The sequence below is a fragment of the Notolepis coatsorum genome (assembly GCF_963971535.1).
Source record: "Notolepis coatsorum genome assembly, chromosome: 15".
Classification (NCBI taxonomy): domain Eukaryota; kingdom Metazoa; phylum Chordata; class Actinopteri; order Aulopiformes; family Paralepididae; genus Notolepis; species Notolepis coatsorum.
The window spans coordinates 59,795,115-60,083,472 of NC_140179.1; the positions used below are offsets into that span (position 1 = coordinate 59,795,115).

The window sequence follows — 288,358 nt, forward strand, 5'->3', positions numbered from 1 at the left end:
CAGTTGCATTTCTCTCCTCTCCCCAGGCTCCTCAAGGCCGTTCCTACCGCCGCCTCTACTGCTCCATGGAGCCCGACGCTGCTATGCTCTGCTTCGTGCCGGTTGCCATACTCAAATCAACTCTAAATGGATCTAATCAGTGGATTGCATATTTTCTTCAAGAAGCAGAATAAGGCTAACCCTCTCTGCCTATTGGGACATCATAATCAGGCTACCAACTTGAAGACGTGGTCATTTTTGGATTATCGAAGCTTTTGGACTGCAATAAGAAGATTTTGGATCTGTTTATCGCGCACAGGACCTACCAAAATGAACTGATTAAGACACTTGGACACTTGGACTAATAATGCATTCAGTCATTTGGACGGAGTTGTTAAAACTCACTCCACTCAAATCAATAGAGTTATATTTCACTCTATTCAAATCAAATTTAAAGTGACGTGGCTGGGATAAATGTGCCAGTCACTCAGCCAAAACAAATTGCTGGACCAAGGTCGAACCAGAGAGCTGCTGGAGTCGAAGGCCCTGTGGGAGATAAGAGTGGCAAGCGGCTTCCCCCTACTCCCAATCCCTACCCAATCCCCCCTCCCGCATGTACGCCTGGCGCCTATGACGGCAGCCAACTAGTACGTGTGCTGGAGGGGGGGGGGCTAAGACTGTTTCATCACCAAAGTCCTATCCCCCAGTCCATGCCCCCTCCCTCTGGACAATCTTTTCCGCCCTCCCTCCCGCCACCTGGCGCGACGACACTTTGTTTCAGACACTTTGTTGTTGTTGCAGCCGACTATCGCATATGGCGTCTCAGGCATTCTGTAGATTTTTTAAACACGGAAATACGCAATTTTAGAGTAATTAGAGATGAATACTGAATAACTAGAATCATTCGAGGTTCTCAAAGTGAGGTCCAGGTCCATGAGAGGGATCTGGGCAGTCCCCATAGAAAATTCAAAGTTAACAGGACCAAATCATCAGTTTCTTATTTATTTATTTAACCTTTATTTAGCCAGATAAAACATTGATCTGGTCCAAGAAGCCCCAACAGGAGTACAAATATACATATATACACATATATATATATATATATATATATATATATATATATATATATATATATATATATATATATATATATATATATAATATATATATATATATATACTGTACATACATACACACATATACACCAATAACAAAATAAAAACACAGTTAAGAATCATACACATAAGCAAATAAACAAACAAACATATGCACAGCCTATGTACAAAAGAAATAAACAGTTCATCTCTAGTCTTTACAGTTTTCTTCAATTGCATAAACACTCAAATCAAAAGTATTACACAATTATCAAAACCTTACACTCAAGGAGCAAAATATAGGCCCAGATTTGCACCCCTACAATGTCAGCCTCACACTTTTTGCAAAACAATACACACAGTGATTTGCAAAACACTAAACACACTTGCATTACATTAGACACAGAATGTCAAATTACCACACATATGAGCCAATTGGTTAAACACAGCCATCAGACGAAAGGGCCTACCTGGAAGAGGTAGAGAACCTGTCACAGTGGTGTCAGGAGAACTGCCTCTCCCTGAACGTCAGCAAAACAAAAGAGATGATTGTGGACTTCAGGAGGTCGGGGGTCAAGGACTACAGCCCCCTCAGCATCGACGGGGCACCAGTTGAGAGAGTGAACAGTTTCAAGTACCTCGGAGCCCACATATCCGAGGACTTGACATGGACCACACACATTGACAGTGTTGTGAAGAAGGCACGACAACGCCTCTACTTCCTCAGGCGCCTAAGGAAGTTCCAAGTCAGTCAGAAGATCCTTAGGAACTTCTACTCATGTACAATAGAGAGCATCCTGACCGGCAACATCACCTCCTGGTTTGGGAATAGCACTGCACAAGACCGTAGCAGACTACAAAGAGTGACACGTTCAGCCGAACGCACAATTAGAGGGGGGCTTCCCACCCTCCAGAACATTTACAACAAGCGGTGCAAGGGGAAGGCTAAGAGAATTATTAAGGACTCGAGCCACCCGAACAACTGCCTCTTTGAACTGCTGCCGTCAGGCAAGCGATACCGGAGTCTTATGGCGAGCACAGAAAGACTCAGAAGGAGCTTCTATCCCCAGGCCATCAGGCTGCTAAACGAACAATAATCGCTAAACGAACAATAATCACTATGCAACAACCATCAAATGCACACAGCACACACACCCACACGCACACACACACTGCACCCACTCTCCACACTTTAGATCACACAAACACACTTACACTTTATATTTATTGATAAAGGATTTGCACTACAACTCGTACACCTACTGTGAATTGTACCTAAACTGCACCTTGTCCATTTATGCCTTGCACTATATAGTATTGTATATTAGTACACTGCACAGTATTGTATATTGTATGGTAACTACGTCTACGAACATTGTACATATGTCTAAACTGAACACTGTGACCTCTTTTTTTTTTCTTCTAAATTTTACTATGTTTTTATTTCATACTATCTTGTCATGCACAGTCTCTGGAGCGCAACAGTAAGAAGCATTTTGTACAAAAGTATTCTGTACTTCTGTATGACAACTATTAAAGAAACTTGAAACAGATGCACAAACACACCATTGCTTAATTGTAGATACACCAATCAGGTTTAAGCACTAAAAAAATGCAGCAGGTGAGTTCACCTGTCTTCAACCAAAATGGAAGGAGAGTGAAGTACTGTACACAGAGAACATGAAAATATATACATTCACCAAACACTACACAAGACAACCAATGATGCAGACTGATGAAAATATACATTTTCTCCCATTTTCCCAAATCAGTCAAAATGGAGAATCACAACAAAAAATTATCTTGCCAGATCCAGCTAGGCAAAGAGATAATGTCTAGTATTTTCTGTTTAATTTTTTTCAAAAAATAATTTGTTTTACTGTAATTTTAACCTGTACTGGATACAGTATTTTATGTTTGTCTGATATTTGCTGAGCTTACAGTGTTATGCACATAGTAGCATGATAACTGGGACATGTATTGTTGTGATTCTCCATGTTGAAATGTTGACTGATTTGGTTATATCGAGAGAACATTTATATTTTCATCAGTCTGCATCATTGATTTGGGTATATGGAGAGAAAATGTAATTTTTTTCATCAGTCTGCATCATTGATTTGGGTATATGTAGATAAATAAATTATATTTTCATCAGTCTACAGCATTGGTCTTGTGTAGTGTTTGGTGAATTTATTGTATATTTGCACATTCTCTGCGTACTTCACTTACAGTACTCTAATCACTGAGAAGTAGAATAGCTAAATGTGTTTTAGGTTAAGCACAGCAGTGTGTGTAACTGGTTCAAACAGAATTAAGTCATATGAAACGTGTGTTTCATATGGTAACAAAATGTAGTTTTTATAAATTAGTGTATGGTTTTGACAAGTGTTTAATTTAGCAAAGGATCTGAGGTGATAATTGTGTGTGTGGTTGTGCTAATTGTGTGTTTTGAAACACCGGGCCCCGTTTTCAAAATCATGCTTAGGCAATCGAAAAAAAACTGTATTGTGTGTTTCATTATATACATATGTTTCAGTCTTCTCATAAAAAAAGATTAGATTTTTGGGTCTTTTCCTGCCTTTGGTCCGCTTTGCATTCACATCTCAAATGAACCGCAGCAGGGTTCACTTGCAAGAGTGAATGAGCTTTCACACCACCCCAAACCAACCGGACTATCCGAGGAAATGAACCAGGGTTCGATTAAAGCTTATTATAGGACACTGGACATGGGTATGGATGGCTCCAGGTGCTGCTGCGTTAAAGTGCACATCATCAATATCTGTACTATTTAAAAGCACAGTGCAGGACACACTCAAAGGTTATCGCACCTCAGAGATGGCAGTGGACATGTATGACAGGACAAAGGCCATATGTAATGGCCTTTGGATTGAGGAACATACTACCAGCCAAAGGAGGAAGCAGAAAAGGATGGACGAGTATGTAGTTGAGTCATCTTGTGGCACAAGCTCAGACCTCAGCTCAGAGACTGTTCTATCCAGTCGTCGACAGAATGCTGCAAGAGCTTGAGAGCAGGTTCTCATGAGTTGGATAACAACTTATGAGAGGCATACAGGCATGTTATCCAGCCTCAGACCAGTTTCTCTCAGTGGAATTGCTGCAACCCCTCGCCACACATTACAATATCCAACTATTGCCAGAGGAGATCACAGTTGCAAAGTGTTTCCTGGTCAGGACAGGCAGAGATGCAGTCCCTACTATCCAAAGTGTCTTTTCCCTCCTGGATGATAATAATAATAATAATAATAATAATAATAATAATAATAATAATAATAATAATAATAATAATAATAATAATAATAATAATAATAATAATAATAATAATAATAATAATAATGCATTTGATTTATAAGGCGCCTTTCAGGACACTAAAAAAAAAGTCCACAAATCGGTGAATGAAAAAATTATAGGATCAAATGAAAACTACTTACTAAAAATGGATGTTTAAAAGTACTAAAAACCAACAAAAAATACCAAACACTAACAAACATTCAGCACAGACAATGGGAATGCTGACAAAAAAACAAAAAAAAAAAGTAAAAAAAAAGAAAATTTAAACAATTTTTTTTAAATATTTTTTTTTTAGATCCGGGGCTAGGAGAAAAACATCCGGGGCTAAAGCCCCGGAAGCCCAGGGCTAACGACGCCACTGCACCGGAGGTGTGCCAGGTGCTCCTCGGGCGCCTGGCACGAGGATGTCGTCCAGGCAAACAAAAATAAACGGCATATCCCTGAGCGGCGAGTCCATTAGCCTCTGAAAAGACTGTGCCGCGTTCTTAAGCCCGAACGGCATCCGCAGGAATTCGAATAGCCCAAAGGGTGTTACCACCGCCGTCTTCGGGACGTCCGAGGGGTGTACCGGCACCTGGTGGTAACCACGTACCAGGTCCACCTTTGAAAAGACCAGCTTACCCGCCAGGTGCACTGAGAAGTCCTGGATGTGGGGGACTGGGTTAGGGCTGCACGATTAATCGATTTTTTATCGGAATTGCGATTTGGAATGATGCAATTATCAAATCGAAAAAAGAAAAAAATATCGCTTTTTTTTTAATTTATTTTTTCTGTAACTTTTTTGAATTTTTTTTACCAGGAAGTCCCATTGAGATACAAGATCGGTTTGGGAGAGGGAGGTAAGGGGTTTTAGATTGTGTGTTGTGAAGTTTAGACTTCAGAGAGGGAGAGTAAAGCACAGAAAAAAAGGTACCGTTGGGTACCGGTATCGATTCCCAGGTAGAAATAAAAAAATTCAGGCTCTGTGTCCCGAAAAGACCCACCGCGTAGGCCAGAAGTTTGGGACCTAAACTGTTTATTTTATATATCAATGACATATGTGAAGTGTCAAAACTATTGAAATGTGTATTATTTGCGGACGACACAAATGTTTACAGCTCAGGATATGATTTAAAAGCTTTAGCAAGCATTATCATGCAGGAAATGGATAAATTCAAGAAATGCTTTAACACTTTCTCTGCCACGCTTATATCCATCAATGTTTGATCACTGCCAGCACTGTAAGTCTATGGAGATGTTTACCTTCTTTGCAGGGCTATAACTTTTTAAATTGTATTGCTAAATTGACATTACTATGGCCCATTCAACATCGATTATCTATCGTTCAGGATGTAGGAACGTTTTACTTTTTCATTCACACATTCATACGAAAATACCGTCTAGACTCTAGTCTAGAGTATAAATATGTTTTTATCGTTTTCTGCAGTGTTTCCTAGAACGTGAGATATAGGCATAAATGCATATATTAGATTATCAAATGCCGTTTGATACCGATCGACGCTATATTAAAAATGTCAACTGTACATGGTCCTAAACGTTATGACTGATCATGCGCGGGTGAACGGGGGGGGGGGGGGGTTGTTTATAATTCCGTGATCGTCGTTAAATGCTTCATGTAGTATGGGTGATATATAGATCAGAGCAGTTTGTATGGATAATAATGAACAAAAACGCTGAAACTCACCGCAGCTTCCTCTTAGCGTTGGGCGATGATACTGGAGCAAACAGATCCCAGTTATGTGATGGGGATCAAGGCGATCCATTTCCTGTTTGTATAATACTAATACATGCCCAAATCATGTAGATTATTGAGTTATGGCAACGATCCATATCCACGGTGTGTGTCTTGAGTCCCGCGACGATAAACGAGTGGCCGGACGGATTTAGGGGACGGACCAAGCTCCAACGGGCATATCCGGTTTGGCAACTCGCCGATCAGCCACCAGGTGGCAGTATTGAAGCGTTGCAGAGTTGTGCCGGCTCACACAGCATCAGACAATCCTCTGTGAGTGAAATATGAATACCATGGTGAAAATATGAAATATTATCAGAATAACGGCGTACGCCGTGATCTGTCAGAATTCGCATGAACTTGAAACCCGTCGTAAGCCGTTTCCGACGGAGAAAGTGTTAAGGGAAATATCATCATTAAAATCATTAAATGTGAAAAAAACAAAGTTTATGATCATTAGCAAGAGAAAAAAAGAGGAAAATGTTGTATTGTCAATAGATGGAGTTAATATTGAAAGGGTTACAGAACTGCGTTTTTTGGGAGTATTGCTGGACTAAGGTTTGACCTGGAAGCCTCATATTGCACAGGTAAGGAAAAAAAATTCTAAGAGTATTTTTATTGTGAATAAAGTTAAATATGTATTAGATAACAAAGCAATGCGAACATTGTACTGTGCACTCATATTGCCTTATCTTAATTACTGTGTGGAAGTATGGGGTAACACATAGTTACAGAGTAATATAAAACCATCTCCTACAGAAGAGAGCTATTAGGATTGTAAAGCAGACTATCGAGAACACACTAACATATTATTTATTAATTCTGGATTATTGAAATTGCAAGAGCTAGTTGTTACAGACATTAGTAGTTATGTACAAGGCCAAAAGTAAAGCATTACCAGCCAATCTACAAAACAGGTTTGTCCTCATATCACAAAATGGAGAGCATAGAAGGGAAGGTCATTTTAAACAGTGTGCACGGACAACCCTGAAACAGATATGTATATCAGTGGTGGGAGTCAAACTCTGGAATTCTCTTTATAATGAGTTGAAGTACTGTACAAATATTTTCCAACAAAAAAATACTTTTAAAGACAGAACAATGAGAACATATGAACAGCAGGTATAAATGTCTCTGTATCTGATTTTATTTAGTTTTAGTTTTTTTCTCTTTTCTATGCATGAGGTTCGTGACGCAGGTTTTTTGTTTGTTTGTTTATTAGCTATAGCAATATTGTTATTATTATTACCGTTATTATTGTTATTATTATTCATGGTCATATTATCATTATTATTGTTATCATAGGTAAAAAAAATCTCAGAGAGGCACCAGGGAACTGACCTTGCTAGCTGAAGGGGCAGTCCTAGCAGAGGGGAACAGGGTAGCTACACACAAAGTGGAGGCCATGCTAGCTGGGGAAGCTACACATAAAGTGGGCTAGCAGAGGGAACAGGGTTAGCTGCCAGGGCATAGCTAGCTACAGGGCCTATGCTAGCTGTAAGGCTACATCAACATAGAGACTGTGCAAGCTGCTGGAGCTAAGCTAGCAGACTGCTGGACTAGCTGAGGAAGCCGGTTAGCTGCAGGGGCTTAGCTAGCTACAGGGCCTATGCTAGCTGTAAGACTACATCAACATAGAGGCTGTGCTAGCTGGTTAGCTGCAGGGGCTAAGCTAGCAGACGGCTAGACTAGCAGAGGAGAACAAGCTAGTTGAGAAGACAGACCTCTGGGGGAAGCTACACATGGGGTTAGCTGCAGGGGCTGTCTCACATACACTGTCTGTGCCGGCTGGGGTCGTCGACTGGTCGGGTCGTACTGTTATGGATTGTATAGCGACCCCAATTGCACGACACAGACAGGTAATCAGAGTTAGCCAAAACAAGGGCATGATTTATTATGCACAAAAAAGCGGCACTGAGCCTTTAAGGGGGGAAAAACACTGAAGTCCATGAACACAAAAAAAGGCAGCACTGTGCCTTTAAAGGGCGAACAGGCAGGAATCCTCTAGCACCAGTGATGCCACAGATTACTTGTAAAAGTAATCCGATTACTGATTACTGATTACTCCTTTAAAAAGTAATCCAAGTTACTTTACTGATTACTTGATTATCAGAGTAACTTAGTTACTTTGAAAGTAACTAGGTTACGAAGTCGTCGTCGTTCCCCCAACCGTTTTTTTTAAACGCTTTATTGAAAGTGCATAAATTGTTTTTAACTTGTTTCTCTGCACATAACGTAAATTGTTAAACTAGTGCTTCAGCTTCTGTACCATCAAGTATGGTAAAGCAACAGTCTATGATGCTCACAGCATTAGAGCAGCCAGCCAGTGGTTTTACAAAACCAGTGTATCCATTCACATCTAACAAATGCAGGCTGAACTATTCAATTATATCAACTGTAACTATTAAATTGTTTTTATAAATGTCTCTCTATAAACATACAAGCAGTCTCTCTTTAACATGTAAATTAACTGTAAATCTGGCAAATAAGAGCTTTTCTCTCTCTCTCTCTCTCTCTCTCTCTCTCTCTCTCTCTCACCCCTCTCTCTCTCTCTCTCTCTCTCTCTCTCTCTCTCTCTCTCTCTCTCTCTCACCCCATGCCTCTTTCTCTCCAACCCCACCCAGACAGCCTACATCTCTAATATAATAATAATAATAATAATAATAATAATAATAATAATAATTATTATTATTATTATTATAATATAATCCCTTCTCTCCCTCTCTGTGTGTATGTGTGTGCGCGTGTGTGCGTGTGCTTGTGCTTGTGTGTGTGTGTGTGTGTGTGTGTGTGTGTGTGTGTGTGTGTGTGTGTCTCTCTCCCCTCTCTCTGTCACTCGTGTTCTCCCACCTGAAGAACTGTGGGAGAGCATTAGAGCAGCCAGCCAGTGGTTTTACAAAACCAGTGTATCCATTCACATCTAACAAATGCAGGCTGAACTATTCAATTATATCAACTGTAACTATTAAATTGTTTTTATAAATGTCTCTCTAGTCTTCTTGCGGTTTCACTTCGTTTAGACAAGCGTTTTGGAGTGGAATTCTCAGACGAATGCAACGGAGCCCTGCTGTCAGACGATTGGCGCATATGTCACATGACGTGCTGTGAAGACCCGCCCTACTCTGCCTCTGATTCGCAGACTGTGGATGGGGAATGTGATTGGGCCAAAGCAGAGTCACTCACAGACAGAGAGTCCAGTCACGCCGCGAGGACACATTCTTGTGTAACCCTTTCACTGCCACACCACGTCACTCCCAAATAAGAAAAACAGCTCAAAAATGTATTTTTGACTGTCGAAAACGAAATAAAATACTGCATTCCGCATGCATTATGAATTTATGATGAGATAGTAACGAAATAGTAATGCACAGCCACTTGGACAAGTAACTGCAATCAGATTACTGGCTTTTAAAGATTAACGCGTTAGATTACTATTTTCGGGGGAAAGTAATCAGATTACAATAACGCGTTACTTAGTAACGCGTTACCGGCATCACTGTCTAGCACACAGGCAAAAGGTACACGGGAAATCTTCCAGAAACACGGGCAAAAGTAACACAGGACTCTTCTTGAACACGGGCATCCTCCCGACCAGAATGCTGCCGACGGGCAACACAGCAACCAGGGGGTCCAAGGGGAATGGGGTGAGAACACGGGCATCCTCCCGTGGAGTAATAGAGAGCGATGGCGAGCCTCACCCCAGGAATGGGTCCATGTAGAGGGAGTTGGGAAGTAGCCGGCAGGACATCTGGAGTGGGAACACTGGGATCCTCCCGTGGAGTAATAGAGAGCGAAGACGGTGTCCCACTCCAGGAAACGGCGACAGGTGGCGATGTACAGGGGTGGCACGACGTCTCACGCCGGAGACGCGGCAGTAGATGGTAGAAACAAGAACGACCCGACAAGGAGTGGAGGGGAGTCTGCAATACTAGTACTCTGATTGCAAACTCCTCTCAGGTGCGTGAAGCAGAAAAACGGCACGCCCCCTCGTTGGGCTGCATGCAGAATTCCTCCAGCCCTCACAATTATTATATTATTATTATATGGTATGAAGCTGTAAGGTGCACTTGAGCTGACCATTATGTTAAAATAAATATGAAGTTTGGAAGGGGGCAGGAAACATTTTCTTCATCCTGCTCCTTTTCGGCCATGGGTGTATCATGTTAAAAACAAAAGATGTTGGTGATATTGTGCAGAGATTAACTGTACCCCCATGTACGAAACAAAATCGAATGAACAGCTCAACAAACTGCATGACCATTTCAACGGCAATCTTAATAGGTCCTAAGTTATGGCCACCGAATCAGTGCAGGTTATTCTACTTATAGCGAAAGCCAAAGCGAAGCAGACTATTCTCTGTCCTCTCTCCACAATGTGGAACTTCCCACCATGGTCAGGACAGGCGATTAACCTGCCAAATGTTGCCTTGTCAACTACAGTAAGAACGTAAGGTTATCCTATAACCCTAGTTATATGAATACTGGCTGAGTGTGTCCTAATGTCCTAACCCAACCCCCTCCAATGTACAGTAAATGACCAAGTATGGTTCTGTCAATATTCCAATGTACAGTTTTGCTTGTACAGTTGTACAGTACCGGCCTCCGTAACAAACAAACAGTTGATCGGAAGCCCTGAGATCCTGCGTGCGACTAAGGTAAACCCTCAGTGCACAGACAGGACATGACAGGTGAAGGCTCGACTCCAACCCACTAGTGTGAGGAGGAGGATGAAACACCTGAATCACAATATCCCTGGAGCGAAAAGAGCTCCGGATATTCTTTGGCACAAAGACCGGATTAGGCCTCAGAGTCGCACCGCTATCGGCCCGAATAGACAGGCACTCAGGCCGCACCGAGAGAGCACACAGCTCACCCACGCGCTTAGCGGAGGTGATGGCCAAAAGGAACGCGGTCTTAAAAGACAGCAGATCCAATGGCGCCTGCTCAAGAGGCTCAAACGGGGCCTCCGACAACCGGCCCAGGACCAGTTGGAGGTCCCAACTCAGAGACAGAGAACGTTCCACAGGCTTGAGACGCCGAGCGCCAAGCAGGAAAGGTTCCATGAGAGGGTGGCTGAACAGCGTACCGCCCTCAAAGCCCACGTGACAAGAGGATATAGCCGCGGCGTACACCCTCACTGTCGAGGCCGACAGCCTATACAGGATAGACTGGAGGAACGAAATAACCGAGTCCAGGGGGCAAGACACCTGATCAAAACATGCTTTCCCACCACAAGGCGGCCGAGCCGTTTGAGGACCAGAAGGACTGCCTTCAATTCCAACACATTGAAACGTAGTGCAGACCGGGCAGCATGGTCAGCTGCCCCCTACTGCGTTGGCCCGACATGTCCCCCCCCATCCCGTGAGGGAGGCGTCGGTGAAGACCGTGACGTGTGACAGCCTGCTGCCCATGGGGACCCCGCTGGTGAGGGCCAGCGGGTTTTTTTTTTGTTTTTTTTTTATACAGTCAACATATTCGTAAATAATAGCGCTGCCCGAGGCTGGGCATGATACAGTCAACATATAGCAAGAGAGAGAGCGAGAGAGAGCTCCCGTTCTACAGTCAATATACAGTGTACAGAGAGAGACACATTGGAAAGAAATTGAAATGCTATTTGGCCCTAAACAGAGAGTACACAGTGGCAGAATACCTGAGCACTGTGACTGAAGATCCTTGACCAGGTACTGACTCAGCGAGCACAGCCTAGCCATCGAGAAAGGCCGCCATAGGCAGACTGTGTGTGTTAGAAAGAGAGAGAGAGAGAGAGAGCATGTGTGTTAGAGAGAGAGCATGTATGAGAGAGATAAGCAAAGATGACCCCTTAAAGGATATTCAACTTTTAATGAAAGAACAAAACAGAAGGAAAAGATAACTTCACAAAGGCAACATGAATATACATAGATCCAAAAGGACAAAGATCAACACTTAAATCCAAAGAGAAGAGGGTCTATACCAAGAGAAAACAAAGCAGCAAGGAGCCAATGGCCGACAGCTAAAGGCTAGCCAGGTAGGCTACTGACACCAGGCCACACACAGCTTTGGCCAACGGCCCAACGCTACCCAAGCTACACAAACGAACAAATGAATTCACACACAGCACATGTCGTATCTCCAAATGTTGTGAAGTAACATATGTTTTGCCTGGAAAAAAACATCGTTATTAACAAAACATTCGGGAGGGGAAGGAAGGAAGAGTGGGGTAATGTCATGACATTTTCATTAATCTTACCTGCACCAAGGAACGCAGGGCGAAAGGCCGCAACACAGGTCTCCACGTTGACGAAAGGCCTCTCGCTGTCGGGACAAATAAGCTATGGCCAGAGCCTTGTCATGGTGCAGGCCCGACTACATCTTCTGTCAAAGATGATGTCGTAGTCAGAGTGCCAGAACCCCCTGCTATTCTCACGGCTAATGTCAATGGTCGTAGCACAAGCTAACAGCTAACTCAAGGCTAACTGATAGCATCAAACGAACGTTCCCAGCCGAGCGCAGCCGGCAGGTAACGTCGAAGCTAAACAGCTAACTGGCTAACAGTTAGCTCAACCAGGCTATCGCTAACCATTAGCTAACGCAGAAGCAAGCTATGCGGCTACACACAGGTGCTGACACCAGGCACACACCGTTAGCTACTAGTAGTACTACAACAGCTAGTCGGCCAGTTTAGCTCCAGAGAGAGAGAGAGAGAGAGAGAAAGAGCGATGTCCACGGCGGGAAAAGTATAGAGTTAATAGAATAGGTTAAAAACTCACCAAACGTCCAAGAGGATGGAGACAACCGCGTGGAGTTGACGAAGTTCATCTGCCAAACGACCATCCTCTTCATCTTGGCTGCATGTCTCTAGGTTAGCTAACGCTAGATAGCCTTTAGCTAAGCTAGCTACTAGCCGACATCATCATGGCTATATCCCGACTGCATCATGACAAGGCTCCGGCCATTTGTCCCGCCTTTCGTCAACGTTCCTTGGTGACCGACTGTTACATTCAAGCCTAAAATATGGCTCGTGAAGGCCTTGAATGAAACGTGGTGGACACAGGACACTGGACAAGAGTTATCAAAAATAACTATTTATTTACACAGCACTAAATAAGTGGACAAAAAGATGGGGGAGCTGGGTGCTCCAGACTCCCTAGTTCAGGATATAATTATAAAGAAAAGCCCAAAGGCAAAAAGGACAACAAGCCAAAAATAGACAAGTCAAAACAGTGAGCAGGTGAGACTCTGGAGAGCTGAGATCTCTTGTGAAGTGGGGGAGACTTGACTGCTGCCTGCACTCTGCATTTGTAGGGCGTGGTGCCTCATCACCACACCTGTGATCAATTAAAAAGCGGCCATTTTAAACACAAGCAAAATGACAACAGAAGTGTGTATCAATTAAACCACCAATTAGTGACAGCACACTTAACCACAATGTGAATATGCACCACAGACAGTAAGTATCCCTCCACCATGTGAAAGTAATACGTAACACCCCCACACCGAAGATTTATGTTCTTCTCCCAACTATAGCCCAAAGAAACCACCACCAAGAGAACGAACATAAATAAATAAGGGGATACTTACCAACCTTACCCAAAAAAAAATGCAACCACACACTCTAACATGTGCAGCGCCTGTACTGTGTTGAGTGTGAGCCCCGGTCAAGAGTCACACTCAACTGTACACCAAAAATGAATAGCGACCCATAGCCCATGAGTCACTACCACCAAGCGATAACGGGTCGGCCCCTGTCGAACACGACCCTCAACTCCGTCGAATGCTCCCTATTGAGGAACACTCGACACCGTTGTTTAGCAACCCCGTCCTGATACCTGCCCAAGCGAGACCCCACCAAAATGTACCCAGCCGGGCCTGGATGGAGCGGAGCTAGTGGAAACATCTGGGCAACTAAACCCCACTCAGCCCCTACTGAGGCGCAAGGCCTAGAAGATAATCCACCCACACACACATCACCAAACAAAAAACTCATGTCAACAGGCCCCTCCGCCGATACAGACCTGACAAACAGAGACAACAAACTGGAGTCAGCATGAGACAGCAGCTCACTGCGCTCAGGACAGAAAACAGGAAAACAAAACACAGGCTCCACATCCACAGGCCGCTCCACCGACACCGACCTGACAAAAGGAGACTGCAAACTGGAAACACACACTAGAGAAAAAACAAACTCATCGCGCTCCGGACAACCAACAGCACACTCCCCTGGTACCAACACAGTGCCCAACTCCTCCCCACCTGGCACTGTCAGTACAGGAGACTGCACCGAGGGCTGTACCCCCGTTAGCTGTACAGGAGACTGCGAACCACGAACATCCAGAGCAGGCACGTCCTCACCGTCTCTGGAACATAGCAACATCACATCAGGCACAAATATATCTGGAGCACCACCCAAAAAAATACCATGGTCAGGATCCAAAACGGTGGCACACTCATCAACACTGTGACTCAAAATGGCGCCACAAAAATTAGCACTGTCATCAGCAACAATGACAGAAGAAACAGCACCGTCATGAGTCAAAACAGTGTCACAAAAAATAGGACTGTCATGAGCAACAATGGAGTCACAGACAGCAACCTCGTCATGAAACAAAACGGCGTCTGAAACCTTTCTACTGTCACAAGCAAAAATGGTGGCACACACATCAACCTCGTCACAATCAAAATGGTCGTCACCCATTAGACTAGGTTGTGAAGACTGCCCCTGCTGCACAGGACACAGGTAACTAGGTTGACTAGCATACCCAGTGCCTGGCAGAGAGTCAGTGTGGTCACATGAATCAATGAATGAATCAATATCAGAAACACTGACCATACTGGGATCATCACTGCCGACAAGTGAGACATCATGAACATCAGAGCTACTGTAGGAAGGCTGGCAGCCCAATTCTGGCCTTGTAGCCTCCTCAACCAGAACGGTGCCACATGAAGTAGCAACAACCGTCTCACTCTCATCCCCCTCATTCTCCTGCTCCAATCCGGCTGTGGCCTCTGTAAAGGCTGGGAAGCCCACGAGATACCGCTCCGCCACTCGAGTATCTGGCACGCATGTCACCTCCGGTTTCACCAGTACTTTACCTCCAGCCAAGTCATTGCCCAAGAGCAACGTTACCCCCTTCATAGGGAGTTTGCCAGCCGTCACTCCGATCACCACTGGTCCTGATACAAGGGCACAATCAAGAAAGACATTATGCAGCGGCACATTCATCGTGTGCATTCCAAAAGCCTCAATAACAACCCCTGCACCCAACTCAGAGTGGTGCGTAAAGGGCAGGACACTACTGTGCACAAAAGATTGGGATGCGCCAGTATCACGGAGAATTGACACCGGTACTTTAGGACCTCCCTCTGTCAATGAAACAAACCCTTTACTCCTGAAAGGTGTGTAAAGGTCATCCACTCCTTTGCCATCTAGTGGAGACAGAACAACAGGGTTACGTACAGGTGTATTTATCAACATCACTGGTCTGGGTGGGTTAGACGGGCGCTTCTCTGGGTGCAAACGATAACAATTTCCCATCACATGACCTGCACTCCCACAATGCTGGCACTTCCGGGCATCATCGCTTGCCCATGCCCCATTAAACTTACCACTACCCCCAGCACTGGACCCTGCAGGCCTATCAGGAGTCCATTTTGGCCTCCCCTCATCATGCACAGGATAATGCTGTCTCTCAAAAGACGTCCTGTGGGTCAAAACATACTCATCAGCTAGGACCGCTGCTGCTGAACAGGTCCTGACTTTCCTCTCATTTAAGTACATAGCAATATCCTCAGATACGCCATACACCTTGAATTCCTCTAATAAGATTAGGCCCCTAATCTCCTCCACTGTGGTGACCTTTTCTGCTGCACACCACCGGTCAAAAAGCAACCGCTTATCCCTCATAAACTCCACAAAAGACTGAGAGTTCTGTTTCCTCAAATTGCGGAATTTCTGGCGGTAAGCCTCAGGGACCAATTCATAGGCTTTAAGGATAGCCTGTTTCACCAAAGCATAATCTTTATTATCAGGATACATCGACGCATACACGATCTGTGCCTTACCGCGCAAAGCACTCTGCATGAGGATAGTCCATTTATCCGCTGGCCAACCGCAACTGCCAACTATGTCCTCAAATAATAATAAAAAAACTATCGACGTCCCTTTCCAAAAAAAACGGAACCATGCTTTTCTGCCTAGCCATATCAAAACCCGGCTCCCGATGCACATGTATAGCACCAGCACCACCCGCATTACGCAACGCCATCTCCCGGTCATATGCTGCCTGGGCGCGTACCTCCCGTGCCACCTCAATAGCTTCCTGGGCCTCACGTTCTGCTCTGGCTGCAGCTGCTGCTGTAGCTGCTGCTGTAGCTGCTGTAGCTGCTGCTGTAGCTGCTGTAGCTGCTGCTGTAGCCGCTGCTGTAGCTGCTGCTGTAGCTGCTGCTGTAGCTGCTGCTGTAGCTGCTGCTGTAGCTGCTGCAGCTGCTCTCCTTATCTCACTAGCTTCAAGGTCCTCACGGTCTGCCTTGTTAACAGCTGCAAGCTCACGCGCTGCTCTAAGCTCCATATCTCGCCCACGCGGTAGCTCAAAGCCTTCTCCCTCCTCCTCCAGAGTTCTACCTGCAGCCACACCAAAAACCTTTAGTGTACTCAGTTCCTCAATTAATTGACCTACCAAGTTCTCCTTTTTCTGGCCTGCATCGAGGTCTATTGAAAACCTTGCTGCCACCTGTAGTAACTCATCCTTTGAACATTTTTTCACCTTAGCCAGTGTTGGCTCTGCAATAAAGTCATCAATGTCCAACGTCATTGTCTATTAGTCACAGTAAACGACAACAAACGAATACAACAATATATATTAAACTAATAAAGTAATTAATCAACCAATTAATTAATTACTAATACAAGGCAACACTACAATCAATCCACAACAAGGGATATTGTTCAGTATCCAAAACACAAGCAACTCACCCACCGTTCCAACGACCTGGGGTTCAAACTCCAATTTCCTAACGAACAGGCCTGAGCACTATTGGACTGAATAACAACAGGACGATAGACGAACACACCGAAAGATCATTAGAATAGACTCTCCAAGGACGATACAATTTGATAACATCTGATTATGAGGTTCTGTTTATTATACCAATAAAACAACTCTTACGGAGGTGGAGAATTAGTATGGTTTATGGAGGGGGAGATAAGGATCTTATCTGCCAGTATCGGAGACGTCAGGACCATTAAAATGACACAACGCAGAGGAATTGGATGGAGAGCCAACCAGACGAAGACGTGATACTGGCCAGTTTGATCAGGATCTTACATATCACTATATCAGGATGCATTTAGCTCATTTGTCTCGTCAAAAAACATGAGGGCCGTGTGGTTTAAATCCCCAGTCCTGGCTTTAGGTGGGATTCTACTCCTAATCCTATGCTATACCTTAATAGTTTTAAAGAATGGATATGAACAAACCAAAACTGTTGAAAATGACATGGAAGAATCTCAAAGACATATAAGATGTCCTGTTTTGGAGAAGAACATCAACAGTTTTTGTAAGTTGGACAACCTCTCTTCTTCTTCCTCTGATAGAGAATCAATACAGGTTTAAAATAAGTGGATTGTTTTATTTGTGTTAGTAAATGTGTGTATTAATAGCTATCCTACTTATAAAAACATTCATTTAAAGCGGTCAGGATAAAACTGCTCAATTGTTTTAAATAGTTTTACTGTATATAGAATGTAAAATGATTTGCTGTGTCTGATGTATTTTATGCAAATTAATTGATCAAATAAAAAAAATATAAAATATTTTGAATAAGAATCACGGTAAAAGCTGCTCAGTATAATTTTAAGAAATGTACTTTGGTTATAAAACATTAAGAAACTAATAATCAATTATTGTATGTCAAGAATGGGCTCAGTTGTTTTAAAGGATAACTTCACTATTTTGGGAAATTAGCTTATTTAACATCTTCCCTGGAGTTAGACAAGAAGATGCATACCTTTTTTGTCTCTGTGCGTGCATTTTAGCTTTGGGAATAGATGCTCCGTTAGCATAGCTTAGCTTCATCACTGGAAGTGAGGCAGGACAGTAGCCTTACAGTGCCTTACAGTGTATTGCAAGGTCTGACATTGACCAAACTTGATATGCATGACCTTGGTGGGCTCTAGGTCAACTCCTGAAAAGGGGGTCAATGTCAGACCTTGCAATCAAAAGTTAGGGGCGCACTGAAATTATGGCAAGGGTTATTAGCCCCCTAACTTTTGATTGCAAAGTCTGACATTGACCCCCTTTTCAGGAGTTGACCTAGAGCCCACCAAGGTCATGCATATCAAGTTTGGTCAATGTCAGACCTTGCAATACACTGTAAGGCACTGTAAGGCTACTGTCCTGCCTCACTTCCAGTGATGAAGCTAAGCTATGCTAACGGAGCATCTATTCCCAAAGCTAAAATGCACGCACAGAGACAAAAAAGGTATGCATCTTCTTGTCTAACTCCAGGGAAGATGTTAAATAAGCTAATTTCCCAAAATAGTGGAGTTATCCTTTAAATTGTTGTTAGAAAATGTATTTGCTATATGTCTGATGGAGTTTATGCAAATCAGGTGATCAAAATGAAAAAGAATTTTAAGAACAATAATAATAATGATTTCTTGGATTTATATAGCGCCTTGAGACCCAAGACCCAACAAGAAACATGGCTGGAATTTACCCAATAAATAACGTTTTCTTTCTTTTTCTTTTTAACACAACTTGAAAATCTGTTTTGCCCCGATTTTCAAGAATCACTAATGTAAAAGTGTATTTGTTCTATTTTATTCTCTTTTTACTTGCAAGACGTTTATAATGAAACGTTCATCAATTGATTCAACCTAGAACCTACGCGTGCGCTCTCTCCCCCCTCTCTCTCTCTCTCTCTCTCTCTCTCTCTCTCTCTCTCTCTCTCTCTCTCTCTCTCTCTCTCTCTCTCTCTCTCTGTCTCTGTCTGTTTCTCTCTCTCTCTCCCTCTCTCTCTCTGTCTCTCTCTGTCTCTCTCCCTCTCTCTCTGTCTCTCTCTCCCTCTCTCTCTCTCTCTCTCTCTCTCTCTCTCTCTATATGGGTAACGCATGTATTCCCGGTAACCTGCCCCATTTCTAAGCCATATAACCCAGGACGTTATACGAACAACATTAAAATCTTTTCTCATGTCAAGAATGATTGTTATAGATGCCAAAAAAAAATAAAAATAAAAAAAAACATCATGTAATGAGGGATGGCGGACCTCTAAAGTTGACCTAAGTTACCGGGAATACCAATTCACTATCTCCTCCAATTTAAGAGAGAATTAAAATGTTTTTGTTGTTTTGTAGGGATATCATCATCATGTAACATAATACCATAGTTCTCTCTGAGTTATCTCAAGAGAATTCAAATGTAGCTGAATCTGAAGGAAAAATACGGGTAGAGGGATATGAGTCAACATAGTTCATGGCCTTCAATTGATGACAAACAAAAAAGGCTTAATTTTCATGGCAGATGCATGATATGTTTTGGGCATGATCTTGGCACCCCAATGAACAACCAAAATGAGTTTCGTCTTTTGTGGCCAATTATTTTAGGAGATAATTACGTTTCACATATTGATCCCAGGTTACCGCGAATACCTATCCTCACAATTCCAGATAAACACTTAAATCTCCTATTTTACTAAAGATTGGTGAGATTTTATTTTTGGAAATCATAACAGCAATAATAAGGGTTATGTGTAAACCAGAATTACTAGAATGTGTTGTGTTTTGTCTGTTAAAATAAGCAAAAACAAGGAAAGGGTATTCCCAGTAACTTAACAAACAAGTGCAAAAAATACAGTTCTAGAACAAGTATTTTAATTTTTTCTATATTCAAGAAAGTGGAAAGGAACCCAACATTTTCAATTGTCTGCACACAATCGTTGTTTTGTTATTCCAAGATGGCATTTGAACTGAATTTTGGAGAAAACAGGTATTCCTGGTCACCATGCCCCTAGTCAGTCTACACCAACCTGCCCCTAGTCAGTCTACACCAACCTGCCCCTAGTCAGTCTACACCACCACCATGCCCCTAGTCAGTCTACACCACCACCATGCCCCTAGTCAGTCTACACCACCACCATGCCCCTAGTCAGTCTATACCAACCTGCCCCTAGTCAGTCTACACCACCACCATGCCCCTAGTCAGTCTACACCACCACCATGCCCCTAGTCAGTCTACACCAACCTGCCCCTAGTCAGTCTACACCACCACCATGCCCCTAGTCAGTCTATACCAACCTGCCCCTAGTCAGTCTACACCACCACCATGCCCCTAGTCAGTCTACACCACCACCATGCCCCTAGTCAGTCTACACCACCATGCCCCTAGTCAGTCTACACCACCACCATGCCCCTAGTCAGTCTACACCACCACCATACCCCTAGTCAGTCTACACCACCATGCCCCTAGTCAGTCTACACCAACCTGCCCCTAGTCAGTCTACACCACCACCATGCCCCTAGTTAGTCTACACCACCATGCCCCTAGTCAGTCTACACCAACCTGCCCCTAGTCAGTCTACACCACCATGCCCCTAGTCAGTCTACACCACCATGCCCCTAGTCAGTCTACACCACCACCATGCCCCTAGTCAGTCTACACCACCATGCCCCTAGTCAGTATACACCACCATGCCCCTAGTCAGTCTACACCAACCTGCCCCTAGTCAGTCTACACCACCACCATGCCCCTAGTCAGTCTACACCACCACCATGCCCCTAGTCAGTCTACACCATCACCATGCCCCTAGTCAGTCTACACCACCACCATGCCCCTAGTCAGTCTACACCACCACCATGCTCCTAGTCAGTCTACACCACCACCATGCCCCTAGTCAGTCTACACCACCATGCCACCATTCTATTATATATGCTAGCCTACCCCTGATAATATTAATACATTTAATTAATGTGTTAGCTTGTAGCTAACGGCCTGGGCCTCCATGTTGTGTTGTTAGCTTGTAGCTAACGGCCTGGGCCTCCATGATGTGTTGTTAGCTTGTAGCTTGTAGCTAACGGCCTGGGCCTCCATGATGTGTTAGCTTCAATTAATTAATTACCGGAATACATATAAGTTACCATGAATACCTATATGGTAATAGTATTCCTGGTAACCTCTCCTTTTCACAAGTCACCGGAATACATATCAATATCTAAAGTTACCGTGAATACCTATCAGGTTACGGGAATACCTATTTAGGTAACCAAGAATACCTAGGCATGGTATTCCTGGTACCTAAAGGTATTCTCGGTTACCTATAGGTTACGGGAATACCTTTTTCCAGTTACCGGGAATGCTTTACAGATACCTCTCTCTCTCTCTCTCTCTCTCTCTCTCTCTCTCTCTCTCTCTCTCTCTCTCTCTCTCTCTCTCTCTCTCTCTCTCTCTCTCTCTCTCTCTCTCTCTGATTGATTGATTGAATGAAAACTTTATTAACAGATTGCAGAATGGGTACAGTACAGTACAGCTCAATACATACAATTGTTAAGGGGATGCAGACCAGAGAAATACTTTCGTCTTGTTTACATTAGGGTCCCCCATTTTCAATTCATCATAACATATATGACACACACGACATACAGATAGACAGTACTGCTACATCTATAAATTTATGACATACCAGATTTGCAAATACAGTACTGTTTGTGATACAAAAAGTGTCCAGAAAAGAGTGTATATACATTTGACATAGAAACTGTACATTGGAGGAGGTCTCTCATTCATCACGGTGGTGAAAAAAGTTAGTCTGGAGCCCATTTTCACATGACCATTTTAATAATCACATTATTACCATTGTTGGGTTATGATCGGCGTGTGTGGGGATTTTTGGCCGGTGAAAATGGCTAGTGGCTAGTGACTTTGGAAAACCACTAGCCACAGTGGCTAGTGAGCCAAAAAGTTAATGTCAAGCCCTGCATACGTGGTAAAGATTCCAAAGCGCCCCCGCCGCCAACTGCTGCTGGTCCGCTAGGAATTGTAGATAGGTGGCCCGGTCCCTCCCGCTGTGCGTTGTCAACCCTGGTCTCGCCAACCGCGCGAGCAGGGTGTCCCGCGGAGCCGGGATGTCGCACCCTGACTCTACCAACGAGGCAATCGCACCCAAGGGGGGGACCCCGACAGATGGGGTGGTCTGATACGGGGGGAGCGGCCATCACCCCTGGTGACATAGGCTCCCCCGCTGAGCATCTTCCCGGCTTAGCTTGCTGAGGACAGCCTGCTCTGCAGCTGGACATGCATGGTGTGTGGTCCCACACTGCCCGATAGGGTGGGTCTCTACACACCGTAGCCCTGTAGTGATATAACTACCACCCAAATTACGCGTGCCTGACTGACCACCGCGGGATCGGAAGTCCAGACGGGGGAGGCACTAACGTAATACCCGGCCTGGCGAGGGCGGGGCTGAGGGGAACCCACGCTGCGACCTCCTGGGCCTAGATACAGGGAACCCTGCTCTGTCGACAGATACAACACCAGGCTCACCAAACACAGAGGCAGGACGTGTGGTGTGGGAGCCGCTTGACAGCACAGCATTATTTTTTTTTATTTAAATTTTTTTATTATTATCTTTTCCCCCCTCCTTTTTCCGATTTTTCTCCCATCCCACTGTTAGTCGTTATGCCAATTCCCAACCCCCTTCGTAGGGTGACCAAACGTCCTCTTTTGCCCGGACATGTCCTCTTTTCACGCCCTGTCCGGGGCGTCCGGGGGGGGTTTATAAATTAATCGAACTGTCTGGGGTTTCATTGTATTTCAGTTTCAGTTTCATGGCCCTTTGCGAGCATCTGAAGGCTTGGGGCTGCATTTTACGCCGAACATATAAATTACCGAATTAAAGCGATATTCGTTGCTGTTCGAATGCCATCTGAATCGGAGCCTCGGTTCTCGAGTTACATGCCGATATGTCAGGCGTGCGACTTTTTACATGGCGCGCCAGATTATCCAACCGGACTCCCGGAGAAGCATGCAGCTGCAGAGCCGCAGAGCCAGCGGCGCTCTCTGGGCCGCACGCTGACGGCCGCGCTGTGAGGCAATAGTATCCAGCTGCAGGACGACAGCACCAACACTCTCAGGACCGCAACACTTTAAGGACCCACACTTTAAGGACCCTCGCTTCCATTGGCTGATTTGGGTCACGTGACCGTCCCACCCAATGGCTGAATTGGAGTATTGCACTGCAGGATTGATTGATTGATTGATTGATTGAAAACTTTATTAACAGATTGCAGAATGGGTACAGTACAGCTCAATACACACAATTGTTAAGGGGATGCAGACCAGAGAAAGACCTCAAAGCAGTACTGTTACATTTGTGACATACAGTATATATATACAAGGGGGAGGGAACTGTACATTTATGATGAATTGAAAATGGGGGACCCTGATGTAAACAAGACTTGCACGATTTTGCGCGCTGCGTGGGAGCAAATTCGAGACACATATTTGGTTGCAAAAATGTGTCCCACGGTCCCCTCTATGGCCGTGAATATTTTCACGCGGATCGGAATCACGGCGCGCCCGTGGCACACTTTACCGTTTCGGCGAGTTTATTCCACGCTATGTCCTCTTTTTTGGAAATCAAAATATGGTCACCCTACTTCCTGGTTGTTGCGCACTCCCCCCCCCCCCCATACTGTTGGTCCAGGAGGCCGGAGACTATCACATGCTTTCCTCCGACACATGTGCAGCCAGCCAGCAACCAGCCTGGCAGCGCGGACTTTCACTGGGAGAATGTAATGTGTGTAACTGCTTCCGTCGCACTGGCGTCACCAAACCGACCTGTAGGAGTCGCTGTCCACAACGTCAAATCCCCACGCTCCGGCTTTCCCACCCTCTAACACTTGCCAATTGTGTTAGTATGAACGACCGGCCAGCCGGTAGCAACGCCGAGAGCTGGGCTCGAAGCCAGCATCTCCTGCGTTAGAGGCGAGCGCCTTGCCCACTGCGCCAATCAGCCGCCATACAGCACAGCATTCTCATAGACAGACCCAGGCCTAGCTAGCAATTGGGTGTCAGCCCCTGTCTCCAGAGAAGCGAAATGTGGGGCCGCTTGCGCTTCACTGGAAAGGGACAAATCAGAGCCCTGAGTCCCGTAGCGTAGTGGGGGGGAGTAACCGGAGAGCGTGCTAGACACAGCTAGATGGCAACGTTTTTTTAGGGCGTGCCCATCTAATATAGCCGATCCCTCGGGCCGCCGAGGCTGTCGGCCTTGTGATCACCTGTTTTCTTTGTGTCCAGGGTATCTCAGGCGGGGGAAACATGGTTAAGAGGAGGGAAGAGTAAAGACAGCCCCGGCGGGGTACATGGGAAACGGCGCCCCAGCTGCGCGCGCTAAGATACTTGGAGAAACATCCAACAGTGAGCCATGATGACCACATTTATCCAAATATCCCGCCCCCCCGCGCCAATACAGCGCCCGGTCGTCTCACGAGACAACAAGCAGTATTACACATGCCAGTACCAACGCCTGCCAGCGCAGGTCCTACCTGAGCGCAACTTGGCTCGACTGCCAAGTGCCGCACGAAGTCCATCGGTCCGCTGTCAAGCGTCGAGGAAAAAAGCACAGGATAGGACCGCCGTGCTGTGGACGTGCCGAGAAGGATCCGGGGGCTGGCGTACTTCTGGCGAAGCCCAACATTGCGTAATTTTTCTCTACATAACATATTTCCAGTTCAAAAGTGCATCTGAGCTGCTTCCGCGTTTGGAAACGAATGAGGAAGGGTGAGGCGTGACCACTTCCGGCGTAATAATCGAGGCACGCATGGGAGTGGCGTGGTCACGTGCAAGTGGGTGCATTTGTTTTGTTTCCCAGAGCACACTAGGTGCTGGAGATAATGATATATCTCAGTAGGCAGAGCGAGACGTGAAGCCAGATGATATATAACACACTTCTTCCATCAATATATATAAAAAATTTAACCGTTGTACTGTCTTTTACTATTATGCACTTTGCTAGTTTCAAGTTTTGTTTTATTTGTCACACAAGGTACATGTACATTACAGTGAAATGCTTGGTTCTGTATGAGCCCCCTGAGAGTGTGCGTCATTACTTCAAAAAAAGAATAAAGACCAAACACTATACAAAATATACAATATACAAACTAAAGTACAAAATGCAAGCCATGCAAATATGAGGTAGAGATGTAGTGCAAATCCTTTAGTAATAAATATATAAAATATGGTCTAGTGTTAAAAGGTGTGTAATCGAAAATATGATCATGTCCATAGCTCTGTGTTTAAATCTCTGTACAGCTTTGACTGGTTAATATAGTTAACTAGTACTGTATACAGTATACAGCTCAGACACTAGGGCGACAGTCTTAACAGTGTTCATAAAACAACAGCCAAAAGGGCCAGGAGATATGACATTTGTGTGAGACACAACAAAGCCCCTAAACCCATCTTTTGTTTTAATTTTAACTTTGTTTACCTTTCTTGTCAGATCTGTTATTAATTTGTCATCTTTTTATATATATATATGTGTTTGGTAGGTTTTTATTGGTTTTTACTAGCAGGCAGTCCGGTAGTGAGAAGAAGAATGGGAGATAGACGGGGGAAGACATTCGGCAAAGGTCGCAGGGTCCGGGTGTCGAACTCGGGACGGCCGCGTTGCGACGCAGCACAGTACGTGGTGCGCCACTCGGGCGCCCTAATTTGTCATCTTTTGACTTCATGTCAACTTTGTACTTTTGCCTTAGGTGTGATGCAGGCAGTCATGCTCTTGGAGGCAGTCATCCACTTAGTGTAACAGTCACATCTAAAACAGAGAACACATCATTAGGAATGGTCTACAATGGAGCGGCCGGGTAGCGCAGCGGACTAAGCGTCTGCCCGCCACCACAGAGACAGTGGGATCGAATCCAGCTGCGGTGCCTCCGGCTTGGCCGGCCGTCGTACTAACACAATTGGCAGTGTTAGAGGGTGGGAAACCTGGCGAGGGTGGGTCCTGGTCGTTGTAAACAGCGACTCCTACAGTTCGGTCGGGGCGCCTGCACAGCGAGGGAAGAATCTGGGAGAGGTAGTGTGACCTTCCACACGTTACACTCCCCCAGTGAGAGTCCGTGCTGCCAGGTGAAAAGAAGCGGTTGATTGGCTACACATGTGTCGGAGGAAGCATGTGATAGCCTCCACTCTCCCAGACCGACTGTAGGGGGTAGAGTGCACAACGACCAGGAAGGGGACTGGGAATTGGCATAACGACTAACATTGGGAGTGGAGAAAAACGGAAAAAAGGAGGGGGGAAAAGATAATACAAAAAAAAGGAATAGTCTACAATACAGCAATTGGCAGTACGGCAGTTGGAGGGACTTGACATAAATCTATTGACACAAGAGAACTAACCTGTTTTATGCATATACTGGTACTCTAGGCCTATTCTAACTTGTTTGTTCTCTTGGCCAATGACCTCCTTGTATTATGCGGGTATACTGTATGTGGAGGATGCATTTAGCTCATTTGTCTCGTCAAAAAACATGAGGGCCGTGTGGTTTAAATCCCCAGTCCTGGCTTTAGGTGGGATTCTACTCCTATGCTATACCTTAATAGTTTTAAAGAATGGATATGAACAAACCAAAACTGTTGAAAATGACATGGAAGAATCTCAAAGACATATAAGATATCCTGTTTTGGAGAAGAACATCAACAGTTTTTGTAAGTTGGACAACCTCTCTTCTTCTTCCTCTGATAGAGAATCAATACAGGTTTAAAATAAGTGGATTGTTTTATTTGTGTTTGTAAATGTGTGTATTAATATCTATCCTACTTATAAGAACATTAATTTAAAGCGGTCAGGATAAAACTGCTCAATTGTTTTAAATAGTTTTACTGTATATAGAATGTAAAATGATTTGCTGTGTCTGATGTATTTTATGCAAATTAATTGATCAAATAAAAAAAATATAAAATATTTTGAATAAGAATCACGGTAAAAGCTGCTCAGTATAATTTTAAGAAATGTACTTTGGTTATAAAACATTAAGAAACTAATAATCAATTATTGTATGTCAAGAATGGGCTCAGTTGTTTTAAATTGTTGTTAGAAAATGTATTTGCTATATGTCTGATGGAGTTTATGCAAATCAGGTGATCAAAATGAAAAAGAATTTTAAGAACAATAATAATAATGATTTATTGGATTTATATAGCGCCTTACATGAGACCCAAGACCCAACAAGAAACATGGCTGGAATTTACCCAATAAATAACGTTTTCTTTCTTTTTCTTTTTAACACAACTTGAAAACCTGTTTTGCCCCGATTTTCAAGAATCACTAATGTAAAAGTGTATTTGTTCTATTTTATTCTCTTTTTACTCTCTTTCTCCAACCCCCCTCTCTCTCTCTCTCTCTCTCTCTCTCTCTCTCTCGCTCTCTCTCTCTCTCTCTCTCTATCTCTCTCTCTCTCTCTCTCTCTCTCTCTCTCTCTCTCTCTCGTTCTCTCTCTCTCTCTCTCTCTCTCTCTCGCTCTTTCTCACACACACAGACACACTCTCCCTTGCATGTTGTTGTGGAATATAATTATTTGTTTTAAACTCAATTTTTATTTGCATTTTTGGTTTACAAGCATACAAACAACATCATCCTTGAATATTATTTACATATCAGTCGGTCTTCCAGGTACATAATACAAAGACATAATGTACAACACCGTTAAACAGACATAAACAATAAAGAAAACATTTTAATACCCAAAAACAAAAAACAAAAATACTGATACACTTTGACTGCCGGGAAACGCTTTACAGCGTCATTCCCGGCCATGCTCAAGTTGCCGAAGGATGCTGTACAGCGTCTTTAATATCAATATTTCAAAAATCTGCGATCGGATTCATATTTCCCCTCCGCTGGCCTGAGATCCACCAGGAGGACCCACTGAGCTCTCTGGTGGTTCAGGAGCGCCATCTGGTGGCCGATCGGTGCAATCGCCAAACAGGAAGTGCTATGGAGGTTGTGCTGGTCGGCCATATTACTTCCGGGCACTCGGTTTGGCTGCCGGCACTCGCTCGTCACAATATAATAGCAATCCATTGCCAATAACTCGATAAACAACATGATTTGGACGTATATAGTATTATACAAGCTGGAAATGGTTCATCAGGATAAACATCCCATAATCGAAAACGGTCTACACCACGCTGATCGTCCAACGGCGCGAGGAAGATCCGGTGAGATTCAGCGTTATTCTTGAACGTGTTCCATATAAACTGTTATGATGAACATATGACCCACTCTGGATGAATCATCTAACGCTGCCCACGGAATTATAAACGATCCCCCGCCCATCCGGTCATCATCAGATCATACGTAGATCATTCTAGAAGTACGTCCAATTGACATTTTTTATATCGCCCCGATTGCCATCAAACTGTATTTCATCATCAATATAATGCATTTGGGGCTATAGATCACGTTCTGGAGAAAGCTGCAGAAAGAGATGAAAACATACTTATACATTAGACCATACTTTACTATGAATATGTGAATGAAAAAGTTTAACGTTGCTACACAATGAACAATACATATAGGACTTTGAATGGGCCCTAATAATGGCAATGTAGCAATAGAATTTAAAAAGTTATAGCCATGCAAAGAAGGGGTACTTCTCCATAGACAAATAGAGCCGGCAACCTATGGTATATAATGAATTTAACCCATGGCACCCATAGTGTTAAGCAAACATTCCACAGACATAAATAATAAAGTGAAAAAACATAAAACAATTGTCATACCCAAAAAATAAAAATAGAAAATACTAACTAAAGCAAAAATGAGCGACATGGGTTCAGAGACCCTCCTTGAACCTCTTTCCTCCTTTACCCTTCGCCTTCTTGTGTTGCATTCGTATCTTCCTCTGTGATGTCGTCCTCGTTCCCCTTATAATCCTCCCACTTTCCCCATCTTTCCTCAAATTTCTCCTCCTGCAGCCTCAGCATGTGTGTTATCCTCTCCATATCCTGTATCTCCTCAACTATTCTTACCCATTGTGCTATTGTTGGTGGATCTTCCTTGTACCACAGTCTCGTTATTGCTTTTCTGGCCGATATCAGCATTATCTTTATTAGATATTTGTCCCCCCCTTGTATACCCTCGTGCGTCAGGTCCCCTAAGTATAGGCCCAGGCCTGTTTGGGGTAACCTGTATCCTATTATTCTGGTTATTGCCTCCCCTATCTCCTCCCAATACTCCTTTAGCTTCTGACATCCCCAGAATACATGTGTGTGATTTGCCCCCTCCTTCCCACACATCCTCCAGCATGTCTTTTGTGTTGGTGCATACTTTCCCTTCAATTCCGGGGTTATAAAGAACCTGATTATGTTCTTCCATCCAAATTCCTTCCATACCCTTGATGCTGTTGTTGAGTGTTGCACCTCGCATATGTTACCCCATTCCTTCTCTGTTATTCCTATCTCTAGTTCTCTCTCCCATTTCTCCCTTATATAATCGGTCGTGTGTCCCTTGCTGGCCATTATAGCCCGGTACAGTGCTGATATTACCCTTCCTTTCCCCCCTTCGTACGCCCTTACTATCATCCTGATTATCCCATTCTGTTCTTCATCTTTGTCCCCTCTTATTTCTTTGTTATAGTAATCCCTAATCTGTAGATATCTGAAGTGGTCCCTGTTCTCTAATCCAAATGTCTTCTTAAATTTTTGTAGGGTCTGCATTTCCCCCTTATCTATCATTTTGCATATCGCTGTTGCCCCACCCCTTTCCCACCTTCTGAATCCATGGTCCAACCTCCCTGGCTTGAAACTCTTGTCATGTGCTACCCATCTCAGAACCCCTGACTGCTTCTCCAATTTGTGTGTTTTTACTACTCTGTTCCATATAATCAAGGTGCACTTGGTGATTGGATCTAACAGTTCCTCTTTTTCCTTGAATTGTTCCCTGTCCCCTACCAGAGCCTGTACTTTGTATCCCCCCCCCTTCTTTTTCAATGTCCTTCATCTAGCCTCATAGTTGTCGTTGCACCAACACGTCACTGCTCTCAGCTGTGCTGCATAATAATAGTCTTGTAGGCTGGGTACTGCCATTCCCCCCTTTTCCTTTGGTAGTTGCAGCATTTTATATCTGACCCGTGGTCTTCTCCCTGCCCATATGAACCTTGATATCATTCTGTCCCACTCCCTGAATTGGTTCTGTGGTATCTGTATGGGTAGTGACTGAAACAAGTATAGTAGCCTTGATAGTATGTTCATCTTAATAACCTCTATCCTTGAGTTGAAGTCCAGGGGCATTACTGTCCATCTCTCTATGTCTCTCTTGATGTTCTTATTGATCTGTGTATAATTCGCCTCATACAACTTCCCCACCCCTCTCGTAATGTTCACCCCTAGGTATTTAATCTTGTCCATGTCCCACCTTATCCCGTACTCCTCCCTAATTTCTGTCGTTGGAGTATAGTTCCACGCTAAGGTCTGTGTCTTTGTCACGTTCAGTTTGTATCCCGAGTAGTGGCCATATTCTTTCAGTAGATCCATCAGTGCCGGGAAGCTCTTATCTGGTTGTCTCATGTACACTATCACGTCGTCCGCAAATAGGCCTAATTTGTGTTCCGTCCCCTTTATTTCTACCCCCTTGATGTCCTCGTCTGTCTGATCAGTTGTGCCAGTGGTTCTATGAAAACGTCGAAGAGCGTCGGCGAGTGACAACATCCCTGTCTGGTAGCCCTCTCCAATCTGATTCTATCCGTCAGGCTGCCATTCACCTTAATTCTCGCTGTCGGCTCTTGATATAGTGCCTTGATCGTCTTCATTGCCCTCTCGTTTAGTCCGAATTTCTCTAGCGCCTTATATAAAAATACCCATCTAACACTGTCGAATGCCTTTTCTGCATCTAGGCTAATCAGTACCGCACTCCCACCCTGTTTTTGTATCTCCTCCACTATGTGTAATGTCTTTCTTACGTTATCCTGCGTCTGTCTCCCCTTAATGAATCCAGTCTGATCTTCATCTATAATGTCTGGCATAAATGTCTCGAATCTCTTTGATATTATTGATGTATACATCTTATAATCCACGTTGAGTATGGACACAGGTCTGAAACTACTACATAATTCTCTATCCTTTCCTTCTTTTGGTATCGTGGTGATTATGGCTTCCTTCCATGAGGGAGGCATTTTACCCTCCTCCATCGTGTGCCTGAATGCCGCTCCTAACATGGGCGCTAATTCTACTCTAAATGTCTTGTAGAATTCCGATGGGAATCCGTCGCTCCCCGGAGATTTGTTGTTTTCCGCTCTACTAATTGCCTCTTCCAGTTCCCGTTCTGTAATTATTTTATTTAATTCTTCATTCTGTTCTCTCCTTATCGATGGTAACTCCAGCTTCTCCAGAAAAGCGTCTATTTCCTCTTCTCCCGCTGCCATTGGCTGTGTGTATAATGTCTTATAGTATTCTCTAAATGTCCTCTCTATTTCAGCTGGGTCTCTCAATATTTCGTTAGTCTTTGTATCTGTTATTGTGTGTATCGTGTTTAACTTCTGTTGCGTCCTGATTCTCCTGGCTAACAGTCTAGTCGCCTTTGGTCCCCCCTCATAGTACGTCTGTTTCATAAACCTCGCTTTCTTTTCTATTTCCGTCAATAATTCCCTATTTATCCTGGCCCTTACTTCTTTGATTTCTCTGAGTGTTTCCTGTTCTTTCGAGATCTGGTGCTTCCTCTCTAAATCCTTCAGCTTCCCTATCAGATTGTGATATGTCTCTGTTCTGGCTCTCTTCAGTAGTGCTGTTTTCTCCATCAATTTCCCCCTTATCACCACCTTCAGTGTGTCCCATAGAATGTTCGGGTCGACCTCCCCGTTGTCATTTTCCTCCTTATACCTGGCTATCTCCTCCTTAATCTCACTCACCACCCCCTTGTTATTTAATATTCCCACATTCAGTCTCCAGATCGTGTTCCTCCGTCTCCCCTCCAGATCTACTGTCAGATATGTGGCACTGTGGTCCGATATGTCCGCTACCCCTATTCTGCTCTCCCGAACCCTGTAGCTGTCCCCCGTCGTCATAAGAAAATAGTCTATTATCGCATATGTCGCGTGTGGATGTGAGTAATGCGTGTATTCCCTGTCCAAGGCGTGCATCCCCCTCCAAACGTCTGTAATTCCCATTTCTGTCATCTGTATATTCATATACCTACTGATTTGTGGTCTCCCTTTTCTAGTACTCGTAGTGTCCAAGTCATGATTCAATACCACATTAAAATCCCCGCACATATCAATATCCCTTCCAATTCCATCGCTATCATGTCATAAATGGTCTCATAAAAACACCTCTCACTCTCCGAGGGGGCATATACATTCACTAACGTAACCATCTGACCCTCCATTTCCCCCTTCACCAGAACAAACCTCCCTTCCTTGTCTCTTATTTCTTTGACCAATTCAAATTTTACCGTGTTCTTGATTAATATGGCTACTCTTCTCCTCAGGATCCGTTTAAAGGAACTATAATATGCATTCTCATATCCAAATCTTTTCAGTTTCTCGTGTTCCTGTGCTATCAGATGCGTCTCCTGCAAAAATATCACTTGCATCTCACTCTTTCTACATTTCAGCATCACTTTACCCCTCTTTATCGGATTATTCATTCCATTAACGTTTAACAACATCATTTTTATACCTTTAACCTTTGTCATCTTTCTTCTTTGCTCGCCTGTCAGTCCCCCCCATGTCACATACAGTTTTACCTTCGGTCGTAGCCTCCGCTCTCTTTACCGAATACCCATAATAGTTAACAAAAAGAAAAAACATAAACTCTACATAAAGGGCTCCCAAGGCGTTCGGGGGGTCCCTGTGTCCCCCCCTGTCCCCTGCTGGTGGGTGAAGAGTAACTGCTCTCCTAGTGAGAGGGCTCCTCCTGACGGCATGGGGGCCTGTAACCTTGGCCCCCATCTTCTCGCCATAATTGTCCAGCCTTCTTGCTGTTTTTAGTGCTTTCGAGCTCCTGGTCAAAAGTGCTCTATGTGTCCTTCTTCCTGTCTAAAGATCCCCACTTCCTAGGTCTCTCTTAATGTGATTCACATGTTCCATTGCCCCTCATTCCACCCAGTCAAACGTGTGGTATCCTCTGTGTGCACCCATGTATTTTTTTCCCCCTTCTATTTTCTATGTGCTGCTTATTTATCTTCTTAATTACTTCCATCTGTGATACTCGCAATGTGCGTTTATGTATTTGTTTCAGTATGCTTTATGCATTGCCTATAGTCAGGACATGTCTGTTCGACCCTGTAGTTTCTCATTGTGATTGTGTGTCTCTTCTATGGCATCCCTCCTAGGCCTTCGCTGGAGCGACGGCTCCCTCTACTGGCCACTGTCGGTTTACCTTCATTTCACGTGTCATCGTCTAATTATATTCCTATTTATTTCCTCCTTCAGCGTTTGTAATGTGTGTTCATGCATATGTTATGTCAGTTCCTATACATTGTCTCTATCTGGGCTGCTTATTCTATTCCTTGTGTGTGTACTCATCCCGTTCGTTTCCCCGCGTCTCCTCTTTTCTCCGACTCCATCTCTCGCCTCCTCGTCTGTCTCCGCCCTCGGTCTGCCTCGGTTCACTCCGGCCCTCCTCTCTCTCCTTTCTCCGCTCCAGGACCCCGGTCGCCTACCCTGGTCCACACGCGTGCTTTCTCCAATCTCCGTTGTAGGCTCAGTGTCTGCTCCATCTCGTCCCTCCCGGCTCCTTCCTCCGCTTCCTCCATCCCCCTCCGTCTCATCTCCTTCGCCGCTTCCTGCGTCGTCGCGTATGTCACGGTCCCCTCCTTCCAGTGAATCCGTAGCGAGGTCATGGGCGATTGGAACTTTATTCCGCTTTCCTTCAGAGTTATCTTAAGCCCCGCGTATGACCGGCGTGTTATTGCCACCGCTGTTGAGTAGTCGTGGTCAAACGACAGCCTTTTCCCCTCGATTTCTATTTTCTTGCTCCACGCGGTTCTAAGTACCAGTTCCTTTACCTCGAATCTCAGAAAGTTAATAATCACCGCTCTCGGGGGTCTGCCCGCTTGTGGTCTTGGAGCAAGCGCCCTGTGAGCCCTCTGTATCTCCATTTTATCCAGTCCTGTGTCTCTCAATTCCTTCTTGATAAGCGTTTCCACATATTGGGCCATCGATTCCCCTTCGACTCCTTCCTTCAGTCCCCATAGCCTGAAGGACAGAAGGCCCAACCCCCTGACCAATCAGAAAAGAGGGAAGGAGGGGTTTATCAGTTCACCCCCTCATGACCCCACACCCCGGATACGATGAAAAACAACCATCAGCGATGATACCCATGTAGCCAGCATGCTATATGAAAAAGCGTATATCCTACCAGGATAAGCTAAACCAACGCACCCCAGCCACAGACGACAACTCGTCTGCGAACAGGGTTTATAAACAAGGCCGTAGGCTTATGTGCGAACACGACACCCGTGTTTCAGGTTTTAAGATAAAAACACAGAAGTTTAAGAGAGGGTTAAGACCTCGGTACAAGCTACACACACGAGCACTTCTGTAGGCTAACACTCCAACAAAGTTGTGGACTCGATGCCATCGTTTCCAATGTAACAGAATACACACAACCCCCTCAGACAATGGTAAAAATTACCACTATAAGAAGAAACATATTTCTTCAGGATGAGGAATGAAAAGTCTTTTGACCGAGTGCTAGCCACAGGCCTTGCCAAGCACACATATATATAGCGACCAGAACGATTTAAAAGTTCTGGCTCTCCTAAACAACCCCACAGCTAGGCGAGGGTTCACACATCGTATCCCCAACATATACAGTGAATAAACACACAGTTTGTAACAAAAAATAGTTTCTCACCAGGAGGGACCCTTTATTTAATTGTAACAAAATCATATGGTTGGGGCGGGGAAGGGAACAGGGGTAAACAGGGGAAAGTCACTAGCGGCGCCTGCCGCGTGCAGCACGGTGCTTGCCCCCACGGGGAGCCGGCCCGGAGGATGCCTGGTCACGACGATCCCTACCGTCACCTCCGGGCGTGGGTCGGCTGGCTGCGGCGGACGAGGCACTCCCTCCACTCCTGGCCTTCTTGGACAAAGGCCCAGCAGCGGCGGCACTGGTGGTTGTCTCCGTCGGCCATCACCGGTGGCATCGGGTGGGGGGAAATGGGGTTGGAGCACAGCGTGCTCCTCCTCCATCTCTCTGCAGGCAGCCGTCATCTGCTGCATGGCAGACCCAAAGAGCCCAGCATCGGAGAGGGGGGCCGTGAGCAGGGGAATCCTCTTCTGCTCCGGCACCCTCGCTTGCTCCAGCCAAAGGTGGCGCTGGGACAGAGTGGCCAGGGCGTGCCCCTTCCCGATGACTATCCCCTGCAGCTGAGTTAGGTGCAGGATGGCTCCAGCCGCCTGGGCGTGAACATACTGATGATGGTCGTCCAACACCGACCCGCTCGCCATCATCCCCGACATGTCCAGGAAATGTGGAATACATGGGAAACAAAGTAGACATAATTGAGATAGACAGCAGGAAGTTGAAAGAATCTCTTCTGGATGTACAGTGTAGGTCTATGCAAGACAATCTGGTTTTTACAGGGATAGCAGAGAAGGAGAGCAAGGACTGTGAAACAGTCATAAGGGAGTTTATGTCAGACCAGCTAAGACTGCCTAGGGACACTGTTCAGAACATCACCTTCTCTAGAGTACACAGAATGGGAAAACCCTCAGGGCACAGACCACGGGCAATAGTGGCTCGTTTTGAGCATCACCAGCAGAAGGAGCTTGTCAAGGGTAGGGGCAGGGAGTTAAAGAACACCACCTTTGACATGAATGACCAATTTCCTCCCAAGATCAATGGAAGACGTAAGCTATTATATCCTATCATGAAAGAACATCGAAGCCTAAACAAACGTGTCGCCCTTGTAGTGGATAGACTATATATCAACAACCAACTGTTAGGGACTCCAGTATCACTCCCTGGTTATTCTGAAACCCATTGAGACTATTGCTTTATGGTCGGTAGGCCTACTGACACTTCCTATATTAAGCTAGGCTTGCATAAGGGTTTGGTTATAGCTCATATCAATGTGTGTAGCCTGAGAAATAAGTGCTATGAAATTGAATGTATGGTCAAAGCTAACTGGATTAATATCCTTGCCATCTCTGAAACGCACCTTGATGATTCCTTCTCTGATTCTGCTGTAACTATAGAAGGTTTTAATATTTTTAGAAAAGATAGAAACAGGTTTGGTGGGGGTGTGGCAATCTATGTTCAGAATCAAATACCTCTCAAAACACGATATGATCTGATGAAAGACAACATTGAAGCTATCTGTGTGCAGGTTCACCTGCCCTATCTCAAACCAATTCTAGTTTGCGGTTTCTAGACCTCTGAGTGCAAATGCTACATATGTTAATGATTTGTGTGATATGTTCGATAGGATATCGGACGAAAACAGAGAAATATTCATACTTGGGGATATGAATGTCGACTGGTTGGGAAAGCCATGTACCAATAGGAACAAGGTGCTCTCTATATTACATACTTGTAATCTGTCCCAAATAGTCAATCTTCCCACTAGGGCTGGGCGATATGGCAAAAAATCATATCGCGATAACGATATGATAATGTTATCATATTTCTCGATATCGATAATTATCGAAATTGTTATAAGTAACATTTTTTTTTTTTTTTAAACAACAGATGTTGTTTATTTTGCAGCAATTCTTTGTCGTTGCCGCCATCTTTAGTGTTACATCCCCTCACACTCCAGTTATCAGGCTGCAGCTGGTTTAAAAGCGAAAGTAAACCGGCTTCTCTGCTGGCTGTGGCTCCAGGGGAGTTGAACAGTTCTGGCTCTGCTAGTTTATTTTCTATCTTTTGGCGCTTTTTTGGTGGACAAACCACCGCACATGTGCACCGTGACTCGTGACTGGAGTCTAGCTCTGCTAGCACACATAGCCTACTGTGTACAGACGGTTTCAAACTGTATTTTAAATTAGAAAGCAAACAAAATAAATGGACAAGAGAAAAATATATCTCAATTTGGTCAGTATTGTCATTTGGACAAGCAAAGCCATTACTTTAAGTTGCAGGCAAGAAAGACAAGTCTGTCCACTGTCTCTGGTTTTAAAACTGCCCTGTTGCAGGTCAAAAAAAAAAAAAAAAAAAAAATCGATATCTTTTTTCTTTCGATATTCGATATCGATTATTAAAATATATCGCGATATTTATCGTTATAGTTATATCGCCCAGCCCTACTTCCCACTACAATAAGTATAGATAAGGATGGTAGCATTTCATCTACATGTATTGATCATATTTATACAAACATGCCAGGCCAATGCTCAAAGGCAGTCTCTGTTCCTGTAGGTTTCAGTGACCACAACATCATAGCAGTCTCCAGAATGACGAAGGTCCCAAAAGCCAAAGCAAAAATTATTGTCTCGCAATCTCATATAAGATTAATGTAGAAGGTTTTATTAATGAAATGTCGGGTATAAACTGGGAGGAGGTATGTTGTGAGGATGACCCAGAGGTTGCACTGGACTTATTTATGTTGAGGTACAGTGTAGCAGATAAACATGCTCCTTTAAAAAAGTTCACAGTCAAAAACAAATCAGCCCCATGGATAGATAGTAGCTTAAGCATTTTAATGAATGAGAGAGACATAGCCAAAAAATCATCAGTGTGTTCCAGTTCTGCGGATGACAGACAAAAGTACCATTCCTTACGTAATCAAGTCACAAAGTTAAATAAGGTGAAAAAAAGGGAATATTTTAAACAATGGTTATATGATGTGAGAAATTATGGTAAAAATCTATGGAATGCTTTAAATCAAATTATGGGTAGAAAATCCAATGTCTGTACACCTTTTGTTGAGTCATATGGAATTGTCCTAACCAAACCATGTGATATTGCCAACCATTTTAATGATTTGTATGTAAGTAAGATATCTCAGCTCAGGCAGGGAATGCACATATCAAACAATACAAAATCAAATGACATAATTAAGAATATCATAATGAAAGATAAAGGGTGTACATTTGATTTTAAACAGGTTGAGGTTAGTGATATTGAAAGGTTACTCCAGGCTCTACCTGACAGCAAGTTAGCTGGCACAGACAACTTGGATAGTAAATTATTGAGAATTACTGCTACGATCATAGCAAGTCCAGTGTGTCATATTATTAATAGATGTATACAAGTGGGACTATGTCCAAAGAGATGGAAGGAGGCTAAGGTTACTCCTTTACCCAAAGACTCCAAATCAGTTTTTAACGAGGGCAACTTCAGACCTATAAGCATTTTACCAGTCATGGAAAAGTGTGTTTTTGCACAAATCCAAGAATATTTTCAGTTTAACAGTCTGGCTACAGAGTCTCAACATGCATACAGAACTGGTCACTCCACATCGACTGCTCTAGTTCAGATGACTGACGACTGTTGGTCCAATATGCAGATAATTCCACCTTGTATTATGCTTCTCCATCAAATGGTATGCTTAATGAGGTCCTGAGCAGAGAACTTAATGATGTGAATGATTGGATAGTATAGCTAACAGGCTTGTACTGAACATCTCTAAGACAAAAAGCATGGTGTTTGGATCGAGGCATGGGTTGTCTTGTAACCCAAAGCTTATTTTAAATTCATGTAACTCCATCGTTAAGCAAGTTGAAAGCGTTAAGCTCCTTGGAGTGACACTGGATAGTACTCTATCTTGGTCAAACCACATCACTAACATTGTCTCAAAGATGGGAAGAGCTGTAGACATTGTTAGAAAATGTGCTTCTTTTGTTGATCGTCCTCTTCTACGTCAGATTATTCAGAGTCTAGTCCTGTGTCATGTTGATTATTGTTCTGTGATCTGGTCATCTGCCACCAGGTGAGATCAGGAGACTACAGGTAGTCCAGAACAGGGCAGCATGGTTGGCTTTGGGTTGCTCGCTAAGGTCCAATGTCAACCGTATGCATGCTGGTCTCTCCTGGCTCACAGTTGAAAAAAGGTTATCGTCTAACTCACTTGTATTGTGTAAATCAGTCATTAACAGTAAGACTCCATATTTTGTGTTTGAGCAACTTGTTTACAAGACCATAATACAAGAGGGGCCAGAAATGGTCAGTTTGTACTCCCTCGTCCTAGAACCAATGCTTTAAAGCGGTATTTTATTTATAGGTGCATAACACTCTGGAACAACCTACCTAGTTATCTTAACACTTTTAGTAAATGGATTTTTAAAAAGAAACTCAAATCTCAATTACAGCTGTTGCCTTAATGTGTATTGCATTTGTGTATGGGTTTTTGCCTATTAGCCTACAAGTTCTCATTTTGTATCTTTAAAAATTGATATTTATTGTATGTTTTTAGTTAATTGTTTTGTTTTTTATTTATATCTATAGCATCTGTGAAAGTAGCTTATTTGCTATAATACTAAATCCTTGTTTTTATCTTTTGTATTGATCTATGCATTAACTGTTTTATGTATTGTGTTGTGTGGACCCCAGGAAGACTAGCTGGGAGCCATGGCACCAGCTAATGGGAATCCTTAATAAAAACAAAAACATGTAGCGTGCCAGCTGCGCGATATTGGACTGGTCACTCCAGTTAGCCATTTGCCTAGCCGATTTCCCTTGGGGAACCGGCTTTCGCAACGGCTCCCACACCACTTCGGGACAAAGAATAGATGCCATCGGGCTATCAAGCCGAGGCACCCCATCCTTTAATCCCTGGACCAAATTCGCCACCCGCGTGACTGGCACGTAGGCGGGGGTAAGGCCAGTGATGCGGGAGATTACCTGTCCCTTACGCACGTAGGCCTCCATTGAAGGGAAGAATGGGCAGACAACGCCCGTCTCCCTCACAGGACGACGTTGCCAGAGATGACCTATCAAGTCATCAGGGAGAGGTGCAGGCAGAGGCTGCGGCAACGCCACGCCATTAGCGGCTTCGGCGGCCGCCATGAGCTCGGGGAACAAGGCACGCATCTCCCCTTGCACACCTCCCTCCACGACGCCCGCGTCCCTCACGTACAGGAGGCTGCCACGTGTGGTGCCACCATCCGATGTGGCTGATAGCAGGGCATCTCGTCTCCGAGTCGGAGGTTCTAACCCAACATCGGAGGACAAGGGACCCCAAGGAGATGCACCACCCCCTGCCACACCCTGAGGGGGAGAGTGATACGTCTCCAACGGGGCATCAAACAAGAGCGCTCCCGCTCCCTCCATAAAATCCTCAGTTTCCATCGGATACGGAGACAGAGCAGAAGCACCCTCGTCTGGCTCCAGCAGTTCCCCAAAGCCAGGCCGTTCGCCCCTGCAGCTCACCACCTTACGACGGGAGCGAGCAGAGGCGTCTCAAATCCTCAGCCACCAGAGGAGCCGTCGGCCCATCGGCCGACCGTCCACTGGCGGGGGAACCAAAACTGGAACTAGGCCATCTCACGGGAGACGGACTTGATTCAACAGCCCCTCCCCACCGGACGCCGCTCGGGCGCGTCCGACTGCCACGACCGTGGAGTCAGAGCAGCCCCACGACGCACAGCGGACGCGGCAATGGAAAAAACGCTGGTGAACGGTGACGTTGTGAGCGCTCGAACCCCCCGACATAGATGTAGACATTATAACTTAGCTTTTTCTCACAAATCGTGAGAGAGAGAAAAAACAAGAAACAATGTCCACGCAGCTCATCTCCAATAACATCACATCTTCCCCCAGATTCGGCTCAAACAAGGGACTAAACACGTTTCGCAATTATGCCACATCAATGTGGAACGCCCTACCCAAAGCTGTAAAGGAATGTGAATCACTACCCACTTTCAAAAACACTCTCAAAAAACACCTAAGGGAGACTGCAACTCGAAACTGGCCCCTGTAAATGTCCGAACACAACCCCCTCCAATGTACAGTAAATTACCAAGTATGGTCTTGTCAATAATCCAATGTACAGTGTTGTTTGTACAGTTGTACAGTGTCCCCCACCCACCCCTCCTACCCACCCACCCCTCCTACCCCCCCCCCCCCCCCCCACCCACCCAACCACCTCCAATGTACAGTCCCCACCCACCCCTCCTACCCAACCCCCCCCCCCCCCCCCACTCCTACCCAACCCCCCCCCCCCACTCCTACCCAACCCCCCCCCCCCCCCACTCCTACCCAACCCCCCCCCCCCCCAACCACCTCCAATGTACAGTCCCCCCCCCACCTACCCAATCCAATGTACAGTTTCTACGCCTAATGTATATACTCTTTTCTTTCTGGACTCTTTTTGTATCACAAATACAGTACTGTAATTGCAAATCTGGTATGTCATAAATGTATAGATGTAGCAGTACTGTCTATCTGTATGTCATGTATGTCATATATGTTACGATGAATTGAAAATGGGGGACCCTGATGTAAACAAGTCGAAAGTCTTTCTCTGGTCTGCATCCCCTTAACAATTGTATGTATTGAGCTGTACTGCACTGTACCCATTCTGCAATCTGTTAATAAAGTTTTCATTCATTCATTCACACCCCTCTCTCTCGTTCTCTCTCGCTCTCTCTCTCTCTCTCTCTCTCTCTCTCTCTCTCTCTCTCTCTCTCTCTCTCTCTCTCTCTCTCTCTCTCTCTCTCTCTCTCTCTGTACAGAGATTTAACACAGATGGACAGATAACATTTCCCTCACACTAGTCAAGGCTGTACAGCGAATATGTATTTAAACAGAGCTATGACCGAATAGGCCCAGTAAGCTGTACAAATGATGTAATAGGATGAAACATATAATAATTTAATTTCTATAACAATGTTCTTTTCTCTCTTTCTCTCTCTCTCCTCTCTCTTTTTTTTCTCTCTCTCTCTCTCTCTCTCTCTCTCTCTCTCTCTCTCTCTCTCTCTCTCTCTCTCTCTCTCTCTCTCACTGCACTTCCTCTTTCATTCTCAACCTCATCTGTCAGACAATTTGCTTCAACTGATGGAACAGAAGCAAGACACCATGCAGAAGATGTTTGAGGAAGACAGGGACCAGCGGAAGAAAGCAGAGCAGATAGTGGCATCACCAGTGGTCAAAAGAGAGCCAGAGCATAGAGATGATCAACAGGAACAGAAAAAGACCAAGAAACTGTTCCCCAAGTCTCCTGTGTTCCAGAACTGGGGGGAGAATCTGTCAGAGGACGAGCAAAGAGAGGCGCAGGCTTTGTTTCAGAAATATGGCTACAATGTCTTCATCAGTGATCGTCTCCCTCTTGATCGAGCTCTACCCGATACCCGTGATCCAAGGTAAACCGTCTTGTGAGAGAGTGTGTGTGTGTGTGTGAGACTGAAAAACATTCCACAGCTGTCTCCACCTGTTCAAATTCTAAATTCCTAAATTGAAAAAATTTGACAAGATTGAAAAACACGATTTTCATTGTACTGAATCTTTCAGGAATTTAATCATTTTTTATTGGTAACATTATTTTTGTTTGTTCCACTCGACGGGGTCGGTACCGACCCCTTTTGACATTATAATCATATAGGCATATTTTTATGAATGATGAAAATAATTTGTGATTTTAAAATCAACCGTTTTCAAGTATTAACATCACCACTATGTCACAAATGCATGTAGAATGTAAAACGTTAGGTTGGCAATAGTTTAGCAATAGGTTAAAAGTGTACTTATATCGTTTTAAGTTTTCGATATGCAATCGCCTATCTGAACCGGAACCGGAAATGGAAATGTTGAACCATGGGAATTGTAGTTTTTTCTATCGGCCAGCGTTGAAATTTCTCCGATCTACACTTCCTGTGAATGAATGAATGAATGAATGAATGAATGAATGAATGAATGAAAACTTTATTAACAGATTGCAGAATGGGTACAGTACAGTACAGCTCAATACATACAATTGTTAAGGGGATGCAGACCAGAGAAAGACTTTCGTCTTGTTTACATCAGGGTCCCCCATTTTCAATTCATCGTAACATATATGACATACATGACATACAGATGAATGAATGAATGAATGAAAACTTTATTTAACAGATTGGGTACAATACAGTACGGCTCAATACATACAATTGTTAAGGGGATGCAGACCTGAGAAAGACGTTTGTCTTGTTTCCATCAGGGTCCCCCATTTTCAATTCATATAGACATATATGACATACATGACATACAGATAGTCAGTACTGCTACATCTATACATTTATGACATACCAGATTTGCAAATACAGTACTGTTTGTGATACAGAAGGAGTCAAGAAAAGGGAGTATATACATTTGACGTAGAAACTGTACATTGGAGGAGGTTGGGTGGGGGGGGTTGGGTACATTGGGATATTGACAACCATACTGGGTAATTTACATTGGAGGTGGTTGGGGGGGGGGGGGGCCGGGGGGCACACTGTATAAACAAGTAACACTGTACATTGAGGGGGGGGGGGGAGGAGACACTGTACAAACAAACACAAATGTACATTGAACTATTGACAAAACCATACTAGGTAAATGACTGTACATTGGAGGGGGTTGGGTTAGGATATTTACAGGGGCCAGTGTTGAATTGCAGTCTCCCGTAGGTGTCCCTTGAGAGAGGTTTTGAAAGTGGGTAGTGATCCACATTCCTTTACAGCTTTGGGTAGGGCGTTCCACATTGATGTGGCATAATTGCGAAACGTGTTTAGTCCCTTATTTGAGCCGAATCTGGGTTTAACATGATTTGTGGAGCTCCCTCTGGTGTTGTGATCGTGGTATTCACTGACCTTTGGGAAGTATTTTGACATGTACATGGGTACCTTGGTCGTGTAGTGTATCTTGTAGACCAGGCCCATTGCAAGTTGTTGTACTCTGTCGTCTACTCTAAGCCATCCTAGGTTGTCAAAGTGGGCAGGGGGTTCAAAGTTCAGTGTTCTGAATTAATCATATCAATAATTGTTATGATTCGCGATAATAAGCTACAAAAGGTAACGTTTTTGACAAATATTGAAACGCAGTCAGTTTCTCCTCACTATTGTTACCATGTAGGAACAGTTAGATCTGAAATTAGTTTCAAAATGGTTACACTGTGGGGGAAATAAAAAAAGTACAGTCGATTACAGTAAATATCAGTATCTGTTATTATGCACGCCTGGTGATACTATATCCAAATTGAACTCGGCCATTTGAAAGATACTATATATATATATATATATATATATATATATATATATATATATATATATATATATATATATATATATATATATATATATATATATATATATATATATATATATATATATATAAATGTGCGAATTGGTTATAATAAGGTAATGTATAAGCATATATTCTATATTCTATAATAATATTTCAAATGGCATTGGTCCGGATGGGAGAATTCAGTACTGTATATACAGAACCTTCAGTTTGATCATCTTCCCTTTATTAATTTCCTTAGATCTTTTGTACACATGATCTCAAGAGGGTACTGAATGAGTTCAGTGGTAGTTTTTTAAGTTTGGTCATTATTATCATGGTGTTATTCACTGTCAAAGATGAAAAGAAAAATCATAATTCATATTTTCCTTTGTTTCATCACAATTTAAGCAAGCCTAGTAATAGACACAATATTTCTGACACTGAGAATACATTCACTGAGGTCCATAGATATACCTAGATACCAAGAATATGCAAATAGCACTTGTAGAAGTGGAGCAATATTCCATTTACCTAGGTATACATTTTATGCAGATTTTCACCTGGGGTGGAACTTAGTCCATGCACAATTATACTTAATTTCTTTCTTAATTTACCTTACTTCCTACCTTATTCAATAATAATAATAATAATAATAATAATAATAATAATAATAATAATAATAATAATAATAATAATAATAATAATAATATAATAATATTATATTATAGTCTTTATGGTGGAAACCCTGTAACAAATCTCTGCACAGGTGTAAAAACAAGGCGTACTCTAAGGACCTGCCGAGCATTGGAGTGGTGTTGATCTACCTGGACGAAGCCCTGTCTGTCATCAAGAGAGCCATGCGGAGCATCATCGACCGAACCCCCATATACCTACTGAGGGAGATAATACTGGTTGATGACCACAGCTCCCATGGTAAGATTAGTCTCTAAAATAGATCTGAATGGGCTTGTTTTTGACTTGGCAATCAGGTGATAATTAGTTTGAGTCTCTTTCACACCTGAAAAATAGTCTCTGTGCCCAGATCACAATGTTGCATTAATAATATTCAACAAGTGAGTATTCGGATGTCCTTTCTCCTCATAAACATGGTGGCAATTAAAATCTGTATGTCTTGATATCAATTGGAGATATATTTTATTCATATATATTTCCGAAGGACATGACTTGCTGATAGAAAACGAAAACCTTCTCAACCTTCATATTCCACTGTAACTCAAAATACAGGCACGTTTTGTGACTAGAAAATCCTCTCACAGATGCTTACAAACAATAACATAAATCTACTCAAGACAAATAAAAACTCTTGACTTGAACTCCATCTAGACCAATCAAATGGCATTTGACATCTAGACCAATACAATTACATCTGACATCTAGACCAATAAAATTACATCTGACATCTAAACCAATCAAATTACATCTCACATGAGATATTGAGGACATCACACCTTTGATGTTCTGGATATTTGCTTTGGGAGAGTGTAGATTATTCATAGTATTGACCGGACTGTCCTTGACCGGAATAACATGAATTATTAATTGTATCGCTATTCCCCTTTAAGGTTGTAATCTAGGGTTTGACACTAGAAAGGAGTTTAGCAAATATAGCCTTGGCTGGTTCCTGCCTGTATAACTTACCCCGAAGTTGTTGAAATGACATAACTTCTCAAAATGTCAATGGAGAATCTGTCTGTTTACTGGGCACTGCCATGATGAATCGAATGTGACTTGGAGAAAAAAAAAGAGAATTACGCTCTAATCAAGATGTCAGCCCCCAGTAAACAGACATTTTGAGAATTTCAACAACTTCGGGGTACGTTTTTGACAAATAAGTGGGCCGGATTTTATGTTTAGATAATATAAAATGCTTCTCAGTAAGTAAAATTTAATTACATGACATACCGTCACCCGGGAGATTAATTTCAATCTATTTTGCCCGGTAGTGATATGAAGCAAGCAAGGTACATACAGCCGAGAACCAGCAACTATAGCCCTGCCCTCTGTACTGAGAATGATCTACTAACTATAGAATACTATGTTTGAAGGTGCGGCTGGGTGGCGCAGTGGAGATTGCGCTCGTCACCAACGCAAGAGACTCCAGTCTCAAATCCGGGTGTCAGCATTGCCTCGGGCTTGGGCCAGCCGTCATACTAACTCAATTGGCAGAGTTAGAGGGTGGAAGTCGATGGGTGGGGATTTGGACATTGTGGACAGCGACTCCTACAGGTCGGTTGGGGGACGCCTGCACAGCAGAGACGGGAAGTAGCGGGGGTAGTGTGAGCCTCCCACACGTTACACCTCGCCAATGAGAGTCCGCGCTGGCAGGTAAAAGATGTGACAGGCTGCCTCCTCGTGTACCAGAGGGGACACGTGATGCAAGGCTTCTATCCTCCCTACAGACCCGGAAATTGAATTGGAGAACTATTCTTTAGTCCGCAATGACAGGAACAGGCATGGAGGAGGTGTCTGTATGTACATCCATAAAGACACCAAATTTATTAACCGTACAGACCTAGATCATGAGGCTATTGAAACTGTTTTTGTAGAAATTCTATTTGAAAGGGCTAAATCTGTTCTAGTCGGCACAATTTACAGACCGCCAGACCAAAATGGCTTTTATGATGTGTTGGATGCGTGCTTAGCTGGAGCTGAGGATGCAGAAATGATTCTTATTGGGGATTGGAACACGGATATGCAACAAAAAGATGCACCCGTCTTCAAATCCTACAATAGGTTTTGTGATCTGCACGGCCTCAGCCAGCTGATCACGCAACCCACACGTGTATGTGAGTCAACTCAGACTACCATTGACCTCATCCTGACCTCCGACAAGTCCAAGATCGCCAATAAAGGGGTTATAGCATGCAGGTTAAGTGATCATTATATGATATTCTGTACCCGCAAAAAGCTAAAACAAAAGGCTGGCTGTCACAAAACAGTCACATCTAGAGACCTCAAAACCTACTCTAGCGAGGCCTTTAACCCTGAACTGGAGGATCTGGACTGGTCAGATGAGCTCAATGGTACACTGGTTGAAGAAACATGGCTTGGCTTCAAAACCAAATTTTCAACGATACTAAACAACATGGCCCCCCTAAGAACCACCAGGGTAAAAAATTGCGCGGAGCCATGGATGCACGCTGAAATACTGACCGCTATGAAAACCAGAGACAAAAAATGCTCTGCGTTTCTCAAAAGTCAGTCAAAGCTTACCATAAGCACGAGCAGTGAACTCCAAGCCCACGTGACTGAACTCAAACTGGAAAGAAACAGACTAAGAAATGATGTAAACTCCATGATCAAAACAGCAAAAAGAAATTTCATCAATGACAAAACCGAGGAAAACAAAAACAAAACACGTGAACTTTGGAAATGACTCAATAACCAACTAGGCTGCAGTAAAAAACTTAAAACCAGATTCTCAAACATAAACATAAAGACGGACAACACGCTCATCACAGAAAAGCTGGATGTAGCCAATTACTTAAATAGTTTCTTCACAAACATAGCCACAACACTGGTAAACAAACTACCCTCACCACTCAGGGCATTATGGGGTAGAACACATAGTAGCATACTACAAGAACCTAAGGGTCCACAAAGACGACTTCAAACTGGAAATGGTAACAACAGATGAGGTACTCAAAAAACTGAGCGCCCTCCAACCTAACAAGGCCACTGGCCATGACAACATCCCCTCCAAATTCCTCAGAGTGTTATGGTTTGTAACCGACCCCAATCGCACAACACAAGACAGGTATGATGGTTTGCCAAGAAACAGAAATTTATTGAACAACAGGGAAATACAGGGAAAGGGCACTGTCCCTTTAAGGGAGAATCACAAATACAGGAATATAGTATGAGGGGAAGGAAGGGTGCCTATAAGAGGCGGGCAGGAAAAGGAACACCTTGGGAAAGAAAGGGAACGCCTAAGGGAAGGTTAAGGGAACGCCTTGGGACAGAGGAACTAGAGACTAGGTAAACCAGGGACAAGGAGAACTAGGGAGAGAGGACTAGGAACTAGGAGAGCTAGGGAAACAGGAGAAACGGGGACTAGGGGAACTAGGGACAAGGAACTAGGTGGAACTAGTAGGGGAGAACTTGGGACCAGGAACTAGGTGGAACTAGAAAGGGGAGAACTAGGGAACAGGAACTAGGTGGAACTAGAAGGGGAGAACTTGGGAACAGAGGGGACTGAGGCCCGCGGAGGCGGGCTGGGAAACAGGGAGGAACTGGGAGGACTGGTGGAAATCATCTGGGCCGCTCTGCAGGACAGAGGAGAAAGTTAATGCACAAAGGGGGAAAAAACAGAGCAGGTGCAGAACAGTCCAAATAACAAAGTGAACAAAGTAATAATATCTTCGTGTGAAAAACACACAGGGGGAGATGTAAAGTCCAAAAATACTATTCTAAGTGAGAACCAAAAACAGAGGCATTACGCTGGGAGATGAAATGTCCAAACTAACTAACAGAGGCAATACGCTGGGAGATGAAATGTCCAAACTAACTAACAGAGGCAATACGCTGGGAGAGTGACATCACAATCTAAAACTCAACCAGGCGTATGCGTAATGGTACAGGAACAGCAGCGGGAACGGGGGCAAGGGCACTACGCTGAGTGAGTGACATCACAATCAAAACTCACCCAGCGTATGCGTAAAGGTACAGGGACAGCAACGGGAACGGGGGCAAGGGCACTACGCTGAGTGAGTGACATCACAATCAAAACTCACTCAGCGTATGCGTAAAGGTAAAGGGGCAGCAACGGGAACGGGGGCAAGGGCACTACGCTGAGTGAGTGACATCACAATCAAAACTCACCCAGCGTATGCGTAAAGGTAAAGGGGCAGCAGCGGGAACGAGGGCATCGCCACCGGGTGGCTGGCTGTCCGAGCCGAGGAACAAAGCGCTGGAACAGCGGCGGTGACGAGGGCATCGTCCACCGGGTAGCCGCTGTCGGAGCCGAGGATCAGAGTGCTGGAACAGTGGCGGTGACGAGGGCATCGTCCACCGGGTAGCCGCTGTCGGAGCCGAGGAACAGAGTGCGCGCCACACCCTGGTGTGCGCGTCGGAACAGGGAGCTGGAAACAGTGGCGGTGGCGAGGATGTCGTCCACCGGGTAGCCACTGTCGGAGCGAGGAACAGAGTGCGCGCCACACCTTGGTGTGCGCGTCGGGACAGGGAGCTGGAAACAGTGGCGGTGGCGAGGATGTCGTCCACCGGGTAGCCACTGTCGGAGCGAGGAACAGAGTGCGCGCCACACCTTGGTGTGCGCGTCGGGACAGTGGCGGTGGCGAGAGCGTCGTCCACCGGGTAGCCGCTGTCGGAGCCGAGGAACAGAGTGCGCGCCACACCTTGGTGTGCGCGTCGGGACAGTGGCGGTGGCGAGAGCGTCGTCCACCGGGTAGCCGCTGTCGGAACCGAGAGACGCCTCGGGGTGCGTCTGCGAGGAGGAGTGTGCCAAGCTCGAGGGTCCGGGAGATGCGCGTCAGAGCGCTGGAACGGAGGAGCGTGCCAAGCTCGAGGGTCCGGGAGATGCGCGTCAGTGCGCTGGAACGGAGGAGCGTGCCAAGCTCGAGGGTCCGGGAGATGCGCGTCAGTGCGCTGGAACGGAGGAGCGTGCCAAGCTCGAGGGTCCGGGAGATGCGCGTTGCGCGCTGGTCTGGAGGAGCGTGCCAAGCTTGAGCGTCCTTGGAAGATGCGCGTTGCGCGCTGAGGACTGGAGAGCGTCTGCGCTGGTCTGGATGTGCGTCAGGACGAACAGCTGCGCGGGGGTCTGCAGTGGAACGCTGGGGTGCCTCCCGTGGAAGTACAGGGAGCGCAGACCAGTCCTCCCCACAGGCAACGGCGACAGCTGGCGAAGGCTGGAGCAAACATCTTGACGCCGGAGAATGGAACAGCATGGGCAGACAGAGGATCTCCCGAAAGAGTCTAGATGTTTAGAGAATATGACTCGGCAAGTATACAACACGACCCCACGCCAAAACGAGGGGAAGCGCCCTGGTATTTAAAGCCCACGGGGGGAACTAATTAGCCTGCCACCACAGGTGCGAGAGATAATAGAATATCGAACAGGTGTGGCCACTAAGGGTAAGGAACGAGAGGGTGGGGGCTAGAGAGAGTGAGTGAGAAGGGAAACTAAACAGTATAGAAGGGAAATAAACAGTATAGGCTTAAAGAAACAGAGAAAAGGTAGTGAGCAGCGGGCAAAACCTCACAGTATCCCCCCCTCCAACGGGAGCCACCCGGCGACCCAAAACAAATACAGACAGAGTGGCAGGGGGCAAAACAAGAGGTACTGGCCAAGCCAGCAGGGGAAGCCACCACAAGAGTGGGGCTAGCAAAAGAAACAGGGTCGCCGAGGGGTAACAAGGGTGGCAGAGGGGCAACTGGGGGAACTGGTTTAGAGGAACTGGTCTAGAGGAACTGGGTCTAGAGAACTAGTCTAGAGGAACTGGTCTAGAGAACTGGTCTAGAGAACTGGTCTAGAGAACTGGGCTAGAGAACTGGTCTAGAGAACTGGTTTAGAGAACTGGTTTAGAGAACCGGTCTAGAGAAACTGGTCTAGAGGAACTGGGTCTAGAGAACTGGTCTAGAGCAACTGGTCTAGAGGAACTGAGGGGCAAGCAGGGTAGCAAAGGGGTAACCATGGTAGCACCGGGAAAGGGCTAGCAGAGGGAAGGTTGCTGCCAGGGCACTGATAGCTACAGGGCCTATGCTAGCTGTACTGCTACATCAACATAGAGGCTGCGCAAGCTGCCGGAGCCAGGCTAGCAGAGGGAAAGGGTAGCTGCCAGGGCACTGATAGCTACAGGGCCTATGCTAGCTGTACTGCTACATCAACATAGAGGCTGCGCTAGCTGCCGAGCTAGGCTAGCAGAGGGAAAGGGTACTACGCTGAGTGAGTGACATCACAATCAAAACTCACTCAGCGTATGCGTAATGGTACAGGAACAGCAGCGGGAACGGGGGCAAGGGCACTACGCTGAGTGAGTGACATCACAATCAAAACTCACCCAGCGTATGCGTAAAGGTACAGGGACAGCAACGGGAACGGGGGCAAGGGCACTACGCTGAGTGAGTGACATCACAATCAAAACTCACTCAGCGTATGCGTAAAGGTAAAGGGGCAGCAACGGGAACGGGGGCAAGGGCACTACGCTGAGTGAGTGACATCACAATCAAAACTCACCCAGCGTATGCGTAAAGGTAAAGGGGCAGCAGCGGGAACGAGGGCATCGCCACCGGGTGGGTGGCTGTCCGAGCCGAGGAACAAAGCGCTGGAACAGCGGCGGTGACGAGGGCATCGTCCACCGGGTAGCCGCTGTCGGAGCCGAGGATCAGAGTGCTGGAACAGTGGCGGTGACGAGGGCATCGTCCACCGGGTAGCCGCTGTCGGAGCCGAGGAACAGAGTGCGCGCCACACCCTGGTGTGCGCGTCGGAACAGGGAGCTGGAAACAGTGGCGGTGGCGAGGATGTCGTCCACCGGGTAGCCACTGTCGGAGCGAGGAACAGAGTGCGCGCCACACCTTGGTGTGCGCGTCGGGACAGGGAGCTGGAAACAGTGGCGGTGGCGAGGATGTCGTCCACCGGGTAGCCACTGTCGGAGCGAGGAACAGAGTGCGCGCCACACCTTGGTGTGCGCGTCGGGACAGTGGCGGTGGCGAGAGCGTCGTCCACCGGGTAGCCGCTGTCGGAGCCGAGGAACAGAGTGCGCGCCACACCTTGGTGTGCGCGTCGGGACAGTGGCGGTGGCGAGAGCGTCATCCACCGGGTAGCCGCTGTCGGAACCGAGAGACGCCTCGGGGTGCGTCTGCGAGGAGGAGTGTGCCAAGCTCGAGGGTCCGGGAGATGCGCGTCAGAGCGCTGGAACGGAGGAGCGTGCCAAGCTCGAGGGTCCGGGAGATGCGCGTCAGTGCGCTGGAACGGAGGAGCGTGCCAAGCTCGAGGGTCCGGGAGATGCGCGTCAGTGCGCTGGAACGGAGGAGCGTGCCAAGCTCGAGGGTCCGGGAGATGCGCGTTGCGCGCTGGTCTGGAGGAGCGTGCCAAGCTCGAGCGTCCTTGGAAGATGCGCGTTGCGCGCTGAGGACTGGAGAGCGTCTGGTCTGGTCTGGATGTGCGTCAGGACGAACAGCTGCGCGGGGGTCTGCAGTGGAACGCTGGGGTGCCTCCCGTGGAAGTACAGGGAGCGCAGACCAGTCCTCCCCACAGGCAACGGCGACAGCTGGCGAAGGCTGGAGCAAACATCTTGACGCCGGAGAATGGAACAGCATGGGCAGACAGAGGATCTCCCGAAAGAGTCTAGATGTTTAGAGAATATGACTCGGCAAGTATACAACACGACCCCACGCCAAAACGAGGGGAAGCGCCCTGGTATTTAAAGCCCACGGGGGGAACTAATTAGCCTGCCACCACAGGTGCGAGAGATAATAGAATATCGAACAGGTGTGGCCACTAAGGGTAAGGAACGAGAGGGTGGGGGCTAGAGAGAGTGAGTGAGAAGGGAAACTAAACAGTATAGAAGGGAAATAAACAGTATAGGCTTAAAGAAACAGAGAAAAGGTAGTGAGCAGCGGGCAAAACCTCACACAGAGACTCAGCAGCCGCCATCACCCCAGTCATCACACACATAATAAACCTCTCCATAAAACAGGGACACGTCCCCAAGGACTTCAAAATTGAGAGAGTGACCCCTCTGCACAAAAAAGGCAGTAAATTAGACCCAGGCAACTACCGCCCTGTTTCTATCCTTACCTCCATCTAGAAAGTCATGGAAAAAAGGTCGAAAAATACCTTGCGGAAAAAAATGTAATCTACGAATTCCAATCTGGCTTCAGAACATCCCACTCCACTGACACATGCCTTCTCTATTTAAACGACCACATCAAACAAGAGGTGGACGCGGGCAAATACTGCGGCATGGTCATGCTGGACCTACAAAAGGCCTTCGACACTGTCAATCACACCATTCTGATTGACAAGCTAAAAGCAATTGGTTTTGATAGTCTATCAGTGAGCTGGATGCAATCCTACCTGGAGGGGAGAGAGCAGATGGTGGAGGTAAACGGTACCCTATCCCCCCCCCTCACAGTAAGCTGTGGTGTTCCACAAGGAAGCATACTAGGTCCGCTACTGTTCCTAATTTATGCAAATGACATGTCGTCAGCTTGTGACTGCAACTTGTTCCTGTTTGCGGACGACTCAGCCCTGCTGGTCTCTGACAAGAACAAGTTACAGGTTGAAAAAACCCTCAGCTCAGAACTAGGCAAAATCTGCATATGGCTCGCTGATAACAAACTATCATTACACATGGGCAAAACAGAGTCCATTCTCTTCGGTTCAAATAACAAACTCAGCAAGACCGACGGCTTCTCAGTTACAGTGGGTGACAATATTGTCACAAGGAAAGAAGATATTACCTACCTGGGTTCCATCCTAGAGGCAAATCTTTCCTGTGACAAAATGGCATCCAATGTAATAAAAAAAGTCAACCAACGAACTCGATTCTTGTACCGGATCTCCTCACTGGTAAACAAGAATACCCTGAAGACTCTGGCAGGAGCACTCATTTAAGGGTACTACGACTATGCTTGCACCTCATGGTACCAAAGCACCTCAAAGGCGCTAAAAACAAAATTACAAACATCTCAAAACAAACTGGTCAGACTACTGCTTGACCTTACTCCTAGAACCCACCTCACCCCTGCCCACTTTGACAACCTAGGATGGCTTAGAGTAGACGACAGAGTACAGCAACTTGCAATGGGCCTGGTCTACAAGATACACTACACGACCAAGGTACCCATGTACATGTCAAAATACTTCCCAAAGGTCAGTGAATACCACGATCACAACACCAGAGGGAGCTCCACAAATCATGTTAAACCCAGATTCGGCTCAAACAAGGGACTAAACACGTTTCGCAATTATGCCACATCAATGTGGAACGCCCTACCCAAAGCTGTAAAGGAATGTGAATCACTACCCACTTTCAAAAACACTCTAAAAAAACACCTACGGGAGACTGCAATTCGAAACTGGCCCCTGTAAATGTCCTAACACAACCCCCTCCAATGTACAGTAAATGACCAAGTATGGTCTTGTCAATATTCCAATGTACAGTTTTGTTTGTACAGTTGTACAGTGTCCCCCACCAACCCCTCCTACCCAACCTCCCCCCCACTCCTTGGGATGGGAGAACATTTTTAAATAAGGAGAAAAAGTGGATAAAAAAAATAATACTATGTTTGAATAATTCTGTAAATGTACACCCCCCCCCCCCCCCCCCCCCCTCTGATCTCATCAGAGGACCTTCAGGGGGACCTTGATGTGTATGTGAGGTCCATTAAGGAGCAGAACCCCGGTCTTCATATAACCAGAGTGAGACACCATGAGCAGCTGGGTTTGACCCAAGCCAGGATCTCTGGATGGAAGGCTGCGACTGCTGACGTGGTGGCCATCCTGGACGCTCACATAGAAGTTCATGAGATGTGGTAAGAGTCTGTGTTGGGTGCGTGGTATGTGTACTGTATACACAATAGGTATTTATTCAAATATTTTCCATCTGATATATTTATTATTTGTTGTGTGTGTTATTGTACAGCATTTGCAACCATTAATAATCTTCTGTGCAAAATAACAAAATAAATGTATAATATCAAAAACCTAAAGGTATTGGTAAGCTATGCCCTGTATACAGATTTGGATATTCTTTATTTTAAATACATTTAATTAAAAAAGATTTCATATTAATAAAGGATTTGGTCTTCATTCCTATGAAAACCAAAATTAACCTGCACAATATTATCAATGGTATAGCCGTTTTAATTGCTGATTTATCTATAATTGCAAGATATAATTATGCATCATGTTGTACACATCCTGTCTAATAAACGTGACTTCTGTCATTTATTAGCAGGCAACCTTGGCATGGTCTTTGACCCCACCCCACCCCACCCTCTCCCTCGACCCCAATATCTGGCTTTTGTTGTCAAATCCTCCTTTTACCATCTTTGCAAGGATCTGACCCCCTCTTGTACATGAGCTGCTGCTGAAACACTGATCCACACCTTCATCTCCTCCCATCTTAGCTACGGCAACTCACTCCTCTACGCCATCAGTGTTATAGCTCCGTCGACAGACTCCAACTGGTCCGGAATGCATTCTCACCAACAGTGATGCCAGTAACTAGTTACTAAGTAACTAGTTACTCTAATCTGGTAACTTTTTTCAGTAAATAGTCATCTAACTTGTTACTTTTTACAAGCCAGTAATCTGATTACAGTTACTTTTCCAAGTGGCTGTGTGTTACTATTTAGTTACTATCTCATAATGCTGATGATAAGAGAGCCAGGGGTACAGTCAGCTAGACCGGAGATGGGACGTGCGCTCGCGCACGCACACAGCCACACACACATGAGAATAACAAACTATAATACCATGTTTTATATTACACAACGGTTTTACAATTTAATTTTTAATTAAAATTATATTATATACATTTTCTATTTTATTTCGTTTGGGAACCACTGTCCTAGAGTGCCTGAGCAGTGGACAGCTGTGACCTTATATGGCCTGATGGCTGATGACGTCTCATGATGACCTGTCTGAGCAGCCAATCATGATTTATGACATTATGCACTTTCAATAAAGCATTATTAAAAAAAAACTGTTGTCATTCTTATGTTGTGGCAGCCGCAGGGGGGACGACTATGGAAGCAAATGAGTGCCAGAAGTATTTGAATTTAATCAGACACCGCATTTATAGCATTGAAAATAATAACTTTGAAAACATGTATCTGAATTTGAAAACATGTATCTGAATTTTTTTCAGACACCGCATTTTTGTATCTGAATTATTTCAGACACCGCATTTATAGTTTCAGACACCGAATTTATAGCATTGCAAATAAATACTTTGAAAATCATGTATCTGAATTTCTTTGCTCCGAATTTACCTATGCGAAATAAAAATGCAGTGTTAATAAAACAATTCGAATGCATAATAAAATTCAATTCGACGCCAAAAAAAAAATTCGATGCATAATTGCGGTGTATATAATTCGATGTCAAAAATTCGATGCATAATTGCGGTGTATGGAATTCGATGTAAAAAACCAACATCCGGGTATCCAGCTGCAGAACCACAGAACCACCACAGCAGCAGCAGGCTGAGGCCCCTCTATTTGGGTCACGTGATTTGGGTCACGTGACTGTCCCACCCAATGGCTGAAATGGAGTATTGCACTGCAGGCATTGGCTGATGCACTGCGGGATTGATTGATTGATTGATTGAAAACTTTATTAACAGATTGTAGAATGGGTACAGTGACCGATTGATTGATTGATTGATTGATTGATTGATTGATTGATTGAACACTTTATTAACAGATTGCAGAATGGGTACAGTGACGTCACAGGCCCGGATTGATTGATTGATTGATTGATTGATCTGATTGATTGAAAACTTTATTAACAGATTGTAGAATGGGTACAGTGACCGATTGATTGATTGAAAACTTTATTAACAGATTGCAGAATGGGTACAGTGACGTCACAGGCCCGGATTGATTGATTGATTGATTGAAAACTTTATTAACAGATTGCAGAATGGGTACAGTGACGTCACAGGCCCGGATTGATTGATTGATTGATTGATTGATTGAAAACTTTATTAACAGATTGCAGAATGGGTATAGAGGTGTGAGAGGTGTGAGAGGTGTGATAGGTGTGATAGGTGTGATAGGTGTGAGAGGTGTGATAGGTGGGACCGGTGGGATAGGTGTGATAGGTGCGAGAGGTGTGATAGGTGTGATAGGTGTGAGAGGTGTGATAGGTGTGATAGGTGGGATTGGTGTGATAGGTGTGATAGGTGTGAGAGGTGTGATAGGTGTGATAGGTGTGATAGGTGGGATAGGTGTGAGAGGTGGGATCGGTGTGAGAGGTGTGATAGGTGTGAGAGGTGTGAGAGGTGTGATCGGTGTGATAGGTGTGATAGGTGGGATCGGTGTGATAGGTGTGATAGGTGTGAGAGGTGTGATAGGTGTGATAGGTGTGATAGGTGGGATCGGTGTGATAGGTGTGATATGTGTGATAGGTGTGAGAGGTGTCCGATCACACCTATTACACCTATCACACCGATCCCACCTAGCACACCGATCCCACCTATCACACCTCTCACACCTATCACACCTCTCACACCTGTCACACATATCACACCTCTCACACCTATCACACCTATCACACCTAGCACACCGATCCCACCTATCACACCTCTCACACCTCTCACACCTATCACACCTCTCACACCTCTCACACCTATCACACCTATCACACCTATCACACCTCTCACACCTATCACACCTCTCACACCGATCCCACCTCTCACACCTATCACACCTATCCCACCTATCACACCTCTCATACCTATCACACCTATCACACCTCTATACCCATTCTGCAATCTGTTAATAAAGTTTTCAATCAATCAATCAATCAATCAATCAATCAATCCGGGCCTGTGACGTCACTGTACCCATTCTGCAATCTGTTAATAAAGTTTTCAATCAATCAATCAATCAATCCGGGCCTGTGACGTCACTGTACCCATTCTGTAATCTGTTAATAAAGTTTTCAATCAATCAATCAATCAATCAGTCACTGTACCCATTCTACAATCTGTTAATAAAGTTTTCAATCAATCAATCAGATCAATCAATCAATCAATCAATCCGGGCCTGTGACGTCACTGTACCCATTCTGCAATCTGTTAATAAAGTTTTCAATCAATCAATCAATCAATCAATCGGTCACTGTACCCATTCTACAATCTGTTAATAAAGTTTTCAATCAATCAATCAGGGCCTGTGGCGGTCACGTGTACCCATTCTGCAATCTGTTAATAAAGTTTTCAATCAATCAATCAATCCGGGCCTGTGACGTCACTGTACCCATTCTGCAATCTGTTAATAAAGTTTTCAATCAATCAATCAATCAATCAATCGGTCACTGTACCCATTCTACAATCTGTTAATAAAGTTTTCAATCAATCAATCAGATCAATCAATCAATCAATCCGGGCCTGTGACGTCACTGTACCCATTCTGCAATCCGTTAATAAAGTTTTCAATCAATCAATCAATCGGTCACTGTACCCATTCTACAATCTGTTAATAAAGTTTTCAATCAATCAATCAGGGCCTGTGGCGGTCACGTGTACCCATTCTGCAATCTGTTAATAAAGTTTTCAATCAATCAATCAATCAATCAATCCCGCAGTGCATCAGCCAATTCCCGCAGTGCAATACTCCAATTCAGCCATTGGGTGGGACGGTCACGTGACCCAAATCACGTGACCCAAATCAGCCAATGGAAGCGAGGGGCCTCAGCCTGCTGCTGCTGTGGTGGTTCTGTGGTTCTGCAGCTGGATACCCGGATGTTGGTTTTTTACATCGAATTCCATACACCGCAATTATGCATTGAATTTTTGACATCGAATTATATACACCGCAATTATGCATCGAATTTTTTTTTTGCCGTCAAATTGAATTTTATTATGCATTCGAATTGTTTTATTAACACTGCATTTTTATTTCGCATAGGTAAATTCGGAGCAAAGAAATTCAGATACATGATTTTCAAAGTATTTATTTGCAATGCTATAAATTCGGTGTCTGAAACTATAAATGCGGTGTCTGAAATAATTCAGATACAAAAATGCGGTGTCTGAAAAAATTCAGATACATGTTTTCAAATTCAGATACATGTTTTCAAAGTTATTATTTTCAATGCTATAAATGCGGTGTCTGATTAAATTCAAATACTTCTGGCACTCATTTGCTTCCATAGACGACGATGACCAGGCTACGTTTAGATGAGCATTTTGTGAACAGAAACCGCAAAAGTCATCTTGCGGTTTCACTTTTAATTTTACGTTTAGACGAGCGTTTTGGGGTGGAATTCTCCGTGCAGACGACGCTGTAACGACGGAGCCCCGCTGTCACACGATTGGCGCATATGTCACATGACGTGCTGTGAAGACCCGCCCTACTCTGCCTCTGATTCGCAGACTGTGGATGGGGAATGTGATTGGACCAAAGCAGAGTCACTCGCAGACAGTGGGTCCACTCACGCCGCGGGACAGATTCTTGTGTATTTAACCCTTTCACTGCCACACGACAGCCGGTTGTGTGATAGTAAAGAGTTAACCTTCTGTCGTGTGGCAGTGAAAGGGTTAAAAGTACTGCCAATGTAGCCTTCAGGTGATCTCCGTTGATATAGTCAGACATACTTGCTTTGTTTACGTCTCGGCTACTGGCGCATACCTGCTACCTGTGACGTAAGCAGTACGCGCGACCAGAGCCGTGACAACCCTTTCGTCATCATTTTAACAGATTTATACGGTTTAACAGTTTAGACGAGAGCGCAAAGCTTTTGCGTTTCTAGGAATTCCACCCTGGAAGGTAGTCTCACTTTTTTGCGGTTTCACCCCGTAAAAACGCCGTTTCCGTATAAACGAAAGGCACATCCGAAAAAATATTTTTGCGGATTCACCTGCTAGCGTTTCCGTCTAAACGGGGCCTTAGTAACCTAGTTACTTTCAAAGTAACTAAGTTACTTTGATAATCGAGTAATCAGTAAAGTAACTAGATTACTTTTTAAAGGAGTAATCAGTAATCAGATTATTTTTACAAGTAATCTGTGGCATCACTGCTCACCAACTAGCCCCCCGTATCTCACTGACTTCCTCTCCCCCTACCGACCTTATAGGTCCCTGAGATCTACCTCAGCCTGCTCTACCTTCCCCCATCCATCCATCCTTGTGTTAAGCTCGTCTGTTGTTTGTCTCACTACCCCCACCCCTTCGTGTAAAGCAACTTTGAGTGCTATATAAATCAAATGTATTATTATTATTATTATTATTGTTATTTAAATATTTTAGGAGCTCAAATATTATATCTCAGTCAATAAAACAGTAATTCACTCTGTCCCCCTACTCCTTCTCCCTCCCTCTCCCTCTCGCTTTCTCCCTCCCTCTCTCCTTCTAGGGCTGAGCCCCTGTTGACCCAGATCAAGGCAGATCGGACAGTGGTGACGACCCCTGTGTTTGACAGAGTCAACTTTTATGACCTGAAGGTTGTGCCGTACAGCCCAGCGGCCCATGCCTTCGACTGGGCTCTGTGGTGCATGTACGAGGGCTTTATGCCAGAGTGGTACAAGCTTAATGATACCTCCTTGCCCGGGAAGTAAGTTAAGAGAAAATATTGATCAGTTCTTACGTTCACCTGTTGTTTACATATAATATAACGGAGGTGGCTTGGAACCACCTATGGTTTATGTCCACATTTATGTATATGGTATAAACAGCCTTATCATCATTGCCTTGGATTGTGAAGGGTTGTAGCTACTATGGTTCAGTGGGTAGGCATGTTGGTTGCAATGGCAGATATTGGGGTTGGATATAGCCAGACTTTGTGTAACCACTGGTCACTGGCCAGTGCCAGGTGCTTCACACTTGGAACTTGGCCTTTGACTATAGCATCGAACCCTCCGCTTACCAGCACCGTATGGCCACTATTAATACCACAGCCTCATCTGGTCCACCATGTGGATATAGGATCCAATTCAGTGCAAAGCAGTGGCATGTAAATGTAGGAGTGTGTTGCACCAAGGGGCTGTTACTATGTGGTTTCAACCTTGTTATATTAGTTCCAAGGAAACAATTAAAGCACTGGAGAGTATGTGCATACTTGTTAACATCATTTAGTTAATGCACTGGTAATGTGGGAATGAATGCGTAACACTTTTATTTTTTTTAGGAGTCCCTCTATCATGGGGATCCTAGTTGTGGACAGGCTGTTTCTAGGAGAAATCGGGGCCCTGGACGGAGGAATGAAAGTATACGGTGGTGAGAACGTCGAGCTTGGAGTCCGGGTGAGTGAACAACAAATATTCCCTGATCCCTGCCTGGTGTTATAGCCAATTTAATACAACACACATTATATATATTGTGACGAGTCTGGTGGTGTTCAGACTCGTCACGGTTCAAAAACAAACAAATTCAATTGTCCACACAAGTGCAATATCAATCAATACGAATATTTATTGATTAAGGCAGAATATAGTCCGATGGGCAAATAGAATGGTCGTAATACAGTCCAATGTCCAAAACACAAAAACAGGCTCTCGTACAAAAAAAGGCTTGTTCAATACTAGAGTAGTCTTCCGGTCCATGGTCAGTTCACATGGGGGTTTCTCAGCCAGTCCAGGGTCCAGTACACAACGAACACCTTCTCGCCTTCACCTCTCCTCGCACTACCTCTCACCTCACACAACTCTATTACCAACAATCTCTTTCTCTACGTACTCAGCTCCAACCTCACCTCCTCTCAACAATACTCTATCTGTCCTAGTGTTTTATGGTACAGTATGTGTGTCAGGTGCGTGTGCGTGTGGGATGTGGGTGATCTAATGGTGCACAGGTGTGTTCTATCAGTCCTAATCAGCTACCTAATTGCTTCCACTCCTCCCGTGGCACTAGTATCACTCATCCTTCACATAGCCATGGGATGGGGGGTGATATCTGCCACAATATATATATATTGTGACAGATCTCCTCCCCCCTCCTTTGGATACGTGAAGGATGGGAGATACGTCTGTCACTTAGGTAGCTGATTAGTACTGATAGAACACACCTGCACATAATTAGTTGACACACTTCTCACGTGCACACACATAATCCCACACAGTACATTAACACTGAGATAGAGAGAGTCAAGTTGAGCAGAGTAAGGAGTTGGAGTTGTGGTGTAGAGAGAGAGAGATTGAGATTCAGAGTTGCGACGGTGAGAGGTAGTGGAAGATGAGGAGAAAGCGAGATAGGTGTTCTTTGTGTACTGGACCCTGGACTGGCTGAGATTCCCCCTTGTGTACTGAATAGGACTGAATCACCTTGTTTGTAGAGCTATAACTATATTCTATATTATAGCTATGGATACAATACTATGGCCCATTTGACATTACCTATTTATCGTTCAGGATGTGAGAAAGAATACATTTTTCCATCCATTCGTTCCCGTGTTATACCGTGGTGAATATAAGTATGGTTTTAGAGCGGTCTATGGTAATTCCTGGGAGGCTGGTAATAGACCACAACGTGCATTATACTAAATGCATTGGCATTTCGTCACTACACACGCAACGTTTTTTGATGCTCTGATCTCCACCAACAGCATACGTTGTGGAGTAACGTTATAGTAACACTTTCGGATCGCAATGAAGGCATGCTCGGATCAACGCAAGATTGATATCAGATAGCCCTTACCTTGACTAGGATGTGACCCAAAATAGAATATTCCAATTATCTGATCGCCATCCCAAGTATTGGGACGCCAACATAATCCATCACAAAACACGGATCGGGAGTACTTGATTATTCTCAATCCGATCCGGACAACCGCTCCACTTGCCAGACAAAGAAAAGTCCGCCCGGAGACATATAAGCGACACACAGCCCAAGACACAAGGTTTCAAATGGTGCTCGATACCGCCGCCTGGTAGGATGCGGCCGGTACTGCACCTTTGGAGTCCCAGTATGCATTTTACAGGCAACATAGAGCTCCCTGACATTGAATAGGGTATTAAAATCGAAAAAAAGGAAAAACGACCCAGAAACGTGTTAACACGTGATTGGCACTCAACGGTCGGGGATCAGAAACGTGTTAACACGTGATTGGCACTCAACGGTCGGGGATCAGAAACGTGTTAACACGTGATTGGCACTGAAAGGGTTAAGATGATGCAGACCAGAGAAAGACTTTCGTCTTGATTACATCAGGGTCCCCCATTTTCAATTAATTATGACATACTGTACACGACATATAGATATACAGTACTGTTACATTTATGACATACAAGATATACAAATATACAGTACTGTTGAACAGAGATCCTAAAAGAAAAAATATGCATTAGAGGGGGAAGAAACTGTACATTCGGAGGAGGTTGGGTGGGTGGGTGGGTGTGTGGGGGTGGGGTTTGGACATTTACGGGGGCCAGTTTCTAATTGCAGCCTCCCGTAGGTGCTCTTTGAGGGCGGTTTTGAAGGTGGGTAGGGATTCACATTATTTTACGGCTGTGGGTAGAGTGTTCCACATTGTTATGGCATAATTGCAAACGTGTTTAGTCCCTTGTTTGAGACGAATCTGGGTTGAACATGATTTGTGGAACTCCATCTGGTGTTGTGGTTGTGGAATTCACTGACCTTTGGGAAGTATTTCAACATGTACATGGGTATCTTCCCAGGTGGCCAAAAAGTTCTGGCCCATTAATGGCCCGTATCCGGCAGGCCGGAAGAAATTAATCGGCCCTAGTCCGGTTGCCGGAATCGGGACAGAATGCGGCAATGACTGACTGCCCGGAACCGGCCCGAGTACACTGGGCCAGGTCCGGCAGGCCGATCTCTTGAAAGGCGCTATATAAAATGAAGCTATTGTTATTATTATTATTATCACGTCTGTGCGGGAGCTCACAAATAGACTGTCTTAGTCTCAGTGAAGTTTCAACTGAGGTCATCTATTCCAGGGGTTCCCAAACTTTTTAGGCCGCAACCCCCAAATAACGGTGTCAGAGAGCCGCGACCCCCACTATTATAGGAGGTTAAAAAAAATTATAAATGGAAATGTATGGTTGAAACATGCAAACGTTCAAACGCACACACACTAATAAGCATTGGAGGCTTTTAACCAGGGCCGGACTGGGGAAATCATTCAGGCCAGGAAATATAGTGCAAAATATAGCCCCAGTCAGGCCACTTTTTAAGCAGGGGGTCTGGGGGTCCCCCACCAGGATTTTTTTTGTTACAAAGACTTAATTTCCTGCATTCTGATGCAGGAATTATTTTATTTGTACCCTTTAAAGGCCAGTGTTTGTGATGGCATCACAAATTATTGTTAAAAAACAGGCTAGCATATGTATTATTAGCAACAACACAGATTTTTATGGATTTTCAGTTTTTTTGTAATTGATAAAAAATACAATCTTATTCAACTTCAGCCCTGATCATAACACCACATATTCATTTTATAATTCTAACCCTTTAAATGCCAGTGTGTGTGATGGCATATATTTGCAATATATCAAATGCAAAGTAGATTTTTCTGGGGGGGATTATTACAGGCTAGCATGTGTCAATGATTAGCAGTGTTTTGTAAGGGTCCCGCCTCCACCAATCACATGCGGCTCCCTTGTGTGTGTGTGAGAGCAAGAGAGAGAGAGAGAGATAGTTCTCCAACTTGTGTGAGTTGCAGTGATCTCCTGGTTGTTCCCCACATAGGTTATCTAACTATTGCGCTGGTGCAACTAGAAACACTGGCCTGGCCTGCTTCTAAGTTCAGTGGCCTGACTGCATAAGGATTTTTTATTTTATTTTTTCAAATCATCTGGCGACCCCCCCGCGGCGGCTCGCGACCCCAACTTTGGGAAGCCCTGATCTATTCTAACCAACAAATTGAAGTAGAAAGCATTTTGTTGTGACCAATCTTATTTGGAAACATGACACACAAAATAATAGTAGGGATGCTCGATATTGGCTTTTTTACCGATACCGATATACCGATATTGTCCAACTCTTAATTTCCGATACCGATATCAACCGATACCGATATATGCAGGGTTTCCCCCCCCAAAAAACGGAATAATTTCAGGTAATTAACACTTTGATCGCCGGGGTTAAATTCATAATTTACCATCCCTCGCCAGCCCTATTTAACATGGAGAAGTTCCCCTTCTTTGCAGGGCTATAACTCTTTAAATTGTATTGCTAAATTGACATTACTATGGCCCATTCAACGTCTTATATCTATTGTTCAGGGTGTAGCAACGTTATACTTTTTCATTCACATATTCATACTAAAATACGGTCTAAAGTATAAGTATGTTTTTATCGTTTTCTGCAGCTTTCTCCAGAACTTGATTTATAGCCCTAAATGCATTATATTGATGATCAAATACAGTTTGGTAGGAATCTGTGCGAGATAAACATTTTCAAATGGACGTACTTCTAGAAGTTACTACGTATGATCTGATGATGACTGGATGGGGGGGGGGGGTCGTTTATAATTCCGTGGGCAACGTTATATCATTCATCTAGTGTGGGTGATATGATCATTAGAGCAGTGTGGAATAATATATTGATTCCCCAACTCTCTCATGTAAAGACATCCCCCAATACATTAATCTCACCCACATTATAATAGAGAAAAGTGAGTAACTGTGGAATAATATAAAACTCTCTCATGTAAAGACATCCCCCAATACATTAATCTCACCCACATTATAATAGAGAAAAGTGAGTAACTGTGGAATAATATAATGCCCTCATGTAAAGACATTCCCCTCCCCTGTGTCCCCTTACCTGTGTGCCCCTCCCCCACCCAATTGACCTATCAAATGGGACCACACACCCCCCCCCCCCCCCCTTTTAACTATATAGGGCTCCTCCCGACCACAATCGAGGCTCTTTACCTGGGTCATTTCAGCTGATCACCTGGGGAGAGCCCCTCAGCCATTCTCTCTATGTACTATGTATATTTCTATCTGTTTGGTTAATAAACCTTTGTTATTAACTGAACCTCAGTTGACTGAGAACATTCTTCAACCGTGGGATATTCGTGGATATCCTGAAGAAGAATGTTCTCAGTCAACCGAGGTTCAGTTAATAACAAAGGTTTATTAGGGCCTCGAACACTTGCTTCCCCTTGTATTCCCTCTCTTACTCCCTGTGGTCCTACCTGCTACAAGTTAATGACCCATTTCACTGCTTTAGGTGTGGACATGTGGAGGGAGCATTGAGGTGGTCCCATGTTCCAAGATCGCCCACATTGAGAGACACCATAAGCCCTACCTGCCAGACCTGAGCATTACTATGAAGAGGAATGCTCTGAGAGCAGCAGAGGTCTGGATGGACGAGTACAAGCACAATATCAATATGGCTTGGAACCTGCCCTTTAAGGTAATGAAGTACAATATCAACTTGACCATATTCACATGGGTGGGACCGTGGGAACAGGGTGAAAAGGAACCCAGCCTGAGCATGACATAGGAGCAAATTTTTTTTAGAATGTGACAGTGATGGTACCTGAATGGTTTATTGTCTAGAATTTTAATTGCTTGTTTGTATAGTGATTGAAGTGGTTTCAAAATGGTGGAATGTGAATTGGACCAGGTTATCAAACAGTATAATATGTGGGAAAGAACCATTGAATGAAAATATAGCTTTGCTGCCTCGGTTGAAAGGAAGTTTCTGATGTATCTGAAGTTTGATAAGCTGAACTTAACCTTATTGCAGACTTTTTTTATGAGTTTTGAAACTAAGGTTTGGGTCAATGTGTACTCTTAAGTACTTGTATTCTGATACTACGTGTAATTTCTGACCGGAGATGAAGATATTCTGCTCTGCAACTTCTCTGTGGCCCTTGGAGATAAATATACAGACAGTCTTAGAGACATTCAATTGTAGACAACTGTTCTTAAGCCAGGATGTGACATTCACCATGACATCAGACAATTTGGTTGCAACCTCTTCTGTGGTTTTACCGTGTGTAAAGATCACTGTATCATCAGCATACATCAGTACATCACATTGGCCACACACAGAAGGCAAATCGTTAATGTACTTGCTGAACAGGATTGGACCCAAGACAGAGCCCTGCGGGACACCAGTTGACAGACAGATGGCAGTAGATTTATGATTTTCAATTTTGACAAGTTGGGAACGGAATGATAGGTAACCGTTAGGGATGCTCGATATTGGCTTTTTTACCGATACCGATACCGATATTGTCCAACTCTTAATTTTTGATACCGATATCAACCGATACCGATATATGCAGGGTTTCCCCCCCCAAAAAACTGAATAATTTCAGGTAACTAATCATTTCACTGGATGCAATATTGTTATTGTTTTTTTTGTTTTTTGTACCGATACCGATATTTTTCGATATCACATTTTACTGCTGATATCGGCCGATAATATCGGCCATCCCTAGTAACCGTATGATCACACACTGATCACAGAGGCAAACGTGCAAAGTGCCAACTAGCTCAAGTGTCATGCTCAAGGAGGAATCGAACCAAGAACCTTCAGATTACCAGACAATCGCTCTGCCTCCTGAGCTACTGTCATATTCATGGGCTACTGCACGCTGCTCGCCAGCACATTGTAAGAAATTATATTTTCTGTTTGTGAAAAGAACAAGGTTTTATTCAGTAGAATCATGTCTGTGTCTTGGGTCTTGTACTGATAAGAATCACTTACATGGTTGAAAATTAACCCTCTGCAGGACCATGGGATTGATATCGGGGACGTCTCAGAGAGGAAGAAGCTCAGAGAAAAGCTGAAATGTAAACCTTTCAAGTGGTACCTGGAAAACGTGTATCCAAAGCTGGATACCTGGGAAGATGTAGTGGCCTATGGCGGTGTGAGTTTATCTGTGGTATTAGATGTATGAGTGTGTGTGTGTGTGTTGGAGACGGGACAGGGTGGTGGCTACACAAACACTAACATACTCACATGCACATGCACCTGAACCATGAACGAAAGGTTATCCTATAACCTAGTTATATGAATACTGGCTGAGCGTCTCGCTCTTTGCCATTATGAGATATCTCTTATCTCCTAGCACCTACTGTGCTCACGAACAAACAATTGCACTCACATGCACGTGACCAGGCCACGCCCCCGCGTCCTGCTATAAGACGCCGGACATGGTCACACTCTACCTTCCTCGGAAAAAAAGTTTCCAACACTGAAAACCCAACCAAGGGACCTCAGGGCGCTAAGAGCGAGACACTCAGCCAGTATTCATATAACTAGGTTATATGATAACCTTTTGTTATATATCATACTGGCCATCGCGTCTCGCTCTTTGCCATTATGAGATATGGGACAGAGCAGACGCGTGGCCCGACAAGTGTACCCCCTGAGGGCCCGTAAGCCCCAACCAGGGAGGAGGGGAGTCCCGTCCACCCGCCCGTCCTAACGAAGGGGGGGAGGCAGTCAATTCCACCAAAGTGCGAAAAAAGGGGGAACCAGAGACCCCAGAAAACGCACAGCACAGGCGGGACCACGTGTGACACAGCACCCCGTGGCACACACCCACACACCCCTGCTAGCCCACCAAATGGCGGGACGCAGGAGAGGTCCCAGACCTCAGAACCGCCTGGGAGACAGAACCCCCAGTCATGTCCATGAGGTAAAACTTAACGAAGGGACCCGGGGAGGACCAGGAGGCCGCAGCACAGATGTCCTCCACCGAGGCCCCCCCTAACAAGGCAGCAGAGGCCGCCACTCCACAAGTGGAGTGCGCGCTGACACCCCCAGGGGGGACCTGTCCAGCCAACGTGTAGAAAAGGGCAGTGCCCTCGCACAACCAATGTGACAGGCGCTGCTTGGACAGTGCCTTACCCGTGCAAGGGCCACCGTAACAAACAAACAGTTGATCGGAAGCCCTGAGATCCTGCGTCCCACTGAGGTAAACCCCCAATGCACGGACAGGACACGACAGATGAAGGCTCGCCTCTAACCCACTAGCGTGAGGAGGCGGATGAAACGCCTGAATCACAATATCCCTGGAGCGAAAAGAGCTCCGGATATTCTTTGGCACGAAGACTGGATTAGGCCTCAGAGTCGCACCGCTATTGGCCCGAATAGACAGGCACTCAGGCCGCACCGAGAGAGCACACAGCTCACCCACGCACTTAGCGGAGGTGATGGCCAGAAGGAACGCAGTCTTGAAAGACAGCTGCTCCAATGGCGCCTGCTCAAGAGGCTCAAACGGGGCCTCCGACAACCGGCCCAGGACCAGTTGGAGGTCCCAACTCGGAGACAGAGAACGTCCCACCGGCTTGAGACGCCGAGCGCCAAGCAGGAAATGTTTCACAAGAGGGTGGCTGAACAACGTACCGCCCTCAAAACCCACATGACAAGAGGATATAGCTGCGGCGTATACCCTCACCGTCGAGGCCGACAGTCTACCCAAGATAGACTAACGGAAGGAAAGAACAGCGTCCAGGGGGCAGAACACCGGATCCCAGCCCCCCACCTTACACCACTCTTGAAAAGCACGGTACTTACCTGCGTAAACCACGATAGTGGATGGAGTGTGCACGTTTCGGATGGTGTCGACCACAGAAGGGTCAAGACCCATTCCCTCCAGACTCACCCCCTCAGCACCCAAACCTTCAGTGGCTGTCCCAGAATAGGGAACAGACACAGAGATCCGTGTGCCTGAGAGAGGGCCCGCGGCAACCAAGGAACAGGCCACGGCGGGGCTACCAAGATCAAGGTCCTGCGCTCCCGACGTATCCGCTCCAACAGCTGAGCTATCAGGTGTATGGGGGGGAACGCATACAGAATCCCGGGCGGCCATGGATACATCGAGAAGGCATCTACCCCCAGGGGAAGATTGTCCCCCCGACTGACCGAGAACCATAACATGCACTGGTGAGACTGTCTGCTCACAAACAGATCCACCGTGGCTTCCCCGAACCGGTCCCAGACCTGTCTGACTATGTCTGGACGTAGTCTCCACTCGTCGGGATGAGGACCGCCCCACGACATCACATCCACGCCCACATTGTCCTTGCCAGGGATGTGGAGCACCCTCAGGCTGCGCAAATTGAGAGACGCCCATAGCCAGAGCTCGACCGCCGTCCGGTGCAGACGGATGGAGCGTACTCCACCCTGTCTGTTGATATACGACGCTGTCGTCGTGTTGTCCATCCTGACCAACACGTGCTCGCCCACCACCAGGTGGCCGAACCGCTTGAGGACCAGAAGGACCGCCTTCAATTCCAACACATTGATATGCAGTGCAGACCGGGTAGCATGGCACATCCAGCTGCCCCCTACTGCGTTGGTCTGACACGTCCCCCCCCATCCCGTGAGGGAGGCGTCGGTGAAGACTGTGACGTGTGACAGCCTGCAGCCCATGGAGATCCCACTGGTGAGGGTACCAGTCCTCCCGCAGTGGTCGAGATCCCCCAGTATTGACATGGGAACCTTCAGTCGTTTCCACTTGCCTCTCACCAGGTCTATTTTCATACTGGAAACCCACCTCTGAACCCTCCTCATAAAAAGGAGGCCAAGAGGAACCACATAGTGAGCAGATGCCATCATACCGAGCAGGCGCATCACGGACAGCGCCGTAACCGTCCTGCTAGGACGGAGCCCCCTGAGCGCGCCGAGAATATCCACTCGCCGTCGCTCTGAGAGGGTTGCCCTCATGGGCCTTGAGCTTAGAACCAAACCCAAGTACTCCACCTGTTGACTGGGAAGAGGAGTACTCTTCTTCCAGTTCACAGCAAAACCCAGACTGGTGAGGAATTCCACCACCAGCCTGGTATGAGACCTGGCGACATCCTCCGCCCGGCTGAGGAGCAGAATGTCGTCGAGATAGAAAATAACTCGTATCCCCTGACGACGTAGAGGCTCCAGCGCGGTCTCTACGCACTTGGTGAATGTGCGAGGGGCCAGAGAATAGCCAAAAGGCAGCCTCTGGTATTCGTACGCTACACCCTGAAAAAGGAAGCGAAGACATTCCTGTGAGGAGGTAAGATCGGGATGTGAAAGTACGCATCCTTCAGGTCTATGGAGGTGAACCAGTCCCCCACTCTGACGGAGCTTATCAGGTGTTTGACGGTCAACATCCTGAACCGCCTCGTCACAATCAGCCGATTGAACGCAGACAGATCCAGAATAGGTCTGACACCTCCCGATTTCTTGGGCACCAGAAAATACCAGCAGTAAACGCCACACATCGCGTCCTCCTTTGGGACCACGACGATGGCTTGCTTCGCTAACAGATTGGATCTCGTCGGCCAGAGCTGTCACTGCTGCTGACCCCAACAACAGGGTCTGTACCAAACCTGAAAACGGAGGGTGGGGTTGCGCAAACTGCAACACAAGCCCCCGCCTCAGCATTCTCTCCATCCACCTCGACATACAGCACTGCTGTAGTCATATGTGATGATAATCCCAAAGCAGGGCATCTCGTGGAGCTTGGATATCGCACCCTGACACCACCAACGAGGCAATCGCACCCAAGGGGGGACCCAGACAGAAAGGGCCGGTTTGATACGGGGGAAGCTGACATCACACTCGGTGACAAAAGCTCCCCCACAGAACACTTCCCCGGCATGGATTGCTGAGGAACCGTTCTACAGCTGGACATGCAAGGCGTGAGGTCCCCACACTGCCCGATAGGGTGGGTTCCTACACACCGTAGCCCTGCAGTGATATTACTACCACCAAAATCACGCGCGCCTGCCTGACCACCGCCGGTCTTCCGGCCATGGGAGGCACTAACATGATACCCGGCCTGGCGAGGGCGGGCTGGGGGAACTTGCGCTGCGACCCCCTGGGCCTCGAGTTCCCCCCCTGACAACCTTCGTCGTTGACAGACACAACACCAGGCTCACCAAACACAGATGCAGAATGTGTGGCGTGGGAGCCGCTTGACAGCACAGCATTCTCACAGACAGACCCAGGCCTAGCCAGCAACTGGGTGTCAGCCCCTGTCCCCATGAGAAGCGAAACGTGGGGCCGCTTGTGCTTCACTGAAGGCACGCGGCCCGCAGCCAAAGGGAACAAATCAGAGCCCGTATCCCGCTGGTGTTGGGGGGGGAGTGACCGGAGAGCGAGCTAGACACAGCTAGACGGCGACGGTTTTTTAGGGCATGCTCATCTAATGTAGCCGATCCCTCGGCTGCCGAGGCTGCCGGCCTTGCGATCACCTGTTTTCTTTGTGTCCAGGGTACCTGGGGGCCTCGCCACAGTCATTGGTGAGGCCGCGCCCTCACCTCTGGCTGCATGGTGCGAGGCGGTGTGGGGCCTAGGTCAAATACCGCCCGCGCTCCTGCGGAAAGACCAAATAGTCCCTCTGCGGAGAGGGGAGCCCTGAGGAGAAGAAGTCTTTTCTCCTCCTCAAAGGAAGACTGCTCCAACCAAAGATGCCTGTGAATAAGTGTTGATAGCATCCTGGTCCTCCCTGCGGTTATAGCTTGCGACTGAGTTAAAAGCTGTATAACCACAAAAACACGCACAATGTTTTCGATGTCAGCTGGCCCTAAGGCCCCACTACCTGACACCATTGTGGACAGAAAACCAGTCAACTGAGCAATGACACTGGTCGCTGCTAAATTCCGTCCTGCGGCGGTATAAACTTCATCAGCCCATACAGCCACCTGCCGGGCCAACTCGCCCTCTGGCGTCGGCTTCCGGGTGGGACACCGTTCAACCATGTCAGGGCAAAGGACCGATGCTACCTGGCCCCCAAGCCACGGCACACCTGCCTTGCGCCCTGTTGTCAGCCTATCCACCCGTAAAAGGGGTAAATAAGCCTCAGCAAAACCCCCCACATTAGACACCGATTGACCTTCAGCAATGAACCGGTTAAGAGGAGGGAAGAGTGGTGACAGCCCACGGCGGGGAACAAAAGAACAGTGACCCAGCATCGTAGCATTAGCATTAGCCACTCGCTCCAGGATAGCTGTGAAAACATCCTATTCAGAGTCATGACGACCATGTTTACCCAAATATCCTGCCCCTCGCGCCAATACACAACTCGGCTGTCTCACGGGACAACGAGCAGTATCACAAATGCTAGCATCAATGCCTGGTAGCGCAGACCCTACCTGTGCGCGACGTAGCTCGACTGCTAGCCGTCACGCGACGTCCCTCGATCCGCTGTCACGAGATGAGGAAACCCCAGGACAGGTCCGATGCGCTGTTAGGATGTGCCGAGAAGATTCCAGGGGCTGGTGAACCTCCGGTGAAAACCCAACATTGTGTAATTTCTCCCTGCGTTTCATAACAACTAGTTCACGGAGTGCACTGCAACGTCCGTGTTGGAAACAAAAAAAGAGGAAGGTAGAGTGTGAGTCTTATAGCAGGATGCGGGGGCGTGGCCTGGTCACGTGCATGTGAGTGCAATTGTCTGTTTGTGAGGACAGTAGGTGCTAGGAGATAAGAGATATCTCATAATGGCAAAGAGCGAGACGCAATGGCCAGTATGATATATAACCACTATCTTCTATATAGTGGATGGTGATGAAGTTACACTTGTTTTGTAAAAACCGACTCTCCATTTTATAGATGAAGAACATTGATTCCAACATGTGCATAGATCAAGGACCTGTGCCGGGTCATACACCCATTGCGTACATCTGCTACTACTATGGCCCCCAGGTAAGCCAATAAAGTGACAATTTCTGAAGAGAGATAATCTTCTAGACATGTACAAGTGTGGCTGGGTGATATAGAAGATTATGGTAAATGTGGGGAAACTGTCATTTTGCTGGGATAATATGTACATTCCCCATCTGGTTGAACCTAACACCTCACTAAATATGCTGTAAACTGCACAACAAGGGCAACAGAGCCTCCCGACCCCTCGCAACTCCTCTCGACCATAGATATATATAAAGACTAGATGACTCACCCGCGCTGCTGGCCAACGGAGACCAATATTGCCACATGGCGGCCATCTTGCTTTGGGGTAGCACGCCCACTCATAACATGAATGTCTATAGTGCATGGACTATTGAAATAACCATAGCTTGCTCAATTTTCAACCGTTTGGTTTGTTAAAAACGTCAGAGATGTAGCTATCATACTGCATACATATAGCTTTAAAAAAAATAATAATAATCTTCCAAGTGTAGCACCCTGAAAATAGGGCTATTATTCAGAAGTGCTGACTTGCCTTTTCATCTCCCCTGATGCACCAATACCTACTAATTAGTCTCCGTTAATATTCCCTCGAACAATGATGCAGGCTCCTCCTTGTTCTACCGGCAAAAATATGGATTATGAGCAATAACCTGGATCCTATTCTCCACTCAGTTTTCCCTGTGGAGCTAGTAGGCGGTAACAGCAGGGGGCGCGGTGGCAGGCAGAGAGCGTACGAGAGAGACGGAGAAGGAAGTAGACGGAAGTGCGAGGAACCAGCTCTCTTCGACATTGGACTTGGATCGGTTCGGTCGTGTCTGGACAGAGCCCCGTATTGAACTTGAGTATATTACGGGTTATCCTATAACAGCAAACGTAGAAGCGTGTTGCATGTTTCCCTACTGAATACCCTAGCGATACAACGAGTTATCCTAGAAGAAATGCGGTATCGCCCTGAGGGGTTTAAGTTAAAGTTATTCCCTCTAGCGAGGTGCCCTGCCAGCGTGGCGTGAAGAGGACCGGTGTTTAGAGGCACCCTGCGTTATCATATATCCCGGCTAGCAGGAGGGCTGTTTGGGGACCCAGAGTGTAGCTGCAGTGTTAGTGAGGGCGAGTTTAGATATGCGCGTCGACCCAGCACCAGCTGTCTACAACCAGTCTGCTCCGGCTGTCTACAACCAGTCTGCTCCGGCTGTCTACAACCAGTCTGCTCCGGCTTTCTACAACCAGATCTGCACCAGGTTGTCTTCAGCACACAGGAGTTCGTCCCGACCAACAGAGGTCGCCATCACCCAGCACACGCTCTCAGCCCAGCACTGCCTCTCTGCTCCAGCTCCGCCTGCTAGCACCCTCGCCGAGAGCGTTCGACGCCATCTTGCTATCCGGACGACGGTGGCGCGGCAAGGCCACCATCTTGGTAGAGTACATTAGGGCTTCGATGCCCAGGATTCTATTGCACGTTACACAGTGTGGTGCGGCCCGCGGGCGAAGCTAACGTTGCTAACTACAGTTCTAGGGGTACCCCATTAACAATACATGCCGGCATTAGCATAGGACTTTTGTTAGGTATTTGTGGGCCCACATTTTGATTTCCTAGCCACGTTAATAACGTTTGTAATAAACAAAACCGTTTGTAAATCCGTCAAGAGTTCAGTGAGTTAAGAGTATTTTTTGTTTGTGCAGATCACTCACCTTAAAGCAGTAGTCCACTGAAGCAAGATGGCCGCCGGTGAACCGAGACTCCGTCTTGTGCCATCTAGTCTTTATATATATCTATGCTCCCGACCTCTCCCAACTCCTCTCGACCCCTCCCAACTCCTCTCGACCCCTCACAACTCCTCTCGACCCCTCACAACTCCACTCGACCCCTCCCAACTCCTCTCGGCCCCTCACAACTCCTCTCGACCCCTCACAACTCCTCTCAACCCCTCCCAACTCCTCTCAACCTCTCCCAACTCCTCTCGACCCCTTACAACTCCTCTCGACTCCTCACAACTCCTCTCGACCCCTCCCAACTCCTCTCAACCCCTCCCAACTCCTCTCGACCCCTTACAACTCCTCTCGACCCCTCACAACTCCTCTCGACCCCTCACAACTCCTCACAACTCCTCTCAACCCCTCCCAACTCCTCTCGACCCCTTACAACTCCTCTCGACCCCTCACAACTCCTCTCGACCCCTCACAACTCCTCACAACTCCTCTCGACCCCTCCCAACTCCTCTCAACCCCTCCCAACTCCTCTCGACCCCTTACAACTCCTCTCGACCCCTCACAACTCCTCTCGACCCCTCACAACTCCTCACAACTCCTCTCAACCCCTCCCAACTCCTCTCGACCCCTTACAACTCCTCTCGACCCCTCACAACTCCTCTCGACCCCTCACAACTCCTCACAACTCCTCTCGACCCCTCACAACTCCTCTCGACCCCTCACAACTCCTCACAACTCCTCTCGACCCCTCCCAACTCCTCACAACTCCTCTCGACCCCTCCCAACTCCTCCCAACTTCTTCCGACTCCTCCCAACTTCTAACAACTCCTCCCAACTTCTTCCAACTCCTCCCAACTTCTTCCAACTCCTCCCAACCCCTCACAACTCCTCCTGACCCCTCACAGCTCCTCCTGACCCCTCACAGCTCCTCCTGACCCCTCACAGCTCCTCCTGACTTCTCACAACTCCTCCCAACTCCTCTCAACCCCTCACAACTCCTCCCAACTCCTCTCAACCCCTCACAACTCCTCTCGACTCCTCTCAACCCCTCACAACTCCTCTCGACCCCTCCCAACTCCTCTCAACCCCTCACAACTCCTCTCGATCCCTCACAACCCCTCCCGATCCCTCACAACTCCTCTCAACCCCTCCCAACTCCTCTCAACCCCTCCCAACTCCTCTCAACCCCTCACAACTCCTCTCGATCCCTCACAACCCCTCCCGATCCCTCACAACTCCTCTCAACCCCTCCCAACTCCTCTCAACCCCTCCCAACTCCTCTCAACCCCTCACAACTCCTCTCGACCTCTCACAACTCCTCCCGACCCCTCCCGACCCATCCCGGGTCATGGGGCAGGTAGGGAATAACCCTCCCTTTCTCAGCGGGCCCTTGCCCAGTAGATACATGGGTGAGTATATGGCTGTCACAGGGTTACAGACTAGAGCTTTTTGCATAGTCCAGGACATCTCACATTTACCAACCTGACTGGGAATGTGCATATCCCAGGACATTTGTAAAATCACAGCCCCCCCCCCATAACATATATGTATATATCACAATGTTCAGAAAGACCTTTTGAAGACTTATTTAATGGTCTATTACAGTAGGCCTATATCACAATAACTGCTTAGCCTATGGGAAATCACCATGCTCACCATGTTGTATCGCATGTTAATAGGGAGTGTGATATAGCATCAAACTGAAACTGTAATCTTTAACAAACATTCTCAAATATTTCAGAAATCTGACTTCATATTTGCTTTTTTAGTGTATCATGATTAAAAATAATTAAATAAAAGAATTATGTCAATACCGATATTGCCCAGTCCTATGTACAAGTAGAACTATCAAAATACTGTCTGCGTATAGTGGGCATATTGTCTAACAGTCTTGTGTCCCATAACCCATAGTCCTGTTGTGCCTTTTTGTATTTGTGTATTTTATAGGACATTGATTTTATGCTTTGACTGTACTGTACAGCACTTTGGTTGGCTCTCGAGCTTTTAAATGTGCTCTATAAACAAATTACTTGACTTGACTTGACTTAACCCTGTGTCCTCAGTACACCTATTATCGTAGAAGCGGTGAGCTTTATATTGGCGGAATCAAGTCCCACAAGTACAACAACAATAGATGCTTGTCTGATGACGGCAGCAGCGACAACACGCCTGGCCTGTACGACTGCAAAGTAGCCATGCAGGAAGGAATAGGCATTCAGTGGGATTTCACACAGGTATGCAGATAACCTCTCAACACGAGATTCTGTCCAGTAAATATTTCAGAATTGGTTCCACAGTTGGAAACAGGTATGCTGAGTTGGTAAATTGTGTGAACTAGTGCACTCCACGGCCACGCACATTAACATGCATAATGTCGAGAACCGTGGTATTCCTGCTTGGGGTTTTCGAGAACCGCACATCCACTCCACTTCACATTCAGCACTGCATTTACATGGGCCTGCCGAAATACACCTACCGAGTGTGAAGTCCATCGGATGAACAGTCCTGGAGATAGGTGACCAGGTGTCCCCCTTTTTGTACTGTTATTTATTGTTTTAAATATTCAAACTTTATCACTTGACAGTAATGTCTTGTGTTCGATTATTTTTTTTTGCTTCGAAAAGAGGGACATCCTCTCAATATGTGGGACGCGGTCTCAAATGGTGGGACAGTACAACCAAAAGGGGGACACCTGGTCAATTTGGACACACAGGAGCATTTTGGTTATTTAAAGGTGCAGTGCCTTGTCCGGAACTGGTTGCTTGCTTGGCCCTCGGAGGTCTTCACACGCAACACTGCACTTCCCTGGGTCCTCAGCGACACGTGTGCCAGGTGTGAAGTCGACGGGATGGACGGTTCTCAAGATAGTCAAAGGACAGCCGTCTAACTTTAGATGAGAGAAAGGGAGAGGAAGGGAGATAAAATGGGGGGGAGAGACAGAGAGGGAGGGAGGGAGGGAGAGAGAGAGAGATCCACCACCAGTGTATCGCTGAAAATAAGATTCAGAGTATGACAAAAAGTCTTGTGAAGATAGACAATCATGTTTCTGTTCTTCTTTTCTTCTAGGGCAAGGAGCTGAAGAACAGAAAGACACAAAGGTGTTTGGAAATCATTAAAAGCAAACTTATAGTACAAGACTGCACCGGCCAAAGATGGGAAATCCAAAATATTATCAAACCCTTCTGAGGTAGTATGAAGGGAATTTGTGTGTGTGTGTGTGTGTGTGTGTGTGTGTGTGTGTGTGTGTGTGTTTGTGTGTTTGTGTACGTGTGCGTGTGCGTGTGCGTGTGCGTGTGCGTGTGTGTGTGTGTGTGTGTGTGTGTGTGTGTGTGTGTGTGTGTGTGTGTGTTAGGTGGACATCAGGTGGAAACGTTCTGGACTGGCCCGCCTCCAGAGCGACAAATTTGAAGACGCTAGACTACTTTGCTGTCAGACGGACCCGTGTTAAGGCGTGGGAACCCCTTTTATTAAGCTCGAATCGTATTGGCTAATAATTGGTTGTGGAGTCCATAACCATGAACCACATGTGGAAGCTAGAAAAAGACACCTGCCAGTGAGCACAGAGTGACTGCCAGCCTGCCTCAGTGAGTCTGACAGTGTTAGAGAGAGTGAGAAGGAGAAGAGGGAGAAAATTCAACAAAAAAAATTATAACACAGAGATGAAAAATAATGATTCTTTTATTATTATTGTAAACTATATAAAAAAAATATTATTTGTATTTAAAAATTTTATTTAAATTAAAAAATGTAACTGTTCATATTTTTCTGGGGAAGCCTGGCTTCCAGGAATATTCACCACTGGTCTGAAGATATGACCTTCCTCTGTTCTCACAGTGTGGCCGTGGAGCTACTTCTTGAAGAACAGTGGCTTTTGTCTTCCATCCATCAGGATCGTCAAACCTAACTGTTTTCCCTATTGTTAGGTTTTAGTGAGTTTTTCCTTACCTTCGCGTGGGGTATGTCTGGGAGTGTTTGCATTCATTCATTTATTTGCATTTATTTTAAATTTGTTGGACCTTATGGTGTTCTTGTTTTGTTCTTGACTTATTGTTATGTTTCTTCTTGACTTGTTTAAAGAAGACGTGTCCGGGCCATGGGGACATTAACGTGTGTTGTCGGGCCTTACAAATAAATTTGATTTGATTTGATTTGATTTGATTTGTCTTTGCTTGATAGTGGTGGAAGCTGCTTGGTTGTTCTGTCATAGAATGACTTCTGTTTCATCTTCTCAAGTTCAAGTTCAAGTTCTTTAATAGTTGTCATACAGAAGTACAGAATACTTTCATACAAAATGCTTCTTACTGTTACGCTCCAGAGACTGTGCTAGACAAGATAGTATCAAATAACATAATAACATAATATAGCATGAATTTAGAAGAAGAAAATGAGGTCACAGTGTTCGGTATAGACATATGTACAATGTTCTGAGTTACCATATAATATACAATACACAATACTATGCAGTGTACTAATGTACAGTACTATCTAGTGCAAAGCAGAAATGGGATGAGGTACAATTTTAGGTACAATTTACAGTAAGGTGTACGAGTTGTAGTGCAATCCTTCATCCATAAATATAAAGTGTGGGGAGTGGGTGCTACAGTGTGTTTGTTTAAAGTGGGTGTGTGCTATAAAGTGTGTGGAGTGGGTGCTACAGTGTGTTTGTTTAAAGTGAGTGTGTGCGTGTGGATGTGTGTGCTATGTGCGTTTGGTGGTTGTTGTTGTGTAGTGTTCATTCATTGTTCGTTTAGCAGCCTGTAGCTTTTGTTCCCACTTTGGATGTTTCTTCTGCTTTGAGTAGCTCGGCAGTGTGGAATGCAGCTTTCGATTCATCAGCAGCTCAGCAGGTGACAGTCCGTAAGCGAGAGGTGATGCTCTGTAGCTCAGAAGAGCAAGGTAGGGATCTGAGTCACTGTCAGCAGCTTTCTTCAAGAGCTGCTTGAGGATGTGGACTCCTTTTTCAGCTTTTCCATTTGACTGTGCATACGGAGGACTAGATGTCACATGCTTGAAGCCATACCTTTTTGCAAATTCCTGCCAATCTCTGCTCTTGAAGCATGGCCCGTTGTCACTCACCACTGTGTTTGGTATGCCGTGTCTGGCGAAGAACGATTTTGTACGTGTTATGAGACAGGTTGATGATGTATTTGATAGCAATGCCATTTCAGGGAAGTTCGAGTGATAGTCAATGACCACTACCAGTTGCGGACTGGGACCATAATTCCTACCTGGAATTTGACTCAGGCAGGCCAGGCCCATACCCATGTATCTTGCTGCGTTGTATCACGTGGTGGCACTGTAGAGGCTGTATATACTAGTATAAATCCGACCTTCAGCACCATGGACAGCGACGCTGTAACAAAACATGCACCATACAAGTTTTATACACTACACCAAAGTGTAGAATAACTACTTTCCAAATAATGGATTGTCCAAATGTCGGGTTATAATACGAAAGTGTCCTTTATAGAAGTTTACCGGTGCAGTTACATTACATTTCTCTACTTCACTGGCGCTCTCTGTGATCTAGTCGATTAATTATAGTATCACTCACCTTCGCGCTGCTGCCGTCAGTTCAACATAATGACGCGTTCCTTACATCTCCGCGGCTTCAATATCAGCATCCAAATCATCCATCAGACTTATAGCTGTTCTATTTCACGGTCAGGTTCCAACAAACTGTCTTCTTTAACTCCCAGCAGTACATCCAATAAAGTGATCAAGTGATCAACATCCGGAGTTTCCACGTCAATTTCAATGTCCATCTGCGATTCAAAACTCGTGTAGTAACACCTCTGATTGCGCCCCGCTTTCGTCTCATTCTTTCCATTTTAGTCCAACGTTCGTCTTCACCCATTCTAGAGCTATCCAAAACGTTCATATCTCCCGGGTCTCGGCAGTTGATCTCATCATGATTTAAATGAATAGGCTTGTTTGAGATTGGCGACTGGCGAGGCCTGCGCAGGTGCACTGCATCACGCTGGGTTGTGAATAACAAGTTAACTCATTCCTGCCTGCTTGCCTGAACTTATATATGCGCAAATAGAAACATGTATACCGACCTGGCCTGCTTCGGAGTTCAGTGGCCTGACTGCGGGCACAAACAAACAAATTTAAAAATAAAAAAAAAAGCATTTGCCGGTCTGCCAGGGCAGCCAGGCCAGCCAGGCCATGCCAGTCTGCCAGGCCACCGGGAAAACTCCCGGTGCTCCCGATGGCCAGTCCGCTAGTGACCACTACATGATATTAAACAAATCCATTCCTACTTTATGCCATGGTGCTGTTGGCACATCATAGGCTCTTTGGTTTGCTTGTTCCTATGTCTCTGGCATGTTCCACATCCACTTTGTTGATCCCAGGCCAGAAGACTGCGTCTCTCGCTCTTCTCTTGCATTTCTCGACACCGAGATGACCTTCATGGATCCTCTGTAGTATGTCCCTTCTCAGTTCTTGTGGAATGACAATTCTATTTGTCTTCAGCAACAGTCCATCAACAACTCTCAGTTCACCTCTGATGTCGTAGAACAGTGGACAGGAACCTACAGGCCAGTGGCGGCTGGTGAATTCTTCTCCAGGGGGGGCGCTATACCAAAATGTTTGCAAACATGTACCGAGGTATCACAATGTCACATACACAGACACAAACACGCGCGTGCACGCATTGGCGAAACCACACACTGAGTATAGCCTACTGTGCACGTCAGAGCTTCGGCGAAACCACAAGGTACGAATATTTAAGTAGGTACAGTACATCAATCAATATATGATCATTCAATGCAGCCACGTTTCCAATAGCGCCTACACAAACATGCACGCACGCTCTCTCTCTCTCTCTCTTCCAGTTGGGAGCACTACACTAGCACTGTAATATCTTTGTGCATGCTCCCACGCGCACGCCCATATTCCGATCCATACAATAATAATCACAGATGTATATATTGCCATTTGAGACAAGTTACCAATACATTGTCCCATGGGTTATGCCCCCCCCCCGCTGGGAAATTAATTAGTATCCCCCTCCTCTATCTCTCTCTCTCTCTCTCTCTCTCTCTCTCTCTCTCTCTCTCTCTCTCTCTTCCAGTCGGGAGCACTAGCATATCACTGTAATATCTTTGTGCATGCTCCCACGCGCACGCCCGTAATCCTATCCGTACAATAATAATCACAGATGTATATATTGTCATTTGAGACAAGTTACCAATAAATCGTCCCGTGGGTTATGCCCCCCCCCCCGCGGCGAAATTAATTAGTATCCCCCTCCTCTATCTCTCTCTCTCTCTCTCTCTCACACACAGCATTAAGTACCTTACGTGGAATCCCAAGCAGGCAAGCACTACACAATTTAGAAGATTGCAAAGGATCAGACCTAGTAGTATACAGTATATACCAAGAATAACTTCAGTATGAGTACAGCATATTTTGCATATTGTTAAAAGAGCCAAGGCTGGCTTGCGTAAATTAAACATATGACTCACTTACCATCAGACAGAAGAGTTGAAGGGGGCGAGATATTCAGCTGTCCACAAGCCTTAATCCACTTTAAAAAAATTAAAATAAAGTGTTTCATGTCCTTTACTCCAGTAACAGTCCATGGGCATGTTGTATCTGTCCCCGTCGTTTTAAAAAGCAGGCATGGGAAGACAATACGGCATTTGCATGACTGCATCCAGCTAGCCATATAGCTCCTTGTTAGCCAACACTTCTTACCGAATCAGCTAGAAAACGACAGAAGTTTTTCTTACAGTGTCCGTCTTTCAAATGCTGTTGCTTTGATGGATTTAACAGAATTATCCATGGTAGTTAGCTATAAATCGAAAATGAAAATACTCCTCGAAACGGCAAGTCTTTTCTGTTTGAAGACTGGTGACGAGTGACAACAGAGTGGCGCACAGAGTGCGTGACTGCTTGCTTTGTTTGAGCGCTAGAAAGCCGCGCCCCCAGACATCATATTTATGACCCTTGATAGGCTAAATTTATTTGCTTGAATCATTTACATTGGGCGCTTGCGCGCAGTGACGCAGAGTCAATGTGCGTTAAGGACTAGCGCCCAGGTTTGGAGGTAGGTATTTCTGAGAGTGACGTCAATCACAAACGAGGGGGGAGAAAGAATAGCATGCACAAAACAATGATTTATATACTATATTAACGTTATTGTGCATTTTAATAGTCATTATTATTCATTTTAAACACGTTTTTTTTATTTTTAGAGCTTCAAAATATCTAAAATAAAAAACACAAGTTCTTCTTCTCTCTCTCAATCAGGGGGGACGGCGCCCCCTATTGGCCGGCCGCCACTGCTACAGGCCATCCATTTTGCATGTTTCCAACAATACATTGCAGCTCTGTGTCTTTCGCTGTTTCTTCAGCTGTTTGTCTGGACTTTGTGTCTGATACAGGAAGCGAAGCGCAGTAGCCACCATGTTGACATGGCTTTGAACACCTTCTTCAGTTGTGCTCACACCTTTCCCTGTGGGTGCCTGTGAGAGCGCATCGGCGAGTATCGGGTGTTTTCCTGGTGTGTAGATCAGCTCAAAGTCGTATCTCTGCATTTTCATCATCATGCGCTGAATCCTTGGCGACATTTTATTTACGTTTTTTTTATGATGGCAACCAGATGGCAACCTTCGGCTTAACACTAAAAAGACCAAATGCATCTTATTCGATCGCAAAAATAAAAAACCCAGCCCCCCCCAAGATCCCTTGCGCTGATGACACCGAACTGGAGTTTGTCAAGTCCTACAAATATCTAGGGCTTTGGCTGGACTCTTCCCTTGCTTTCTCCATTCACATTAACAATCCTTTTTTTTGTATCCACTTTTTCCTCCCCATTTTTCTCCCATCCCAATTTTGTATTTCCAATTCTTCCCTCCCCTGTCTTGAACGTTGCTAGACTATGCCTCCCACTGGTCGGCTGTAGTGAGGATAGAAGCCTTGCATCACGTGTCCCCTCCGGTACACGAGGAGGCAGCCTGTCGCATCTTTTCACCGCAGCAGCTCGAACTCTCAGTGGCGAGGAGTAACGTGTGGGAGGCTCACGCTGCCCCCGATACTTCCTGTTTCCGCCGCACCGGCGTCACCCAACCGACCTGTAGGAGTCGCTGTCCACAACGTCCAATCCCCACCCACCGGCTTTCCCACCCTCTAACCAGGGCCGGATTAACGACTGGGTCATTTGGGCCGCGGCCCGTGGGCCTCTAGTGACGAGGGGCCTCCCAATTTTTTTATTATTATTTTGGAGATCGATGTCATACTATGACACTGAAATGAAAAAATATTTCATCAACTAAAATATTTAGTCAACTAAAATATTTCATCAACTAAAATATACAGTACGTCACACCCCGTGCCTTTCCCTGCCGTCTGCAAGTGGCTAATCTTGAGTTTCCGACCCCCCAGTAAGCTAACCATGGATAAATCCAAAAAAAGTCTGAGGAAAATAGAGGGTTTAATTCAGCGTGGACAGATTAATTTGCTTTCACGACTAACAATGCAGGCTTACCTGTAGCCTATGCCTGATATGTGGTGCGAAATTTGCAAACAACGATTACTGTCATTTTGATTACTGTAGTTTGCCTGGTATGTAGCCTTGGTTAGTGGCTGCCCCACCAATGTTTTACATGTAAAAACGCCACTGTGCGTGCGTGCACGTGTATGTGTGTGTGGGGGCCTCCACAAGAGTCTGGCCCAGAGGCCTCTGAATTCTTAATCTGGCCTTGCCTCTAACACTGCCAAATTGTGTTAGTATGACGGCCGGCCAAGCCGGTAGCAACGCAGAGAGCTGGGCTCGATACCAGCATCTCCTGCGTTAGTGGCGAGCGCCTTGCCCACTGTGCCACTCAGCCGCCTCACATTCAGTCTAAAATGAAAGCCAGACTGGCATTTCTCTTCCGTAACAACGCTTCCTTCACACGCTCCGCAAAACTCACCCTTGTAAAGATGACTGTCTTGCCCATCCTGGACTGTCATCTATAAAATGGCTTCAAAGACGGCTCTACACAAACTGGACACTCTTCACCATTCTGCCATCCGTTTGCCACCAATGCACCCTTTTTTTTTTTTTGATCCACTTTTTCTCCCATTTTTCTATATTTTCTCCCATCCCAATTTCGTATCATCCAATTCAACCCTCCCCTGTTTCTTGCCTCCCACAAGCCGGCTGCAATGTGGACTAAGTCATACATAGCACAAGTCCCCTCCGGTACTTGAGGTAACAGCAGTCGCATCTTTTCACCTGCGCAGCTCGATCTCTCAGTGTCGAGGAGTAACGCGTGGGAGGCTCACGCTGCCCCAGACACTTCCTGATTCTACTGCGCAGGCGCACCAACCGACTTGTAGGAGTCGCTTGTTCACAACGTTCGATCCCCACCCTTCAGTTTTCCCTCCCCGTAATACGGCCAATGTGTATTACTGCGGACGACCAGCCAAACTGAAAAACAATGTGGAGAGCTGGATTCGAACACGCGAATCCTAGCGTCTCCACACTGGTGGCGAGTGCCTTGCCCACTACACCACCTAGCCGCCTCCACCAATGCACCCTTTAATACACATCACTGTGACCTTTACAAACTGGTTGACTGGCCCTCCCTCCACACCCGCCGACTCCAACATTGGTTCCACTCCATTTACAAGACAATCCTGGGCAAGACCCCACCTTATCTTTCCGCCCTGCTCCACCTTTCTCAGAGCACTTACGGCACAAGATCAAGCAAGCTCATCAAACTAAACATCCCAAGATCCAAGACCACCTTCGGCCGAACCTCCTTTCACTTTGCAGCAGCTTATGATTGGAACGCTTTTCAAGACACCCTTACACTTACAGCTCTTACTTCACTGACTGCCTTCAAGAATATACTCAACACGCTCTCCTGGGCCCCGTTCCTTGTACCTGGATAACTGAGTTAGCCGGATAACTTTAACTGGATAACTGAGTTAGCCGGACTTTCCGGTTCCCCGTACGTGGATTTTCCAAATCACCATGACAACAGATCCAAAAGTTTGAGCCTGGTCGAAAGCAGAGTTTAAGTTCAAGTTAGCCTGAACCATCGCCACGCCCCCGCAAAGAAGTGACAGCCCGTTTCCTGAAACTATTCCCACAGTCTACGATCTGCATTATACCATTCTGAATTACGTTTTTGTGCTCCATTCTTCCAGAGGGGGCTTTTGAAATGTAAAATAGACCCAAAATGCTGATACTAAATTCACTTTGTCCTAAATAATGCACGTTATATATACCGTGGCGCTCGCTCGTGCGATGTACACATTATGTGGTTATTTTAATTGTAACTGGGATTAAGATGTCTGATGAGATGCGCTGTTTGACGGATTTGAGAAATTGAATGAGCCGTTGACGTCACATTAATGAATGAGGATAAAGAGATAAACTTCATTCAAAACAAAGGATATTCTAAACACGGGTCTCTCGTTCATTAATGTATAAACAATGAATTTATCCCATCTGGCACAGTGGTGCAGCGGTAGTGCTCAAGCCTGCCACGCGGAGGCCAGCCGTGTATAGGTGTAACAGACTGACAGCCAATGAAATGGGTGCATTTGTCACGCTGTCCAAGGAGCTGAACTGCTCTCGTGCAGCAGTGTTCGAATCCCGGTCGGGGCAAAAGCCTGTCATACATTATCAAAGATAAACAGCTATGTTGAATCAATAAACATGAATATCACTAAATAAACATGAATATTGCACAGATTTAGATTATAATAGTAAAGCTATTATAATAGTTCGATGGTTGTGATGGCAAAGTTTGCGTCAGGTTCCTTACTGTATATTTGCATATCGTATGTCACAAATGTAACAGTACTATATACCTGTATGTCATGTATGTCCCTGTCATAAATGTCATGTATGTCATAAATGTCACTATGAATTGAAAATGGCAGACCCTGATGTAAACAAGACAAATGTCTTTCTCTGCTCTGCATCCCCTTAAACATTTTGTGTATTGAGCCGTACTGTATTGTACCCATTCTGCAATCTGTTAAATAAAGTTTTCATTCATTAATTCTGTCCCCGTCTCTCCTTGTTGCACATATTTAGATTATCATTAGATTGTAGCGGCAGAGGTTTTTGTCAACTTAAATCATGTTTCTTAATTTATGCACAGGACTGTGTGTGGATGACCACAGGCCTGTGGTCCCCAACACCGGGGTTCAAAACCCGGTGTTTCCAATATGATTTTTTTGAATATAATATTAATGATTATACGCCAAAGTAGCCTGGTTTTAAGTTAAAATATTATAAATCTACATGCATTGAGGATGTCATTCTTTATATAGCTCTCAACGTGCACCAAATTGAATTATTCCTATATTGCAAAAAGAAGGAAAAGACTAGGGTCTCGAACCCCGGTCGTCTGCGTGATAGTCAAAACAACAACCCGTTAGACCACATTGGAGATAAGTTAAAGATCGACTATACATCAATCAATGGGTAAGAGAGCCGTATCGTAATTCTGTATAAGTTTAACTAATTATTTTCGCTAGCAAGATCTCATTTGATTATTCAATCCAGCAGGCAAGTTTAAAGAAATATAATCTGATTGATTGAGGTAATGAGGGACTTAAAATTAGCCTATAGATAACGCATTTAACTTGTCGGCGAGGCGATTGAGCCGTATTGCAATCTGTCAATAAAGTTTTAAATCAATTAATCAATCAATGCCGTTAGAGAATCAGGATCTCTGCCATCGATACGTGCTGGCTTTTCGCCTGAAGCGGCCGCGCGCATTTAGCCTGAGTCGCAAGTCTGGCTTGAGTTAACGAGACTGAATCCACCTTCGAGGAACAGGAAAATCCCGGCTTCGAACATCGGGCTAACTGAAGCTGGATAATGACATCTTGATCGACTTAGTTGAACCAGGTACAAGAAACAGGGCCCGGCTCTTGCCAATGCTGACACCCCAGTTTCACACTTGCATACACCCTCTCACAGACAACATACAAGCACTCATTCATCTTCATACTCGCACCTAAACACACACATCTGTTTGCATACACATGCACACACACACACTTTCACCCCCCCCCCCTACTCCTCCCCTGTTTATTTCTTTTGTACATAGGCTGTGCATGTGTTTATTTGTTTGTTTGTTTATTTGTTTATGTGTATGATTCTTAACTGTGTTTTTATTTTGTTATATATATATATTTGTACTCCTGTTGGGGCCTCCTGGACCAGATCGACATTGTAAATAAGAAACCTGTTCCTAATGTTTTATCTGGCTAAATAAAGGTAAAAAAATAAAATCTGTCTCTACTGTGAAGGAGGGTAGGCCATATATGTAGCTGTGAAACCTCTCTAGGCCAAACACTTCATAGGCATTCTTTTTCGATTTATCTACACTCAGTCTCTGTCATGAGCCTGGATGCATAGGCCACGGGTTTCCAATTCTCACCTTCAGTCTGTAGGAGTACTCCTCCAATTCCGTCCTTGGAAGCATCCGTCGACACTTTAATCCTCTTCGCAGACTTCCACCAGAGCCTTGAACACTGAACTCTCCACACACAAGCACACACAACACACACACTGTACACGCTCACACACTAGCAGCCACTTTAACATGAGCACACACACACTCATGCTGCACACGCTCACACTTATGGTCACTTTACAAAAGGAAAGGTCACTTTAAGAATAGTATAACTTGAGATTGTAAAATATAGCATTGTATAGCAGTGTACATAAAGACCCAGTGCCTCATCCCTAGCTAACAGTGCATTGCACTACCACAGGACCTAGCATGTCCTACCATGCTCTGTAAATAACTCATGTACATATACCGATATGCCCTACTTTGTTTACTTGTTTTTTGCACAATGTCCTTCTATTGGATTCTTATTATATATTACTATTGTATTATGCACAATCGTTGCGCGCAAGACCCCCCGCATTTCATTGTATACTTGTATGCCGTGACAAATAAAACTCTTGACTTGACTTGAGTCATAGAATGCCAACACAGGTGCAGTTGTCAGTGTCTCTTTGAGCCTTGCCACTCATGCTCATGTTTGGATGCCCATTTTAACTCATCCCATTTATTTAGATATCCCATCTATCTTTGATCATGAACACTAGTAAATTTATTTTACTACAGCAGATCAGGCTACTTGGGGATTAGATGACTTGGGGCTCGTATAGTAGTGTACATAAGACCCAGTGCCTCATCCGTAGCTTAACACTGTATTGCACTATCGCAGGACCTTAGCATGTCTTTATGTACATTATACCTGTTATGTCTTATCCTTATTACTTGTATTATTGCACAATCGCTGCGGGCATGACCACCCGCATTTCACTGTATGCCTTGTATGCCCTGACAAATAAAACTCTTGACTTGACTTGACTGGCAGAGCGTCTCGCTTTTCGACCCTGAAGACCCTTGGCTGTTTTCACGTGAAATTCAGACTCGGAAGGGTGAGCATGGCCACTACACCGTGCTATATACGACCGGAGGTAGGTGTGGCTATAGGTAGATGTAAGGTGCATGATTGTTTTTTTCAGACAAGTGCAATAGGCACACGAGACGCTCTGCCAGTAGTCCTATAACTAGGGTTATAGGATAACCACTGTTACACCATTAACCGTGTGATTATTTCCCTAATTCAAGAAAAGATTCCTTTTGCAGAGCGTATTGTCAAAAATTGCCCCCATTGCCATTGCACACACACTCACTTTAAACAAACACTCACCATTAACATTCACTTTAGACTTCACTTTTTAACACTACACCTATTTGTATCTATTTATTACAAAAATATTTGCATTACACCCATACCTAATTTTTGCATTTTGCACTTGAAAAAGTTTGCGTTTTGTACCTCATTGTTTGCATTTTGTACTTTAGGTTGTACTTTAGTTTGTATAATGTATTATTATTTTGTATAGTGTTTGGACCTTATTCTTTTAACTTTTTTACTGTATGTATTCTCAGGGGGCTCATACAGAACCAAGCATTTCACTGTCTGTAATATACATGTACTTTTTGTGTATGTACTTGACAAATAAAACAAAACTTGAAACTTGAAAGCATTAAACACAATAGTTCTGATAGTGGGATATCTTATGCCAGACTTGGGGGTTGTGTTTTCAATTGGTTTGGGGGGTAGGATTTGAATTTTATTTAATTTCTTTTGTTTGTGTTTAGGTTTCAGTTTTAATTTTATTAGGTTTGGATAGGGTCGTGATGTTAGGGTTGGGTACTATTTTGTTTAGTTTGTTCTGGGTTTATTGGTTTTTCTTTATTGTTTGCTTTCCTTTGCCGGGTTCTTGCTTTATCCGCTTCAGTTGCTGGGTTGTACAGTAGGTGGCGGTATGAGCCTTTCTGTGGTTGCGACCCGCCATTAATTCCAAAGAAGAAGAAGAAGAAGAAGAAGAACACACGCAGACAACAGGAAGTGGTTGCTGGCGGGAATGTTGCGTCACAGTTTGAAAGAGTCTGGCTCAGCGTCCCAAAGCAGATCCACGTTATAAAGGTAACGTTGCTGTAGAGGCGATTTAGACACGATTTATCCACGTTATTTCATCCAGAATATTGCTACACGTGTCATTTTCTTTTACAGTATTGACAGTTTATTTCATAACATAGCTAGCTAGTCACCAAAGTAGCTATACTAACGTTGACAAACAAGATTTTGAACTCTTTAAGCTAATGTTTACCTACAGGATCTAACGTTAGCTAATTAGAAACATTAAAGGTGTACTGTATATTTGCATATCTTGTATGTCACAAATGTAACAGTACTGTATAAATGTCATGATTATATTAGATTATTTATATTATATCTGTATGTCATCTATGTCATAAATGTTATGAATTGAAAATGGGGGACCCTGATGTAAACAAGACGAGTCTTTCTCTGCACTGCATCCCCTTAACAACTGTGTATTGAGCTGTACTAAGTTTTCAATCAATAAATCAATCACTATATCGTTTAGAGAGATAGCTGCTTACATGTATAGAGCCTGCTACTATAACGTACGTCTTTATATTAGAGTCTGTATCTCGTTTTATTATGAATTTGAAGAACACTCATTTTGAAGCACTGTACACACCAAACAGAAGCCTAGCAGATGCATCTTTGAATAGTAAATATATTTGTAAAAAAACATTGCTCGCCATGCCATTGTAAACAATAGTAAAATGGTAAATTTTTCCAGTTTTCAGTCCCAGAGCATAGTTTATTGTAATGTTTATTTTCATATACGATAAAATCTTCCCACACAACCCTGAGTTGAAAACGTATCCCCCAAAACTACACACTGCACCTTTAACACACAGCTGCTTTCTCTTAACGTTGTCACACAGCTGTCCGTGGTTCAGCATGAAGGCTGAGATGGAGAAGATTGTCTCCCTGTCAGTCGGAGACAGCACCACCGAGCTGCAACACTATCTCTCTTCTCTGACGGATGATCAGGTAGCTCATCACCTGCACAGCCTCATCCCAGTCTGGGCATCAATCAATACCGTCCGTCACCGTCAAAATCACAGATGCGCTTCAGTTACAGTGAAACAGAGTTTTGAGTGTAGTGCACACGCGCCAGCAGAGGGCGAGACCAGTCCTCACTAGTGGAGCGAGTGGGTCACAACGGTGTTCACGTTTTACGGTAATGTTGCGACAGTGCTGTGAAAATACCGCAAAGCGTTGTGACGAGAGTTGGTGTGTGTTGTTGTGGTGCACTCGTGGAGCAAGCAAATAATCCGTCTCTTATTATATGTGAACTAAAGAGTACAAGGTTTACACAACAGCCCCCACCCGCCTTTTTATTGTATTTGTACCGTCCTGTACTATCCGCTGTCAGCTGTTTATCTCTCTCTGAGCTTGATTAACTAGCGTTAGCTCACATTAACTAGCGTTAGCTCTGCGGCTACTCTTAGATTACCCTGAACTAAATCAATGACTAGGTTATAAAGCATTCGAGTAGTTTTCACTGCACATAGAAGTAGCCACACAACGGGAGCATTTCGGGAGCATATGACCAAAACCCAGGCAATTTCGAGCAATTTAAGGAATCAAATAGTCTGCCATGGCTAGGCTTCTGACTACCATTCTGAGAGCTGACGATGATTTGTTTACTTGGTAACACGGGTTGCCCCCCCCCCCCCCCGCTGATGAAAATGAAAGTCATACCGTCATATACTGTACACCGGGGTATTATGTCATAAAGGTATGACGGTGTGAAAGAAATGATACCGCCCAAGCCTAGCCTGTATGCTCTGTAGCAGGGGTGGCCAACCAGTCAGAGATTAAGAGCCACAAAAATGACTGTGGTACCACAAAGAGCCACACCATATACCAGCGTTTCTCAACTTTTTTTTCAGTCACGGCACCCTTCATGTGTTTATAGGTCTCACCCTCTGACCTCTGAAGTTGCTAATGTCTTTTTTATTTGGGCCTCACAGGGTTAAAAGTACCCTGTGAGACCCCCGGTTGCAAAATTACAAAATCATGTTTAGCCATTAAAAAAAAATAAAAAATAAAAAATAAAAGTCTGTAAATGTTTATTTAAAAAATGTTAAGAAAACATGTCCTGTTGTTCAGCCTCACAATGCTATTTGATAGTAAATGTGTTTATATGTCCCACCCTCTGAAGTTGCTAATGTCTTTTTAATTTGGGCCTCACAGGGTTAACCTCTTATGCCCAAAATATACAGTAAAAGTGTATATTTTCAGCATTACGTTTGTTTACCAATGATTTTAACTGTTATTAGTGAAATATAAGATTATAGAAATCTCAGGGCATTGAGTCGGAAATCGGCGCATATTGACAGGAGGAAGTGGAGCAGCCAAAAGTGAGTGTAGTCTTTTGAAGGAAGAGACTCTGGGCTTTCGAATTTCGAAAAACTACCCTACCCAGCTCACGCCAGCCCCTGTCAATCATCTGACTTCTGGATTTACTTTTTTATTTCTCTTATTTTTTGGGATTATCTCCCACAAACCTTAACGGTATTGCCATAAAACAGAACGCAGTTCGTTTCTCTACCTTTCTGTGAACGTCTAGCAAAAAACGGTGTTGCAATATGATGAAAAATGGTGGAGAAATTTACATTATAAAAAAGATGACATAATTCAGTACTGTATCTACAAAACCTGTTTAATCATCTTCCCTTTATTCATTTGTTTAGATTTTTCAGGTCTGGTAAATTTTAGCATGGTGTTATTCACAGTCAAAGATAATTTTTTTTTTTTTTTTTTTTTAAATATAATTGATATTCTCCTTTGGTTCATTACAATTTACTCAAGCCTACTAAACAGACACTGGGAATACATTCCCTGAGATCCATAGATGTCCCTAGATTCAGATACCAAGAACATGCAAATGGACCATTAAAAAAAAAATCTGTGAATGTTTATTCTACGTCCTTATGGAATGAGTGACGGTATCGGTACCCTTTTTTGGTACTTAACGTAGAATAGAATAGACATACTTTTATTATCCAGAGGGAAATTTTACACTGCAAATCGCTCACATTAAACTTTTAGTTTCTCAAGTTCAAGTTTCTTTATTAGTTGTCATACAGAAGTACAGAATACTTTAATACAAAATGCTTCTTTCTGTTATGCTCCAGAGACTGTGCTAGACAAAAATAGATAAGTATAAAATAAAATAAGTATAGCAACTAAAAAATAGAAGTCACGTACCTGGACACAAGTGTTCAGTATGTACATATGTACAATGTTCAATGCAGAGTAGAAGTAACTGAGTTACCATACAATATACTATACAATATACAATATACTATATAGTGCAAAGCAGAAATGGGATGAGGTACAATTTAGGTACAATTTACAGTAAGGTGTAATGAGGTATGGGTTGTAGTGCAAATTATTTACCAATAAATATAAAGTGTGTTTAGGTATTCTAAAGTGTGTAAAGTGGGTGCTGCAGTGAGTTGTTTGTTTAAAGTGAGTGTGTGCGTGTGGATGTGTGTGCTGTGAGTGCATTTGATGGTTGTTACATAGTGTTATTGTTCGTTGAGCAACTTGTTAGACAGAACAAGTCACGAATAAGAATAACAAAACAAATTGCCTAAGAATAGAATAAAATATTTACAATAAAATATACAGTAAAAATATACTGAAGTCTACAGTAGGTGTAATATTGCAGTGTTGTTTCAAAAGTAAGAATCCAGGAAGATGGTAACTGTCACTCTGTGCTCAGTGATGCACTTATATTAAACATGTAAAGGTACCGACATTTTGGTGGTACAGATTGATCTAGCATGAATCGGTACTTGTTCGGTTGGTGCCATTAACCCATTCAGTGCCAACCACGAGTATAGTCGGGTTAACTCGCCATCGCTTGAGTGCCAATCACGAGTATGGTCGGGTTTTAATCGTTATTTCTTTTATTAGCGATATCCATTCATTTTTCATCCATCCAGCTAGGGGTGGGCGATATATCGAGTATACTCGATGTATCGCGGATTGTTCTACCCGAGATGTAGTACTGTACTATATCGCGAACATCGAGTATTTAGTTTATATGGCGCCGCCCGCGGCCGAGAGACACTCGCAGTGCTTTCCTCGTCGAAGGGATGGCGGAGCTATAGGCTAACGTTAGTGTAGTCAGGGCTGTACAGTGCGATATAATGTTGCGGTTGTAATTTCATTAGACAGACCAGCGCGGACCTTTAATAACATGCAATTTAATTGACACGAGCAATGAGCTAACGGTAGCTGCTAACCAAGGTATCCATTAGGATTATGCTAAGCTAACTAGCGATAGCTGCTAACCTTGGAAAACGGTCAAAGCGGACTCCACAAGACTAGTTCCATTCGTGAGGAAAGGGGGTGGGTTATATTGACAACGCTTGACAACAGAAGTTTAAACACAACTTCATATTTATTGGTTATTCGTTTCTGTATACCATCTCCGTGTGTCTCCATCTCCATCTCTTCCTGTTTACATTCGAGTGTGACGTCATCACCTACGGCAGCTTAGACGATCAAAACGCGAAGGGGGGGGGGGGGGGGGGGGGCTGGCTCTCTTGTTCATTCTCGCCCCCTCTCTCTCTCTCTCTCTCTCTCGCTCTCTCTCTACATTCAATGATTTTAAGTAGCCAAACGTTACAGACAGTATAAATACTAACTGGATAGTTGATGATATAAACATTTAATTTCATTATCTGAAATATTCTAAAATCATTAAGTCTGCTATAAGCCATTATACCTTTGTGTGTGATTATTATTTTCTCACAGTAGTGTGTATATATATATATATATATATATATATATATATATATATATAGTGTGTTTGGCTAAAGTGGATAGAAAACACAGTACTGTGTAAAAGTCTTAGGCACCCAAGAGTTTTTATATAAATTGTCTTAGATGTAAATATTTTTTTTTATTAGTGTCAGTAGACTACTCTTAGTACATTTTCATTAAATTATTTTTTAAAGCATCTTCATGGTTTAATAATGCAAACATATGTTGCAGGGACTTATTATAATCATCATATTGGCGTGACTGTATGCATCAAAGGGTTAAATCAAGCATTTTTAAGTGATTTAGAGGAAATGTCAAAATATCGTGATATATATCGTGTATCGCGATATGGCCAAAAAATATCGCGATATCATTTAGAGGCCATATCGCCCAGCCCTACATCCAGCCTGACGTTATCATTGGGAATGGGTCTGAGCTCGCAAAGGGCAAATACCGCCGCCTATCGTCTCCCGGATGGTATTGCACATCATTGGATTGGATTGGCTGGGACTGTGCATCAAAAAAAGAAGTCCGGTCCAGGTTTTACTTCTCGGGCATGCAGCTGGATACTATTGCATTGACTGTGGGGACTGGGAGCAGCGTTGATTGTGTTTTGGACTATAACGTTGGATCAATGGCTAGCCATCAACACTGAGGAAGGAACATAAATTGTTCCGAAACATGTTTGTTTCAGGCTGCCATTAAATAACCAAAATCTGTGAGTGCTGGTCCAAGCGTATTGCTTTCTTTTTCTATTATACTCCACGGGATTTCAGCACCCAGTGTTATATTTTGTGAGCGCAGTCTATCTTGACTTATGGTATTGATAATATACTACTAACTACTGGACGCTCGGAGCTAACCGGAGCTAACGCAGAACAGGATGTGTAAAGCAAATATAATGACTTCCTTTCTGGGGTTTTCAAAATAAAAGTGCAACGTTTATAGCAGCGGAAAACGTTTATTTTGTACATTATCTAACGTTAACACGAACCTAAACTAACGTTACAACTAACCTAAAGTTAGTTTAGGTTCGTGTTAACGTTAGATAATGTACAAAATAAACGTTTTCCGCTGCTATAGACGTCGCTCTTTTATTTTGAAACCCCCCAGAAAGGAAGTCATTGCTCTCGTTATCTGCTTGAGTGTCCGGTTAGCTCCGTTAGCGTGCAGTAGTTAGTAGTATATCAATACCAGCCATTGGATTACTGTTTTCTAAATTGGGGAGGCTTTAAATCGTCAAGGTAAGAGGATTTTAAGTCATGGTATCCATAAACTTCAATCGGTTCAGATCCTTTGAAGGAATGAGAATATCAACAAACCTGTAGGGAACGTCGGGGTACTGTCCTGCCTCACTTCCAGTGATTAAGCTAAGCTACGCTAACGGAGCGGCTGTTCCCTAAGCCTAATGCATGCACAGAGACAAAAAAGGTATGTATCTTCTTGTCTAACTCCAGGGAAGATGTTAAATAAGCAAAATGTTGGAGTTATCCTTTAAGATTGAACCTTTTCCCCCGTGGTATCGAATATCGATACTTTTCGATATTATTTTTTTATTCCAGTCTTGTGACAACACTAGAGGACACATATACTATCGATAATCTAGCGTTTATTTGAAAACGATTCATAAATCAGCCAAAAAATTACAACGTGTTTTGTGTATTCCACTAAAGGGCTATTATCGTGTCTTTCTCTGGAATTACTAGAAATCTCAAACTATACTCGTATTCAAAACGGTATAAAACGGAAATGTGCCGATGAAAAAACAATCCGTTTCGTACATGTTGACTGTAAGCAAGTCATTGATAAGCGACAGGTGTATTAGACCCATAGCTATAATCTAAATGATAGTTTAAGCGTTCGCAAATATCCCCGTCCTCCCATTGATTAAAGCGGTGGCAATCTAGACCTAATTTCCCGAAAGGGGCGTGGCACTCAATGTGTTAAGTTTGCTACCCAACCCTAATGCTCTGCTTTTTACCTGTGAACTAGGGCATCAACTACTGTAAACATCATTCCAGAAATGTTTACACATTCAAATGACTGGTTGGTTCTTAGGGTTCATAGGGTTCCTCCAGTTTACTCTGGAGGAACTGACTCTGAAGCTGAAGGTTCTTCCTACTCTCGCTGCATTTAAAACTTCTCCGACCACTGTGTGTCGACTTGTAATAACCATCTTAGCTGATTTTATTTTGTTTATGTATGAAATTGCTGTTACACTGTGTCTTTGTTTTGTGAGCTCGCCCGTCACTGTAAATGAGGGTAACCTCAGTGTCTTAGGAGTTGAAATAAAGGTTTGAAATTAAATTAAACGCAATGCATCACATTTCTCCATCTCCCCCCTAGTTGGTCACCTTGGTCACCAACACAGCTTTGAAGGGTAAGGACATCGGTGCCATGATCAAAGGAATATTTAAAGGTAAGTTGTGGCATGCCAGTAATTCTATACAGTATGACATGTTATAGACCCTGGTCTGTCTGTCTGTCTTCATCATGTCTCAGTACTCATAACCCCCCCCCCAACCCCCCCAATGTACAGTTTCCTCCCCCTCAAATGTATATATTCTCTTTTAGAAACTCTGTCTCTTAAACAGTACTGTATATTTGTATATCTTGTATGTCATAGATGTCTGGATGTAACAGTACTGTTTATCTGTATGTTACGTATGTCATAAATGTTATGATGAATTGAAAATGGGGGACCCTGATGTAAACAAGACGAAAGTCTTTCTCTGGTCTGCATCTCCTTAACACTTTAATCGCCGGAGACGCCGAAACTCGTCTTTCCCCGCCATGCTCATTCTGCCGAAGACGCCGTAACACGTCTTTGATATCAATATTTCAAAAATCTGTGATCGAAATCATATTTCTCCCCCGGGGACCTGAGATATACTGCTGAGCTCCACGCAACTCTCTAACGGTTCAAGAGCGCCATCTGGTGGCCGATCGGGGGATCGCCCAGGGGAGAAACAGGATGTAGAAGCTGGTGCTCATTTCAATTCGGTCCGATCACTCGCTATAGGTCCCGGGACTCGAGCTCGACACAATACATAGCGATCCGTTGCCAATAACTCGATAAACAACATGATTTGGACGTATATACTATTATTAGAGGTGGGCATAGATTAATTTTTTTAATCTAGATTAATCTATCTGCAATCCTGGATTTAATCTAGATTAATCTAGATTAAAATGGCTAAAAAAAAAAAAAAACTGCCGAAGGCATTCAAAATATGTGTGTTCTACCCAAATAATGACCAGAAGTAAGTCCTTACTTTTTCTTTCCTCTTTATGTTTCTCAGGCCAGGTGGCCCATTACACCATGAGCCCATCTCCCGTTTCCAAAATGCATTACAGACTGTTTGAAAAAGCTGTTTTGCTATGATAATTGGTAATGAAATATCAAAATAATGTTCAATAAGATGTACTTGTGTTTAATAAGTTGTTTTATTCAGAAGTTAACACAAATACATAATATTACCAGTACAGTACAGTATCTAGCACACTCTCAGGAGCAAAACAGAATATGTGACATGGCTTGAATCAACTGCTCCAGTGGAGTTGCTCAGTGGCCAATGGTGTCAACTGTGGTTGTACTGGGCAGCTCCCAGGTGTGAATGGAAAAGAACATCTGTGCTCAGCGAACCTACCCTGGGTAAATAAAGGTAGAAAAAAAAATGTAAAAAAAAAAAAAAAAAAAAATTTTTTTTAGATTAATGCGTTAATTATATTATCGCGCGATACTAGTATAGCGTTAACGCAGCATGTTAACGCCGTTAACGGCCCAGCTCTAACTATTATACAACCTGGAAATGGATCGGGTATTTCTCCATCCCATAATAGAACAAATTCTGTTCCACGCTCATCTGCCAACGGCGCGAGGAAGCTACGGTGAGTTTCAGCGTTATTTTCTAATGTCCTCTATACTAACTGCTCTAATGATCATATCACCCACACTAGATGAATGATATAACGTTGCCCACGGAATTATAAACGACCCCCCGCCCATCCGGTCAACATCAGATCATACGTAGTAACTTCTAGAACTACGTGCAGTTGAAATTTTTTATCTGGCACCGATCGCTATCAAACTGTATTTGATCATCAATATAATGCATAATGCATTTATCAATGCATATAATGCATGATAAACATACTTATACTTTAGACCGTATTTTAGTATGAATATGTGAATGAAAAAGTATAACGTTGCTACACCCTGAACAATAGATATAGGACATTGAATGGGCCATAATAATGTCAATTTAGCAATACAATTTAAAAAGTTATAGCCCTGCAAAGAAGGGGAACTTTGCCATAGACAAATAGAGCTGGCTAGGGATGGTAAATTATGAATTTAACCATGGCGATCAAAGTGTTAACAATTGTGTGTATTGAGCTGTACTGTACTGTACCCATTCTGCAATCTGTTAATAAAGTTTTCAATCAATCAATTCCCCCAGGCTCCCCGCCCGCTGCCCCTGAGGGCTCCAAGCGCAGACTGCTGCTGTACCAGCACTGCATCCCCCTGTGTGAGTCCGGGGACCTGCAGACCGAGGTGGCGGCGGACATCATCGGGTTACTGATGCTGGAGGTGAAGATAATAATAATAATAATAATACATGTTATTTGTATTGCACTTTTCGTTCACTAGGATCCCAAAGTGCTACAGGGTTAAAACATAGTTAAACATTTTAAATAATTATTAATAATAATAAAATAAAATACAGAATAAAAAATTAAATAAAAATAGAACATAGTTAAAAACATAGTAGCTATAAACAGAAAATTAAACGGCACCAAAAAAAATAAAGATGCAAAAAAATATAAAAAAAAGCTAGCAATCAAAGGCCTTTTGAAATAGATAGGTTTTCAGGCCTGCTTTAAAAGAGTCCAGGCTCTGTGGTGCCTCAGCTGGATGGGGAGGCTGTTCCACAGGCATGGTGCAGCCGTGCAGAAGGTCCCCCATGGTGCAGAGCCGGATACTGGGGACCCGGAGGAGCAGGCTACCTGCAGATCTCAGGGTCCCCCATGGTGCAGAGCCTGGTACTGGGGACCCGGAGGAGCAGGCTACCTGCAGATCTGAGGGTCCCCCATGGTGCAGAGCCTGGTACTGGGGACCCGGAGGAGCAGGCCAACTGCAGATCTGAGGGTACGGGTGGAGGATTGTGGAGTGATGAGTTCCTGAAGGTAGAGGGGTGCATGTGCATTTATACAGTTATATAATGAGCAGCAGGATTTTGTAGTTGATCCGGGATGAGACGGGGAGCCAGTGTAGTGAGTGGAGGATGGGGGTTATGTGCTCAATGTTTACGGACTCTCATCAGGATCCTGGCAGCTGATGAAGATGAAGCTTTTTTATTGATTTCTTTAATTATTTTTCGATATAATTTTTATTATCGATTATTAAAATATATCGCGATAATTATCGTTATCGTTTTATCGCCCAGCCCTATGTTGTTGTTTCCAGACTCACCACCTGCCTGGACCTTGTTGTGTTGTTGTTTCCAGACTCACCACCTGCCTGGCCCCCCTCTCGCCCAGCTGGCCTCTCTCTTCGTGGACTCCATCAAGGTGGGGAAGATGGGCAGCGGAAAGTCCCTGGAGCTGTTTCCCACCGTGCTCACCGCCCTGGCTGCCTGCGACGCCCTGGCTTATGGAAAAGGTAACTACAACTCTGTACCATAGCTGTATATACCGTATATATATATATATATTTACCATATATATATATATGAATATACCTGCATATAATATTAGGGGTATAACGATGCGACCTCACTTCGATTCGATTACGATTCTTCAGGCAACGATTCAATGCATCATGAAATCTCTTCATTTGACCACTATTCGATTAGATTAATTTTCTATCTGTAAATTCCCAAAAAAAAATTGAATACACAAATGTGGCTGGGGGAACTGATTCACTCAGCATGAATGGACTATAGGTCAATACAAACAATACACAAAAAAATAAAACACTATTTTTTATTTTTTTTATTTAGATTCTAATTGATTCTAACATTTTCAAATCGATGCAGTTGAATCGTCACATTAGGATCGATGCATTTCGATGCATCAATGCATCGTTACACCCCTATTCTATATACTTATACACCTGTATATATATATAATAATAATAATAATAATAATAATAATAAATTGGATTTTAAGAGAGAAGCGCCTTTCTCAGACTCAAGGACACTGTACAAGGAAAGGGTAGAAAAAGACAAATTTGAAAAAAATAAAAGATAAAAAATTATGAATATATGTGTATAGTAACAACAGGAAAAAACAAATAAGATAAAAAAAAGGAAGCAAGGTGCTGTTCAATTGGATGAAGTGGTTGAAATTAACAAACAAAAAACAGAAAACAGAACAAAAACAAACAAACAAACAAACAACAAAACAAAACAACAGGATCTGTGGCTTAAAAGAAAAGAGTCAGGGGTGGGCTACTTGGGGCCATGTTGCGTGAAGGCAAGTGTGAACAGGTGGGTTTTGAAGAGGTTGATGGTGTCAGAGCCTCGGAATGAGGGGGAGAGGGAGTTCCACAGCCTGGCGGCAGCTACAGCGAAAGCTCGGTCTCCCAGTGTGGAACGCCTGGTGCGGGGGATGGTGAGGAGGTCGGAGTTGGAGGAGCGGAGGCCTCGTGCTGGAGTGTAGGGGTGGAGTAGGTTGGTCAGGTAGAAAGGGGCCAACCCGTGCAGGGATTTGTAGGTGAGGAGGAGGAGGATCTTGTAGGGGATTCGGTTGTTGATGGGGAGCCAGTGGAGTTTTTGCAGGGTGGGGTTGATGTGCTGCCAGGGTTTGGTGCGCGTGAGGACCCTCGCAGCAGAGTTTTGGACGTACTGTAAGCGATCCAGAACCTTCTTGGAAGCAACAAGAAGGATTCCGTTACAGTAGTCGAGGCGGGAAGTGATGAAGGCGTGAATGAGTGTTTCCGCTGAGGTGTCGGAGAGTGAGGGGCAGAGGCGGGAAATGGTTCTGAGGTGGAAGAAGGCGGATCTGGTGACAGACTTGACGTGAGGGTGAAATGAGAGGGTTGAGTCCAGTATTACGCCCAGGTTCCTTACCTCCGTGGAGGGGCAGATGGAGTAGCCATCCACAGAGAGAACAAGGTGGTCGATCTTTTGGAGGAGGGCTGGGGAGGCTACAACTATTAATTCTGTCTTCTTACTGTTGAGTTGAAGGAAGTTGGTGGTCATCCATGCTTTTATGTCCTGGAGGCAGGCGGTGAGGGAGGGGGGAGGAAGGGGAGCCGAGGGTTTGGTGTGGAGGTAAAGATGCGTGTTGTCTGCGTAAGAGTGGAAGTGGAGGCCATGTTTCCTTATGATATCACCGAGTGGGAGGAGGTAGATCATAAAAAGGAGCGGACCTAGCACCGAACCCTGGGGAACACCCTGTTTAACAGACCTGTGCTGGAGCTGACCTGGACCCCCCGAGGGAAACATACTGCCACCTGTTGGTAAGGTAGGATGTGAACCAGGACAAGGGGGTACCAGTGATGCCAAGGACACTTTCCAGGTGGTCTAGGAGGATTGAGTGTGAGATGGTGTCGAAAGCAGCTGAGAGGTCCAGGAGGATGAGGATGTTGATGTAGCCAGCATCAGCAGCCATGAGGAGGTCATTTGTTACCTTGATCAGGGCGGTCTCTGTGCTGTGTTTAGCCCTGAACCCAGACTGGAGTGGTTCGAACAGGTCATGGTGGGCCATGTGACTCTGTAGCTGGGCGGCTACTGCGCGCTCGAGGACCTTGCTGAGGAAGGGGAGGTTGGAAATGGGCCGGAAGTTGTTGAAGTTATCGGGGTCCAGACCGTGTTTTTTGAGAATTGAGGTGACTGCTGCCACCTTCAAGTCAGCAGGGACGGAGCCAGTGGACAGGGAGGAGTTAATGATGTCTACCATGAGAGGACAGAGGGCAGGCAGCGTCTATACTTTCTACAACGGAGCTCGGTTTCCGGGTTCCTTCGATTGGCCACGACGCCCACGTGACCTCCGCTAGCACGCCCCCTTCCTGCCGCGCTCGCCAGCTTAAGCGCCAAGCTCCTGCCGCGCCGAGCTCTGTCATTGAAGTGGGTGGTGGCAGCATAACAGCGTTCAGCCTGATGTAATGCGCCGAGCTCTGTCATTGAAGTGGGTGGTGGCAGCATAACAGCGTTCAGCCTGATGTAATGCGCCGAGCTCTGTCATTGAAGTGGGTGGTGGCAGCATAACAGCGTTCAGCCTGATGTAAAGTAGCGATTTTATTGGTTTGTCATGACAAACCAATTACATAACATATGTGTAAAGAAACAACATATTCCAGTTAACGGTATATATTTTTAATAGTTTATGCATTCGCAAATATGAGAGCCTGTCATTGAAGTGGGTGGTGTTACCAACAGCCAGCGTTCACCCTGATGTAAAGTAGCGATTTCCATTTAATTGAGGAAGGCAGGAGCGCGGCGAGCGCAGAGCGGCGCGCGGCAGGAAGGGGGCGTGCTAGCGGAGGTCACGTGGGCATCGTGGCCAATCGGAGGAACCCGGAAACCGAGCTCCGTTGTAGAAAGTATAGACGCGGGCAGGCAGGCCAGCCTTCACCAGGGTGGTGGGCATGGGGTCCAGAGAGCAGGTGGAGGATTTAGAGCCTGACACCAGCTATATATAACCTATATAACTGTATGATACTAATGGCATGTGCAATAATGCTTTATATATATATTTATATTTACAGCATAAATCCATATCTGTCTGAATATACCTGCATATAATCCTTCTATATACTTACATTTACATTTACATTTAGTCATTTAGCTGACGCTTCTATCCAAAGCGACTTACAAGTTCTGTGCGACAAGACAGCAAGAAGGGTATAACTCTATCAGCTGAGTAACAATGTTCATCAAAGTGTTGCGTGTTACAGTGTAGGTTAGTTTATTAGGACAAGTGCATGACAGTAAGGTTAGTCGGGGTTAGATTTTTTTTTTTTTTTTTTTATCATTTCAGATAATGGTTGAAGAAGTGAGTCTTTAGTCGACGGCGAAAGATTGGACGGGATTCGGCTGTCCTAACTGGGATGGGTAGTTCATTCCACCATTGTGGGGCAAGGACTGAGAATATGCGGCTTCTCTTTGATGACCCTCCGGGAGCTTGGATAGGAGTAGATCTGAGGCGGCCAGAAGATGCAGAGCGTAGGGGTCTTGAGGGTGTGTAGTTAGAGACCATTGACCGGAGGTAGGCGGGAGCGGTTCCCTTTGCCGCACGGTATGCTAGGTCGAGGGCCTTGAAGCGGATACGTGCAGCAATGGGGAGCCAGTGCAGGTCCCTAAGAAGTGGGGTGACATGGGCCGACTTCGGTAGGTTTGAGATCAGGCGGGCCGCTGCATTTTGAATGAGTTGAAGAGGCTTGGTGGCAGTGGCCGGGAGGCCAGCTAGCAGTGCGTTGCAGTAGTCGAGGCGGGAGATGACTGTTGATTGGACGAGGAGTTGGGTGGCTTCTTTTGTCAGGAAGGGGCGTATCCTTCTGACGTTGCTCAGGAGGAATCTGCAGGTTCTGGTTGTCGCTGCGATGTGAGCAGAGAAGTTCAACTGGTCGTCGAGGACAACACCAAGGTTCTTGGCGGTCGGCGATGCGGTCACAGCTGCATTCTCGACTGTGATGGAGAGGTCGGTCAGGGGGGAGGATTTGGCCGGCAGGTGGAGCAATTCTGTTTTGCTTAGGTTCAGTTTGAGGTGGTTGGTCGTCATCCAGGCGGAGATGTCGGACAGACAGGCCGAGATCCGCTCAGAGACGTGGATATCTGAGGGAGGGAAGGAGAGGAAGAGTTGAGTATCATCGGCATAACAATGATATGAGAAGCCATGAGACGTGATAATGTTACCCAGTGATTTAGTGTAGAGGGAGAAGAGAAGGGGTCCTAGGACCGAGCCCTGGGGGACACCCGTCCGGAGGGGGCGGGTGGCCGACAGAGTCCCTCTCCATGACACTTGGTAGGAGCGGTCATTGAGGTATGATGTCAGCCATATGTACTTACATATACACCTGCATATAACCCATATACCTCTGTATGATAGCATGTACAATAATGCTGTATATACTGTGTATATATATATATATATATATTTATTCTTACCGTATATATATATCCACTACCTGCATATAATCCTTTGTACATGTCTGTAGATACTATATATAATATATATATATCTATCTGACTGTACATATCCTTTACCTACTCTTACTAGTTACGCTGCTGTTACCTGTATCACTGTACATATTGTGGCAGATATCACCCCCACGTCTCATGGATATGTGAAGGAAGGGAGATACTACTGCCACGGGAGGAGTGGAAGCAATTAGGCAGCTGATTAGTACCGATAGAACACACCTGTGCACCATTAGATCACCCACATCCCACACGCACAAGACACACACACTATAATACACTAGGACAGATAGAGTTGAGTTGAGAGGAGGTGAGGTGAGGTAGGAGTTATTGTATTTGTCCTGTAAGGGTTTGGCTCGTGTTGCTACACGGACATGTTTGTATGTTGCAAGGTACCCCACATCTGACACCATGTTGTGTAAACCTTGTACCTTTAGTTCACATATAATAAGAGACCTGCACGCTGGACATCAAGGAGTTGTCAAGTGCAGAGCAAGAGCACGCCAGTCAGTCTGGTGGCCCGGACTGTCGGTACACATCAATCAGCTGGTGGAAAAGTGTGACACATGTTCACAACACAGGGCAGAACGCAGAGATCCCTTGGTCCCCACACCAGTGCAAGAAAGGCCCTGGCAGCGGGTCGCTACTGACTCGTTTTTCTGGGAGAAGAAGACTTATATGGTGATTGTGGACTTTTTCTCGCGATATATAGAAGTTGCCCATCTTAAGGTAGCTTCGGCGGAGACAGTCGTGGCCGCGCTGAACGTGTTCAGCCGTCATGGGACCCCGCAGACCATGGTTTCTGACAATGGGCCCCAATACAGTGGGTTACCCTTCCAGAGCTTTGCTGGTGAGTATGGTTTCACCCATGTGACTAGCAGTCCACGGTATCCGCAGGCAAACGGAGAGGCTGAGCGGGCCGTGGCTACAGTGAAGGGGCTGTGGAAAGGAGGAGGCGACAAGGCAAAGGCGCTGTTGGCATACCGTGCCACGCCCCTGGAGAGCGGTTATTCCCCTGCACAGCTCCTCATGGGGAGACAGATTCGCTCCAACATACTCCCAACATACTCCCAAAGACTCTACTCCCTCACTGGCCAAACATCAGAGACTTCAGGAAGTCGGAGATGCAGGCAAAAGAGGATCAACAATGTCGCTACAATCTGCGTCACGGAGCCCGTCCCTTACCTACGCTGCAGTGTGGCCAAAATGTGTGGCTCCCCAAAGAGAACAGAGGAGGGACTGTCATACAGCAGGCGACAATGCCCAGGTCATACATCGTACAGACGGACGAAGGACAGTTGAGAAGAAATCGTGCTCACCTGCGCACTCTTCTGCAATCTGCTCCACAGACAACAACACCTGAGGTACCTGAGCCAACTGTGGAACAAGGTAACTCAGAGACACACCCATACCAGCCAGCTCAAAGTGCCAGTGACACTAGAAATGACAGACATTATTTTTCTTTTTTTTTATTGATCTTTTTCCCCCTCCTTTTTCCTCCGATTTTCTCCCATCCCAATGTTAGTCGTTATGCCAATTCCCAATCCCCTTCCTGGTCGCTGCGCACTTACCCCCCCACAGTTGGTCTGGGAGAGTGGAGGCTATCACGTGCTTCCTCCGACACACGTCTAGCCAATCAACCGCTTCTTTTCACCTGGCAGCGCAGACTCTCACTGAGAGGGTGTAACGTGTGGAAGGATCACACTACCCCCCTTAGATCCTATCCGCGCTGAGTAGGCGCCCCGACCGAACTGTAGGAGTCGCTGTTTACAACGACCCGGACCCACCCCGCCAGCTTTCCCACCCTCTAATACAGCCAATTGTATTAGTGTGAACGGCCAGCCAAGCTGGTGACAACGCTGGAGCTGTGAGCTGGATTCGAACAGGCGAATCCAGCGTCTCTGGCGTTGGTGACGAACGCAATCTCCGCTACGCCACCTGACCGCCCCGAAATGATAGACATTCTGATAACACCAAAGCGCCCTATGTGACCTCCTCTGGCAGAGTGTCACGTCCTCCAGTTAGATTGGATATGTGAGAGACTGGGGGGGGGGGGGGGGGGGGGGGGGGTGAATGACTGTTCATGAGAAGAAAAGAAAAAAGAGAGGAAAGATGATGTGATTTGCATGTGTTTATAATCTCAGTAAGAGATGCAAGACAAGTCTTGTTGAGATTTATTGTTTGAAAATGTTATGCAAATATTGGATGCCTATTGTGGTGTAATACTTGAAAAAATTATGTTTTGTTATTAAGGGACTGGGAGATGTTTCTTACTAAAAGGGGTAGATGTCCGGTTTGGCTCGTGTTGCTACACGGACATGTTTGTATGTTGCAAGGTACTTCCTGACTGACCTACCAGTAAAGAGTCAACGTGATAACATGCTCTCTGTCTCTTATTATATGTGAACTAAAGGTACAAGGTTTACACAACAGTATTGAGAGAGAGATTGAGATATTCAGAGTTTTGTGAGGTGAGAGGTAGTGAGAGGAGAGGTGAAGGCGAGAAGGTGTTCATTGTGTACTGGACCCTAGACTGGCTGAGAAACCCCCTTGTGTACTGACCCTGGACCGGAAGACAAACCCTGAGTATTGAATAATCCCTTTTTTGTACGAGAGCCTGTTTTATGTTTTTGACCTTGGACTGTTATACGACTACTCTAATTGCCAGACTATTTGCTCTAATTCAATAAATATATTTTATTGATTGAAATTGTGCTTGTGTGGTCAATTTAATTTGTTTGTTTTTTAACAGTGACGAGTCTGAACACCACCAGGCGCATCAAAATATTAATATTACAACTAGGGATGTCCCGATCACATTTTTTTGCTCCCGATCCGATCCCCATCATGTGATTTTGAGTATCTACCGATACCGATATTTCCCGATCCGATAAAAAAAAAAATCTTTTTTTGTAACTTTTTTGTTTTTATTATTCAACAAACATGATCATGTTCACGTCTTAAACTCATACTGAGGCCTTAGTTTTGGTTTTAAATTGCATATCATCATTCATTTATTTATTGTCACACAGAGCAGAAGAATTTTGCCAAAACAAACCAATAGTAGCCAGCTGCAGAACGGCAGACCAGCCACACTCTCAGACCCAAACGCATTTCCTTTGATTTAATTATACATCAAATGATTTATGAAGTTAACTTTTCACCTGGATAACGTCAACATTCAGGGTGAATGTAATGTGAGAAATTGGGATTAAAAAAAATAAAAAATAAAAATAAAATTTAATTTGGGTCTGAGACTGAGAGTGTGGCTGGTCTGCCGTTCTGCAGCTGAATACTATTGGTTTGTTTTGGCAAAATTCTTCTGCTCTGTGTGACAATAAATAAATTAATGATGATATGCAATTTAAAACCAAAACTAAGGCCTCAGTATGAGTTTAAGACGTGAACATTGTCATGTTTGTTGAATTAAAAAAAGAAAAAAAAAATGGCAGATTATTATAATTTTTTTTGCCGATCCCGATCTTCGGAAAATCACGTGATCGGCCCCGATCACGTGATCGGATCGGGACATCCCTAATTACAACTCTGTACGTTGTGAAAGGTAGGGCGGGATGATGAACCATTCTGTTGTTTCCTGGTGGTTGACTTTGCTCTCGTATCTCCAGGAGAACTGAGTGGGGAGGAATACAAGAAACAGCTGATCAACAGTCTCTGCTCCAGCAGGTGAGAACCTGATGATCACAGATGACCAGGGCTGTACCGAATAGTTCCAAGCTTCATTCATAACTAGGGCTGTACCGAATAGTTCCAAGCTTCATTCATAACCAGGGCTGTACCGAATAGTTCCAAGCTTCATTCATAACTAGGGCTGTACCGAATAGTTCCAAGCTTCATTCATAACTAGGGCTGTACCGAATAGTTCCAAGCTTCATTCATAACTAGGGCTGTACCGAATAGTTCCAAGCTTCATTCATAACTAGGGCTGTACCGAATAGTTCCAAGCTTCATTCATAACCAGGGCTGTACCGAATAGTTCCAAGCTTCATTCATAACTAGGGCTGTACCGAATAGTTCCAAGCTTCATTCATAACTAGGGCTGTACCGAATAGTTCCAAGCTTCATTCATAACTAGGGCTGTACCGAATAGTTCCAAGCTTCATTCATAACTAGGGCTGTACCGAATAGTTCCAAGCTTCATTCATAACTAGGGCTGCACCGAATAGTTCCAAGCTTCCGAGCTTCATTCATAACTAGGGCTGTACCGAATAGTTCCAAGCTTCATTCATAACTAGGGCTGTACTGAATAGTTCCAAGCTTCATTCATAACTAGGGCTGTACCGAATAGTTCCAAGCTTCCGAGCTTCATTCATAACTAGGGCTGTACCGAATAGTTCCAAGCTTCCGAGCTTCATTCATAACTAGGGCTGTACCGAATAGTTCCAAGCTTCATTCATAACTAGGGCTGTACCGAATAGTTCCAAGCTTCATTCATAACTAGGGCTGTACCGAATAGTTCCAAGCTTCCGACCTTCATTCATAACTAGGGCTGTACCGAATAGTTCCAAGCTTCATTCATAACTAGGGCTGTACCGAATAGTTCCAAGCTTCCGAGCTTCATTCATAACTAGGGCTGTACCGAATAGTTCCAAGCTTCCGAGCTTCATTCATAACTAGGGCTGTACCGAATAGTTCCAAGCTTCATTCATAACTAGGGCTGTACCGAATAGTTCCAAGCTTCATTCATAACTAGGGCTGTACCGAATAGTTCCAAGCTTCCGACCTTCATTCATAACTAGGGCTGTACCGAATAGTTCCAAGCTTCATTCATAACTAGGGCTGTACCGAATAGTTCCAAGCTTCATTCATAACTAGGGCTGTACCGAATAGTTCCAAGCTTCCGACCTTCATTCATAACTAGGGCTGTACCGAATAGTTCCAAGCTTCATTCATAACTAGGGCTGTACCGAATAGTTCCAAGCTTCCGAGCTTCATTCATAACGTTGACATTCGAATTCTAAATCAACATTCGGGGGGGGGGAATAAAAAGATTAACATTTTCTTTTTTTATGTGTCTATTCATTCTGTTTAAAACAATGGGTTTTTTCTTCACAGTTGCAGATAAAGATTAGGCAGGCTACACTAATAGTATAGTATTATAGTATATGACTCGTCATAAACATTTATCATAAATGATGTAGCCTATCTGCATCTGCTTGGCGCTCGGCGCTCCATCAAGACGTCACCATCACTTTAGTACCAACCGTGCCCTTATTGGATTATTTATGTTGAAGAAACTGATGAGTTAATGTATATTCATTAAAGAAAGTTGATTTAATAAAAAAAAAATACTAATTTAATCAGATTAATCACTTTATTCAAATTGATGATTTAGTTTGAGGACTTTTATTTATTTATATATATAAAAAAAAGCATGATTAAAATATGATGACAGACATTCAAAGCGTCATTCGAAAACTTCAAGAGAAGCTTCGAATATTAAAAAAAATTACATTCGGTACTGCCCTACAGATTACCATTGACTTAGTGTGTCACCATAACTACACTACATGGAATATTACATGTACTGCATATACTGTACATACTGTACATGCTCTCAACTCAGTGACGTGATGTTTGACTCGTTTAAAAAGTTTAGTTTTATTTGTCATGTATAAAGTACATTACAGTGAAATGCTTGGTTCTGTATGTACAAAATATACAATATACAAAACTAAAGTACAAAATGCAAAAATGAGGTAGAGATGTAGTGCAAATCTTTTGGTAATAAATAGATAAACTATGGGTGTGTAACACTTTCAGTGCCACCAGGTGGCGCCAGACTTAGTGCTGGAATGCCACCATCCACTTTAATGTTAACGTTAATATCGCCTAATCTATGTTTTAAATTATGGCTATGTGTCTAATCTGCCAGTCGCTTATCAAAGAATCATTTTCCAGTCAGTGCTGTCAAGGTAGATTGGTTTTTTATCGCTTCATTTCCGTTTGAGAGCATTTTGAAAAGCACCCGTTTTGAGGTAAAAAAACAGCCCATTCTGGGCCATTCTGTGATAATCGTCTTTTACTGGAATATTCCAGAACGTTGATATTTGTCGGCCTATTTATGAATCGTTTTCAAATAAACGCTAGATGATCAATATTATACGTACACGCACGCCCATTCGAGGCGCGCGCTGATAATGGCTGCTTTCATTTCCTCGTCGATTTTACAGTGAAACTGCTGGAGCACATTTCACAAAACAGCTTACCGTACTTTTCGCACTATAAGCCGCACCTGACTATAAGCCGCAGCAGCTAAATTGAATGATGTGTACATATATAAGCCGCACTGGACTATAAGCCGCAGGTGTTTTAATGTTTAATTACCATATGTAATTAGCATTGGGACACAATACTGTTGGAAAAATAACAAGAATTAACTCATTTACAAGTTGTATTAAGTTTAGCAAATAAAGGAACAGATAAATAACATTTCAATGCAGTCAAAAAAGCAATATTTAGATTTTTACATTTTCGGGTTTGGTCACGTCGAGTCACATATAAGCCGCACCGTTATATAAGCCGCAGGGTCGAAAAATGGGGGGAAAAGCCGCGGCTTATAGTCCGAAAAGTACGGTATATCTTCATCAAAACGAGTCTGATTATCCTAACACTAACATAGATTCCTTACCTGACATCAGATGGTATCCAACTGGTATATTCCAATTCCTGATCACCATTCGAAAAAATCGATAAGTGTATAGATCTAACGTGTATACAGTAGAACTCATGATCCGCGGCGCTCAGAGGATCCATAATGAACTCTGGTAACCCCGGCTGCATCAGTGGACTGGAAAATGTGGAGTACAGGATTTTTTCCCCCATCCATTTTCATTGAGTCCATTCCAAAATCCCTGATGTCATCTGGGAGACGATAGGGGGCGCTTTTTTCCACATCTAATCGCCGGCGGCTCTTGGGTAGGCTAGGGTAGGCTCGCGTGATGCAATATGATTTCGGATCGCTAAAATAAAAAAAAATCCGAGAAATCTCGTGAGTGGCTTTCAATGTGACTATTATAAATCCGAGAAAACTCGTGAGTGGCAATCAAAGTGTTAAAGTGAATGTTAAAGGTGAGTGTTTGTTTAACACTTTGAGCGCCACTCACGGCTAATCTCGTGTTTACGATAGTTATGTTGAAAGCCACTCACGAGATTTCTCGGAATTATTATTATTATTTTTTCTAGCGATCTGAAATCATATTGCATCACGCAAGCCTACCCTAGCCTACCCAAGGGCCGCCGGCGATCAGATGTGAAAAAAGCGCCCCCTATCGTCTCCCAGATGGTAAATCACCCTTTTGGAATGGACTCAATGAAAATGGATGGGGAAAAAAAAATATTCCAGTCCACATTTTCCAGTCCACTGATGCAGCCGGAGTTACCAGAGTTCATTCTGGATCCTCTGAGCCCAGCGGATCATGAGTTCTACTGTATACACGTTAGATCTATACACTTATCGATTTTTTTTAATGGTGATCAGGAATTGGAATATACCATTTGGATACCATCTGATGTCAGGTAAGGAATCTATGTTATCAGTGTTAGGATAATCAGACTCGTTTTCGAATAGATATAAGCTTTTTTGTGATATGTGCTCTATCTGTTTCACTGTAAAATCCATGAGGAAATGAAAGCAGCTATTATCAGCGCGCGGCTCGAACGTGCTTGCGTGCACGTATACTATTGATCATCTAGCGTTTATTTGAAAACTATTCATAAATAGGCCGACAAATATCAACGTTCTGGAATATTCCAGTAAAAGGCGATTATCACAGAAAACGGGTGCTTTTCAAAATGCTCTCAAACGGAAATGAAGCGATAAAAAACCAATCTGCCTTGACGACACTGACTGGAAAATGATTCTTTGATAAGCGACGGGCAGATTAGCCATAATTTAAAACATAGATTAGGCGATATTAAAGTTAACATTGGGAGTGGACCGTGGCATTCAAGGGGGTAAAAAGGAAAACACGGCGTGGCGCTCAAAGTGTTAAAGGGAGTGTGCATGTGGATGTGTGTGCAATGTATGTAGAATGGATGGGTTAGTGTTGCATGGAGTCATTGAGCATCCTGATGGCCTGGGGATAGAAGAAGCTCCTTCTGAGTCTCTCTGTACCGGCCATGAGACTCCGGTAGCGCTTGCCTGACTAGGGTTTTCTTCATCATTGTGCAGATGGGACCCACAATGTGTGATCCACCTCACCACCATGTTCAGGTAGGCTCTTCCACCAGCACGTTATTATCACACTTTAATACTCTCTTTCTCTCACTGCTACAAGTTCTACGACCTCAGCCCTTCCATCATTTCACGTATCTTCCTGACTGGTCGTCTGGCTCTCTCTCTCTCAGAGTCACTTTAAATAATGGAAAAGTTACTTTAAAGGAAGGAGGTATAGTATAGTATAGTTTAGATACATTAAGTATAAAAATTACAGAGTTAAAATTGTATATTGTATAGTATGTACTAGTAGTAATAGTAGGAACCAGCTTCTCAGGAACTTAGCATGTCTATTTTTATCATGCACATCTTGTGTCTTACCAATGTCTATTTTATTATTGTATTTTGCACAATCAATGCGGGCATGACCACCTGAATTTCACTGTATGCCCTGGTATGTATGTGACAAATAAACCGCTTGAATCTTGATTCTTGATTCTCTCTCTCGCTCTCTCCCCCCCCCTCTCTCTCTCTCTCTCGCTCTCTCTCTCTCTCTCCCTCCCTCTCTCCCCCCCTCTCTCGCGCTCTCTATCTCCCCCCTCTCTCCCCCCCTCTCTCTCTGTCTCTCTCTCTCTCCCTCCCCCCCTCTCCCTCCCTCTCCCTCTCTCTCCCTCTCTCTCCCTCTCTCTGTATCTCTCTCTCTCTCTGTCCCTCTCTCTCTGTCTCTCCTCTCTCCCCCCCCCCCCCCCCCTCCAGGGACGTGCCCTTGTCTCCAGAGGAGCTGCAGTTCCTGGTGGAGAAGGTCCTCAGGATGTTCCTGAAACTGGAGCTGCAGGAGATCCCACCACTGGTTTATCAGCTGCTGCTCTTAGCGGCCAAGGTGTGTGTTTGTTAGATTAGATTCAAATGTATTGGTGTCATCATGAAGCACAAGTACAGTGAACAAGTCTGGCATCCAACCAGAGTGCAAATATATAAATGAGTACTACTGAGTAATATTGCTAATCAGATGTATCTACAGAGTTGTAGTATTAATATGCACAGTGATTTATATGTACAGGGATACAGGTATGTGTGTCACTCTGACTCTTGCCTTGCTTGTTGATGTTTTGTTGCCTTGTCTATCCGTTGGTTGTTTATATTTTCTGTTTATTCTATACTTTCTTTGTTTCTAGCTATGTGACTTACTGTGAAGTAGGGCTGGGCGATTTTTGCTAAAAATGTGAATCACGATTTTTCTCTCTAAGAATTGAGATCACGATTCTCTCACGATTCTTATTTTTTTCAATAAAATCATTTAAAAATTAAAGTAAAAAGTAATAAAAAATTAAATATGTAATAATTTTATTTTATTTGTTTGATCTACTTTTTTCTCCCATTTTCAATTTTTCTCCCATCCCAATTTCGTATCGTCCAATTCTACCCTCCCCTGTCTCGAACGCTGTTAGGCCATGCCTCCCACAAGCCGGCTGCAAATGTGGACGAAGCCTTACATCACGTGTCCCCTCCGGTAGAGCTGCCGCGGTATTGATGTTTTCCTTACCGCACACATTTGCTAAATATTTCCTACCGCCGCGGTATTACCGCACACACACACAAAAAAAAGTTTGAATGCATTTTTTTTGTAGTCTACTCTTTATATAGCATATAGCCTGCCTCTAGTCTAAATGTCTATCTTTAGAGGATGACTTTGCAGCATGAATATTGTTTGGGATTCGGCATGCACGCATTCGTTATTAAAAGTGAAACACGGATTCGAAGTCTCCCCTCGGTGTCGCGCCCGCCGGTTACCCCCCCGACCCTTTCTTCTTCTTATTATTATAACGTTACTACTTATGATTACAAAGGCATTCGATTTGTGGCATTAACGTTAGTATAGTTACACGTTCGTATTTACCGGACCACATAGCAAGGCAAGCGTTACTCAATTAATATCTAAGTTCCTTTCTTTGCTCAGAGCGTGCCGAGTTGTACCCATTCTGCGGTCTGTTAATAAAGTTTTCAATCAGACAAGTGTATAGAACGAAGGGCTTTTATTATAACATTTCGTTGCAGTAAAATCATTATGCCTCGTTCCCTGAGGAGCGACGGCGTCGGTAATCCACTCCGGTCTCCGGTGGGAGCTAACGTACTATTAGCCGTGTTGTGATGGCTGAGATTCAGGAAGTAAATGCACTGCAAGATGCTCCAAGCATGTGACGCGTATCTCTTCTGACCAATCAGTGGTCTGCAGTGTTTCATGTGACTTTTCTGGTACCCAATAGGGTCGCTTGGAATCTCGACAGAGAAGTAGGGTATATCTGCAGAGCCGCAAGCCCAACGAGAGCGTAATAATAATAATAATATAATAAAAAACAGCGGTGATGCCGGTATTCAGCCCAACGCTGCGGTGGGCATGATGTAACAGCGATACCGCGGTAATACCGATACCGCGGCAGCTCTACCCTCCGGTACTCGAGGAAGCAGCCGTCGCATCTTTTCACCTGCACAGCGCGATCTCTCAGCGGCGGGGGTCTGCGTGGGAGGGACACGCCGCCCCCGTCGCTTCCTGATTCTGCTGCGCAGGCGCACCAACCGACCTGTAGGAGTCGCTGTCCACAACGTCTGATCCCCACCCATCAGCTTTCCCACCCCTAACACTGCCAATTTGTGTTAGTATGAACGACCAGCCAAGCTGATAGCAATGCGGAGAGCTGGGCTCGAACCCAGCGTATCCTGCATTGGTAGCGAGCGCCTTGCCCACTACACCACCTAGCTGCCCTTAATATTTTTTTTTAAATAAAAAAAATATCGTCATCATAACTTAGAAATGAGATTGCATAGGTCTATGAATCGAGATCACGATTTTTTTCCGATTAATTGCCCAGCCCTACTGTGAAGCACTTTGGTTGACGAGTGTGATGTCTAAATGTGCTATATAAATACATTTGATTGATAGGTAGGTGGGTGTGTGTGTGTGTACACACGTGTGTGTATATGCTTTTTTTTCTAAAACTGTTGAGGTTCATTCAGTTGTGTGTGGGGGTTGCAACAAATGTTTTCAGTGATTGAACAACTTTCTGTGCCTGTGTCTCTACAACAGGGCTGTAAGAAACAGGTCCTGGATGGAATCATCAGTTACTTTAAGGAGCAGAACCTTCGTCAGAAGGAGGAGCAGAACAACGGAGAGTAAGTGACGACATCAGTCGCTGCACCAGTTCCACACGTCAGACCGAGGGAGCGTACACCGGGACAAAATAAATCCTCTTTCTGGATCTGGACAAGATCATGACATTTAAAATAAAACTCTCTTGCTACCTCAGAGAGAGAAAAGATTATTATGAATAATAAGGTTAAAATTTGTTTTTAAGAAATCAAAACATTCCCATTATTGCTCCGTTTCGTTTCTTGTACCTTAACACATTGACCGCCAGGCATTGTGCCCCTCTCATACCACTCTGCCACCACTCTAAGCCCATGGAGATGTTCACCTTCTTTGCAGGGCTATAACTTTTTAAATTGTATTGCTAAATTGACATTACTATGGCCCATTCAACATCGATTATCTATTGTTCAGGATGTAGGAACGTTATACTTTTTCATTCATAGATTCATACTAAAATACCGTCTAGAATATAAATATGTTTTTATCGTTTTCTGCAGTAATTCCTAGAACGCTAGTTATAGGCCTAAACGCATAATATAGATGATCGATTGCAGTTTATTCGTGATACACGCTATATTAAAAAATCCAACTGAATACGATCCTAAACGTTATGACTCATCACGCGCGGATGAACGGGGGGGGGGGGGTCGTTTATAATTCCGTGATCGTCAGTAAATGCTTTATGTAGTATGGGCGATATATTGATCAGAGCAGTTTGCATTAATAATAATAAACAAACACGCTGAAAGTAACGTTACTGTCCTCTTACCATTCGCCGATGAGACTGGAGGAAAAAGATCCCACTTATTTGACGTGGATCGACTAGATCCATTTCCGGTTTGTATAATAATAATAAACGCCCAAATCATATCGATTATTGAGTTATGGCAGCGATCCATATACACGGATGTGTGTCTAGAGTCCCGCAACAATATGTGACTGCCGGACGCATTTCCCAGATGCACGGAGATCGACTCGATCCATTTCCGGTTTGGTAACTCGCCCGATCATCCACCAGGCGGCGGTATTGAAGCGTTGCACTGTTGTGCAGGCTCCCACTGTATCAGACCAGGCTCGGTGAGGGAATTATGAATACCATGGCGAAAAAATTTAATATGATCTCAATAACGCCGTACGCCGTGGATTGGCGGAATTCGCATGACCTTGAAACACGTCGTAAGCCGTTTCCGGCGGTGGATGTGTTAAAGTAATCGCAGAGCTAGGAATTTACTGTGACAGATGAGACACCAACACATAGGTCAACTTGGGTCAACTTTATTTATATAGCACATTTAAAATCAACCGAAGTTGTACCAAAGTGCTGTACAATACAAAAACGGAAATACTAAAAGAAATATAAAATACAGTACACACACAAAGTCATATAACTACAATAAAGTTTAAAAAACAATCACGACACGACCAAGGGATGTGTGGCTTACCAAGCCTCAGAAAGCCACATCACCACCACCATTGACTTTATCGACGCAAGTTCTTTGTTTATTTCTCAATATTCCGCTTCCAGACCCAAAGGTGAGCTCGCTTGTGAATGTTCCACGCGTCTGACGTGTTGGGCTACAGTTGCACCAACACCGTCTCGTTCCAACGAGTTGTTTCCACTACGTCCATCTTCTATCTGTCGCCCTCCATCTTGTTTTCTTCCTCCTCCGTCTCTCTGTTCAGTATGGATCTGGAGGTGCAGTCCATCCCTCTGGACCAGCTGAGGCACGTCGAAGGCACCGTCATTCTGCACATAGTCTTCGCTATTCGACTCGACCACGAACTGGGGAGAGAGTTCCTCAAAAGCTTCAAGGTGAGACACTTCTATTTTGACAATTATTATTTTATTTTTTACAACAATACATTTGTATCAACCATGAGGATCTGACCACACGCATAATTGACCTCTCCACTAGTTCCACCACGATGTCTTGATTTTCTTTCCCGTTCCCTGCAGACGTGTCAGGGGGACCTGTGTCCGTTCAGCATCGCCCTGCTGCTCTCTGTGGCCCGAGTCCAGCGCTACGAGGAACAGGTGGGACCCTAACCCAGGCTAAAGGACCCCTAACCCTAACCCAGGCTAAAGTACTCCTACTACTAACCCAGGCTAAAGGACTCCTGCTACTAACCCTAACCCAGGCTAAAGCACTCCTGCTCCTAACCCTAACCCAGGCTAAAGGACTCCTACTCACATCGGTTGTTAATGTCACAGCCAGGTGCCAAGAACTGAGTACTATATATAGGACTAGTATTTAGTGATAATGAAAAGATCATAAATCAGGTAACATATAACATGGGAGGTTGCCATCTGGTTAGATTAAAACATGTAACTGCCTGATTTGAAGAATTAAGTAGCTGTCAAACATTTTCTAAAGTAAAGTGCTCTTATCTGTGTACAAGTGCAGCCGCCAGTTCAGGGTCTATATAGCTAGCTATGTGTTTTATTTTGCTAGTATGGTTGTGAAATTGGTATAGAAATATGCTCTAAGAAGTGGTATTAAAGTCTTAAATGTAACTTGCAGATATCCTGTTGTACTTGGTCAGCAAAAAGAGACATCTGTGGTCAAGTGAAGTCAGTTTTATTTATACATTTTAAACAACAGCAGTTGACAAAGTGTTTACATAAAATGCAAGGTACTATACTCAAACCATATCAAACAATTAAAACATAATACAGTATACATTAAAACTAAGCGGATGCTCTGCACAAGGGATTTTAGAAGGCCAGGCTGAATAGATTTTAATAGGTTTTAAATAGGGCTGTACCGAATAGGTCGAAGCTTCGAAGCTTTGTTCATAATGTTGACATTCGAATTCTAAATCAACATTCGAATAAAAAAAATTCATAATTTTTTTCTTTAATTTTCTTTATTATATATATTTATGTCTATTCATTCTGTTTAAACCAATGGGGTTTTTCTTCACAGTTGCAGATAAACATTAGGCTACACTAATATTATATTATCAAGACCTCCCCATCACTTTCGTACCAACCGTGCCCTTATTGGATTATTTATGTTGACAAAACTGATGAGTTATATTCATTAAAGAAAGTTGATTAAAAAAGAAAAGAAAAAAAATAAAAATTTTATCAGATGAATCACTTTATTCAAATTGAGGATTTAGTTTGAGGATATATTTTTTTGGATTACGTCATAAAATATGACGACAGACATTCGAAGCTTCATTCGAATACTTTAATAGAAGCTTTGAATGTTAAAAAATGACATTCGGTACAGCCCTAGTTTTAAGCAGTGATTTAAACGTGGCAAGTGACTGGGCAGACCTAATGTTAGCAGGTAGACTGTTCCAGAGGCGCGTGGGGGGGGGGGGGGGGCAGCCACAGTGGTCTATTATGTAAGGGATAATGTATAGTTACGAGGTCATTGTCGCAAAATAATTGACCGACACAGAGTTTAGAATACCGAGGCGCCTCGCCGAGGTGTTTTAAACGTAGTGAAGGTCAATTATTTTGCGACAATGACCGAGTATAGCTATACATTATCCCGCTTATTACATGGCTAACTTACTAACAATATACCGAATTCATTTTACACCATCGACAAGACGAGATCAAATGCAGATGCAGTTGTTCTGTGGCTCCGTCCGCTGTCAGCCCAAATAAAGTTATTATTATCGCGGGCAGGTGTGTGGACTGATTGCACTGATGCAGTGTGTGTCAGTGGGCTTGATTGCGAACAGCTGCGAACAGCGGTCATTATTGCTTGGCAGAGGTCCGTTATCGAGTAATAACGGACCTCTGACGAGCGCTATTGACCAATCACAATCAAGCATTTCGGCGAATGTTAAAACGCCATGTAATAATGAGTTTTAATCACCTTCTCCTCCTCCTGTCAGGTGTTTGAGCTCCTAAAGGGTGGCATCACCAAGAGCTTCAAGGACGAGCAGCTGCAACAGGGATCCAAGTTCCTCCAGAAGCTGCTGCATCCACACTGCAGCGTAGCAGAGATGATCCTGGACACGGTCAAGAACAGGTCTGGTAGCCCCTCTCCTGACTGTGATGCACGCCAACAAGGTTTGGCCGAGTGAATCCACAGTCTCTTGCTCCTCAATGGCAAACCAACCTAGATTTACCATGAAGAACTGGTCCTAACCGAACCGTTCGTTATATACAAGTATCACAGAGAAATTTCAAAGGTACTCACAGTTGCACGAGGGTTTCGAACAGACAAACGTTAGGGTTTGAAAGCTTGGCTTTGCTAATAAACATTTTAAATAATTTTTATAAACTGGTCAACACTGGTCAACACAGCTTTATTTCCGACATTGGGTGCCTGATGCGCATGCGCTGTGATCACAGCGCAGGTGCATCAGGCAGCTAAAGCCGTTTTGAGCTATATGACCAGTTTATACAAATTATTTAAAATGTTTATTAGCAACGCCAAGCTTTCACAACCCTAACGTTTGTCTGTCCGAAACCCTTGTGCAACTGTGAGTACCTTTGAAATTTCTCTGTGAGGAGCAAGGGACTGTGGATTCACTTGGCCAAACCTTGTTTGCGTGCATCACAGTCACGAAAGGGGCTAAGGTCTGGTTAAACGCTTCATCCTCTCATTTCAGAACATCAATCCCTCGAAGCTATTCTCGCTCCACAAGAATATATTATATTATATGTGTCAAACAGCAATTCATTAAAGGGGCACTTCACCAAAAACAATGTTTGTGTTAATTACAGCTCCATGAAATGTTAGTGAAATGATGAATATGAAAAATAGCAACACTTTGTCTTATAAGGACTGGTACCTTATCATGTCGTTGAACTGTAATGAACACAAGGATTCAATGTCCCAGATGACATCACTGCTGGCCACATTCAAACTAATTTACTCTCAATAACTGTATGCCCTGGTATGTATGTGACAAATAAACCTCTTGAATCTAAAAGAATGTGTGCAAAATTGTGCCCCTTTTAAGTAAAATCATATTAAAGGGCGTCTACCCTCAATATTGTACACTATTGTGTCTCTAGTTCGCCGAGATAATCATAATCATGGGGCGACAGTGACTCAGGAGGTAGAGCAGTTTGATTCCCGCTCCTCCCGGGCAGCGTGTCGATGTGTCCTTGAGCAAGACACTTAACCCCTAACTGCTCCCGATGAGCAGGTTGGCACCTTGCATGGTCGCCTCCGCCGTTTGTGTGTGAATGTGTGAGTGAATGGGTAAAATGTGAGTAACAAATTGTAAAGCGCTTTGGATAAAAGCGCTATATAAAAAAAGCAGCCATTTAATCACGTTGGGACGCCATCCTTTCTCCCATGATGCAGTGTGTTCGGCTGGGATCACGTGACCCAGGGGTTGGTCCAGCTGGGCTTCGCCCTCATGGACACCTTTGGACCCCGGCCCGGCCCGTTTGGCAAGACCTCAGAAGGCACCGCTGCGACCACCGTCAAGACCCCTGCTCAGCAGGCCTGCAGGCTGGGGGGGCAGGTCCTCCTGGAAGGCTTCAAGGTACCGCTTCTCCTACTGTACGGTTTCGAGCCCAAACGTTCGGACCTTCGTTCGTTATGTTGGCATTCGAATTCTAAATCAACATTCGAATTTATTTTTTTTAATAATAATTTTTTCTTTTTTATATATATATATTTTTGTATGTGTCTATTCATTCTGTTTAAACCAATGCGTTTTTCTTCACAGTTGCAGATAAAGATTAGACTACACTAATATTATAGTATTAAAACTGATGTGTTATATTCATTAAAGAAAGTTGATTAAATAAAATAAAAAATACTAATTTAATCAGATTAATCACTTCATTCAAATTGAGGATTTAGTTTGAGGATATTTATAAAAATAAAATAATAATAATAATTTTGAATTGTTATTTTTTTTACATTAAAAAAAATATTGTAAACGAAGGTTCGAACATCCGTTCGACAAGCCTGACGAAGTTCGAATCCCAAAAACAGGCTTCGGGGGACAGCCTTATCTCCTATGTTGCAGAAATTAGTTTGTGTGAAATCTGACTTGATATTAGCTTTTTATAAAATGCTACATCATGATATAGAATGACACGGTACATATAGACAATAAAATGTGAATACCATATTAAATCAATATCTGAAATGAAGAAAGAAAATGTATACTATTATATAAGTAATCTACCTTGCCAATATTACTACCTACTATGTTAATGTCAATAGTAATACTACTACTACCTATTATGCTAATTAGTGGTGGGACCCGATTAAAAACTTTAATCGAATTAATTCGAGACTTTATAGTTAATCGAAATTAATCAAATTTGAATCTCATATCAATATTTGATGCGAAAAGCAACATTTTTCAATTCAAATCAGGGATGTGATTTTTCCGTTTTTAACCGGATTTCCGGTTTTTCTGACCTAAAATCATGATAACAGAATATTAAAAAAAAAATTAAAAATACTTTTTTTTATTATTATATTTTTTAATATATTTTGATTATTTTCCAACCTGGTTTAAGTGAAACGCGAAAGCAACATTTATCAGACCTGTTATTCTTGCATAACAGATTTTCATTGGCTATCGATAATGTTAGCAGTTTTGTTGAGTGGCGCGAGATGCTGTAAAGACGTCAACACACTAGGAAACACACTAACACTGGATTGCTTTTGTAAAACTGACCAACCAGGGAAGGTTACTTGCAAGCAGTGCAGCAGTCTGCCACTCAACACTACTCAAGGGAGAGCAAGCATTGTCCAGTTAATGTGAAGCTCTGTAGAAACATCAAACTCCATGAGGTACAGAAGCCAACCTAGACATAACCAAGAAGCTGAGATGGAGAAATGTCACCACCTTCATTCTCAAAATCGACCTGAGAGCAAAAGAAAAGCAAAAGAGTCCATTAGTCCAACTGCAGCCCTTCGCAGTAGGCAAGACTTCGAGAGGAGGCAGTTACAGGTGTTGCACAATCTGGTTGCAAAGAAGAAAAGATAAGGTCCTAACGTTAGTGTTTGAGCCAGGATGACTTGGGAGGGGTCAAGATGACCCCCTTAAATGTTTTTAGGGGGACACTGATATATTTGATTAATTTTCTTTGTCCCTTTCCTCTCCCACCTTCCTCTTCCCTGTGAACAGTTCAATATATACAAATAAAATGTGTTCATTCATTCAAATGGAGTGTTTATTAAAAAAAATATATCGTTTAGAACATTTTCAGGTTTCTTTCGGCGGAATCACATCCCTGTCAAATGAATTTTGGTATACGAGTGAATCAATGAATATTAGGGATGTCCGATATTATCGGCCGACCGATATTATCGGCCGATATCGGCAGTAAAATGTGATATCGGAAAATATCGGTATCGGTTTAAAAAAAACAAAACAATAACAATATTTGTTATATATATATCCAGTGAAATTATTAGTTACCTGAAATTATTCCGTTTTTTGGGGTGGGAAACCCTGCATATATCGGTATCGGTTGATAACGGTTGATATTGGTATCGGAAATTAAGAGTTGGACAATATCGGAATATCGGTATCGGTAAAAAAGCCAATATCGAGCATCCCTAATGAATATACATTATACATACGTTTAAGCAGCAAAATCCTGTATTAGCTACTACACAGACCAACAGATCAATGCAACTTTTAACAAAGTGCAGCAATTTTAGGAATAATATATATAGCGCAAAGGACCTTTTGTAAACTCAAGCACTTTTTTTTTTTAACAAGGTTTTTTTATTTGAAGATTCAGTTTTCACAGGCGGTCCCACATGGGCCAAAATAAAATAAGGCCCTCCCTCCCTTCCCCCCACCCCTATACCAGACAGAATCATTCTAAGATACCTTAAAGCATTTATTAATAATTGTTTTTCCTTTTAGCTTTTAAATCACCAGACAGCAGTGACATATGCATCTCTTGTATTCTGTAGATAGAGAAAAAGAAAAGTAAGAACATAAAATAATAGAATAATAAGCTGAGAGACTAGGAAGGCCAGTCAGATCACCTCTGTCACATTATCCGCTTCCATACCCTCAAAGAAAGTTAGGAAAGGATCCCAAATATTGTGAAATTTTTCGGTACAACCTCTGACATACCTGATCTTCTCCAGTTTAATATGATACATGACCTCTCTCATCCAGTGGCCGTACACAGGTGGACCTGGGTCTTTCCATTTGAACAGTATTAGCCTTCTGGCCAATAGTGAACAGAAGGCCAGCATTCTAGATTCCCACCATCTAAAGTGGATGTCCGTTGGGGCCACTCCAAATATTGCAATATAATATGGAGATGGCTCTACTACCTTTCCAAATATCTTAGAGAAGGTGTCAAAGATGGCCTGCCAATAGGTGTGCAACTTTGGGCACGTCCAGAACATGTGGAGCAGAGTGGCTGGAGCCTGTCTGCAGCGGTCACATAGAGGGTCTATGTCGGGATATATTTTAGAGAACCTGTCTTTAGACCAATGCAGTCGGTGTACAATTTTAAACTGGATAACAGCATGTTTAAGGCATATGGAGGATGAGAAAATCCCCTGAATTATTTTGTCCCATGTGTCCTCTGTGATTGGCTCATCTAAGTCTGTCTCCCATCTGCCCCTAAGGAGATCCAGAGGTGTCAAGTTGCTTCTATTAAGTAATTCATAGATTCTGCTTATAGCTTGTTTCTGGATCAATTTACAGTTCAGGATTGAGTCTAAAAGAGAGGCAGGAGGACACAATGGGTAGCAGTCCGAGTTTGAAGTTACAAAGCTCCGGAGTTGCAAATATCTATAGAAGTGTGACTACCCGGGACCTGACTGAATACACGTAGGACACTGCATGCAGAATGCTGCAGATGCAAGTCTTCCTTTCTTTTCATTTATCTCTTGTGCTTTTCTTTTCTTCTCAATCTCATATCCATTCCATTTGTTTGTTTGTTCCAATTCATTTATTTAATTTTTCCTTCTTATCTCTCTCTCTCTCTCTCTCTCTCTCTCTCTCTCTCTCTCTCTCTCTCTCTCTCTCTCTCTCTCTTATATATTTTCCCTCATCTTTGGCTAGGGAAATGCGGTTAACGTTGGGCTACTCACCCAGACCCTTGGGCTAATGGGTTTGAATGGAGTGGCCTTGGGTTATTGTTTGTATGTTCTGTTAATCATTTTAGCCCATCCATTAGGGATGGGCCATATGTGTTTTATGTGTAACCCGTCTGTGCAAGACGTTAGGGTTATTTTGTTTTATGTACTTCACCCCCTCCCCCCTCCGTTCACCTCCCCCTTATTCCAGCCATTTAGAGACCTGCCCACATTAGCCTCAATAGAAGCGTCAAAAAAATATTGCATTACCAACAACCATACAACAACATGTATAGATTATGGCTAGTTTGAACATAATGATATGGAACACTGGTGGAATAAATAAACAACACAAACGAAAAAGCGTGCTCACACTGATGAAAAAAGAACAGGTGGACATAGCTCTGCTAAGCGAAACGCACATTTTAGAGAAAGACATAGATATGTTAGCGGACAACACATCATAACATCAGTCACTCTTCCTTTGGAACGAGAACTCGGGGAGTAGCCATAGTCGTTAGACGGAAGTTGAATATTGAATTGAAGGGAGTATGGTCTGATGCAGATGGTCGGATAACTATAGCTAAGATTTTACACAAGAACAGAAAAATAGCGTTGGTAGCGGTATACGCCCCAAATTTATACGAAGTTAGTTTCTTCACTACACTTACCAGAGCAATGTTAGACCTTCCCGAATACTCATTTATAATCGGTGCGGGTTTTAATGCCATTTGGAACCCAAGGATGGACAAATCAAACCCCTCCTTGCATCTAATGCATTAAAATGCATCTAATGCATTAAAATGCATCTAATGCATTAAAGGATTGGTCGAAGATTACAGGTGTAAATGACTTATGGCGATCACTCAACCCCATGACCCGGAAGTACTCTTGTCGATCTGCGAGACATAATACATTATCCAGAATATATTACGTTTTCACAACCCCGAGACTATTTGATAACTACGATGTGGAAATGATACCCAATGCATTGTCTGATCACTGTTATTTACTCTTAAAAGGAACATTTGGTATACTATCATCCCGAGCCCCAAGATGGCGATTTAACACGATGCTGCTTAATAACAAGGAATTCATTACACAAATCAAAGAAGCTCTTACGGTATTCCTACGGATAAATGCGAATTCGGTGCAGGACCCCAGAATATTATGGATGTCGACAAAGGGAATGATCAAGGATTTCACTGATAGCTTTTCCTCCCAAATACGCAAGAATCGATGCTCAAAACTGGCTGAACTGGAAACACTTTACTCAACGTTATTTAATTCTTTGCAATACAACAACTCGGTTCAACTGGAAAATCAAGTCAATATACTAAAAAAAGAGATTAACGCCATATACAGACAACAATCTGAATTGCAAATACGTAGCACAAGATAACAGCAGTACTCCCAAGGTTCCAAACCAAGTCACCTATTAGCCATGCGACTAAGAGTCAACGCAAAATTTGCAGATATAACTACCATTAGAGCACAACAAGGACTTGTTACAGAACCCAAAGAAATAAACACGACATTCAAAGAATTTTACTCCAACTTATACAAATCAGAAACGACCTTCGATCAAAACAAAATGGACACATATCTTAATCAAATTAACCTCCCTAAACTTTCAGAGGATTACGCTAAACAGTTAGAAACACCGATCACACTAGATGAACTTAGGGAGGCCATATCTGAAATGCAAAGTGGAAGGGCCCCTGGAAGAGACGGTATCCCACCAGAAATGTACCTCTCTTGTTGGGACATAATTGGACCCTTATTACTAAATATGATTTTATACTCAGTCAAGGAGGGGAACTTCCATAAGAATGACAATATTGCACTCATAACAGTCCTCCTCAAAAAAGACAAAGACCCCACAGAGTGCGGTAGTTACACACCTTTAAGCCTCCTCGGAACCGATATCAAACTGTACTCTAAGGTATTAGCCATCAGACTACAAAAGCATATGACGTCTTTAATTCATCCGGACCAAACAGGCTTCATAAGAGGCCGCCTGATCACTGATAACATAAGACGATTACTACACGTACTAGATGCTAACAAGGAAGACAACACACCTAAGGCGATGCTGTCCCTGGATGCAATGAAAGCTTTTGACAGGTTGGAATGGTCGTATCTATGGGCAGTATTAGAAAGGATGGGGTTAGGAAAAGGATTCATTGATATGATTAAAGTATTATACAAAGACCCATCGGCCATGATTACAACAGGTACAATCACCTCCGAAATCTTTCCAGTATCACGGTCTTCCAGACAGGGTTGCCCCCTTAGTCCCGGACTATTCGATCTATCATTAGAGCCTTTAGCACAATATATAAGACAATCCCAATCCATAGAACCAATCGTAATCAAGGGCACACAACACAAAATTAGTTTATATGCGGACGACGTAATACTGTTCATGCAAAACCCCAACACCGCACTGCCTCATCTTCTCAAGTTGATTGAGGACTTTGGAGATTTATCGGGATTTAGGATAAATTGGCCGAAGTCGGCCTTCCTCCCACTTAACGCCCCTGCAAAAAGAAATATAACCCTCCCAGAAGAGATACCGATGGTAAAACACTTTAGATGTTTGGGAGTTGAAATATTCCCTACCATAAGCCAAACGGTGAAGCACAATTACATAAAAATCCAAAACAAAATCAAATACGACCTTGTCAGGTGGTCAAAACTTAAAAACTCAGTACAAGCACGGATATCAATAATTAAGATGGACGTCCTACCTAGAATCAACTTCTTCAGCTCAATGCTACCGTTACCCCCTCCAAAGGGTTACTGGAAAGAATTACACTCCTCCACATACAAATTTATTTGGAATAACAAACCACCACGTATAAAAAGATCCACCGCACAGAGAAACAAAGCAGATGGTGGTATGGCATTTCCAGATTTCCACCACTATTTTAAGGGATACACTTTAAGACCACTGACAACATGGTTTGATCCCCAAGCATCAGTATCCTGGAGAAATTTAGAAGAAAATATAGTAGCTCCACATAGGCTGAAGGACATAGTGTACACCAAATTATCAATTAAGCAATGCGAACGGAAATTTGGCCCCATAATCACTCATGCAATCCGGATATGGCGTGAAACACAAAAAAAAGACTCTATCCCACATAAATGGCATAATCATACTCCCTTATTCAATAACAATGCACTCTTGATTGGAAAACAACCTATAAGATTCCCTAGATGGGAAAAGCAAGGCATACACACATTAGGAGATGTTTTCAACAAACAGGGTTTTTGTAGTTTTGATGAGATATGCAAAAAATTTAATCTCACCAAGTCCTCATATTATTTTTACGCACAGTTATTGGCATGTTTGAAGGCTCACGGTGTTCCATTAAGGATACCAATTGTACACCACAGATACCACAAATTCTTCTATGAAAGAGAGACATCGAGAGGTTTTGTTTCAGATTTTTATCATCAATTACTAACGGCCTCGTATGAAACCCTACATCTAGACTCAGTCTGGAGGAGGGATATACCAGACCTGGAGATAGACTTTGACTGGCAAGAAGCCTGGGCAAATGTACGCCTTGCATCAAGGAACCCGGACCATCAACAAATCAATCTTAACTATATTCACAGGACATACTTAACTCCTATAAGACTGAACAAAATGGGTCTTAAACAAGACTCCAAATGCTCCTTATGTACAAATGGGGACGAAGGGACATTTATGCACATGTACTGGGACTGCCCACCAGTTAAGATATTTTGGAAAGAAGTGACCCAGCAATTGTCAAATCTCTTAACTCTGGATATACCTGTACACCCCTCTGTATTACTGCTGAATGATGTCTTTGAGCATGCAGTACCTCCACAGCTAAAGAGATTGGTTTTATCCGGTATCACAGTGGCTAAAAAGCTGATAGCATCACGATGGTTTCAACCGGAAAAAATGTGCCGTAAGGTCTGGATTCTTACATATCTCGATGTGATTTATCAAGAAATATCAACAGCTAGAATTTTGGGTCTCAATGAATCCAAAATGGCAATGTGGTTAGAAGTGGTGGAGAGAATAAAAGCCAGCATATAATGGTAGTGTCTGGTTAGGAACAAATTATAATGGTTGGATTATCCAATGGGGGGTCCGGGAGAGGGGGGTACGAGCTGGAGCATATGTGTATTTGTATATCCTATTGTGTGTTGTCATGTTTGTTTATGTGTTTGTTTAAAAAATAATAAAAAAATAAAATACAAAAAAAGAAGTGTGACCTAGGGATTTTGTATTTCTGTACCAGCTGTTCAAAGGAGGCAAAGTTGTCGTCTATATAGAGGTCAGACAGTGCAATCACTCCACTTCCAACCCAACTGTCAAAGGCCTTATCCATCATTGAGGGGATAAACATGTGGTTTCTTGTGATTGGTGCAGCAAATGATAGTTCCTTAAGGGAGAAGGATCTTCTAAATTGGTTCCATACTTTTATCGAGTGAATGACAACTGGGTTAGAGGTAAATCTAGACATGGGCTGTGTGAACGGGAGTTTAGCGCATAGCAAGGCAGACATGGAGGTGGATTTAACCGACGCTCTCTCCAGTACTGTCCACCAGGGAGCTGTGTCCTCGCCCTTTACCCAGTATAATAATGATCTTATATTCGCTGCCCAGTAGTAGTACATAAAGTTGGGAAGCGCCATCCCACCCATTGCGCGGGGTCTCTGCAGCATAGTTCTTCTTATCTGGGGCGGTTTTTTGTTCCAGATAAAGGAATATATCTGGTTATTTATCTTGGCGAAGAATGTATTAGTCAGAAAGACTGGGAGACTCTGGAATACATATAAAAATGTTGGCAATACGTTCATCTTTATTGTATTGATTCTCCCACCCAAGGAGAGTGACAGGGGGTCCCAACGTTCAATATCTTTCGTCAGATTAGATAATAAAGGTTGATAATTAGCCATATATAGGTCTTTATGTTCATGAGTGATCCATATCCCGAGATACTTGAACTTTTTAGGGCTGATTTTAAACGGAAATGAGCTCAGAGGTGTCCGACCTGTTACTGTTCCGACAGGCATCAGTTTGCTTTTTTGGATGTTGATTTTGTAGCCGGATATTTTGCCGAAGTCTGCAAGTAGGGACATTAACTGAGGGAGACTCGTTTGGGGTTGTGATATATACAACAATATGTCGTCCGCGTAGAGCGAGACTTTATGCTCCGAGCCCGCACGCATGATCCCCTTGATATCGGTGTTCTGCCTCAGAGCCAGCGCAAGGGGCTCCATTGCAATCGCAAAAAGGAGTGGAGATAAGGGACAGCCCTGTCTCGTACCCCTATGGAGTTCAAAGTAGGTGGATAGATTGTTGTTGGTACGAACGGCAGCCATCAGAGATGTATATAGAATCTTAATCCATCTTAACGAGCCGCATTCAAGTGGATTCTTGTCTTTCTTAAGGATTAAGGAGATAACTGCTTGGCGCATGGTTGGAGGAAGAGAATTTGTTGAGAATGATTCATCGAATACGGATAGCAGCAGTGGGGATAGCTGGACTGAATTTTTTGTAAAAGTCTGTAGGGTAGCCGTCTGGCCCCGGGGACTTGCCACTTTGCATAGATCTAATTGCTGATGCAATCTCTGCGACCGTAAGGTCCTCCTCCAGATCTGCGGCCATCTCTGGGTCGACTGTCGGGACATGAAGGGTCCTATAAAAATCGTCCAGCGTGGAGGGGCCCACTTGCGAGTCCGAGGTGTATAACGATTGGTAGAAAGTTTGAAAGCATTTATTAATTTCAAGGTTGTCAGTGGCTTTTGAGCCCCGCTCGTCATTGATAGTGGGGATGGTCTGGTTGGCTGTTCTTTGTCGCAACTGATTGTCAAGTATCCGTCCGGCCTTTTCCCTGTGTTCATAGTACCCATGTCGTGATTTAGTGATGAGGTATTCAGCCTGTCGTGTTGACAGGAGATCAAACTCAGTTCGTAGTGCCATACGTTTTTTTTCAACGTGTCAGCTGATGGCGAGTGGCTATGTAATCTATCTAGCTCCAGAATCTCGTTTGTCAGTTGTTTAAGGCGTGCCGTGTTTATCTTCCTTTGGTTGGCGCAATATGAAATCACCTGCCCCCTTAACACTATCAGTGCCGGCCTTGTTTTCCTTTTTACCCCCTTGAATGCCATCATCCACTTCAATGTTAGCGTTAAAAACGCATAATCTATGTTTTAAATTATGGCTATGTGTCTAATCTGCCCGTCGCTTATCAATGACTTGTTTGCAGTCAACATTGTCGAAACGGATTGTTTTTTAATCGGTTCATATCCTTTTTATAGCATTTCGAAAAGCTATTGTTCTCTCGAAATTTTCCGGAAAATTTAAAGATTCCCCCATAAACAGCATTTATTGGAATATTCTCGAATACACTAGACACGTTGTCATTTGTCGGCCTATTTATGAATCGTTTTCAAATAAACGCTAGATTATCGATAGTATATGTGTACTTATGCACGCTATAGAAGCGGGCTGAAAAATCTATTCTCTCATTTCCTCAACATCACATACACACACACACGGCACATGCTGATATCTCAGTGAATACAGCTCTGATTATCCTAAAACTGGTAACATAGACTCCTTACCTTAGATCAGATGTTCTCCAAAAAGATTATTCCAATTCCTGATCGCCATTCCAAATATCGATCGCGTTTATTGATTGATTATTGGCTGCTGTAAATATATATTCCACGCTGCTTTCCAACTCGCGATCACTTCCATGTTCATCAGATCCATCGCCAGCATAATGGAGCCAATAGGCTCCCCCCACAGGGATCTCCCAGTATAATCGAATGGCCTGCAGTTACACAGGGATAGACGATAGGGGGCGGTATTTTCCCATCTGAGCTCCTAGAGGGTCTGCTGTACCAACGGGAGACTCGGTTGATGAAATATGAATTCATATTCATATAATAAAAAAAATCAAACGACAATACACGTTGTCGGCACTCAACGGGGGGCATGATACGACGACAATACACGTCGTCGGCATTCAAAGTGGGTGGGTGAGTTACCTAGCTTGATATACGGTATCCAGTGGTGCCTTCTCAATGCTAGGCAGGTGATGCTACACATAGATTATCACACAGTAGACATTACAGTAGCACGTACACACCGATACATCTCTTCTTTCTATGTGGTCTGTTGATATAGGATCAGAGATTTGCTGGATGTTGAGTGTGTTATCTAGCTTAATAATAACCAGTGGTAAATTATTGAGACCGAGTAGGTGGATCATTACACTAGATTGTTAATTAGCAGACTTTACAGTGACCTTTTAGCAAGTAGTAACCCGTTGAGGACAAGATAGCACATCATTCACAATATCTGTATGGTACAGATATAACATATAAATATCAGAGTATCTCCCCTTTCTGATCGAAAAAGTTTATAGTGGTGTGCAGAGCAAACAGTATCTCGAGAATCCTTAATTTTTTCTTTTTCAAGAATGCTAGCATTGTGTGTACCAAAGGTAGCCTACCCGACCTCTCCGGTTGCTGCATGCACAATGTTCTTTCTGACGTAGCCCATCGCTTCACTTGCATCGACTTTACGTTTTACGACTTTACGTGATGCGGAATCGGGCTGGAAAGAGAATGCCGTACCGGGTGTCCTCTCGGCCTCGTAGTAACTTCCTCACCTCCGTGACCGTGGCTCTGGCTTTGGCGACGCTAGTGGCATAGTCCGGGAAGATTGCAATAGTTACTCCGTTGGCCTGTAATGGAGCCTGGGCGCGCGCCCGGCTCAGCACCTCGACACCGTATTGGTAGTAGTGAAGTTTAGCCACAATGGCGCGTGGCTTCCCATCTGTCCTATTCGGCCCCAGTGTTCTGTGCGAGCGGTCGACCAGCACCTCATTATCCATTTGTAGCACGTCCTTCAGTAGTTTTGAGACCGACGCTGTGGAGCTTGAGCCTTCCATCTCAGCTACTCCTAGTATCCTTACGTTACACCTCCTCATTCTTCCTTCCATGTCCTCACACTTTCCCCTGAGACCGGCCACCTCCGTCTTTAAGTCTTTGACTGTGGTTTGTAACGTTACCACCTCGTCTGACCACGTCGAAAGGCCGTCTTCCATGTCCTTAATTGAGGCCCCCATTTTGTCCACCTCGTCGTGGAGTGTCGCAATACAACTAATATGTCTATACTACTACCTACTATGCTAATACAGTATATCTATATTACTACCTACTATGCTAATAATGTCTATACTACTACCTACTATGCTAATATTTCTATACTACTATGCACTCAAAGACTGTAGCACTCAAGTTCAACACTGTTACTAAAGGACTCCTTTAGTAAACTAAACACATGTACACTAAAATGTAAATGTATCAGTATATTACCCAGGCCTACAACAACAACCCTAGTCTACCTGCTGTACAACGGTCATGACAAACAGTGACTGTTATATTATTGTATTGTGTGGTGTCTTGTGGTGTTTTATATTTCATGTAAAAATCTAAATGTGATCATAAAAAGACAAACAGTGACTGTTCATTGAGGTCACAGCAGCAGGTCTTCAGTGGAGGCTGTGTTCACTAATCAATGTCTTATATACACAGATGCATGAGCCTATCAGAGGAGAGATTCTGGAACAAGTCCTTAACCGATTGGTCACGAAGACTGCCTCACCTGTCACTCACTTCATAGGTAACTCGAGTAGACGGCATGCAGTCCTATAGAAACCCACGTAGCTTTTCCCACGTCATACAATTTCTCATTATTACTTAATATATGACGTATATCATGCCGGTTAGGGTACCTTATGCATACTGCACCTGTGTATACTAGGGATGGGCATTTTTAAGAAAAATCCAGATAGATTGATCGCATGATATACATGAGTGATCGTGGAAACAAAAAATAATAATAGATTTTTCTTTATTATTATTTTTTTTAATTAAAACTTCATTTTGTTTATTCACATATATGTTTAATGAAACCAACAAACAGTTATAATCTTACACATAATGTGAAACAAATATGTAAAAAAATATATATACATTTATAAAAAAAAAGAAAAAAGGTTTAATAAAAATTATTAATAATTTAAGATCGAGTTTTCTCATAGCCGCGAGTAATCGATTACTCACGCCCATCCCTAGTGTATACTGTATACTTTACTTACTTAATATATATATATTTAGATTCTAGTGTTTATTGTAACCATATTTATTATAATGTATAATATAACTGATGGGGCATACAGACCCTCATCTGCACCTTTTATCACACTGCCTACTTGCTCAGATGCATATATTCAGAGTTAATTATATTGTTTACACTGCCTATTTTTACTTTCTACTGTACTGTAATTTTATTGCCTGTATTTATGTCTTTCTACTATTACCCTGCCCATACCTGTACCCCCCCCCCTCCCCCCATGCTGCTATGATGCCTGAATTTCCCCAAGGGGATCAATACATATCTTATCTTATTATTTAAATTGTTTGTTTGTTTGTTTGTTTGTTTGTTTGTTTTATTTAGATCTCGATTATTTTTTTGCACAGCAGCAGCTATTCTTCTTGGAGTCTCATAACTTACATGGTGACAACACAGAAATATACCCCCCACCTCTTTAACCCTCTTTAATGTATTTTTGTTCCCTTGACTCATTAGACCTCTTCTCGGACATCGTGGTCTCTGCTCCCATGATCCTCTTGGAGTCCTCCTCTAAAGTGACGGAGACGTTTGACCACCTGTCCTACCTGCCCCTGGCCACCGTGCAGGGGCTGCTGAGGGCTCTGCAGGTATACCTGACATGTACACACTACACACTTCTACACACACACATCTACACTACACACATCTACACTACACACATCTACACTACACACATCTACACTACACACATCTACACTACACACATCTACACTACACACATCTACACTACACATATTTACACTACACACATGAATGAAGGAATGAATTAATTTTACGGTCTTATTTACAGACAAATCAAAAACACCTGTGTCGACTTGCAAAAATAAATAAAAAAAAAGAATAGAAAATCACACATGTACATATTCAAGGCAAGCTCACACACAAAATCCAAAATCAACGACAGAAAAAAAGGAATAGGCTGAAGCACATGCTTATTTTTGCCTATCCTTTACAAATTCTTAAAAACGAAATATATTTTAATATAAGAATGAAAAACTTAAAATATGCTGCAAGATATAAAAAAAAAAATTAAGAAAAAAACAAATGTTTGATGTTTTACTCGATTATTTTATCCTTTAAGGCTTTTTTAAATCTCCCCTGAGAAGTACACAACTTCAACCCGTCACTAAGGCTATTCCATAATTTAACTCCCAAAATTTAAACACATCTAGCTTTTACATTAGTTCTTACCTTTTTACATGTTTTAAGAATACATAACCCTCTTAAATTATACTTTCTTTCTCTTGGTTGAAAGAGACATTGAATACAAACTGGTAGGCTTTTACTCTTAGCATGAAAAATTATTTCCAAGGTTTTTATGTACACATGTACACTACACACATCTACACTACACACATCTACACTCACACACACTCACAGCTGTTCTCATCACTGTCTCCTCTGCAGCCTCTGCTGAAGGTCAGTCTGTCCTTGAAGGACGCTCTGATCCTGGTTCTCCGCAAGGCCATGTTCTCCAGGTGTGTATGATGTCATGTTCTCCAGGTGATGTCATGTTCTCCAGGTGTGTATGATGTCTTGTTCTCCAGGTGATGTCATGTTCTCCAGGTGTGTATGATGTCATGTTCTCCAGGTGTGTATGATGATGTCATGTTCTCCAGGTGTGTATGATGTCATGTTCTCCAGGTGTGTATGATGATGTCATGTTCTCCAGGTGTGTATGATGTCATGTTCTCCAGGTGTGTATGATGTCATGGTCGCCAGGTGATGTCATGTTCTCCAGTTGTGTATGATGTCATGTTCTCCAGGTGTGTATGATGATGTCATGTTCTCCAGGTGTGTATGATGTCATGTTCTCCAGGTGTGTATGATGATGTCATGTTCTCCAGGTGTGTATGATGTCATGTTCTCCAGGTGTGTATGATGTCATGTTCTCCAGGTTTCAAGTTCAAGTTTCAAGTTTCTTTATTATTTTACATGCCAAAATACAGAATACCTTCACACAGAATGCTTTTTTCTGTTATGTGTCCTATGAGGATTGTAACTGAGGGGTACAATTCCCTGACTGTATTACTAGATATGATACTTACTACCACTACCTTTGTACTTAATATTCGGCCACCCAGTACACGGCATAAATATATTATCATAAACACTCTCACGTAGATGAAACGGATCCAACACAAATATACGAAGTCGAAGTATGCGTTTATTACTACACAGCAATGGTGTGTAGAGCAAGCACTTAATCACTTAATTACATTTATGAATTGAAATAGTATGCACTTTTATGGCAAAGAGTATTCGTCGGTATATCAATAGAGAATGTCCAATCTCTGATGGCGCAGGTGGTAAATATACGACCTGGAATAGTTAAGGAATAACAGCAATGATACTTTAATGATTATATGACTGGATACACTAAGGGGGGGTTAATCCGGTCGCTTGTAAGCCGACAGGAGTAGGAGGGGGGGGGGGGTAGAATCCGGCTGCCTCGTCCGGCCAAGGGTATCCCAGGTGAACCCACTGTAGTGCCGTTCAATGCGCCGGCGATCCTTGGACCACAGATGAAAGCAGGTGGACTCTTTGTGGGCCGGCTCTCTCCGGTCCACTGGGGAGAGACGTGAAGCGACCTCGTCTTGCAGAGCGTCTCCTCACCTTGCGTCCTCTCCAGGGGGGGGGGTTCCAACACACGGCAGTGTCGGGGGTCTTTATCCATGGAATAATCAAAGTATACAAAGCATAATCCGTGCCTGGGAAGGCGGGCTGTCGTCGGTAGAATAATCCGGTATACAGGTCCACTCGCTCGTCGGCTCTGGGGCTCCTCGGCTGCAGCTTCACATGGGGTCAACCACCCTGGGTAAGCAGCCAGTTCTCTGCCCGAAACGATGGGGTACTGACTACGGTAGTATTCTCACCGCACGAAGCACTATATATTAACAGACTATTATTAGCTTAATAGACTACGTCCAACTCGACGATATAGTGCCAAATATGACTATTCAAATATTAATATACACGATGTCTCAATACCGATGGTAGGCGAACTTGGCCTTACTCCCACACGTGGCGTCGCGGGGAGGCTTTACGTCTGTGACTCTATTGGAGGGTAAGAAACTGGACTGAAAAGAAAATCCTACTTTAGTAGCGCAGTATATATACGCACTATGAACAAATAGTCCCATTAGTGGTGCGGTAGCCAGATTCCTACGCGGAACTAGGACTTGTTCGTACATGTGGAGCGGTACGTTTGAACTGGGTCTGAGGGGTATGGCAGCCTGGCACCAAGGTCTCGACCAATAGTAGAATGGAGACTATTATGGGATGTTCAGTAGGCTAGAATGGATATTCAATGCATATTGTACAAGGAATATACAAGGGATATCAGGGAATATTAGAGAATATACAAATACAATTAAATATATATATATAAATAAATATATATATTCGGTTTAATCTGGCCCTTCACAACAAGGATCATAGGACGCTTGGATCATACACACACAGCTCATTAGAGTAATATTCCACAATTATTACAGTTTAGATAGTAATAATGGTACAGAGCATTAAAAACACCTACATGCGCTTTGATGACGCATGTAGGGCTAGCCTTGAGACAGACATATGCGTATTCACCACCGCAAACAGACTGGCAGCCGGCCTAGGCAGCGCCATGTACGGGAGGAGGGGGGAGTGGGTTGGGGTGGTTACAGGGCTGAAGGGGGGGGGGGGGGTGGGAGTGATCCCTCACACGAGGCAGCCGGCAGTGCAGCGCTAGGGGATGGGACCGGGGTGGGGGGGAGTGCACGATGTCATGTTCTCCAGGTGTGTATGATGTCATGTTCTCTCACACTGTGGTCTTAGTTCTCAATTCTGATTTATTGCTCAGATCAGAAATCAGATTTATTTTGTTTGGCTGTTAATGTTAAATGTAGCCAAGATCAGATTCCAGTGTGAACCGGTCTGAACTGACCTGAACAACCTGAACTGACCCTGAACTGACCTGAACTGACCTGAACTAACCCTGAACTGACCTGAACTGACCTGAACTGACCCTGAACTGACCCTGAACTGACCCTGAACTGACCTGAACTGACCTGAACTGACCCTGAACTGACCCTGAACTGACCCTGAACTGACCTGAACTGACCTGAACTGACCCTGAACTGACCCTGAACTGAACTGAACTGACCCTGAACTGACCTGAACTGACCCTGAACTGACCCTGAACTGACCCTGAACTGACCTGAACTGACCCTGAACTGACCTGAACTGACCCACACGCACAAATGAACAATAAAGAAGATGGACGTAAAATAAATTGTGACAAATGTCACGTCTAGAGTGACGTGAAAGTCACATGACTGTTCAGACTGAGGTCACATTGCAAAACAAATCAGACCTGTATCTGAATTAGGACCACATTATGAAAGTGGCCCAACATCAGAATTGAAAAGATCAGACTCCATGTGATTTGTGCTGTTCACACTGTCGTGAAATAATGAGATCTGAGTCACATATTATGAGCAAATAAATCACATTTGGGCCACTTTCATCTGCAGTGTGAACGCAGCCTTATAGTTGAGTTTCTCATTTGCCAACATCACCAGAAGCAGCCAGGTGTTAATGATAGGGTTGGGTACCGTTTCACATTTGAACTGATACCGGTACCAGTCCAAACCTTTCAATTTCAACATTGTTATTTATTTAGAGCATTTTGTAATGCATTGTTGTAACACACCACACAAAATAAATTGTATGTTTTTAAATGTTTAAATGTCAACATTATCTGGTCATCATCTGTAAATATGATAAAACTCCTCTGACCTCGTCTGGTCTTTACGAAGACCCAGGAAACAGGACAGTAATATAATATATATTTGTGGAAAAGGCTCCTTCTTGCCTAGTAATATTACACTCTTAGGGTGTTTTCACACCTGTAGTTCGTTTGCTTTGTTCCGATTCAGGGACTATTATGATACAATTGTTGCACTTGATTCTTAGTTCGTTTGTGTTCACATGGCTGTGTTCACACGGACCAAAACAAACGCATGCGCGAGCAAACTATCACTCATTGGTCAGATTTTGGGGTGTGCCCCCCCCCCCCCCCCCCCCCCCCAACCCTGAATCTCCGCGTTACATTGAAATCGGGGAGGAGAGAGCGGGGGAGCAAATGAATGAATGTGGATGAGAGCCGTGATGTAAGTGGTTGCAGATACGGCTGTGGGGGTGCTAGAGACATGATCGAATAGTCTTTTATGCGCCTCAATCTCCTGAACACGGCGCGAGCCATTCCTAATCGATCAGAACTAAATCGGCAGCGAAAAAGCTCATGCGCAGATTGCCCACACAGTCTGGAGACGCGAGATGACGCACGAATGAATGTGGACTGTTCCATCAGAGGGGGGAGCTTGAAACAATGATCCCACTAAATGGCCAGAAGCGTCTTATGGCGACATCTACAATTACCTCATTGAGTCTCCAGGTAGACTAATGTTTATATTTAAGTGCAGCGGTCTGTAGCCACTCACATTACCACCGAAGCTCCCCGATGGAACAGTCCACATTCATTCTCTCGGTGAGGGTGAGAGAGAGAGAGAGAGAGAGAGAGAGAGAGAGAGAGAGAGAGAGACCCGCGCACGGTGCTGCTGCTGTCACTACAGAGACCCCGGCTCCTCTCTCCTGCGCGCGGCTGACTGATATCAACGACGCAGTGTACCTCATCGCTGCTCCACGTTGACCCACGACGTATTATTATTATTAATTGTGTCTGTTTGTTAAATCGATTGCATTCTCACAGCGTACGAGTCCGCTTCGGGTTCGGTTGGAACTGCGCCGAGACCACCCTCTCCAGGTGGTCTCGGTCCGCTTGTTTTGTTCCGCAACAGAATGTAATTGCTGTGTTCACATATGCCCAACTGAACCGAAAAAAGGGGTAAACGCTCCAGGTTCCGGAATAACAGCTCCAAACGAGCTAGGTGTGAAAACGCCCTTATACTAAACATGTAAAGGTGCCAAAATCTGATACCGATTAATTTAGCGTGAATTGGTACTCTGTAGTACCCATGTAAGTCGGTCGGTACCCTTAAAGGTACAGAGTTCGGTACCCAACACTAATCTCCTCCCCCACGTGTTTCTCTACCAGTCAGCTGGACGGAAGGAAGTCTGCAGTGACCGGCTTCCTGCTGCTGCTGAAGAACTTCAAGGTGCTGGGAAGTCTAGCCTCCAGCCAGACCTCCCAGATCAGCATCTCCTCTAGCCAGGTACAGTCTAGCCTCCAGCCAGACCTCACAGACCATCTCCTCTAGCCAGGTACAGATCAGCATCTCCTCTAGCCAGGTACAGTCCTCTAGCCTCCAGCCAGACCTCTCAGACCATCTCCTCTAGCCAGGTACTACAGTCTAGCCTCCAGCCAGGTACAGTCTAGCCTTCAGCCAGGCCTCCCAGACCATCTCCTCTAGCCAGGTACAGTCTAGCCTCCAGCCAGACCTCACAGACCATCTCCTCTAGCCAGGTACAGATCAGCATCTCCTCTAGCCAGGTACTACAGTCTAGCCTCCAGCCAGGTACAGTCTAGCCTTCAGCCAGGCCTCCCAGACCATCTCCTCTAGCCAGGTACAGTCTAGCCTCCAGCCAGACCTCATAGACCATCTCCTCTAGCCAGGTACAGATCAGCATCTCCTCTAGCCAGGTACAGTCTAGCCTTCAGCCAGGCCTCCCAGACCATCTCCTCTAGCCAGGTACAGTCCTCTAGCGTCTAGCCAGAGGACTCCAGCCAGACCTCACAGACAGGTACAGTCTAGCCTCTAGCCAGGTACAGTCTAGCCTCCAGCCAGGTACAGTCTAGCATCCAGCCAGGTACAGTCTAGCCTCCAGCCAGGTACAGTCTAGCCTCTAGCCAGGTACAGTCTAGCCTCTAGCCAGGTACAGTCTAGCCTCTAGCCAGGTACAGTCTAGCCTCCAGCCAGGTACAGTCTAGCCTCCAGCCAGGTACAGTCTAGCCTCTAGCCAGGTACAGTATAGCCTCTAGCCAGGTACAGTCTAGCCTCTAGCCAGGTACAGTCTAGCCTCCAGCCAGGTACAGTCTAGCCTCCAGCCAGGTACAGTCTAGCCTCCGCTGTGAAGGAAGTGTGCGCTGTGTTTACAACACAAGACAAAATGAGAGCAAACGCGGCATGCGGCACAATAATCTATTTATCTCTCTTATCTTGTTTTCATGATCATGGGAAGACAAAATCATAATTCAAATTGAAACTGGATTAGTCGCCATGTGTGTGATATGACCAGTAAGTACACGCCCACCTTATACCAGCCAATCAGCTGAAGTCTCTGGGTGTCATGTTTCATGATAACTCCTCCCCCCTGAGTAGATCCAGGTGTGTTCATGTTAACTCCTCCCCCCTGAGTAGATCCAGGTGTGTTCATGATAACTCCTCCCCCCTCAGATCCAGGTGTGTTCATGATAACTCCTCCCCCCTCAGATCCAGGTGTGTTCATGATAACTCCTCCCCCCTCAGATCCAGGTGTGTTCATGATAACTCCTCCCCCCTCAGATCCAGGTGTGTTCATGATAACTCCTCCCCCCTCAGATCCAGGTGTGTTCATGATAACTCCTCCCCCCTCAGATCCAGGTGTGTTCTTGATAACTCCTCCCTCCTCAGATCCAGGTGTGTTCATGATAACTCCTCCCCCCTCAGATCCAGGTGTGTTCATGATAACTCCTCCCCCCTCAGATCCAGGTGTGTTCATGATAACTCCCCCCTCAGGTCAGGTGTGTTCATGTTAACTCCGCCCCCCTCAGATCCAGGTGTGTTCATGTTAACTCCTCCCCCCTCAGATCCAGGTGTGTTCATGTTAACTCCTCCCCCCTCAGTAGATCCAGGTGTGTTCATGATGACTCCTCCCCCCTCAGATCCAGGTGTGTTCATGATAACTCCTCCCCCCTTAGATCCAGGTGTGTTCATGATAACTCCTCCCCCCTCAGATCCAGGTGTGTTCATGTTAACTCCTCCCCCCTCAGATCCAGGTGTGTTCATGTTAACTCCTCCCCCCTGAGTAGATCCAGGTGTGTTCATGATGACTCCTCCCCCCTCAGATCCAGGTGTGTTCATGATAACTCCTCCCCCCTCAGATCCAGGTGTGTTCATGATAACTCCTCCCCCCTCAGATCCAGGTGTGTTCATGATAACTCCTCCCCCTCAGATCCAGGTGTGTTCATGATAACTCCTCCCCCCTCAGATCCAGGTGTGTTCATGATAACTCCTCCCCCCTCAGATCCAGGTGTGTTCATGATAACTCCTCCCCCCTCAGATCCAGGTGGACGTCCACTCCCGCTACAACGCCGCGGCCAACGAGGCCTTCTGTCTGGAGATCCTGAGCAGCCTGCGCCGCTGCCTGGGCCAGCAGGCCGACGTGCGACTGATGCTGTACGAGGTCAGAACCCTGTCCTAACTATCTGTACCGTGTAGTATTATTATTAGTAGTAGTAGTAGTAAATGACTCGACTGTACAACACTTCCTAACAAGTTCAAGTTCAAATTGTGTTTTATTTGTCACATATAAGGTACATGTTAAGGTACATGTTCCGCGCCGGTAACATGGCAGCGGTGATACACATACGTTGTCTCGAGACTAGTCTTGCATGTATCAACAAATGCGCATGTCAGTGTGAATTTATGTGTGCCATTATTACTACCAACTGTAATAATTGTGGAATATTACTATAATGAGCTGCATGTGTATGAACCAAGCATCACACTGTAATGTACCTGTACTTTATACGTGACAATAAACTACTACTAACGGAACGTAGGCCAAATGCATCCACATTTTTATAGGATTCTATCACATTTTCATAACAATAGCACCCTGCGCCGTTTTCATTGAGGTTTCTTACAAATTAACGATGCTTTATCTTGTCCTTTATATGCCGATTATCATTAGAATCTTAAATTGTACCATATGTCCCCCTTTAGACAACATATGTAATGCTACCAGCGCACTTTTGTTAAGATAATTAGTTGGCCATTCTCGGTCGCTATACCGAGGTCGCAGTAATAGTTTAACGCTGTTCAGATCACGTCGGAGAATATAGACACATCCCAGTGACCTGCGACCTGTGCTAACGCTCTTGGGAAATGCAGTGTTGTAGTTCTCAACATTTTCAGCCTTTAATTTTAAACCAATGCTGCCATCTACTGACAACAAAAAAGTGTTGTCTAATCGTCACCTTGAGAGCTACTTCCGTATACAGCGCCGCCCCAAACCCATTCTAGAGATTCCCACTTTTTGCTGGGAGTGGGGCGTGGCCGTATTTGGTCCCAGACAATAAGAGTGGCTGCAATTGGTCACCGTGACGTTACATGTACATTACAGTGAAATGCTTGGTTCTGTATGAGCCTCCTGAGATTGTGCTTCATACAGTAAAAAAAAAGGATAAAAGCCAAACGCTATACAAAATATACAATATACAAACTAAAGTACAACCTAAAATACAAAATGCAAACGATGAGGTACAGGTACAAATGTATGAGGGGTGGAAGTAACAAAAATCAATAAATGAATGTGTAATCGATTAAAATGCATTCAATAAATGAATGTGTAACCGATTAAATTAATGTGTAACCAATTAAAATGCAATCAATAAATGAATGTGTAACCGATTAAATGAATGTGTAACTGATTAAAATGCAATCAAATCAAATAGTCACTAATGAATCAATTCAGTGCGCTGCAATTCCATTCGCCACCACTTTCGACACCACTTTCATCAAATCGAGGACACTTTCGTTGTTGAACGGTTCGTTAAAGGTTTGTGCTCCATGTGTCAATCAAATGACCCCGCCCACAGTCGCAAATCCAGGCGTCCACAATCGACTGCACTTGCCTTTTGGATTATCCAGCCAATCAGAATTTGAAATTTTAATGAAAAATGTCTCGTTCACGTTGCTACTTGCTAAATATATTTTAGATTTTATTTCTGTCCCCATGGCCCAGGTAACCACTGAAGTAGATTTAGAGGGTTTTTATTGTAAATAAACGTAGAATCTGCCGAGATATGCTATCAGCCGCACAGGCGATGACGTCCTCCTTTTCAACTTGGAATGGCTTGAATGTTTTCTTGTCAATGCCCAAGCTAGTGGGGTTCAAGTAAATATACAAGGGTGACCGAGCTCGTGGCTGAAGCTACAAGCGAACTTCGACAGCTAAAGTTAACTGAAGAGGAGCCTGTTTTTGACATTGACGTGCATCCTGACAGACGTGGTCTAATAGGGAGACCACGTTTAAACATCTCTCCGGAAACGTTAGAGTGGTTTGTGAATTGCGGTTATTCCGCCGTTGGAATAGCCGGGTACCTTGGGGTACACCCCAATACCATCAGACAGCGCCTAAATGAGCACCAGCTGGGAAGGCAAGACCGTTACTCAAGCATCAGCGATGAAGACCTTGACCAGTTGGTAGCTGGGGTGTTATCAGCATGTCCAAACACTGGCTACAAGATGATTGGCCATCTGCGTGCAATGGGCCACACATTACAGCAAAATAGAGTCAGAGAGGCAATGATTAGGTCTGATCCCGAGGGAGTTATAGAACGCACAGGAGGACGTCATCGCCTGTGCGGCTGATAGCAAGATCTCGGCAGATTCTACGTTTATTTACAATAAAAACCCTCTAAGGCGGCTAGGTGGTGCAGTGGGCAAGGCGCTCACCACCAATGCAGGAGACGCTGGGTTCGAGCCCAGCTCTCCGCATTGCTATCAGCTTGGCTGGTCGTTCATACTAATACAATTGGCAGTATTAGGGGGTGGGAAGCTGATGGGTGGGGATCGGACGTTGTGGACAGCGACTCCTACAGGTCGGTTGGTCCGCCTGCGCAGCAGAATCAGGAAGCGACGGGGGCGGCGTGCCCTCCAAACGCAGACCCCCGCCGCTGAGAGATTGCGCTGTGCAGGTGAAAAGATGCGGCGGCTGCTTCCTCGAGTACCGGAGGGGACACGTGATGTAAGGCTTCGTCCACATTGCAGCCGGCTTGTGGGAGGCATGGCCTAACAGCGTTCGAGACAGGGGAGGGTAGAATTGGATGATACGAAATTGGGATGGGAGAAAAATAGAAAATGGGAGAAAAAGTAGATAAAAAAAAAATAAAAAAAATAAAAAATAAAAAAACTCTAAATCTACCTCAGTGGTTACCTGGGCCATGGGGACTGAAATAAAATCTAAAATATATTTAGCAACGTGAACGAGACATTTTGTATCCGTGCAAAATTCTGATTGGCTGGATAATCCAAAAGGCAAGTGCAGTCGATTGTGGACGCCTGGATTTGCGACTGTGGGCGGGGTCATTTGATTGACACATGGAGCACAAACCTCGATTTGATGAAAGTGGTGGCGAATGGAATTGCAGCGCACTGAATTTAATTTCAAGGTGATTAGATAAAACCAGTCTAGTTTATTATTCAGTTTGGTTCTGAATTAATTAAATCATTTGCTAATTCATCAAGTGACTATTTGATTTGATTGCATTTTAATCGGTTACACATTCATTTAATCGGTTACACATTAGTTTATTGAATGCATTTTAATCGGTTACATATTCATTTAATCTGTTACACATTCATTTATTGATTTTTGTTACTTCCACCCCTCATACAAATGAGGTAGGGATGTAGTGCAAATCTTTTAGTAATAAATAGATACAAATATGGTGTAGTGTTAAAAGTGTTTAAAGTGTCTAAGACTCTAAGTGAATGTTAAGGTGAGTATTTAGAGTGTGTACACAATCTACTGTGTATTATTATTATTAGTAGTAGTAGTAGTAAATTACTCGACTGTACAACACTTGATGACTGCATGGATGGGTAGGAGTTTTATGTCAAGTATAAGACGGGTTCAGTGGAATTACGTTGCTAGGGAACTGCTGTTTTTAATATTGGGTGAAATGAACATCAGAGATGCTTTGCTACAAGCAGGAATTGCAGGAGCTACTTAAGACGTGATAAGTTCCTCAGGATGGAGTTCCCTGACACCCGTGGTGGAGGCAGGGCGGTCAGAGCATTCACACTGTTGGGAAAACCCTTCTCCCCTCACCCTGTACTAGGGTCGGGTACCGATATTAACTGTCTCTGTAATAACCAAACATTTCAATCTTTTATTTATTTAGAACATTTAGTTATTTATTTGTGTAACACACCATGTTTAAATATCAACATTATCTGGCCATCCTCAGTAAATATGATCAAACTCCTCTGACCTCGTCTGGTCTTTCCAAAGACCCAAGAGACGGGACAGTAATATATATATATATATATTTAAAAGGCTCCCTCTTGTCTAGTAATATTACACTCTTATACTAAACTTGTAAAGGTACCGAAATTTGGTACCGATTGATCTAGCGTGAATTGGTACTCCCGATGTAATTCGGTCGGTACCCTAAAAAGTACCGAGTTCGCTACCCAACCCTAGCCTGAGGGCGGCAGTGAAGACGATGTTAGCCTTCACCTGCAGAAGGGTTCCACCTGAGGGCTCTCCTCAACCACAGCCATCTTGAGTTGGTCTGCTGGGGTTATAGCAAACACTGCAACACACACACACACACACACACACACACACGCACACACACACACACATACTACTACTTATTGTTATTGAACAGAACACACACACCCTGCACCTTAACATGCACATATATATGCAAGACACTTTCTGTAAATAATTGACTATTTTATTTAATCTTATCTCATTTTATATTCTATCTTACTAGCTACTACTACTTATTGTTACCATTCTTGTATTCATTGTTGTTTCTGAACTGTGCACTGTTGAGTATTTGTATTTATTTATTAACACAAAGAGTTAAACAAAAGTTAAAAAAAAAAAAAATAATAATACATAACCATATTGTGTATAGGAGAAGTTTAGAATCCTAGAGGCTTATCGAGAACTTCCCCTGTTTTGTAAAATCAAACATACAAAAATATACATATTATTATTGAGTCTGAGCTCAAAACACAAACATGTCATTACCTGCAAGGCCCCTGTATTGTTTTTTTTTGTGTATTTGACAAATAAATAACTTGAACTTGTTTGTCGGAACCGTCTTTAAATGAAGGAAATCTTTTGTTTCAGGGTTTCCACCAAGTCCTCCTGCGTAACTCCCAGCTGGCGAGCTCCATCATGCAGACGCTCCTCTCACAAGTACGTGTTCTGTCATGCTGTCTAGTGTCTAACGCTCCTCACAAGTACGTGTTCTGTCAAGCTGTCTTAACGCTCCTCTCACAAGTACGTGTTCTGTCATGCTGCTGTCTTAACGCTCCTCTCACAAGTACGTGTTCTGTCATGCTGCTGTCTTAACGCTCCTCTCACAAGTACGTGTTCTGTCATGCTGTCTAACGCTCCTCACAAGTACGTGTTCTGTCATGCTGTCTAACGCTCCTCACAAGTACGTGTTCTGTCATGCTGTCTAACGCTCTTCTCACAAGTACGTGTTCTGTCATGCTGTCTAACGCTCCTCTCACAAGTACGTGTTCTGTCATGCTGTCTAACGCTCCTCTCACAAGTACGTGTTCTGTCATGCTGTCTAACGCTCCTCTCACAAGTACGTGTTCTGTCATGCTGTCTAACGCTCCTCTCACAAGTACGTGTTCTGTCATGCTGTCTAACGCTCCTCTCACAAGTACGTGTTCTGTCATGCTGTCTAACGCTCCTCTCACAAGTACGTGTTCTGTCATGCTGTCTAACGCTCCTCTCACAAGTACGTGTTCTGTCATGCTGTCTAACGCTCCTGTCACAAGTACGTGTTCTGTCATGCTGTCTAACGCTCCTGTCACAAGTACGTGTTCTGTCATGCTGTCTAACGCTCCTCTCACAAGTACGTGTTCTGTCATGCTGTCTAACGCTCCTGTCACAAGTACGTGTTCTGTCATGCTGTCTAACGCTCCTGTCACAAGTATGTGTTCTGTCATGCTGTCTAACGCTCCTCTCACAAGTACGTGTTCTGTCATGCTGTCTAACGCTCCTCTCACAAGTACGTGTTCTGTCATGCTGTCTAACGCTCCTCTCACAAGTACGTGTTCTGTCATGCTGTCTAACGCTCCTCTCACAAGTACGTGTTCTGTCATGCTGTCTAACGCTCCTGTCACAAGTACGTGTTCTGTCATGCTGTCTAACGCTCCTCTCACAAGTACGTGTTCTGTCATGCTGTCTAACGCTCCTCTCACAAGTATGTGTTCTGTCATGCTGTCTAACGCTCCTCTCACAAGTACGTGTTCTGTCATGCTGTCTAACGCTCCTCTCACAAGTACGTGTTCTGTCATGCTGTCTAACGCTCCTCTCACAAGTACGTGTTCTGTCATGCTGTCTTAACGCTCCTCTCACAAGTACGTGTTCTGTCATGCTGTCTAACGCTCCTCTCACAAGTACGTGTTCTGTCATGCTGTCTAACGCTCCTCTCACAAGTATGTGTTCTGTCATGCTGTCTAACGCTCCTGTCACAAGTACGTGTTCTGTCATGCTGTCTAACGCTCCTCTCACAAGTATGTGTTCTGTCATGCTGTCTAGTGTACCTTCTGGACATACTTCTCCTGCTGGGGGGGAAAGCTTGTTTATCGCCATGATGGAAAGCTGTTTCAAAATAGAGTGTCTGCTGGATGGAAAGCTGTTCTAGAATAGAGTGTCTGCTGGATGGAAAGCTGTTCTAGAATAGACGGGGTTCGCACAAGTTCCCTGAAGTGCTTAAAGTCAAGGCCTGGAATTTCTTGAAAACAGACAGTTTTTTTTAACAAGGTGCTTAAAAAGTCATTGAAATTCAAATCAGCCATTCGCATTGAATTGATCAAATTGTTCTGAATCAAGAAATAGTTTATTTTGTTCTGTTTTAATAAAATCTGACGAGTCTGTCTCGCACGCTCCAACAGCTTTTCCTCATTTCTTCTTCGCGTGTGATGCTCTAGCTGGCAAGCAGGCCAAGAAGATGCTTAAAAAAAAAAAGTGAATTGTATTCTTCGAGTAACATCATTGAAAATGAAACATAGTGCTTGGAAAAGTACTTAAAAGTCTGCTGGGTGGAAAGCTGTTTGTTTACGGTCTGCTGTTGTCTCCCTGACCCCTGACCTCTGACCCCCCAGCTGAGGAGGTACTACGAGCCTGAACAAGACATCCTGCCCCCAGTGAAGCTGGAGCCGTGCATCACCGCTCACGGAGACCAGGTGTTCCTCCAGGAGCCTCTGGTAGGGGGTGTGTCTGTGTGTGTGTGTGTGTCCGTGTGTGTGTGTCCGTCTGTGTGTGTGTGTACATTACAGTGAAATTCTTGGTTCTGTATGAGCCTCCTGAGATTGTGCTTCGTACAGTAAAAACGTAATAATAATAATAAATAAAATTCTATAGAACACTATACAAACTAAAGTACAAAATGCAAACTTAAAAAAAGAAAAATGCGGTGTGGATATAGTGCAAATCTTTTTGTAATACATACCGGTATATAAAATATGATATACCGGTATATGTGTCTGTGTGTGTGTTGGTGGGTTTGCACCATGTAACCAAGCAGCTGTCTACTGTTTTCATGTTAATTTCAAACCTTTATTTAAACTCGTGAGACACTGAGGTTATTACCCTCATTTACAGCAACGAAGAGCTCACAAAACGAAGACGCATCAGCGATTTCATACATATCGGCTCAATAAATAAGAATAAACAATAAAAGATCAGCTACAAGTCGACACACGGTGGTTGAAGATCATACTTTTAAACGCAGCGAGAGAAGGAAGAACCTTCAGAGTCAGTCGGAGAACGTTCCAGGTGTTGGAAGCATCAGAGGAAAAAGCAGTTTCTTTTAGTTCAGAGCAAACTGGAGGAACCCTAAGAACCAACCAGTCATTTGAACGTGTAGAATAGGTTCCAAGATGCCATTCCAGCAGTGATGTAAGAGGGACGTTTTCCTTTAAGGGCCAACACCAATGATAGTTACGCCTTTCAACCAGGTAAGTAGTAAATCAAATCAAATGTATTTGTAAGGCCCGACAACACACGTTAATGTCCCCATGGGCCGGACACGTCTTCTTTAAACAAGTCAAGAAGAAACATCACAATAAATCAAGAACAAAACAAAAACACCATAAAGTCCAAAGAATTTAAAATAAATAAATGCAACACTCCCAGACATACCCCACACGAAGGTAGGGAAAAACTCACTAAAACCTAGCAATATGAAAAAATGCACCACAGGCAATGTGGAGGAGAGAAACCTTAGAAGGGCCGTTCAAGGGGGGATCTCCCTTCTTAGATGTCGGTGATAATAGTGTTGCAATAAAACAGGCGGAACAGTTGGTAAGTATGGACTCATGTCATGTGTGTAGTGAAACACAGATAAGTGCATGCGATAGCAACTGAACATTTTGAAAGATTGAAAATAGAGCTGATAGCGGATCTATTTGAGGCATGGGGCGGCGCAGAGAGGGTCACATCCTCCTGGTCATCATCACGGGACGTCTGCTAACAATGTCCTCTGCCCCCTCAGGCCCACCTGGTGAGCTGTACTGTCCCCTGTCCTCTGACCCTTGACCTCTGCCCCCTCAGGCCCACCTGGTGAGATGTACTGTCCCCTGACCCTTGACCTCTGCCCCCTCAGGCCCACCTGGTGAGCTGTACCGTCCACTGCCTCCTGGGGCTTCAGCGCCTGCGCCAGTCAGCCCACCCCAATGCAGGCAGTGATGATGATGATGATGATGAGGAGGAGGATGAAGAGGAAGAGGGATTCCAGTCCGAGCTGCGGGCCATTCTGGAGAGCATGACGAGACGCATGATTAAGAGTGAGCTGGAGGACTTTGAACTGGTATGTAAATCTTTGGGGAGCGGGCACATATATATATAGTTTTTGTTTTGCATATATATATATTTGTTTTGATTTTGATTTGATTTTATTGATGGATTAAAAACACACAACAAGGATCCAAAGGATAACATGAGAAAGAGTAAAACCCTTATTTCCGTCATGGTCCCAAGGTTTAAGGTTTTAAATTAATACACTCATTTGAGTAGTGGAAAAGAGGTAGGATTAAATAAGTGTATACTTCTTCCTACTCCTTTTGAACATTATTACGTTATGTTTTGCTTTTGTTTATTATTATTATTATTATTATTATTATTATTATTATTATTATTATTATTATTATTATTATTATTATTATTTTTTCATTTAATTTCTTGATCAATGATTTGTTTTGATTTGATATTGTTTGTATTTATTTACATGTTCGAAATAAAGATTTCAAATCAAATAAAAAATTGGCGGTGGCGCACAGTTCGCCACTCGAAGCGACGGTTGCGATTGGAGGATCAAGAAAAGAGGGCGGGGTTTGAGCAGCTAAATGAACTGTCCTTCTGAAGAGCTGCTGCAGTATCAGCCTGTGACTTTGAGTAATAACCCTAATCAGCAGAGGTAACCGGGCATCAGCAACGTCCAACATCATGAACTGCCACCCAGATTTGTCAAAGGTTTGGTATTCGCATAACGCTACGGATGGGCATTGATATTTGAATATTAAAATAGTAGTTTTTTTATATATTTTTTTTATATAGTTTTTACCGGCACCTACACTGTGTAGTGTATTGAGAGGGGACCCTATTAACTGTTACACCACTGAACCGCATGCTGGATACAGCTCACTAGTAGCTTAACAGTCTGCTAAGAGCTGGGAGGACAGAAAAGAAAGATTAAGAAAGAGAGACTGGAGATTGGTTACATGATAGCAACGTTGTTTGCCATGTTGTTTCACTAAATTCACACATTTCAAGCATCAGTGATGTAACATTCAGAACGAATGCTTTTGTTCCCGGAAAATGCGGAAATACACTAACCTGGTCCGCTAGCGTTAGCCGTTAGCAATGACAGCAGCCGGGTAACTTGCTGGTTTGATTATCTCACCTTCGCTATTAAGTAAAAACAAGACATGCGTTAACGTGGAAGCTCAGACATTTCGAGCATCAACAATGTAACTTTCAGAATGAATGCTTTTGATCCTGGAAATAACGTTAGCCTGCTGCGACTTGTAAATATCTAGCTGTTAGCAATGACGGCAGCCAGCTAGCACGGCTACCGATCCCTGCCCCTGTGTTTCTAGTTGGTAATGTTAGCAGTCTGTTAACGACCTCACAGTCCGAGTCCTCTCCCGTCTGCCCACTAGGACAAGTCAGCGTGTTGTGACCTCACAGTCCTCTCCCGTCTGCCCACTAGGACAAGTCAGCGTGTTGTGACCTCACAGTCCTCTCCCGTCTGCCCACTAGGACAAGTCAGCGTGTTGTGACCTCACAGTCCTCTCCCGTCTGCCCACTAGGACAAGTCAGCGTGTTGTGACCTCACAGTCCTCTCCCGTCTGCCCACTAGGACAAGTCAGCGTGTTGTGACCTCACAGTCCTCTCCCGTCTGCCCACTAGGACAAGTCAGCATGTTGTGACCTCACAGTCCTCTCCCGTCTGCTCACTAGGACAAGTCAGCATGTTGTGACCTCACAGTCCTCTCCCGTCTGCCCACTAGGACAAGTCAGCGTGTTGTGACCTCACAGTCCTCTCCCGTCTGCCCACTAGGACAAGTCAGCATGTTGTGACCTCACAGTCCTCTCCCGTCTGCCCACTAGGACAAGTCAGCGTGTTGTGACCTCACAGTCCTCTCCCGTCTGCCCACTAGGACAAGTCAGCATGTTGTGACCTCACAGTCCTCTCCCGTCTGCCCACTAGGACAAGTCAGCATGTTGTGACCTCACAGTCCTCTCCCGTCTGCCCACTAGGACAAGTCAGCGTGTTGTGACCTCACAGTCCTCTCCCGTCTGCCCACTAGGACAAGTCAGCGTGTTGTGACCTCACAGTCCTCTCCCGTCTGCCCACTAGGACAAGTCAGCATGTTGTGACCTCACAGTCCTCTCCCGTCTGCCCACTAGGACAAGTCAGCATGTTGTGACCTCACAGTCCTCTCCCGTCTGCCCACTAGGACAAGTCAGCGTGTTGTGACCTCACAGTCCTCTCCCGTCTGCCCACTAGGACAAGTCGGCAGAGTTCTCTCTGGGGTCCAGCGTCGGCGTGAAGAACAGCATCTATGCCGTGCTGGTGATGGGAGTGTACGAGGTGCTTCTGGAGTACACCTTCATCAAGTCCAACTACAGGTACCCGCAGTCTTCATCAAGTCCAACTACAGGTACCCGCAGTCTTCATCAAGTCCAACTACAGGTAGCTGCAGTCTTCATCAAGTCCAACTACAGGTAGCTGCAGTCTTCAACTACAGGTAGCTGCAGTCTCACCAGGGAGTGGCTTGAAAGCGAGAGCCGCTGTAGTGGAACTTTCGAGAGGGGAATTTGAACGTCAGAAAAGTAAAAAAATATATTGACATGATAAAAATAAATCTATTGTGTATTTTCAAAAAGTTTATCTGTCACCTGAGGAAAACTGGATTTCTGGAACACTGTTTTAAGCTAGAATTCTACTTAGGAAAGGACTGTTTGTTTGCATGTGCAGGGCCTACTATTTCAAACCTTTATTTCAGCTTGTGAGACACTGAGGTTACCCTCATTTACAGCCACATCAAGCTCACAAAACAAAGACACCGTTTATCAGCAATTTCATACATATAGGCACAATAAATAAGAATAAACAATAAAAAATCTGCTAAGGCAGTTGCAAGTCGACACATGGTGGTCGGAGATCATACTTTTAAATGCAGCAAGAGAAGGAGGAACCTTCAGCTTCTTAGAGACAGAATCTACTATACAATGGAGTATCTTCTAGACTTGCTTTCAGTCAGACTGCCTCAGAAAATACTTAACCCTTTCACTGCCACACGACAAAGGGTTAACCCTTTCACAACCACACTACAGAAGGTTAACCTTTCACTACCACACTACAGAAGGTTAACCCTTTCACTACCACACTACAGATGGTTAACCCTTTCACAACCACACTACATATGGTTAACCCTTTCACAACCACACTACAGAAGGTTAACCATTTCACTACCACACTACAGATAATGTAATTTAAAGTAATGTATATATTCTTTTGTAGTTTTCCCCCCCGAGATTACACGGAGTGGTATCTTGTGGAGTTTGACCGGTGAGCTCTGCGTTGTGGTCTGGTTGCAGTAAAAGCCACTTCGAGGAGCTCCTGCAGCTGTTCACCCGGCACCACAAGCTGTCCGAGATCCTGAAGGAGAAGTCGGGGAAGGGCCGGCTCTCCTCCAAGCCCCCACGCAGCCTGCTCTCCATGGGCTTCGTGTCCACCCTGCTGACCACGCTCTTCAGGTGCCTTCCACCCTGCTCACCACACCTCCACCCTGCTCACCACACCTCCACCCTGCTGACCACACCTCCACCCTGCTGACCACACTTCCACCCTGCTGACCACACTTCCACCCTCCTCACCACACCTCCACCCTGCTGACCACACTTCCACCCTCCTCACCACACCTCCACCCTGCTGACCACACCTCCACCCTCCTCACCACACCTCCACCCTGCTGACCACACCTCCACCCTGCTCACCACACCTCCACCCTGCTGACCACACCTCCACCCTGCTGACCACACCTCCACCCTGCTCACCACACCTCCACCCTGCTGACCACACCTCCACCCTCCTCACCACACCTCCACCCTGCTCACCACACCTCCACCCTGCTCACCACACTTCCACCCTCCTCACCACACCTCCACCCTCCTCACCACACCTCCACCCTCCTCACCACACCTCCACCCTCCTCACCACACCTCCACCCTGCTGACCACACCTCCACCCTGCTCACCACACCTCCACCCTGCTGACCACACCTCCACCCTGCTCACCACACCTCCACCCTGCTCACCACACTTCCACCCTCCTCACCACACCTCCACCCTCCTCACCACACCTCCACCCTCCTCACCACACCTCCACCCTCCTCACCACACCTCCACCCTGCTCACCACACCTCCACCCTCCTCACCACACTTCCACCCTCCTCACCACACCTCCACCCTCCTCACCACACCTCCACCCTCCTCACCACACTTCCACCCTGCTCACCACACCTCCACCCTGCTCACCACACCTCCACCCTCCTCACCACACCTCCACCCTCCTCACCACACCTCCACCCTCCTCACCACACCTCCACCCTGCTCACCACACCTCCACCCTCCTCACCACACCTCCACCCTGCTGACCACACCTCCACCCTCCTCACCACACTTCCACCCTCCTCACCACACCTCCACCCTGCTCACCACACTTCCACCCTCCTCACCACACCTCCACCCTCCTCACCACACTTCCACCCTCCTCACCACACTTCCACCCTGCTGACCACACCTCCACCCTCCTCACCACACCTCCACCCTCCTCACCACACCTCCACCCTCCTCACCACACTTCCACCCTCCTCACCACACCTCCACCCTGCTGACCACACCTCCACCCTCCTCACCACACCTCCACCCTGCTGACCACACCTCCACCCTCCTCACCACACTTCCACCCTGCTGACCACACCTCCACCCTCCTCACCACACTTCCACCCTGCTGACCACACCTCCACCCTGCTCACCACACTTCCACCCTGCTCACCACACTTCCACCCTGCTCACCACACTTCCACCCTGCTGACCACACTTCCACCCTCCTCACCACACTTCCACCCTGCTCACCACACTTCCACCCTCCTCACCACACCTCCACCCTGCTCACCACACTTCCACCCTCCTCACCACACCTCCACCCTGCTCACCACACTTCCACCCTCCTCACCACACCTCCACCCTGCTGACCACACTTCCACCCTGCTCACCACACCTCCACCCTGCTCACCACACCTCCACCCTGCTCACCACACTTCCACCCTGCTCACCACACTTCCACCCTGCTCACCACTGTTAGATTAGGGTGGTCTTCAGCCTCATCAACCTGTCGATCTGGCCTTCCGTGAAGTCTGCATTGTGTTTGTTATCTGTTGATGGTTATCTTACTGGCTGATCCAACCTGGCTGACACAATATAGATGTCGCCTTGGCCAGTGTCTTATCTGCTTACAGGCCCGGTCTGTGGCTCTTACAGCCTGAGGTGAACAAACACACACAGAGGAGATGTCTGTCTATCTCTAGATATTTACATTATATACACATATGAAAAACAAGTGCTATCTTTCACCACGTTCTTCAGGTACCTTCCACCCTCCTCACCAGGCTCTTCAGGTACCTTCACATGGTCCTTTATTCATCCTCTGGGGAAATGCAAGTGTCATAGCAGCATGGGGGGGGTACAGCTACAGGCAGGGTAATGGACAGGGGCGAGGGGCGACCATGGCTTAGGCGGTAGAGCGGTCGTCTGGTGATCGGAAGGTTCCCGATTAGATTCCAATCGGAAGAGAAAACTCCACACTGCAAAATAATAATAAAAAAATAAAATGGGGTGGCTGAGTGGCGCAGTGGGCAAGGCGCTCGCCACTAACGCAGGAGATACTGGTATCGAGCCCAGCTCTCGGCGTCATACTAACACAATTGGCAGTGTTAGAGGGTGGGAAAGCTGGTGGGTGGGGATTGGACGTTGTGGACAGCGACTCCTACAGGTCGGTTGGGTGACGCCTGCACTGCAGAGACAGGAAGTATCGGGGCTAGTGTGAGCCTCCCACGCGTTACTCCTCGCCACTGAGAGTTCGAGCTGTTGCAGGTGAAAAGATGCGACAGGCTGCCTCCTCGTGTACCGGAGGGGACACGTGATGCAAGGCTTCTATCCTCACTACAGCCGACCAGTGGGAGGCATAGTCTAGCAACGTTCAAGACAAGGGAGGGAAGAATTGGAATCACGAAATTGGGATGGGAGAAAAATAAGGAGAAAAAGTGGATAAAAAAAAAAAATAAAAAAAAAGATGTGCTTGAAACAAGTAAAATAATCTGCAAGATTTCTTGAAATAAGTACAAATATCTAGGGTTCTCTCTCCTGGTTGGTAAAGTGAGGACAGGATACCAGAACATGTATTTTGTGCAGACTCAGAGTGGAGGGACTGGGAGACCCATGTTACTGACCAGACACTATATCAGTGATGGCTGTTTACTGCAGAGCAGGAGGGACTGGGAGACCCATGTAACTGACCAGACACTCTGTATCAGTGATGGCTGTTTACTGCAGAGCAAGAGGGACTGGGAGACCCATGTTACTGACCAGAGCAGACACTCTATATCAGTGATGACTGTTTACTGCAGAGTGGAGGGACTGAGAGACCCATGTTACTGACCAGACACTCTATATCAGTGATGACTGTTTACTGCAGAGTGGAGGGACTGAGAGACCCATGTTACTGACCAGACACTATCAGTGATGGCTGTCTGAATGTAGAGCTACTTAACCTCTTCCGCCCATGAGGTCCGGGGCCGGACCGCAAATTACATCACGTCATAAACTCTCCAGACGGTCTGACGTAATTATCGTTTTTTTTTTCAAACTTATTCAAGAATAAACATCATAACCATGTCAGAAGAGCAGTTATAATGTATATTTTCATCAATACGTTTGTTTACCAATAGGTTAAAGTGTTATTAGTGAGGTTTTAGTTTTTTTTAAATGTGTTGTTGTCATCTGGGAAATTGGCCATTTTGAATTACCGGCCATCAGTGAATGTAGTCATTTTGAGTCATTTTGAATCATTTTGAGAAGAGGACATCCAGAGCTTTCAATGAGTGTTGGAATTTTTCAAAACTACACTTCCCAAATGCTTCTATCTTTCTGCAAGCAAATTACTTCCTGATTATAATTTTTTCTTTTTCTTATTACTCAGGATTATATACCAAAAACGTAACGTTATTGTTATTGGCATATATTGGAGCGCAATTAGTTTGTCTCCCCTATTTTGAGCATTTAGCTACCATCCGATTTGAATCGGTTTCAAAATGGCAGAGCTCTTTCAAGAATAAAAAAACCTACTGTACATACAGTAGATTTCATTATCTGTTCTTTATGCACGCCTGGTGATACTAAATCCAAATTGAACTCGGCCATTTGAAAGAGAAGATTTGGCCCAATCCATAAATGTGCAAATTGGCTATAATAAAGTCATTTATAGGCCTGCTATTCTATATTCTATAATAATATTCCAAATTGCATGGGTCCGGATGGGAGAATTCAGTACTGTATCTACAAAACCTTCTGTTTAATCATCTTCCCTTTATTTATTTCCTTAGATCTTTTGTACACGTGATCTCAAGAAGGTACTGAACGAGCTCAGTGGCAGTTCTTCATGTCTGGTCATTTTTAGCATGGTGTTATTCACTGTCAAAGATGCAAAGAAAAATCATAATTCATATTCTCCTTTTTGTTTCATCACAATTTAAGCAAGCGTAGTAATAGACACAATATATATATATATTTTTTAGAAGAATAGAATAGAATAGAAATACTTTTATTATCCCATGGGAAATTTGACACTGCAAATCGCTCAACATTTAATCATTTAGACAGAACAGGTCACGAATTAGAATAATAAAACTAATCAAATCAAGTTGCCTAGGATAAGAGTAGAGTAAAATAGAATAAAAATGGAATAAAATATACAGTAAAAATATACTGAGGTCTACAGTAGGTGTAGTATTGCACAGTGCTGTTTCGAACTAAGTCCAGGAAGATGGTAAGATGGTAACTGCCACTCTGTGCTCAGTGATGCAGTGAGGCACAGTGATGCATTGTATAGTCTGATGGCTGTTGGAATGAAGGACTTCCTGTGCCGTTCAGTGCTGCATTTGGGTAGTGTGAGCCTAGCGCTGAACATGCTCCTCCTGTCAGCCAAGTCTGTGTATAGTGGGTGGGAGGGGTTTTCCCTGATGGCCTGGAGCTTAGCAAGGCTCCTCCTCTCCGCAACCCTCGCTAGGGAGTCCAGCTCCACCCCAACCACGCTACTGGCCTTCCTGACCAGCTTATCCAGCCTGGTTGTGTCCCCTGCTCTCAGTCCGCTGCCCCAGCAGGTCACAGCGTACAAGAAGGCGCCCGCCACCACCGACTCATAGAACATCCTCAACATCCTTGTACAGACATTGAAGGATCTCAGCCTTCTGAGGAAGTAGAGTCGGCTCTGGCCCTTCTTGTACAGTGCCTCTGCGTGTTTTGACCCGTTCAGTTTGTTGTCGATGTGCACACCGAGATATTTGTACACCTCAACCATGTCCACATCAACTCCCCTGATGGAAACGGGGGTCACAGGTGCACTCCTCCTCCCCAGCTCTACAACCAGTTCCTTGGTCTTCGCCACATTTAGCTGCAGGTGGTTTTTATCGCACCATGTGACGAAGTCCACTACCAGTTCCCGGTATTCCCTCTCGTCACCGTCCTTTATACATCCCACTATCGCAGAGTCATCAGAAAACTTCTGAAGGTGGCAGGTTTATCTACTTTTTCTCCCCATTTTTCTATTTTTCTCCCATCCCAATTTCGTATTATCCAATTCTTCCCTCCCCTGTCTCGAACGTTGCTAGACCATGCCTCCCACTGGTCGGCTGCAATGTGGACGAAGCCTTGCATCACGTGTCCCCTCCGGTACACGAGGAGGCAGCCGTCGCATCTTTTCACCTGTACAGCGCGATCTCTCAGTGGCGAGGAGTAACGCGTGGGAGGCTCACGCTGCCCCGATACTTCCTGATTCTGCTGTACAGGCGCACCAACCGACCTGTAGGAGTCGCTGTCCACAACGTCCGATCCCCACCCACCGGCTTTCCCACCCGACCAGCCAAGCCGGAAGCAATGCCGAGAGCTGGGCTCGAACCCAGCATATCCTGCGTTAGTGGCGAGCGCCTTTCCCACTGCGCCACTTAGCCGCCCTAGACACAATATTTCTGACACTGGGAATACATTCACTGAGGTCCATAGAGGTCCCTAGATACAAAGAACATGCAAATGGACCTTGTAGAAGTGGAGCAATATTCCATTTACTTAGGTATGTATTTTAGGCAGATTTTCAGAAAATAGGGCTCCGGGCTTAAGAGGTTAACACTTATTTGAACAAAAGAAACACCACATCACCTTTTAACCTGTGTCTTGTTCCAGAGACTCCAGTCGCAGCAGATAGGAGGCCCTGTATGTGCTGCCCTCCAGTGGAGAGTTCCTTTAACGCACCCTGTGTCTTGTTGCAGAGACTCCAGCCGCAGCAGAGAGGAGGCCCTGTATGTGCTGCCCTCCAGTGGAGAGTTCCTTTAACGCACCCTGTGTCTTGTTCCAGAGACTCTAGTCGCAGCAGAGAGGAGGCCCTGTCGGTGCTGCGCTCTAGTGGAGAGTTCCTGCGCTACGCCGTCAGCGTGTCGCTGCAGAAGATCCAGCAGCTGGAGGAGACAGGGCTCACGGACGGCCCAGACGGACAGAGCGGAGACAAGACCTTCCTCTTCCTCTGCGACATGACCAGGTCAGAGGTCACACCTTCCTCTTCCTAATGAGATATGACCAGGTCAGAGATCACAAGACCTGGGCGCCAGGGTGGCGCACCACGTAATGCACTGCAGTGCAACACGGCCGTCCCGAGTTCGACTCCCGGACCCGGCGACCTTTGCCGAATGTCTCCTCCCCATATCTCTCCTCCCATCCTTCCTCTCTGCTGGGTCTGTCCAATAAAGCAATAAAATGCCAAAAAAAAGAATAAACCTCTTGAATCTATTACTATTCCACTTTACCGCTCAATGACATTTAACACTGTAACAAACCATCAAACACACCCACACGTACACACTCACTTTAAATGGACAACTCACTGTAGCACCCACTTTACCCACTTTAGACACTAACACGCTTTATATTTATTGGCAACTCATACCCAATTGCACATAGCCAAGCCTTGCACCTTACCTTACCACCACATGGTGGCACCACAAGCTACCTCATCCCATTTATATTGTAATGCAACTACTCTGCATTGTATATTGTACATATGTATATTGAAAATTTTTGTCTTGTTTACACTTGTTTAAGTACTTTACTTTCTTTTTTATACTTATCTATTTTTACCTAGCACACTCAGGAGCAAAAGAGAAAGAAGCATTTCATACAAAAGTATCCTGTATTTCTGTATGACAACTAATAAAGAAACTTGAACTTGAACTACCCTTACACTTGCACTCTGGTTGGATGCCAGACTTATTTTATTTAAATTTTTTATCTACTTTTTCTCTCTATTTTTTCTCCCCATCCCAATTTCGTATTATCCAATTCTTCCCTCCCCTGTCTCGAACGTTGCTAGACCATGCCTCCCACTGGTCGGCTGCAATATGGACGAAGCCTTGCATCACGTGTCCCCTCCGGTACACGAGGAGGCAGCCGTCGCATCTTTTTACCTGCACAGCGCGATCTCTCGGTGGCGAGGAGTGACGCGTGGGAGGCTCACACTGCCCCGATACTTTATGATTCTGCTGTACACGCGCACCAACCGACCTGTAGGAGTCGCTGTCCACAACGTCCGATCCCCACCCACCAGCTTCCCACCCCCTAATACTGCCAATTGTATTAGTATGAACGACCAGCCAAGCCGGAAGCAACGCCAAGGGCTGGGCTCGAACCCAGCATCTCCTGCGTTGGTGGCGAGCGCCTTGCCCACTGCGCCACTTAGCCGCCCCCAGACTTATTTTTGTTGTACTGTACTTGTGCTGCATGATGACAATACATTTTAATCTAATCTCATCTCCTCTCCTCTGTTCCCAGTGTGCTGATGTGGCGCTACACCAACATCCCCAGCGTGGTGGAGGACGCCGGCAGGAAGGAGAAGCGCTCCAGCGTCTCCCTGATGTGTCTGGAGGGTCTGCTCAGGGTCTTCACCTGCTGCCTGCAGCGCCACCCCGACCGGGTCCTCCAGCTGCTCTCAGCCATAGGTTAGACACTTGTTACATATCTGTAGATACTATATTTATATCTGTACACAGTGGCGGACTCAGGCTGTTTGAAGGGCAGGGGCGAAAAGAAAAAAAGGGCACCTACTTCACAACATGGGACCCTATCAGTGAGCAAAAAGCTATGATACGTAATCTATGGTGAAATAGTCTTCATCCTTGATTAAGATTAACATTGGAATAACATAGACCATCCAGATTAACACTTTGATTACCAGCCATGCGGTGCGCCTTACCCCCGTTGAATGCCACCACCCACTTCAATGATAGCGTTGTGAACGCATAAACTATGTCTTAAATTATGTGTCTAATCTGGCCGTCGCTTATCAATGACTTGTTTGCAGTCAACATTGTCGAAACGGATTGTTTTTTAATCGGTTCATTTCCGTTTTATACCATTTTGAAAAACCCTTATTTTCTTGAAAGTTTCAGGAAGATATAACGATTCTGTGATAAACGACCTTTACTGGAATATTCTGGAATACACAAAAAACGTTGTAATTTTTCGTCCTATTTATGAATCGTTTTCAAATAAACGCTAGATTATCGATAGTATATGTGTACTTATGCACGCTAGCGAAGCCATCTGAAAAATCGATTCTCTCATTTCCTGATCAGCGCACACACACACACACACACATATATGAATCAGAGACCGAGCTCCGTGACGCGTTCGCGGATACAGACTGGGACATGTTTAAAGGAAGCGCCAGTGACGTCAGCGAGTACGCTGATACTGTTGTTTGTTACATAGCAACAGTGGTAGACGGCATTGTCCTCACAAAGAAGGCGCGGGTTTTCCCAAACCAGAAACCTTGGGTGGACAGCACTATAAGAACAGCCCTAAACTCACGCACCACGGCTTATAACCTGGGCAGAGAGTCAGGAAATATGGAAGAGTACAAGGCTTCAGTCTACACTCTGCGCAAGGCTGTTAAACTTGCTAAGAGGACATATGCTGAGAAACTGGAGACACAAATGGCACAAAACGACACAAGAGGCTTGTGGAGGGGACTGAAGACAATAACTGACTACAAAGTCAGCGCCCCCTCAATGGGGAGCGACGACGCCTCTCTAGCGGACAAACTCAACTCCTTCTACGCTCGGTTCGGTGTAGACAGTGTCGCCGCTAGCCCTCTGGCTAGTGACGTCACTGGCGCACCGGCTGTTGTGGAGGGGGGGGGGGGCAACCGCGGGGGGGCGGGGGCGCTCTCTCGTTGTCGGAACACAGTGTGAGAAGAGCATTTATGCAGGTGAACACCAGGAAGGCTGCAGGCCCAGATGGTATAACAGAACGCATACTTAAGTCCTGTGCAAACCAGCTTGCCCCGGTGTTCACCGCCATATTTAATCAATCCCTGGCGGAGTCAGTAGTCCCTGCCTGCTTCAAGATGTCTACCATCATCCCTGTACCGAAGAAACCCTCCCCAACATGTCCAAATGATTACAGACCGGTGGCACTCACCTCTGTGGTCATGAAATGTTTCGAGAGGCTGGTCAAGGACCACATTTGTGCCTCTCTCCCCAGTGATATGGACCCTATGCAATTTGCATACAGGACAAACAGGTCCACTGATGACGCGGTCTCCCAGGTACTGCACAGCACTCTCTCCCACCTTGACCGTCAGAAGGGGGGCTATGTGAGACTGTTGTTCATTGACTACAGCTCAGCGTTCAACACCATAGTCCCCACCAGACTGGTGGACAAGCTGATCGAGCTAGGCCTGAGCTCCGCCCTGAGCGCCTGGGTACTGGACTTTCTGAGTGAAAGACCCCAGGCGGTCAGGGTGGGGGGTCAGACCTCCAACACCATCACCCTGAGCATCGGGTCCCCCCAGGGCTGTGTTCTAAGCCCCCTGCTGTACTCACTCTACACACACGACTGTGCGGCCAAGTTCAGCTCCAACTCCATTGTGAAGTTCACCGACGACACGGTGGTGGTGGGGCTGATCTCGGACAACGACGAGAAGGCCTACCGAGAGGAGGTTGAGGTACTGGAACGTTGGTGCCAGGACAACAGCCTGCTCCTGAACATTGGTAAAACCAAGGAGCTGATCGTGGATTATAGGAGAGGACAGCAGGAGACACACACACCACTGACGATTAACGGGGCTACCGTGGACAGGGTGAGCAGCTTCAAGTACCTGGGGGTCCACATCTCAGAGGACCTGACATGGTCAACACACATAGACACAGTAGTAAAGAAAGCGAAGCAGCGCCTCTACCACCTGAGACAGTTAAGGAAGTTCAGAGTATCGGGGAAGATACTCCAGTCCTTCTACTCAGGAGCTGTAGAGAGCATCTTGACCGGAAACATCACTGCCTGGTATGGGAACAGCACGGCACAGGACAAGAAGGCCCTACAGAGAGTGGTGCGCTCAGCCGAGCGTACCACGGGTATTGCGCTACCTCCCCTGCAGGCTCTATACAACAAGAGGTGCAAATCCAGAGCCTGCAGGATAATGAAAGACCCCCACCACCCCAATAACAGCCTGTTCCAGCTGCTGAGGTCAGGCAGACGCCTGCGAACTCCAGCTACTAGGACGGAGAGGCTTAGGCTAAGCTTCTTCCCCCAGGCCATCAGAGCCTTGAACAATGAACATTGAGAGACACAGAAACTGAACTATCCACACACAAGCACATACACGACACGCACGCTGAGCACGCTCACACACTAGCAGCCACTTTAACACTCATGCCGCACACACGCACACTTATGGCCAGAGGAAAGGCCACTTAAAGTAGTATAACATCAGGAACAGTGTATTGCACTACTAAAGCTACCTAGCATGTCCTATATGCTCTGTAAATACTAATGTACAGATACCGAGATGGCACACCATGTACCTGTTTATTGCACTGTTTTATTGGATTCTATTAATATGTTGTACCACTGTATTTTATTGGATTCTATTATATGTTGTACCACTGTATTGCACATCGTCGCGGGCAAGACCAGCCGCATTTCATTGTATACCTGTATGCCGTGACAATTAAAACTCTTGACTTGACTTGACTTGACATATGGCACACGCTGATATCTCTGTGAAAACAGCTCTGATTATCCTAAGACTGGTAAAATAGATTCCTTACCTCAGATCAGATGTTCTCCAAAAACATTATTCCAATTCCTGATCGCCATTCCAAATATCGATCGCGTTTATTGATTCAGCACTGGGTACTGGAAATATGTATTCCACGCTGTTTTGTGGCTCGGCAATGACTTGGATCTCTTCGTATGGCTTGCCGGAGAAGTAAAATGAGGAAACTGGATTTCCCCCCCCCATGTGTTTCATTCAGTCTAATCCAATGGGGTGCAGTACAACAGGGAGAGACGATACGGGGCGGTATTTTCCCAATGGAGCTCAGACAGAGTTTGCAGCACTAACGTGAGACTAGATTGATGAAATATGAATTCATATCGCTAATAAATGTAAAAAAAAACGACAAAAAAACGCTATTTGTCGTCGCTGGCACTCAACGGTCGGCATGAACTAACGACATATAGCGCCGTTGGCACTCAAAGTGTTAATAGTATAACCACATAAGTATAATAGTATAACCACATGCTAAATGACAATAACACTATGTAACAAACCATCAAATACACTCACAGCACACACATCCACACGCACACACTCACTTTAAACAAACAACTCACTGCAGCACCCACTTTACCCACTTTAGACACTTAACACACTTTATATTTATTGGTAAAGAATTTGCACTACAACTCATACCTCATTACACCTTACTGTAAATTGTACCTAAATTGTACCTCATCCCATTTCTGCATTGTACTGTATATTGTATTGTAACTCAGTTACTTTTCTACTCTGCATTGTATATATGTATATTGAACACTTTTGTCTACGTACTTGACTTCTATTTTATACTTATTATACTTATTTTATACTTATCTATTTTTATCTAGCACAATCTCTGGAGCAAAACAGAAAGAAGCATTTTATATAAAAGTATTTTGTACTTTTGTATGACAACTAATAAAGAAACTTGAACTTGAAACCTCTATGATAAAAACACACAGGGAACAATACACCTTTCAAATGTTTATTTCACCTCATTGTTATGGTGTTTGAAAAGTAGATTTATCATGGTGTTTGAAAAGTAAATGATCATGGTGTTTGAAAAGTAAATTATCATGGTGTTTGAAAAGTGGATTTATCATAGTGTTTGAAACTTAGATGTATCATGGTGTTTGAAGGCCTGCCCTAAACCATTGCTGCAGTGGTACATTTCTCAATGCTAAAGATATCAGTGAGGAATATAAATATTTGGGAAACAGCATTTTAATATGGTCTGGGTTGAAAAATATTGAACCTCTTTAAAAGCTATTTACAACATATATTTTACAGGATATAAAACAGTTCAACAGTTAAAGTTCATTCGAGTGCCGTTGAGCTTCTTCCTTTTTCTCTCCTAACTCCTTCTCTCCTCCCCTTCTCTCCTCCTGCCCTCTCCTTCTCTCCTCCTATAATCCCCTTCTCTCCTCCTGTACTCTCCTTCTCTCCTCCTGTACTCCCCTTCTCTCATCATGTCCTCTCCTTCTCTCCTCTATCTCTCCCTCTCTCTCTCCCTCCCCCCTCTCTATCTTCCCCATTCTCTCCATTAAACTTAATATATTGTACCTGTCTGGATACTGGCTGGATCAGTGGGATATTTTAATGGCAACAGGAGAGCATTCAAGTTGTTGTGTTGTTGTGTCGTTTGAATAATTTCTCTCCCTATCATCATTTTCATCCTCGCTTTCTTTAGCATCTCCATGATCATCTTCATCATCATTTCTCTCCATAGCATCATCTGCATTCTCTTTCCTCAACTTCATCATCATTTCTCTCCATAGCATCATCTGCATTCTCTCTTGCCTCCACTTCTTCATAATTTCTCTCCATAGAATCATCTGCATTTTCTCTTTCCTCCACTTCTTCATCATCTCTTCCTGATATCATTTCCCTCTTGAATATCTCCATCGTCATTGTCTGTACTGTCTTTATCTAAGGTGGAGCAAATAATATTTGTTTTATAATAGTAATATAATTGTACTGTACATAATATTCGTACTGTAGCCTACAATGTTATAATTGTATTATATTATAAAATAATATGTCATAATATTATAGCACTACCATCACTAGCCCTCTTGCCTTGATTGGAATAAAAAGGAGGTTGGTCAATTTAAATGTTTAAGACACCTTTTTCTGTCAAATAAGCATTATTGACCATGTTAGCACCAGATTCTCAGTTATAATCCAAACTATGGCTCTGTGCGACAAGCTTGTACACGTAGTAGTGAGGACTTACAAATTCATACCTGTATCCTTATCTCCTCCCTTACTATTGTTGCTTTGGACCCAATTTTTCAAAGAGAAGCTGCCTCTCGCAGCATTGTTCAGCTACTTTTTAATATTCTTCCGATTTGGCATTCATTGGCATTCTGTAATCATAGAATATAGGCCAATGCTAAACCCACTTTTAAGTTTGCTACCACTCTTAAGTTAGCTTTAATAAGCAATTCACACTGAACTTTAAATTGCTATGGGTATATTTTGTGCAAATAGTCCTAAAATAATTTGTACACTTTATTTCTAAATTGAGAACACAGGTTAGCATAGAATCAGCTAAGCAAGGTACCTGTTTAGTTAGCTAGCTACAGTAGTAATACAGCTAGCCTGCCCTACAGTAGCCTAGGCTAAAACATACTGACATCAATAAAATCACTTGCAGTGTACATACATTAGTAGTAGTACTTAGTAATGCATAATTGGTAAAACAAACTCAATCTTTGCAACTTCAAAGAAAGCTTGATGTATTACCTACCTCACACACAGCAGTAGGATGCAGGGTTACAGCTCAGACTGCATTAAGCCCTCTGACATCTGAACATTCAAGAGGGGATGTGTCTAAAACTGAAAACTTAAATGGATGGAATATTGTAGTGACAGGGCTGTAGCTAACACTTTTGCGTGACATTATTTAACCGTCGCGGCACATGGTCATGTTTAGACCATTGGAAGGGCACCAATGGGCACGTCCTCTAATTTTCGCCTCTCAAAAGGGCATTTTATCGTGATGTTTTCAACTGTGGGGGCACATAGTCAAGTTTAACAATTGGAGGGGCACCAATGGGCACGTCCTCTAATTTTCGCCACTCAAAAGGGCATTTTAGCACGATGTTTTCAACTGTGGGGGGCGCACATGGTCAAATTTAGACCATTGGAGGGGCACATCCTCTAGTTTCTTCACTCAAAAGGGTACTTTTGCGTGATCTTTTTCAACTGTGGGGGCACATGGTCAAGTGTAGACCATTGGAAGGGCACCAATGGGCACGTCCTGTCATTTTTGCCACTCAAAAGGGCCCTTAAGCGCAATGTTTTATTTTTTTTAAACTTAAATTTTTTATTAACATTTATAGACAAACACTTACTGTTACGAAGGATCAGATTAAACCGAATATATATATTTATTTATGGATATATATTGAATAGTATTTGTATATCGTTTGATATCCCTTGTATATTCCTTGTACATATACACGGAATATCCCTTTAGCCTACTATAGCCCATAATAGTTCATTCTCTTATTGGACAAAGGACCAGGCGCCAGGGGACCAGCCCCTGGCGTCAAGTTCAAAGGTACCGACGAGACATGTCCGTACTAGCCCCGGCTCCGCTCAGGGATACGGCTACCGAAATGAGAGTGGCACTATTTGTTCACCGTGCATATAAATATGGCGCAAGTAAATGTAGAAGTCCCTTACCCTTCTTCCCAACTTAGTAACAGAACGTGAAGCCTCACCCACGATACGACGTGCGGTGAAGTATGGCCTGTTTGGCCTTAGAATAGCATTGAGACCTCGTGCGAATTAATAACTGAATTGTCAGAGTTTGGCACTGTACCGTCGAGTGCGACGTATTTCTATCAAGTAATAATAGTCTATCGTGTATGGTGCATCGTGCGGTTAGAGTTCTAAAGTGACCAGCATCTCCAACGCTTCCTCGTGTTATCTAGAGTCTTATCCAGATTGGGCCGACCACATGGCGCTTTCATCCGAGGAGATCTAGGCGAGGACCGAGGGACATGTACACTGGATTACCTACCCGACGACTGCTGAGCCCTATGCGGCTGGAATATATATTTGCTTTGGTACTGTGATTTGTGGAGCGGATAATCGCCGACGCCTGTGAGTGTTGGATTTACCCCCGAGAGGAGTCAAGTTGAGTCGGCGCTCAGAGAGACTGAGGTCGCCTAGCTTCTTCTTCATTGTGGAGCTACAGCCTACAAGAGAACCAAGGTGTATTCATCTGCGGATCAAGAGTCTATTGCACTGTCTTCTGTACTTGAAGTCTCCATAGATATCGTTGACCAGACGGTCTACTACTGACTGCTCTCCTACCCCCCCTACCGGCTTACAACCGGGAGGACCCCCTCCAGTATATCCCGCTATATCACCAGTGACCATAGATATAATTCCCTAAGAGCCAGGTTGTATACTTGCTTCCTGCGTAACCAGAGATTGGACATTCAGTGTTGATTTGCCTACGAGTACTCATTTGCCTTATAAGTGCATTCAAATGATAAATGTAAGATAAATATTCTATGTACCTTTTGCTCCATTAAATATTTGATTATTACCTTTGACTGGAACCGATTTCATTGTGGAAAGTGTTCATCATATTTAGATATCGTGTACTGTATGGCCAGTAGTTAAAGTACATAAAGCGGTAGTGGTTTAATGATACCATACTTATCAATACAGTCAGGGAATTGTACCCCTCAGTTACACTTACACAATACCTACAATGACATCAACAACACAACAGTACATCTACATGGGCCCCTTGAATTCGGCCGCGCTCAGCCTACTAGACCTCCACCCCCAGAAACAGGGCTCCCCCACATCCCAGGGCCGTCCCACGTGGGGCCGAGCACTCAGCGACACGGGTACCTTGAATTTGATTGGGCCAGGCCCAGCAGAGGTTTGAGGGGTGGCACTCCCCCCCCCACCGAGCCAAGCCCGCTACCTCCCATGTCACCAAGCACCCCACCCCATGGCCGACGACCCCACAACATCCAAGACCCCCCCCCCCCTCCCGGGCCAAACCGCCGAAGCGATGGTCCCCCTCCCCCGACACCCCCCCCCCCTGAGCTAAGCCCATAGGAGCCCCCCATATCCCAGGCCAGCGACACGGGTCCCTTGAATCAATTGGGCCAGTCCCAGTAGGGGAAAGGATAGGGGACCCCCCCCCCCCCCACCGAGCCAAGCCCGCTATTTCCCATGCCACCGAGAGCCCCACCCCACGCCCACTGACCCCCCAACACAGGGCCCCACCGGGCAAAGCCCAGCCTCTCTGATCCCCCTGAGAGAAACCCTTCCTCCCGCCCTCCTCCCCGAGAGACAGAACACCCCCATATCCTGATCCACCATGCGCGGAGCCGAGCCCCCACCCGACCGCCAGACCCACAAGAACCCCAAGCCCAGGCCTGCAGAAGGCCAAAGCACCATGCCTCAATGGTCCCCCGACCCCCCGCCGCAGAAGGCCAAAGCACCATGCCTCAATGGTCCCCCGACCCCCCGCGACCCCAAGCCCGGTGCCTCCCCGGCCCGGTGGCGTGTAGTCTTTTACCAACGGAGTTGCAGTTCCGCGTTCGGGTTCCGCGATCTGATTGGCCACTGACGTTTCTCTCAGCGCCAATCGCGTTCCGCCTATTTCTGCCTCTAACAGCCTGCTAGCACACCTAGTTCTGGCGAAAGACTCCTGCCTGTGGCTGAATAATGAAGCCCAAAGTCGTGTCACATGCAGGAGCATATTACCTACAAATAGAATGCTCATGCGGTTTTTAGGCTACTGGTAGGCTATTCTTATGCCGTGCTCACTCCGGCGTTAGAAGGTAGCCTAATAACTGGCATGTTTCAACACCAGTCGTCTGTCGTCTGATGTGGCTGCCGGTCTTATGGAACTCCACTCCACAAGAGCTCGATATTGAATGTCAAACCTAGATACAGTAGAAACAGCTCGAAAGCACACATGGCTACACTCTGTATGCAGCAATGACCACCTCCTGACCTTAGGCGGATTATAGCTACCCGAATAATCAAGATATTAAAACTCACTGCTCGTCCACCCAACGTAAACAGAGCAGAGATAAGCTTCAAATCACTCAGCAAGATCGCACAATAATGAAGTCGTGTTTTGAACATTTATGTTGTGTTGATGGAATCACGTTAATATAGAGAGATGAAAACAATACGTTATTTCGATTGATATGAATAGCTAGTTAGTATATTGATGTGATGTCGGACTTGGATAATACTAGCAGGCTGCAGGCTGTTAGAGGCAGAACTGGCGTAACGCGATTGGCGCTGGCCAATCAGATCGCGGAACCCGAACGTGGAACTGCAACTCCGTTGGTAAAAGACTACACGCGGCCCGGTGACCAGACCGCCACGGCGGCCGAGGACCCCAGGAAACCCCACCCCCCCCACACCAATCCCACAACACGCAAGGCCCCCCCTCACCCGGGTCGAACCGCCGGGACGATGGCCCCTCCCCCCGACACCCCCCCCCACTGAACCCAGCCTGCCCACCTCTGTACCTCCCATGTCACCGACATTACCGCATAGATTTATGAAAATAAAACTAACCCAATAAGAAAAAATTACATGAATATAAATGGTTATATGGTTCGCACTCTTTCCCCGGTTGGCGGTTTGGAGGGGGATCAGCCCTCCCACTGGAGAAGCCCCCCCCCCAGAGACGGAGATACCCCCCAAAGGAGATTCTCCAAGCCTCTCTTCATGTCCAACATTTTGAATTCTTGTCCTTCATATTTGTCCATTTGCACATTTAAAGCAACTGCTATTCTAACATAACTCTGAAGAAATAATATATAAGAAGACTAAAGACAATTGGCACTTCCCAGGTAATTCTTTTTAACCCCGTTTGACCCACGTTGGCAGGTTGGAGGGGTAAGGCTCTCCTGGAGAGGGCCCCTCCTTATTAATCAGAACGATGCTGAGAAGCTAATTCATGCATTCATATCTAGCCGGCTAGACTACTGTAATGCACTTTTCACAGGTCTCCCTAAGAAAACCACAGAGAGGCTTCAGCTAATCCAAAACTCTGCAGCCCGACTGCTAGCTAGAACCAAAAGGAGAGAGCACATTAGTCCAGTCTTAGCCGCTTTACACTGGCTTCCTGTAACATTTAGAATTGACTTTAAGGTCCTTCTCCTTACATACAAAGCTCTAAATGGACAGGGACCTAGCTACATCGCCAACACTCTAATAAATTACACACCAGCAAGAACACTGCGATCATCAGCTGCTGGACTACTAGAGGCTCCCAGAAGCAGTCAAAAGAGGATCGGTAATGCAGCCTTTATCAACTATGCCCCAAAACTATGGAACAAACTACCCCAAAACATCAGGGAAGCCAACTCGCTAGACATCTTTAAAAGACAGCTTAAAACCTATCTCTTTGCTCAGGCATTTCACTGATAGATATCTGCTACCACCTAGTGGCAAGAGGAAACATCAGGGATATCCTGACACAACTTGTATTTATTCTTACCCTGCCTACTCTTTTACACTGCCTATCAAATTCATGTGTCGGTTATTGCACTTTTTACTTCTTACTGATGACTATTTTTAAACTGAATCATTTTAAACTATTCTTATTATTTGCTATGCTCGCTCATGCCTGTTTTTTTTTTTTTTTTTTTTTTTTTTTTATGTCCGTCGGTTAGTGCACTTTTTAATTACTGAATAGAGAGCCTATTAGGATGCTAGATCCTAATGTGAAACACTATGCTGTTAGTAGAACCAGGTTAACTGTGTCCTGGCTGTAGTAGAACCAGGTTAACTGTGTCCTGGCTGTTAGTAGAACCAGGTTAACTGTGTCCTGGCTGTAGCATTGTAGAACCAGGTTAACTGTGTCCTGGCTGTAGTAGAACCAGGTTAACTGTGTCCTGGCTGTTGTAGAACCAGGTTAACTGTGTCCTGGCTGTAGTAGAACCAGGTTAACTGTGTCCTGGCTGTTAGTAGAACCAGGTTAACTGTGTCCTGGCTGTAGCAGTTTGGTTTGTTAGAACAGACTGTAATCTTATGCTTATGGCAGATCAATCGGCATGGATTGTCTGTAAACTTTAATACATGGCAGTTTGGTTTGTTAGAACAGACTGTAATCTTCACTTGCTTATGGCAGATCAATCAGCATGGATTGTCTGTAAACTTTATGCATTGTTGTCACTTGCCATATCTTGCTATGCTCGCTCATGCCTGTATTTTTTATGTCCGTTCTATTTTATAATTTTTATTTTATTTTATTTTATTTTTATTTTACTATTTTTAAACTGAATCATTTTAAACAATTTTTACTATTTGTGTTACTGAAAACTGTAAGCGGAGAGCCTATTGGGATGCTAGATCCTAATGTGAAACACTGTGATTCTATGCTCGCTTATGCCTGTATTTTTTACTGTTGTGAAGCACTTTGAACTGCAACCTCTGTATGAAAAGTGCTATACAAATAAAGTTATTATTATTATTATTATTATAACAACGGAGATATTCCCAGTGGGGATTCTCCAATGTCCCTATTATTGTCCAACATTTTATTTGAATTTTTATCTTTCATATGATAGTACATTTCCCGAGCTCCCGGTCAGGTCTCCGAATGTGATTCCCCATGTTCCCCGTCATCTTAGTTGTGTGTCATGTGTGCTAGTGTCCTCAGTTTAGTCTAGCAGTAGCACGTATTATTTGTATTAAATGCCCCGAATTAAGTCCCAATTTCCCCAACTAATGTGTTTACCTTGTCTGTACTCCCAGTGGTCTGTGTGTTGTCTGCAGTGTGTCTCGAATCATAACCTCCATTCACTATCTAATTATATGCATATGTGATATTGAATCTTGGTCGGTGTGTATGACCTCAGTGCTCGAGTCCTGCTTGGTGTGAGACTTCGTTATTCGAGTTCTGGCTGGTCCGGTTGATCTCGGTGCTCGGATCCCGGTTGGTGTGTGTGGCCTCCGTGTTCGTATCTTGGCCGGCCCGGGCGGCCTCCGCACCTGCATCTTGTGTGCGGATGGTCCGGCCGACCTTGGTGCCCCGAGTCCTGGTTGGTCCGATTGTATCCAGCATTTCCCTGTCCCTCCCCCGGGGGCCATCCATTTCACCTCTCCCGAACCAGCCTACATGCTCCTCTGAACACCCCGCACTGCATCGAGTCCAGTCCGCATGTTGGTCATGTTAGCTTGCAGCTCCTTCTCCAGCCAGGCCTCGCTGCGGTCCAATGTCTCGTCAGCTTGTATCCCTTGCTGCACCATTTTCATTGTGTTAACTTCCATGTTAGCTTGCAGCTCCTTCTCCAGCCAGGCCTCGCTGCGGTCCAACGTCCCGTTAGCTTGTATCACTTGCTGCGTCATATTCATCGTGCTAACCTCCATGTTAGATTGCAGCTCCTTCTCCAGCCATGCCTCGCTGCGGTCCAACGCCTCACTAGCTTGTATCACTTGCTGTGCTACATTCATTGTGTTAACTTCCATGTTAGCTTGCAGCTCCTTCTCCGGCCAGGCCTTGCTGTGGTCCAACGCCATGTTAGCTTGTATTCCCCGACCCGTCTCCAACTCCTCCCTGAGTCCATCGATGTTGCCCTGGATGTTCCGCATGCTAGCTTGGATAGCCATTGCGTTAGCCTGTATGCTAGCTTGTAGCTCCTGGTGCATGCTCTGCTTGTTAGCTTGTACGCTAGCTTGTATGTCAGCTTGTATAGCTTGGTTAGCCATTACGTTAGCTTGTATGCTAGCTTGTAGCTCTTGGTTAGCTATTGCGTTGCTAGCTTGAAGCTCTGCTATCTCGCCCTGGATGTTCTGCGTGCTAGCTTGGATAGCTTGTGTAGCTAACGCGCTAGCCCGTGTGCTAGCCTGTATGCTAGCTGCCCCCCGCTCCAAGCTAGCTATTAGCTCCTCTGCCCACCGCGGCATGGTCGCTTCTCTCTTGTTTTTTCTCGTGTTCATCCTTCCTCTTCTCTTATATCCTTGAATTGTCACTTTTTATTTCGTTTCGAGTTGTTTTACTTCCTCTTTTGATATTCATTGACCGGGAGCTCTTTCATGTGACTGCTCACCAGAACGTCGCAAACCGGAACCCCGCGCAATGTTTTCAACTGTGGGGGCACATGGTCAAGTTTAGACCATTGGAAGGGCACCAATGGGCATGTCCCCTAGTTTTTGCCACTCAAAAGGGCACTTTAGGTTTAGCGCAATGTTTTCAATTGTGGGGGCACATGGTCAAGTTTAACCATTGGAGGGGCACGTCCTCTCATTTTCGCCACTCAAAAGGGCACTTTAGCGCAATGTTTTCAACTGTGGGGGCACATGATCACGTTTAACCATTAGAGGGGCACCAATAGGGCACATCCTAAAAAGAAATTCACTCAAAAGGGCACTTTTGCATGACATTATTTAACCGTGGGGCACATGGTCAAGTTTAGACCATTGGAAAAGCACCAATAGGGCACACCTTCTCATTTTTCGCCACTCAAAAGGGCACTTTAGCGCGTGTTTTTCAACCGTGGGGGCACCAGGGGGGGGGGGGGATCCGCCAGTGTCTGTTAGGGATGGGTACCTTTCACATTTGAACCGATACCGGTACCGGTACCTGTGAATTGATACCGGTACCCAACGGTACCTTTTTTCGGTACTTTAGTCTCAAGAAATTTTATTTACCTACATCAGTCGAAAAAAAAAAATCCAAACTTCAAATAACTACAATTTCGACAGTTTTCGGCTTGTCATTGCTCCGACTGCTTTGTTGTTGAATCAAGTCAAATCCTAGGTAAGCATATATTGTGCGTGTGAACGTTGACATAAAAAAAAATAAAAAATTAATAAAAAATATTTATTTTTATTTTTTTTTTATTTTTTTTTTCGGTTTCTCACTTGATTCGATACTCGGTAGTACCGACGTGTTTCGGTTCGGTACCTCAAAAGTACCGAATTCGGTACCCATCCCTAGTGTCTGTACATATCCCTTAGATTGGGGCTTTAAATCCTAAATCTGGATCATGGCCTGTAAGAAGAACCCAATGAGTTGATAGTGTGAGCGGTTCATGTCGTACTTCAGACACTGTGTGAAACTCTCCATCACTCCTTGTGTTCCAGAGTCGTCGTCCTCCTCTGAGGAGGAAGATCCACAGAAGGGCAGCGTCACGGAGATTACCTTCTTCTACATCCGACAGTTCCAGGTGGGAATGTTACCTGCTGCTGCTCTGGAAGCAGGTCCAGCGTTAAAGGAAAACTCCAACATTTTGGGATATTAGCTTACCGTCTTCTCCAGAGAGAGACGAGAAGATAGATACCAGTTTCCTCTCTGTGCGTTCAGTAGAAAGCTATCTGGCTGCACGTTAGCCTAGCTTAGCACAATGAATGGAAGCGGACATGACTGGGTAGCCTAGCCATTGTCCAACTAACACCTCTCTCGAAGGCTACCCGGTCATGTCCGCTTCCATTCATTGTGCTAAGCTAGGCTAATGTGCAGCCAGATAGCTTTCTACTGAACGCACAGAGAGGAAACTGATATCTATCTTCTTGTCTCTCTCTGGAGAAGACGGTAAGCTAATTTCCCAAAATGTTGGAGTTTTCCTTTAACGCCAAGCCCTGAATGCCTGTAACGTCAATCTTTGGCAAAATCAACAATCGAATGCCTTAGTTATCATGTTATTGAATGCCTTGGTTATTATCATGTTATTGAATGTCTTGGTTATTATCATGTTATTGAATGCCTTGGTTATTATCATGTTATTGAATGCCTTGGTTATCATGTTATTGAATGTCTTGGTTATTATCATGTTATTGAATGTCTTGGTTATTATGTTATTGAATGCCTTGGTTATTATCATGTTATTGAATGCATTGGTTATTATGTTATTGAATGCCTTGGTTATTATGTTATTGAATGTCTTGGTTATTATCATGTTATTGAATGCCTTGGTTATTATGTAATTGAATGTCTTGGTTATTATCATGTTATTGTATGTCTTGGTTATCATGTTATTGAATGCCTTGGTTATTATGTTATTGAATGTCTTGGTTATTATCATGTTATTGAATGCCTTGGTTATCATTTTATTGAATGTCTTGGTTATTATCATGTTATTGATTGCCTTGGTTATCATGTTATTGGATGCCTTGGTTATTATCATGTTATTGAATGCCTTGGTTATCATGTTATTGGATGCCTTGGTTATTATCATGTTATTGAATGCCTTGGTTATTATCATGTTATTGAATGTCTTGGTTATTATTATGTTATTGAATGCCTTGGTTATTATCATGTTATTGAATGCCTTGGTTATTATGTTATTGAATGCCTTGGTTATTATCATGTTATTGAATGCCTTGGTTATGTTATTGAATGCCTTGGTTATTATGTTATTGAATGCCTTGGTTATTATCATGTTATTGAATGCCTTGGTTATTATGTTATTGAATGCCTTGGTTATTATCATGTTATTGAATGCCTTGGTTATTATGTTATTGAATGCCTTGGTTATTATCATGTTATTGAATGTCTTGGTTATTATCATGTTATTGAATGTCTTGGTTATTATCATGTTATTGAATGCCTTGGTTATTATCATGTTATTGAATGTCTTGGTTATCATGTTATTGAATGCCTTGGTTATTATGTTATTGAATGCCTTGGTTATTATCATGTTATTGAATGTCTTGGTTATCATGTTATTGAATGCCTTGGTTATTATGTTATTGGATACCTTGGTTATTATCATGTTATTGAATGCCTTGGTTATTATCATGTTATTGAATGCCTTGGTTATTATGTTATTGAATACCTTGGTTATTATCATGTTATTGAATGCCTTGGTTATTATGTTATTGGATACCTTGGTTATTATCATGTTATTGAATGCCTTGGTTATTATGTTATTGAATGCCTTGGTTATTATCATGTTATTGAATGTCTTGGTTATTATTATGTTATTGAATGCCTTGGTTATTATCATGTTATTGAATGCCTTGGTTATTATCATGTTATTGAATGCCTTGGTTATTATCATGGTATTGAATGCCTTGGTTATTATGTTATTTAATGCCTTGGTTATTATCATGTTATTGAATGCCTTGGTTATTATGTTATTGAATGCCTTGGTTATTATCATGTTATTGAATGCCTTGGTTATTATCATGTTATTGAATGCCTTGCTTATTATCATGTTATTGAATGTCTTGGTTATTATCATGTTATTGAATGTCTTGGTTATTATCATGTTATTGAATGCCTTGGTTATTATCATGTTATTGAATGTCTTGGTTATCATGTTATTGAATGCCTTGTTTATTATGTTATTGAATGCCTTGGTTATTATGTTATTGAATGCCTTGGTTATTATCATGTTATTGAATGCCTTGGTTATTATCATGTTATTGAATGCCTTGGTTATTATGTTATTGAATGCCTTGGTTATTATCATGTTATTGAATGCCTTGGTTATTATGTTATTGAATGCCTTGGTTATTATGTTATTGAATGCCTTGGTTATTATCATGGTATTGAATGCCTTGGTTATTATCATGGTATTGAATGCCTTGGTTATTATGTTATTGAATGACTTGGTTATTATCATGTTATTGAATGCCTTGGTTATTATCATGTTATTGAATGCCTTGGTTATTATCATGGTATTGAATGCCTTGGTTATTATGTTATTGAATGACTTGGTTATTATCATGTTATTGAATGCCTTGGTTATTATCATGTTATTGAATGTCTTGGTTATTATCATGTTATTGAATGCCTTGGTTATTATCATGTTATTGAATGCCTTGGTTATCATGTTATTAAATGTCTTGGTTATCATGTTATTAAATGCCTTGGTTATTGTCATGTTATTGAATGCCTTGGTTATGCCCGTATAACCAAGCAGAACAGACAAATCACAGTTAAAAGGCTGGGTGACAGTTGCAGGTGTGTGTAAACAACTCTGTCATTGAGTCTTTAAAAGTAGTGAGGGGGATACATTTGTCAATTTTCGTCTTGTTCATACTGCTGGGAGCAGCACATTGGAAGGAGGGTTGACCAAAGGAAGTGTTAACTCGCCTTATTCAAACTTTAACAGATCGTAGCTGATTCTAGATCAGTCCTCCCACACCTCGCGCTCATTTTTAGCCTCGAGCCAAATCCACAGTTCTCTCCCCCTCCCTCCCCTCTCCGCTCCGTGTCTCTCTCTCTCTGACCCGCACATCTGCGCCCCTGTCCACAGAGGGCGCTGTTCACACAGCTGAACGGAGAAGAGGATGAATTCAACAGCAAAGAGGCTCAGCTGCTGGTCAACATCCTGAGTGTTCTCTCACGCCAGCTGGAGCCGTCCTCCGAGCAGGTAGGTGTCCTCTGAAGTGTCAAGGTCAACTTTATTTATATAGCACATTTAAAATCAACCGAAGTTGTACCAAAGTGCTGTACAATACAAAAACAGAAATACTCAAAGAAATACAAAATACAGTATACACACAAAGTCATAAAAACTACAATAAAGTTTAAAAAACAATCACGACACGACCAGGGATGTGGAGTGTACTTTGTAGGGTCATGTAGAGATCAGGACTGGCCCTCTGAAGTGTACTTTATAGTGTCATCCTTTTTACATAATCTGTAGATACTATATCTATATCTGTACATATCCCTTACCTACTCCCTTACTAGTTACACTGCTGGCCAGTACAACTTACTACCATAGTGTCTTTATACCTGTATCACTGGACATATTAATACTACAACTCTGTACATACATCTGATTAGCACTATTACTCAGTAGTACTAATTGATATATTTTATACCCAGTTTAATCAGCTGTACATTGTATATTACTAGATTCAGATTCAGATTTTTTTAATAAGCCATATGTGTAAACGCATTGTAATTGTTTCGGCAATTACAGTGTGCATTTTTTCATAAATCTTTTTTTCACATAACAACAGCAACAACAGACACAGGACAAAGACAGTGCAGTGAAGGATTAATTATTTGAATAAATATATATATATATAAAGTGCAGAGTTCCAGTCAGTCCCAGTGCAGTATTTTTGCCAGTGTCATTGTTATTTTTTTGCACTTTACTGTTACATTTGCACTCTTGTTAGATGCCAAAACGTATTTTAGTTGTACTGTACTTGTGCTGTATGATGACACTACATTTGAATCTAATCTAATGTGGATCAGGGCTGGTCCTCCACAACACCACAGGTTTCCAGAGACTATGATATTCTGTGTGGTCTATTTTGATGCGTATGTGATGTGAGGAGTGGTTTTGAGTCGACTTGCCCCCCCTACCTGACTGACCTCCTTCTCCCTTACCGCCCCACCCGTTCCCTCCGGTCCTCTTCCACTCTTTCCCTCACTGTCCCGTCATCCAAACTTAAAAGTTTTGGTGACCGGGCATTTTCACGAGCTGCACCCAGACTGTGGAACTCCCTCCCTCAGACCATCAGAGACTCTCCCTCACTCTCCACCTTCAAATCCAGACTCAAAACCTACCTGTTCCCCCAAGCATTTAACCTTCCCTACCCATAACCACCCTCCTCCAACCTACCACCTCCCCTCCCCTACTTTCTCTCCCTCTTCTGCCCTCCTCCCCTCCCTTCAGTTTCCTTACTTCCCTGACTGTTCCCCTACTGGACTCTGTATCTGTTACTTGTTACCCGTGGTTTTACATCCTGCATATTCATACTGTTGCTTATTCCCTGTGGTTCTTTGTTTCTCTGTTAATTTGTTTTTGCTCATTGTCAGCGTCTTTGGGTTCTTGAAAAGCGCTTTATAAATAAAATGTATTATTATTAGTATTATTATTATTATTATTATTATTTTATTACATAGAATTTTAACAAACGCCTTAGTGACTTGTTGTTATATTTCTATTTGTTATCATCCGTGTCAATCACATGCGTTGGTCCCACCCCCACAGATTACATGTTGGCCCTCGACTCTGTTGAAAAGGTCTGGGCTGGCGACCCTGATGGAGGTGATGTTTAGGTTTCCAAATAGGTAAACTACGTTTGTCTCTTTCTCATTCATCTGTAAGTTTGTTCAGATGATTACCTGGACCGTTAAGATCTGCAAGGAGACCAGCTTTGGTGAGTCCCACTTCTTCTTCCAAGTCAGGGAATCCAAGTGTCATAGCAGCAGGTAGGATAGGTAGTAATAATAATAGAACATATAACTAGTAGGGGTGTAACGATTCACAAAAACCACGGTACGGTACGTACCTCGCTTTTGAAGTCAAGGTTCGGTACGGGTTTTCGGTAAAGTGGGGGAAAGTTTGGCTTTCCATGTTCCACTCAGGGGTGATGTATTGTGCAGTAACTAATTGTACTTGTAGGGCTGTCAACGAATATTCTATATTGAAATTAATAATCGACTTGTAAAAAAAAAATTAAAATAATTATTATTATATTAGATTGTGAAAAAAACAGCCCCCGGTGGGCGGTCGTTAGTGGTTAACATACCACTGTATTCGTTCGGTACACAGCCGTTCGGTACGGTACACACTGAAACGGTTCGGTACGGATACGTGTACCTTTACACCCCTAATAAATAGGGCTGGGTATCGCCACTGATTTCCCAAAGTGATTCGATTCTGATTCACAAGGTCCCAAATCGATTCGATTTGCAATTCGATCAGATTCAATTAAATGCTATAAATGGTTCAAGGAACCCTCTAACATGTTGCATTATACAAAATATCAATGTTTCCATTAAGAATTGACTCTCAAGCAGTTACATGAATGTACTTTTTATTGGAACATTGGCTTTTGCATATGTCACGTCTGGGAGATGTCTCAGTAAGTGGTTTCATAGATTTGTTGTATTTCCACAATATTTCACCTCGACTTTGCACAGCTTACATAATTATGGCTTTGCTTTTGTCCAGCTCTTCTCTGTCGTCATGTTTTATTTTTTTTACTTTGACCAGTCAGCTGGTTCTTTTCGCGTTTATCGCTTTTTCTGGTCAAGTATGACCGACAGAAACAGGTTGAATGGGGTATAGATCGGGGGAAAGACACTCTGAGAAAATACGGCGAGTCCGGGAGTCGAACTCGTGTACCCCAGATCCGTGACGCGTACGGTTGTCCCCGACGCCGAAATAGCGTTCGAGGTACGCGGTGAGCTACTGGAGCTCCCCTGTCGTCATGTTTTTTAAATCCAAAATGCAACCAGACATCGGTGACTTGAGTGATGCTTTCACTTCATCCATGTTTGTAGATTCAAACATGTTGCGCGAGATCTGGACACGAGATGACCAGGAAGGGAAATGGCAACGACTCATTCAAATGAAGATCGATTCAGGATCGGGAAATTGATTTTTTTTTAACCTAGCCCTACATAGAACAAAGTGCAAGTAGTAATGATTATAGTGATAGCAATAGTAGTAGTGAACACTAACAGTAGTGAGTGGCAGGATTCAATCAGACAGTAGTAATAGTGATGATGGTATACATGGTCCAAACTGTAGTAACACACTGTACCAGAGTCTGTGCAGAGTTTATTATTAAGAGTCAGATAGTTCTAACAGTGTTTATTATTAAGAGTCAGATAGTCCTAACCCTGATGATGGCGCTGCTCCGACCGGCTGCCTCTCTGTTCGCTCCGTCGAGACTGTGTTTACTTTTGTTAATATTTATAGTTTTTAGAGTTTTGTTCGTACCAACTGTTGGTGCATTTAATGTATATGACCGTCAGTCACTCATAGACATTGGATTACGGGAAACTTATCAACTGGATTACTCACTGGATCAGCTTTCCGAACCGCATCAATGGCCTGAAGAAATTCTCCGGAGATCAGGACCAGATCCTTTGTTCCTAGACCCCAGGAACAGAGGAACCAGACGGCGAGGGAAGAGGGCTGGGATCCGTAACAGGCTGAGATCCAGACGCCACCGTACACCACTGCCCAGTATATTGCTAGCCAATGTACAATCAATTGACAATAAACTGGATGACATCCGAGCAAGGATTCAATATCAAAGAGACGTTAGGGACTGCAACGTCCTCTGCTTCACCGAGACGTGGTTGACGCCGGACGTCCCAGACCACGCAATTCAACCGGCTGATCACTTCTTTATCCATCGCAAGGATCGGACATCATCAGAGTCCGGTAAACAACGTGGAGGAGGTATTGCCTTCATGTTTAACAAAAATTGGAGCGACCCAACTAACGTGAAGGAATTATCCAACCACTGCTCCCCAGAACTGGAATATATAACCATCAAGTGTCGTCCTTTCTTCCTCCCGAGGGAGTTAACGGCGATCGTCCTGGTCGGAGTGTATATTCCACCGCAAGCCAGCAACAAGGTTGCGCTCTCCAGACTACACGACGAGGTAAATAGAATCCAAGTGGCGAATGTTAACGCCGCCATTTTAGTTCTGGGAGATTTCAATAGCGCCAATCTGAGAAAGGTATTGCCTGACTTCTATCAGCATGTGACTTGCAACACCAGAGGCGGTAACATCCTAGATCACTGTTACACGCAATTTAAAGGTGGCTACAAGGCTCATTCTGATAGTGGCTTTGGTAAGTCAGATCACGCATCCATTTTTCTTTCACCAAAGTACAGACAGAGAATTAAAAGTACTCCCGTAGTCTCGCGAGAGGTGCAGAAATGGGATGTGACGTCAGAGGAGACGATCCGGTCAGTGTTTCACCACACAGACTGGATTGTGTTCCGCGACACAGATAACATTAATGCCTACACGGAGACAGTGCTGGACTATGTTTGTACTAGGGTGAAAGAAACAATCCCCACTACCAAAATGAAAGTTTACCCAAATCAAAAACCCTGGGTAGACAAATCCGTCCGTGAAGCTCTGAGAGAGCGCACCAAAGCATACAACGAAGGCCTAGAGGCAGGCAACATGAATGACCACAAGGTGGCGCGATACAACGTAAGGAGGACAGTGTCAGAGGCCAAACGACGCTACAGGGATAAAATTGAACTCCAGTTTGAACAAGCTGACTCTAGAGCTATGTGGCAGGGGCTCAAAACGATGACAGACTACAAAGGCGCCTCCCTCAAACTGAACAGTGACATCTCCTTAGCAAATGACCTCAATACCTTCTATGCGAGGTTTGATGCTGGTAATAACAACACCAGCTCACAAGCCTCGGCAATGGGGGGGGGGGGGGGGGGTCGGCTGCTGATGGAGGCGCAGTGTTCAGGGTAACAGAGCATGAGGTGAGGCGGACCTTTAAAAAAGTGAATATCAGGAAGGCAGCAGGTCCAGACGGCATCCCCGGCCGCGTCCTAAAAGTCTGTGCCGACCAACTGGCCCCAGTATTCACTGACATATTTAACCTGTCCTTAGAACAGGCTGTCATCCCCACCTGCCTGAAGAAGTCCACTATTATCCCTGTACCCAAAAAATCCAAGCCTGCTTGCCTCAACGACTACCGCCCTGTAGCTCTCACCTCCATAGCCATGAAGTGCTTCGAGAAGCTAGTAAAGGGCTACATCTGCTCCTCCCTCCCCATCAACATGGACCCCCTGCAATTTGCATACCGCCCCAACAGGTCCACGGAGGACGCCATATCCCATGTGCTGCACACAGCAGCATCACACCTGGACAAGAGGCAGGGGAACTATGTGAGAATGCTATTCATCGACTACAGCTCGGCATTCAATACCATAGTCCCCTCCATACTCATAGCCAAGCTCAGGGACCTGGGCTTGGGCTATGACCTCTGCCAGTGGGTCTTGGACTTCCTGACTGGCAGACCCCAGGTGGTGAGAGCAGGCAACTGCACCTCCTCATCCATCACCCTCAACATAGGGGCCCCCCAGGGCTGTGTTCTGAGTCCCCTCCTCTACTCCCTGTACACACACGACTGTGTGGCTCAGCGGAGTAGCAATACAATCGTCAAATTTGCTGACGACACAGTGGTGGTGGGCCTGATCTCTGCCAACGACGAGAGGGCCTACCTGGAAGAGGTCAAGGTCCTGGCGGGATGGTGCCAGGAAAACAGCCTCTCCCTGAACGTCAGCAAAACAAAGGAGATGATTGTGGACTTCAGGAGGTCGGGGGTCAAGGACTACAGCCCCCTCAGCATCGACGGGGCACCGGTTGAGAGAGTCAACAGCTTTAAGTACCTCGGAGCCTACATATCCGAGGACTTGACATGGACCACACACATTAACAGTGTTGTGAAGAAGGCACAACAACGCCTCTACTTCCTCAGGCGCCTAAGGAAGTTCCAAGTCAGCCAGAAGATCCTTAAGAACTTCTACTCATGTACAATAGAGAGCATCTTGACCGGCAACATCACCTCCTGGTTTGGGAATAGCACTGCACAAGACCAAAGCAGACTACAAAGAGTGACACGTTCAGCCGAATGCACAATTGGAGGGGGGCTCCCCACCCTCCAGAACATTTACTACAAGCGTTGCAAGGGCAAGGCTAAGAGAATCATTAAAGACTCCAGTCACCCGAACAACTGCCTCTTTGAACTGCTGCGGTCAGGCAAGCGATACAGGAGTCTCAAGGCGAGCACAGAAAGACTCAGAAGAAGCTTCTATCCCCAGGCCATCAGGCTGCTAAACGAACAATGAATGAACACTACACAACAACAACCACCAAACGCACATAGCACACACATCCACACGCACACACTCACTTTAAACAAACACACTTTAGCACCCACTCCACACACTTATAGCACACACCCACTTTAAACAAACACACTGTAGCACCCACTCCCCACACTTTATATTTATGGATGAAGGATTGCACTACAACTCGTACACCTTACTGTAAATTGTACCTAAAATTGTACCTCATCCCATTTCTGCTTTGCACTAGATAGTACTGTACATTAGTACACTGCATAGTATTGTGTATTGTATATTATATGGTAACTCAGAACATTGTACATATGTCTATACCGAACACTGTGACCTCATTTTCTTCTTCTAAATTCATGCTATATTATGTTATTATGTTATTTGATACTATCTTGTCTAGCACAGTCTCTGGAGCGTAACAGTAAGAAGCATTTTGTATGAAAGTATTCTGTACTTCTGTATGACAACTATTAAAGAACTTGAACTTGAACAGTGTTTATTATTAAGAGTCAGACAGTCCTATCAGTGTTTATTATTAAGAGTCAGACAGTCCTAACAGTGTTTATTATTAAGAGTCACATAGTCCTAACAGTGTTTATTATTAAGAGTCAGACAGTCCTAACAGTGTTTAGGTTCCATCCTAGAGGCAAATCTTTCCTGTGACAAAATGGCATCCAATGTAATAAAAAAAGTCAACCAACGAACTCGATTCTTGTACCGGATCTCCTCTCTGGTAAACAAGAATACCCTGAAGACTCTGGCAGGAGCACTCATTCAAGGGTACTACGACTATGCTTGCACCTCATGGTACCAAAGCACCTCAAAGGCGCTAAAAACAAAATTACAAACATCTCAAAACAAACTGGTCAGACTACTGCTTGACCTTACTCCTAGAACCCACCTCACCCCTGCCCACTTTGACAACCTAGGATGGCTTAGAGTAGACAACAGAGTACAGCAACTTGCAATGGGCCTGGTCTACAATATACACTACACGACCAAGGTACCCATGTACATGTCAAAATACTTCCCAAAGGTCAGTGAATACCACGATCACAACACCAGAGGGAGCTCCACAAATCATGTTAAACCCAGATTCGGCTCAAACAAGGGACTAAACACGTTTCGCAATTATGCCACATCAATGTGGAACGCCCTACCCAAAGCTGTAAAGGAATGTGAATCACTACCCACTTTCAAAAACACTCTCAAAGAACACCTACGGGAGACTGCAATTTGAAACTGGCCCCTGTAAATGTCCTAACACAACCCCCTCCAATGTACAGTAAATTACCAAGTATGGTTTTGTCAATATTCCAATGTACAGTTTTGCTTGTACAGTGTCCCCCACCTATCTGTATGTCATTGTTATGATGAATTGAAAATGGGGGGCCCTGATGTAAACAAGACGAAAGTCTTTCTCTGGTCTGCATCCCCTTAACAATTGTATGTATTGAGCAGCTGTACTGTACTGTACCCATTCTGCAATCTGTTAATAAAGTTTTCAATCAATCAATGTTTATTATTAACAGTCAGATAGTCCTAACAGTGTTTATTATTAATTAAGAGTCAGACAGTCCTAACGGTGTTTATTATTAAGAGTCAGACAGTCCTAACAGTGTTTATTATTAACAGTCAGACAGTCCTAACAGTGTTTATTATTAAGAGTCAGACAGTCCTAACAGTGTTTATTATTAAGAGTCAGACAGTCCTAACAGTGTTTATTATTAAGAGTCAGACAGTCCTAACAGTGTTTATTATTAAGAGTCAGACAGTCCTAACAGTGTTTATTATTAAGAGTCAGACAGTCCTAACAGTGTTTATTATTAAGAGTCAGACAGTCCTAACAGTGTTTAATATTAAGAGTCAGACAGTCCTAACAGTGTTTATTATTAAGAGTCAGACAGTCCTAACAGTGTTTATTATTAAGAGTCAGACAGTCCTAACAGTGTTTATTATTAAGAGTCAGACAGTCCTAACAGTGTTTATTATTAAGAGTCAGACAGTCCTAACAGTGTTTATTATTAAGAGTCAGACAGTCCTAACAGTGTTTATTATTAAGAGTCAGATAGTCCTAACAGTGTTTATTATTAAGAGGCAGATAGTTCTCGTGTTAGTTCTCCAGCAATTGGCAGCAGTCCGTGCCCACGGTTGTGGAGCCTGATGGCTACTGGCAGTAAGGACTAGGACTGGCTGAGGGGGAGTCGGAGAGCTTTTCCAGTATAGCATGTAATTGATCAAATTAAAGAAATAATTAAACAAGAGATGGGTTTTGATGTTGTTTTCTGGTCTCTGCAGAGGATGCTCCGTTCTGTAAAGGCCTGCTCTCCCTCCTCTTCAGCCTCCACGTGCTCTTCAAGAGTCCTGTCAATCTGCTGCTGGAGCTCGGCCAGGACATCCACAGCCAGCTGGGAGACATCGACCAGGTACACCGTACACGCCACTATTACTGATACTGACTGTAGTGCTGCTGAGCTCTCACGGTCAAGGTCCAGTTTATTAGTATGTCCCAAACTGGGCTCATGTTACAGCAGATAAACAGGAGCTCCAAAAAAACACAGCAAAAATACATAACAAGAAGAACACAGACAGACATGTACAGTACATGGTCGCAGGATCATGACAACAGTCAAACAAGCAACCACAACCATCCCCCCACCCACCCACCTCAACGCCTCCCTCTCCTGCCTCTTCCATTGATGGCACGAATGGAGGTAGGTATAAATGATATTCTTCTTTCATTTCAGATATTGATGTATTGATGTGTTTCTCCCCCTTCCATTGTCTTTTTTCGTGGACAGGACGTGGAGGTGGAGAAGCAGTCTCACTTTGCCATAGTCAACATGAAGACCGCTACCACGACAACCGTAAGTGCAGCTTGTGTAGTTCCTTCCTCCAGCATGGCCGCCGTAAGCATAGTAACCATCGTTTTGTACACAGCAATGGACGAGGCAATGGTTGCCATGTGTTGATATGAGGAATTTACATTAACATTTAGTCATTTAGCTGAACGCGTTTATCCAAAGCGACTCACAGGTTCTCTACGACAGGTCAGCAAGAAGGGTACAACTCTTTTAGCTGAGTAACAATGATCATCAAACAGTGTTGAAACTTTGAGTGCTGCAGTGTTGAGTGCATAGTAGTAGATTCAAGAGATTTATTCGTCACATACAATGGGGGAAATAAGTATTGAACACATCAGCCTTTTGCCCTGTAAATATATTTACAATGTGGCCATTCAAGTGAAATATTCACCAGACTTTGGTATTAACTCAGGGAATCTAGACAAAAAAATCTAAACATTAAAGTCCATACATAAATGTGTAATAAAGTGGAATGACATAGGAAAAAAGTATTGAACACACTAACTGAAATTAATTCAATACTTAGATTACAAAGCCTTTGTTTGTAATGACAGCTTCAAGGACGCTTTCTGTATGATGTAACTAATCACCTGCAGTATTCAGGTGTGATTTTGGCCCATTCCTCTACACAGATTGTCTTTAAATCTTGAAGATTGCGGGGGGGGGGGGGCCTCTTGTGAATCTGGATCTTCAGATGCGTCCACAAATGTTCAATTGGGTTTAAGTCAGGTGATTGACTGGGCCATTCCAACAAGTTGATTTTCTTTCTCTGAAACCAACTGCAAGTTTCCTTTGCTGTTTGCTTTGGATCGTTGTCCTGCTGGAAGGTCCGCCCATGTCTCATCCTCAGCATCCTGGTGGATGGCAGCAGGTTCCTCTCAATAATTTCTCTGTACATGGCTCCATTCATTGTTCCTTCAATGATATGAAGTCTGCCAGTACCAGGAGAGGAGAAGCAGCCCCACACCATGATACTTCCACCTCCAAACTTCACTGTTGGTATAGTGTTATTCGGGTAATGTGCAGTGCCATTTCTCCTCCAAACATGGTGTGTTGTGTGACAGCCAGAAAGTAACATTTTGGTCTCATCTGACCAGAGTACATGCTCCCAGTAGTTCATTGGCTTGTCCAAATGTTGTTTGGCAAACTTTAAACAAGCTTCAACATGTCTTTTCTTCAGTAGTGGAGTCTTGTCGGCTGAGCGCGCACAGAGGCCATGGCGGTGGAGTGCATTGCCTATGGTCTTTTCTGTCACAGTTGTACCTGCTGCCTCCAAGTCTTTCTCGAGCTCTTTCCTAGTGGTCCATGGCTCTTTGGCTACTCTTCTAAGTATCCTTCTGACTCCCTGATCAGACATTTTGCGAGGAGCTCCTGTGCATGGCCGGTTGATGATGGAGTGATCTTGCTTCCACTTGTGGAAAATGCGTCCAATGGTGATTACTGGAAGATTCTGAAGTTGTGAAATACGTTTTTAGCCAATTCTATTTTCATGATTTGCAACTATCTGTTTGTGAAGGTCTTGAGAGCTCTTTGCTTTTACCCATCAGTTGATGTTTCTTGTGTGGCACCTTGGAAACAAATTTTTATTTTTTATAGCCCATCAATATATTCTAACCCAGTTGACATTATTAGCACAGATAGGAGGTAGAGTTGCCTCATTAGTTTTGGTTTTCAGCTAGTTCCTTGCCTTTCCTTGCTGTGGTCTACTGCTTTTTCTTAGTGTGTCCAATACCTTTTTCCTGTTTCATTCCACTTTATTACACATAACTTTATTTACATATGGACTTTAACACTTTCCGTGCCAGCAGGGGGTGCCAGAAATAGGCGCTTGAGTACCAACGCTGTAGTCAATGGAGGGCGATCATATTTGCGAACGCATAAACTATATCTTAAATTATGGCTATGTGTCTAATACGCCTGCCGCTTATCAATGACTTGTTTGCAGTCAACATTGTCGAAACGGATTGTTTTTTAATCGGTTCATTAACGTTTGATACCATTTTGAAAAACGCTCGTTTTTTGAAACTTTCAGAAAAAAAATGATTCTGCAGTAATCGCGCTTTACTGTAATACACAAAACACGTTATCATTTTTCCGCCTATTTATTAATCGTTTTCAAATAAACGCTAGATTATTAAGACATATTCCACTCTGTTCTGATGGTGGGCAATGAATGGGATCGGCTCGGATTACATGCCTGACAAGTAAAATGTGGAATCCGGACTCTTTTTTTCCCATCCATTTCATTCAGTCCAATCCAATGGGGTGCAATACCATCCGGAGAGATGATAGGGGTCGGTATTTTCCCTGTTCGAGCTCAGACAGATCCCCACTGGTAACATGAGGCTAGATTGATGAAAAATTTATGGAAATCGATAATTAAAAAAATAACGATTAAAAACTAGATTTCTCGTCGGTTGGCACTCAACGCATGGCATGAACTAACGAGATTTCTCGTGGCTGTCACTCAAAGTGTTAATGTTTAGATTTTTTGTCTGGATTTCTTGAGTTAATACCAAATTCTGGTGCAAAATTTGCTTGAATACGCTCACTGGAAATACATTTACTGAACAAAATGTTGATGTGTTCAATACTTATTTCCCCCACTGTACATACACGAGACATGTAGTGAAATGATGGTAGCCATGCCCGCCTTGATTTAGCAAAAAATACAAATAAAATAGAATAATAAAATAGAATAGATAATAAAATAGACATGATAAAAAGTACTAAGATAAAGTCCAATACAATGCTAAGCTTTAAGAATGAACCCTTTCACTACCACACTACATAAGGTTAACCCTTTACTATCACACTACAGACGGTTAACCTTCTGTAGTGTGGTAGTGAAAGGGTTAACCATTTGGTAGTGTGGCAGTGAAAGGGTTAAAGGTAGTGAGTCCTATATACAATACTATACAATATACAGTTTTAAAGTGACCTTTTTTCCCCTTATTTTTTTTATGTGACCCGTAGTGTGTTTGTGTGTGAGAGAGTGCAAGTGAGGATGTGTGTGTGTTCATGTGTGCATGTGTGTGTGGTAGAGACATATTAGTATATTAGGAAGATATACATTACCAGTCAAAAGTTTGGACACACCTTCTCATTGACTGCTACTGATCACAAACATAATAATTTGGTGTCTTATTACTGGATATTGAAAACGAGTCACAGTAGAACAGTAACACCATGCTTTTCCAACAAGACATTTTCTTTTGAAAGTGGTTACCAATGGTTACATGCGGCCACACTGGAATAAAGAACTCCACAAACCGTGCGAGGCCTTTATCAGAAACATATTTTACCACGATAACAACGCGCTCCAAGGCCCTTTAAAAAAAATAATGGTTAATGCTTGCGTCTCCACATCACCTTTGGAACAGCCTGCTTGAGACGTTAAAATGACTAAAACATTTTGGAAATTTAAAAGCAGTTATAAACAAACATTCTTAAACATGAAAGGAAATTCTAGAGTAGTACTGTTACTGTTTCTTCTTTTTTAGAGTTGTTTCTTGTTTTATCATTTACTATAGATAGAGAGCAAGACTCTGTGAATTGTGTGATGTAAGGAAGGAGCTTTTGCTTCGAAACATGTTTGTTCAAGGCTGCGATTAAAACTTGTTTGAATCTGAGAGTGCTGGTCCGGCTTCCTCCTGCTTTTTTCTGATGTAAGGAAGGGGCAGGACTAGATAAGCTCAGGTTCTTTCTGCCCCTTCTCGAACCAAAATCGATGTTTTGGTTCTTTTTATTTGTATGTGTGAGTGTGTTTGTATGTATTATGTGTGTATGTAGATGTATGTATGTATATTGTTTTTGCTTTTATCAATTTGTTGTGATAGTTACGTGTGTTGGTTCGAGATAAATACAAATCAATAAATCAAACCTTGTGATCCGCCAGCTGCTGGTGCTGTCTCAGGTCGACCGGGTTCTGGACGAGGTGGACTGGCTGATCGCCAAGAAGAAAGGCCAGCTGGGCTCCGACAGACCGAGCTCCGGTAGGGACCCGACACACACCTCCACCTACCTCTATAGATACAACATGGTCAGGTGGTTGGTGATAGATACATTGTTGCTATAGATACAACGTGGTCAGGTGGTTGGTGATACACTGTTGCTATAGATACAATGGTGGTCAGGTGGTTGGTGATAGATACACTGTTGCTATAGATACAATGGTGGTCAGGTGGTTGGTGATACACTGTTGCTATAGATACAATGGTGGTCAGGTGGTTGGTGATACACTGTTGCTATAGATACAATGGTGGTCAGGTGGTTGGTGATAGATACACTGTTGCTATAGATACAATGGTGGTCAGGTGGTTGGTGATACACTGTTGCTATAGATACAAAACATTTTAAACCTTTTTGTTTTTTCACCGCAAGCGCTTCATCCTAGCGCTTTTCTGCCAGTAAAAACACTATATGGACACAAGCCCTAAGTACTTCTGGGCCCTATTCCCCGTACCTGGTTCAGGTACGCCTCATCTGAAAAGACAGCAGGTGTCGATCACAGAAATCCTGATTTTCTAACGGCATTGATTGATTGATTGAAAACTTTATTAACAGATTGCAGAATGGGTACAATATAGTACGGCTCAATAGCCTCGCAGACAAGTTAAATGCATAATCTATAGGCAAATTTTAAGTCCCTCATTACCCCAATCAATCAGATTATATTTCTTTAAATGTGGAATAATGGAATGAATAATCGAATGAGATCTTGCTAGCGAAAATAATTAGTTCAACTCTTTCAGAATAAGTAGATAAAAACAAGCCCAAAGAGTATCTAATTGATACGAATTAATAGATACTTATGAGGATATCTGTACTGTATGCGCTTAGGTATCATGTACTATATAAATACATGGTTCCCAAAGTTTTCAAGGCGTGACCCCCGAAATAACGTGTCAGAGAGGCTTGGAGGCTTGCAGTTTCACTATTAATCAGGTTTTAATCTGTTTCGGACATCATCCATACATGCATTGAATTGATTAACCGTTGGTTTATACCAGTGACACTTCATGTTCATCACATTCTTGTTCATCATCAGATAACAGTGCTTGAACAGATAAATGCATTTTCTCAAATTCATTCATCAAAACATCAAAGGCTTGCAATTGCTCATTCATTTTCTCAAATCACGTCCACGTCATCAAATCCGTCAAACAGCGCATCTCCTCAAACATTTTAATCCCAGTTACAATATCACAATAACGTGTGAGTGACAGTGATACAATTCAACAATCCACATTCATTCACATCCAGACTGATCCAGATTCTTCGTAATTCACATTCACAATCCACGCATAAAGACGCTTTAATTTATGCTTGAATGAAACACAATCCGGGCACTCCGTTAAGCAAATACATCCACAGCGGAGAATATGAAACTAATCAGAGCCAAACGCCTGATAGGTTTCATTCATTAAAGATATCCCAGCGGGATTCACATTTGCAATGCGCCGTTATTAAAATAACCACATAGTGTGTATCGCGACTCCGAGCGCCGTATATATGACGTGCATTATTTAGGACAAAGTAAATCCATAGGCTGAATATGATTTATTATCAGCATTTTAGGTATATTATTTTACATTTCAAAAGCCCCCTCTAGAAAAACGAAGCACAAAAACATAATTCAGAATGGTATAATGGGATCTAGACTGTGAGGATTATTTCAGGAAGGGAGCTGGCATTTCTTTGCGAGGGCATGGCCAGTTTATCGAGCTAACTGAACTAAACCCTGCGCTGGACCAGGTTCAAACTTTATGATCTGTTGCCATAGTGATTTAGACAATCGCACTTCGAGGAACGGAAATGTCTAGCTTAAGTCAAGTTATCCTGAAAATTATCCGGCTAACTCAGTTAGCCAGGTACAAGGAACAGGGCCCTGGTGTAGTGTTTGTGTGATGTAATGTAACGTTAGTGTATTGTTTGTTTCTGTTTAGGGGAGATGTTTTGAATAAGCTCCATCTCACCTTTTACAATGTTAATTTCCCTCTGTGCCACCTGCTTATCATTTGTTTAAAGGTGCAAATAAATCCGTACATATAATAACATCAGGTCTGATCAATGATAACATAAGGCGAATACTGCACGTACTAGATACAGACAAAGAGGACATCACACCTAAGGCGATACTATCCCTGGATGCTATGAAAGCATTTGACAGGTTGGAATGGTCGTTTCTATGGGCAGTATTGGAAAGGATGGGGTTAGGAAAAGGTTTCATTGATATGATTAAAGTACTATACAAGGACCCATCGGCCAGGATTACAACAGGCACATTCATCTCCGATATCTTTCCGGTATCACGCTCAGCCAGACAAGGTTGCCCTCTTAGTCCCGGACTATTCGATCTATCATTAGAACCTTTAGCACAATTTATAAGACAATCCCAACACATAGAACCAATAGTAATCAAGGGCACACATCATAAAATTAGTTTATATGCGGACGACGTAATATTGTTCATGCAAAACCCCAACAACACATTGCCGCTTATACTCAAGTTGATAGAGAACTTTGGTGATTTATCGGGATTTAAAATAAATTGGCCTAAGTCGGCTTTTCTTCCTCTTAACACCAGTGCAAAAAAAGAGACAACCCTCCCAGGTGCGATACCCATGGTCAAACATTTCAGATGCTTGGGTGTGAAAATATTTCCCACCATAAGACAAACGGTGAAGCACAATTACACAAAAATACAGAACAAAATCAAGGACGACCTGGACAGGTGGGCAAAACTTAAAAACTCAGTACAGGCAAGGGTATCAATAGTTAAGATGGATGTATTACCAAGAATCAATTTCTTCAGCTCAATGCTTCCGTTACCTCCTCCAGAGGGCTACTGGAAAAGATTACAAACCTCCACATACAAATTTATTTGGAATAACAAACCACCTCGCATAAAAAGATCCACCGCACAGAGAAATAAAGCAGACGGTGGCATGGCAGTCCCAGATTTTTTACAATATTTTAATGCCTTCACATTAAGACCATTGAAGAAGATATGGTTTGACCCCGAGGCTTTGGTATCTTGGAGAAAATTAGAAGAAAACATAGTAGCCCCACAGAGATTGAAAGACATAGCATACACTAAACTTTCAATCAAGCATTGTGAGCGAGAATTTGGCCCAATAATAACCCATGCAATCAGGACATGGCGGGAAACACAAAGGAAATTTCCTAACCCTCAAGTATGGCATAATCACACTCCCATATTCAATAACAATGCTCTCTTAATGGGAAAACGACCTATAAGATTCCCTATATGGGAAGAAAGAGGCATACACTCATTAGGGGATATTTTTAATAACAAGGGCCTCTGTAGTTATGTCGAAATATGCATAAAGTTTAACCTCACCGAGTCCACATGGCTTTTTTACATACAGTTACGACTTTGTATGAGATCTCACGGTGTTCCATTACACATACCAATTGAACACCACAGATACCACAAATTTTTCTATGAAAGAGATACATTGGGAGGTTTTGTATCAGGTTTTTATTATCAATTACTAACGTCCTCGTATGAAACCCTTCAACTAGACAATGTCTGGAGGAGGGATATACCCAGTGATGCCACAGATTACTTGTAAAAGTAATCCGATTACTGATTACTGATTACTCCTTTAAAAAGTAATCCAAGTTACTTTACTGATTACTTGATTATCAGAGTAACTTAGTTACTTTGAAAGTAACTAGGTTACGAAGTCGTCGTTCCCCCAACAGTTTTTTTTAAACGCTTTATTGAAAGTGCATAAATTGTTTTTAACTTGTTTCTCTGCACATAACGTAAATTGTTAAACTAGTGCTTCAGCTTCTGTACCATCAAGTATGGTAAAGCAACAGTCTATGATGCTCACAGCATTAGAGCAGCCAGCCAGTGGTTTTACAAAACCAGTGTATCCATTCACATCTAACAAATGCAGGCTGAACTATTCAATTATATCAACTGTAACTATTAAATTGTTTTTATAAATGTCTCTCTATAAACATACAAGCAGTCTCTCTTTAACATGTAAATTAACTGTAAATCTGGCAAATAAGAGCTTTTCTCTCTCTCTCTCTCTCTCTCTCTCTCTCACCCCTCTCTCTCTCTCTCTCTCTCACCCCTCTCTCTCTCTCTCTCTCACCCCATGCCTCTTTCTCTCCAACCCCACCCAGACAGCCTACATCTCTAATATAATAATAATAATAATAATAATAATAATAATAATAATAATAATAATAATAATAATAATAATAATAATAATAATAATAATAATAATAATAATAATAATAATTATTATTATTATAATATAATCCCTTCTCTCCCTCTCTGTGTGTATGTGTGTGCGCGTGTGTGCTTGTGTGTGTGCTTGTGTGTGTGTGTGTGTGTGTGTGTGTGTCTCTCTCCCCTCTCTCTGTCACTCGTGTTCTCCCACCTGAAGAACTGTGGGAGAGCATTAGAGCAGCCAGCCAGTGGTTTTACAAAACCAGTGTATCCATTCACATCTAACAAATGCAGGCTGAACTATTCAATTATATCAACTGTAACTATTAAATTGTTTTTATAAATGTCTCTCTAGTCTTCTTGCGGTTTCACTTCGTTTAGACAAGCGTTTTGGGGTGGAATTCTCAGACGAATGCGACGGAGCCCTGCTGTCAGACGATTGGCGCATATGTCACATGACGTGCTGTGAAGACCCGCCCTACTCTGCCTCTGATTCGCAGACTGTGGATGGGGAATGTGATTGGGCCAAAGCAGAGTCACTCACAGACAGAGAGTCCAGTCACGCCGCGAGGACACATTCTTGTGTAACCCTTTCACTGCCACACCACGTCACTCCCAAATAAGAAAAACAGCTCAAAAATGTATTTTTGACTGTCGAAAACGAAATAAAATACTGCATTCCGCATGCATTATGAATTTATGATGAGATAGTAACGAAATAGTAATGCACAGCCACTTGGACAAGTAACTGCAATCAGATTACTGGCTTTTAAAGATTAACGCGTTAGATTACTATTTTCGGGGGAAAGTAATCAGATTACAATAACGCGTTACTTAGTAACGCGTTACCGGCATCACTGGATATACCAGACCTGGAAAATGACTTTGATTGGCAAGGAGCCTGGGCAAATGTCCGACTTACATCAAGGAACCCGGATCATCAACAAATCAATCTGAACTATATTCACAGGACATACTTGACTCCTATAAGGCTGTGCAAAATGGGGCTTATACAAGACTCCAAATGCTCCCAATGTACAAATGGGGACGAAGGAACATTTATGCACATGTATTGGGACTGCCCACCAGTTAAGGCATTCTGGAAAGATGTGTCCCAACAATTATCAATACTCGTATTTTGGAATATACCTGTACACCCCGCGGTATTGCTATTGAATGATGTTTTTGAGTTTGCAGTGAATCCACAACTAAAAAGATTGGTTTTATCGGGTATCACAGTAGCTAAAAAACTGATCGCATCACGTTGGTTTCAACCGGAAAAAATGTGCCGGAAAGTGTGGTTTCTTACATATCTCGATGTGATATATCAAGAAATATCTACAGCAAGAATTCTGGGGCTCAATGAATCCAAAATGTCAATGTGGTTAGAAGTGGTGGAGAGAATAAAAGCTAGCCTATAATGGTGGTGTCTGGTTAGGAGTGAGGGATAATGGAGGTACTATCCAAGAGGGGGTCCGGGAGGGGGGGGTTTGAGCTGGAGCATATGTGTGTAGGGTTTTAGAAAATAGGTATTAGGGGTATATTATATACTAACATTTATATAATTGTAACTTCGCTGGATATACACTGTATACGGTTAAAATGTTATTATTGACTATTTTTGTTTTATCCTGTTTCTGTACTTGCATATATTTTAACCACCTTTACTGAAAGTTTCATTATACATTGTGTGTTGAGTACTGACTTTTAATAAGTTTTGTTTTGCAATAATAATAAAAATTAAAAAAAAAAAAAAATAATAACATCAGGTTGTTATTGTTGTGCACAGGGGAGGCCACCCAGGCGGAAGGCCTGCAGGACCCGGTGGAGAAGGCTGTGACGCTGCAGCTCGGGACCCTCCTGACGGCTCTGAACGAGCTGGTCCAGACCGCCCTGCTGCCGGGCGCCTCCACCGACACCCTGCTGCGGGAGCTGAGCCGCACCTACACCACCCTCACCACCCTGGTCAAATACGTGGGTGTTTATAGGGTCTTACAACACCCTGGTCAAATATGTGGGTGTCTGTCCGGTCTTACACCACCCTCGTCAAATATTTACATTTGGTCATTTAGTTGACGCTTTTATCCAAAGTGACTTACAAGTTCTGTACGACAAGTCATCAGGAAGGGTACAACTCTATCAGCTGAGTAACAATGTGCATCAAGTGTTGAGTGCTACAGTGTAGGTTAGTATATTAGGACAAGTGCATGACAGTAAGGTTAGTTAGGGTTAGTTATTTTTTTTATGTGGGTGTTTGTAGGGTCTTACACCACACTAGTAGTCAGATATGTGGGTGTGTGTGTAGGCTCTGTAGGTCAGTGGGTGTTTGATTGATTGATTGAAAACTTTATTAACAGATTGCAGAATGGGTACAGTACAGTACGGCTCAATACATACAATTGTTAAGGGGATGCAGACCAGAGAAAGACTTTCGTCTTGTTTACATCAGGGTCCCCCATTTTCAATTCATCGTAACATATGACATATATGACATACAGATAGACAGTACTGCTACATTTATACATTTATGACATACCAGATTTGCAAATACATTAATGTTTGTGATACGAAAAGAGTCCAGAAAAAAAGTATATACATTTGACGTAGAAACTGTACATTGGATGAGGTTGGGTAGGTGGGGGGAGTACTGTACATTGGAGGTGGTGGGGGGGGGGGGGGTTGGGTAGGAGGGGTGGGGGGGGGACACTGTACAACTGTACAAGCAAAACTGTACATTGGAATATTGACAAGACCATACTTGGTAATTTTTACTGTACATTGGAGGGGGTTGTGTTAGGACATTTACAGGGGCCAGTTTCGAATTGCAGTCTCCCGTAGGTGTTTTTTGAGAGTGTTTTTGAAAGTGGGTAGTGATTCACATTCCTTTACAGCTTTGGGTAGGGGGTTCCACATTGATGTGACATAATTGCGAAACGTGTTTAGTCCCTTGTTTGAGCCGAATCTGGGTTTAACATGATTTGTGGAGCTCCCTCTGGTGTTGTGATCGTGGTATTCACTGACCTTTGGGAAGTATTTTGACATGTACATGGGTACCTTGGTCGTGTAGTGTATCTTGTAGACCAGGCCCATTGCAAGTTGCTGTACTCTGTCGTCTACTCTAAGCCATCCTAGGTTGTCAAAGTGGGCAGGGGTGAGGTGGGTTCTAGGAGTAAGGTCAAGCAGTAGTCTGACCAGTTTGTTTTGAGATGTTTGTAATTTTGTTTTTAGCGCCTTTGAGGTGCTTTGGTACCATGAGGTGCAAGCATAGTCGTAGTACCCTTGAATGAGTGCTCCTGCCAGAGTCTTCAGGGTATTCTTGTTTACCAGTGAGGAGATCCGGTACAAGAATCGAGTTCGTTGGTTGACTTTTTTTATTACATTGGATGCCATTTTGTCACAGGAAAGATTTGCCTCTAGGATGGAACCCAGGTAGGTAATATCTTCTTTCCTTGTGACAATATTGTCACCCACTGTAACTGAGAAGCCGTCGGTCTTGCTGAGTTTGTTATTTGAACCGAAGATAATGGACTCTGTTTTGCCCATGTGTAATGATAGTTTGTTATCAGCGAGCCATATGCATATTTTGCCTAGTTCTGAGCTGAGGGTTTTTTCAACCTGTAACTTGTTCTTGTCAGAGACCAGCAGGGCTGAGTCGTCCGCAAACAGGAACAAGTTGCAGTCACAAGCTGATGACATGTCATTTGCATAAATTAGGAACAGTAGCGGACCTAGTATGCTTCCTTGTGGAACACCACAGCTTACTGTGAGGGGGGGGGGATAGGGTACCGTTTACCTCCACCATCTGCTCTCTCCCCTCCAGGTAGGATTGCATCCAGCTCACTGATAGACTATCAAAACCAATTGCTTTTAGCTTGTCAATCAGAATGGTGTGATTGACAGTGTCGAAGGCCTTTTGTAGGTCCAGCATGACCATGCCGCAGTATTTGCCTGCGTCCACCTCTTGTTTGATGTGGTCGTTTAAATAGAGAAGGCATGTGTCAGTGGAGTGGGATGTTCTGAAGCCAGATTGGAATTCGTAGATTCGATTTTTTTCCGCAAGGTATTTTTCGACCTGTTCGTATAAAAAATGTTCCATGACTTTCGATATGGAGGTAAGGATAGAAACAGGGCGGTAGTTGCCTGGGTCTAATTTACTGCCTTTTTTGTGCAGGGGTGTTACTCTCGCAATTTTGAAGTCCTTGGGGACGTGTCCCTGTTTTATGGAGAGGTTTATTATGTGTGTGATGACTGTTGTGTATAATGTTTCTGCTGTGATATTAATTTCCCCCTGCATGTCGTTTCAGTATATCCAGCTGTGTTCGAGCCAGCAGGGTGCGTTACCTGCACGCTTCGAGAAACTGGTAGGTCTATATAAAATAACTACGTCTTAAAGCCCAGCATCTTAGTATACATTGCGTCTTAATATATATATATATATTACATTTAAAGCCCAGCTTATATATATTACGTCTTAAAGCCCAGCTTATATATATTACGTCTTAAAGCCCAGCTTATATATATTACGTCTTAAAGCCCAGCTTATATATTACGTTTTAAAGTCCAGCTTCTTATTATATTCAGTTTTAAAGCCCAGCTTCTTATTATATATTGTTTTAAAGCCAAGCTACTTAGTATATCTTGTTTTAAAGCCCAGCTTCTCAGTATATCTTGTTTTACAGTCCAGTTTCTTATTATATCTTGTTTTAAAGTCCAGCTTCCCAGTATATTGCTTTAAAGCCCAGCTTCTCAGTATATCTTGTTTTAAAGCCCAGCTTCTCAGTATATTTTGTTTTAAAGCCCAGCTTCTCAGTATATCTTGTTTTAAAGTCCAGCTCCCCAGTATATTGCTTTAAAGCCCAGCTTCTCAGTATATCTTGTTTTAAAGTCCAGCTTCTTATTATATCTTGTTTTTAAAGCCCAGCTTCTCAGTATTATCTTGTTTTAAAGCCCAGCTTCTCAGTGTTATCTTGTTTTAGCTTCTCAGTATATCTTGTTTTACAGTCCAGCTTCTTATTATATATTGTTTTAAAGCCAAGCTACTTAGTATATCTTGTTTTAAAGCCCAGCTTCTCAGTATATCTTGTTTTACAGTCCAGTTTCTTATTATATCTTGTTTTAAAGTCCAGCTTCCCAGTATATTGCTTTAAAGCCCAGCTTCTCAGTATATCTTGTTTTAACGCCCAGCTTCTCAGTATATCTTGTTTTAAAGCCCAGCTTCTTATTATATCTTGTTTTAAAGTCCAGCTCCCCAGTATATTGCTTTAAAGCCCAGCTTCTCAGTATATCTTGTTTTAAAGTCCAGCTTCTTATTATATCTTGTTTTAAAGCCCAGCTTCTCAGTATTATCTTGTTTTAAAGCCCAGCTTCTCAGTATATCTTGTTTTAAAGTCCAGCTCCCCAGTATATTGCTTTAAAGCCCAGCTTCTCAGTATATCTTGTTTTAAAGTCCAGCTTCTTATTATATCTTGTTTTAAAGCCCAGCTTCTCAGTATTATCTTGTTTTAAAGCCCAGCTTCTCAGTGTTATCTTGTTTTAGCTTCTCAGTATATCTTGTTTTAAAGCCCAGCTTCTTATTATATCTTGTTTTAAAGCCCAGCTTCTTATTATATCTTGTTTTAAAGCCCAGCTTCTCAGTATATCTTGTTTAAAAGCCCAGCTTCTCAGTATATCTTGTTTTAGCTTCTCAGTATATCTTGTTTTAAAGCCCAGCGTCTCAGTATATATTGTTTTAAAGTCCAGCTTCTCAGTGTTATCTTGTTTTAGCTTCTCAGTATATCTTGTTTTAAAGCCCAGCTTCTCAGTATATCTTGTTTTAAAGCCCAGCTTCTTAGTATATATTGTTTTTAAAGCCCAGCTTCTCAGTATATCTTGTTTTAGCTTCTCAGTATATCTTGTTTAAAAGCCCAGCTTCTCAGTATATCTTGTTTTTAAAGCCCAGCTTTTCAGTATATCTTGTTTTAAAGTCCAGCTTCTCAGTGTTATCTTGTTTTAGCTTCTCAGTATATCTTGTTTTAAAGCCCAGCTTCTCAGTATATATTGTTTTAAAGCCCAGCTTCTCAGTATATCATGTTTTAAAGTCCAGCTTCTCAGTATATCATGTTTTAAAGTCCAGCTTCTCAGTATATCTTGTTTTAAAGCCCAGCTTCTCAGTATATCTTGTTTTAAAGCCCAGCTTCTCAGTATATCTTGTTTTAAAGCCCAGCTTCTCAGTATATCTTGTTTTAAAGTCCAGCTTCTCAGTATATCATGTTTTAAAGCCCAGCTTCTCAGTATATCTTGTTTTAAAGCCCAGCTTCTCAGTATATCTTGTTTTAAAGTCCAGCTTCTCAGTATATCTTGTTTTAAAGTCCAGCTTCTCAGTATATCATGTTTTAAAGCCCAGCTTCTCAGTATATCTTGTTTTAAAGCCCAGCTTCTCAGTATATCTTGTTTTAAAGTCCAGCTTCTCAGTATATCTTGTTTTAAAGTCCAGCTTCTCAGTATATCTTGTGTTCTCATTACTTGTCTTGCATCCCGTCTGTCCAGGTTAAACTGTCTGGCTCTCACCTGACCCCACAGTGCTACTCCTTCATCACCTACGTTCAGGTACGTCTCAGCGTGTTCATTTAGGGCTGGGCGATATAGCGATAATTATGGCGATATATTTTAATAATCGATAATACAAATTATATCGATAATTCAATTTGTATTGTGACCTGCAGCAGGGCAGCTTTAAAACCAGAGACAGTGGACAGACTTGTCTTTCTTGCCTGCAACTTAAAGTACCGTACTTTTCGCACTATAAGCCGCACCTGACTATAAGCCGCAGCAGCTAAATTGAATGATGTGTACATATATAAGCCGCACTGGACTATAAGCCGCAGGTGTTTTAATGTTTAATTACCATATGTAATTAGCATTGGGACACAATACTGTCGGACAAATAACAAGAATTAACTCATTTACAAGTTGTATTAAGTTTAGCAAATAAGGGAACAGATAAATAACATTTCAATGCAGTCAAAAAAGCAATATTTAGATTTTTACATTTTCGGGTTTGGTCACGTCGAGTCACATATAAGCCGCACCGTTATATAAGCCACAGGGTCGAAAAATGGGGGGAAAAGCCGCGGCTTATAGTCCGAAAAGTACGGTAATGGCTTTGCTTGTCCAAATGACAATACTGACCAAATTGAGATACATTTTTCTCTTTTCCATTTATTTTGTTTGCTTTCAGTACACAGTAGTGAAAGTCACGAGTCACGGTGCACATGTGCGGTGGTTTGTCCACCAAAAAAGCACCAAAAGATGGAAAAGAAACTAGCAGAGCCAGAACTGTTCAACTCCCCTGGAGCCACAGCCACTTTATTTTTGTATTTTCGCTTTCAAACCAGCTGCAGCCTGAGAACTGGAGTGTGAGGGGATGTAACACTAAAGATGGCGGCAACGACAAAGAATTGCTGCAAAATAAACATACATTTGTTGTTTAAATAATAATTAAAAAAAATATATTTTTTTTTATATTAACACTTTAAGTGCCGAAAACGTGTTTAGGCGTCCTTCCCCGCCATGCTCAAGTTGCCGAGGACGCCGTAACTCGTCTTTAATATCAATATTTCAAAAATCTGTGATCGGAATCATATTTTCCATCCGCAGCCTTCACACACAGTTCTGAGCTCCTCTCAAACCTCTAGCGGTTCAAGAGCGCCATCTGGTGGCCGATCGGCAGAAGCGCCAAACAGGAAGTTATGTGGTTGAAGTGCTGATCGTCCATATTACTTCCGGGCACTCTCTATAGGTCCCGGGACTCGATCTCGACACAATACATAGCGATCCGTTGCCAATAACTCGATAAACAACATGATTTGGACGTATATACTATTATACAACCTGGAAATAGATCGCGTATTTCTACATCCCATAATAGGAATATTTCAGTTCCACGCTCATCGTCCAACGGCGCGAGGAAGATACGGTAAGATTCAGCGTTATTTTTGAACGTGTTCGATATAAACTGCTCTGATGATCATATCACCCACACTAGATGAATGATATAACGCTGCCCACGGAATTATAAACGATCCCCCGCCCATCCGGTCATCATCAGATGATACGTGAAACTTCTAGAAGTACGTCCAATTGAAATTTTTGATCTCGCACAGATTCCTACCAAACTGGATTTCATCATCAATATAATGCATTTGGGGCTATAAATCACGTTCTGGAGAAAGCTGCAGAAAGAGATGAAAACAATATGTGAATGAAAAAGTTTAACGTTGCTACACAATGAACAATACATATAGGACCTTGAATGGGCCCTAATAATGGCAATTTAGCAATAGAATTTAAAAAGTTATAGCCCTGCAAAGAAGGGGAACTTTTCCATAGACAAATAGAGCTGGCAAGGGATGGTATATCATGAATTTAGCCTTAGGCAATCAAAGTGTTAATAACACATTGCGTGCCATGCAGTATGCCCATCTTTACCACCTTCTGCCAGCGCTGTAACCCTATGGAGTGGCTCACCTTCTTTGCAGGGCTATAACTTTTTAATTATTATAGCTATATCGAAATTACTATGGCCCATTCAACATTGGGTATCTATCGTTCAGGATGTGGGAACTTTATATTTTTCTGCATTGTCGTGTTAGTACCGTCGAGAATATAAGTATGTTTTTAGACTGTATAGCAGTCATTCCTAGAACGTGCGCTATAGGCCCTGACGCGTATTATACATTATCGATTGGCGTTTCGTCCCTATACACGCTATATTAAAAATTTCAAATGCATATGATCGCTATACATTATGCTCCATCATGCGTGAAGGAAAGGGGGGGGGGGGGTCGTTTATGATTCCTTGATTGTCAGTAACGGCTTTCTTTAGTAAGACACCATATGTTGATTGGACAGATTGCAATGAAATACATGGACAATCGAGCTGGAAATAACGTTAGGTTCCTCTTATCTGTGCCCGATGAGACTGGAGGAAAAATATTCCAATTATTTGACGTCGATCTGCTAGATCCATTTTCCGTTTGTATGACGCAATAAACGCCGAAAGCATATTGATTCTTGTGTCTCGAAAGCGATCCCATGCACTCGAGTGTGTATATTGATCCACGTTACAAGATATCTCTGGCGGAGCTTTTTCCCCAATGCACAGAGCCCCACTTCCGGTTTAGAGTGGAGTGTAACTCGCCCGAAATCCACCAGGTGGCGGTATTGAGGCGTTGCAATATCAGACAGGGTCCAGCTGGCTCCCGGAGGCTTCCTGGATGAATTATGAATGCCAATAGCGAATAAAAGAAATTACTATCATAAAAACGAGTTTACTCGTTGTTGGCACTCAACGCATGGCGGCCAATAACAAGTATACTCGTTATTGGCAATTAATGTGTTAATAAAAATATCGAACGATATGAAAAATTGTATCGTGATAAAAAATAATTGCCATATCGCCCAGCCCTATGTTCATTACAGCAGAGGCAGTAGCTACATGGATTCTAACTAGAGGTTGTCACAAAGCTCACAATGTCAGCTGTCTTCCAAATCAGATCCAACCTAATGAGCGTTCTGCTCATTTGGAACAGAGGGAAGGTTTTTCTAGAGGAGAATAATGCTCATCTAGAAAAGCCTCAGCTCTCAAATAGGTGAACTTGTAAACGGTTCAATAATAATATATATATATGATGCCTTGTCTCCACTAGCCAGTGTCGGGTCCCTACCAGAGCTCGGTCTGTCGGAGCCCAGCTGGCCTTTCCTCTTGGCGATCAGTTTAGCCGTGCTGTGGCCTGTCTGGTCACCCATGAGGTTGTACTGACGAGAACATGTTTCCCTGTTAGAGTGGAGAGCTGGCTGGAGGAGGAACAGATGACAAGAAGAAGAAGAAGAGGAGGGAGGAGGCCAACGCTGCAGCCTCGGTAAGAACTTTATTCACACCTATCTCAAACCTGCAGCCTCTGTAAGAACTTTATTCACACCTATCTCAACTCTGCAGCCTCGGTAAGAACTTTATTCACACCTATCTCAAACCTGCAGCCTCGGTAAGAACTGTATTCACACCTATCTCAACTCTGCAGCCTGAGTAAGAACTTTATTCATGCCTATCTCAAACCTGCAGCCTCGGTAAGAACTTTATTCACACCTATCTCAACTCTGCAGCCTCTGTAAGAACTGTATTCACACCTATCTCAACTCTGCAGCCTCGGTAAGAACTTTATTCACACCTATCTCAAACCTGCAGCCTCTGTAAGAACTTTATTCACACCTATCTCAACTCTGCAGCCTCGGTAAGAACTTTATTCACACCTATCTCAACTCTGCAGCCTCGGTAAGAACTTTATTCACACCTATCTCAAACCTGCAGCATCGGTAAGAACTGTATTCACACCTATCTCAACTCTACAGCCTGAGTAAGAACTGTATTCACACCTATCTCAAACCTGCAGCCTGAGTAAGAACTGTATTCACACCTATCTCAAACCTGCAGCCTGAGTAAGAACTTTATTCACACCTATCTCAAACTTGCAGCCTGAGTAAGAACTTTATTCACACCTATCTCAAACCTGCAGCCTCTGTAAGAACTTTATTCACACCTATCTCAAATCTGCAGCCTCAGTAAGAACTTTATTCACACCTATCTCAAACCTGCAGCATCAGTAAGAACTTTATTCATACCTATCTCTAACCTGCAGCCTCAGTAAGAACTTTATTCACACCTATCTCAAACCTGCAGCCTGAGTAAGAACTTTATTCACACCTATCTCAAACCTGCAGCCTCATTAAGAATTGTATTCACACCTATCTCAAACCTGCAGCCTCGGTAAGAACTTTATTCACACCTATCTCAAACCTGCAGCCTCATTAAGAACTGTATTCACACCTATCTCAAACCTGCAGCCTCGGTAAGAACTGTATTCACACCTATCTCAAACCTGCAGCCTCGGTAAGAACTGTATTCACACCTATCTCAAACCTGCAGCCTCAGTAAGGACAATGGGCCTCATTCAACAATACTCTCTTATTATTTTTCTTATATTCTTGCTTACCTGTCTGTTAAGAGAACAATAAGAAAAGCCACCGCCACATTCATCAAGCCGTTCTTAACGTCGAAATCTGTGCTTACCCAGGATATTTGCATGATGAATCCCACTCATTCTTAAACTCAAAAGCGCGTTCGCGCTAAATTAATTTGCATACAGACACTCCACCATCTCCTTATAGGGCGAATGTGGCGTGTGTAAAACAGCCGTGGTTCGGCATCTGATCCCTGTCTGATATATTCAACAGGAAGCAATTTGCGACTGATCTCAAAATGACACACACACACACACGTCTCACGACTTGCGACTCAGTGCATGTGTGTGTGTTCCTGTGGGTTGCTCATCGCATGTGTGTGTGTGTGTGTGTGTTAATCTGATGACAAATAAAGACTTATACTTGTACTTATACGTATACGTACTGTATAGTGCGAAATAAATCGTTCCAGCAAAGTAGGCTTTGTCAATACTGAACGACTGGCTGCACGCTTGTCAAGAACCAATCGCGCAGTATACTGATATATATATGCCGCTGATCCTATGCTCTCTCCTTTCAGAGAGAGATGACAGGTGACAGATCCGGTATTTCCAAACCTATATATGGGCAGCCAGCATCTAACTGTTCTAACAGCAATATATAATCAATTTCAGAAGCAGAACGCACGCAATAAGTTATAATAATTATTATTATTCAAAAGTTCTGGGTTTATAAAGTCGTATTTGGGGGTACTGTATTTGGGGGCAATTGACCAATGGTTTGCTTTCAACCCATGAACTCCTTCCTCTCTCACCATTTTATATATATTTTTTTGTTTTATCTACTAAAACTGTATTGTATTATATTGTTTGTTTTGTAAAGTGTCTTTGAGCAAATGTTTCTCATCTGGGTAAGAGTTTCTTATCTGGGTAAGAGTGCTCTCGACCACTCTTAGAATTTGGTATTGCCTGAGAGAAAAGCAACAATAAGAAAACATTGCTGAATCCCAGGTAAGAACAAAATAAGAGGAAATGCTAGTTAAGAACAAAATCTGTTCTTATATCGCTTCATGAGTGAGGCCCATTATTCACACTCCTTAGTTCATGTAAGAGACTATATTGACCCATCTCAAAATAGTAATGAAACCATTGAGGACCTGCATGACGCTTCTGTCTCTATTCATTATTCAATATCTAGAAGTTTTACCCTGAGGGATGATTTACAATAAAGTAGGCTTCTTACATTCTTGACGCTAGATAGAACTCTCAAAATAGCGTTAGCATAAACAAAGAAGGTAGGCCAGCTGTAGTTTACAACTTTGACTACGGTATATAGAATATTAAGTCCCTACCTGAAACCCTGCCCTCTTTTCTTGATTCCCCCCCCAATCACGACTGTTGCTTCCCTCAAGACAAACAAAGTTTCTAGACAGGGAAGCAACAGTTGTGATTGGAGGATCAAGAAAAGAGGGCGGGGTTTGAGAGGTAAATTGATTACAATTAAATGAGGATCACCTGCAATGAAATGTTCTTTGTTTCTCAAAGTGTGTCAGGAAAGAAAATACAAATACTTCATAATATGTTTGACCTTCCCGGACTTATATTTTCAATCTGAAGTCAACTCTTCTTTTCTCTCTCTCTGTCACTCGAGGCCAAACTCTTGCGCGAGACGAAGGCCATTCCTAACCTGATATTCAGCATCGAACAATATGAGAAGTTCCTCATCACTCTCTCCAAGAAGTCCAAGGTATGAGTTGAACCTCTTGAGGTAACGCGTCAACAACACAGGACTCTCAAAGAGCACCTACGGGAGGCTGCAATTCGAAAACTGGCCCCCGTAAATGTCCAACCCCCCCCCCCTCCCTATGCTTGCACCCCCCTCCCCCCACCCACCCCCTCCCAATGTACAGTCTCCTCCCCCTTGTATGTATATCTTTTCTGTTAGGATCGCTGTTTAACAGTACTGTATATTTGCATATATACAGTGTATGTCACAAATGTAACAGTACTATATACCTGTATGTCATAAATATCATGATATATCTGTTTATCTGTATGTTGTGTATGTCATAAATGTCATGAATTGAAAATGGGGGACCCTGATGTAAACAAGACGAAAGTCTTTCTCTGGTCTGCATCCCCTTAACTATTGTGTGTATTGAGCTGTACTGTACTGTACCCATTCTGCAACCTGTTAATAAAGTTTTCAATCAATCACACACAAAGTACACAGCAAAACCTTTATTATCATGATGGCAAAATGGAGACTAGTGTTCCGTCGGCCTCGGCAAAGAACGTCTCGACTTGTGTTTGTGTTTGTCGTGCAGGTGAACCTGATGCAGTACATGAAGCTCAGCACCTCCAGAGATTTCCGTATCAACGCTGCCACCCTGGAGGCGGCTCTGCAGGAGCAGGACAGCCAGCCGGTAAGTTGGTGCTGCCGCCTCCGTACAGAATAACAAGTCCCGCCCCCCGGTCTGCACGGGGACCGCCTTTGTGGCTTCCACATTCACAGACGTGGTTTGGGTTTCAGTCAGTCGCATCACACAGGGTGGCTCAGGAGGTAGAGCGGTCGTCTGGTAGTCAGAAAGTTGCCCGCTCCGATTGCCGCTCCTCCTGGGCAGTGCGTCGAAGTGTCCCTTGAGCATAGAGACACCTAACTGCTCCACGATGAGCAGGTTGGCACCTCGCACCGTCGGTGTGTGAATGTGAGGAACGACGTCGTTAACCACTTTGGATAAAAAGCGCTACATAAATGCACCATTTACCACACAACGTAGTAGGGCTGACCCCTATTAGTCGACTAATCGGTCTAAAGGGGCCGTAGTCGACTGGCCAACCTCTTAGTCGAATATAAAAAAATAAAAATAAAAACATATATATATTTTTTTTGTTTTTATTTTTTATCATTCTTTCCAAAAGAAAAGAGGCCTAGAAGCGTGGCTAACGCTAATGGCACGCATACCAGAGGCTAACTGCCTAAGAAAACAGGCACAGAGGCACTGAAAGAGGATTTCACCCATCTAATGAACACACAAATATCAAATGTATCCATCAGTGGACCAATTGCATGCTTTTGCAGAGGACAATAAGCCTTCAGTCGACTCCTTCAGACATTAAGCACCCCCACAGCCCAAATAGAATGATAAAAAAAAATATATATATATATTATATATATATATTTTTTTTTAGTCGACCAATAGTCGACTAACGGCAGATTTTCCTTAGTCATTTGGTGAATGCGTTTATTATTTATTTATCCAAAGCGCTTTACAACTTATACCTTACATTCATTCACACACCGATGGCAGGGGTGAAACCCTGCTCAATCGGAAGCAGTTAGAGGGGTTAAGTGTCTCGCTCAAGGACACTTCGACACTCTACCGGGAGCAGCCCGGAATAGAACCGGGAACCTTTTCCGATTACCAGACGACCAGCTCTACCTCCTGAGCCACTTGTCGCCCCACATCTCATCCCTACCTGGAGGCATACGCTCTAGAGAGATGAGTAGAACCTCATTTGTCTAAACGGTAGTCAATACTTTCAAATCTGAACGTCTACCATCTGGACATTGATTGTGCGCAATTGTGGTATTTTCCTTGTTGATGATATACGCAACCGAAATAATCTGAACCACAAAACACTGAAAATAAATAAGCTTTTAGTCGAGCATTTTGAAAACTTCATTCTCCCTGGCAGAACTCCATTGCAAAAGGTGTAACAGAGTACCCCTGCCTGCAGCCTGGAAAGCCTAATAGTCCGTTCTCACCCAAAGCAGCCAAGTCTAGCAGTGCGCATAATGCTCCTCTACATCGGAAACTAATTGAATGCAGCCGTGCTGCTAGACTTGGCTGTTTTGGGTGAGAAAACAAACCATAACATTTCCCTTGGACGGACGGACGGGACAGGACGGGGGGTGCTGCTTCCTTGGCTGAGCGGTATAGGCGCTTGGTTCCCCCACGTGGGTTAGAATCCGTTACATTCAGAGAAGTCGGGTTCAGCCGTATATCTCAGTGCCGTTTTGTTTCTCTCTCCTTCAGACAACCACCGCCACCCCCCCAGAGCCAGAGAAGACCCAGGAACCCAAGAAGAAGAGGAGGAAACAGAGTCTCATGACCACCACCACCCCCCCAGAGCCAGAGACGACCCAGGAACCCAAGAAGAAGAAGAGGAGGAAACTGAACGCTCTTCAAACTGCATCCCCTCATCTTCTCTAGATGGGAGACGGTCCCAATTCCCCGAGCGCCCCCTGGTACTTGATCAGCGGTTGGCGCGTGGGTTGGATGGATGGATGGCCTCCTCTGGTGAAGGTGTGGTCCTGCACTGCTCTGCACCAACTCGGCGTTATTATCTCTCCTCAGCCAGAGAGCCTTCAGTGATGTCGACCATCTGGTAGATGTCCAAGGCTTCACCTGTGGAAACGTTTAAAAAGGTTTTGTACATTTAATTTAGAAATGTTATGAAAAGTAGACAAAAACTAGTAGATGAAAACTTCCAAAGCACAACATTTTAATAAGAAAGACAGTGATTAATTAAGTCAGGGTAAATAACTAAGCAGTGATTACTTAAGTAAGGGTAAATAACTACTTAAATAAGGTTAATCACATCACCATTGTTATTCAACTTTTTTTTAACCAGTGATTAATCCTCTGGAAGTTTTCATTGGTCAGGTTTTGCATGTAACGTTATTATTGTTGAGCAGCTTCCCTGAATAATTAAGACATTATTCTAGATCTACTTAATTGTCATTGTATTCCTGTTCATATATTGTTCTGCAATATTAATGCAATGTCTTTATTCAGGGGTGGAAATCAGCCCAGGACATTTTTAGCCCCATCATTAGTTCTATCATTGACTATTGATATTGTATTACATGTTAATTGTAATTGTTTGTAACAACTTGTACAATCTAAGTGATTTATTACTTCCATGTTCTAAGTTATATTCTACAATACTGTAAAGTCAAGCAGTAAATATTATTATTTTTTTATAAAAGCTAAGTTAGATTTTCTTCTACTCTTAAAACTGAATATTAAAAGTTGAAAACCAAGAGCTTGTACTGTCATCAACGGGGGACTAGATTCACCGTTTCACTACCACACTACAGAAGGTTAACCTTTCACGACCACTACAGACGCCTTTCACTACCACACTACAGAAGGTTAACCTTTCACTACCACACTACAGAAGGTTAACCCTTTCACGACCACACTACAGAAGTTTAACATTTCACGACCACACTACAGAAGGTTAACCTTTCACTACCACACTACAGAAGGTTAACCTTTCACTACCACACTACAGAAGGTTAACCTTTCACTACCACACTACAGAAGGTTAACCCTTTCACTACCACACTACAGAAGGTTAACCTTTCACTACCACACTACAGGTTAACCTTTCACTACCACACTACAGAAGGTTAACCTTTCACTACCACACTACAGAAGTTTAACCTTTCACGACCACACTACAGAAGGTTAACCCTTTCACTACCACACTACAGAAGGTTAACCTTTCACTATCACACTACAGAAGTTTAACCTTTCACTACCACACTACAGGTTAACCTTTCACGACCACACTACAGAAGGTTAACCTTTCACTACCACACTACAGAAGGTTAACCTTTCACTACCACACTACAGAAGTTTAACCTTTCACGACCACACTACAGAAGGTTAACCCTTTCACTACCACACTACAGAAGGTTAACCTTTCACTACCACACTACAGAAGGTTAACCCTTTCACGACCACACTACAGAAGTTTAACCTTTCACGACCACACTACAGAAGGTTAACCTTTCACTACCACACTACAGAAGGTTAACCTTTCACTATCGCACTACAGAAGGTTAACCTTTCACTACCACACTACAGAAGGTTAACCCTTTCACTACCACACTACAGAAGGTTAACCCTTTCACTACCACACTACAGACGGTTAACCTTTCACTACCACACTAGTACTACAGAAGGTTAACCTTTCACTACCACACTACAGAATATTAACCCTTTCACTACCACACTACAGACTGTTAACCTTTCACTACCACACTACAGACTGTTAACCTAGTGTGGTAGTGAAAGGTATGGCTGCAACCTAGCAACTACAAGTCTGTCGGTCGGACCACCAAAAACAAACTGCCATGACGAGATATTTACTAGAAACAAATATCACACCAATCAGCCAGATGGTGGTGCTATAATAAAAATATAAAGTTCTTGAGATTTATGTTCTGTAATATGGCTCGTAGGTCTGGACCAGAAATAAAAACACGTTTGGATATAAGCGCTCATAAGAAGATTTTATGGGTCCATGAAATCAGTGCCCCACATTTTACATCCAGGTGATGACGGGTCACAAATGTGAGTAATGTTCTTCTCTCAGTTCTAGCTTCAGGAGACAGCGGTGCGTATTCAGAAACATCCACTGAACTGTCCCGCGGGGCAACCGGAATAGAGTTTTAATTTTTCATATGGACACAAATTTAAAAAAGGAACACATCCAACATTATGGGAAATGTACCGTCTACTCCAGAGTCGGACAAGAAGGTAGATATTTCCTCATTTTCCTCTCTGTGCATTCAGTAGAAAGCTAGTCTAGCTTAGCACAATTTAGTCATTTAGCAGCTGACTCTTTTATCCAAAGTGACTTTTTGTGAACAAGTCAGCAGGAAGGGTACATCTCTCGTCAAATAATATCAATATCAATAATATGTTACACTCTGAGTGCATAGTAGTATAGACATATTAGCAAGATAGTTAGTAGTATACTCTGTAAGTATAGTAGCATAGGACCACTTTCCTAGCTCCGGGAGAGGTGTTTTTGGCCCAACAGCTAGGCTAGCTGATCTGTATCCATTTCCATTCATTTGCACTGCGCTAGGCTAGCTTACAGCCGGATCGCTTTCTACTGAATGCACAGGAGAGTAAATTAGTATCGCTCTTCTGTACTGATTGTGGAGAAAACGGTAAGTGCATTTCCCCAAATAAATTGTAAATAGACTGCATTTATATAGCAGCTTTTATCCAAAGCGCTTTACCATTTTTGTTCCTCACATTCACACACCGATGGCGGAGGGTGCCAACCTGCACATCGGGAGCAATTAGGGGTTAAGTCTTGCTCAAGGACACATCGACATGCCGCCTTCCGACTACCAGACGACCGCTCTCTATACCTCCTGCCCCATAATGTTGGACTGTTATTTATTTTATTTTATCTTTTTCCCCCTCCATTTTCCTCCGATTTTCTCCCATCCCAATGTTAGTCGTATTCAATTCCCAATCCCCTTCCTGGTCGCTGCGCACTTACCCCCCACAGTCAGATCATCTGGGAGAGTGGAGGCTATCACGTGCTTCCTCCGACACACGTCCAGCCAATCAACCGCTTCTTTTCACCTGGCAGCGCGGATCCTCCCTGAGAGGGCGTAGCGTGTGGAAGGATCACACTATCCCACTCAGGTCCTATCCGCGCTTAGCAGGCCCCCCGACCGAACTGTAGGAGTCGCTGTTTACAACGACCCGGACCCACCCCGCCAGCTTCTCCCACCCTCTAATACAGCCAATTGTATTAGTGTGAACGGCCAGCCAAGCTGGTGACAACCCCGGAGCTGTGAGCTGGATTCGAACAGGCGAATCCAGCTCACAGCTCCGGGGTTGGTGACGAACGCAATCTCCGCTACGCCACCTAACCGCCCTTGGACTGTTATTTTTAAGTGATCGAGATGACGGCCATCCTGATCTCAAGCCCACAGTAGACTGAGTGAGTGAGTGAGCAGAGGGGAGCAGGATTTTTCTACTCTGTATTGTATATGTATATTGAACACTTTTGTTTACACTTGTTTACGTACTTTTGACTTTCTATTTTATACTATTTAATTGTATTCTATTTTATCTAGCACACTCAGGAGCAAAACAGGAAAAAGCATTTCATATAAAAGTATTCTGTATTTTTGTGTGACAACTAATAAAGAAACTGAAACTTGAACTTGGAACTTGACCCACCTTGTGGAAGGCCGTATCGGCGCTCCAGGCCTGTGGGGTTGGACGGGGTCACACAGTCCATGGTGACCTCCTTCCTCAGACACTGGTCGACGTCCACCGTGCTGAAGAACGCCACGGACTGAGGCAGGTCCTGCATGCCCAGCGCGTGGGGGCGAACATGCACCTGGAGGGGGGAGGAGAGGGGGACAGGGTGAGGGCGCGTGGGCGAACATGCACCTGGAGGGGGGAGGAGAGGGGGACAGGGTGAGGGCGTGTGGGCGAACATGCACTTGGCAGGGGGGACAGGGTGAGGGCGAACATGCACCTGGCGGGGGGACAGACAGGGGGACATCGGTTATGCATGTCATCATGGTCTCACATTGATGGATGAGCCGTTACAGGGCATCTGCGGGGGTATTAAATTCATAATTCTCAATTTTAAGGCCTTGAAGGGTATTAAAAAGTCTTAAACTCGGCTGTCGGAAGATGAAATAATATTGATTATGGAATGTTTTGTATTAAAGTAGTTTTTTGCGGGGCTACCGGGAGCTCGGTGCGTCTGGCAAGAGATTGTATGGAAAGTGAGAATTTGAAATAGGCGCACAAGTGCAATTCAGTGTCGCTAAACTCGCTATGTGTTTTTTGCTAGTATGGTCGTGAAATTGGTATTAAATTTGGCTCTAAGTGGTATTAGAGAAAGGTCTTAAAAAGTCTTACATTGAACTTGTTGAAACCCGCAGACACCCTGTATTATTATTTCATCTTGCATATAAAATGAATGAATGAATGAAAACTTTATTTAACAGATTGCAGAATGGGTACAATACAGTACGGCTCAATACATACAATTGTTAAGGGGATGCAGACCTGAAAAAGACGTTTGTCTTGTTTCCATCAGGGTCCCCCATTTTCAATTCATATAGACATTTATGACATACACAACATACATGACATTTATGGCATAGGGACATATAGGTATTTAGTACTGATACATTTGTGACATAAACGGTATTCAAATATACAGTACTGTTACCCCTAGATCCTGACAGAGTATATACATATGTTGGGGAGGGGACTGTACATTAGGAGGGGGTGGGTGGGTGGGAGAGAAATATCCATACGGCGGGGAGGGAATATGTACATGCGGTGGGGAGGAGACTGTCTATTAGGAGGTGGTGGGGGTTTTGGGCATTTACGGTGGCCAGTTTCTAATTGCAGCCTCCCGTAGGTGCTCTTTAAGAGCGGTTTTGAATGTGGGTAGAGATTCACATTCCTTTACAGCTTTGGGTAGGGCGTTCCACATTGATGTGGCATAATTGCGAAACGTGTTTAGTCCCTTGTTTGAGCCGAATCTGGGTTTAACATGATTTGTTGAGCTTCCTCTGGTGTAGTGGTTGTGGTATTCACTGACCTTTGGGAATGTTACATTCAAGCCTAAAGTATGGCTCGTGTAGGCCTTGAATGCAAAGTGGTGGACACAGGACAAGACAGGAGTTTATCAAAAATAACACTATTTATTGGAACAGCTATTTACATGGACAAAAAGGGTGAGAGCTGGGTGCTCCAGACTCAAAAGGTCAATAACAAAACCAAGGCACATAGGCCAAAATAGAACAATAGCAGCAGTGAGAGCAGATGAGACTCTGGTGAGCTGACATCTCTTGTGAAGTGGGAGACACTGCAGCCTGCACTCTGCTCTCCTTTGTAGGGCGTGGTGCCTCATCACCACACCTGTGTCAATTACAAAGGGCGGCCATTTTAATAACATGGAACACCAAAAACAGGAAGAAACAGTGTATCAATCAAACCACCAATTAGTGACAACACACTACAACCACAATGTGAATAATGCACCACAGACAGTAAGTATCCCTCCACCATGTGAAAGTAATACGTAACACCCCCACACCGAAGATTTATGTTCTTCTCCCAACTATAGCCCAAAGAAACCATCACCAAGAGAATGAACATAAATAAATAAGGGGATACTTACCAACCTTACCTATAAAAAAAAATGCAACCACACACTAACATGCGTAGTGCCTGTACGGTGTTGAGTGTGAGCCCCGGTCAAGAGTCACACTCAACTGTACACCAAAAAACTGTGACCCACGAATTTGGAATTACCGTGAGTCACCACCACAAAGTGATAGTGGGTCGGCCCCTGTCGAACACGACCTTCAACTTAACCGAATGCTCCCCACCGGAGAACATTCGACAATGTTGTTCAACATAAACAACACTTCCCCGACTCTCGGGCAAATGAGACCCCACAAAAGGTTCCATCGCAGCAATTGGCTGGAAAATCCCACCCCACTCATCCTCTACTGAGGCGTAAGGCCTAGGATTCCATTCCCACACCAACAAATCACCACAAAACAAATGTTTAATTCGAACAGGCCTCTCCATTGATACAGACCTGTAAAACAGAGACAATGAACTGGAACCAGCATGAGAGCTAAGCTCACCGCTCTCAGGACAGAAAACAGGAAAACAAAAAGAAACACGTCCCCGTGGCACCGCCACCGAGTCCGCCTCCACCACTCCTGGCATCACCAGTTCAGGAGACAGTAAAGCAGGATGAACCGCCACAGGCAGGTCGTCCTCACCGCTGGAACACAGTAAACCATCATTCACAGAAACCGACATGACATCCCCACCACTCAAAATGGTGGCACAAAAATCAACGTCATGACTCAAAATGGTCATAAGCCACAAACTCTACTTCAACAGGCCGCTCCACCGATACCGACCTGATAAATAGAGACAATAAACCAAAGTTATTTTCTTGACAAAAGTCAAACTCACTGCGCTCAGGATAGCAAACAGGGATACAAAAATCAGCCCATTTCCCTGGTACCATCACAGCGCCCATCTCCTTCCCTCCTGCCACTGTCAGTACAGGAGACTGTACTGAGGGCTGTACCCATGTTAGCTGTACAGGAGACTGCGATTCACGAACATCCAGAGCAGGATGTACCGCCTCAGGTACGTCCTCACCGTCCCTGGAACATAGCAACACATCGGTCACAAAAGCACTTGGATCACCATTCAAAATGGTGTCACAAAAAATAACATGGTCAGGATCCAAAATGGTGTCACCCAAATCAGAACTGTCATGAGCAACAATGGTGTCACACACAGCAACAGCGTCAGGATCCAACATGGTGGCACACACATCAACCTCGTCATGAAACAAAACGGTGTCAGAAAAATTTGTACTGTCACAAGCCAAAATGGTGGCACACACAGTAACATTGTCATGACACAAAATGGTGGCACACACATCAACTTCGTCACGATCAAAATGGTTGCCACCCATTAGACTAGGTTGTGAAGACTGCTCCTGCTGCACAGGACACAGGTAACTAGGTTGACTAGCATACCCAGTGCCTGGCAGAGAGTCAGTGTGGTCACATGAATCAATATCAGAACTATCAACTGACATACTGGGATCATCACTGCTGACAAGTGAGACATCATGAACGTCAGAGCTACTGTAGGAAGGCTGGCAGCCCAATTCTGGCCTTGTAGCCTCCTCAACCAGAATGGTGCCACATGAAGTAGCAACATCCTTCTCACTCTCATCCTCCTCATTCTCCTCCTCCAATTCGGCTGTGGCCTCAGCCACTGTAAAGGCCGGGAAGCCCACGAGACACTGCTCCGCCACTTGAGTATCTGGCACGCATGTCACCTCCGGTTTCACCAGTACTTTACCTCCAGCCAAGTCATTGCCCAAGAGCAACGTTACCCCCTGCATAGGGAGTTTGCCAGCCGCCACTCCGATCACCACTGGTCCTGACACTAGGGCACAATCAAGAAAGACATTATGCAGCGGCACATTCATTGTGTGCATTCCAAAAGCCTCAATAACAACCCCTGCACCCAACTCTGAGTGGTGTGTAAAGGGCAGGACACTACTTTGAACAAAAGATTGGGATGCGCCAGTATCACAGAGAATTGTCACCGGTACTTTAGGACCTCCCTCTGTCAATGAAACAAACCCTTTACTCCTGAAAGGTGTGTAAAGGTCATCCACTCCTTTGCCATCTAGTGGAGACAGAACAACAGGGTTACGTACAGGTGTATTTATCAACATCACTGGCCTGGGTGGGTTAGACGGGCGCTTTTCTGGGTGCAAACGATAACAATTTCCCATCACATGTCCTGCACTCCCACAATGCTGGCACTTCCGGGCATCATCGCTTCCCCATGCCCCAATAAACGTACCACTACCCCCAGCACTGGACACCGTAGGCCTATTAGGAGTCCATTTCGGCCTCCCCACATCATGCACAGGATAATGCTGTCTCTCAAAAGACGACCTGTGGGTCAAAACATACTCATCAGCCAGGACTGCCGCTGCCGAACAGGTCCTGACTTTCCTCTCATTCAAGTACATGGCAATATCCTCAGAAACGCCATATACCTTGAATTCCTCTAATAAGATTAGGTCCCTAATCTCCTCCACTGCGGTGACCTTTTCCGCTGCACACCACCGGTCAAAAAGCAACCGCTTTTCCCTCACAAACTCCACAAAAGACTGAGAGTTTTGTTTCCTCAAATTGCGAAATTTCTGGCGGTAAGCCTCAGGGACCAATTCATAGGCCTTAAGGATAGCCTGTTTCACCAAAGCATAATTGTAACTGAGGGGTTACAAAACCCTGACTGTATTAAAGATTGTGATAGATTAAACCACTGCTAGTTATGTACTTAGTATTACTGGCCAGACAGTACATCTAAATATGGCAGACACTCATAATAACACGGCACGGGACAAAGAAATATCATTGAGGGTATTTATTATTATGCAGTAAATGTACAGATATGAGAATTAGGGTCGCGCTTGTATGGCGAATAATATGCATAAGTCAGTCAGTAGCATAAGTCAATGGGAATAGAATAATTCCTACGATGGGGTACTAGGCTAACGCCGCCTGGCGTAGGATGGCAATTATAGGGGGAAACGCTGGTACCGCTGGAGACAATGTGGTTCCTCCCAGAGTTGTAAGCTCTGGAGGAGAGAGGAATGTTCGGATACTCAGTCTGATCAATTGAAGAAGAAGGGGTTTCACGTACAGAAGCCAGTCCTTGTAATCCAAAGCTCAGCATCAAAAGCAATAACTGTAATCCAATTGCCCGATAGCAATGATGATAGCCAGCTAGCCTCGGTCCATGAGGCCAGCCCGAATGTAGATCCTCAGGGTGGTTAAATCCAAACGACAGTGGAGATTAACGATGCTCTTCTCCAAGGGTACGTTCCACAATCAATATAATCCAACCAATACTGGTTCTGCAATCGCCGCCGTCGGTTCTCATGTGCACATGTCCAGTAGGTTCTCCGACTAGGCCTCCTCGTGTGCTGGTACCAATGTATTTAGTCCACGCGCACTGGCTAAGGTCCACTAGCTAAACGAACGAACTGCTGGGTAATGCTGCACACGAACGAACTGCTGTTGGCACGATACACAATAATTAACGACTCTTTACTTCACATTAAGCTAAGTCGAACTTGACGTTACTGCATTAAATCTGACACTTTACTATTCACTTCGCACGTGGTTCTCAACGCTCTGTTAGACGAACTGCTTCTCACTACATAACTGGATGAACTTGCTGAACAGCTACTGTTCGCACCTGCCGCCGTATATATACTTAAGTGGCTTCTAGTGCCAAACCTAACCACTTGCCCGGAATCAATGCGCCGCCAAGGGCATGTCCTGACTAGCCCAGACTCGCCCTTGAACCTGTCTGAGTGCGAGACTGCCTGGCGCTGCCGTCAGGGGGCATTATCCATAAGGAAAGCGAATATTACTAGGATTTACACGCAGGCTTAAAGGGATCTAACGTGTATATATAAATAATATACAAGGTATATAAAACAATAAATGTAGATTCTCAGCTTTAATCTGGCCCTTCACAACAATAATCCTTATTATCAGGATACATCGACGCATATACGATCTGTGCCTTACCGCGCAAAGCACTCTGCATGAGGATAGTCCATTTATCTGCTGGCCAGCTGCAACTGCCAGCTATGTCCTCAAATAATTAAAAAAAAACTATCGACGTCCCTTTCCATGTGAAAGTAATACGTAACAGGGAAGTATTTTGAGATGTACATGGGTACCTTGGTCGTGTAGTGTATCTTGTAGACCAGGCCCATTGCAAGTTGCTGTACTCTGTCGTCTACTCTAAGCCATCCTAGGTTGTCAAAGTGGGCAGGGGTGAGGTGGGTTCTGGGGGTAAGGTCAAGTAGTAGTCTGACCAGTTTGTTTTGTGATGTTTGTAATTTTGTTTTAAGCGTCTTTGAGGTGCTTTGGTACCATGAGGTGCACGCATAGTCGTAGTACCCTTGAATGAGTCTGAGTCTTCAGGGTATTCTTGTTTACCAGAGAGGAGATCCGGTACAAGAATCGAGTTTGTTGGTTGACTTTTTTTTATTACATTGGATGCCATTTTGTCACAGGAAAGATTAGCCTCTAGGATGGAACCCAGGTAGGTAATTTCATCTTTCCTTGTGACAATATTGTCACCCACTGTAACTGAGAAGCCGTCGGTCTTGCTGAGTTTGTTATTTGAACCGAAGAGAATAGACTCTGTTTTGCCCATGTGTAATGATAGTTTGTTATCAGCGAGCCATATGCAGATTCTGCCTAGTTCCGAGCTGAGGGTTTTTTCAACCTGTAACTTGTTCTTGTCAGAGACCAGCAGGGCTGAGTCGTCCGCGAACAAGAACAAGTTGCAGTCACAAGCTGATGACATGTCATTTGCATAAATTAGGAACAGTAGCGGTCCTAGTATGCTTCCTTGTGTGCTCACTGTGAGGGGGAGGGGGGGGTAGAGTACCGTTTACCTCCACCATCTGTTCTCTCCCCTCCAGGTAGGATTGCATCCAGCTCACTGATAAACAATCAACAATCAAAACTAGGGATGCTCGATATTGGCTTTTTTACCGATATACCGATATTGTCCAACTCTTAATGTCCGATACCGATATGAACCGATATCAACCGATACCGATATATGCAGGGTTTCCCCCCCCCCCCCCCCCCCCCCCAACATTTTTATAATTTCAGGTAATTGACATTACATATCTCTTGTTGTGGAATTAACACAACATTATGCATAATTTTGACAATAAATAAAATCAGAATTTGTTCTTACTTGCTTGCCTGGGTAAATAAAGGTTATAGAAATGTGAAAAAAAAATTTAAAGCCGATATCGGCCGATAATATCGGTAGGCCGATAATATCGGACATCCCCAATCAAAACCAATTGCTTTTAGCTTGTCAATCAGAATGGAGTGATTGACAGTGTCGAAGGCCTTTTGTAGGTCCAGCATGACCATGCCGCAGTATTTACCCGCGTCCACCTCTTGTTTGATGTGGTCGTTCAAATAGAGAAGGCATGTGTCAGTGGAGTGGGATGTTCTGAAGTCAGATTGGAATTCGTAGATTAGATTTTTTTCCGCTAGATACTTTTCGACCTGTTTGTAGACTATTTTCTTCATGACTTTCGAGATGGAGGTAAGAATAGAAACAGGGCGGTAGTTGCTTGGGTCTAATTTGCTGCCCTTTTTGTGCAGAGGGGTCACTCTCGCAATTTTTTTTTTTATCTACTTTTTTCTCCCATTTTCTATTTTTCTCCCATCCCAATTTCGTATCGTCCAATTCTACCCTCCCCTGTCTCGAACGCTGTTAGGCCATGCCTCCCACAAGCCGGCTGCAATGTGGACGAAGCCTTACATCACGTGTCCCCTCCGGTACTCGAGGAAGCAGCCGTCGCATCTTTTCACCTGCACAGCGCGATCTCTCAGTGGCGGGGGTCTGCGTGGGAGGGACACGCCGCCCCTGTCGCTTCCTGATTCTGCTGCCTATAGGAGTCGCTGTCCACAACGTCCGATCCCCACCCATCAGCTTTCCCACCCCTAACACTGCCAATTGTGTTAGTATGGACGACCAGCCAAGCTGATAGCAATTCAGAGAGCTGGGCTCGAACCCAGCGTCTCCTGCATTGGTGGCGAGCGCCTTGCCCACTACACCACCTAGCCTCCCTCACTCTCGCAATTTTGAAGTCCTTGGGGACGTGTCCCTGTTTTATGGAGAGGTTTATTATGTGTGTGATGACTGGGGTGATGGCGGCCGCTGAGTCTCTGAGGAATTTGGAGGGGATGTTGTCATGGCCAGTGGCCTTGTTAGGTTGGAGGGCGCTCAGTTTTTTTGAGTACCTCATCGGTTGTTACCATTGCTAGTTTGAAGGCGTCTTTGCGGACCCCTAGGTTTTTGTAGTATGCTACTATGTGTTCTACCCCATAATGCCCTGAATGGGAGGGTAGTTTGTTTACCAGTGTTGTGGCTATGTTTGTGAAGAAGATGTTTAAGTAATTGGCTACATCCAGCTTGTCTGTGATGAGCGTGTTGTCCGTCTTTATGTTTATGTTTGAGAATCATGCTAGCCTGTAATAATCCCCCCCAGAAAAATATACTTTGCATTTGATATATTGCAAATATATGCCATCACACACACTGGCATTTAAAGGGTTAGAATTATTAAATGAATATGTGGTGTTATGATCAGGGCTGAAGTTGAATAAAAGATTGTATTTTTTTTTCAATCTGACATTACAAAAATAACTGAATCCATCCAAATCAGTGTTGTTGCTAATCATACATAATGCTAGCCTGTTTTTTAACAATAATTTGTGATGCCATCACAAACACTGGCATTTAAAGGGTACAAATAAAAAAAATCCTGCACCAGAATGCAGGAAATTAAGTCTTTGTAACAAAAGAATTTCCTGGTGGGGGACCCCCAGACCCCCTGCTTAAAAAGTGGCCTGACTGGGGCTATATTTCGCACTATATTTCCTGGCCTGAATGATTTCCCCAGTCCGGCCCTGGTTAAAGCCTCCAATGCTTATTAGAGTGTGTGCGTTTGAACGTTTGCATGTTTCAACCATACATTTCCATTTATATAAAAAAAAAATAAAAAAAATATATATATATATATATATATATATATATATATATATATATATATATATATATATATATAAAAAAAAAATATATATATATATATATATATATATTAGGGATGCTCGATATTGGCTTTTTTACCTATTCCGATATTGTCCAACTCTTAATTTCCGATACCGATATCAACCGATACCGATATATGCAGGGTTCCCCACCCCAAAAAATGGAATAATTTCACGTAACTAATAATTTCACTGGATATATATATAACAAATATTGTTATTGTTTTTGTTTTTTTTTAAACCGATACCGATATTTTCCGATATCACATTTTACTGCCGATATCGGCCGATAATATCGGTCGGCCGATAATATCGGACATCCCTAATATATATATATATTTTTTTTTACCTCTTATAAAAAAATAAATGATCTTTTTCCCCCTCCATTTTCCTCCGATTTTCTCCCATCCCAATGTTAGTCGTATGCCAATTCCCAGTCCCTTCCTGGTCGCTGCGCACTTACCCCCCACAGTCAGATCATCTGGGAGAGTGGAGGCTACCACGTGCTTCCTCCGACACACGTCCAGCCAATCACCGCTTCTTTTCACCTGGCAGCGCGGATTCTCATTGAGAGGGCGTAGCGTGTGGGAGGATCACACTATCCCCCTCAGGTCCTATCCGCGCTTAGCAGGCGCCCCGACCGAACTGTAGGAGTCGCTGTTTACAACGACCCGGACCCACCCCGCCAGCTTCTCCCACCCTCTAATACAGCCAATTGTATTAGTGTGAACGGCCAGCCAAGCTGGTGACAACCCCGGAGCTGTGAGCTGGATTCGAACAGGCGAATCCAGCTCACAGCTCCGGGGTTGGTGACGAACGCAATCTCCGCTCGGCCACCTAACCGCCCTTTTTTTACCTCTTATAATAGTGGGGGTCGGGGCTCTCTGACACCGTTATTTCGGGGGTCGCGGCCTGAAAACTTTGGGAACCCCTGCAGTAACAGACCGCGTACTGACCGTGCCTAGGCTACAGTAACCTCACTCACCCTGGCAGATTCCGATAAACTCGTCCACGCTTTTGTTTCCTCCAGGCTGGACTATTGCAATGCACTCCTCATCGGGATCCCTAGTAAAAGCATTAAAAAAAACTGCAAACCATCCAGAATGTCGCTGCTAGGATCCTGATGAGGGTGCGCAAATATGATCACATCACCCCCACCCTTAGATCCCTTCACTGGCTCCCCATGGAACACAGGATTGAGTACAAGGTCTCCCTCCTCACTCACCAGTGCGTACACGGTGGTGCCCCTGCCTACCTCAAGGAACTCCTCACCCCCCAGTCCTCCTCACGCTCCCTCCGCTCCAGCACAGCCTACCTCCTCAAAGCCCCCAGGACTAAGCTGCACACCATGGGCGATCGAGCCTTCTGCCCTGCCGCACCCAGACTATGGAATGCTCTCCCCATCCACCTGAGAGCACCACAATCCGTTGTGGCTTTTAAAAGGGGCCTAAAAACATTTATTTTTAAGAAGGCTTTTGCCTGAATTTTCTTTTACTTTTATTTGTTACTTCTATTCATTTTATTATTATTTTATTTTATTTTACTTTTATGTTCTTCCATTTCATTGGTTGTTTTATTCATTTTAATTGTTTTTATTCATTTTAATTGTTTTATTCATTTAACTTTTTGTCTATCTCCTGTAGCACTCTGAGATTCTCGCGAATATAAAGTGCGGTACAAATTGAATCTATTATTATTATTACAGTAACGTAGGGCTGGAGGCGGCTAGGTGGTGCAGTGGGCAAGGCACTCACCTCCAATGCTGGAGACGCTGGGTTCGATCCCAGCGCTCCACATTGCTTTCAGTTTAGCTGGTCGTCCGCACTAATACACATTGGCAGTATTAGGGGGAGGGAAACTGATGGGTGGGGATCGGACGTTGTGGACAGCGACTCCTACAGGTCGGTTGGTGCGCCTGCGCAGTAGAATCAAGAAGCGACGGGGGCGGCGTCCCTCCAAAGCGCAGACCCCTGACGCTGAAAGATCGCGCTGCGCAGGTGGAAAGATGCGACGGCTGCTACCTCGAGTATCGGAGGGGACTCGTGCTATGTATGACTTAGTCCACATTGCAGCCGGCTTGTGGGAGGCATGAAACAGCGTTCGAGACAGGGGAGGGTTGAATTGGACGATACGAAATTGGGATGGGAGAAAAATAGAAAATGGGAGAAAAAAGTGGATAAAAAAAAGTAACGTAGGGCTGGGCGATATGGCCTAAAAATAAAATCTCAGATTTTTTCACACCACATCCGATTTACGATTTTAATCAATCTTTTTCTCTTAAAAACTAGAAACGCAAGGGCGGTCAGGTGGCGTAGCGGAGATTGCGTTCATCACCAACGCTGGAAGACACTGGGTTCGCCTGTTCGAATCCAGCTCTCTGCGTTGTCACCAGCTTGGCTGGCCGTTCACACTAATACAATAGGCTGTATTAGGGGGTGGGAAAGCTGGAGGGTGGGAATCTGGCGTTGTGGACAGCCATCAGTGCATTTTTTTTTTTTTTTTTGCGAGGCCCCCCTTCCCGCGAGGCCCTTTTTCATCACATACCTAAAATCTAGTTTTGCTTATATGCTTATATATTTCACATTAGACACGTTTGTAGAATGTGTCTGACTTGTTCCGGGCTCTGCGGCTCTGCAGATATACTATTGGAGCTCTGTGGCTCTGCATACACTATTTGAGCTCTGCGGCTCTGCAGCAGATATACTATTGGTTTCAACGAGGGGAGGGGTTACAGGTAAGGTAGTCGGCCGGCGTGCGTCTGTCTGACTATTTCCACGGGAGCGCGTGCAGCATTGGAGGTTATGCCAGCCAAGACGAACAGGACGGTCGTTCGGCAGATGGACTGAAGATGAAAGTTGTTGCATGTTAGAAAGTTCAGTCAGGCTAGCCATGTCGGCTTAGCTAAAGGCAGGGACAGCTAGTTAGCTTTAGCTACGTTATCGAGTGCTAACGTGTGGTTCAGTTGGGATAGCCATGTCGGCTAGTAGCTTAGCTAAAGGCTAACTAGCGTTAGCTAACGCTAGCTATCGAGTGCTAACGTGTGGTTCAGTTGGGCTAGCCATGTCGGCTAGTAGCTTAGCTAAAGGCTAACTAGCGTTAGCTACGTTAGCGAGTGCTAACGTGCGGTTCAGTCGGGCTAGCCATGTCGGCTAGTAGCTTAGCTAAAGGCTAACTAGCGTTAGCTAACGCTAGCTATCGAGTGCTAACGTGTTGTTCAGTCGGGCTAGCCATGTCGGCTAATAGCTTAGCTAAAGGCTAACTAGCGTTAGCTAACGCTAGCTAACTAGGCATGGCAACAACCAGGACCACCTGAAGCTTTTTAAGAAGGAGGTGATGAACTACAGACAGACGAGGCACGAGAACGTGGTCCTCTTCATGGCGGCCTGCATGGCTCCACCCCACCTGGCCATCATCACCAGGTGAGAGAGGGGAAAACAAACGCACGTCACAAATGATGGATTCAGTTCACCTCCAATACCTGTTATTATCCTTGTCACATTTTCACCTCTCTCTCTCTTTCGCTCTCTCTCTCTTTTTCTCTTTCTCTCTCGCCCTCTCTCCCTCTCTCCCTCTCTCTCTCTCTCTCTCTCTCTCTCAATTCAATTCAAATGGGCTTTATTGACATGGGAAAAATACGTTTACATTGCCAAAGCCAAACAAAACAAAACAATCAAACAGATAAAACAAAAGAAATCAGTACATTACAGAAGGAATTTCTTGTACAGTCTTTATGGTGGTTGTATTCCATTGGATGTCCTTTTCTTGTCACAGCAGCTCACAAATCTGGCTGCTGTGTTTGCACATTCTTGTATTTCTCCCAGTAGGTATGGGAGTTTTGAGTTATTGTCCATGTTTTCAAAGTCTCTTTGGGTGTTTGCAATTTGTGGGAAGTATATGTCTCTGATGTCTTGGTATAGTGGGCAGGTTGTTAAGAATTGGAGCTCGGTTTCCACCTCATCTTGTGTGCAGTGGGTGCATAGTCTGTCTTCGCTTGGGAGCCAGGTCTGCCTATGGTGGCCTTTCTCGATGGCTAGGCTGTGCTCGCTGAGGCTGTACCTAGTCCTGTGTTCTGAGCTGTGTGCTGAGCTGTGTTCTGCATGTGTTCTGTGTTCTGAGCTGTGTTCTGAGATGTGTTCTGAGCTGTGTTCTGTGTTCTGAGCTGTGTGCCAAGCTGTGTTCTGCATGTGTTCTGTGTTCTGAGGTGTCCTGTGTTCTGAGCTGTGTGCTGAGCTGTGTTCTGTGCTGTGTTCTGCATGTGTTCTGTGCTGTGTTCTGAGCTGTGTTCTGAGCTGTGTTCTGTGCTGTGTTCTGAGATGTGTTCTGTGTTCTGAGCTGTGTTCTAAGCTGTGTTGTGTTCTGAGCTTATATAGTGCTTTTACTAACTATTATATTTCTCTCTCCTCTGGTCAGGGGCATTGCCGGGTCTGTGCAGCGATAACACTGTATATTGACTGTAGAACGGGAGCTCTCTCTCGCTCTCTCGCTCTCTCTCTCTCTCTCTCTCTTGCTATATTTAATTTAATAAAGTGCAAATCTAACTTTCACCAAACATCACTTTTTGTCAAATAAGGGTGATAAAATCGATTAATCGCCCAGCCCTACAGTAAGCGGTAGGCGGCACGGTGGTGTAGTGGTTAACACTGTCGCCTCACAGCAAGAAGGTCCAGGGTTCGATTCCCGCTTGGGGACCAGGTTCCCATGATGCCAGGTACCCAGGTGGGGTATCTCCCAGGCCTTTCTGTGTGGAGTTTGCATGTTCTCCCCGTGCTCGCAAGGGTTTCCCCCCCGATAAGATAAACCCAATGGAAAAACATGCACAACAACAGATCGCTAACGCTGTGGCGTCCTTGACGAAGACGGACAGGAGCACTTGGATTGGTCCCCTGGCGCGGCTCACGTTGACGCCTGTCTGCTCCCGGCTGCCCTTGGGGGGGAAGGACGACGGGATGGGTTAATCGCAGAGACAAATCGCATCGGCGATTCTAAAGAGACAATGCATGCGTGTGTGTTCCGGTGTGTGTGCTAAAAACTAACCGCTGTGTGTACCGCTAAAACATTGAGTGTCGTTGCATGCCAAATAAAGACCTCTGCAACGTACGGCGTACTGACCGTGTCAGCAGGTTGGTGATCTGCAGAGCCAGCACGGCCCGGTAGCGGTCCTCGCTCCGCACCAGGTAGCGCACCTCGTCGTGGATGCTGATGCAGAAGCGTCCGTCGATGTCGTGCTCCTCCATTAACCACTTCATGGGCACCAGCATCAGGTGCAGGTAGTCGACCGCCGAGCTCTGCACCACCCAGTTCACCCGGCTGGTGATGAACTACACAGACCCAAGTCCCTCGGTTAGTTTAGAATATAATAGAAATACTTTAATCATCCCCAGGGAAATTTGACACTACAAATCGCTCACATTAAAACATTTAGACAGAACAAAGTCACGAATAAGAATAACAAAACAAAATGTCTATGAATAAAAGAATAGAATAAAATATACAGTAAAATATATACAGTAAATATACAGTAAAAATATACAGAAGTCTACAGTAAGTGTAATATTGCAAAAGTCCAGGAAGAACTGTCACCCTGTGCTCAGTGATGCAGTGAGGCACATTGATGCATTGTAAAGTCTGATGGCTGTCGGAATGAAGGACTTCCTGTGCCGTTCAGTGCTGCATTTAGGGAGTGTTGGCCTAGCACTGACACATACAGACCCAAATCACTCAGTTAGTTTATCCACCAGCCGAGCTCTGCACCACTAGGGCTGGGCGATATGGCCTCTAAATGATATTGCGATATTTTGACATTTCCTCGAAAAAGTTGCTTGATTTAACCCTTTGATGCATACAGTCACGCCAATATGATGATTATAATAAGTCCTTGCAACATATGTTTGCATTATTAAACCATGAAGATGCTTTAAAAAAGAATTAAATTAAAATGTACTAAGAGTAGTCTACTGACACACTAATAAAAAAAATTATTTATTTACATCTAAGACAATTTATATAAAAACTCTTGGGTGCCTAAGACTTTTACACAGTACTGTGTTTTCTATCCACTTTAGCCAAACACACACACACACATATATATATATATATGTATATACACACTACTGTGAGAAAATAATAATCACACACAAAGGGATAATGGCTTATAGCAGACTTAATGATTTTAGAATATTTCAGATTGTTGTAGCCAATTTAATGATTTTCTGCAGTTACGTTATTGTATGAAGGCACCGTGTCACCATGAAAGTGTTGACCAATTAGCTGGCAGTGTGCACAGGAGGCGGGGCTCAGATGTGCTCAGGCGCAGCCTATACAGTATGTATGTGTTCACAGGTGTGCAGCGGGAGGGAATTGGGTAATTATCACAGGGAAGCCACACTGTCTTTTTACCGTGCGCGTTTGTTTTGTTTTCAGTTATATTGAGTCACCTTTTGGGTTTTATTTTGTAGCAATTATCCTGTGTTTAAGTTCCAGTTTAAACAGAGTTTACAGTATGCTTATATTTGTCCACACTGCAAGTATGAATAAAAACTCTCAAACGTACTCAAGGAGAAGACATCATTTTATTACCAACAAGCACCACGCGTTAGAAAGAGCTTCACCCAGTATTCCCTCACTGGCATCTTTTCTTGTTAGGTTGCCCTTACACAAGTAAAAAGACAAGCTTCTAAACAAGATTGTTTTCGAAGACAGACAGACACGGAAGGAGTTAAGGAACAGCGCCCCTTTTATTGACGTTTCTGCCGATTCAAACCACGATATCAACACGCACGCAGCGCAACGCGGAACAACACATCAAAGAAGCTACGGTGAGACGGATTCATGAATGAATGAAATAAAGTTGTGGAAGGAGTGGCCTCGCGCAACTGGATATAGGCAAATCCCATCAAGAATTCTAATTAAAACCTCCACCTATTGCTTGACATTGTAAACATGAGTAACGTGGGGGAATCAGGAAAGTAACGTTGAAATGGATGCAGCTGTCAATCAAAATGAAACAGAAAGTGAACTTGGCAAAAGGCTTTCTAAGCCCACATTTAAAGCTTTGGAAACAAAAATCATGTTATTGCATAAAGAAAGGAACTTTGGACTGAAACAATTATGTAAAATGGCTAAAGAGTTGGATCAAATGATGGGCTCAAATGAAAATGTTTCCGTCATGCAAATTAAGCACGACATATTGTGGAAGTTGTTTGGTGAAACTACACGTTTGCATGAATCACTAAAACCTCTATTGCCTGATGACGAAATGTCTAAACAAACAAAATAGTTTCAAGGTCACATGCACAATGTTAATCAGATCATTGACAAAATGGAGAAATGGGTGCTTGCTAACAGGGAGCAGTGCACGCCCACACAAGTTGATGACAATGATTATGAATTCAGTGATGTGCCCAATGCAACTGAGGTTGTGGTTGATCCAAAGAACAATGCTGTGTCGAGTACAAATGAGGTTCTGAATAACGACGGTTCAAATAACAATGCTGTGTCATATACAAACGAGGTTCTTGATAATGACGGTTCAAATTTCAACACTGTGTCAAATGGAAATGAGGAGGTGGATAGTATTGGGCCACATGACAGTGTTTACAATACGGGTGAATCAAGGGTCACGTGGTAGCTCTACCAGACACTCAATGTCATCAAACATTTCTGCATCCATCCTGGCGCAGGCAGATGTGGCGGCACTCTTGGTAATGGAAATGGCTTTAAAAGAAAGTCATGAACTGGAAGCCCAGGAGGCACAACAAAAGGCACAAATGGAAGCCCAGCAGGCACAAATAAAGGCACAAATGGAAGCCCAGGAGGCACAAATAAGAAAAAAAAAGGCAATTGCTTGAAATACAAAGTCAAATTGCTGCTCAGACAGCTAAGGTGACTGTTCTCAGGAACAGAGGGTTTGACATTGAAAGTAGAGTTACAGACGGAATGAACTCGTATGCGTCAAGAGAAAAGGCTGCTCTCAACCCCTCTGCTGTACAATTCATTCCATCAATGTCAGACTGTCATGTCAACTATCCACCAACAGGAGGGAGTAGACCTGCAATGGCAATTGATGCACAGACAATGGATTCAACACAGCAATACAGGTTTCTACCAACAGGAGGCAGCAAACCTGCAAGACCAACTCAATCACACCAAAACCCATACAATCAGCTCAGTACTGTAGCCACCCGGCACAAGGAAATCATTTCTCAAGGAACCAAAACAAAACCAAGTGCTCCAACTCTCACTGCAAGCATGCCACAAAGATCTCAACACCTACCTCATGCTGTATATCCACCACAGCAACCCATTCAAAGCAGTGAGGATCAAGGCAATATTTTTACGATCATGCAGAAGCAAAATGACATCACAGCATTACTTGTGCAACAGCAATCTTCCCTATCACTACCCCCCAGGGATATACCAATCTTTGATGGAAACCCTTTTGAGTACAACACATTCATTAGAGCCTTTGAACATGGAATGGAAGGAAAGGCTGCTAACAGTGTGGACTGCTTGTACTACCTGGAGCAGTACACTCGAGGGCAACCTAAAGAGCTGGTAAAGAGCTGTCAACATATGCCATCCGACAGGGGGTATCAAAAGGCTAGAACGCTTCTGCATGAACGTTTTGGAAATGAGCAGAAAATAGCCACAGCATATGGAGAGAGCGTTTGGATGGGCACCTGTAAAATCAGAGGATATCAAGGCCTTACAAGCATTTTCATTATTTCTACGCATCTGCTGTAATGCTATGGAGGACATCAGCTACATGTCTGAGATGAATATGCCATCAAACCTACGGGCAATAATCATGAAGCTACCTTACAAACTCAGAGACAGATGGAGAAACATTGCTTTTGAGTATCAGGAGAGACACCATCGTCAAGCAGGTTTCAGTGAAGTTGTCACCTTCATTGAAAGACAAGTGTCTATTGCATCTGATCCACTGTACGGGGACATTCTAGACACTGTTGTCTCAATGTCAAAATTGAAGATCGGAAACACAACATCACAAGGACGCATGCAGGAGAGAGGAAGCAGTTTTGCTACGTCTGTGGCACCTGTTGAGTTTGACAATCAAGAGGAGAGAGACAAACCAACAAGAGGATCCTGCCTGCTGTGTGAAGAGGGCCACAGTTTGGAAGCATGTCCTAAGATGGAGAAGAAGCGGCATGGTGAAAAAATTTATTTTCTAAAAAGAAAGGGTGCTTGCTTTGGATGTCTATATGTCAGGCACATAAGTTCACAGTGCCATAGTAGGCTATTTTGTAAGATATGTAACCTGAGACATCCTACCATTCTCCATATTCATGAAAGGGAATGGAAAGAACTAAGATCACGACAAGATGAAAACAGAATGAGTCAAGTCACCATTCCCAAGACTTGTGGCCACATAGGGGCCGGAGCACAGGACTGCGTTTTGTCTATTGTGCCTGTAAAGATCAAGGCAAAGAAAGGCAGCACAATCTTAAAAACGTATGCATTCCTAGATCCCGGCAGTTCATCCACTTTCTGCTCTGAACAACTGATGAGGAAGCTCAATGTGAGAGGAAGGAAGTTTCAAGTTTCTTTAATAGTTGTCATACAGAAGTACAGAATACTTTCATACAAAATGCTTCTTACTGTTACGCTCCAGAGACTGTGCTAGACAAGATAGTATCAAATAACATAGTATAGCATGTAATTTAGAAGAAGAAAATGAGGTCACAGTGTTCGGTATAGACATATGTACAATGTTCGATGCAGAATAGACGTAACTGAGTTACCATATAATATACAATTCTATGCAGTGTACTAATGTACAGTACTATATAGTGCAAAGCAGAAATGGGATGAGGTACAATTTAGGTACAATTTACAGTAAGGTGTACGAGTTGTAGTGCAATCCTTCATCAATAAATATAAAGTGTGGGGAGTGGGTGCTACAGTGTGTTTGTTTAAAGTGGGTGTGTGCTATAAAGTGTGTGGAGTGGGTGCTACAGTGTGTTTGTTTAAAGTGAGTGTGTGCGTGTGGATGTGTGTGCTATGTGCGTTTGGTGGTTGTTGTTGTGTAGTGTTCATTGTTCGTTTAGCAGCCTGGAACATTAGATTCCTAATGAAAACAATGAACAAAGAGAGTTTTGTCAACAGTCATGTCATCTCAGGACTAGAGGTCGCTGCACTAAATGGTGACGCCTACATCGAGTTGCCTGATGTGTACACACAACGTAAGATGCCTGTAACTCGCAATAACATCCCACGACAGGAAGACTTGTGTGCTTGGCCATACTTGAACACTGTAGAGTGTAGACATTCCTACTATCAATGCTGATGTGGAGCTGTTAATTGGAACGAACACTCCAGAAGCAATGGAGCCATGGGAGGTGATAAACAGCAGGAGTAGAGGACCTTACGCTGTTAGAACCCTTTTGGGATGGGTTGTCAACGGACCATTGAGAGGAGGCAATGAGAGTGGGATTAGCTGCCCAACAGTCACAGCCAACTATTATCAGAAAGATAATTCAAAGGAGCGGCTTTCAAAAATGGAACCTGAGGACGAGGACTGGTCTTCTGGGAAAGAGCTGCAGAGAACGGCGAAGGAGGAGAAAATTAAGAAAGTTAAAGAATCAGCCAAGAAAGAAAGGACCCTCAAAGAGAGAGACAAGCTCAAGGAGGAGAAACCTAAGGCTCACAAAGAGGAGAAAAGGTCCAAGGAGAAGTCCTCCTCAAAGGCTGACAGGAAAAGTGAACAGAAAGAGGAGAAACATCTGCAGGTGGACAAGGAGAAGAACACCAGGGAGGAGAAGGAGAAATCTAAAAATGAAAAGGCACCAAAGGGGGAGCCGAAACATGAAGGTTACGACGTCAACAACCGTTTCCTGAACATGGAAGATACCAAGCTCAGTGCCTCCAATGACCACCACGACAGGTGGGCCTCAGACCCCTTCTTTGATTCCTCCCTCTACGGGGACGACAGTTGGGACGGTCCTGTGAAGGAGTACAAGGAATACAAATCCCACAAACGTCAATTAAATTGCATGTCATTAAAGGTCCGCGCTAGTCTGTGTCTAATGAAATTACAATTGCATGTAATTTAAGGACCGCGCTGGTCTGTCTATAATGAAAATGAGAGGACAGCTCTGCGCTAAAGCAAGTCTCATCTGAGCCACGACGACGCAGATCTGTTTCAAAACAACAACCAACATCAATGTGGAACGCCCTACCCAAAGCTGTAAAGGAATGTGAATCACTACCCACTTTCAAAAACACTCTCAAAGAACACCTACGGGAGACTGCAACATTCGAAACTGGCCCCTGTAAATGTCCTAACACAACCCCCTCCAATGTACAGTAAATTACCAAGTATTGTATTGTCAATATTCCACTGTACAGTTTTGCTTGTACAGTTGTACAGTGTGCCCCACCCACCCCTCCTACCCAACCTCCCCCCACCCACCCAACCACCTCCAATGTACAGTCCCCCCCACCCCCCCAACCCCACCCCACCTACCCACAATGTACAGTTTCTGCGTCAAATGTATATACTCTCTTTTCTGGACTCTTTTCGTATCACAAACAGTACTGTATTTGCAAATCTGGTATGTCATAAATGTATAGATGTAACAGTACTGTCTATCTGTATGTCATATATGTTATGATGAATTGAAAATGGGGGACCCTGATGTAAACAAGACAAAAGTCTTTCTCTGGTCTGCATCCCCTTAACAATTGTATGTATTGAGCTGTACTGTACTATACCCATTCTGCAATCTGTTAATAAAGTTTTCAATCAATCAATCAATCAATCACTACCTAGTCGTCGTTGACTATTATTCCAGATATGTGGAAGTCGCCAAACTGACATCCACAACATCAGAGGCAATGATCCAGCATTTCAAGTCAATATTTGCTCGTCATGAGACTGTCATGTTATAAGTTCAGGGAAAGTTATTTATCCTAAGTTCCGGGAAAGTCATTTATCCTAGGAAGGGAGATGTAGTATTAGGTTATATTTGTATAGGAACCTTGATGTGTGACGGGGGGGGGGGGGGTAAATAAAGATGCACAGACTCGAAAGCTATCGCCCTCTTGATTATAACAAACCTAATTATCCTCAGAGCAACGGACTAGCGGAGATGACCATAAAGACGGCAAAAGCACTCATGGACAAGGCTAAAGCAGACAGAAGAGACCCTTACCTAAGTCTCCTTGAATACCGTAACACCCCAGTCGACAACTTCAAGTTGAGGGAGCTCAACAAATCATGTTAAACCCAGATTCGGCTCAAACAAGGGACTAAACACGTTTCGCAATTATGCCACATCAATGTGGAACGCCCTACCTAAAGCTGTAAAGGAATGTGAATCACTACCCACTTTCAAAACCACTCTCAAAGAACACCTACGGGAGACTGCAATTCGAAACTGGCCCCTGTAAATGTCCTAACCCAACCCCCTCCAATGTACAGTAAATTACCTAGTATGGTTTTGTCAATATTCCAATGTACAGTTTTGCTTGTTTGTACAGTGCCCCCCCCCCCCCCAACCCCCTCCAATGTACAGTAAATTACCTAGTATGGTTGTCAATATTCCAATGTACAGTTTTGCTTGTACAGTTGTACAGTGTTCCCCAACCCCCCCTACCGCCCCTCCCCCCCCCCCCCAACCTCCTCCAATGTACAGTTTTTACATCAAATGTATATACTCCCTTTTCTGGACTCTTTTTGTACCACAGACGGTACTGTATTTGCAAATCTGGTATGTCATAAATGTATAGATGTAACAGTACTGTCTATCTGTATGTCATGTATGTCATATATGTTATGATGAATTGAAAATGGGGGACCCTGATGTAAACAAGACAAAAGTCTTTCTCTGGTCTGCATCCCCTTAACAATTGTATGTATTGAGCTGTACTGTACTATACCCATTCTGCAATCTGTTAATAAAGTTTTCAATCAATCAATCAATCAATCACTACCTAGTCGTCGTTGACTATTATTCCAGATATGTGGAAGTCGCCAAACTGACATCAACAACATCAGAGGCAATGATCCAGCATTTCAAGTCAATATTTGCTCGTCATGAGACTGTCATGTTATAAGTTCAGGGAAAGTTATTTATCCTAAGTTCAGGGAAAGTCATTTATCCTAGGAAGGGAGATGTAGTATTAGGTTATATTTGTATAGGAACCTTGATGTGTGACGGGGGGGGGGGGGGGGTAAATAAAGATGCACAGACTCGAAAGCTATCGCCCTCTTGATTATAACAAACCTAATTATCCTCAGAGCAACGGACTAGCGGAGATGAGCATAAAGACGGCAAAAGCACTCATGGACAAGGCTAAAGCAGACAGAAGAGACCCTTACCTAAGTCTCCTTGAATACCGTAACACCCCAGTCGACAACTTCAAGTTGAGGGAGCTCAACAAATCATGTTAAACCCAGATTCGGCTCAAACAAGGGACTAAACACGTTTCGCAATTATGCCACATCAATGTGGAACGCCCTACCTAAAGCTGTAAAGGAATGTGAATCACTACCCACTTTCAAAACCACTCTCAAAGAACACCTACGGGAGACTGCAATTCGAAACTGGCCCCTGTAAATGTCCTAACCCAACCCCCTCCAATGTACAGTAAATTACCTAGTATGGTTTTGTCAATATTCCAATGTACAGTTTTGCTTGTTTGTACAGTGCCCCCCCCCCCCCAACCCCCTCCAATGTACAGTAAATTACCTAGTATGGTTGTCAATATTCCAATGTACAGTTTTGCTTGTACAGTTGTACAGTGCCCCCCCCCCCCCCAACCTCCTCCAATGTACAGTTTTTACATCAAATGTATATACTCCCTTTTCTGGACTCTTTTTGTACCACAAACGGTACTGTATTTGCAAATCTGGTATGTCATAAATGTATAGATGTAGCAGTACTGTCTATCTGTATGTCATGTATGTCATATATGTCCTGATGAATTGAAAATGGGGGACCCTGATGTAAACAAGACGACAGTCTTTCTCTGGTCTGCATCCCCTTAACAATTGTGTGTATTGAGCTGTACTGTATTGTACCCATTCTGCAATCTGTTAATAAAGTTTTCAATCAATCAATCAACCAATCAATCAAGTCGCCAGCACAGCTGTTGATGAGCCGCAGGTTGCGCTCAACCCTCCCAAGCACCAACCAACACACATCTGCGTTTTCCTTTAAAACTATAAGTAGTTGGACAAAATAGCATTTGGGTGGAATAAACATTTAAAACTAGGGGCCAAGAAATGTGGTCACCCAAAAAAGGGCAAAAAAGGGGGCGCTGTGGCAAAAGTCCAGGGTCCTGAAACGAGTCCAGGAGCCCCCCCCCCCCAGTGGAAATGACGTCAGAGGCCGCGTTCTTTGTGTACAGTAGCTTCTCCTCGTTGTCTATGGCTAATGCTAATCGCTAATTCTCTGGAAATGTCTACAATGCAGAGACCGTGTAAAGAGCGGACTAACTGCAGCTACTGGATATATATTTGAATGGACTAAGGAGGAGTATGAACTAGTATTTTAATGCAGTATGAACTCATGGAGATTGATCGCCACCCTAAACTTCTGAATGCTATGATGCCTGCAAGTGAGATGAAGACACACAAAGCAGGTTTGTTCAATCAGAAAGTAATGTGGACATTAAAAGTAAGGTAATACAGTTTAATAATGTATCGACCAGTCTTGTTGTACAAAACTTGTAAATCGCTTTGGATTAAAGCGTCCGATAAATGACTCAAATGTAAATGTAAGCTAGACCAGCCTTGCTACTTGAACAATAATACTACTCCCGGTTGAATTATTGATCTAAATAAAAGCGACCACATCTTTAACTTAACTGTACAAGGTATATTTCTAATGAAACACGTTATTTTACACGTGAAACAGTGAACGAGGCATTACAAGAATAAACGGAACGTTTATCCTACTAATCTTACTGTAATGTATTGGTTGGTTTATTTGGCTAATGTTAGAATGAATGAATGAAAACTTTATTAACAGATTGCAGAATGGGTACAATACAGTATGGCTCAATACACACAATTGTTAAGGGGATGCAGACCAGAGAAAGACCGTTGTCTTGTTTACATCAGGGTCCCCCATTTTCAATTCATAGTGACATTTATGACATACACAACATACATGACATTTATGACATAGGGACATACATGACAAACGGGTATATAGTTCTGTAACATTTGTGAAGTACGATATGCAAATATACAGTAGCCTACTGTTACCCAGAGATCCTAACAGAAACTATATACATATATGATGGGGTAGCCCCTTTCGTGACTGTGGTTTGCAAGCCTGTGGCTTTCTTGCAGTCACGTAAGGGGCTAATGATGGGGAGGAGACTGTACATTAGGAGACAGTCTGTGTCTTATCAAGAGCCATTGCTATTGTTAGACTTACTTCCAGAGCTAATTTCTTATAAGATTGCATGCCACAAAAGTCAAGTCAGTTTTATTTATATAGTGTAGTGCCGGAGGAAAGAGGAATAAACGGAGGTAACGTAATGCTTGTTTATTATACAAAGCCACGCCAGTAAACAAGAACACAAGAGCACATGAATACTGTAGTCACTACACCAGCACATTTCCAGGCAGCGGCAGCTGACGCCAAAGTGCTTCACAAGCAAGTTGTTGATAAAAACAAAATAGTGTGATGCAAGGTATAAGATAAAAAAAAACATAGCAAAGCAATGAAAGCAACAAAAACAAAACAATATGGTGCAAGATATAAGATTAAAAACATAATAAAGCAATGAAAGCAATAAAAACTGGTAGGACACAGTAAAACAGGATAGAAGGGCCAGGCGTCTAGTGGTGATTAAGTAGGGGGGAAGGCCAAGGAGAACAGGTAGGTTTTCAAGAGTGATTTAAAAGTCTGCACCGTCTGGGCAGTCCGTACACTGAGGGGGAGGCTGTTCCACAATCTAGGCGCTGCGGTGGAGAAAGCTCTGTCTCCCCTAGTCTTGAGCCTGGTTCTGGGTACCACCAATAGCAGCTGGTCAGCTGATCTGAGGGATTGGTGGGGGGGGGGGGGGTGGCGGTGCAAGAGCTCGGACCGATAGGAGGGAGCCGTGCCATTTAATGATTTAAAAACATTTAGGGCTAATTTAAAATCGATCCTGAAGCTAACAGGCAGCCAGTGGAGCGAGACCAAAACTGGGCTGATGTGTTCGTGTTTTCTTGTTTTGGTGAGGAGGCGCGCGGCTGCGTTCTGCACCAGTTGTAGGCGGCGGAGGAGGGGGGACTTGTCGATGCCCGTGTACAGAGCATTGCCGTAGTCGAGGCGAGTGGTGACAAAGGCATGTATCACCGTCTCTAAGTTACTTTGGGAGAGGTATGCCTTTGTCTTCGCCAGGAGTCTAAGGTGGTAAAAGCTGTTTTTAACTACGGCGCTGACCTGTTTGTCGAATTTAAAATTGCTGTCGAAGATGACCCCGAGGTTCCTGACAGAGGTGGAGAGGTTTGGACCCAGGGGACCAAGTGCGTCAATGAGGGGGGCCGTATGTCATATGACACACATGACATACAGATAGACAGTACTGCTACATCTATACATTTATGACATACCAGATTTGCAAATACAGTACTGTTTGTGATACAAAAAGTGTCCAGAAAAGAGTGTATATACATTTGACGTAGAAACTGTACATTGGAGGAGGTTGGGTAGGTGGGGTGGAGTGGGGGGGGACTGTACATTGGAGGTGGGGGGGGGGGGGGTTGGGTAGGGGGTGGGTGGGGGACACTGTACATTGGAATACTGACAAAGCCATACTTGGTCATTTACTGTACAACTGGTTTTTCGACATTTGTAGGGGCCAGTTTCGAATTGCAGTCTCCCTTAGGTGTTCTTTGAGAGTGTTTTTGAAAGTGGGTAGTGATTCACATTCCTTTACAGCTTTTGGTAGGGCGTTCCACATTGATGTGGCATAATTGCGAAACGTGTTTAGTCCCTTGTTTGAGCCGAATCTGGGTTTAACATGATTTGTGGAGCTCCCTCTGGTGTTGTGATCGTGGTATTCACTGACCTTTGGGAAGTATTTTGACATGTACATGGGTACCTTGGTCGTGTGGTGTATCTTGTAGACCAGGCCCATTGCAAGTTGCTGTACTGAGTACTCTGTCGTCTACTCTAAGCCATCCTAGGTTGTCAAAGTGTGCAGGGGTGAGGTGGGTTCTAGGAGTCAGGTCAAGTAGTAGTCTGACTAGTTTGTTTTGAGATGTTTGTAATTTGGTTTTTAGTGCCTTTTGCAGTGCTTTGGTACCATGAGGTGCAAGCATAGTCGTAGTACCCTTGAATGAGTGCTCCTGCCAGAGTCTTCAGGGTATTCTTGTTTACCAGAGAGGAGATCCGGTACAAGAATCAAACAACAAACAATGAAGGTCAATGAATTGCACATTGTCCCAATGGGGGGTGGTGGGGTGGGCGGGCGCGCCCAGGTCATGAGAGAGAGGAGGGGGGGAGTCACATGGTGTTGAACAGTCTGATGGCTGTGGGGACAAAGGACAGCCGCCCTGAACCGCTCAGTCCGCGAGCGCAGCGATAAAAGTCGTTCACTGCGACTGCTCCTCTGTCCTGTCAGGGTGTGGTGGAGAGGGTGGCTGTCATTGCTCATGATGGCCTGTAGCTTACCCCGTGTGCGCCTCTCGTCTCCACCACAAGTTAACCCCCAGTGGGTCCACCCTCCTGCCAAGGACTGAACCAGCCTTCTTTACTAGCCTGTCCAGCCGCCCGGTGTTCTTGGCTGACATGTTGCCTCCCCAGCAGACTGCAGCATAAAAAACTATGCTTGCCACCACTGACTGGTAGAACATGTGCAGCATGTCACTGCACACCTCAAACGCCCTGAGCCTTCTCAGAAAAAAACAGCCGGCTCTGTGCCTTCCTGTAGAGGGCATCGGTGTTCAGCGACCAGTCCAGTTTGCTATCCAGGTGCACACCTAGGAATTTGTAGGACTCCACCATCTCGATGTCTATGTTGACTGGATAAAGGGGGGGCTTACATCTCCTGAAGTCTATGACCATCTCCTTGGTCTTGGAGGTGTTCAGAAGGAGGCCATTTTCCTCACTCCAGGCACCGAAGGCTCCCGCCAGGTCCCTATACTCCCTCTCCTGCCCACTACTCACACACGCCACAATAGCTGTGTCATCAGAGTATTTCTGGATGTGGCAGGAGTCAGGACTCACTGTTGTAGCTAAAGTCCGATGTGTAAAGAGTGAACAGGAAAGGCCAACAACAAGGCCAACAACATAGATTAAAGGTGGGGACATTTGTAGTCACAAACGAATGGCTTGCACTAGTCCGTCTTGGGAGCTTAAGGAGGATCCTAAATGCATCATTATATGCTACCTGCAGTTTTTTTTAGGTGTGCAGTATAAAATGGAGTATAATAGGCTCTGAACAGGCTTATTTTTACATTGTCTACAGACCAGGGCTCCAGACTAACTTTTTTCACCACCGTCCCAAAACCGTCCCGAAATACAATTTTAACCGTCCCAAAGTGAATGTAACCGTCCCAAAAATCAAATGTAGTTTCTTTACTTTGGTTTTGTCGTCTATAGTTGTTATTGCCATAAGAAACACCATTCAGAGAAGGGGAGAATACATTGATTTAGTCAAAAGGCTCCCATGGTGGAAAGATTTCACAAGAATAATTATAATAAATGTAAAAAAAAAAGTGTTTAACAAGGTGCTAGTATAGGGATATTTGGTCACGGTGCTGTTATAGTCAACCAATTGGAGCCATCTTGATTATTCCTTCCATAGGAAAATATATTTAAATGTATTTGTATTTTATTTCGTTTTAGTTTTTTTTGTTATTACAAATGTGTGTTTATGGTTGAAAATGTTAGAGATAAATAAATATCAAATCAAATCTAACTGAATAAGTTATCCCTCTTCTAACGAGAAAGAAAAACTTAGTTTAGCTTTAAACTATATAATGTCATTGCGTCCAGAGATTCCACCTTTGATAACTAAAGTAATGACACTTGACTAGTAATGAAACATGTCCCTTAGATCGCGCTGTCCTCCTGAGTCCTGGTCGATATTGATAACTGCTGCTAAATTCCAGCGGGCCCTCCTCACTGAATATGGATTCATTGTGTAGCTGCAGAGTGAAGTTTGCCTATAGCCTGTCGTCTATTTCTCCGCGTTCGTTTAGATAAATGTAACGTTATGCCAATTAACTCGCAATGGTAGTAACATTACGTGTTAGTATAGAATCGAATAGAAATCCTTTAATAATCAGTGGCAGTCTGCACGTTAGTCAGTAACGTTAGCTAGCAATAAGCAGCTATAACTAGAACGCGTCGATAACTGTATACAGTTCCAATAGACTAACATTACACTATTGTGATTTAAATGTGTCCTCACCTTAGACTCAGGGGTAGTATTGCTGGATGCAGTTCCCTGTTGGTCATTTTGGGTCTGTGTTTATCCTCTTCAAATAGCGCAGCATGTTTGCGGTGCTCTCGTCACTGAGGATGCCACAGTATAGCGCGCGTTTTTTTTTGTTTTTTTTATAACATTCTGATCTTTCCGCGGTTCTTGTACAGTGGTCTCGTGCCGTGCGACTGTCAATTACCAGCTGTCATTCACTGTGTCAACCAGGGTTAAATACCAGTGGAGAAAGCCTAGGTAAGAGAGATTTCCCTCACCTGTTAACACGTTTTTCTTTTTTGATGCGAGATTCATTTGGGGTGTGACGCTGCTGCAGCGCGACTGGTTGATGAGGTGGGTAGGAGCTTGATGCTGGATTAGCGTATGGCTGCATTGGGAGGCGGAGATAGTCATTGGATTTGGCACATCACGCTACGTTTAGACTTCAGTGAACTTAGTCAGCACGAGACATTCACCATTTGACAGCAATATATGCGCGCACTGACAGTCGGCCAATTGACATTTCCTGTGAAAAAAATCCTCTCCGTCCCGGTTGCGTCCCAGCAAAGATTTCTGTTCGTCCCAAATCAATATTTGATCGTCCCCGGGACGACGGGACATCGTTAGTCTCGAGCCCTGCTACAGACGCATATAAAATCTTCGTGCCAGCATATTGGCCTGTGCATACAGTTTGCACATCAACATAATCACACATGTCATCAGTGATATTGTAACCCAAATATCGCATAATCTTCACCACATCTAGAGCGCAGTAAGATAGCAAGAAGGAGGGACATTTTTGCTTCTGGTCCTCCTTAGTTTTCACTATCATAACAACACTCTTTTTAGGGTTGAATTTTATATAATGTTGTATACCATACACAGCAGATTTTAAGCAGTTGCTGTAAACCAGCACTATAGGGGGACAGTATGACCAAGTCATCAGCATAGTCTTACATTCCCTTAGTTTAGTGGAGAGGTCATCCATATACATTGAACAGGAAGGGAGACAAAATCCCGCCCTGTCTTACTCCATTACCAATTATATTACCATTACCATTATATTATCAATAGTGATGTTCTTTTGCCAGAAATGAGTGTGCCACCTGAAAATGTCACTGACAACATTGCATTCATATTTGCAATAGTTTAATAATCTCAACTAGGGCTGCACGATTCTTGCTAAAAATGTGAATCACGATTTTTCTCTCTAAGAATTGAGATCACGATTCTCTCACACGATTCTTATTTTTTCAATAAAATAATTTATTGCACTCTTTCTTAAACATAACATATGAAAGTGCTTGACTTAAACTTAAAAGTATCTTGTAACATACAAAATAACTCAAGTTAGTAAAAAGTTAGACATTTAAAAAAATCTTAATAATTTAGAAATTAGATCCCATAGGTCTATAAATCGAGATTGCAATGTTTTTCCGATTAATCGTGCAGCCCTAATCTCAACATAAAATAACCTAATATGTTGACTCATGATTTTCAATAAAATAAAACACTAGAGCTATACAATGTCATAAAAGCATATAGACCTATTATATTTTTATTAGAATTGGTTTTGGACTTTGACTGTGCTGAGTTTCATTCCACCGGTTGCTCTAATGTTGTTACAGTGGATGTCTCTCTACCACACTATCTCTCTCACTCACCTCCTCCAGCCCAAGTCTCTCTTGCAGTTGCAAAGTTTTGACAACCCAACCAGATCATGCAAACAAGTATTTTTTGTACTACATTTAAAATGTACAAAAAATAAATAAAAATAAAGATCATCTGACCAACAGATGTATTAGTCAATACAATCCACAGGAGAAATCATGTTTAGTTTCCGTGCAATTTGAACAATAGCCTAGACTGTCTGGACCCCTGTCAACCCAGTCCACATGAGAAAATGAGAGATGGAGAGAGATGGAGGGGGAAAGAGAGAGACTGAGAGAAGAAATATGGACAATAGCATCGGCTATTGGCAATCTCGCAGGGTGACTAGGACGATGTGAATATGGAGCACATCGCCCAACTCTACTATCATACTGTCATGGCTGCTTTCCAACCCCTAGCCATAGTATAAACGTGGAATTTGTGTGATACTAAATAGTGTCATTAGCTTAAACTCACATTGATGCCTGCTAGTAGGGATGCCCCGATCACGTTTTTTGCCACCAATACCGATCACCGATCGTCTTGAGCCATATCGGCCGATACCGATCCGATATAGATCGTTATTTTTTATAAAATATATATATTATATAATCATACTTGTAGTTGTATTATCTGCGAGACATCGCCACCACGCAACAAGTCAAAATGCTCGCTATCTGCAAACAGCTCCACTGTCTGTGTGTACTCGAGTAGCCTCCAGCTATGGCCAGGATTCTCCGGAGCTGCAGCTGGACCCTATTGATCACATTCAACATGCCCTCAGCTCGAATATGCATCGAATCAGTGTTATAAGACATTGATATCAGGAGCTATCTGTAGCTACTGCTAGCCGGCTAGATAACGTTAAGACAACGCCTCAGTGAACTATTTAGTTTAATGGGACGTTTTGTTTTGAACAGTGAGCTCACGTGAGCTAACGTGAGCTATCATGCACTACTAGACTTGCTGGAGCATTTGTTGATATCAGGAGCTATCAGTAGCTAGCCGGCTAGATACCGTTTACAATGCCTCATGTATTAAACTAAAAGTGAATAGTTGACTGGGTCATTCTGTTTAAACAGTAACGGTAGCTAACGTTAGCTCATGGAGGTCGCATGCACTAGGTTAGAGCAGACTATTGCCCGAGCTTTGTTTACACAGGGAAGGGAGGGGCAGGAGGAGGAGGAGACGGAGCTGTCGAGACAGAACTCAGCGAGTGAGATCTCCGCTAAGAATTGGATCATGTTTTTCGATCAGTTTTGACGATCTGCGAAAATAAAGCATTATCACCGATCGCATATTTATACTGATTATCGGCCGATAACGATCGGTGGCCGATCGATCGGGGCATCCCTACCTGCTAGTGTTGTTGTGGGGCGTGCGTCTCACGGATACGTGGTGTCAATAGTGTCGTCATAGGCCTGCGCAGTAAGGCAGTTGTTAGTATCGGTGCATTTCTCTACACTGAGCTGAAAATTAACGATTGCACATAAATTAGGTAAATAAATATTAACAATATTTATTTACAACACATAAATTAACTTATTACAATTATACAGTAGTGACAACACACATATGAACTATTTACAATACAGGGAGGCACATACAACACTCAACTATTTACAACCAGTGTCAGAAGCTCACTCAAGTTCCGAAGTCTGAGGGCTCAGAGTGCACACTGGACGCTCTGACCGAAGAGTCAGTTTATCAGAGCGTAGCAGATTTTCAGAGTGAATTTATGAATTCACCTTAACTAGGGCCCTATAAAATCCGTTTTATTTTTTCGGATATGAATTTTCCTGTTTTCGGATTTCTCTGTTTTTTATTTTCCTGTTTTCGGATTTCTCTGATTTTATGTTTTTTCCTTTGGATTTAACCAAAATAAACTATACAAAATTATGTTTTAACTGACTTTAATAACAGTACATCTGCAAACAGTGCCAGTGCAGTTCAGTGCCAGTTCAGTTATGAGGTTTCTTTTTTTTTATTCAGTTCAGTTCAATGCAGTTCAACTGCCAGTGCAGTGCAATAACTAAATAATAATTAAATAGTTAAATAATACAAAATAATAATTTGTTTAAAATAAATCAGAAAAAAACTGTAAAATGTAATTTCTTTCAAAGAGATGTCCTTTTAAAGGTTCATGCTTCTCCCCATCTCTGGCTGACATCACCATTGTGACACATGCCTTTGTGTTTTCCTCAGTGAAGGATTCTCTTTTGTTGGTCAGCAGCGTTTTGTACTTGCTGAAGCTTCTCTTTGTATAATAATTTTTTAAGTTTAAATATCAACATTATCTGGTAGGGGTGGAGGAACGGTACGCATTCGAACCGTACACCGTTTGGTACAACTTCCACGGTTCGGGGCATGTGTGTATTGTTAGGTTATTGGGATGCGCAAAAAATACGCACAAACCCAGAGAGGTAGTAACTAAGTTAGCCGCGAGCTAAGCTAACGTTATGTTAGCCGCGAGCTAACCGTGGAAACGTTCACAGCGAAGTGATTCCATGATACCAGTTCCATTAGTGGGGAAGGGGGGGTATATTGACGAGGCTTGACAACAGAGGTTCAAAGATAACTTCACATTTATTGGCTGTTCATTTATATTATATCATCAGGGATTCTCCAGGTTCCAACGCCGTGTTACTGTGGTTGTATTTACTTCCTCGTGTGACGTCACTTCAAATACGGCAACCAAGACGCTCCAAAAGCGAGTCGAGTCGATTAGGTAGTGAAAAGCGGAATAAGAGAATACTTCATAATGTTTCATGCAATTAAAAAGAAAATATATATTTAGTACACATTCTTTCATTTATTTGCATTTATTTTAAATTTGTTGGACCTTATGGTGTCCTTGTTCTGTTCTTGACTTATTGTTATGTTTTCTTCTTGACTTGTTTAAAGAAGACCTGTACGGCCCATGGGGACATTAACGTGTGTTGTTGGGCCTTATAAATAAATTTGATTTGATTTGATTTGATTTGACATGATTTATTTATTTTAAATAACAGTGACTTTTCCTTTTTGATAAAGTCTAGTGCTGGTTGCGCATATGCATACTTTATGTTGATGGCCTTTGTCTATAATGTGGCCACAAAAATAGAAAGGTTTAATTATTTTGTTTGTTTACACTACGTTAATACTTTGACAAATGTTGCCTATATTTTTCAGTCAGTTCGGTCTTTGTGTGCCAAACATTATTTAAGGCAAACTGCTGTAAACCTTTTACCTTTTACCAAATAAATGAGAAGCATGTTTAAATGCCTCCCCTCTTGCTGTACCAAAATCTCTCCTAGCTCTAACCGGTCACTGTCAAAAGAATGTGCCTGATGTCAAACTGCCTCATTCTTTCAGTTTTTGCATGACTACGTCCTTGAGAATAACTGAAAAGTTGGATTGGGGCTGTTATTATCCTTGTCCAGGAGGGTGACGTGGATCCACTCACTAGGCTCCACCATCTCCAACAGCTGTAGGGGAGAGGAGAGGAGGATGAGTCAGATCAGACAGACTTCTAGGTCTTTTGTGAGCTGTGTGTGTGTAGGGGTGGGACGATACATCGATCCAGATCGATATATCGATCTATTATCAATTATCAAATAGGATCGATGCAACGTAAAAGGATCGATTCATATTGCGATACTCTTATTTTGAAAACCCCCTGGCGAGCATATCCGCTCGGCCCCAACAACAACAGTAGCTCAGCGTGTGTAGACGTTAGACAGCATTGCTTCAGAGTCCGCCTATTTTGTGACCGGAAATAAGTGCCTGTTTGTTTTTTTTTCACAACGGGTCAAATGCATCTAACATGCTTTGCATCCTCGCCATTCTTTTATGCCCACGTCGCGTTAAATACCGAAATTAACGTTGCGTTAGCGTAAGCTAACTAAGCTAAGCTGATCAGAGCCATATAGTCTAGAGAGAACAGCAGAGGTCCATTAGGGACTGGGGAAGGGGGCGGGCATTCTCTCTGTGTGTGTCTGCGTTTGCATTCTCCCTGTGTGTGTCTGTGTTTGGAAAGAGGGGTTTTAGGTTGCGTGTTGTGTGTTCCAAACATTTTTACTTAAAGTTTAAAGCTCAATTTATCAAAACGTGGCACTTTACAGTGAACAGGAGGTCTATTTGTATTAAAACAATAAATTGTTTTTCATTTAAATGTCTGGAAGAGCTCAAAAATTAAAATGTCAAATTATATTTCCGTTGCCTTTTTTGAGTTGATCTAAATGTTACTGAATGGGCATATAATATTGTCTCATATCGATCGCAGGCACCTGAATCGAATAATAATCGATATCGTATCTGAAACGGAGGGCTAGGGCCTCCACAGGGTGCGTTTGATAGAGCTGGCGGACACTATGGGGTTGTGACTCCGATTAAAGAATCACACAGAGGCATGCTGCAGTTAATGATTGTATTTGGGAATTTGCATGTGTGGTTGTCTACAAAGGAATACAATACAGTATACATTAGTAAACACAGTAGTGATGTACATAAACATAATGTCATAAACATGTGGTCTATAGCTACTAGTGTTGTCAAAAATATCGAAGTATCGATACATATTGATACTGAATATTTAAAAAGGTTTCGATACTCATTTCCCGAAATACCGATACTTTCTGCAGTACCGATACCAGTTGGCTTGCTCCCGCAAGTTGTTGACAGACAGACACGCTGCCAGAGCACGCTTGCCCTTCCGCCTCCTCCTCCTCCTCCTCCTCCTCTGAGACCGGCAACAGACACAAGCTGCTGCTGCAGCCTCCTCCCCCTCACAGCCGGGAGTGTTCAGTTAGTAAAACAAAGCTATTATTAGCTAACGTTAGCTGTCGTTCCTCCGTTAGCTTATGCTAGCTAGCTGGCCACATTTATAATTACTTCATGGAAACGGAGTAACGTCAAGCCGAGCCCACCCACACTACACCAGTACACGCATGAACTCGACACAACTACCCCGTTTCCAACGTTAGGTCGAGTGGAGCCCATCTTACACTAGTACACGCATGAACTCGACACAAAACGTTACCCCGCCTCCATGAAGTGTCCAATTAGCAGCAATGTTGTTGAAAATGTAACGTTAATAAATGCTCCGAGCATAGCTCCGGAGAAATCTCCCTCTCTCAAGTACCCTTGTTTTCGGGTCATAACTAGAAAGGTGCGCTCAGTAGACCTCAAATCTCCAGCAGCTCTCTCTTTCTCTCTCTCTCTCTCTCTCTCTCTCTCTCTCTCTCTCTCTCTCTCTGATCTAAAGATAAACAAAGGGTTTTAAAAGTGTTATATTTATCTTCTCTTATAGTACCAGAGAGAAGCTGAGGAGAATCAACCAGCAACAAAAGCTAAATTTGTTTAAAAAAAATATATATATATATATATTTTTTTTTGGTATCGAAATGGTATCGAAGTATCGATACTTTTCAAGGTATCGTATCGAAGTCGAAATTCCAGTATCGTGACAACACTAATAGCTACAATAATATTCATTAGTAATATAGTGCAACTAGTAACTAAGACATTCACTTAACCAGAGTTATTATATATAACCTACATAGCCTATGCAGGGAATTACTCATGCAGTACATGCAGCAATATAAGTAGGCATACTGTAAACCAGGTGTAAAGATACATTCAATTCACTAACAGTAATGAGTGAGTCAGGGTTAGAAATTAACTTTTTTTCAAGGGCTTTTTTTGCCCCCCTTAACACTTTGATCGCCATGGTTAAATTCATAATTTACCATCCCTAGCCAGCTCTATTTGTCTATGGAGAAGTTCCCCTTCTTTGCAGGGCTATAACTTTTTTAATTGTATTGCTAAATTGACATTATTATGGCCTATTCAATGTCCTATATCTATTGTTCAGGGTGTAGCAACGTTATACTTTTTCATTCACATATTCATACTAAAATACGGTCTAAAGTATAAGTATGTTTTTATCGTTTTCTGCAGCTTTCTCCAGAACTTGATTTATAGCCCTAAATGCATTATATTGATGATCAAATACAGTTTGATAGCGATCGGTGCCAGATAAAAAATTTCAACTGCACGTAGTTCTAGAAGTTACTACATATGATCTGATGTTGACCGGATGGGCGGGGGGTCGTTTATAATTCCGTGGGCAACGTTATATCATTCATCTAGTGTGGGTGATATGATCATTAGAGCAGTTAGTATAGAGGACATTAGAAAATAACGCTGAAACTCACCGTAGCTACCTCGTGCCGTTGGCAGATGAGCGTGGAACAGAATTTTTTCTATTATGGGATGGAGAAATACCCGATCCATTTCCAGGTTGTATAATAGTATATACGTCCAAATCATGTTGTTTATCGAGTTATTGGCAACGGATCGCTATGTATTGTGTCGAGCTCGAGTCCCGGGACCTATAGCGAGTGATCGGACCGAATTGAAATGAGCACCAGTTTCTACATCCTGTTTGTCCCCTGGGCGATCCCCCGATCGGCCACCAGATGGCGCTCTTGAACCGTTAGAGAGTTGAGTGGAGCTCAGCAGTATATCTCAGGTCCCCGGGGGAGAAATATGATTTCGATCACAGATTTTAGAAATATTGATATCAAAGACGTGTTACGGCGTCTTCGGCAGAATGAGCATGGCGGGGAAAGACGAGTTTCGGCGTCCCCGGCGATTAAAGTGTTAATTGATTTTCGGGTTTTTTTTTTGTATTTCGGGGGCACAACATTTTTATAATGAAAATTAACATAAAGATTATAAAACATTGTTGACACTTTTTTTTTACAGTCTTCGTCCCTATGTTTGATAACGTAATGTTAATGTCTCCATATATAGGGCTCTACGCTAACCTTTTTCCCAAGGAGCACATGTGCTCCTAAATAAAATGTTAAGGAGCACATGTGCTCCTAAATAAAATGTTAATAAATAAAATCTAAATACAAATTTAGGAGCACACAGAAATTTAGGAGCACAGTGACAATTGTTCAAGTAACACACACACACACACACACACGATGTGTGACATCATGGCTTGGTTTCATGTTTTGAGGTACCTTCAATTATCTGTAAATAATACATACATACTCTATCTAAATAGATTAAATATTATTGTCCCTGAGGGCAAGTTGTGTTGTTGTCTTCATATATCTACAAATAGCAGACGAATAACCGGTTGCCTCTGGATGTCTAATATTGAATAATATTATTAGCTATTTTATTTTTAACATCCCTAATTCCAACAGTCAAGAGGCTTGTTTCAAATTGATACATGAAAAACCCCACACACGCAACGTTTGTGAGTATAGGCTCTGGCCAGATCGATCAATGAAATACGTTGCGCGCTCAGCGCTGTGGAATGAAGGAAATGCGCATCGGGATCAGATTTGGATGTTATTCTTTGGATTTGAATGCATTTTTTTTTTAGTAGTAGTCTACTCTTTATAGCATATAGCCTGCCTCTAGTCTAAATGTCTATCTTTAGAGGATGACTTTGCAGCATGAATATTGTTTGGGATTCGGCAAGCACGCATTAGTTATTGAAAGTGAAACACGGATTCGAAGTTTCCCCTCTGGTCGTGCGCCGTTCACTCGGTGTCGCGGGCAGGGGTGGTTACCCCCCCGACCCTTTCTTATTATTATTACTATAAAGTTACTACTTTATAATAAAGGCATTCGTTTTGTGGCATTAACATTATATAGTTATACGTTCAATAACATCAGCGTATTTACTAAGGCTGAGCCCGAACCCTGTTTTTAGGGTTTGAACGTTCGCCAGGGTTTATCGAACGAACGTTCGAACGTTCGTTTTTTTTAATTTTTTAATAAATTTTTTTTTTAATTTTTTTTTTGGATCCTATGGAGGGCGGCATTGCATAGTCTATTGGTGAAAAACATGTTGTTTACAGTGGTGGCTGTTCATGTAAACATGTAATTAAACAAAGGACTCAGAAGAAAATAAACAAGCTACTGAATCAAAGTATGATAAACAATAGCCCTTGCAGTCACGTAAGGGGCTAGATAAACAAATGCATTCGTTTTGTGGCATTGACGTTATATAGTTAGTGTTACACGTTCAATAACAGGTATTCACTCTTGGACGACGGGGAGGGGAGCCGGGAGGAGAGGCGCACGCCTCGGCTCAACAGACCCGTCCACCGTCTACCTCGGAACGGCCGGGCTCCCAACACGCCTGCCGCCCGTCCGCCCTACCACCGTTCCGAGGTACACGGTGGATGGGTCTGTCCACCGTGCGCCTGCTGTTGTTTCCAACGCAACCACCTCCCGCCATGAAGCTTGCGCTCCGTGGCCGAAAAAGGCTGGTATTCATTAATGATCCTTCTGCAGGTTCACCTACGGAAACCTTGTTACCGATTACTTCCTCAGCGAGGAGCTAACTACGGCTCCCCGGTAGCTACGGTAAGTCTGTTGAGGCTTGCCGATTGGTGGTAACAGCAGAGGCGGGTGCAAGCGGTGTGACGTAATTGGCAGAATCGCCTGTCAATCAAAATAGAGCTCTGGTTGAGAAATAGTATCCCGCTGCAGCCCGGCAGACCATACTGGTTGAGCCGAGCGCCTCGCATTCACATCACCTCAACCCCGCGCGCATCCTTTATTTTTTTTTCACCGAACGTTCGAACCTATTAATTAAAGTCCGAATGTCAGCGTAACGAACGAACGTTCGAACGTTTGAACGTTCGGGCTCAGCCTTAGTATTTACCGGACCATAGCAAGGCAAGCAATTTGCTCAGAGTGTGCTGAGTTGTCCCATTCTGCGGTCTGTTAATAAAGTTTTCAATCAGACAAGTGTATAGAACGAAGGGCTTTTATTATAACATTCGTTGCAGACAGTAAAATCATTATGTCTCGTTTAGTACTCCTGAGGAGCGATGGTAGTCCACTCCGGCGGGGAGCTAAAGCTAACGCTATTAGCCGTATTGTGATGAGCTCTGATCAATGGCTGACATTCAGGACGTAAAAAAATGCAGGACGCTCCAACGTGACGCGTCTCTCTTCTGACCAATCAGTGGTCTGCAATGTTTCACGTGACTTTTCTGGTACCCAATAGGGTCGCTTGGAACCTCGATAGAGGAGTAGGGTATATCTGCAGAGCCGCAAGCCCAACGAGAGGAGGGTACTTTATTATTATTATTATAAAAAAGAGCGGTGATGCGGTATTCAGCCTACTCTGCGGTGGCCGTGATGTAACAGCGATACCGCGGTAATGCGGTAATCGCGGCAGCTCTACGCACACGTTCCTCAAAGGGACCGAAGTAAACTACTGCCGCACCGTCAGACAGCTGAACTGAGCTCAAACTTGCGCGACGTTAGAAGAAGAAACTCTTAAAGGGCCAGGAACCTTATCAGAAGACTAGAGTGCGACACTAGCTGGGGCACATCACGCTGAACGATTACACTGGCATAAATCAATTACCCTTTCCTGTCAACAACAACATATTAAATGGCTATTACAGAACAAAGTAGTCTTATTAACAGGGCTTTCCTACAGTATCGTATCGTGATGAAACTGGTGATTCCCACCCCTATGTGTGTGTGTCTTACTCTGATCTCCTGCAGGGGAACACACAATTTACAAATGACAGCGTCCATAAAGGAACCCGTGATTGCATTACTATAGCACAAACTTATAAAACATCAGATATAAGATAGCTAGCAGCACTAACTTTCCCTGTCTCTGCAGTCTTGTCTGCGCTTTAGCCCAAAAAGTTCAAGTTTTTTCAACTGAGAAAAAAAAGGAGCTAGATACCATGGCGCTATACAGACAGTGAACGTTCCCCACTAGGTAACATTAGCTAGCTATCTTAACTTAGCTAATTAATACTCCAGTCTGCAAAAAATACGACAATCAGTGCTAATTGACGGAGCTGTAAACACCTGTAGCCTAGCCAAGCTCTAGTGTTTACTCTAAGCTTGCCGCTGTTTAGCTAATGTTACATACAGCTCGTTGGTGGACATGCAGGACGCAGCCTCAACATAACTGAAATGGCGTTCGCTTAGCAAGCTAACAAATAGCGTTGTTTATTGACTTGACTTGACCAGGGTAAAAAATCGCGCTGAGCCGTGGATGTACACTGAAATACTGACCGCTATGAAAACCAGAGACAAAAAATGCTCTGAGTTTCATAAAGGCAGTCAAAGCTTACCAAAAGCACGAGCAGTGAACTCCAAGCCCACGTGACTGAACTCAAACTGGAAAGAAACGGACTAAGAAATGACGTAAACTCCATGATCAAAATGGCAAAAAAGAATTTCATCAATGACAAAACTGAGGAAAACAAACAAACCATGTGAACTTTGGAAATTACTCAATAATCAACTAGGCTGCAGTAAAAAACTTAAAACCAGATTCTCAAACATAAACATAAAGACGGACAACATTCTCATCACAGACAAGCTGGATGTAGGAGCCAATTACTTAAACATTTTCTTCACAAACATAGCCACAACACTGGTAAACAAACTACCCTCCCACTCAGGGCATTATGGGGTAGAACACAGGAAGGCGGCTGGCCCAGATGGAATAACAGGACACATACTCAAGTCCTGTGCTAACCAGCTAGCCCCTGTGTTCACCACCATATTTAATCGATCCCTGAAGGAGTCAGTGGTCCCTGCCTGCTTCAAGATGTCTACCATTATCCCGGTACCAAAGAAACCCTCCCCAGCAGGTCTCAATGACTACAGACCGGTGGCACTCACCTCTGTGGCCATGAAATGTTTCGAGAGGCTGGTCAAGGATCACATTTGTGCCTCCCTCCCCAGCGATATGGACCCTATGCAATTTGCATACAGGCCAAACAGGTCCACTGACGATGCGGTCTCCCAAGTACTGCACAGCACCCTCTCTCACCTGGACCGTCAGAAGGGGGGCTATGTGAGACTGTTGTTCATTGACTACAGCTCAGCGTTCAACACCATAGTCCCCACCAGACTGGTGGACAAGCTGATCGAGCTGGGTCTGAGCTCCGCTCTGAGCGCCTGGGTACTGGACTTTCTGAGTGAAAGACCCCAGGCGGTCAGGGTGGGGGGTCAGACCTCCAACACCATCACCCTGAGCATCGGGTCCCCCCAGGGCTGTGTTCTGAGCCCCCTGCTGTACTCACTATACACACACGACTGTGTGGCCAAGTTCAGCTCCAACTCCATAGTGAAGTTCGCAGACGACACTGTGGTGGTGGGGCTGATCTCGGACAACGACGAGAAGGCCTACCGGGAGGAGGTTGAGGTACTGGAACGCTGGTGCCAGGACAACAGCCTGCTCCTGAACATTGGTAAAACCAAGGAGCTGATCGTGGATTATAGGAGAGGACAGCAGGAGACACGCACACCACTGAGGATAAACGGGGCCACCGTGGACAGGGTGAGCAGCTTTAAGTACCTGGGGGTCCACATCTCAGAGGATCTGACATGGTCAACACACATAGACACAGTTGTAAAAAATGCGAAGCAGCGCCTCTACCACCTGAGACAGTTAAGGAAGTTCAGAGTATCGGGGAAGATACTCCAGTCCTTCTACTCCGGAGCTGTAGAGAGCATCTTGACTGGAAACATCACTGCCTGGTATGGCAACAGCACGGCACAGGACAAGAAGGCCCTACAGAGAGTGCTGCGCTCTGCCGAGCGTACCACGGGTATTGCACTACCCCCCCTGCAGGTTCTATACAACAAGAGGTGCAAATCCAGAGCCTGCAGAATAATGAAAGACCCTCACTACCCCAATAACAGCCTGTTCCAGCTGCTGAGGTCAGGCAGACGCCTGCGAACACCAGCTACTAGGACAGAGAGGCTTCGGCTCAGCTTCTTCCCCCAGGCCATCAGAGCCTTGAACAATGAACACTGAGGGTCACAGAACACTGAACCCTACACACACAAGCACACATTAGCACACACACGACTAGGGCTGACCTTCGAAGCTTTTTTTGGCAATCGAAGCTTCGGGGCCGAGCTTCGATTTTAATTCGAAGCTTCGAAAAATTTTTTAAAAAAATTTTTTTGTGGGACTTGTACAGCACTTTCGTAAACTTTGTTGTTTTTAAATGTGCTCTATAATTAAAGTGGGTTGGATTAATTTATTAAGTAGCCCCTTTCGTGACTGTGACGCATCCAACAAGGTTTCACTCGGCTGTGTGATTTAATTCAAGGTGGATCGCTGTTGTCGTTTGAACAACTTCAGATTTCATGGGAACTACTGTCATGTACAGAGGTCTATTGACCATACAAGATAGTAATCTGGGCAGGTGTTACATGAGCAAAAAACAACCCCCTCAGTAGAAAAATGCTTTTTAAACAGTCCCGGGTAGGCAGATAGTAAACAGAGACGTTTTCAAATGGCAAATCAGATTTATTATGTGTGGGGCTTCCAACCCACGGCCTTTTCCCAAAGGGAAAAGGGAATGTTGTCAGTGGGGATTTCAACCCAGATCACACAAAGGGAAAAAGGTAAGGGGAGAACAAACACGGTACACATACAGACAAACAAACAATAAACAAGTGAACTGCGTGTCCTTCATAAAACACCACCACCATTTGGGGATCGATCCACAACCAGTGATCACTAATACCGCGCCACCACTATATCGCTTCCAACGCGACAGCTAAGAGAGAAGGCAGCCTCCTCACTCCACTCTGAGACGTGGCAGTGACTCCCAATGAGGCGCCCCGTGTGTGTGCCATCTTCCAGGTTATATCCACTCATCCAACTGACTGCCCACAGGTGTAACCAAGCAGGTGCAATCAGCTCAATCAGGAGGATGAGAGGTATCTGGGAAAAGAGAAAAGAAACAGGATTAGAAGATGTTATACAACGGCATGCAAATTTCTCGATTCTGATTGGCCATTCACACGTCTTTATTGGCAACAATCCACGGTCCTGGGCTCAGGACCCGCCCACAACCGAATCACATAACCCTCCCCGGCTCACTCCGGGAGAAAACAAGATCGTGGACAACAAATGGTTATGTTGAAAGCACCATAACGACTAAATATGAAGCGATTCTGTCAAGGGGAATGTGTTAGTAGTTTAAACAATGTTGGATGATGTAATTGATGGGTCTTGAGTCAATCTAGAACAAAAGAAAAATCGCGGTTTGATTGATAGATTAATTGATTGATTTAAATTTCTTCCTTCCTACTTTCTACTGACTGCAGCGTTCTCTCTCACACTGTCCGACGCTGGCGTACCCACAAACACACACACACACATACACACACACACACACACACACATACACACACACGCACGCACACACACACACACACTGTGACACACACACACACACACACACACACGCACACACACACACACACACTCCTGTCTGCAACAGCGGGGGAGTCAGACTGAGAGAGAAGCAGCGCTGTTTTAAGTGAGCATGGTCTATTGAATTGATTGATTGGTTGATTGCTAATTTTATTACTGTACCCCTGGTTTCCAACTGGTTAAGTTTAGGCTAAAAGAAATAAATAAAAAAATAGGGCGAAGAAAACGTTTTTTTCCTATAGGGCAAAGAAAACGTTTTAATTTGTTTTACCTACTTTATATAGAAGCATCTAAGAATGAAGTTCTATGGAAAGTAGGTCTGCATTCCCTTAACAATTGTGTGTATTGAGCCGTACTGTATTGTACCCATTCTGCATCTGGTAATCAAATTTTCAATCAATCATTCCAATAATACACAGTTGGATGTGTTAGTTGGTTGGATGCACTTCAAGCTGCTTCCACATGAGGCAACTTCTCTCAATCATTCCAATAATACACAGTTGGATGTGTTAGTTTGGTTGGATGCACTTCAAGCTGCTTCCACATGGAGGCAACTTGTCTTTTTTGTAGTTGTGGGAACTACTTTTTCTGGCGGATGGTTTTTTCAATAAATCTTCGATTAATGTGTGTTTATTGTATAGAAATAAGGTTGGATGAATCTGGCAGTTGTATAAAAGCTTTACACCACGTGCAGTCGTGATTTGTGACCAATAAACCATGCCTAGGGGGGTCTAACGACCCTCGGCTGCGCCTCGGGCCTAACGACCACCCCTAGGCATGGTTTATTGGTCACAAACCACTCCTGCGTGTGATGTAATGCTTAAACACATCACACAACCAGGAATAACATAACCCATACTCATGATACTAATCTGATGTTCACATGGTCTTCCAAATACAGTAATAATGATAATGACCAACCCACGTACATCACAACTACCAATCCCCCAAATCAAGAATGTTTAAGATGAATGAAGTAAGATTTTGATTATTTGAAATATGGCCTGTGTAGACTAAACTATGCACAGAATTATGTCGGTCTACAAGGTCCGGATTCTACATGGTCCGGCAATGTAGACCTTGTAGACTCCACTACAGACCAATTATCAGTGAATGTTCATGCATTTTTAAGAAGGGCAACTTCCACAAAAAAACAAAGAACTCACCAAAACATCTCAGTAGCACCTTATCTAAATGTTATATTTCATATATGGAGATTCATATTTATTTATGTATTGCATGCATTTCTACATTTTATTTCCTATTTTGTTTATTCATCCCAGTATCTTTCTTTCTTATGTGTGGAATTCTACAAGGCGCGCGCGCACACACACACACGCACACACACACACACACACCTACACACACACACCTACACACACACCTACACACACACACACACACACTTACATTTAGTCATTTGGCACAATGACTAACTAAATTGGGACGGGGAGAAAACAGAGAAAAATCGGAGAAAGAGAGGATTAAAAAAAAAAAGAACATCCCACTCCACTGACACATGCCTTCTCTATTTAAACAACCACATCAAACAAGAGGGGGATGCGGGCAAATACTGCGGCATGGTCATGCTGGACCTACAAAAGGCCTTCGGCACTGTCAATCACACCATTCTGATTGACAAGCTATCAGTTTGATAGTCTATCAGTTAGCTGGATGCAATCCTACCTGGAGGGGAGAGAACAGGTGGTGGAGGTAAACGGTACCCTATCCCCCCCCTCCCAGTGAGCTGTGGTGTTCCACAAAGAAGCATACTAGGACCGCTACTGTTCCTAATTTATGCAAATGACATGTCGTCAGCTTGTGACTGCAACTTGTTCCTGTTTGCGGACGACTCAGCCCTGCTGGTCTCTGACAAGGACAAGTTACAGGTTGAAAAAACCCTGAGCTCGGAACTAGGCAAAATCTGCATATGGCTCGCTGATAACAAACTATCATTACACCTGGGCAAAACAGAGTCCATTCTCTTTTTTTTTTATCCACTTTTTCTCCCATTTTCTATATTTTCTCCCATCCCAATTTCGTATCATCTAATTCAACCCTCCCCTGTCACGAACGCTGTTTCTTGCCTCCCACAAGCCGGCTGCAATGTGGACTAAGTCATACATAGCACAAGTCCCCTCCGGTACTTGAGGTAACAGCAGTCGCATCTTTTCACCTGCACAGCTCGATCTCTCAGTGGCGAGTAGTAACGCGTGGGAGGCTCACGCTGCCGACACTTCCTGATTCTACTGCGCAGGCGCACCAACCGACCTGTAGGAGTTGCTGTCCACAACGCCCGATCCCCACCCATCAGTTTCCCACCCTCTAATACTGCCAATTGTATTAGTACGGACGACCAGCCAAACTGAAAACAATGTGGAAAGCTGGATTCGAACTAGTGCACTGCAACCTTGCCCAGGCCCGGCGGGTTCGGGCTGGGTAGGTTTTTTTTAATAAATAATTCGGGCTCGGCCGGGCCCGGGCACCGCAGTTTTTTTTTATTTTTATTTTATTTTATTTTTTTATATATATAACTAGGGTTACCTTCGTTTTCCTTAAGATTCGTTTTCTCTTTTGCGCCGGAGAAACATTTGGATGTAATTACCGCAGCGCGCAGGGAGAACTCAGGGGACAAGTTCAACTCGATTGGTTGTGTTGGAATATAGCATGTTGGCGAACGTTTTACTTTGTTCTTGGGATGTATGTAGCCGGTTGGCGAAGTTGTGTTAACGGTGTTCAACGCGTTGCTGACGTCGTGGTGAGTGATGTTTATTATTTGCTGGGTCGCTACCTGTTTTGTTGTGCTTTTCATTATGTCTGATTTCTGTTTTCTGTTTTTCGTGTGTGTGTGTGTGTGTGTGTGTGTGTGTGTCAAAGAAGATTCTATAGCCTTCAATACGTTTTACGAGGCTGATGTGTGTCAGTCTATAAGCGAGCACTGGGAGAGACGGCATTCTAAGAAGAGCGAAACGGGCTATGTAAATGCTTCTTAGTTTTGTTTATTTATTACGTTCATATAAAACCGTGTTTCGAATATTTAAAACAAATACAATTTTTATTTTTTTTAATGATAATAACAATAAAAAATTTTCGGGTTTTCACGCGTGCTAGGGCTTAATTTTTATTTATTTTTTTATATTTTTTTCAAAATATTATTTACAGTCAGGCTTATTTTCGGGGAGGGCCTGAAGTTCACGGGCTCGGGCAGGGCTCTGGCTTTATTTCAAGGCCCTTGCAGACCACTAATTCGAACACGCGAACCCAGCGTCTCCACATTGGTGGCGAGTGCCTTGCCCACTACACCACCTAGCCGCCCTAACAGAGTCCATTCTCTTCGGTTCAAATAACAAACTCAGCAAGACCGATGGCTTCTCAGTTACAGTGGGTGACAATATTGTCACAAGGAAAGATGAAATTACATACCTAGGTTCCATCCTAGAGGCAAATCTTTCCTGTGACAAAATGGCATCCAATGTAATAAAAAAAGTCAACCAACAAACTCGATTCTTGTACCGGATCTCCTCTCTGGTAAACAAGAATACCCTGAAGACTCTGGCAGGAGCACTCATTCAAGGGTACTACGACTTGCACCTCAAAGGCGCTAAAAACAAAATTACAAACATCTCAAAACAAACTGGTCAGACTACTGCTTGACCTTACTCCTAGAACCCACCTCACCCCTGCCCACTTTGACAACCTAGGATGGCTTAGAGTAGACGACAGAGTACAGCAACTTGCAATGGGCCTGGTCTACAAGATACACTACACGACTATGGTACCCATGTACATGTCAAAATACTTCCCAAAGGTCAGTGAATACCACGATCACAACACCAGAGGGAGCTCCACAAATCATGTTGAACCCAGATTCGGCTCAAACAAGGGACTAAACACGTTTCGCAATTATGCCACATCAATGTGGAACGCCCTACCCAAAGCTGTAAAGGAATGTGAATCACATACCACTTTCAAAACCACTCTCAAAGAACACCTACGGGAGACTCTAATTCGAAACTGGCCCCTGTAAATGTCCTAACCCAACCCCCTCCAATGTACAGTAAATGACCTAACCCAAGAATACACGAGACCCTCCTTTTGGAACCAAGTATGGTTTCGTCAATATTCCAATGTACGGGGTTCCAAGATGGCGGCGTAGAGGAAGGACGTAGTGGAACGGGCTCCTACACAAAAATCCTGAAAAAACCTGATGTATCGAACATACTCCGCCTAACTTGAGTTTATGTCAACCCACGCTTATTAAGCACATAACCAACAAATAAATGCCACCCAAAAGGACCGAACCGAGCAGGAAGACGGTGACCGCCCGGCGTTAGCACTAGTGCTAGCATGAGACCGCAAGGAGCTTACTCACCAGCTAACGTAGAAGCTAATGCAGCTAACGTCGAAGCTAACGATGACACACCGCCGATATGGTTTATTGGGGAACTGGAGAAAGTATTCGACAGAATTCAAGCCATGATGGAACTTAAGATGAACTCTCTAAGCATCTCGGTGGAAAGACTTATCAATGACAACCAGGCACTGGGGCAACGTGTTAAGGAAATGGAGGGAGTGCAAGCTAGCTTCGGTGATAGCCTCGACTCCCTACACCAAGACCTCAGCGATCATAGGAAAGACACAGAGGAGGAGATCTGCGGTCTGGGGGAAAAGCTGGACGACTTGGAAAACAGAGGGAGAAGAAGGAATCTGCGACTGGTGGGATTCCCAGAAGGTGTGGAGGGGGAAAGCTCTATCGATTTCCTACAGGAATGGCTCCCCAAAATACTGGAGCTGGACACCGGGCAACCCATTGAGATAGAGCGGGCTCACCATACGCTCCAACGCCGTCCCGAAGAAGGCAGCCTCCCCCGAGCCATAGTGATCCAGCTACTCCGTTTCACCGATGTGACGAGAATCCTGGACGCGGTGTGGAAAAAGAAATCACTGGCATACAGTAATTCTACTATCAAGATCTTCAAGGATATGTCCACGGCCCTCTACAAGAAGAGAAAAGCCTTCATGCCGTTGAAGAAGAAGCTACACGAGAACAACGTATCCTTCAAGCTGCTCCATCCCAATAACTTGAGCGTGGAGCTGCCGGAGGGCAGACGCACCTTTAATAACACCGGGGTCGGCAGAGACGTATCTGAGTAAGCACCACCCGGCTATGCTGAAGTGATCCAGCGGTCTTCACTCGACCAGAAAGGAGCGGTAAATAAAGACACATACCAGGCAATAAGCCTCATACTCTAATTACTTTTTGAAATGTTAACCGCCGGGTAATACGTGTCGTTATTGGCGACACTGGACTTGAGATGTTGTTAAGCCTCACGGGACCTTTTGTTGTGAGTTCATATTACTAAGTTTGATTTCAAGATGGTTATGTGCTAATGGGTATATGTAGGTGTACATGTTTATTTATACATGTGTGCACATTACATTTATGCATTTTAAGCGTTGATATTACCAATAAAAAAAAAAAAAGGATAAAAAAAAGAAGGGTGTATATATATATATATACATGTTTTGAAATGCTTAAAGGAGATGTTCGTACCCACACCTTTAATTACTTAACTAGGGAGCCCGGCTCCGCTTGGTAGGATAGGGTATGGTACTACGCAAGATTACGGGAGGATATATAGGCCAGGGTATTTTTTTATGGGAAGGGGGGGTATTAACACTTTGAGTTCCACGCCGGGTTTTCCTTTTTACCCCCTTGATGCCACGGTCCACTTCAATGTTAACGTTAATATCGCCTAATCTATGTTTTAAATTATGGCTATGTGTCTAATCTGCCCGTCGCTTATCAAAGACTATTTTCCAGTCAGTGCTGTCAAGGCAGATTGGTTTTTTATCGCGTCATTTCCGTTTCAGAGCATTTAGAAAAGCACCCGTTTTGAGATAAAAAACAGCCCATTCTATGAAAATCGTCTTTTACTGGAATATTCCACAACGTTGATATTCGTCCGCCTTTTTATGCATCGTTTTCAAATAAACGCTAGATGATCAATATTATACGTGCACGCAAGCACATTCGGGCCGCGCACGGATAATCGCTGCGTTGATTTCCTCTTGGACTTTTACAGTGAAACCGAAAGAGCCCATTTCACAAAACAGCTTATAACTTCATCAAAATGTGTCTGATTATCCTAACACTGATAACATAGATTCCTTACCTGACATCAGATGGTATCCAACTGGTATATTCCAATTCCTGATCACCATTCGAAAAAATCGATAAGTGTATAGATCCAACGCGATACAGTAGAACTCCATGATCAGCGGGGCCCAGAGGCTCCAGAATGAACTGTGGTAACCCCGGCTGGATCAGTGGACTGGAAAATGTGAAGTACCGAATTTTTTTCCCCATCCATTTTCATTGAGTCCATTCCAAAATCCCTTATGTCATCTGGGAGACGATAGGGGGCGCTTTTTTCCACATATGATCGCCGGCGGTGCTCGTGTATACTCGGGTAGGCTCGCGTGATGCAATATGATTTCAGATCGCTAAAAAAAATCTGAGAAATCTCGTGAGTGGCTTTCAACCACATAAAAATAAACCCGAGATATCTCGTGTGTGGCAGTTAAAGTGTTAAGGGGAAAAGGGAGGGGTTCAGACAGGACTGTTTTTGTGAATTGGTTTATAATGTTTACACATCTAGGTATTGTATACCATGTTTTCAGGTATCCCAGTGTCATACTAACCAGCTATACCAACCACATGGGTGAATGACATACTCGTTTCTGAGTTGGAATATTAATGGTCTTAACCGGCAAGTTAAACGCCGTAAAGTTCTTAGCTTCATCAGAAGACATCAAATAGACGAGGCCTTCCTGCAAGAGTCTCACTTGGATGACGCAGAGCACAGTAAACTGGGGAAACAATGGCAAGGTCAAATATTTTTCTCCTCATTTACATCTTCAGCAAGGGGGGTGGCTATTCTGGTAAGAAGAGGGATCCCCTTCCAACCGAACCTAGTTGAAAAGGATAAAGGGGGAAGATATATTTTAGTCAGGGGATATATGGGAGACCAACTGGTCACTATGCTGAATGTATATGGTCCGAACCACGATAACCCTAGCTTCTATGTGAACCTTTTTCTTAAAGTGACATGCACCCCTTCAGAACTTATAATTGGTGGTGACTTTAACCTGGTATTAGACCCTGCTATGGACCCTACCCCTAAACCTTTGACCTCAGCGGCCAAGGCTCTTAAAAAAGAACTTATGGATCTTAATTTGTTGGATACATGGCGGGAGGGGCATGCATCTCAAAGGGAATACAGCTTCTACTCACACATGCACAACAGCTACTCTAGGATTGATACGTTCTTTATACATACAGCAAAACTCCATCTTGTTTCGTCCTGCGAATACTTAGCCATGACACACTCAGACCACGCCCCCCTTTTGATTAAAATAGCCTTAAGCGACTCTCACACAAACTCCAAACGCTGGAGGTTTCCTAATTTTCTAAATAACAATGAGGATTTTGTCAAATTAACACTATGATCGCCGCGGACGAGTTTTCACGTCATTCTCATTCTGCCGAAGACGCCGTAACTCGTCTTTGATGTCAATATTTCAAAAATCTGTCATCGAAATATTTCATGTCATATTTCCTTTCCGGAGCCCTGAGACACACTGCTGATCTCCTCTCAACTCTAGCGGTTCAAGAGCGCCATCTGGTGGCCGATCGGCAGATCGCCAACCGGATATTAACCTTTGAACCGGTAGTGCTCATCCATATGTGGTCCGGCCACTCGCTATAGCTCCCGCGACTCCATCTTGAAACACTGGATAATAGATTGCTCGCCCTAACTCAATAAACAACGTTATTTGGACGTATATACTATTATACAACCTGGAAATGGATCGGCATTTCTACATCCCATAATAGAAAAAAATCTGTTCCACGCTCATCTGCCAGCGGCGCGAGGAAGCCACGGTAAGATTCAGCGTTATTTTCTAACGTCTTCTATACTAACTGATCTGATGAACATATGACCCACTCTGGATGAATCATCTAACGCTGCCCACGGAATTATAAACGATCCCCCGCCCATCCGGTCATCATCAGATGCTGCGTAGAAACTTCTAGAACCACGTCCAGTTGAAACTTTTTATCTTGCACAGATTCCTACCAAACTGTATTTGATCATCAATATAATGCATTTAGGGCTATAAATCACGTTCTGAAGAAAGCTGCAGAAAACGATAAAAACATACTTATACTTTAGACCAGGGGTCAGCAACCTTTTTGACATGGAGTGCCTGTTTGAAATATAGTTGTAACTAGTGTGCCTCAACAATATTCCATGCATCGTAATTTTTTTCTTCTGATAATCAGGTATTTTTAATGATAATTTTTACATTATTACATCATTATTGTTATTATTAACAATATTATTATGATGGTTGTATCAACCCTAAATCTGAGTTGGGGGGGGGGATGCAATGCAGACAAACAGCTGCATACAGTGCGACCATTTCACTCACATTTGCCCATTCATTTTTGGACACATCACACACCATCGGTGTGTGTACTGTACGTGTGCTGTCATAGCTCCACCTACAGGCCTAATGGAGAACACCAGGATGTGAATGGAGGGTGAATGTGAGGTATATCGTGTAAATAAGTTTTGATTGATCGCAAGACTACACTGTAAAAAAAATAATAATAATAAGTTACCAGAACTTAAAAATATTGAGTTCAGTTACTGTGCATTAAGGTTTTCAGTTTTCAATCCATAATAAGTTAACAGAAAAATAAGTACACAACCACATTATTTCAACCTAATAAAACTATGTTTATTGTCATTGTTTTAAGAACACAAGTTGACTTGGTAATACTCACATTTTGAGTAAAAAAATTATGGCTTTTAACATGTGCAATCTTCAATGAAATAGAAAAATAAATTATAAAAATTGTGTTGATTAATCCCACTGGTCACAATGGTGACCGTAATAATGTTTTTGTTATAAGGCTCTGCAAATGTTACTGAATGATGTAGCAATGTATTTCCAGCTAAATTGAAATAATAAACAAATAAAGGGTCTCAATTAAATATGTGGTAGTAAAAAGAACCTGTGGGAGGATTTCAACAAGATAAATGCAACAACAGTGCAAAATATTTCACTATAATATTTCAAAAAAAAAAAAAAAAATTACTGCTGCCCCCTGTGCCTATGCAAATGCCCCCGCGTGCCTATGCAGGCATGCGTGCCTAGGGTTGCCTACCCCTGCTTTAGACCATATTTTAGTATGAATATGTGAATGAAAAAGTTTAACGTTGCTACACCCTGAACAATACATATAGGACATTGAATGGGCCATAATAATGGCAATTTAGCAATAGAATTTAAAAAGTTATAGCCCTGCAAAGAAGGGGAACTTCTCCATAGACAAATAGAGCTGGCAAGGGATGGTAAATTATGAATTTAACCCATGGTGATTAAAGTGTTAATTAACGAACAGTTGGACTGGTATTTATTGATTAATAGGGACTCGGCCTCCCCAGCTATAGTCTGGGAGGCCCTTAAAGCTTACATAAGAGGCTCCATTATTAGTTACTCTTCCTGGAAAAAGAAACAATATCAAACCAAATTACGCTCACTAGAGTCTGATATAAAAGCGCTTGAAAATCAACACTCCCTATTACAATCACGGACCTTATTGGATCAGATAACGGCGAAAAAGGCAGAATATGACACTATCACCTTGCGAGAGGTAGAAAACGCTATGTCAAGGTTGAAACATCGCTACTATGAGCAGGGTGACAAGGCAGGGAAACTACTAGCGTGGCAAATTAGGAGGGAGGATGCCCGCTAGGTGTATACCGGCCATCAGGGTAAGCGACAAAGGGGAGTTGACCCGGAACCCACGGCTCATAAATCGGGCCTTCTCAGACTTCTACAAGTCTCTCTACTCCTCGCAGGGGGAGAAGAGACAGGAGATGTGTGAGTTTTTGGACAACCTAGATATACCTACGATAACAAAAGGTACAAGGGGAGTCCTTGACGAGGCGATAACTAAGCAAGAAATACTAGATGCCTTATCAAAACTGACGCCAGGGAAAGCTCCAGGGCCGGACGGCTTCTCTATAGACTTCTACAAGGCATTTAGTAGCAAATTGATAGACCCTCTCCTAGAAATGTTCAACTACTCCATTGAGAATGACCAACTACCGGATACCTTTGAGCAAGCTCTTATTATAGTCCTGCCAAAACCAGGGAAGGACCCTACCTTATGCGGGTCGTACAGACCAATTTCGATCCTTTCCAACGAATATAAAATGTTTACTAAGATCATAGCCACTCGACTTGAGAGAGTAACCTCCTCACTTATTAATACGGACCAGACCGGTTTCATACAGAATCGCTCATTAATAGACAACGTGAGAAGATTTCTTAACTTGACGCACTGTGCCAAATCCATAGAAGACCCAGTCATAGCGATCTCGTTGGACGCGGAGAAGGCATTTGACCGAGTAGAGTGGCACTTTCTCTTCGCTGTTCTACAAAAAATGAACTTTGGCCCAAATATGCTAAGAATGATCCATATGCTGTACCTTAACCCTACAGCCAGGATACAGACCAACTCCGAGATTTCACCTTCTTTCCCTCTAAGGCGCGGTACTAGGCAGGGTTGCCCTCTTTCCCCGACACTTTTTGCGCTGGTAATCGAACCCCTGGCTATAGCAATAAGGTCACATAAAGCTATTAGTGGGATCAAGGTGGGTCCTGAGAGCCATGTCATCTCTTTATACGCGGACAACATAGTCCTGTTTCTAACCAATCTTGACTCATCCATGCCTGCCCAGCCCTTATGGAACTACTGTCAAAGTATAATGTAATCTCAGGCTACAAGATTAATGCACAGAAAAGCGTGGCCATGCCACTTAACTCACTAGCTGAAAAAATACCAAGGTCCAATTTCCCCTTTCAGTGGAACTCACAATTTGTAACATATTTGCAGGGAACAAAATAAGTACCAGCCAACCGCCAATGGCTGGTAAAAAATCTGCCTGGCTGGTAGTTTTTAAAATCTACCAGCCAAATGGCTGGTAAGTCAAAAAGTTAAGTTTGTTCCCTGAGAGCAGAGCTACACAGCAGTGCGCCTATTTTGCGAGCCGAAATAAGTCTGTGGTTTTTTCTTCTTCTCACAACGGGTCAAATGCATCTAACATGCATTGCATCGTCGCCATTCCTTTATGCCCACATCGCCCGAAATGAACGTTAATCCTGATCAGCGGCAGAGCCATAGAGAACAGCAGACAGTGTGGACTGGGGAAAGGGAAATGGGGGGGGGGGGGGGCACTCTCCCTTTCTCTGTGTGTGTGCGTGCGTTTGGAAAGACGATGAAGTCACTAGTCAGGACTCAGGAGAGGAGTATATTGTAGTAAACTGAGGATTACTGAGGATGCACAGATAATGTTGATATTCAAATATAAAAAGGTTTCGAGAGGAGTGGAAGTTTGAAGACAGACTAGACTACAATATGATGCAGGGGTGGTGAGTTGAAACAGTGTGTGTGTCCCCGACCCCACTTCTATGTTTCAATAAATTATTTGCATTTAAAACTATTAACGCTGACTCATTCCTTCAGTCCACTCAAAATTATGCTAATATTCCTTATGTTGTTTATGATATTAATTGAAAATAGCATATGAGATTATTAATAATAACACATGGCGATATACTAAAAAGCTATTTTAAATTTTTGGCTGGTAAAAAATCTGCCTGGCTGGTAGTTTTTAAAATCTACAGCCAAATGGCTGGTAAGTCAAAAAGTTAATTTTGTTCCCTGTATTTGGGTCTAAAAATCCCGAACCAAATAGATACAATTTTCTTACTAAATCATGACCCACTACTTAAAAAGGTGGAGAAGGACCTAGATAGATGGATGCAGCTGCCTCTTTCGCTAATTGGACGTGTGAACTGCATTAAGATGAACATCCTACCTAAATTTCTCTATCTTTTTCAAACCCTCCCTATATCTATACATAAGAACTTCTTCAAGAAATTACAGAGGATAATATCTGCATTCATATGGAGAAGGAAGGTCCCTAGAATTCAAATTAAAACCCTATATAATTCCCCCCAGTGTGGTGGACTGAAACTCCCGGACTTCCAACGCTATTACTGGGCTGCACAGACAAGGGCTCTGTGGATTTGGCAGAATGAGTCGATTAATTCCCCTGCCTGGAGACAAATAGAACAATGCCATACGATGGACGTACCGCTGGCCGGAATTCCTTTTATCAGGAAGTACCACACCCTGAAGAATAGTTCAGATAACCCATTTATTAAACACACAGCAAGAACATGGTTTGAGATTCAGACACATCTTGGTAGCTTTATTGCATTTCACAGGAAGACTCCCTTCCACAACAATCCAGCTTTGCCAGAATCACTTAGAGATGGCATCACCAAGAAGTGGTACACTCAGGGGATAAAAACTTTTGGGGACCTATATGATAATAACATACTTATGTCCTTTGAACAGTTACGCGCCGCCTTCCACCTTCCAACTACTAATTTCTTCAAATACCTACAGGTCAGACACTTCATAGGTACAGGTCAGGGAGGAAACTCCACTCTTCCAAAACACCTCCTCATAGATGATATTCTAAAAGGAGTTATTCACACTAGAGGCATCCTATCATTAACATATGATAGAATTCTGACCAGTACAGAAATTATACCCCTAAACGCCAAGAACAAATGGGAGCGGGACCTGGAATGTACCTTTGATGAAGATGAATGGGAATCACTATGTGAGTCTGCACTATCTTTTTCATATAACACTCGACATAAACTTATGCAATTTAACATTCTCCATAGAACCTATTTTACGCCGGAAAGACTTCACAGGGTGAATGATGTTATCTCTGACCTTTGCCCTAGGTGCTCAACGGAAACGGGTAGCCTGCTCCACATGTTCTGGGAATGTAACAAACTGAGACCTTACTGGGGCTCAATTTGGGAGATTCTCGAAGAGGTCACAGGGTTTGAGATCCCATGTACACCTAAATTAGCATTATTAGGAGACATGTCTGACATTTCTCCAGATAAGAGAGGCAAGGTGCGGATCATTAAATTGGCCATGATTGCAGGGAACAAGTGTATTGCCATGTTGTGGAAAAGTGCTGAATCCCCCCCCATGTCTATGTGGCTTAGTGAAATCTCTTCGTACATGGCATCAGAGAAAATAATGTTCAATCTTAAGAAAAAACCACATCTCTTTGATAAATGCTGGGCTGGGTTTAGGCAATACTTAGAACAGATTACATAGTAGGTTGACGATGTAGGCTATTATTGAAGCTCCCCTTTGTCTTTCGGATGGGTATATATTGCAATGAATGATACTGTAAATGTTATTAGTTGCTCTTTGAAGAGAAAAGATTTAACGTTAGATATTTATTTGTTTGGTGTAGAAGTATGGGCACCTGTTAGACGGGTGTAACTGAGTTTACTAAATTTTCAAAATGTGTAAAAAAAAAGAAAAAAAAAATGAATTTGTTGAGGTCCTAGTCTGGGGGAGGGGAGGGGGGGTCTGGCCTAGAGTTTTTTTCTTTTTCTTTTTATATATATATTGATTTTTATTTATTTTTTCAGGGGGGGGGGTTATTTTGTATCTATTTTTCTGTAACTCGGGGAGGGGGGGCAGTTGGCAGCATTTCCTTTTGTATGGTTGTTGAACTGTTGAACTGATGCTGTAAAACTAAAAAAAAGAAAAAAACATATTGTTTAAAAAAAAAAAAATCCAATGTACAGTTTTGCTTGTACAGTTGTACAGTTTAAATGTCACCCCTCCTACCAACCCCACCCCACCCGCCCAACTACCTCCAATGTACAGTCCCCCACCCAGGGCTGTACGCTAAGCTTTTTCACTAGGGGCACACTTGCCCCTAAATTAGAAATTTAGGGGCAAAAAATATGTTTTAGGGGCAAATTTTTAAATAACAATTTTACCATTATAGTGCAAAAAAATATGTTCCTCCTGCCTCATTACTGTGGTCCTTTTATTTAACATTTAAGTGCTTTTGTTGTCAGGTTTGTATCTTTTATAATGAACCAACTAGGGCTGGGCGATATGGCCTAAATATGATATCACGATATTTTCTGACCTTTCGGCGATACACGATACACATCACAATGTTTTTCTTTTTTACCCCAAACAATTCATTATGAGGCTTACCAAGACAGTATGAGTTTGCAAGCTAACATTAAAGACAAAATAAAATACCCATGCATTTAGCATTTTTATATTATATATTAGATTTAGATTATTGGATTATTAGATTATATATTGCATATATTTAGCAATGAGATATTATATGATTTAGATATGAAATATGATGAATTGAAAATGGGGGACCCTGATGTAAACAAGACAAAAGTCTTTCTCTGGTCTGCATCCCCTTAACAATTGTATGTATTGAGCTGTACTGTACCCATTCTGCAATATGTTAATAAAGTTTTAAATCAATCAATCGATAGCATTTTAGCATTTTTATGAAACTACTGTATATTTGTATGTCTCTAAATGTTTTGATGAATTGAAAATGGAGGACCCTTATGTAAAAAAGCCGAAAGTCTTTCTCTGGTCTTCATCCTCCTGTACTGTATTGTACCCATTATGCAATCTGTTAATAAAGTTCTCATTCATTCATTCTGACGGAAAACAGAATAATTTTGATTGACAGTAGAGTCTGCCAATTACGTCACAACGCTTGCACCCGCCCTGCTGTTCTTAGCACCAATCGGCAAGCGCATTCGTTTTTGACTTCCTGAATGCCCTGTGTGTTGACAACAACAAAGCTACTTACATTAGCTCCCCGCGGCCCACGAGTAGGAGACCAGTGCTCTGCAGGATGACTAAATGAGGCATAATGATTTTACCTCAACGAATGTTATAATAAAAGCCTTTCCATACATCTGTCTGATTGAAAACTTTATTAACAGACCGCGGAATGGGCATATCTCAGCACGGGCTGAGATATGAACGAGTAACGTGTGGACCAGATTGACGCGACACAAGGTTTACACAACAGCCCCCACCCCTTGTTTTATTGTATTTGTACCTGTACTACCTGCTGTCAGCTGTTTATCTCTCTCTGTGAGCTTGATTAGCTCACGTTAGCTAGCGTTAGCTCCGCGGCTAACCCTGAACTAAATCAATGACTAGGTTCTAAAGCATTTCGAGTAGTTTTCACTGCACATAGAAGCAGCCAAACAGCGGGAGAATTTCGGGAGCATATGGCCAAAACCCAGTTAGGAACCATCGATTCCCATCCCTACTACTAACTTTACTTTTCTTCATAGCTAAATCAGCCAGTCTATCAGAGTGAGTGCTCAGTTGATTTTCCCCGCTGATCATACCTGAGTGCTCAGCGTCATCACACGCCTTGGATCATTTAGGAGTGAAATGCAAATGCAAGGCTTGAAATCCCTACTCGCAAGCCCGCCCCCAAATATTATTTACCAATCGCAACGGCCAATTAAAGGGGCAATTTGCGACGAGATCATCGCAGCGTACAGCCCTGCCACCCCCACCTACCCAACCTCCTCCAATGTACAGTTTCTACGTCAAATGTATACTCTCTTCTCTAGACTTTTTTTGTATCACAAACAGTACTGTATTTGCAAATCTGGTATGTCATAAATGTATAGATGTAGCAGTACTGTCTATCTGTATGTTGTGTATGTCATATATGTTATGATGAATTGAAAATGGGGGACCCTGATATAAACAAGACGAAAGTCTTTCTCTGGTCTGCATCCCCTTAACAATTGTATGTATTGAGCTGTACTGTACTGTACCCATTCTGCAATCTGTTAATAAAGTTGTCAATCAATCAATCAAAACCACAGTCTGCTCAGCTGTGATGCTACTCTGCCACATGTGCTGTGGTGAGAGTATTGTAAACAATGGAGTCAGAGTGCGCTCTGCTGGTCAAACTAAGTGATGACACCATTTCTAAGCAATAAGCATCCTTTTCTGCATTCAGTTCTATAAACATTTTCATATCTGATCTTATTGGCCAACATATACGCCAATATGTCTGTGATAGGCCAATATCGGTTGGGCTCTAGATCATACCACCTGTAGTTGATACTGATTAAGGGTGTAATAATGCATCATCGATGCATCGATTTGAATATGTTAGAATAGATTATAATCTAAATTAATCTAAATATTTTTTTGTATTTTTATTGACCTATAGTCCATTCATGCTGAGTGAATCAGTTCCCCCAGCCACATTTGTGTATTCAAATTTTTTTGGGGAATTAACTGATCGAAAATTAATCGAATCGAATCGTGGTCAAATGAAGAGATTTCATGATGCATTGAATTGTTGCCTGAATAATCGTAATCGAATCGTTACACCCCTAATACTGATCCATCAAATGTAGCTAGTATTGGCCTGGTAGCGATATTGGCTATAGGATCTGTCTATCCCCATATATTGGTTCAACATGTTACTTTCCTGGTACGAGTGTAGTGTGAAATGTCCCATTGTTACTTTCAACAGATTACATTTAAATAATTGTATGTCCTCCTTTCTTACTCCCTTGCCTTACTTATCTGTGAAGAGGAGGTTCGCCCTCAGCAGCAGGAGAGGAGCCCCAGTCTGGGCCAGGAGGACCCACAGCCCCTACAGATTAAAGAGGAACAGGAGGAACTATTGGCCAGTCAGGAGGGAGAGCAGCTTCAAGGTCTGGAGGAGGCTGATATCATACAGTTGACATCCACTCCTGTCCCTTTGAAGAGTGAACATGATGAAGAGAAACCTCAGTCCTCGTGGTTTAACCAAACCCAGGACCCACAGCAGCTACAGATTAAAGATGAACTACATCAACAAAATGAACTATTTAAAGATCTAGAGCCTTATTGCTCCAAGACAACCTTACATCCTGTGAAATATGAAAATGATGGTGATAATACTCTGTCCTCATGGTTTAACCAAACCCCAGAGTCACAACAGATTAAAGAGGAACAAAATGAACTATTTCAAGATCTAGAGGCTGATGGTTCCAAGACAACCTTACATCCTGTGAAATATGAACATGATTATGATATTTCTGAAACTGAGACTGAAGACCGTGATGATGACGGTTCTGAGACTGAAGACCGTGATGATGACAGTTCTGAGACTGAAGACCGTGATGATGACAGTTCTGAGACTGAAAACAGTGATGATGACAGTTCTGAGACTGAAAACAGTGATGATGACAGTTCTAGAACTGAGACTGAACTCAGTGATGATGACAGTTCTGAGACTAAAAACAGTGATGATGACAGTTCTGGAACTGAGACTGAACTCAGTGATGATGACAGTTCTGAGACTGATGACAGCGATTACTGGAATGAGAGTGGAGGACCAAGTTTGATAACTCTGAAACCAAAGAAGACAAAGAAAATAGAAAGTTTGGCCAACAGCAGGCCCGGGTTCATCAAGAAGGGAGATCTGAAGACACACATGAGAACTCATACTGGAGAGAAACCATTTAGTTGTTCAGTTTGTGGGAAAGGATTCAGCCAGAAAGGATATCTGAATAGCCACATGAGAATTCATACTGGACCATTTACTTGTTCAGTTTGTGGGAAAGGATTCAGCCAGAAAGTATATCTGAATAGCCACATGATAACTCATACTGGAGAGAAACCATTTACTTGTTCAGCTTGTGGAAAGGTTTTCAGTCGGAAAGGAGATCTGAAGAAACACATGAGAACTCATACTGGAGAGAAACCATTTAGTTGTTCAGTTTGTGGGAAAGGATTCAGCCAGAAAGGAACCCTGAATATTCATATTATAACTCATACTGGAGAGAAACCATTTATGTGTTCAGTTTGTGGGAAAAGATTCACCCAGAAAGGAACCCTGAATATCCACATGAGAACTCATACTGTAGATACACCATTTAGTTGTTCAGTTTGTGGGAACGGATTCAGCCAGAATGGAACCCTGAATAGCCACATGATAACTCATACTGGAGAGAGACCATTTAGTTGTTCAGTTTGTGGGAAAGGATTCAGCCAGAAAGAAACCCTGAATAGCCACATGATAACTCATACTGGAGAGAAATTATTTAGTTGTTCAGTTTGTGGAAAGGTTTTCTGTCAGAAAGGAGGTCTGACTAGCCACATAACTTATACTGGAGAGAGACAAGTTATCTGGGTGACTGTCACTCAAAGCGCATTGCGTGGCGAAAAACAGCTTGGAATCGGGAAGTGCAGAAAATGCTGCTCTATAGTACTTGATTAGAAATACAAAACAATTAATATTTTGGGAAAAAACCTTACAGATGTGTTCCATAGACTCACAGGAATTGTGTAGAATTGCCCAAATAGTGAAAGAAATAGTAAGATGGTTCCCCTTTTAAAAAGAATACTGAATTGAAATAAAATATTTGTTGTCAAGTAAAGACGGGTAACTCTTAAGTTAAGGAGCGTCCTTTGGTATTAAGACGGGAGAAATCTTGAAAATGGCTCCTATCAGTAGTAGGCGTCATATGTAGACTGTTCAGGGTTCTCCCACGGTCTCAGTGGACCCTCATAAGGAAGGGTCCCAATTAAAGATTAATAGAAGCTGAGATCAATTTCAGTTAGTTAAAAATAAAAGGTGAACTTGACAACCATTCAGAAGATACAATATAATTAATATAAAATATTAAAAGAACTAGACCTCAAATTTAACCTTGTGGGACACTCTTTGTATTGATATTGACAAGAATTTCCATTGGACACTTGTGGATTTCACACATTGACGTCTCATATAAATAGCTCTGAAACCAATCAGGCCATTCGATCTAAACTAATATTACATAACAAAGTTGACAACCAAGGCAGCTCTACAAGTTTTAAAATGCCTTTATTTTATGGCTCACATTGTTTCGAGAATTTTTAAATAAACCGACATGTTTCGGCCTACACATGGCCTTCATCAGGGTGTTGATAACTGCGACCAAACAAAACTGACTAATAAAGAAAAAAGAAAAAACAGAACTCTGGGAGAGACTAATTACAATGGGGGACAGCTGGTGTTAAATGAATGGAGGCACAGCATATACTTAACTTGACATAGTTAGAAAAGGGTCAGTAAAGAATACAATCTACTTAATGGTAGGCTATGTCAACGTGGAAGGAATATACAATAATACTAAATATATATAAAATAAATGAATATATACACTCAAAATATTGTATCAACATAAGGAAATAAATCAAACGTAGAATAGAAAAAGAATTATAGAGAAAATATCAAAAATAACAATGTAAGGTGCGGCTGGGTGGTGCAGCGGAGATTGCGCTCGTCACCAATGCAAGAGACTCCGGTCTCGAATCCGGGTGTCAGCATTGCCTCCGGCTTGGGCCGGCCGTCATACTGGCTCAATTGGCAGAGTCAGCGGGTGGAAGTCGATGGGTGGTAATCTGGACGTTGTGGACAGCGACTCCTACAGGTCGGTTGGGGGACGCCTGCACAGCAGAGACAGGAAATAGCGGGGGTAGTGTGAGCCTCCCATACGTTACACCTCGCCAATGAGAGTCCGCCCTGGCAGGTGAAAAGATGTGACAGGCTGCCTCACTACGGCCGAAAGTGGGAATCAGGTAGGAAGTCCCGCCCCTGAAATCACGACACGGTGCTCATGAAAATGTATTCCCCCCCAGAAACAACCTCGTTATCGCCTCCCTCGACAGGCTGACAGACCTGCTTGTTGTTTGTTTCGCTGGGGACTATAAACAGATCAGGGGGTGCCCGGTAACCGGAAAGCCTGTAGCCGGTATTTCTGTATTTCCGATTCACATTTTAGGAGGCATAGCTTTACCAGCCTACTGCCTCCTCGTGTACCGGAGGGGACACGTGATGCAAGGCTTCTATCCTCCCTACAACCAACCAGTGGGGGGCATATGCGAGCAACGTTCAAGACAGGGGAGGGGAGAATTGGAAACACGAAATTGGGATGGGAGAAAAATATAAAAATAAGGAGAAAAAGTGGACCAAAAAAGAAAATAACAATGTAAGAGCAATGAGTAATGCAAGAAAATAAAAATACTATATAATAAAGTAACCTACTTAGGCTATAGAAATTACAACATGTCCATAGTCATTTTTTGATTTGATTTGATTTGAAGTCTTTATTTCGAACATGCAATGAATACAACAAACGATAACAAAAAAGAAAAACAACTCAATCTGCATGTTCGAAAAGGAGTAGGAAGAAGTATACACTTATTTAATCCTACCCCTTTTCCACTACTCAAATGAGTGTACTATTTTAAACATAAAAAAGAAAAGAAAAAAAAATATATATATATGCAAAACAAAAAACAAAAACTATATATGTATAAAATAAAATAAAATAAAATAGAAAACAAAATAAAAATGTAAACACCCGTGAATATCAAGTCCCTTCCTCATCCCTGTACCTTGTGAACATAATTTCCTTATACATCAGTTTGAATTGTCTCATGTTTGGACATTGCTTTAGCACCACATTTAGACTGTTCCACAGTTTCACTCCACATATTGAGATGCAGTGTTTTCTCATGGTAGTGCGTACGTTTAGCACCTTTAAATTGTGTTCTCCCCTCAGATTATAACCCCCCTCCCTATCAAAGAACAATTCTTGAATGTTTATTGGAAGTGCATGACTTTTTGCTTTATACATTAATTGTGCCGTTTTAAATTCCACAAGATCATTTAACTTCAATGTCTTTGACTCCAGAAACAATATGTTAGTGTGATCACGATAACCTGCAATGTGAACTATCCTTATGGCCCTTTTTTGGAGTATAAAAAGTGGTTGTAGTGTAGACTTATAATTGTTTCCTCAGACTTCAGCACAGTAATTTAAATATGGTAAAACTAGTGAACAGTAGAGAATGTAGAGTGATTTTCTATCCAGGATGTGCTTTACTTTACTCATGACTGAAATGCTTCGTGAGAGTTTAGATTGGACATGTTTTATGTGAGGTTTCCAACAGATTTTATGGTCTATTATTACATCTAGGAATTTATTTTCATAAACTCTTTCAATAATCACATCATTTATTTTAACTTGTACCTGAGTATCCAATCTACAGTTTCCAAACAACATAATTTTAGTTTTGCTCAAGTTCAATGATAATTTGTTTCTATCAAACCATTCCTTCAATTTCTTCATTTCAGATGTGATGACCTCTAAAAGCTGCTGGACATTCTCACCAGAAAAAAAAAGATTAGTGTCATCCGCAAATAAAATACATTTAAATATATTGGATACTTTACATATCTCGTTAATGTACAAGATGAACAGTTTTGGACCCAACACTGACCCCTGGGGGACACCACAAGCAATGTCCAAACATTCAGATTTATAATCTCTCATTGTCACAAATTGTTGTCTTTTATTTAGATAGCTTCTCACCCAGTCCAATACTACCCCCCTGATCCCATATCTCTCCAATTTCCTGATTAATATATCATGATTAATAGTATCAAATGCTTTTTTTAGGTCAATGAATACTCCAGCTACATGTTTTTTTTGATCTATGGAATTTGTGATTTTTTCAATGAGTTCTATTAACGCTAGTGATGTTGACCGGTGTGTTCTGAATCCATACTGGCTATCGGTGAGTAAATTATGTTTATCAATGAATTTATCTAATCTGTTGTTGAAGAGTTTTTCTAATATTTTTGAAAACTGAGGAAGTAGAGAAACAGGCCTATAATTTGTGAAGTGGTGTTTATCTCCAGTCTTGAACAGAGGTATGACTTTTGCTATTTTCATTTTATTCGGAAATCGACCAGTTTTGAATGATAAATTGCAGATGTGCGTGAGTGGTTTTGAAATCCCACTAATGACATTTTTTACTATTTTCATATCTATTTCATTACTGTCTGTAGATGTCTTGTTTTTACATTTATTAGTAGTTTCTATAATTTCATTTTCATCTACCGCTTCCAGAAACATTGAACTAGGATTTCTTTCAATGTAATTGTCTTTTATGTCTTCAGGAGTCACTGGATCTGGGATTTTTCCCGCTAATTCTGGTCCAATATTTACAAAAAATGTATTAAAGTTGTTAACCACATCATCCATATTGCTAATAGTTTGATCCTTTTCCATAAAATACTGAGGATAGTTTATTTGTCTTGATCCATTCCTGATAATACCATTTAATATCTTCCAAACACCTTTAATATTATATTTGTTGTTATCTAATATTCTACTATAATGATCCTTCTTACATCTTCTCATAATATTAGTCAACTTGTTTTTATATTTCTTATATTTATTTTCTGCCTCTTTAGTTCTATGTTTTATAAATTCTCTATATAGTGTATTTTTCTTTTTACATGCATTCTGTAATCCCCTTGTGATCCATGGGCTGTCTGAGTGTTTATGTTTACTGCTATATTCTTTTATTGGACAATGTTTGTGATATAGTAAGTTAAATATAGATAAGAATGTTTCATATGCTTTATCAGTGTCATCCTCTTTATATACTATCTCCCAATTTTGTAGTAGCAAATCATTTTTGAAAGCGTTCATTGATTCTTCAGTCCTTACTCGTTTAAATTGTAGTTTATTGTCCTGCTTGTTTTCTGTGTAGTTGTTGTCATAAACTGTAAAAACTGGTAAATGGTCGCTGATGTCATTTATTAGTAATCCACTCACTGTATTGTTTTCTATAATGTTCGTAAATATATTGTCTATCAGAGTGGCACAATGGGATGTGATTCGGCTGGGTCTTGTGATTTTTGGATAAAGGCTCAAACTATACAATGTGTTGATGAATTCCTCAGTCATTTTATGTTTGTTTGGATTTAAAAGAACAATGTTAAAATCCCCACAGATGAAAATAGCCTTTTGATTATTGTTTATATACATTTCTTCCATCCAGTCCTTGAAAACTTCAATATTCGAACCTGGTGCTCTATATATACAGCTCACAATTATATTTTTCTTTTTTTCTACACATATTTCTATTGTTATACATTCTAATAAATTATCAATCACATTTGTCATTTTTTCTACAATCTTATAATTCACGTTATTATCCACATACACAGCCACTCCTCCTCCACTCTTATTTTTTCTGTTCATATAGTTGAGTTCATATCCGACCATTTCAAAATCCATTCCCTTTTCCTCGTTCATCCAAGTTTCTGAAATGGCAATTATGTTAAATGGTTGTGTAAACTGGTTTAAGTATTCCTTAATGCTGTTAAAGTTTGCGTACAAACTTCTTGAATTGAAGTGAATTATTGATAGTTTGTTAACTGTCTTAATTGTCCTGTTGTACTGATCTTCAGTATAGTAGCAGCAGTTGTCGTTGATGTTGAAGAATAGATTATTGTCTGGGTCAATGTCATTTTCTATATCCTGTAGATTGTGCTCAGTGTATTCAAATGTTTTGAGTTTCATTTTTTCGTGTTCAAGAATCCACTGTGTCAAATCCACATCATCTCCAGATGTAGGTGAATTGGTTATTTCCGTAGGCCTATGCGTCATGGTTGTAAGTTGTGTAATTGTGTCCAGTGTGTGGGAGTGAGGTGGCCTGTAGTCTAAAGTGTCCTACTTGGCCTATAAAAATGACACCATGTCTATAGAATCATTTAAACCTGGGAGTGAGGTGGCCTGTAGTCTATCGATCCAGCAGCTTTCTTTCTGGTTTAGTATTCTCTGTCAATTTCCTCCCCTAGACGTGAGTGGAACACTGGCAATGCCGATAGCTGTAAACAAAACAGAGGCACTTTGGTGAACATCTTAAAGATGTTTAGTCATTGCATAATCCATATTGTTTGTTTTGATAGCATATTTATGATCAGCCAGTCGATCAAGTAGGCGGCGTTTCATACGACCAACATAAAAAGTCACATTTAGAACAGGACAGTATATAAATAACATGTGTAGTTTGACAATTAATTAAGCTGTTAGATGTATATGTCTGTTTGGTAACTGGGTGGGTAAACCCTTTAGATCTTACCACCACATCACATTGTTTGCAGTGTCCACATCTATATGTTCCTATAGGAGGCTTGGGTAACCATGTAGATTTGACATCTGTCAGTAGATGGCTTCGTACTAATTATCTCCGAGATTGGGGGCTCTCCTAAATGTACAGAGGGGGGGGGGGGGGTCAGGGAATATGTTAGACAGGGCCTCATCACATTGGATCAGGCTCCAATTCTTTTTAATTATATTGCGAACAGCAAGGGCCTTAGTGCTATAAGTGGTGGAGAAAGGGTGTTCGGTTTTCTCTTTTAGTGTCTTTCTTTTTAAGAGAGATTCGCGTTCTACAGTAGCGCCTTCTGATATAGCTGTTTTAAGAGTGTTATGTGTATAGCCACGTTCTCTGAAGCGATCATACATACATTTTCTCCACCACTTATAGCACTAAGGCCCTTGCTGTTCGCAATATAATTAAAAATAATTGGAGCCTGATCCAATGTGCTGAGGCCCTGTCTATTATTCCCTGACCCCCCTGTCATGTACAAAGGTCTGATGACCATATGGAATATAAGCTGGAACGGGCTGTACATGAAAACCAGCCCCTCCAGTAGGTGCTTTTAAGCACTGGTCCCGGCAGGCAAGAAATAACACAACGCGTTTTCCAAAATAGTAAATGATATTTATTATACTGTGGTAGGGATTCAAACCTCCACACTATAAGGAAGGGAAATAACAACCCACAACAATTAACAAACAGGGAAAAAGGTAAGGGGAGAACAAACAAGTAAATATAATAAAGGTAAACAAGCCCTAGTGACCTAGTGTCACAGGACACAACCACAAGCCATGTGGTTGGCAGTCTGGGAATCACCCAGCATATGTACACAATGTGCACAGCCCAATATATATATATATATATATAGGTCCACTTAATAGTGGCAAATAGGCACAGAGGCCAACAAGATATATTGTTACTTAGTAGTGGCAAAATAGGCAGAAGGCCCAATACATATATATATATATACTAACAAATTCCACACGGGTGGCACAGAGGCCACAATATACATATATATATATATATACACTTACCTGGTAGCAACACCAACAGACACAATGCCTACCAGGTAAGTAGTGTGAACTTGAGAACACACTAATCACAATAAGGCAAACACAAGATCAAACCCACACAACAGTGGAAACAAAGGGCAGTATTATAATAATTCCACAAATGAACAGTGGCAATTCAAGGGCAACCTCCAACACCATGGTCACTGGCAAATGACTCCATGAGGCGCCAGGATGTGTGTGTGCTTGTCAGGTTTTATCCACCCATCCCTCGAAGTGATTGCCATCAGCTGCCACTAATCAGGCAATCAGCACTCCAGTGTAGGGACGGGCGGCACCTGACAAAGAGAGAAATGGACAGGCATTAGTATCCTGACACACACACACATCCCAAGCATAACATATGTTACATAAAAACATAACATGAGCTATACTAACCTGGGCCCTATTCCCCGTACCTGGTTCAACTAAGTCGATCAAGAGTCCCATTATCCAGATTCAGTTAACCCGATGTTTGAAGCCGGGATTTTCCTGTTCCTCGAAGGTGGATTCAGTCTCGTTAACTCGAACCAGACTTGAGACCCAGGATAAGTGCGCGCGGCCGCTTCAGTTGAAAAGCCAGCACTTATCGATAGCAGAGATCCTGATTTTCTAACGGCATTGATTGATTAATTGATTTAAAACTTTATTAACAGATTGCAGTACGGCTCAATCGCCTCGCCGACAAGTTAAATGCGTTATCTATAGGCTAATTTTAAGTCCCTCATTACCTCAATCAATCAGATTATATTTCTTTAAACTTGCCTGCTGGCAGTAGGTTTATGGATTGAATAATCAAATGAGATCTTGCTAGCGAAAATAATGAGTTAAACTGTTATACAGAATAAGGATACGGCTCTCTTACCCATTGATTGATGTATGGTGGATCTTTTACTTATCTGCACTGTGGTGTAACGGTTTCTGCTTTTGACTTTCACGCAGACGGCCCGGGTTCGAATCCTAGTCTTTTCCTTCTTTTTGCAATGTAGGAATAATTCAATTTGGTGCACGTTGAGAGCTATATAAAGAATGACATCCTCAATGCATGTAGATTTATAATATTTTAACTTAAAACTAGGCTACTTTTGCGTATAATCATTAATATTATATTCCAAAAAATTATATTGGAAACGCGGGGTTTCGAACACCGGTCGCCCGGTTGCCAGGATTGAGCACTACCGCTGCGCCACTGTGCCAGACGGGATAGATTCATTGTTTATCCATTAATGTACGAGAGACCCGTGTTTAGAATATTTCTTCTTTTGAATGAAGTTTTATCTCTTTATTCTCAAATTAATGTGACGTCAACGGCTCATTCAATTTCTCAAATCCGTCAAACAGCGCATCTCATCAGACATTTTAATCCCAGTTACAATATCACACAAAATCCACAATCCACGCATAGACACTTCAATTTTATGCTTGAATGAAACACAATCCGGGCGCTCCGTTAAGCAAATCTACAGCGGAGAATATATGAAACTAATCAGAGCCAAACGGCCGATAGGTTTCATTCATTAAAATGATCCCCGCGGGATTCGCATTTGCAATGCGCCGTTATTAAAATAACAACATGCAGCGTGTATCGCGACTCCGAGCGCCGTATATGACGTGCATTATTTTATTTAGGACAAAGTAAATCTATAGGCTCAATATGATTTATTATCAGCATTTAGTTCTATTATTATACATTTCAGAAGCCCCCTCTAGGAAAACGAAGCACAGAAACATAATTCAGAATGGTATAATGGGATCTAGACTGTGAGAATCATTTCAGGAAGCGGGCTGTCATTTATTTGCGGGGGCGTGGCCATGGTTCATCCGGCTAACTGAAGTTAACCCTGCTCCCGACCAGGCTCAAACTTTTTGATCTGTTGTCATGGTGATTTGGACAATCGCGCGTCGGGGAATGGGAAGGTCCGGCTTAAGTCAGGCTTGACTGGAAATTATCCGGCTAACTCAGTTATCCAGGTACGGGGAACGGGGCCCTGATGTTCACATGGTGTTTCAAATACAGTAATAATGATAATGACCAACCCACGTACGTCACACACCCCTCTGTACATTTAGGAGAGCCCCCAATCTCTGTTAAGTTTGCATCATTATAGTGACAAATAAAAGGAGCTATCCCAATATCCATGCTTGATCACACTTTATAGTAAAAATGTGCCTCCAAGAGGAATTAACTGTAGAACGAAACACGTTTTGAGTGGATGGGACTTAATGGCCAGTGGTGTAATACACAGTTTGACCAGCGAGTGGCACATCCCCAAACCCGCGGGATTTGAAGCAGAAGAAGAAGAACGTCGTAACGACCCTCAACAAACGAAGACTTCATTTCTTCATCTGGCAACAGCTGCTGAGGATATAATATTTGAAATCATTGAAAATGTGATTCAAATAAAAAGATAAAATCGGAGATTGAGCATCAACATAGTGTGTCATAGACTAATTGATGTCCTTCTGAAAGCCAAGATGTTACAGGTTTTTGTGAAAATGACAAAGACAGATTTAGCCACAATAGGAATGTATTGTTTGGGGGCTACACCCTTGTGTGCAAAGAGACATCACTCACAGAGTAGGATTTTCTATATTATATGAAAATAAGGGTCTGGTATGTCATAAATGTATAGATGTAGCAGTACTGTATCTATGTTGTGTGTGTCATATATGTTATGATGAATTGAAAATGGGGGACCCTGATGTAAACAAGACCAAAGTCTTTCTGCATTCCCTTAACAATTGTATGTATTGGGCGCCCCAGTGGCGAACCGCGTGAATATTAAAGGCAACCAACTTGTGTTCGGCTTTTCTCTGATTGGCCGCGCAGGCAAGCGCAGTCGTCCCACGTCCCAAATGAAATCCAAGGAGCGCAAGCGAGCGGCAGCGCGGGCAACCAACTTGTGTACCATGGGCTGCTGTTTCACTCGTGTATAAACAAAGCCCATACAGTTATGAAATGCGCTGAACTAGAAAGCGTAACGTTATTATGTTTCGCGTTTTTAACAACCAACTACCAGATTCACTCGTGTATAAACAAAGCCCATACAGTTATGAAATGCGCTGAACTAGAAAGCGTAACGTTATTATGTTTCGCGTTTTTAACAACCAACTACCAGATTCACTCGTGTATAAACAAAGCCCATACAGTTATGAAATGCGCTGAACTAGAAAGCGTAACGTTATTATGTTTCGCGTTTTTAACAACCAACTACCAGATTCACTCGTGTATAAACAAAGCCCATACAGTTATGAAATGCGCTGAACTAGAAAGCGTAACGTTATTATGTTTCGCGTTCCATTGATTAACGCCATTACCTGCTGTGCTGTAGGAAGCAGAGGTACAGTAAGTTACAGTAGGTGTAGGTTACATCTTTAATCAAAGCC

At 43.6% G+C, this 288,358-nt stretch overlaps 2 protein-coding genes across 2 annotated transcripts; both read left to right on the top strand.

Moving 5' to 3' along the window:
- The first annotated feature begins 17,534 nt into the window (after window positions 1–17,534).
- On the top strand, window positions 17,535–79,322 carry LOC311241718 (putative polypeptide N-acetylgalactosaminyltransferase 8). The gene is made up of 12 exons (XM_084330596.1): window positions 17,535–17,647; window positions 42,012–42,333; window positions 44,982–45,148; window positions 54,544–54,730; window positions 60,284–60,481; window positions 61,055–61,169; window positions 66,061–66,246; window positions 67,577–67,714; window positions 73,390–73,482; window positions 77,238–77,408; window positions 78,241–78,361; window positions 79,009–79,322. The coding sequence occupies exons 1-11, from the start codon at window positions 17,614–17,616 to the stop codon at window positions 78,358–78,360; spliced, it is 1,731 nt and encodes a 576-aa protein (XP_084186722.1). The 5' UTR covers window positions 17,535–17,613; the 3' UTR covers window position 78,361; window positions 79,009–79,322.
- Window positions 79,323–90,610: 11,288 nt separating this feature from the next.
- On the top strand, window positions 90,611–213,577 carry fanci (FA complementation group I). Its single transcript, XM_084330243.1, has 38 exons — window positions 90,611–90,657; window positions 91,491–91,599; window positions 97,741–97,813; window positions 99,858–99,988; window positions 100,906–101,059; window positions 109,169–109,226; window positions 113,734–113,775; window positions 114,475–114,598; window positions 116,801–116,886; window positions 118,547–118,676; window positions 118,821–118,898; window positions 120,722–120,858; window positions 122,149–122,332; window positions 134,466–134,553; window positions 135,523–135,653; window positions 136,474–136,544; window positions 141,170–141,287; window positions 143,335–143,457; window positions 148,150–148,218; window positions 150,147–150,248; window positions 151,649–151,852; window positions 154,054–154,175; window positions 155,148–155,306; window positions 161,236–161,415; window positions 162,702–162,868; window positions 177,070–177,152; window positions 180,189–180,305; window positions 182,004–182,055; window positions 188,836–188,963; window positions 189,339–189,404; window positions 193,300–193,396; window positions 199,409–199,593; window positions 201,924–201,980; window positions 204,145–204,204; window positions 207,441–207,518; window positions 210,265–210,360; window positions 210,941–211,039; window positions 212,654–213,577. Exons 2-38 carry the CDS (start codon window positions 91,507–91,509, stop codon window positions 212,828–212,830), a joined length of 4,119 nt encoding a protein of 1,372 aa, XP_084186369.1. The 5' UTR covers window positions 90,611–90,657; window positions 91,491–91,506; the 3' UTR covers window positions 212,831–213,577.
- Window positions 213,578–288,358: the final 74,781 nt, after the last annotated feature.

Bases quoted from the DNA above. Each gene is read 5' to 3' on its own strand.
- LOC311241718 (XM_084330596.1), top strand. From the start codon at position 17,614: ATGTCCTGTTTTGGAGAAGAACATCAACAGTTTT. The intron at 45,149-54,543 runs GTAAGATTAGTC...TGATCTCATCAG, and splicing joins TGATGACCACAGCTCCCATG to AGGACCTTCAGGGGGACCTT. The intron at 60,482-61,054 runs GTAAGTTAAGAG...TATTTTTTTTAG, and splicing joins GATACCTCCTTGCCCGGGAA to GAGTCCCTCTATCATGGGGA.
- fanci (XM_084330243.1), top strand. From the start codon at position 91,507: ATGAAGGCTGAGATGGAGAAGATTGTCTCCCTGTCAGTCGGAGACAGC. The intron at 180,306-182,003 runs GTAGGTGTCCTC...TTCATCTGTAAG, and splicing joins TGGAGCCGTCCTCCGAGCAG to TTTGTTCAGATGATTACCTG. The intron at 188,964-189,338 runs GTACACCGTACA...TTTCGTGGACAG, and splicing joins AGCTGGGAGACATCGACCAG to GACGTGGAGGTGGAGAAGCA.